Here is a 288,358-nt window from a genome sequence, read left to right on the forward strand (position 1 = left end):
TTCCAAGATCTGAACTGAGATCCCCTACCCCACCAGACTTATTTCTCACAGGCCACCAAACAGTAACACTCTTCTGTCCCTCTAATCTGAGCTGGAACTGAACCAACAATCTGGAAGGAAAAGGCCATAGTGGACTTTTCCATTCTATTGTACAATACAGTTTCTTATACCACTTTTTACTGTAATATCTGAGTGTAATACCAACCCCTTGAGCCATCCAGTTCCCAGGCGATATATATTGAAAAAATATCATTTAAAGATAAATGTATGTGTTCTTTTCTGGTGTTAAGCCTGCTACTATACGGTTACCATTCAATGACATTATATCGTTGAGATCTGAAACACTAGCCTGTGAATTTCCATTGCAATGTGTTAACAGGGTATCTGATTTCCTGTCAGTTTTACTGCTGCTCTATAATTATTCAGTTCATACACAGTAAATTAAGTGCGCAGATTTTGGCATGATGGCACAGAGAAGGCTAAAATGTTAAACAAGTTGAGACTTAGTCTACATAAAATCAGTCACATCACCGATGGCAAACATGGAACAGGCTTTGCAGTGTGCTGCAGCTGCAAGTGGCATGCTCAGATTCCAACCCGGCATAATTACTTATCTGTACAGCCAACACTAATATGTTATGACATGGGGGTCAGAGGTGAAATTGGAGACATTTTTTCCCTAATCTAGGGGAAATTACCTTTCTGATGATATATGGCCACAACCTTCAGCTCCTAATCATCAAGGCAGGGCTCATCCAGAATGGAGAAATTACAAATGTGATGTCAGGGAATTAAATATTAAAGGCTTGTTTTCACAGTTGCTGAGCACTGACAGCTTCCAGCTGGATTCAGTTTTGGGGGCTCAGCATCTCTGGTGATCAGGCCTTGAAAGCCTAAAAATTAGAGATGGGCCAAAACAAGAAGACTGACTAACAATTCCCCTGGAAGCTTGTGGAGAAGGAGTCTGATCCAAAATGAGACTGAAATCTCAACAACTTGCAAGTTTTCACTACCATCAAATCTGAGCCCTGGCCTTGATTTTTGCCTCAAACTGGAACTGCTACCCTCATCTTAAACTGGATTTGGACCCAAACAATGTCTCTTTGGCCTTTTATTATTATTATTGTTATTATTATTATGGATCACCATAATCATAATGTCTTCTAAAATGTTACCACATAGACAAAATGTATTTGCTGTAACCCTAATAAAATTTCTGCTTCAACTAAGTATAGTATTTCTGACCTTGATGTCTCTTCCTTTCTTTGTTAAAGTTGGCCTCTAGGTCTTTGATTCTGAAGGATCCTGCTCCTTAAGCTTTTTATCAGATCTACACAATTAGTCTGATCTCACTGTCTACAATTTATTCTGTTGGTATCAATTAATGCTTGACTGAACCCCATTTTCTGTTCTATTGGAATATTATATGGTTCTGAATTATCCTTCAGTAATTCTGGAGGTTGTAGCTTGGGGAATTTCATTATCGTGTACCGTGTTTATATCCGTATCAAGATAGTCCCAGACCATCTGTCAATATCACTTTTCCTTGATAATGGATCAAAACAATTATAATGAATAATTATTGCCAATAAAAATAGGGAGGTGGACAGCTCAAAGGATTAGTGATGCCTAGAAACAAAGACTTTCAGTCTAGGTCACTTGATTCAAATCCAGCATGAGCCAGGAGGGACAGAAGTCATGCCCCGCAAATTCTCTACATCCCAGATGAAATGAGCTGGGTCAGCTTAATTTGATTGTTGCTATTTATATATCACTACAGGTGTACATGGTGCTTTATGGACAAATGAAAAGAAGGCAGCCAAGGACCTTGCAGTCTAAATTAGACATCACATTGCAAGGGAAGATAAGCCAAGCTAGGGGAGGGAGTATGGACAAAGGTTAGACAGTTTTCTGCTGGATTATATATGTATGCATCCTGTCAGTACATTTTCTTTATTTAAATGTAGGGACATTTCCCAGAGTGCAGGTCTCTTCTCTATTATCTGTATAGAGCCAGAGAAGTACGCTGGACTAATCAGACAAAAATAAGGCAAGGTTCCTGCTCTGTGCAGTTTGTAGTCTAATTTCTACATTGTATCCACATTTAAAGCACCACCAGAGCACTGAAAAGGAGCTGTCTGTACTCTGTCCGTGTCAATCCAGAGTAAATCCACTGAAACCAGGAGGTGGTCTGATTGACGGCAGAACGAACGTGGCCCTTCATCAGCTGTGTTGGCAGGTCAGGAACTGAATGGGTGCTGGAGACTGAACTCTATATGGGCCAAGGAGACTGCTATAAGTGGTCTCTCCAGATCCAGACTGAGGTACATTGGGGAGAGGGAGTGTGGGGAAATTTATGACTGATGCCAATGCTGTATGTTTTTCTGTGGTTAAATGGAGGTGTTTGTCTTGCTATAGTTGGCTGTGTTATATGTGCTCTGGCTAGTTGTAAGACTCTGCTCTCATATTGGGGATAAATGTACTATACTGAACTCAACTCCTAATGCACAGTTGCTCTAAAGACTTTTTACGTTATTCTGGCAGAATAAAGAGGCTTTAAAGTAGGTGTAAAAGGCTCATAAGAATGATCCTGGTGCAGGGAACTCCCTCAGCTGGTATAGAGATGGCATAAGGACAGTATGCTGGCCCCAGTCCTAGCCCCTGGCATAGCAGTTGGACTGGGGACATTTCAGCCATGTGCCTGGAGTGTGCACTGCACTACAGCTATTCTTTGTTTTCCAGGAGGAAGATGAGTGTAAGTTAGAGAAGCCCTCAGAGTGCTCTTGTGCCAGAAGTTGGACAGGCCTCTCCATTGGCCCAGAATATAGGGATAGCAAAGATGACAAAGTCACTTTGACCCTGCTCCTCCATTCCTCTCCAACTGCAGGAACAGAAGAACTATGAATCAGACCCACTAAAAGTTATTGTCACTTGTAGCCATATTTTCTTAAAATAGAAAGCCATATAGTACATTTTCATCTGATGGCAGGCAGTTGACCTTAATAATAAGTCTAGATCCATGACAGTAATTCATGAATCAGCAATAAGGCCACAGAGGCCATATATTGCCACAGGAAAATTCCCCACTGTATAGTAGTTAGGCCTGGTCTACACTAGGTAGGGGGGGGTCGATCTAAGGTACGCAACTTCAGCTACGTGAATAGCGTAGCTGAAGTCGAAGTACCTTAGCTCGAATTTCTTACCCGTCCTCACGGCGCGGGATCGACGTCCGCGGCTCCCCCGTCGACTCCGCTACCGCCACTCGCTCCGGTGGAGTTCCGGAGTCGACGGGAGCGCGTTTGGGGTTCGATATATCGTGTCTAGATGAGATGCGATATATCGAACTCCGAGAAATCGATTGCTACCCGCCGATCCGGCGGGTAGTGAAGACATACCCGGAATGTCTCTCTTAGCACACGCGGGAGGCAGGAGGTATATTGAAGGTCATTAGTAAAGCAACTGATGTTCTGATATAATAGAAAAGGCAGCTTGAAGCCAATGCTCCTAAATGGTTATTAAACTAAACATTTATATACAGCCTTTTATCTGAATATCACAAATGGCTTTATAAACACTAGTGAATGAACCTTCACAGAACCCCTGTAGGTTAATTGTCTTTAGCCCCACTTTACACAATTATTTATTAGGTGCATGGGAAGGCTAAATGATCTGGCCAAGATAAGAGCATGAGTTTGTGTAACATAGAGGAGAGTAAAACCCAAGAATCCCAACTTCCAGTGTCCTGCTTCACCACTAGACTCATTGACTACGTCTACACTGCATAGCAAACCCAGGCTCCAACTTGTCTTTAAGCCAGCCCCCAGCTACCATTCACACACACAGCTGTCTGACCCACACCTGAAATCTCCGTGGACTTGGGCCTGAAGACTCACTCAGGGGTCTGGGTCCAAGTCCAAGCCTTGCTGCGACATGGGTCCGAGCCCCCTCATGTGCAGCATGGATGTAGCTGAAACCTGGGTTGCTAGGCTTGTATCCAGAAAGCGTGCCAATGCTATCCCACAATCGCCTAGGCCAAATTCCCACTCAATTCCCAGAACCGGAAGTAGCCTCCTAGTTCAAATATAGCTACTTGGCATTTCACTCTATTGTGTGTTAGCTGTGGGCAGCATGATGAAAAAGCCCTACAGCAAGTGCGCTGCTAGATGGCAAGAGAAACTCACTGGAACATCTACAGCACATCCTGGGGCCAAATCTGGAAGTCCTGTTTGGGGACAGCCCCGGAGAACAGCCCAAAGCTGAAGCAGCAGCAGCAGAAGAATCTCCAGAGCGTGGTATTTTTTGACTACCATATTTTTTGTTATTAATATAAGAATGGGAGAGATTTCTGGGCTCTACTCAGTTAAATTATTATTACAAGCAGGAGGTTGTAGTGTGCTCCTACTGAGGGTGGACACCATCCCTAGTTCACCCTCCCTCACCTGCGATATCATGGCTGGAGATTGGATATGGGCCAGAGTGGGCCAGGGGCCCTGAGGTGATATCGAGCATTCTCTGTCTCAGGTGCCTGGCTGGCTGGTTCTTGCTAACATGCTCAGGATCTAACTGATCACCAGATGTGGGGTTGGAAAGGAATTTTCCCCCAGGTCAGATTGGCAGTGACCTGGGATTTTTTTCCACTTTACTCTGCAGTATATGGCTGTGGGGCCATTTGCCAGGATTATCTGGGGATATCTCACTTAATCACTTTCCCTGCCATTGTGGGGGCCTTGGGCATTGGTTTGGACAGAGACATCCCTTAGGGGAGGATCTACTAATGGAGATTCTCTATGTCCTAGTAAGGAGGAGAGTATAGAAGATGATAATAATGGGGGATTTCAACTATCCCTATATTGACTGGGTACATATCACCTCAGGACAGGATGCAGAGATAAAGTTTCTTTGGCACCTTAAAAGACTGCTTCTTTGAGCAGCTAGTCCTGGAACCCACAAGAGGAGAGGCAATTCTTGATTTAGTCATAAGTGGAGCACAGGATCAGATCCAAGAGGTGAATATAGCTGGACTGCTTGTTAATAGTGACCATAATATAATTAAATTTAACATCTCTGTGGTGGGGAAAACACCATAGCAGCCCAACACTGTAGCATTTAATTTCAGAAAGGCGGTCTACACAAAAATGAGGAGGTTAGTTAAACAGAAATTAAGGAATAGGAAACAAAGGGTAGGAATAAATGGTCAGTTTTCAGAATGGAGAGAGGTAAATAGTGGTGTCCTCCAGGGGTCTGTACTGGGCCCAGTCCTATTAAACTTATTCATAAATGATCTGGAAAAAGGGGTAAACAGTGAGGTCGCAAAATTTGCAGATGATACAAAACTCCTCAAGTTTCAGAGTAGCAGCCGTGTTAGTCTGTATCCGTAAAAAGTACAGGAGTACTTGTGGCACCTTAGAGACTAAATTTATTTGTGCATAAGCTTTTGTGGGGCTCGTTCACTTGCACATCTACCAATGTGATATATGCCATCATGTGCCAGCAATGCCCCTCTGCCATGTACATTGGCCAAACCAAACAGTCTCTACGCAAAAGAATAAATGGACACAAATCTGACATCAGGAATCATAACATTCAAAAACCAGTAGGAGAAGACTTCAATCTCTCTGGTCACTCAGTAACAGACTTAAAGGTGGCAATTTTGCAACAGCAAAGCTTCAAAAACAGACTCCAACGAGAAACTACTGAACTAGAATTAATTTGCAAACTAGATACCCTTAACTTGGGCTTGAATAGAGACTGGAAGTGGCTGGGTCATTAAACAAATTGAATCTATTTCCCCATGATAAATATCCTTGCACCTTCTTGTCAACTGTCTGGAATGGGCCATCTTGATTATCACTACAAAAGTTTTTTTTTCTCCTGCTGATAATAGCTGATAAGAGCTCATCTTAATTAATTAGCCTCTTAGAGTTGGTATGGCAACTTCCACCTTTTCATATTCTTACTATATGTTCCATTCTATGCATCTGATGAAGTGGGCTGTCGCCCACGAAAGCTTATGCTCAAATAAATTTGTTAGTCTCTAAGGTGCCACAAATACTCCTCAAAATAGTTAAGTCCCAGGCAGACTGCGAAGAGCTACAAAAGGATCTCAAAACTGGATGACTGGGCAACAAAATGACTGATGAAATACAATGTTGATAAATGCAAAGTAATGCACATTGGAAAACATAATTCCAACTATACATATAAAATGATATGGTCTAAATTAGCTGTTACCACTCAAGAAAGAAATCTTGGAGTCATTGTGGATAGTTCTCTGAAAACATCCACTCAATGTGCAGCAGCAATCAAAAAAGCTAACAGAATGTTGGGCATCATTAAGAAAGGGATAGATAATAAGACAGAAAATATCATATTGCCTCTTTATAAATCCATGGTATGCCCACACCTTGAATACTGCGTACAGATGTGGTCACTCCACCTCAAAAAAGTTATATTGGAATTGGAAAAGATTCAGAAAAGAACAAAAATGATTAGAGGTATGGAACAGCTGCCATATGAGGAGAGATGAATAAGACTGGGACTTTTCATCTTGGAAAAGAGACAATTAAGGGGGGATATGATTGAGGTCTATAAAATCATGACTGGTGAGGAGAAAGTAAATAAGGAAGTGTTATTTACTCCTTCTCAACACAAGAACTAGGGGTCACCAAATGAAATTAATAGGCAGCAGGTTTAAAGCAAACAAAAGGAAGTATTTTTTCACACAATGCACAGCCTGTCTGTGGAACTCCTTGCCAGAGGATGTTGTGAAGGCCAAGAGTATAACAGGGTTAAAAAAAGAATTAGATAAATTCATGGAGGATAGGTCTGTCAATGGCTATTAGCCAGGATGGGCAGGAATGGTGCCCCTAGCTCTGTTTGCCAGAAGCTGGGAACGGGCAACAGGTGGTGGATCACTTGATGATTACCTGTTCTGTTCAATCCCTCTGGGGCACCTGGCATCAGCCACTGTTGGAAGACAGGATACTGAGCTAGATAGACCTTTGTTCTGATCCAGTATGGCTGTTCTTATGTTCTTAACATATTACTGATTTTTGCCATGAATTTTCATTCATTCCTAGCTGGTGATGCATGTGAACTTCTCACAGAGTAGGAAATCCAGCCAGTCCTATTTTGGGGCAGCGCATACTTATTAGGGCTGCCTCTGTAGCTAACGAGCCCCCTCTATCTCCTTAGCATAGATGGATGGCTTCCTTCTGCTGGCCTGTAACTGAAGTTCACATCTCCATCCAGACTAGGCAATTCCAATGTTCTCCAGAGCTTGCCCTGCTTGAAAGGATTGTAAAACCATAGATAGTAACAAAGTCCGTCATACAATCCTCACCTTCCCTCTGGGAGGATTTATAAATTATTTTAATTTAGTTAATATTTTAATTGTTTGGCAGCTGGTCTGTATGACGTGGCAGGGCTTCTCCCCAGCCTGACAAGGATACAGTGCCACTCCTAGTCTCCTTCAAGTAGGTTTATTATCCAAACATAGGAAAATAAACAAACGAGAAGTCCCTCATCCTTTGTCCTAGGGTTTCATGGCCTCTGCTTCCCAGGAGTCCCTGGTAATCCTGCTTCTTGCAGCTTCCCAGTGCCAGCCAGCTCCCTTCTCAGCCAGTCGTCATTCAGCCAGTTCTGCTCTCATCCAGCTCTGTTGCTCTTCTGGAACAGCAGCCCCAGGGTTAGCTTCCTGAGCACCTGGCCCATTGCTCCAGGGGACCACCACAGAAGTTAGCTCCATTCCTCCATGGTTCCTCTCCCCAGGCACAGCCTGTGCTAATCATTCCTCTTCTTACCATCTGACAGGCCTTTATAGCCCTAGATATAGCCCTGTCCCTTTAATTGGCTCAACTGGATGCATGTGCTGTGACACAAAAGCTGGACCTGATCTGCTTGCAGGGACCAGATACCCTGTGACAGTCAGCCCACCAGGATTTTGCATTGTTGTTTATTTACATGTACGTTTAAAATATAGTGTTCAATTTGCACACGAGTTTACACACGAGGCTTTTATTAAATTTATTAAAGTGGAACTTCATCACTGTAATCCATAAACTGTGTGTTTAGGTATATAACCAGTTTCTCTGAAATGCATAATACAGTTCATAAAATGTCATCACCATAATCCAGAATCTGCGTGTTGAGATACATGAACAGTTTTTTATAAAATGCATAATAACATTTCATGAAAAATAATCTTCTTGAGCGGCCTGAGCCCCCTAAATTGTGGGATGAGTGTTGCACAATTACAAATACTGTGTCATTCGTTCTCATCCAGGACGCCATGCAAAACTATTATGTGCAAAAAGCATCCCTGATTTCTGTTGTGCATGTGGATCCTGCCTCAGTAACAATAGATGCACTTTCTGGTTGCAAGTACCATTCCAACGTCTTAGGTCCACTCCTGGCAAATGGCTCACCTCTGACCTAGCAGACATTGTGGAGTGCACAGCAGAGTACAATAAAGCAGATGGCATTGACAGCATTGGCATCCACACAGTTTTGAAGGCAGCACCATCTGGATTTCAATCTGCCATATGTACATTCCACCACCATCCTACAGCTACTGAACATGTAGTTGCACCTTCTTTTGCCAGGCTCTCTGAGGGAACAAACGGTCCCTTACCCCCAGAATAATGGTGGGGATAGTGACTCAATGGATAACAATGTCATCTGGTGGGAATATTGTCCCCATTTGTCCTGATCGCCGGAAAACACTGGCCTCATGCATCCTGCCAGTACATCCCATGTTGGTGTCTGTAAAACTGCTTAGACTGTGGTTGACCAAGGCTTGCATAATGCAGTAGTCCCATTTGAAGTTTATGCACTCATGCTCTTTGCAGAGGGAAAACTGTTGGCACATGACTCCCATCCAGGGGCGGCTCCGGGCACCAGCACGCCAAGCACGTGCCTGGGGCAGCAAGCCACGGTGGGCGCTCTGCCGGTCGCCGTGAGGGCGGCAGGCAGGTTGCCTTCAGCGACATGCCTGCGGAGGGTCCGCTGGTCCTGCGGCTTCATAATGGTCCCTTCTGATCTTGAATTCTATGATTCTATGATTCAGCGGACCTCCCGCAGGCGTGCCACCGAATCCGTGGGACCGGGGACCTCCCACAGGGAAGCCGCTGAAGGCAACCTGCCTGCCGTGCTTGGAGCGGCAAAATACCTAGAGCCGCCCCTGCTCCCATCGACAGCCCCAGTGCAGTTTGGAAACCCTGTTCTCTCAAAGCCAGCTACTATTTCAGGAATGTTTTTATGCCCACCAGCTTTGGGTACATCACAGTGCTCCTTGCTTCACAAACCTTCACCATAACAGCCCACATAGTTGACTTGTCAACACCAAACAAGTTAACCATGGGCCTGGGGGTAGCCAGCTTCCAGATGGCTATTGCGACCTGCTTCTGTACCAGCTCTTTCATTTGTTATCCTGTTGCTGGAGGTCAGGGAAAGCTGTACACACAGTACACACAGTTCCAGGAACAGCTGCTTTTTAATGGACCCACTGTTGGTCATCCCAGGTCTGCATGATAATGTGGTCCCACCAGGCTGTGCTCGTGGCTTTGCTCCAGAAGTGCCAGTCTACATTTGGGGCATCTTCAGTTATGGCAACAGGCATGAGCAGATCAGCTGGGTCTTGGCTGCCATGTCTGTCACTCCTTCCCTCCAATAGGTGCCTTCAGTAGAGCAAATATCACCACCAAAATGTCCACCAACATCTCACAGATGCTCTGCCTGATTCGTGAACTAGGAGTGAAAGCACAAGCCGAAGAAGTTCTTCCACTGCTCCTGAATCCATGGTGCTGGCTGCAGTTGCAGGGAGCATGCAGATTCAAAAATGGCTCAGCTGGATGTGATGGTGGGCTTCCATTGGCTTCCACTGGCTTCCAAAGGCCCTGATTAGAACACCCAGGGTTTCCCATATTATTCATCTGCCCCCTAACATATGCTATGGGGGGCAAGGATGAACATGAAAGAAAGGAGGACGGATATTTGTGGATGATATTCCACCAAACCTGATTACTGGCTACCTGAATGTATCTGCTTTCCTTCCTGATTACCAAATGAGATACGCTTTCTATGTACAATAATCTCTCCTGTTTAAATATTGCCAAACAACCCAACCCCAACCCCTCACACAATAAGCAACTGAAATAGCTAGTCAGAATTATTGTGTCCCAGGCCCAGCAACATCAACCCAAAGTGAAGGCCAAAAAATTACATTGTGACTAATGCTGAAGTTCTTATCTGTTCAAGCCTTCACTTGAGCATGTGAAGGACCATGGGGGATGAGGAGAAAGTTTGATCTAATAAGAGGACAACCTTTTGTCCTTTGGAAAAATTGAACTTTTAGGGGGAAAACATACATTAACCTGTCTCTTTATAGTCAGATTTCTCATCTGTAAGGGAAATGATTTGCTTCTGCTTTTGACTTTCACTCAAAGCCCTGATTCACTTTGAGGTGTGTTTTTCTTTTTATATTTATTTGTTGAGGAAACTTTCAAAACAGTATTAAAGTAAGAGCAAAAAGTATCTTTTCTGATAAAATGCTGCAATTTCTCCCAAATGTATACTTTTTTTGATTCAAGTTTAAAGGGAAATTTTTGTTCACGTAGGCACAAGACTTAAAAATGGATCATTTTATACAGAGAGGAATTTGCTTGGTCAGTAGTTTTCTTTCTCCCCTGTGCTGTTATTGAAGGTTTTGTACTTGATCAGTTTACCTGCTGTAGTCCTGTGCTGCTATTCCTCAGCACAGCTCTTTGAAACACTGTAAGCCTAATTCTCCCCTCACTTATAGTAGTTCTACACTCAGTTAAATTACTCCTCATTTATACAGGTGTCAGTGGGGACTCTGGCCCTGGAATTGCAGTCCCAGGTTCAGGGGCGGCTCTACAAATTTGGCCGCCCCAAGCAATCATGCCCGGGAGGCGCCCCCGAGCCGCGGGAGCAGCGGACCTGCCGCGGGCATGACTGCGGAGGGTCCGCTGGTCGCGCGGCTCAGCTGGACCTTCCGCAGCTGCGGACGGTTCGCTGGTCCGGCGGCTCCGGTTGAGCTGCCGCAGTCATGGCTGCGGCAGGTCCGGTCGTCCCGGGGCTCCGGTGGACCTCCCGCAGGCATGACTGCGGCAGGTCCACCGGCCCAGCCTACCGCCCCCCTGGGAAAGGGCCGCCCCAGGCAGGTGCTTGCCCTGCTGGGCTCTGGAGCCGCCCCTGCCCAGGTTAGATATAAGATATGGTTAGCTCTGAACGATTAATAACAGGTCTGTGTCTCGCTGATAGTCTCTGCTTTCTGTTTGATCCTGCAATGAAGTCAGAATCTTGTACACCATTCTGAGAGCTGTAGTGCATAAATAATTAACAATATTTAGTACTGACTTCAGTATGGGAGGAGCAAAGCCTACTTTTTCGTGTAAATAATTTTGACAAATGCAACAAATGAGGGAAGAGAAATTGAGACTTGCACCTGAATCACTCTTTGCTCTTCTGTCTGGGAAGATTATGGGGAACAGGGATGGCTTTAACCTTTCTTGCCAAGCCTTCAAATTCCTTTGCTATCACTGCCCCTATTTCAGACTCTGTCCTACCCCTTCTATTCCTCCCCTGCCCTCTGAGAAGATAACTGACTCGTATTCCCTGAGCATGTGCAGGATGAACCACACGCCCTTAGATTTTGTGAATAAAACTAGGCAAACCAATGTCCATGAAAACTAGAAATGTCTTCGGAGGATATTTTCAAAAGTTCCTAAGGGATTTAGGAGCATGTGTTAATGGGACTTGTGTTCTGAACATCTCTTCTTGGCTTTCTGAATTACCACTTTCTGTTTCTGAGGACCCATACCTCTACCACTGGTGGTTTTATAGAAAACAGTGCTATATCCTAATTGGGGGAGAGGGCAGCCCTCTGAGCTGGTGCAACTGACAGCAGGCTGGGTGAGTGCATTTGAATGCTCAGACCATCCCCAGCTCTCTCAGACCATAGAGTTGCCATGCTGTCTCCCAGTGAGTGCTCTCCTTGAGCCAACCCTTCCCCACTTGCAGGGATCATTTCTATTGGAGAATTATGTTAGTAAATGACCTTAAGATGCTGTGATAACTAGAATGTTATTAAACATGACTTGATGGTCAGTATAGATGGGGACAAGTTGTGTTTTACAGTATGCCAGATAGTTAATTAGGCTTTTTATACTGTTGTACATGAGCTGAGAAAGTTCTCTGATTAGTACATTTTATTCATCTCAATAAATACATAAAAAGAATTTGAAAAGGAAGTTTTTATTTTATTTTAAACTGAAAATGAAAGCTTCGCCTGTTTGAATGTCACAAGAAGCTGTGGCGTTTTTAAAGCTGTTTCAGGCAGCTGGAAGACAGAAAATAAACCCAAAGCGGTCTGGAGGAGAGTTGTACTATTAACCCAATTTTAGGTACCAGATAGCACAAGCCTTTCTGAGATTCCTGTTGGAGGGGAAGCTTCTTTTAGTATTGAAGTGCCCAGGGTAAAAGAGAAAACAGCAGTACCTTCACTCAGAAGAGGAAGTGGATTTCCAAGGAAGAGAAATAATCCAAATTAGCCACTATTAGCTAGAAGGCAAAGCATAAATCTCTTCTTGGAAGAAAATGAAACAAACAACATATAGAAATGTTGGAAGTGTCTGGGATGTCACTGGAGTACTGGAGGTAAAATGAAAATAGATTAAATTAATAGGAAGTCACACTGTTTTTTGAAATTTCTTTGATTTACAGATTTTTTTCTATTTGTATATTTACTGTTTCATTTATACACTTGGAGCAAAATTATGCCATCCTTCATTGAACAAAACTCCAATTTATGTCAATGGAGTTCTGCGGATATGTTATGTGGTGTATATGTAGCTTTATAACTAGCTGTGTTTTCTGTCCTTATGAGAGTTTTGTTCTGCTGAAGTTCAGCTGCAGCTTGTAACACAACAGATGTGCACTCTGTGCTCGTTCATGGAGAGCTTACTTTGGTCTTTCCTGTTGCTTTCCTTAATCTGAAATAATTCTTTTCAGACTGCAAACACATTTTCTTCCTTTGTGTATGGAAACATGAAATAACTGAAGACAGAATATACTTAGTGGGAATTTTTGCCTGAGTCACGACTGCAGAATAGGCCCCTCATTCGGTAGGCTTCCTATCTATTTAATAAAATCAGTCCATAGTTCTTAAAGGCTGTTTTTTATCTTTGGAAAGCTGGACCCAATGTAACTGCAGGGCTAAAAGGCTTTTCTCAACAAATTTTAAACATAAATTCACATAAAAGCAACATTTAACCTTTTGTCTCCTTCCCATGAGTCTACATAAAACATTTAGAATCTATGGGCTCTAAAATTCTCCCTTCCACAGATGCTCTTGAATATTGAATGAAACCTTCATTTGATTCATGGCCAACTATCATATCAGGGAGACCATCACATATACACTTGGGATGTCTGGCTTTTGCAGGTCTTGCTACCCATCTTTCCATTTCTGTTCATGACATTTCCTGCCCTTTCATTCATTGTGAATTGGCTTTCTCTTTAACCTTAGGGTACCAATGCATTTCATTGGATTTGAAAGTAATGCTAGACTGTAACTGGCAATATACCAAGTGTTAAAGGGCATCTTCCAGTCTTTTATTTTAACAGGCTGCCAGAAAAACCTGAAATAAACTGATTCATGAGGGAATGCGTATACGTATACTATCTAACAGTATCTTCCAAGCCATTATAGTGAAGGAAGAACTACATCAATTCTATTTGCGCCTCTTCAGTTGCTTTAGTAGCGATTCATAATAAGCATCTTTTGATTTTGATGGAAGTGAGTAATAGCATGGGGGTTTCAAGGTCTATTTTGTATTGATTATTGTTGGCTAGGGAATGTGGTGACATTGGTGGAGGTACAGAGTCTTATATTGTATTATTTAATATGGGCAAGGGTTCTCTTATAATTTTTTGTATCAAAGTATGTAAATAAATGAACACAGCAGTATACTGAAAGGCCGTGTGATCTACTAGGGAGCCCGGAACTCCCAATTATTTATCTAATGTTTACAGAGTGCATGCTATCTGAGCTCAGACAACATTATTCAAATGCATGATTCGCCTTGTGGCCTTGAATAAGTAACTTAACCCCTCTGTGTCCAAGTTTCCCCTCTGCAATATGGAGACAAAAACTAGGGCTGGCTGGAAACCAGCAATTCCATTTCTTTTTGCAGGGAGAACAAAAGAGTCTCTGACTCACTATAGTCTGCTGATTAGGGCACTGGCCTGTGAGAGACCTGGGTTCAAGTTCCTGCTTCAAGTCAGGCAGGATCCCTCACAGCCCTAGCAACTGAGCTATAGAGAATAGGAATCTCCCTCCCTCTCCAACACACCTAAGAAACCTTCCTGACAAAGCTTATATGGGGTGACATGAGAATTACCCCATTCTGTTCTTTTTCCTGATCCATCTGACACCCGCCACAGTCAGAAGACAGGTTACTGGGCTAAATGGACCATTGCTCTGACCCAGTATGGCCGTTCTTATGTTTTTAATTGTCATAGATATGGATATATTTCCACAAAACATTTTGGTTTTAATTAAATAGCATTTTTCAGTTGGAAAAGAGTGTTGCTGAAAATATTTCAACCAGCTCTAATAATAATACTAATCTACCTACCTCATAGAGGTGTTGAGAAGCACACCAAAGATGCAAAGTGCTAGGTAAATCCTAGGTGGTATTATTGCTTTCTGTTGATGGAATATCAAAATTAATTAACTCCAGAGGTAAATTTTGACCAAGTCTTTGCCTTTACCAAGTCAATCATCACCAGAACAAAACTTAGTGCGTGTATTGTTTCATGCAGTTCCAGTATCAAGTGAGGCACTGTACAAATACATAATAGGTATGTCTATATTGCACACTTCTTATGGCAGCATGTAGAGTACATATATGAGAAGCCCCCCCCCCCAGCATGTGTATAAATAGCAGTGCAGAATGTGCCCAGGCATATACCCCCACAGCTTTCTATATGCCCAAGCAGTGCCTCCCCTGTCTATGCTCCTATTTTTAGCAGTGTAGTAGCCCGCTGCATCCCTGCTGCTGGAGCCTTTTCACACCACAGGAAAGACTCTGGCAGTGGGAAAGACTCTGGTGGAGGAGGCAGTGGGGAAAGTCTCTGACTGAAGCTTCTCTCTTCAAAATATTCTGATAAATATTTGTTGCTATGAGAACTGTCTTCAAACTTCAGTTCCACAGCAGGCATGTTGCTAGGGTAGCTTCACCCACAGCTTGGCTTGTAATTCTATGCTGTCCTTTTAATGCTGTCTCCAACCTCCACTTCTGAATGAAAAGCATCTCCGTCCTTTCAGATATTTGTAAGACTAATGTTAAAAATATTAAATTCCTAATATAGATATATAGCGATATTCAATTTACATATAGTATTGCACTGATTAAAATTAAAGATAACATTCATGATGCACTCCTGCACAACACACTTTCCCATTAATGGGATTGCCTCAAATTAACCTGATAAATAAAATTTGCAGAAGTCCTTGAGCCATATTCAGACCTGTCGTAAGCAGTTGCCGTTTCACTGAAATGTATAGACTTACATCTGTGTACACCAAGTCTGAATCTGGCCCTTTGGTTTTGGTACAGCTTTGTACCCCAGCTCAATTTCACTGGTGGTGGGGGATCAGATGTTACCCAGACATGTATATACAAAAGCTAAGCTGTGTCAAAGTGGATTTCAGTGTATCCATTCTAACAGGAATGAAAAACTGCAGGCAGGCTGAGAAGCAGGAGGAAATATTTTATAACTGAAATGGTTCAACCCTTGGGTGTTTTATGATTATTCTGTGAATGAAATCTATCACAGTGATAGTGTTGTCTCCAGGGAAGCTTTCAGAATGAATGCTATTACCTGGAAACTGAATGAAGATCGATTATCTTCCAGCACCTTCACATCCATAGTATATTTAAATAAGGGCAATCACACGTAATGGAAACATAGTGGGAAAGATTTTTTTTCTCCCAAAGTATTTAAGCCATATTAATAGACTTGTTTCTGCTGTGTCCTAGAGATTGAACTATTTGAGTAAGGTGCTTCAAATAAAGCCAGGGATGAGCTTTAGCTTTGTTCGTATCTGTTTGCTGTCTAAGTGCTGCAGAATGATTAATAACTCAAGGAGTCTTCTATACAGAAAATGGCTCTCACTGCTCCAGTGTGCCAACAAAAGCCATCTCAACACAAAGGCCAAAATTATAGGAGGCCCCTATTGCAGAAAAAAACAAATAAACCAAGATCACATCAAAGCTTGGTGTGCTTGTGCAATGACAGACCGCATGCGGACTGAGGATATGCTTCCCACAACAATAGGATGGGGTGGAAGTTTCTGTAGGTAGCTAGCTTTCAGAGTTCAGGGTTGTGAGTTCAATCCTTGAGGAGGCTACTTAGGGATCTGGGGCAAAAATTGGTCCTGCTAGTGAAGGCAGGGGGCTGGACTCAATGACCTTTCAAGGTCCCTTCCAGTTCTAGGAGATTAGTATATCTCCAATTATTACCTTTATTACCTGTCAAAATGATTACTTTAAAGGTGCTGGGATTTTATAGTATTATAATATTGCTAGGGTGCCTCAAGGCTCAAATAGACCTTTTCTAGTTATTTTAAATCAAGTAAATAGATAAAAATAAATGCCTAACAAGCTTATTCAGTGGTCTAGACTTATGAAGTCTAGTGAACGTTCATACAGTGTGAGGAAAAATATATTCTAAAACATACATTGAGTTAGTCATTTTAATTAACCAGTTACCTCTTCTAGGTTTCTTGCTGTCCTTTGGGTCACTATTCCTTAGCTAAAGCACAGACTGGAGAATTCATTTAAATTAATTAGTTTTATTGTATCAGAGGGGTAGCCGTGTTAGTCTGGTTCTGTAGAAGCAGCAAAGAATCCTGTGGCACCTTATAGACTAACAGATGTTTTGCAGCATGAGCTTTCGTGGGTGAATACCCACTTCTTCGGATGGCTGAAGCGGAATTTAAAGTAAATAAGGAATTACAGCAATAAAAATAAATATGTTTAGGTGACAGCATTAATAAATTATGAGAATGAATTCAACATGGGATGTTACAATTAGTCATTAATTAATAGATCAAATTAATTCAAGATCTTATCACAGTCTTATTGAAAGGCAAACTTTATTCTAGTTGTCTAGTATTCTGGGCAGGTGATGTTGGTGCCTGTCTTTAAAAACAGATCCTTTCAATGTGCCAATAAATGTATATGACAATGGAATTATGAGACTTCCCATGGCATTTTAACAGATTACTCTAAGGTTTTTTGCAGTGGTGTTATAGCTATTGTGGTCCCAAGATATTAGAGAGACAATGTAGGTAATGTAATATGTTTTACTGGACCAACTTCTGTTGGAGGATTTAGCTCAGACACTCTGATTTCTTTCCCCAGACCTGAAGAATAGCTCTGTGTAGCCTGATATCTTGTACCTTCCACCAACAGAAGTTAATCCAATAAAATATATTGCCTTATCTACCTTGTCTCTTTCATACTCTAAAGTTTGAAATTTAAACAAATTACTTAAGTTTCAAGAAGGTCAGTTCAATCTAAAATTACCTTATCCAAGTGATATCCCAACTTTGCCACCAAAATACCATATATTAAACCCTAAATATCATATATGGCAATGATTTTAAATGATTTTAATCTCTTGGATTTTACCATTTCTGTGAACTCTTATGCCAGTTTAATCTAGGATCCAAATAGTGGTAAAAATCTTCAATTTACAAGCCAATTGAAAGTTTCTTTCTCATTTTGCTTAAGAAGATGTCACAAAAATCTGTGATATTTCTAGCCTGAACTCTTTAGAACATTCATGATTGCTCTCAGCTACCTTTTGCTGTAGGTAATCACAGTTTCCTACTACAAACTGTACTTGGCTCAGTTAGTGCAATGAGTTTTTCTGTGCTCAGCACTCAGTTACTTATTGATTTATCGTAATTTCTAGACAACTCAGATTAAATGTGTTAGTGAAACAGAAGTATGCCTCCTACATTTTAGAGACAAGGTGGGTGAGGTGATATCTTTTATTGAACCAACTTCTGTTGGTGAAAGGGACATCTGAGGAAGAGCTCTGTGTAGCTCAAAAGCTTCACTCTCTCTCACCAACAGAAGTTGGTTCAATAAAGGATATTACCTCACCCACCTTGTCTCTTTAATATCCGGGCACCAACATGGCTACAACACTGAATCCTACATTTTAGTCATCTGCAGGATGTAACTATGGTGTGTATTATTTGACAGCATGTAGCTTAAAATAACCAAGTCTGCACTTGGGGAAACAAAATACATGTATAAAAGGGTTTAGGATACTTATCAATTAGAACTGGCATATAGGTAGGTTCTCCAGACGAGATTAATGATTTCAGTGGCCTTATTAAACTGGTGCCCTGTGCCCTGATCTGCTCTTAGCAACACAAATATAGGCATACAGTTTGGAAAAAAACGCCACATCACGTTAAAAAAACCAGTTTACTTAAATTAAGCAACTGTAATGCTGATGCACTACACTAAAAGAAGTAGAAAAAGAAAAAAAAAAGATTTGACAGAATGATGCAAATAATATAATTTTTTTTTTTTTCAAATTTTTTTTGAAATTTTTTGAAGAGGAATTGAAACAAAGATTTGTTTTTATTTAAAAGCAATCTTTTTGGCTTTTTTTTTTGTTTAAATCAGTTTTTAAAAAACTTCCAAAAAGTGGGAAAAAATAAATAGTAGTTTTAGTTTACTAAAGCACAAAGTGAAAAAAAATGAAGTCAGAGTCAGATCATCTCTATCTTATTAGTAGCACAGAAATAGAACAGAAAGAAGTCTTATTTGCCTTTGTTTTTTTGAAAGAGCACATTCACATGATAAAATACATGATAAATCACTGCCTCTAAGTTCCATCAAAAAACTGATTTTTTCAGCTCTAGCATGATCTGCTGCAGATTTCTCTCAAGGGAAGTAACTCATATTAACTATATATTTACTTTATGAAAGTTGGAGAAAAAATTGAAAAAAAAAAAACAACATTGCCCAAAAAAAATGCAGGAGAATCTTAGTACAACATATGGTCAGTCTATAGTTCACTGTAATTTAAGGTTTCTCGTGCCAGTATACATTTTTAACGTTTGTGAAGGGTCTCTCTCTATGTCTATATTATATAAAAACTATTGTATATATCTGAGGTCCCCTGCACACCTCTCAGCAGGCCACCACCAGCAGAAATGAAAAACCCCCACCACAAGGATCCCAGGCCCTGCTCAGCCTGCTGCTGGTCTGGGGTTCTGACCATAACCCCTCAGCCCGCTACCAGCCTGGATTTCTGCTCACCAGCTGGCAGGAGGCAGAGTGGGAGCTGCGGCTGGGCTCTGACTGGCGTAGCAGCAGGCTGAGTGGTGCCGGCACCCCAGACTGGCAGCAGACCGAGCCACTCCAGCCCACAGGCCCTGCTCAGCCCGCCCCACACCACTCCAGCCGCTGCGCTGGCGGAATGATGGAAATGGCTGGCACAGGAACCCCAGAGCAGTGATGGGCTGAGCCGCCAGCCTGCACTAGTAAGGAAATGAGCATATTACAGTTGTTGGAGGGCTCTTCAGGAGGAGTAACAGCTATAAGGAAAGTCATCATTTTTTTTTTTTTCTCTGAAAACAAACCAAACCTGTCACTAATAATTGTCAACAACTTAATTTTCTGTTTTTGGCTAAGATTGATTAAAAAAATATTGAAATTGGATTCAGGATTGTTAGCAAGAATTTTTGGCAAACAAAGTTCAATCATCACAATCTAAAAATGCACACACTCAAGACCCCAAAATCCACCTCTTGGGGTGCAGAGTGGCAACAGCAGCAGCAAACTCAGGTTCAGTGGCTCGTTTCTTGAGATAGATAGAAGGTGGATCATTCAAATAGTTCATTCAAGAGGTTATACCAGCTATATTCTTGCTCTCTTTCAGGATTTAATGAGAGTCTTCCTAAATATGACTTCAAAGAAGCAGTTAATAAGATGCCTATCAGTTGTATGACTTTAAGTGTTAACAAACAATCCTGCTTTCAGTGTCTTTCATTCAGGTGTTATGGCTTCATGAACTGACATGCTGAACAAAACAGGATGTTTTATACAGTTTCTGTTGGGTGGTGCAGCCTGGCTCCTCCTCTTGGCACATTAGATGTGGTCCAGTCACAAAGTGATCCATGCTCTGTTGTAATGCATAAGCATACAAATTTACTTTAATTGTGAGCTGGACTGTGAGAAAGTTTATTAAGTGTGGCAATAACCTATAACAATAAATGTTGATGGGAAAAGATGCAAAAGGGAATCAGACAGACTAGGTTAGTCCAAACAAAAAGACCTCCTGATATAATTCCAGGGATGTGTTATGATGGTGCCTGGTAAACAAGCGGAGTGTGGGACTGCAAATCAATCAACCAAAATTGGTGTGCTAGAAATTAGGCCTAATGGGTGGACAAAATAATGAGGGGATGGGCTATATCCTCCAAACTCTCTCTTTTGAGTTTCTTAAAAAGAAAATACTTTGTGGGAGAAATTAGCAGAAATGGTTGACCAGAGGGATACTGTGATGCTGGCTGACTGAAAGACAAGAGAAGGGGAAGGAGCAAGCTTCACCAGCATGGCTGCCATCCCCTACCATTTCCTGGAACCCCTGACTGACTTCATCCTAATCCTGAGAGATGTCCTGACCAGACCAGACCAGAGAGACGGGCCCGGATTATGTCACAACCTCCACCTGCTCTGGCTAACACCACCTAGGATGTAAGACTTCGTCTCCTCCCCAACCTGCAACGTGTTCTTTTCCTTCCCTACCATATTGCTTCTTTTCTGATCTCTCTCCTTTTTTCCTTCTGTCTAATCAGAGTGTGGCTTAGCTGGCTAAGACTGCATATATTGCAACACTGCTGTGAGCCCGTGACCAGAAAGGCAGCTAAATGTATTATCCTAAACAGTCTGACGCTGACAAGTTTGCCAGATTTCGGAGTGGCTGATAAGACCATGTGCTGTGCCTGTCAGGTCGTAAGTGAGAGTCAACGCCAGAGACAGAAATGCATTTTCTGTCTTTGCTGATCTTTTCTCTCCTCATTTATGTGTGTGTGTTTTGTCTTGTTTTGTTTTCTAGAAAATGGGGGATTGGACTTTAACAAGAACAGCAACAACAACAACTACAGCCCATCTCAACTAACTGCTCATCTTTTCCCCAAAAGGACTGTTATTACTATCTTCAATATCATCTAAAAGACTGTAAAACAGAGGTTTGCTTTTAAAAACTCTCCAGCTAAAGGAAAGAGAACAAGGGATATCGTTAAAATGAAAACCTTACTTAATACTTCACATTTCAAGAGTGTTAACTGTTTTTTCTTCTTTTCTGTATCTTTATGAAATGACTAAAAAGAACCAGCACATCCCTCAGCCCATGCTTCCTGCAGCCCCCATTGGCCTGGAATGGTGAACCGCAGACAGTGGGAGCTGCGATTGGCTGAACCTGCGGATGCTGCAGGTAAACAAAGCGTCCTGGCCCGCCAGAAGATTTCCCTGATGGGCCGTGTGCCAAAGGTTGCCGATCACTGTTGTATACCAAACCCTGAATCTGTTTAAAACTGTTTAATGTTGGACAATTTCAGGGTCACTTTAATACATTTGACTTTTTGGGTCCATATATTCCATCTAAATTAATACACCAGCTCCTGGCGAAGATTTGAAACTTCCAACTGGAATACAAGTTGTTTCCTTCATAATGAGAAAACAAGTTTTTGAATTCTAACAACTTTTCCTCTGAAAAATTCCAAAATCGTTATGCAAAATATCTTGTGCCATCCCAGCTTGTGCAAACTTCTTGGTACATATGCTGAGCATCTCTTGGTTTAGCTTCAGTTAGCAACCTACTGTCACAAGTTGCTTTCCATGGGCTTCTCTTCAGTGTGGTCTTTTTTGGCTAATTTTACACAGCTTTGTCTTCTTTCCAAACTCACAGTTTCCTTGTCAGCACATCGCCAAAAAGTCTTAAATACAGTCCTGTTGTAATCTTGCCACATTCCTTGACAGGTCTGTACTTGTTTAGTAGTTCATCATACCGAATTTAAAACACAATATTATCCAAACTATTCCCAATATTCTTTGGGGTCAGGTCACCTTAACCGTGATATTTCCTCAAGTTGAAGAGATTTGGTACAGAATGCCTTAGATAGCTTTAATTCTCTATACAGTTTCTCAGATTTTAACCAATACCTTTATATTGCTATACTGCTATAGCATATTATTCTTGCATTAAATATAACAACTTGATCTACTGTATATATCACATAGTACAAAATCTAAGCATAAAGCATACCTTATAAAAGGGAAAAGGTATAAGAGGAAGTTATTTCACAATTTTGAGAATTGCAGGACAGAGAGAGAGAAAAAATTAATGACTAAAGATAATGGCACATCAAAAGGTTCAAAACCTGGGCTTCTTTTCTGAAACTTTCCTGATTTTAGCTGAATCTCTTTGGTAAGGACATCTTGCTAGATCAGCTCTCTCTGTAATGTCTCTGCCTGTGGTTGCATGAGCAGGCACAACTTATTTTAATTTCATTCCCTCCCGCCCAGCCATTCAGCCCTTGATATCATGGCTCCAGATGTCTGATTCAGCATCATCAAACTGCAAGATTTATATATTTTGTGTCCTGGAAATTCTGCAAGCAAAGCAGTCTTATGGAATTTCTCCTGAGTCATATTTAACTCCTATTCGGGGCAGAATCGGAATCATGCCCAATATTTGTTCCAATGAGTCAACATTAAAAAAGAGCTAAATTTGGGGTAATAAGAGTCAGCTACAGTATATAGTCATGGATCATTAAATCCTCACCAATTCTGCATAGTATTGCCTGCCCTTTCTTTGAACTACCCTGATTTCCTTCCTTTTCTTAAAACAACAGCAACAAACACCCTTCTTCCTACGAAGTATGACATTTCAAGGCTCCAGGACCGTATATATGTATAAAAATGACTTGTGGTTTGCACTAATATTTCTGTTGTTTCAAATGACTTATATTTAAATAATGATCTTGGGCATTGTGCACAGCGATAATATTATCCTAAAAGCCGCTAATGTGTTTATTGGCATGATCTAGTTCTAGGAAGTTGTTGGGGGTTCCTGTCAATTAAAAAAAATGATTTCTTCCTCCATATGTAGGATTGGCAGATACTGGTACATATATAATAGGAGCTTTGGGAATCATGATCTTAAGTTGTTTTTAAATTCGTGGACATACTTGTGGATTTTACCTTCTGTAACTTATTTGATGAAAGTGTTGATGGGAAAAGGAGAAGAACTTGGTTGTTACTGCAGTTAATTTTTCTCTCTATGCATCAGCGGCAACATTCTCATTTAGATTGTGGACAGCTCTTTAGGCTGTAAGTGGTCTGACAAGATCTCTCTGGTAGTGATCAGATGAGTGTTCTTGTTTCTTTTGTGGGATTACCTCTTTTGTGTACTAGCAGAACAGGACTTAATACATCTCTGTTATATTAAATCAGCATTTGTGGTGAGGATAATTGGAGATGATAACTGGATTGTTCTGGGAATGTCTGAATCTTCCCTCTCAGGAGGAGGAAGAAGACTATTCATCTTCATATCCCAGCAGAGAGACAATTCAGCCCTTTCAAGACCAAGTAACTATTCTGCTTTGCTTTTTCAAAAACTTGAAACAGATAATATTTTATTACACATGGGCAAAAATAAGTTTTTTCAACTGTAGCTCATGAATGCTTCTTCTCTAATTAAAAAACCCAACAACCTCTTTTCACTGGTCTATGGCCAAAGTTTCATATGATCCATTGAGAGCTTTACTTCCCTGACGATGATACAGCACAACTGGTTGCTGAGTTCTGTGACTTTATCCTCATGCAGAATTATTTCAAATTTGGTGACAATATATACCTCCAGACCAGTGGTACCGCTATGGACACCTGCATGGCCCCACAATATGCCAACATTTTTATGGCTGACCTGGAACAACGCTTCCTCAGCTCTTGTCCACTCACGCCCCTTCTCTACCTACGCTACACTGATGATATCTTCATCATCTGGACCCATGGGGAGGAGACTCTGGAAGAATTCCACCACGATTTCAACAGCTTTCACCCCACCATCAACCTCAGCCTGGACCAATCTACGCGGGAGGTCAACTTCCTAGATACCACAGTACAAATAAGTGATGGGCACGTTAACACCACCCTATACCGAAAACCCACTGACAGCTATGCCTACCTTCATGCCTCCAGCTTCCATCCCGGACACACCACATGATCCATCGTCTACGGCCAAGCGCTGAGGTATACCACATTTGCTCCAACCCCTCAGACAGAGACCAACACCTACAAGATCTTCACCAAGCATTCTCAAAACTACAATACCTGCACGAGGAAATAAGGAAACAAATCAACAGAGCCAGACGTGTACCCAGAAGCCTCCTACTGCAAGACAAGCCCAAGAAAGAAACCAACAGAACTCCACTGGCCATCATCTACAGTCCTCAGCTTAAACCTCTCCAACGGATCATCAGGGATCTACAACCCATCCTGGACAATGATCCCTCACTTTCACAGGCCTTGGGAGGCAGGCCAGTCCTTGCCCACAGACAACCCACCAACCTTAAGCATAGTCTCACCAGCAACCACACACCACACCATAGCAACTCTAACTCAGGAACCAATCCATGCAACAAACCTCAATGCCAACTCTATCCACATATCTACACCAGCAACACCATCACAGGACCTAACCAGATCAGCTACAACATCACCGGTTCATTCACCCACACGTGCACCAATGTTATATATGCCATCATGTGCCAGCAATGCCCCTGTGCTATGTACATCAGCCAAAGTGGACAGTCCCTATGTAAAAGGATAAATGGACACAAGTCAGATATTAGGAATGGCAATATACAAAAACTTGTAGGAGAACACTTCAACCTTCCAGGCCACACAATAGCAGATTTTAAGGTAGCGATCCTACAGCAAAAAAAACTTCAGGACCACACTTCAAAGAGAAACTACTGAGCTTAAGTTCATTTGCAAATTTGACACCGTCAGCTCAGGATTAAACAAAGACTGTGAATGGCTAGCTAACTACAAAAGCAGTTTCTCCTCCCGTGGTGTTCACACCTGAACTGCTAGAAGAGGGCCTCATCCTCCCTGATTGAACTAACGTCATTATCTCCAGACTGATTCTGGCCTGCATATTTATACCTGCCTCTGGAAATTTCCATTACATGTATCTGACAAAGTGGGTATTCACCCACGAAAGCTTATGGTCCAATACATCTGTTAGTCTATAAGGTGCCACAGGACTCTTTGTTGCTTTTTACAGATCCAGACTAACATGGATACCCCTCTGTTATTTGTGAGTGTTATTCTTCAGAGGAGCTCTCCATAGGAAATGCTCAGATGCAGTCAATCATGATCCTGCAAGATTTGGATTAAACCTCACAGATTGATTTCCAGTTATACCAAACTTGGCCTTTGATTTAATCCTTTTTGTCTGAAAGGTCAGTGTTCTTGCAAAAGTGTCAACTAGCTTGATTTCTTGCAGTATTAATTCATTAAAGAGTTAATGGCCTACTGTGTCCATGAAGAGCATAATGGACTATACTGTCTGACCATCTGCTACAGAAAGATACAGAGAGCCCAGAAAGAATGATTCATAATTCTGATGCAACATCCTATGGATAACATAGAACAGTGCAGCAGATGGGAAAAGATGAATTTGAATGTATTATTGAGTATACTGAGCAGATGGACATGGCTATGGTTAATGTCACACATACTGATGAACAGTAGGGCTGAGCAAGGGGCACCTGGACACTGTGGCTTATTGTGCTAGAAGTAACAGTATGTGAATTTCCTTACTGAACAATCAACAACTATTAACATGAAAACTGGAAATCCAGAATTCCCATCACTGGACATTCTGGGATGAATTAATTCGGTGGAGTTGCATGGAAGGAGCTGAGGGTAGAATTATACCCACTGCATAGTATGTTAGGGACATGATATGAGGACAAAATGTATACCAATTGTTCGGGTATGAAACAGCTGATCATATCTAGATTTGGTTTTGGTTGAGTGAAATTGCTCATGTGTTTCAACAAATATTGGTCAAAAAGTCACTCTGAGTTGACAGGAAAGTGTTTGCTTTGATAAATACTTTTATGCTACAGTTGGCACAGTAAACACATCTGTCAGGTAAGTCAAAAGTTAATAGTTGGATTTGAAGTGCTTTTAAAGAACAAACAAGCAATGTGATAAGATACCTGTATTAAACCTAAAGAGAGGGGCTCTTCTTCAGGGAGCACTGTGGAAAAATAAATCCCAACCACTGATATATTTAGATTTTAAATTTGAACCTGCTCCTACTAATCATCCAGTTACCAATCACTTAAGGCATGATCCAGTGGTGGCTTGTGCCTAGGGTAACCAGATGTCCCAATTTTATAGGGACAGTCCCGATATTTGGGAATTTTTCTTATATAGGCACCTATTACTCCCCACCCCCATCCCGATTTTTCACACTTTCTATCTGGTCACCCTATTTGTGCCTTTTATATAATATTACAAATGTGTGCATCATTTTAGAATAAGAAATGTCCTTTGCTTGAAAGAGCTTACAGTCTGAGACAAAGTGACAGTCAAAGAGACCAGTGATATTTCTGGGTAAAAATGTGATTAAATACCGAAGTCCTATGATTCTTGTTCACATGCACAGAATTAATTTGATGAATGAGTTTGGGTTTGGGAAGGAATTGTTCCTGAGGTATATTGACAAGGATGTTGGGCCAAGGTTCTGCTCTCAATGATAGTGGTATAAATCCAAAGTAACTCCATTGACTTTGAGTATGAAATCTGTCCTTTTGGAATTTTATTTTTCTTGCTTTACTTTGGAGCAATGGCTACAGCCATCTGTTATGTTAAGCGGGTGTATCCCATGCAGCCAGTTTCCTATGACTACAGAGTCTGGCATTGAGTATTGGTAAACCTTGAAGACCTTTGTCCTTCCTATCTTCCATGTTTTTATGAGGTGCTTTTTCTCCTTTACTGTGCCCATAAAGGGGAAACAAAAACAAAACCTACTTATGTGCACCCATTGAGCCTGTAAAACTTTACGCTGATGCACAAATGAACAGGGGAGCTTTAGTTAAAGAAGCACTTCTTTGGCACTGGAATTGTCAGTGTTTATTGGTTGTCTTCATGAGCCAAACAGGCCCTGGGGTTAGTATGTTCACATCATGAGGGTATTTCTGCTGAAGCCTACTGATTTACTGAATACAATCTGTTACAATCTGGTCAATTGTCCTTGAAATTGAAATGGCCAAGAGTTTGTCTCTGCTTTTGAGGTAAAAATGACCAATGAAACACTGCAAAAGGACCATCCTGGTATTCTGTGCGATGGTAGCAAATGTAATATTGGTTCCAGGAACTTCTAAACATTTTTGAAATAACCAAAGCCATCCTCCTAATCAAGCAGTTGAAAAGGCTGTACATCAATATTTGCTCCTGATCTGAAGTGTGGTGGTCAGGAAGAGGTGAAAAGAAAGTTGAGAATAGGTTTTTTGTTTTCAGGCTGCCCTCATAGGTTGCTCCAGTAAGGGGTGGCCATTGTACTTTAACCCAAGGCCCAAAGGCATTACAGGATTGGCAGGTGATCGATGAGTGGCTTATCAGTGTCCAATCCTATACCAGCTGTAGGAGTCTATTATCACAGTGTATGGTCCCACCACCACCACCAACAATACAGCTTCAGATAATTTTTACCAGCAACTGCAGATAATCCTTAATGAAACCCTGAGAAGAGATGTCGTCATGATCCTGGGAAACTATAATGTGAAGGTAGGAAAGTATCCTGGTAAGTACACTCCGGAAGTTTGGTATTGGACAGAAGAACATGAACAGGCAGCAACTGCTGGAATTTGCAGCTGCCGTGACAATGGAGATTGCTGATATGCTCTTCTTTACCCACAGACTCACAATAAGATCTGGCATAACCCAGTTGGTTTTACTAGATCTGTTGGCAACTGTGTTCTTGTTAACAATCATTGACAATCAACAGTTTCTGATGTACAAGTTTGCAGAGGTCCTGAACTTGACATGGACCATGGGCTTCTGCTGGCAAAAGTGCACCTTCATTTTCAGTGTCAACTAGTTAATAGGCTAAAATTAGTCCAATACAACTAAAAGCTCCTATTAGAACCAACCTATCAAACAGGTTTTTGTTTTGAACTCTCAAGGCTATACTGAAGCACCAGAAGTTGCAGTCTCACTCCATTCCTCCATCAATCCTCCGAATAACCTTGTTTTAACTCATTGGTGCTGACTGCTGCCAGCTTTGGCTGGGACCTCAGCCTTTCAAAGGTCAGTGATGGATCAGTGAAGAGATGCTTATGGTTCTTGGAGTTAAGAAAGAAGTGAGACTGCAGGTTGAGTAGTCAAAAATGTGATTGTTGAGAGCAAAAGCAAAGGCCGAATGGGTTCAGTTTTGGAACATTGTCAAGTCATTGTGTAAGAAAGATAAGGAATCCTGGTGGTCAACTCAAGAAGCTAGTTTAGAACAGGCTGCTTTCAGGGACTATCTCTGCAGCTTCCATTCAACTTTGCAATGTCTGCAGTGGAAGATAGCACCAGCATGTCCAGTACAGAATCAGGAGGACATCATCAGCCAGGGTCTGCAAGACTAGTTGTATCAATGAGAATATAATTGCAATATGCTCCTCAGTTGTCTGCTACTCCTGTCCCTCTTTCACATGGAATGGGGCAGGAAGTTCCAGTAGAGTAACCTTTCTTCATCCATTAAGAGATCCAAATTGCAGTTTGTAAGTTGAAGTCTGAGAAGGCACCAGGCGTTTGTATCATTACCACTGAGTTGCTGAATGCAGGTAAGATTATTGGAGTACTGTGTCTGTTCTGAAAATCCTGTGCAATCTGATGCCCTAATATCATCCCCAATGGCAGGAAGAAGGGTGTTATTGCCCTTTTTGAACAGAAGCAGAAAAAGGCTGAGTGTAGCAACTATAGAGGTATTAAATTATTTGTGATGTCCTGTCCCTTTAAATGTTTGAGCACTCCCCCCACCACAGTGCAAAGCCTCATTTTCATGTTAGTTTCAGTTTTGCCAGCAGCACAATAAAAGTTACCACAGCAGATAGCTATGTTTCTATCCTGTCCCTCTGTGTCTATGTCTCTCTCCGTCTCTGCTGGGTCCAAATATAACATATTGGCAACATGGACCTGGTACACCATGAGTGTCCCATGCTCCCAAAGTAAGCAAATAATAATAAAAAATGAAAAAAAATCACCTTGAAACAAAAGGTGGAGACTGCTGCTGCATTTTGCTTCAGGTACAGAATTAGCCTGCTAACAAGAGAGAGGAAGTAGGCAAATAAATAGAGCAAAGGCGAAGCATTCTGCAATTATTGCTGGAGCAGTTCAAAACGAAGCTTGAGGGGGAAGCAAGTAGCTATCTCCGCTGACCATGTGCTAGCAGACAGAGAGAAAAAACACTTTTGTCTGCACCGAGAGACTTTAGGCACCAAAGGAAGTGATCTGTGTTCTGCTGGGTAGACACAGTCACCAGGTGCAGGTAGTGTATAATTAAAAAATAATCCTGTGGAAGAGAAGATGTCCAAAGGTGTGAAGTCCTCCAGGACAGCAGAGAAATGTCAACTTTTGTGGGCAAGCTGTGATGTTATTGACATGAACTGTGACTGTATAGATCATTGTTGCAACCAAGGTCCTATAGTTGCACCAAATCGTATACGAAGGAGGTCAAGTAAGGTGTTTATGAAAAGGTTATGATTTGCTGGTTATGATTATGCTATCTGTATGCATGTATCATTTTTGTATTTAAAGTTATAAGTATTGGTTTTATACCTGTTTCAAATGTTGGCTCCTGGGGTAACGCCCACGAAGTAATCAGACAGATATGCCATGTAAGATATCTGCAAAAATGTTATAATTTGCCAGATATGATAATCTTGTTTATATGTTTGTATCATCTTTGTATTATGAGTTATAGATATGTATGTGTGTCTGTATTTCAAACTTGTGCTATGCTTTTGGGTGACACCCCAGGCAGTTTGGCATCAGCACTGCCTAGCCAGCTTGATGGCCCATTAAGGACCATCAGCTATACAACTGACCCATTGAGAGAAGGCAGATACACCTTTTGACTCAGCAAGGCATTCAGGGACATGCCTATGGAGAGAACTCTAAGGCTTCCAAGCCATGTGCTGGGCAGCTTGTGTTTGAAACAAAGGAAGCACAGGCTGCATGGCAAGAGACTATAAAAGGCAGCTGCATCTTCTCCATTTTGTCTTCAGTCCTGCTTCTGACCTCTGGAGGAACTGAATGCTCTGAACAAAGGACTGAATGACCTACCCAAGCAGGGATGTTTGTACTTCAGAGACTTGACTGGTTTAAATCAGCAGTAATCCCATCAAGCCTGAAACAAGACTGAACTAAGAACTTTGCAATTGTTATATGTATTTTATTCCATTTAACCAATTTTAACTCTCATCTATATTTCTTTCTTTTCATGAATAAACCTTTAGATCAGGCATTGACAACCTTTGGCATGCAGCCCGTCAGGGAAATCCACTCTTGGGCCGGGCTGGTTTGTTTACCTGCAGTGTCCACAGGTTCAGCCGATCCCAGTGCCCACTGGCCGCGGTTCGCCATTCCAGACCAATGTGGGCTGTGGGAAGCGGTGCCAGCCGCTGCTTCCTGCTGCCCCCATTGGCCTGGCACAGCGAACTGCGGCCAGTAGGAGCTGTGATCTGCCAAACCTGCAGACACGGCAGGTAAACAAACTGGCCTGGCCTGCCTGGGTGCTTACCCTGGTGGGCTGTGGGCCAAAAGTTGCTGATCCCTCTACTAAATTTTGAATCTATCACCAGACATTGTCTCAAGTTCCTCTGGAAGAAACCTTGACTGTTTTGAAGACTTATACAGAAGAAAAGTTAGTCATAAAAGGGGATACTGAAGATGAAAATTCAACTAAGATGGGCTATTAGTCATTTTACCCTTGTATGTGATTGAAGGAAAGTGTCCACATCTTGTGGCAGATCTTGGCTTGAAAAGCTTGAGGTGAACTGGACCAAGATCAAAGACAACAAAAAACACCTCAAAACCCTCAAGAGAAACTGGACAAACACTGCAAAGTTTTTGAGAAACAACTTAGACAAATGAGCAACATGTCAGTGATGCTCACTTTTAAGTCTGATAGCCAAAATATTACAAGTTCAGAGTTGTGCCTTACACTCTGAAATCTCTGGTGGAACCACTTACAGTGAACATCAGAGTCTTTGTCATCGGTTTCATACAGTGAGTGGGCTATACCCATTGTACCATTGATCAAGAAGGATGGCTCTGTCTAACATTGTGGAGATTTCAAAGTGACACTGAATCCAGTTTTATGTGCAGAACAGTATCCATTATCTTGTATTGAAGATTTGTTTGCTACTCTTAGTGGGGAACAGTGTTTCAGTAAACTGGATTTGCTCAGTACATACCTATAAATCTCAAAATCAGCACACAAAAAGGCTTATTTTGTCAGAACAGGTTGCCTTTTAGAACATTTGGAAGACCATGGACTGAGAGTATATTGAGACAAATATGAATTTTTCAAACGTTCAGCTGAATACCCTAGTCATGTAATTGATGCCATGGCATAAAAAAATCACCAGAGAAAGAGAAGGCAGTTCTTCAAGTGCCATCACCAGAGAATGTGTCACAGTTACATTCATTTTAGCACCACTTAACTACTATGGTAAATTTCTGCCTAATTTGGCAACAGTATACGGCACCTTTACATGAACTGTCACAAGCAAAGAAAAAATGGAAAATGACTAAAAAGCGTGTGACTGTGCATTTAAGGAAGCAAAGAAACTGTTGACATCAGTCAAAGTTCTTACGCACTTTGATGCTTCGTGACCATTGCAATCAGCTTGTGATGCCAATTATGATGAATGAAATGGGTGCAGTACTTTCCCACATTTATCCTAATGGCACAGAGAAACCAATTTCCATTGCATTATGAACACTCACTACTCCTGAGAAGAACTATGAGCAAGTAATGTTGAGAGTTTTTCTCTGTCTTTGGAATTCGGAAGTTCCATACCTATCTGTATGTTAGACATTTTACCTTGCTGATAGATCATCACCTGTTACTTTTAGTTTTTGGACTGAAACATAGAATTCCATCATTAGGTGCTGTTTGTATGCAACCATGGGCATTGCTACTTGAAACTCATTCCTATACTATTCAATTCCGTAAAGGGAATCAGCCTGGCAATACTGATGGGCTGTCATGCCTGCCATGCCCAAGGTCTTGCTATCCCAAAGAATCTTTGGACAAAGTGTTCTATCTCAATTTGATGGATAGGTTATCCATTACTAGCACAGATATCAATGATTAAACCTTTAAGGATGATGTGTTTTTTCTTATGAAGGGAATGATACTACAAAGTAGTTTTGAATCAAAAGAATCCCCAGTTTACAAAATTAATGTCACATAAATGTGAATAATCTGTAAATCATGGCTGCATCTCATGGGGAATGTGAGTGATCATCCAAAATCACTTCAGTCTCTGGTTTTGGAAGCTCTTCACAAAAGTCATGTTGGCATTGTACAGATGAAAGCCATAGCCCGGAGTCATGCCTGGTGACCAGGGATAGACCAAAGACATTGAAAGAAAGGCAAAGTGTTGTACTACATGTCAAAAAATTCAGCATGATCCTGGCCCAGATCCTCTACACCAGGGGTAGGCAACCTATGGCACGGGTGCTGAACACGGCATGCGAGCTGATTTTCAGTGGCACTCACACTGCCAAGGTCCTGGCCACCGGTCCAGAGGGTTCTGCATTTTAATTTAATTTTAAATGAAACTTCTTAAACATTTTAAAAACCTTATTTATTTTACATACAACAATAGTTTAGTTATATATTATAGACTTATAGAAAGAGACCTAAAACATTAAAACCTATTACTGGCACGTGAAACCTTAGATTAGAGTGAATAAATGAAGACTCTGCACACCACTTCTGAAAGGTTGCCGACCCCTGCTCTACACCCTTGGTTGTGTCCTCAGACTTCTTGGACATATACTCACATGGACTTTGCTGGACCTTTAGAAGGTTATAGGTCTTTGGTCGTAGTCAACACCCATTTGAAATGACTAGACATTTTTAGAATGACTTCTACTACAGACACCAAGACCACTGGACATCTTCATACCTTGTTTAGCCAATTTAGTCTACTGTTACAGTTGGTGAATGACAATAGACCTCAATTCTGTTACAAAGAATTCCAGAGGTTCCTAGCTTCAAATGGAATTCAGCACATACACCCATCTCTTTACCATTGTGGAAGAAAACAAGTCCTCACTCTGCGTTTGTTAGCAACAAGTCAGAGACAGTTTATTACGAGCAATTGCAAGGGAAGACTGCAGTCGGACAGGCCCCCCCCGTGACCTTAGGCAGATCTTCCCCCTACAAGCAGTATAAGACAAGTATTTATACCTTCCCGTTACATACATACAAGATTTCTGCTTAAATCAGCATTCCATTCTTATCAACTAAAAGCGAGGTGAGAAAACATCATCTCTCACAACTCTCGCGTTGTTCGGGTTAGGGCTACCTTTCATTCTATCCTTAAATTGACTAAACATTTACCCTGCTTTAATTCTGCTTCCACACCATCTGACTACAAATTGATTAGTGGAACATTTTGTACAGATACTTAAGCTTTCCTTAAGAGCTATCAGGGCTATTTTGAATCATCAGCAGAAATTGGACAATTTCTTGCTTGTCTACAAGAACACACCACATGCTACTACCCAGGAGTCACCTGCAACTCTTTTCTTGAAGCAGTCATTGCATACCTGTTGGGACCTGCTATGTCTGATGTTGCCTCACGTGTAGCAACATCCCAAGCTATGCAAATTGATTGACATGAAACTTGTCATTTTTTTCAAGTAGGAGACTTATAGTGGACTTGCAACTACAGTCGTGGAGTGAAATGGGTACCTGGAGAACTTGTAAAAGGCACAGGACCTGTTTTTTTGTGGTAAAACTATCTGATGGTATTTTATGGAAATGCATATGGACCAGCTGCAGCCCTGACAAGTCCAGAGATGTTCCAGTGAGACTTTCTGTTCCTCTGTTTGAATCTCCTTACATTACAACTCCTATTTTTCATAACTTGGAAGAAACTTTGGTACCACATCCAGATGATTCTTTAACATGGACTTTTCCTGTTGTCCAAGACATTGCTGCACCACCCTCACCATGTTGTCCCAAAACAGTGTGAAAACCACTTGTGCACCTGCACTTGGTACTTTATTCCTTTCCTCCCAAATCAAGAATCTCCTCTTCCACACCACAGAAGCAGCTTTGACTATATCTATACACAGAAGAAGAAATTGCCCAACTGACTAAGTTAATCAGAGCAAACCTTGTACTTCTGAAAAAAATATTGGTTTCCTTTCAGCCAATAATTTATACCTTCAGTCAGCTCGATATGGCACTCTCCTGTTTCCTCACAAGGACTATTGATCATTATGGGCATTAGGGTCATATAGGAGAAAGAATGAGGCTACTTTTTCTTACTGGATGACAATACGTACATGCCTGGTTTTGAACAAGGCTGAGTGTTATTGCAAATAAATGAATCTTTGCACAGAAAGCGCTGCTAGTGCACCCAGGGGAATTCAATTTTTTTTACAGCTAACAGCTGAATTAATTTATTTTATTGGCACATGCTATATTTAAAGGTCACCAGATAAGCATCATTTCCAACAGTTACAGCTTCTTATATGAATTCCCAAGTGTTCATCAATAGAAAAATGAAAAGCTGGCTGGAAGGAATTGGATCCCTTCATTGTATATTCTGATACAGATTTTGCAATATCTATTTTTGTGAGAGTACATCCTTTTGCCACTTTCACAGTTTAGCCATATATTAAGTTTAATGTATTTTTGTAAATGGCTGACAGCAAGGAGAAAATACAATTTACTCATATAGATCTGAAGCTGAGCACAAAAAGGATATTTTGGGAGTTGTATAACATACTGTGTATAATGTCTTCTGGGAACAAGATTCTATTTTACTTGGGATTGACTACATATAATATACATCATACTAATTGGAATGACCAATGTACCATATTCCCACCCCAGACATATTTGTATAATTGTAATATGGTGGTTTGTTTTCTTTTACATGTGCTTGTCATGATTGTTCAGTGGGGCCCAGGCTTTTTTTTGTCCTCTGGGTATATCAAGTATTGAATGTATGGGCAGAATCTGGTAATGCAACCACTATTAACTACAGCAATGTGCTACTAATATTAAGTACACAACAGTAAGTATTTTATTTAAGTTTTTTAAAAAGGAAGACCATTAGAATCTGTGTCTCTCATCACCAGAAAACAGTAACTGTGCTGGAGATTTGGGTTTCAGTGGTCCTAAGGAAGCATGAAACTCTGACTAGCTGGGACTAGGAGCACGGTGGAAGCTCTATTTTCTCATGATATTGTGATAGATTTTCGTTACCAATCTGCCTGGAGTGCTGATGCTGCAGGATCGTTTGGGGAGGAGATGACGTAACACACCAAGTGTTTAAATTTTAAAGCTTTATAATAAAATACAGCAGAGAGTGACGCTCCCACGTCACTCAGGGGAAGAAAGAAAGCATTAGAGCCTCAAGCCCTAACCCACTTTCATACTCACACATGCACTACCCAAAGCTGGCCGGGCCTGAGTGTAACGTAAGAAGAAGAGGGGAAGGGGTGGACAGGAGTTCTTGCCCTGGGCCCAGGTCATCCAGGGAATCCGCTGTAATCTCTGAATTGCTCCAGATCTCAGGAGGGTTTTAAGTCCTGGGCTCCTTTGGGGGTGTTCCATTCCACGACCTCTGTTCCTGGTGCTCCTTGTGCCAGTCCAAACTGCTTTCTGTGGTCTCTTTCCCTTTCCTAAAACATCCTGGCTCCAGAGACTGTTTTCTTTTCTGTCTTGGCCTTCATTGGTCTTGCTGTTATCTTTGCAGCTTTGTGTCTCAGTTGCGCTCACTGTTCTCACTGCTATGTATGAGCTACTGTTATCTTTGTAGCCCTGTGTCTCACTTAGTTCTTCCGTTCTCACAGCTGGTCGGGGGGAGGTTGGACTTCCCCCCTTGTGTCTTGGCAGGTAGCAGCTGGCCTTGAGCTGGCTGGAGTTAGCTTCTTATCTTTGGACTGAGTTTGCTAGCTGCAGTGTTGAATTAACCCGTTCTCTGCTCTTCTCCTTCCTCCCTTCTTGGCCTCTAGTACCTGCAAAGGAAACTTCCACTCCACACTTACACACCTTTGACCCTCCCCAAAATGCTTTGCAATGCTTGCAGCAGCATTAGCAATATACAGTGCTGATCTACCTTCCCTGGGGACTCCCTAAGGGGAGGGGGCTATTGGGGTGTGACAATATCCCAGAGGTCAGGGAGAGGAAGCAGGAATAAGGAAAATATGCATTGTTGGCCACAGTCATTCCCCACAGAGCCACCTTGCAGCTATGGCAGGTTGTTTCCTCTTTTCAGCTGTTGTATTAGTGCAGTTCATGCTCAATGAGGAGTAAAGCTTCAGAGCATAATGGAGAAAAATAGCAGCCTAGAATGAGAAGATGAGGTGAAAAGGCAAAGTTCCATGAGTCTAATTACTCAGGCCCAATGTATATTGAGCCTATACCGTAAGGACCGGTGGGTCCTCCTGTTATATGGCCTTAGGCTGGATGGTAGGAGCAGTGCTAATGCAATTGCTTATACAGGGCCAAATCCTGAAGTCTTTTTATTAGGATATATTAGGACACATCTGTGCTGACTCAGAAGGTTCAGACACCTATCTGAATGGACTTTGAATTTTCTGAGATTTGCCTATCTTTATTCCCAGTTGCATGAAAGAAAGAATGAGACATTGTCCAGGGGTCAACTTTCCTTTCAGTGAATCATACAAGCATTTGCCAATGTAATTCCCAATAGCGTTACCAGATGCTACGGAGCACATTGCCCAAAATGTGCTCCTGAGAATGAAAACTAAACCTGATTCAGACATTTCACAGAACACTGCAGCCACACAGTTACAAAAGCTGAACTTCTGTTTTTCTGAGAATTATTCTTATTCCTGGAAGCCATCAGCAAAACATGCTGATAGCCGCAGTGACCTTTTATTGATCTATTCTATTTTTGTCACCAATAAGCCTTTTTTGTATTGTTTACAATTGCAGGCCAATAACAGAGAGTCAATACTAATTGATCAAAGTGAGCACACATCCTCCTCAGGTTTAGCACTGGTATAAATTACTGTTCAACGTATTCAATGGAGAGAGGTAAAAGACATTTTTCAAGGTTTTCTAGCGAGAACTGTAAATGTAAGAATGCCAAAATAGTGGGTCAAGTCCTGTAATTCTTATTCAGCCCAATGAATTCGATGTGGGCTTGCCCTGAGTGCATGCATTTGGCTCAGTATGCATGGGTGTGTTTGAGTTAAGGATGAGAAAAAGCATGTAGCATCAAAAGATTAAAAACCAAAGTCTGCATCACATTGCTAAACAGAATAATGGGATTTTAAAACCATCTAAAATGATAGGTGGAAACACCAAACAAAGAAGAGAATTATTAGAGGACTCCAATACAGACATCAGGGCACTGGACTAGCAGTCAGATCTGGGTTGTGGCCCATTTTTCCTTACACTTATTTCATGGGTTAAGGAAACTATTTAGGTCTAAATTTTCCATTTTCAATGAGTCCACAACTCTAGTTGAAGTCAGTGGGAGCTGCAGATGTTTGGCACCTCTGAAAATGAAGACTTAGGTGTATCAGTTTGGCACCCCCAACATTGTGGTAAACAGAATTATTGGACACTTCTGAAAACTTCTGTGCCTTAGTTTTCCCATCTACAAACTTTGGAAAGGTGCTTTGAGATACTCAGATGGAAATTACTATGTGAGTATTAACTGTTATTAAGGGATTATAATTAGGGCTGAAATTTAGCTAAGGGAAATTTAAACTCTAAAAGGAAAACTTTCCTTACAGAAACATCTGTTAGATTATAGAATAGTCTCCTAAGAGAAGTTGTGGGGATGCTATTGTTTGAGTCAGTTAAGCTGCACCAGACAAAACAATATAGAATCATAGAATATTAGGGTTGGAAGGGACCTCAGGAGGTCATCTAGTCCAACCCCGTGCTCAAAGCAGGACCAATCCCCAACTAAATCATCCCAGCCAGGGCTTTGTCAAGCCTGACCGTAAAAACCTCTAAGGAAGGAGATTCCACCACCTCCCTAGGTAACCCATTCCAGTGCTTCACCACCATCCTAGTGAAAAAGTTTTTTCTAATATCCAACCTAAACCTCCCCCACTGCAACTTGAGACCATTTACTTCTTGTTCTGTCATCTGCTACCACTGAGAACAGTCTAGATCCATCTTCTTTGGAATCCCCTTTCAGGTAGTTGAAAGCAACTATAAAATCCCCACTCATTCTTCTCTTATGCAGACTAAATAATCCCAGTTCCCTCAGCCGCTCCTCATAAATTATGTGCTCCAGCCCCCTAATCATTTTTGTTGCCCTCCGCTGGACTCTTTCTAATTTTTACACATCCTTCTTGTAGTGTGGGGCCCAAAACTGGACACAGTACTCCAGATGAGGCCTCACCAATGCCGAATAGAGGGGAAAGATCACCTCCCTTGATCTGCTGGCAATGCTCCCATTTATACAGCCCAAAATGCCGTTGGCCTTCTCGTCCACTGTAATACCTAGGTCCTTTTCTGCAGAACTGCTGCCTAGCCACTCAGGCCCTAGTCTGTAGCAGTGCATGGGATTCTTCCATCCTAAGTGCAGGGCTCTGCACTTCTCCTTGTTGAACCTCATCAGATTTCTTTTGGCCCAATCCTCTAATTTGTCTAGGTCCCTCTGTATCCTATCCCTACCCTCCAGCGTATCTACCACTCCTCCCAGTTTAGTGTCATCTGCAAACTTGCTGAGGGTGGAATCCACGCCATCCTTCAGATCATTAATGAAGATATTGAACAAAACCGTCCCCAGGACCAACCCTTGGGGCAGTCCACGTGATACTGGCTGCCAACTAGACATGGAGCCATTGATCACTAACTATTGAGCCCGATGATCTAGCCAGCTTTCTATCCACCTTATAGTCCATTTGTCCAGCCCATACTTTAACTTGCTGGCAAGAATACTGTGGGAGACCATATCAAAAGCTTTGCTGAAGTCAAGGAATAACACGTCCACTGCTTTCCCCTCATTCAGAGCCAGTTATCTCATCATAGAAATCAATTAGGTTAGTCAGGCATGACTTGCCCTTGGTGAATCCATGCTGACTGTTCCTGATCACTTTCCTCTCCTCTAAGTGCTTCAAAATTGATTCCTTAAGGACCTGCTCCATGATTTTTCCAGGGACTGAGGTGAGGCTGACAGGCCTCCTTCTTCCTTTTTTTAAAGATGGGCACTACATTAGCCTTTTCCCAGTCATCCAGGACCTCCCCCAAATGCCAGGAGTTTTCAAAGATAATGGCTAATGGCTCTGCAATCACTTCCGCCAACTCCTTTAGCATCCTCGGATGCAGTTCATCTGGCCCCATGGACTTGTGCTCATCCAACTTTTCTAAATAGTCCTGAACCACTTCTTTCTCCACTGAGGGCTGGTCACCTCCTCTTCATACTGTGCTGCCCAATGCAATAGTCTGGGAGCTGACCTTGTTCGTGAAGACAGAGGCAAAAAAAGCATTGAGTACATTAGCTTTTTCCACATCCTTTGTCACTAGGTTGCCTCCCCATTCAATAAGGGGCCCACACTTTTCCTGATCACCTTCTTGTTGCTAACATACCTGTAGAAACCCTTCTTGTTACTCTTAACATCCCTTGCTAGCTGCAACTCCAAGTGTGATTGGGCCTCCCTGATTTCACTCCTGCATGCCTGAGCAATATTTTTATACTCCTCCCTGGTCATTTGTCCAATCTTCCACTTCTTGTAAGCTTCTTTTTTGTGTTTAAGATCAGCAAGGATTTCACTGTTAAGCCAAGCTGGTCGCCTGCCATATTTACTATTCTTTCTACACATCAGGATGGTTTGTTCCTGCAACCTCAATAAGGATTATTTAAAATACAGCCAGCTCTCCTGGACTCCTTTCCCCCTCATGTTATGTATATGTATTGGGAAACAATGTTGCATCAGTAAGGCCTGGTCTACACTATGAGTTTATCTCGAATTTAGCAGCGTTAAACCGAATTAACCCTGCACCCATCCACACAACGAAGCCCTTTATTTCGATATAAAGGGCTCTTAATATCGATATCTGTACTCTGATGAGGAGAGTAGCACTGAAACCGGTATTGCCATTTCGAATTAGGGTAGTGTGGCCACAATTCGACGGTATTGGCCTCTGGGAGCTATCCCACAGTGCACCATTGTGACCACTCTAGACAGCAATCTGAACTCGTATGCACTGGCCAGGTAGACAGGAAAAGCCCTGCGAACTTTTGAATTTCATTTCCGGTTTGCCCAGCGTGGAGCGCTGATCAGCACAGTTGACCATGCAGTCCCAGAATCAAAAAAAAGCTCCAGCATGGACCATACGGGAGATACTGAATCTGATTTCTGTATAGGGAGATGAATCTGTTCTATCAGAACTCCATTCTAATAGATGAAATGCGAAAATATTTGAAAAAATCTCCATGGCTATAATGGACAGAGGCCACAACAGGGACTCAACACAGTGCTGCGTGAAACTTAAGGAGCTAAGACAAGCATACCAGAAAGCCAAAGAATCAAATGGATGCTGACGGAGGGAGGGGCGACTGATGACTGTAGCTATCCCACAGTTCCTGCACTCTTTGAAAACCATTTGAATTCTTGGCTGAGCTCCCAAAGTCTGAAGGGTCAAATACATTGTCGTGGGTGATTCAGGGTATATGTCGTCACCCTCCCCCGCCGTGAAAGCAAAGGGAAAAAAAAATTTCTCGCCTTTTTTCAGTGTCACCATATGTCTACTGGATGCTGCTGGCAGACGCAGTGCTGCAGCGCTACACAGCAGCATCCCCTTCCCTTCCCTTCCGGACAGCAGACGGTGCAGTATGACTGATATCCGTCATCGTCGTCCCGTGAGTGCTCCTGGCTGGCCTCGGTGAGGTCAGCTGGTGGCACCTGGGCAAAAATGGGAATGACTCCCAGGTTATTCTCTTCTTTAAGCTTTGTCTAATGGAGATTCAGTCGTGCCTGGAATATCATAGCAGCTGGAGACTACCCTCCGCTCCCCGCTTTGATCTCTGCTTGCAGAGGCAATAAAGTCAGTGTTGTTTCTTATTAATGCATTCTTTATTACTTCATCACACAAATGGGGGATAACTGCCACGGTAGCCCAGAAGGGGTGGGGGAGGAGGGAAGCAATGGGTGGGGTTGTTGCAGGGGCACCTCCTAGAATGGCATGCAGCTCATTATTTCTGTGGGATCTCTGGGGCTCTGACCCAGAGTGGCCATTTGCCTCTCTGGTTCTTTAGTAGGCTTGCCTGATTATTCTAGGCAGGACTGACTTGCCATTAGACAAAACTTAAAGAAGAGAATGACCTGGGGAGTCATTCCCATTTTTGTCCATGCGGCCCCGACCGACCTCACCGAGGCTGGCCAGGAGCACCCAGGACAGCAGCAGATGGTACAGTATGACTGGTAACCGTCATTGTCAACTTGCAAAGCAGCAGAGGTACAGTAGAGCTGGTAACTGTCTTTGCTAACTTGCAAATGCAAGGAGATGCTGCTGTGTAGCACTGCAGTACCGCGTCTGTTAGCAACATCCAGTAGACATACAGTGACAGTGAAAAAAGGCTGAACGGGCTCCATGGTTGTCGCGCTACGGCGTCTGCCTGGGCAATCCAGGGAAAAGGGCACAAAATGATTGTCTGTCGTTGCTTTCACGGAGGGAGGATTGACTGACGACATTTACCCAGAATCACCCGCGACACTGTTTTTGCCCCATCATGCATTGGGATCTCAACCCAGAATTCCAATGGGTGGGGGAGACTGGGAACTATGGGATAGCTATGGGACAGCTACCCACAGTGCAATGCTCCGGAAATCGACGCTAGCCTCGGTACATGGATGCACACTGCTGAATTAATGTGCTTAGTGTGGCCGCGTGCACTCGACTTTATACAATCTGTTTCCAAAAAACAGTTTCTGTAAAATCGGAATAATCCCGTAGTGTAGACATACCCTAGGAGAATAGAGATGGTCAACACTAAAGATCTCTTGCATCTCTACTGTCTTTGATTTTATGATCCTGTGAGTACAAAGGTTCTACTGTGGTGTTAGCACCAAAGCCACGATGTGACAGAAGTGCAACAGCGAAGTAGCAATTGCCACTGACGTTGTGCCTGTGGATGAGACAGATAGGCAAAATGCACCCTCAGAAGTAGCACTTACTAACCCCTTTAAAAGGTTTTTGTGGACTTTCCCAGGTGTGTGCCCACCAGTTAGTGGGTATATAGCAGTGTCCAGACTTCCACCCCATTCAGCTAACATCCCTTAGTGTGGAGTGCTTTGGGGCTCCTGTATATCTTCCTTTGCACATTCATGTAAGAACTATCACAGTTTACCCACAAATATCTGCCTGGATCTGAAAAAAAAAAACTTTCAAAGTTGTAGTGATGGCCCACATGGCTACCACTTTCCCCTGAATTTGCTACAGAACTCGCTACAGATGAACTTGCTACAGAATGAACTTGCTACAGAAAAAATGATGATCAGTTTGTCATGCAGTTTGGATGGTGAAGGGGACACACAAGAACTTAGAGGATAAAAGAACAGCCACACTGGGTCAGACCAATGGTCCATCTAGCCCAGTATCCACTCTTCCAACAGTGTCTAGTGTCAGATGCTTCAGAGGCAATGAACAGAACAGGGCAATTATTGAGTGAGCCATCCCCCTATCATCCAGTCTCAGCTTCTGGCATACAGAGGCTTAAGGCATACAGAGGCTTAAGGCACCCAGAGCATGGCATTGCATTCCTGACCATCTTGGCTAATAGCCACTGATGGACCTACCTTCCAAGAATGGGTAAAGGAATAGTTTAAAAAAAACCCCTATGAATCCACAATCTGGAAGATCTGTTGATTTATCTTGGTGTTTATTCTCAACAGAACTCAGGCTGATTGCACTACACTAAATAGAGCTTTGTGAGTGCAAAGTAGTTACATTACTGCACTCTCACAATTTTATCACACATCTTTTGATATTTGATGTTTTTCTTAAAGCCTCAACTTTAAGAACCTAAGGTCACTCGATAAAGTGAGACTCTCAGCTTTCCTTGAGAAAAGTAATCTACTAGCCTTCACTGAGAAGAAAATTTTGAAAAATATGACCCAAATGCACCCTAAAATCTCCAAAAACAGAAAGTAAATAACCCCCAGATTTATAATTAAAACTCCCTCGATTTCTAAACCATCTCAGGAATTTTTGGGCCTAACTCATGATTTTTCAATGTTTGGGTAACAATGTAGTAGTTACTGTAGGAAAGACCTGTTCCCTCTAGAAGCAGGATACAAAAATGCTCTCTCATTCCTTCCTTTTGTGACACATGAGGTTCATTTGATGAACTCCTACATTGATGTTGCTTAGGTGGCGGGAAGTGGCTGTATTTTGGCTGGTGGTGCTCAGCAGAGATTTCCCAGTATGTAGGGGAACTTTCCAATAGTATAAAGATGGAAGAGGCAGTGTAACCACTTGCTGTGTCTGTTTGAGCTCTCCCACAACAGATGACATATGGAGCATGCTGGGGAACGAAGTGGGTATGTGAGGGCTGGGGTGAGTAGGAGGAATGGCAGAGTTCTGCTGTGCTTATCCTCCACTGGCATAGGTCGTTTAAGGGGTCTAATTAGAATGCTCCTAGGATGCTCTAATTTATGCTGGGGCCAGGTGACACAGGATCAGCCTCAACCAGTTCGTTGATGACCCTGCTTTTTCCTGCATTGAATGGTCCTTGGCCACAGGGGAAAGTCTACCCCCTGGTCTGTTGCATAGGAAGCAAGGTGAATAACTCCCTTTAACAAATCCAGAATAGAGGCAACCCACCGAGTATCATGAGTAAGGCTCCATGTTTTTCATGAAGGTTACAGAAGTCACAGATTTTGTGACTTTCCGTGACCTCCGTGACTTCTGCAGTGGGAAGTGCACTTGGCCTGGGAGCTGCCTGAGCAAAAGCCAAATAAATCCATTTTACTCTGTAGAAAGCTTATACAGAGTAAACTCATAAATTGTCCGCCCTCTATAACACTGATAGAGAGATATGCACATCTGTTTGCTCCCCCAGGTATTAATCACTTACTCTGGGTTAATTAATCAACAAAAGTGATTTTATTAAGTATAAAAAGTAGGATTTAACTGGTTGCAAGTAATAACAGACAGAACAAAATATATCACAAAGTAAAATAAAGCAAAACATGCAAGTCTAAGCCTAACACCTTAAGAAACTGAATACATGTAAATCTCACCCTCAGAGATGTTCCAATAAGTTTCTTTCACAGATGAGACTCCTTCCTAGTCTGGGCCCAATCCTTTCCCCGGTACAGTTCTTGTTAGTTCCAGCTCAGATGGTCACTAGGGGATTTCTCATGACTGGCAGCCCTCTTTGTTCTGTTCCACCCCATTTTATATCTTTGGCACAAGGCGGGAATCTTTTGTCTCTCTGGGTCCCCACCCCTCCTTCTAAAAGGAAAAGCACCAGGTTTAAGACGGATTCCAATATCATGTGACATGTTCACATGTCCTGTGAGACCCCAAGCCTCCATTCTTTCCTGCCTGACTCCACAGGAATATAGGAAAGCTTACAAGTAAACAGAGCGATTTACAACTAATTGTTCTAGTTAATGGGAGCCATCAAGATCCTAAGCCACCTTTAATGGCCCACACTTTGCATAATTACAATAGGCCTTCAGAGTAATACTTCATATTTCTAACTTAAGATACAAGAATGATACATTCATATAAATATAATGCACACACCCAGTTGATCATATACTTTGTAATGATACCTTACAAGAGACCTTTTGAATAAAGCATATTCCAATTACATTATATTCATAGTCATAAGCATATTTCCATAAACAGATGAGTTTACTCCTCCTGAACTTATTGCCAGAGTCTTGGACACTGTCCATGGTGGAGGGAGTACATGTAAAAATCCCTGTTTGTCTCTGGTTACGTACCCTTCCAGTACCTTTAAATCCTATGATGTCATTCATAGGTGTTTTAGCAAAGTTCTGGGTTCTTGGCCCCTGGGTTCCTGAAAACATGTTGGGGACGGTACAGTATTGCTAACAGAATGCAGATTGCAATATCTGTTAAAGTGTAGGTGTCTTGGCATTTAGCCACCAATGCCATGAAGCGGTGTGCCTAAGTTTCCCCTTCCACACAACAGGATAGGCCTGTTAGGCTTTTGCTGCTGTGCCAAGCTTCCAGCCTGTTTACAGGTATAAACTGAAAAGCAACATGCTTGTGGGACTGTCTTGTCACCATCCATAGCATGTACAGAGGATGGAATCATCATTATTATTATTTATATGGTGCCAAAGGCATGCATGTCACTTTATAGATATAAAATAAGAAAAGGTTCCTGTCCAGAGGAGCTTACAATTTAGATGACTTAATGGATCATTTAATTATTATTATTACAATTCAAATATCCCTAAAGGGAGCCAGGAACAGATAAGTTTTTGATACGTGGCTAGGTATTATTTTTGTACTAGGTTTCAGATCTGGGTCCCATAAACTATTCATTAGAAAACCATTATCTACATAATAAGCTCTTTAATCATGTTCCTGGTGGATTAATGGTGTTGTTGCCAGTGCACTTAGCTTGTACATAACTTATTGACATTGGCATCACCAAAGCCTGATTGGTCTCTGAAGCATAGTTTCATTCAATAACTTTGCTCTTATTAAATGTTCTTTCACCTTAGCGGTCATGATGAATTTCCTGAAAACAGCTTTTTACTCTTTAATAAGAAATAAAATAGATCTGGTGTGTGTGGTAATTTAACTCCAGCTAGTAAATGTCATTGGGGTTACTAACACAGTGGGTACCCCATTAGTTGTAGTAGTTCAAGGAGGTAAGAGGAGAGAAATAAGTAAGTTTCTTTAAAACAGAAAGGCTGATGGTTTAGACAACTTTTCTTTAGGGGGGAAATTTTAACATATGAGAGTATTTATAGAAATGTAAGTGTATCTGGTTAAGATTTTTCTCTGCCACTTCAGAAAATATTTGTGCTTCCTTCCTGCCACAGCTAAATTTCTACATCCTGTTCCTATAGTGAAGTGAAAGGCCTGAGTTTTTGACAACAGGGAAATTTATCCTGTGCTACAGATATACCATGATTTCTTTCCAGGATACGTTAGGTGGAGGAGATGGCCTGTGAGGGGGAAAAATCCTTGTTTAAATGCAATATAACCATAGTAATTACCAGAGATGGACTGATGGCACTAAATTCAGATCTAGATCTGGCTCTGAAACCCCACCAATATTATGGGGGTGTTTGGATCCAGGGTTTTGGTTTGGGACCCATCTTTAGTAATTACAACAATCATCAAAAGCAGTTGCAAGAACCCCCAGACACAAGTAATAGATGAATGGACTTATTGGCTGTTGCCAACATGCAGCATTATCATAAGTGTTGCGACGAGCTGAGGCAGTTTTCGGGGTGTGATCTAGAGATAAAACACAGCTCAGGAATTCTACCTGATCTGCCTGCAGTTTTCCTTTTTGGCCACTAGAGGCTGCAAGGCCATAGGCAACCACAGCAGCTGCCTGCAGTACTAGGTGGAGTGCTCCTGTGCACAGCTGACCCCTTTTGAACTCTACAGCATTGGTGTTAGCCCCTCACCACAGTGCAGGAAAGGAGAGACTGGAGGTAAGAGGCCCAGGGAAGTCTGGAGAGAAGAGAAGCAATTGCAGGAGCCTGCAAGTGGAGGGTGGGGAGCTGCAAGAGCCTTCAAGGAGCTGCAGGATCTGCCTGGTGAGGCTGCAGGAGCAGGTGGCAGTAGGATGAAGGGGAGCACAAAGGACAGCCAGGGAGAAGGGGTACTGGGCAGTTGGTGCCTGCCGGTTGATGTGCATATTTGGTGTGCACTGAAGGTTGAATTTTCAGTCTGGAGTTGATGCACAGAGTGAGGTTGATTGGGGGAGTTCAAAAACCAAAAGTCTGATCCAGAAACATGATTGGTTGTATTTATTTTTTTAAAAAATCTTATGGGGGGCGGGGGATTCTGATGCAGGATTTTAAGCTCTGTGGGATTAGGAATACAATACCCCAAAACATTAACAGTTTAGCAGAAATGTTACGGAATCAGTAACGGTTCTGCTGCATTACTGAGGACATTGTTTCAGATGCCGCTATATAAATGAAAACAAAATAATTCAAAATGGGCTCTAGGTAGCTGTGTCAGCGGGAGGAGGCATTGGCATCCCCTTTGTGTATTGCACCCTTAATGTGGAGGCGTCTCCTCAGGCTACAAGGATAGCTGCCATTCTGTGTTTCAGATCAGATGCAGTATGTTACACAGGAAGGCCTTTCCTTTCCTAGGGAAAAAGATGTGTTCTTACTCATGTTAGCTAATGTGGTAAAATCCTAGCGAAGATCAGGCACCCTGTGGTAATCACATGCGTTAGCAGGTTGGCTCTCCATAAAGTTTACCTTGGCCTGCTAATGTGTGAATACCACAAATGGCCTAATCTTCCCTAGACTTTTACCTCAGGTCAGGTTCTAGGTGCTAGCTAAGAGGTAAGACCACACCTTTGTTCCTAGTGTGGACGCACCCTTTGTGTCTGTGCTCTCTCCTTCTTGGAGATTGCCATTTTGTGCTGGCTTTGTTTTTTCATCATCTTAAAAGTAATTGTGACTTGAAATACGTTTCTTTTTTTGTTTGAGAAATGATAACAGGCACAAGGTCCCAAACTAAATCCCTGGATTCAAGGAATCCTGAATGTGTGGGAGGTGTAGTGTGTGGTGACTGAGCTCTACTTGTAAAAGCTGAGTATGCACTCGGGAGGCAGGTTTTCACCACAGAGGGCAGGCACTGCTTATTAACTGTATGTGCCCCCAGTCTGGTCTGACGATGGTGTCGCTTATGCTTCCGGACCTTGGAGCTGTTTAAAATGGGAGCATTTTATTAAACTTTTTTGTCAGAATCCTACAAACAACCCACTACAGCTTGCACAGCCCACGTCTTTCATGAGCAGGACCCTAAGAAAATTGTGGATTTTCTTTTTAGAAAATTCATGGCAGTGTCATTGGTAAAGGTGAAGGTGGCAGTTTTGCAACAAAAAAACTTCAAAAACAGACTCCAAAGAGAGACTGCTGAACTCGAATTAATATGCAAATTAGATACAATGAACTCAGGCTTAAACAGAGACTGGGAATGGTTGGGTCATTACACTAATTGAATCTATTTCCCTATGTTAAGTTCTCCTCACACCTTCTATGGGTCATCTTAATTATCACTTCAAAAGTTTTTTTTCTCCTCCTGATAGCTCATCTCAATTGATTAGACTCTTCCTGTTGGTATGCATACTTCCACCTTTTCATGTTCTCTGTATGTATAAATATCTCATGTCTGTGTGTTCCATTCTACGCATCTGAAGAAGTGAGCTGTAGCTCACGAAAGTTCATGCTGAAATAAATTTGTTAGTCTTTAAGGTGCCACAAGTACTCCTGTTCTTTTTATTGGTAAAGTAGAGAATTTCACAGGATATGCCTGGAATGAAGTCAGCTGCCCTGGTTCAAACCCCCCAAGCCTGCCCCTCAAGCTCCTGCTGGCTTTGGGGGAGAAGTGAAGCGAGGGCGGGAAGAGGAGCAATGTGGGCAGCGCCATGGAGGAAGAGCAGGATGTGGGAACGAGGCCTTGGGGCAGACTGTGGGCAGGGCCATGGGCTGGACACCCTTTCGGTGGCGGCGCTCCAAAGGTGGCAGGCCGGCAGCATGCCTCCAGAGGGAGGTGCGCCGTATCCTGTTTGGGGAGGCTTAGCCTCCCCTGGCCTATTATACCCGCTGCCTGTGGGTGTGAGGTACAGTAGCCAGGGCTAGTACCACTTGGAACACATGCTACAAGCTGCATTGAGCACGAGATCAGCACCCACGGATGCTCTCTTCTGCCCCCCTGCAGAGGCCAGGGCTGCTCGCGTTCCAAGCGGATGGCAGCACTGGCCACTGTTTCACATAAAACTGGCTACCGAGCCCCCTTGAACTGCTGTTCTGACATGATGCTGCCACGCTATGAGTTGCACTGAGCATGAGACTGGCACACGTGGATGCCCGGTTCTGCATCCCCACTGTTGGAAAAATCATGGTATTGGGCTAATTGCAGGATTTCAGTGCAGTCCATGAAATCTCGATTGCTCATTACTCTATTTGCGAGTACCAAACTCTTCTGACCGCACTAGTCAGAAGTCACTAGTTCTAATCCTTAAAAGGACAGGAAAATATAGTCCTGGCATTCCCCGTTCTTCTATCAAAAATAGTTCCCTTTACATTAAAAGACGCTAACATACGTATTCTAACTTACCAGTGCTACGTGTGGAGTCTCTTGCCCCATTTGTATTATGCATAGAGATTATATCTTTGCAGTGTCAGTATCAGATATTGGAGTCTAAGTCATAGTAATGACAAATCCTTATGAAACAAACTTTAAAGTGGCCTTTGATCAGCCAGGCCCTGCCTCTTCCCACCTTTTCTGGAGAGGCTTGTAACCATTCTTGTGCTCAGTGAACACAGGGACTATGAGTGTGCCTAGCCCATGTGCAGGGGCATGAAGGATGTGTGTATGTGGGGTTAGGTTTCTTGTGCCCCCCAGAGCAGGCTCAAGCATATCTGATCCCCTGCTAATTTGGGGATTTCCATTATTCCAGGGCTTTGGAGCTGTGCTCCGGCTCTGCTCCAGCTCCAGGCAAAAACCTGCAGCTCCACTGCTCTGGAGCTGCTCCGCACTCCAGCTCCAGGCTCCACTCCAAAGCCCTGCTATTCAAAGTCCCAAATTCAGCGTGTGACTTTCACTCTGATCCAGGCTCCTTTGTCGTGCCTGCTGTGGGGAACAGGAGGGTAGATAATGTGCCCAGAACTGATGTGTGTTTTTGAAGGGCATTAGAGGAACAGTGGATTGTTCTTTCATATCAAACAGGAGGAAAGAATGAAATAATTGGACAGGACCATGCTAAGGACCCTGACTGAGATGTCCTGATTCCTTAGAAGACTCACGTTGTTACCCCTACAGAGCTCTGTTTGCACAAAGCCGCTCAGTTTCCATAACTTGCAGTGCTGGATCATGAGTAGCAAACATCACAGTAGCTCTATGAGATCATAATAAGCTGGGGTTCCCAGGCAGCGAGCAGCAGGTTTGACTTCAGGCATGTGTCACCATGAAAAGCCAAACAGTACCTGACTTGCCAAAGAGATACAAAATAGTAGGCTTGAAGTGTTCCTATTGATCATACCTTCTACATGTCTCCGGAAGTCCTGCTTTATGCATTCTTCTGCATTCAAACCAGCCTGCTCACATTTGCTGCGTACTGAAGTATGGCTGTGAAATCCTCTGAGACAATAAGCATTCTGCTGGCATTACTTCTCAGAAAGAGAACGTTTGCTTTGCTTTTCTTTGTTGCAACAAACAGGGCATGCTGACAAAGCCAGAAACAAAATATATATTGAGGTGGAACCAGTGTAAACTGCACTTCCCTCATGCTCTTGGGGGCTATGGGAATTATTACTACTGCTCCTTAGGCTATAGGTGAGGGAGTGTTATTTTCCGTAATAATTCAGTGCAGCACAAAATCAAAAACCTGCAACTCGATGACATAACTGAGCTGGGCGCCATTGTTCAAGTGTTTATGCAGAAAATAAAAATAAATAAAAACATACGTACTGTATTTTGACAACTACTCCATTTCTTGCACCTGCTGTGACCATAAGCTATTAAATAATGCTTAGGCTTGGAAGGATTGGAGTTTTATTGGTAAATGTTGACTTCACTGTACACCACAAACTGACAAAATATTTCCACTGTTAATAATAGAAATTTACAGATAGGGAAAAATGCTGCTTGAGAATTTCTTAGAGTCAAAAGTCAGTGATTTAGACTTTCAAATCAGGCTTGTTACAAATGAACTAGTGAGTGAAGAGTAAAAACAAGTATGATTTGTTGATTGAAGGATACGTATATTTTGATATGTATTGTTGACAATGTCGGTTTTAATAGTTTATAAAACTTTGACTTTTTGGATCTCAGTGTCTACTATCATTAAATAATTGTCTGAACCCTCCATAATTTCCCACAATTGTGAATATTTCAATAGATAAAAGAGCTTAAATAAATGCTGATATTATCCATTGACATTATATAAAAACTGAATTCTGCCCAGACTTAATGCTGCAGTGAACAGGATATACAAGTGAAAAGCAGCCACATGTCTTTATGAGAGGGTGTTGCTATAAAGAGAGAGAGAGAGGGTGCGGGGAAAGAGAACATTATAAAAACCTTGTTACCTCTGTAGGTATCATGATCTGTTTGCCCTGTATCAAGCAGTGTAATAACACTATTAGATATTCAACGTCTGCATATTGTTTTGTGCTTTCAAAGTGCTGTTCAAACTTTGACTAATCTTCACCCTACTCCTGTGAGATAATTAAGTAAATTATCTCAGTTTTACTAATGGGGAAACCAAGACCCTGAATCTAATTCTACCCTTATTTACTCCCAAGCAACCCCTTTGACCTCAGTGGCGTTGCACATGTGAAAGCCAGGCCAGAACTTGGCAAAGCCAAGTTAAAATGGGATTATATTCTGAAAGGGGACTAAAAGTGGAACTGTCTTACTTTGATAGGGTTATTGTATCTTTTCATGTTCATATTTGCTGACGTAAGTGGGTTTTTTTTGTTTGGTTTGTTTTTATCTCCTGTTACTGCTGCAAAACCACTACGGCTATTAGTGAAAGCACTGGAGTTTATTCTGGTTCGTGCATCATCAATACTTGATGACAAAGTTCAAAATGAGGAGAATGGGTTTGCGAGGGTATAAATGAGCGCAACAAATATCTCTCAGAATCTTTCTTACTTGTGTTTTGATGCGTGAGTCACACAGAATACACTTTGGCTGCAGATCTTAAATTGAAGTGTCAGCTACAAGGTCATATGCAAATAAATTGTGTGGTTAGTAAAAGGCAGTGTAGTCAACAATACTTGAAAAGTGCTAGGTAATGTGTGTTAAAGAGAATATTCATAGATTCCAAGGCCAGAATGGATTATTGTGGATCATGTTGTGTGACCTCCTACATAACACAGAGCATAGACCATCCCCAACATAATTCTTAGATGTGTTTTTTTAAAAAAACACTCAATCTTGATTTTAAAAATTGTAAGTGATGGAGAAGCCATCATTACTGTTGGAGATTTAGGACAAAACTTCTAGAATGAAGGTTAAATCTGGGTGAGGCCATGGAGGAAGGGAAAGGAGTTAGGAAGGAAGGGCACATAGGATCATAAGGTGACAAGAATGTGAAATGAGCATGTAAGGAGCTATTTATTACTTGTATTTCAGTAACATCTGGGGCACAGCACAAGGTGCTGTATAGATGTGTAGAAAACAGTCCCTGTTCTGAAGAGCTCACAACCTAGTTTATGACAGGACACAACAGGTGGATGGAGATAGACAAGCTGGTAAGTTGAGGTAACAGTAAAGCAAATAGTCTGTCCTGTACTAAATAGCTCAATACCTCCCTTTCTATGGTTAGCTAGTAGTGCTTTGTAGGTATTGTGTCCAAGGTAAGTTTAAAAGAAGAATGTGAAGGCGCATGAGGTAGTGTCTTTGCAGATCTGTCCATTAGATCTGCGGGGCTGTTCTGTACTTCCCTAGATTCTGTTGCCCTCCTCTGTTTCTCCTTTGCTCACAGTACGGATTTTCAATTGAATCAATTATCTTATCTATGGGCCTCAGATACCATGGTAGTGTGTGATATAATTTGCCTAGCTAGAATATTGTGTGGGTTCAAAGCCTCATACCATAAGTAATGCAGCTTGTAGACACCCAGACAGGAAATGGGTGGTCACTGCTTTGTTTTAACAGAGCTTCCTGTGCAGAATTCAAATGTCATCTAATGTGCTGCTAATATTAGAACAGTCAGCCTTGAGACTGGGTGAAGCATCTCTCCCAGGTGATCATGATTCATATGGAATCTGTGCATTGCAAAGTGAATCAACCCATGTGATTCAACAACAGGAGGGACAAAAACTCTGACCACAAAGTAGTTTCACCAGTCTCCATAAGTTGTGCAAAACAAAGCAAGTCTTTTTAACAGCTAGTTTTTACCAACAAAAGACCATCTTATGCTCCCTGCCAATTTTCCTTCTCCCTCTCTTTGCACAGAGAAAGAAGCATCCTGTTTTAAATAGGCTGTTATTCCAGCCTGACACAGCACACCTGCAGTTATTCATACTGTGTTTTTCCCCATATAATTATTAACATGATATAAGACTCAGCTCAATTTCTCTCATTATCTTCTTCGAATGAAAGCCAAATTAACTGGCAGAGAGTTACCAGAGTGCTAAAGGGTGTGCGAGAGACCACTGAGGTGCCAAAAGGTTATGGTTCTGTTCTGCTGAACCTCTGAGTAAATACGTGACAGACATGTTCCAGCAAGTTTGCATCAAGCTGAGTGCCAGGTGACAACTAGCATTTTAGAAGTTTAAAGCTTTGCTGAAATAAAAGCATGACAATAGGTTGTGAGCTGGTGGAATGGGTCAGAATTCTTAGTAGCAGCACAAGTGGGGATTAGTATCCAAAGGCCAGATCCACAGCTGTGTAAATTTGCATAGGGCCAGTGACTTCAATAGATCTATGCTAATTTGCACAGTTGAGGGTGTGGCCCTGAAACTTTTTTCTCCTGATTCTGAGTGTACCCAACAGAAGTTACAAAATGAGCCTTTCTGTCCCACACCACCATTCAGTCAGGTTAAACTTCAACTTTCTAGCACCTGGATATTGACCTCTGCCTTCTCCAAAGGCGTCTTTCATGAATGCTTCTACATTGTTTCCTCGGCCTCCTCTCAGTGCCTGTCTGGACCTCCAATCCCCATCTCTCCTTTATTACTCCGCTCTAAACATTTGTGTCAGACTTATGCCAGGAATTAATGTCTTGGAAACCAAGTAGGGCCTGTGCAACCTTTCAGACGGGTGGGAGTAAATAGGGTTTCAAGTAAATGAAACAGGATGGGGAGCTCTCACCATATCTGCCGAGGAAGATGGGGAATGAAGACAAGAAAAATAGCTTCTGTGGATGGGGAGGGGCCATCATTATCTACGTGGGGAAATTGACCTACAGCTATTTCAGAATAGCTCCCCTTGGGGACATGCTGTTACAGAATAAAAGTAACTTTATTGTAGAATAATTACTCTACTCACACAACAGAGTAGCTATTCTGGAATAAACTCACTTTTATTCCATAATAGTGTATCCACACAGGGGAATTATTCCAGAATAGCTAAATTATACCAGAATCACTATAGCAGAAAAGTTATTCCAGAATAGCTGTGCTGGTCAGTTTCCCATGTGTAAACAAGGACTTAGTGTATATCTTGAATGGACCATTGTACAGTCTTTTATAGATATTTTTTAACATAATGTTATCCTACAGCAGGTAGATTGATGCAAATCTGTGAAAGAGCCTCCTACCTGGTGTCTAAAATTAGGCTATAATGCAAACATTTGAAACTAATACCTTTTATGGTATTACAAAAGTTGGTCCATAGTAAATAAAAGTTTCTTTAATATATTCAGTATTATATTAATTGTAATCATATTGCATGGGTGAGCAAATCAACATTTTTATTGTCTTCCTGGAAGATGTGGCACTGAATATTAAACAGGAGATTGCACTTGTGGCTTGTTGCTTCTGTAAATGGACTTTCATCTGAAACATGTGATTATCCAATCATTTGAGTAACCACAGCCACAGACATGTTTAAAATGCAATTTAAAAAAATACCAACAACCTTTTAGTCTTTTATAGAAAATTATGGATAAGAAAAATCAGGTCGTGAAACAGTTTAAAGTTCTGCAGCTAAACAATGACATTAACATGAGAGGGGGAAATGGATGTATGTAATATGGTCTGAGAGAAAAATGATTTTGAGTAGACAAGGAGGAACAAAGGAAAAGAAAAGTAGCAAGTTTTGACAAAAGGGACATGAAACTCATACAGCACAACCAAACCTATACTGGAGAACATCTGGATTAAGGTGGATTCAAAGGGGCAGATCCTCAGATGCTGTATGCTGGCATAGCTTGATTGGGAGCTTAAAGAAGCCCCTTGTTAAGACTGAATTGCCAAACTAGAAGGTGGACTGGGATGGTTTGACTGGCCTACTCCTAGCATGAGTAGATGGACATGCTTGCTCTGCTTGAGCTACCATGATAAAAATAGCAGTGTAGCCAGGGTAACATGGGCAGTGGCTCAGATTAGCCACCTGAGTTCAAATCTGTCTGAACTACCACCCATGCTACCCCGGCTACACTGCAATTTGTAGCGTGTTAACTTGAGGAGAGCTAGCGTGTCTGTCTACTCAGGGTGGGTAGCTTAGGCCCAGATGCAGTGTAGACATACTCTTGCCGTGTCATGCTGGTACAGATGGAGTAGCTGATAATGTATATAACCTGATGTTAAAAATAGGAGCACAATAAAGCTCAGATTCTTTCTTAAGGCATGAGTCTCCACTCCCCATTGGTAAGCGACAGATGTTAATGAAATCCGCCACATTGGGGTATTCTTCTTCTTTTTCATATATCCTCAGGCAACATTATATGGAAGAAATACAAGAAGGGGTATTTTCAAAACTAGTCATTTTTATGTTTGTTTCCATGTGGCAGCTTGCTTTTGCTAAAACCACCTTTTCTACATTACTCATTGGATTCTTCAGATCAGTCTGCTGGGTGAGAGAGAAAATAAAACACTGATGCCAGGACACACAAGAGAAGCATGTTACTAGTAGAGATCAACCCATCTCAAGTTACAGTGTTGCAGCCTGATCCGATCTGGCACAGTATCAGACCTTGGAAGTGGTTGTGTTACCCATAAAAAATTATCTGTTACTGACTCACTCTAGGGGCACCCACCTTTACTCAGTTCCTAGGGCTCAAGGCGTAATCCAGTTGATTTAGGCACCCACATCCTTTCCCAGTTCCTACGGCTCCAGGTAAAAGGCACCTACCCTTACACAATTCCTAGGGCACAGGACATACTCCTCTGTGTTGTTTACAGGGCTTTTACCAGTGAAAGAGCCTTACACAGTAATATCCTACTTAACCTCTATTTATTAACAATCACTAGAACAAAATGCACACACTACACATACAGTGCTCACCACTCCCAATAAGACAGATGAACTTTTCTTGATGGCCAGTCAGGATCAGGTCTATCTGGGGGACTCCAGTTTCTGCACGGTGTCATTGGCACAGTGTCATCTGGCAGCTCTGATTTTTGGGGCTGAGTCCTGGAGTTGGTTCCCAAAGAATCTCCTTTTGGACCTTAGTTTATATAGTGAAACTTGAGTCCTGCTTAGCTATACTTTAACCAACTATTTTACTAAATTTTGCTAACCAATCCTAACACATTGTAACAAAATTCTCTAACCAATCACACCCCACCACCTTAATTAATTTACACCTAGCAAAATTAATTATGTAACAGACAGAAACAATCAAAGAACCAGACAGAGATCATGCAGACAATAGGGAAGTGGGGACCATAAAGATGAAGCAATAAAGAAACGAGGATTTCACAACCACAACTATTGATAAGTGATTTCTTGCCAGACAGAATGCTATCAAACTAAGTTTTCTTTAACCATCTGTTTCTTTATCTGGTGATAGTAGTGCTATTAGGACAGGGTCTCCTTTTTAACAGCCTGATATTACATTGTTTTAATGTAATTTAGATGGAATGTGAGGATGGGACTTCCTGCTTCCTAGCTCATGGCTGCTGCTCTCTTAATATGGCTGCAGACCAAGGCCTTATCCTTATAGTTGGGCCTGAGGTTTCTGTTAAGTTAACTTTCGAGCAAAGCCATCTTTAATCTGACCCCTTGATGCCAGCTGTGCAGATATGTCTAGTCTGACCCTGTCAAGATACTGCTGTAGAGCAGGCCAAGGCATTTATTTGCTAAACATGCAGAGTGTGTTTCTCCACTGTATTTCCTTTTGTGCAATCACTTAGATCTGTGCTAAGGGGGTGTAATAACACCAGTGTGCATGGAGAACATTTTACATCTACCTAGCCCAGTTCATTGGACTGAAAGAATGACAGAGGGCAACTGAGAAGGGTAGAAGGAATTTGAGGAAGAGAGAAGGGGAAAAGGAGAGAGTGAATGCCAAGGAGGAGCAAAAAAGAGGACTAAGAAAACAACCAGGAAGTGAAACTGAGGGTTTTCAAAGTAATCTCTTTGATCAGCTTTACTTCTGAAACAGTTACAAACATAACAATTCATTTGTGTTCTTTGGCTTTTTCTTTTGTGTGAGATCTATATTGCTATCACGAATATCACTTCATGAACCCACCCAGTAACTCCAACTATTGACACTAGAATGGTCACATTCTGGTCTCTTGGCATCATTTCCAGCATACCTGTAGTAATGACAGCACATGGTGCTTTTTGTGTATGTTACTGTCTAGTGCAGGGATCGGCAACCTTTGGCACACGGCTTGCAAGCATAAGCACCCTGGTGCGCCGGGCCGGTTTGTTTACCTGCCATGTCCGCAGGTTCGGCCAATCACAGTTCCCACTGGCAGCGGTTCGCTGTCCCAGGCTGCGGGAAGCTGCACAGGCCGAGGGATGTGCTGGATGCTGCTTCCTGCCACCCCCATTGGCCTGGGACGGTGAACCACAGCCAGTGGGAGATGTGAGCGGCCAAACCTGCAGACATGGCAGGTAAACAAACCAGCCCGGCCTACCAGGCGTTTACCCTGGCGGGCCGCGGGCCAAAGGTGCCGATCCCTGGTCTAGTAGCTGGTCCATAGAAAAGATATGGGGCTTGCTACTGCTACTAGTTAGAGGAGTTTCATATATTCATACATTATAAGGCTAGAAGGGAACACTGTGATCATTTTATCTGACCTCCGATGTAACTCAGGTCCCAGAACTTCCCTGAATTAATGTCTTAGCTCAAGGTGCAGAGGCTTGTGTTATTGAAGATAGGGGACCAGGGTTTTAGTTCCAGTTTGCAGTATATGTGTGAGGTTATATAGTAACTCTGTCTGTGCAGCTAGTGCATCTCATTACAACAGAGTCTGGGAAAAACTTTTCAGGAAAGATGAATGCTGCCAGACTGGTACCTTGCAGACTGTTCTTTGTAAGGAGCAGCATGGAGGTTCCCCCTTGCTCTGCCGGCAAAATAAGCTGCAGCAGCCCATTTTCTGGGGCAGCTAACTTTTCCCTCCATATTGGCATTTTTTGGGGGTGGGAGGGGGGAGGAGCAAAGAGGTGAATGCAAGGCTCTTTCCACTCCCTGCCCCTTCAGGCCAACCTGTACCAGCTTGGGACGGAGCCTAAGACATCACTACTGAATGATGCAACACATTCTCTCCTTAATATGAGACAAGGTGCACTGCACCAACGGTATTTCCAGACTCTCCTATGGTGCAAGAGACAGGAGTTTGGAATTGCCTTTCACTTGGTTAAGTTAAAAGTTTTTCTGTTGTTACAGTCACGCTATAGTCTTTAAATCTGTGCTAGATGGAGCAAAATTGCCCCCTACTGATCACAACGTCTCAGTTCACTCATTTAATTCCTTGAGTTGCTGTAGTGTATTTTCAAATACAGAAGAGTACAATAGTCTTTACATATATATTCGCTGACACCTTTCATAGTCAAAGTATTACATGCTTTGCAGTAATGAGTTAGGCATGACATTTGTTAAAGTGTTAGAAACACAGGTGTTGCCCCGATTAAACAGAAAATGATATGTTATCTCAGAGACAAGGTGGGTGAGGTCATATCTTATTGGACCAACTTCCATTGGTAAGTGAGACAAGCTTTCAAGCCACATGGAGTTTTTCTTCAGGATCTCTTAGATCTGTGCCAGTGATTTTCAACCTGTGGTCCGTGGACCTTTGGGGGTCCACAGACTATGTCTAAGATTTCCAAAGGGGTCCGCACCTTGATTCACAATTTTTTGGGGTCTGCAAATGAAAAAAAGGTTGAAAACCACTGATCTATGGTATCTATGTTATCTCAAGCAGAGAATGAAGCTACACCATCTCATCCCCTTACAAAAAAGTTTTGGCTCATATGCAGTGTTGCAAATCCAATCACCAGCAATAATATTGGGCTAGTCCATGAAAATTAGGGAGTGCAAGTGATAAGCAGTTTAGGAGCTCATTTCACATTGATGGGCATGACATAAAACTTTGGAACTGTTCCCACCAAGTGGTTGGTGACCTTGGAAGGATCCAAAAGAAACATCAGACCCAAAGCCTCCACCTCCGAAATGAATAGTTTTAAGTTGCTGCTGGTTTTTAAACTACTGCCCAAATTTGCTTGTAACTTTCCACAAAATTAAGCCTTTCTGCTCAGAGTATGAGTTGTTAATTTGGTTATGAAATACAGCACCGAATTTATTGTTTATACATAGAGCCCTGTGTGGATACAAGAATTTGGAGCTACATCCGATTCGCATTTCCGATAATTAAATTGTATCTGACCCATGATCCACACTCCACCTTTTATATGGATCCACATCTGCACTAGCACCCTTTAGAGCAGTGGTTCTCAACTGGGCCTCTGTGGTCCCCTGGGGGGCGTCGAGCGAGTTTCAAGGGGTCCGTGGCCCTGAAGGACAGAAGCCCTGAGCCTCAGTGCCCCCTGCAGGGCTAGAGCCCTGAGCTCCGGCACTCCCACCCATGGGGCTTTGGGCTTTAGCCCCATGGTGGGCACCAGGGCTTGGGGTTCCAGACTTCAGCCGTGCAAGGGACACTGGGTTTTAGTTCGGGGGGGGAGGGGGGCAGGGCTCAGGGCTTCAGCCCTGAGGGGAATACCAGAGGGGGCACCAGGCTCAGGACTCAAGGCTTTATCCCTGTGGTGGACCTCCTGAAACCACGGCCCTCCAGGGGGGCGTGGACCTCCAGTTGAGATCCGCTGCTCTAGAGCTCTGCGTGGATAAAAAAATGTGGATCTGCATCCAATTGGTGATCTGTAAAGATGGTAAACAAAGAAATGCATTTGCAGATGCAGATATTCCTGGATATAAAGCAGATATCCTTGGATTGGTACAGCTCTATTTATACATGACAAATTCCCGCAATAGCTGCAGATTTCAATGCAACCTAAACTGGAGTTAACAACGAATCCTCCATAATACATTGCAGTATGTTACTACTTCTGTTGTTCCCATAGCAACATATGTACTGGATTGAAATAATACTGCTGTGCTCTAAAGACCTTTGCAGATTGGGAGGGAAGATTACAGGAGCATATGTCAACATAAATGCTCAGGAAATTGCATATTACATATCTGATGTTTCTGGTGCTATTTCTTTAACAACAAAGCTTGTTTGTCTTTGCAAACAAAATGTGTGAAGAAAAATAAAACGGTGAGAGACAAACAATACAGGTTTGCACTCTCGGCTGAAATGCACCTGGTGCAAGGCTTTCCACATCACGTAAGCCACATGCAAATCTACTGGCTGCAAGCCATGCAGGGATGTCTTTTTTCCCGTCTGCCAGGGCTGCCACAGAAGTATCAGTATGGGTCTATGGCTTGTCTTCCCAGGCATTTCCCTGTTTACAGCATGAAGTCCTCCTGGGCTAGATGGTTCTCCATTTCCCCTGAACTCTGCCACCTGGGATAGCAATGAAGAACCTCTTTGGAGACCTGCTACAGAGGTGGCAGCAGCTGGAGGGGGCTGGGTCTGAAGGTTGCTTATTGCACTCTCTGGCATTGGCAGTGTCCAGGTTGTTTCTAGTGCCATGGCCCAAGGGGGAGGAAGCTGAGGGGGAGGAAGTGGCTGAGTTCTGCAGTCCGGAGCATGGCTACTGCTGTGGGCTCCAGGGAATTTTCCATCTGGTACGTCGCCCTTCTGGCATCATTTCCCTCATGGAGATTAGGGAGAGGGAGCCACTAGCCCTTGGATTTGGCTTTGTCAACCCTGCCTGCCTCCTTTGTACCACAGGGGTGGGGTGGGGTTGGGGGGTGGAGGGTGGCGCTACCACGATGATGCCTGCATCTTACCCAGCAGAGACATCTTCACCAATTGTGACTGGCAACTTTCCTGCCTAGGTGATAGGGGACAAGGGTTACGTCTACACAGAATTTTAAAACACGTGACAACTAGTCTCAGAGCCTGGGTCTGTAGACTCAGGCTTGCAGGACTTGTGCTACTGTACTAAATACAGCTGCGTTGACGTTCAGGCTTGGGCTGAAGCTCCGGCTCTGAAGCCCACCCCCTTCTCCAGGCTTCAGAGCCGGAGTTCCAGCCTGAGCCACAATGTCTGCGCAGCTGTTTTTGTTATATCCTTGGGGGCAGACGGTTTAGGAAGAAATCACTTGAGGCCAGAGAGCAGACAGCTAACAAAACTACCATTTTATTTACAGACATAGAGCTCACCCAACCGGCTGAAGCCGGCCGGGCTATCCCCTAATAATCTAACTCAGTTGCCATAGGAACAAAAACCATGACAACCAAATACACAACATATTCCTCCCCCTCTAATAAGAACATCGCCTAAATAAAACACACACTAGACTAGAGAAGGAGGGTAGACTGCCTCCATTCCCGGCTAAACCCTGGGGATTATTTTGCCCCATAACCGTGGGTTCGCCCTAGCTAAAGATCCAGCCGATGAGGAGGCCTTCTGTCTCTAGGTGGATTACGGCGAACTTCTGGTGTTGTTGCACCTGAAAGTACTATGGGCTCAGGGTCCGCAGCACAAACAGGTGAGGAGGTGGTATCAGCTCGTGCTGGACAAAGGGGTATCTCAGCCGCCGGCAGTAATGGAGGAGAACAGTCAGGAACAGGTAATTCGTGATTCGGTGTCTCACCAGAAGAAGTGAAGTCAGACCCCTTAACTGCAGATGTATCCTGAGGACTGGCATGACCTGGCAACAGCTGATCTACATGTCGCCGCCAGGTCAGATTCTCTGCAGTCCGGACTGTGTAGGAAACAGGTCCTGTTTGAGTGATGATTGTGGCAGGGACCCATTTAGCTCTGGAAGTATAATTCCGAGCCAAAACTGGCTGTTCCGGGCTAAAGGTTCGGTCTTTTGCTCTGGGTGTCCGTCTGATGACTTGATATTGCTGCTGATGTTGCACAATTTGTCGGGGTTCAGAAGGTTTCAGCAGATCAAAGCAAGTGCGCAGCTGTTGTCCCATCATTAGAAAGGCCGGGGATGCCTGGGTCGTAGCATGAGGTGCGTTTCTGTAGGAAAGTAAGAAGGTATCCAGACGCTTTTGAATGGAGTGTTGTCCCCTTGCTGATTTCAAAGCGTTTTTCATTGTTTGCACAAATCTTTCAGCTAATCCGTTGGTGGATGGATGATATGGTGCTGACGTGATATGGTGTATCCCATTTGCCTTCATAAAATTTTGAAACTCCTGAGAGACAAACTGCGGTCTGTTGTCGCTCACAAGTTGTTCTGGCAGACCAAAACGACTAAAGAGTCCTCATAGTTTTTGGATAGTACTCTCTGCAGTAGTGGACTGCATTATAGAGACTTCTGGCCATTTAGAATGGGCATCTACTGCCACCAAGAACATGCTTCCTTCAAGGGGGCCAGTGAAGTCAACGTGAATACGTTGCCACGGGTTTTCAGGCCAGTCCCATGGGTGTAGGGGTGCCCACTGGGGTGCATTCCTCACACCCTGACATGACATACAAGCTTTTGCCTTCTCTTCAATAGCACTGTCCAATCCAGGCCACCAAAAATAGCTTCGTGCAATTTCCTTCATGCGCACTATTCCACAGTGACCGGAATGTAGCTGTTCTAACATCTGTGATCTCAGTGGTGGTGGAATAATGACACGTCTCCCCCACAACAAACAACCAGATTGGACCGATAACTCCGTCCTCCTGGACATGTAGGTAACAAGGTCGGGTGAAACCGGAGAGGTTTGTCGAGATTTTCCATGCATCACCGGGTCCATAACTTGGGACAATACTGGGTCAACGCGAGTTGCCTTCTTTATCTGAGTAGCAGTGATGGGTGTATTCTCTACCTGTTCAAAGAAGAAGATTTCCTTTGGGGCACTATCTTGATGTTTGACCGGCAAAGGCAACCTTGAGAGGCCATCTGCATTGCCATGCAGAGTGGATTTCCGATATTTGATGTCATATGTGTGTGCTGAAAGTAACAATGCCCAACGTCAATGCCCAACGTTGCATACGACTAGCAGCTAATGTGGGAATGCCTGTGTAGGGTCCAAAAATTGACATCAGAGGTCGATGGTCTGTGAGAAGAGTAAACTTTCGCCCAAACAGGTACTGATGAAACTTCCGAATTCCAAAAACAATTCCTAATGCCTCACGTTCGATTTGGGCGTAGTTAGTTTCTGCTTTGCTTAGAGTGCGTGAAGCAAAAGCAATAGGTCTCTCTTCTCCCGAAGGCATAGTGTGTGACACGACTGCTCCCACTCCATAAGGGGAGGCATCACAGGCCAGTTGTAGGGGTAAGGATGGATCAAAGTGCGTTAGAACTTCAGCTTTGTTAAATGCAACATCACAGGCTTCAGTCCATTTCCAGGCCTTGTTCTGCCCAAGGAGCTCATGAAGTGGTTTTAGCAGTGTAGCTAACTGTGAGATGAACTTTCCATAATAGTTCAGTAGTCCTAGAAATGAGCGCAGCTGGCTTACATTTCGAGGTGGGGGAGCCTCCACAATAGCTTTAACTTTTGCAGGGGCCTTATGAAGTCCTGCAGAATCAATGATGTGTCCCAAATATTCAACAGAGGGCTTGAAGAATTCACACTTGTCTTTGCGAACTCGTAGGCCATACTCTTCCAGTCTTTGTAGGGTAGCCTCTAAATTCTTTAAGTGATCCTCTTCATTTCTTCCAGTGACCAGGATATCATCCAGATAGCACTGAACTCCTGACAAGTCACACAAGATCTGGTCCTTAGCCCTCTGGAACAGGGCGGGAGCAGACGTTATTCCGAAGGGTAGGCGACGGTATCGATAAAGCCCCTTATGAGTCACAATAGTCAACAGCTCTTGGACTTTTCATCGACGTGCATCTGTAAATATGCTTGACTCAGATCAGTCTTACTGAACTTTTGTCCCCCAGCCAGGCCTGCGAAGAGGTCATCGATGCGGGGAAGCGGGTATTGCTCTGCACACAACACTGGGTAGATAGTGACTTTAAAATCACCGCAAATCCGGAGAGAGCCATCTTTCTTCACTATTGGAACGATAGGAGTGGCCCATGAGCTATGGGTAACTGGTATTAGGACTCCATTGGTGACCAGGCGCTCCAGGTCTGCTTCAACTTTTGGCCTGATGGCATATGGCACAGTTCGGGCTTTCAGATATTTTGGTGGACTGTCAGGTTTAATGTTCAATGTCACAGTGATTCCCTTCATACTTCCCAAATCATCTCCAAAAACAGCAGCATATTTCCTTAGTATAGGGGTTAGACTGGTTTCTTCTTTAGTCATCCGGTGCACTTCTGCCCAGTTCAGTTGAATCTTCCCAAGCCAAGACCTACCCATTAAGGCTGGGTAGTTACCTCTCACCACAAACAGTGGCAATTTAGCAGCCTGTCCATTGAGCTCCACCTTAACATCAATAGTGCCCAACATGGACACAGCTTTTCCCGTATACGTCTTCAGAACAGTTTTTGTTGCCTTAAGCGGAAGATGCTGTAGCTTTTCTTTATACACAGTCTCGGAGACCAGTGAGACGGCTGCACCGGTGTCCAGTTCCATGCGTATAGGTTTGCCATCCAACAACGGGGTTACCCAGTATTCATGTGAGCCCACTGCCAAAGACAAAACATGCAGTGGCACTTCCTCTTGCGATGAGGTGTCACCTTGATCATCCTGGGTCTGCTCTAGGGTATGCAGGGTTCCTCTTTTTGTCGGCCAGACCACAGGCTTCTTTTTCTTTTGTTTACAGGCACACTCAATGTGTCCCTTTTTGCCACAGTGTCGACATACCAGGTCCTTACACCAGCATTCTTACCACAGCGGTAACATTCTTGAATCCACACAGTTTTGTGGGTTGGTTCTTGTGACACTTTTTGCACCCTAGGGGATGCACCGATGTATTGCGCCTCCCTTGTAGCCAGTTCCATGGAGACAGCAATATCAACAGCCTTCTGTAATGTAAGCTGAGCCTCTGTCAGTAGGCGCTTCCGTATAGCTTCACTGTAGAGGCCACACACTAACCTGTCACGCAGGGCATCATTTAACAGCTCTTTAAATTCACAGTGTTCTGCTAGCTTTTTAAAATTGCTACAAATTGTACAACTGTTTCATCTTCTTTTTTGGTCTCTTTTGTGGAACCTATATCTTTCAGCAATTACCAGTGGTTTGGGGGAAAAATGGGACCCCAGGATTTCCACAATGTCACTGTAAGATTTAGTCTCAGGCTTAACAGGGTGTAGTAAGCTGCGTAGCAGGGAGTAGGTTTTAGCCCCTACAACACTTAAGAATATTGGCACCTTCTTCACTTCTGTAATGTCATTTGGAATAACAAAAAGCTCAAAACGCTCAGTATACACATGCCACTGCTCTATAGTCTCATCAAAAGGTTCCAGTGGCCTGGTCAGAGTAGCCATGATTTTAGTTTCACTTTCAGAGTCAGTGCAAACAAGCAGTATTTTTCTTGTTTGTTCTTTACCTTGACTTCTACTTCCTTCTGTTACTGGAGCAGCACCTGGATCCCATCCTCATCGCCACTTGTTATATCCTTGGGGGCAGCCGGTTTAGGAAGAAATCACTTGAGGCCAGAGAGCAGACAGCTAACAAAACTACCATTGACATAGAGCTCACCCAACCGGCTGAAGCCGGCCGGGCTATCCCCTAATAATCTAACTCAGTTGCCATAGGAACAAAAACCATGACAACCAAATACACAACAGTTTTTAGTGTCGTAGTGCAAGCCTGAGGCTGTAGACGCAGGCTCTAAGACTCACTGCCATGCATTTTAAAACAAACTGTAGGCATAAGCAAGGTGACATACCCAGATTGGGTTTAGAGAGGGAATTGCACTCTGCTCCCACAGCCAGCTGTGCTCTTCGACAAGGCACTTAATGGTGGGGTAGGGGAGCACGGCAGGAGACACAGATCGTTCCCTTGTGGGGCTCTGTCTTTTCCTGGCCTACCTCTCTCCCTGCAGCCTCCAAGGGCACGAGCTGCTGCAAACGCCTCAGAAGGGGAAGCAGAGCTGGAGGGACGATCTCCCCATAACACAAATGCAGCTCTGGGATACGGCTGGGAATTGGACAGACGAATTATTTAGCTGAGCTGACAGTCGGAAATTTGAAATCAAAGGTTGAAATTTCCCTCAGAAAGCTCTGCAGCGAGGAGGTCAGCTTAACCACCCGCCTGCTGCTAGCGAAGCAGCAAGAGCAGGCAGGAGCTTTAGGGAGTGAGGCACTCTCTGCTGCCAGTGACTGACAGGTCTGGCTCTGCCCCAGTGCCAGCTGAAATACCTGTCATAGCGGGTCTGTGGACCTTAACATGATGAAGAATACCAACATAACAGCTGGTGCTGACTGGCAAGCTCACTGGCAGTCTCTGCTGTAAGCGAGGGGGCACGGATGTCGCCCTTTCAACTCTGAGGTGGCAGCACAGGAAAGAGACTTGTTTGCAAGGCAGTGTGTCAAAGCTTGTGCTCCTGCTACCTTTTCTGGTGCTAAACTGAGCACTCCTGTTTGCAGTGCTGTTAATTCAGCCCGGTTCAAAATTAATTTAAACATTAAAGAAGGGGGGGCGTGAATGAGCTTAGATGCTCAAAACAGTCACTCTACAAATCAACAGGTGAGGCAATCAACCATCAAGCAGCCAAATATTCTTGAGTGAGGGAGAGATGATGTGCCACTTCCTGTCACTAACCACATTTAGGTGGGCTGCAGAAGAGTCATGAAGTCCTGCCTGTTGTTTAAAAAGAAGCTGTTTTCAGCCATTAAAGGATGTGTTGTCATGATCCTGTCACTGTGTGAAGTGTATTTCTCTGAGAGCCGAAGATGTGCAACTCCTGGTCCCAGACTTGAACTAGCTAAGGGGAGAGAGTGTGCTAGAAGGGGAAAGAGGTTCCTGTGGTTTTGGATGCAAGTTGGATTCCAAATGGCTGAAAGACCTAACTCCAGCAGGCTGAATGCAATCCCCACCCCAACCCTGCAATTTTGTTTGTATTTGTTCTCCAAGTTTGGGCCCATTATTTGTTAAGAGGGGTTAGTGAAATATTTCTTCTCCAGTTTAAATTGCAAGGATGTAGAATGTAGTTGCTCAAAATAGATTTTGAGAAGGATACTGGCATTAACCCATCTGCTCTTAAAATAGCACTATGGGGTCGTTATCCATCACAAATTAACTTGGTTTTATATCTTATCTGTGAATGTCATATATCTGTCATACTTATAGGGCACCAATCCTCATCACCAGGCATGCTCATATAACCCCCCCACCAAGCTGTCTTGGGGTACAAAGCTGCTTAGGTTGCCTTTTCTCTGTGTACTTCAGTTTCCACGTGCAATGAGTGTAGTGCTGAGTGAAGTGCTTATACCCATATTAATATGTGATTAGACACTAGGAAATTGCATGTGCTAATTCTCTATCATTTCAACTTCCTATCCCAGAAACAGTTCAGACCCTAAAAAAAAAAAAAAAAGAAGAGAAAAAAGAAGACCGTTTTGTCCTTGGAACTGGATTTTCCAGAAAGTGGTTGCTATAGCAATAATTTCTCTCAAAATGCTATATTTAAAGCACCAGCTCCTGTGAGCCACCTCACTCCTTGTGATACACTGATCACTAGCTTCCTTCTACACCTCACTCACCCCACCTGAGGAATATGGAGGGTCACATCTCCTTTCACTGGCCCCACACCCACAGCCTCCTCTTAACAAAATAAAATAAAATGGTTTTCCTTTGAGACTTCTCTTTTAATTGTTACTAACTGCTTCACACTTCTTACCCTACATGATTCCCTTTTATTATTAATTACTCTAATTTGGTTATAATAGTGTAAGGGAGCATGAGGTTGAGGCCAAGCAGTAGCTCATGGACCAGGGTTCTAGCTCCTAGGAACTATGGGCTAGATCCTCAGGTGATAATTTCAATTGAGCTATGTTGATTTACAATTGGAGAGGGTCCAGCCTTGTTGTCTCTAGCACACTGATTTGTTACACTGTGTTGTGTTTCTTGTGTAAAATCTGAGATGTTTTCCTCTGTCCTCTATTGGTGAAATGCGGGGAAAGACACCAAGAGCAGACCGTATTTGCATAGACACACCTTCGGAGATGCTGGAACAATTTGTATAGCAGGGGTGCTGACAGCCATTGAACCAAAATGTAAACCCTGTATATGATGGAAACCGCTTCAAGCCAGAGGGTGCAGCAACACCCCTAGTTCCACCATCTATGAGAACATTTCCCGTAAATCCAAGACTGAAGTAAATTTTAACCCAAAACAGCCAAAATTGATCATTTTGGCAAAGTGGGTCTGTCTGCTGATCATCTAGCTGCTGGCTGCCTGCCAGTGATGGGGGTGGAGAGGAGGCCTCAGCCTCTGCTGCTCTGGGATGGTGCCCATCTGCTTCAGGCCTCTCCGGGGGCAGGGCCCGCCTCTCCCTGCTGCACTGCATAAGCGGTGCACTTGGGAAGTCAGCGGCTTCACCCCACCCCTGCGAGGAAACGCCTCCTCTCTACTGCGGGCACCAGTGCCAGGTCGGTAGGGCTGGGCGGGGCCCCGTGGGATGGTGCTTGGCAGGGGAGGGTCAGTGTGGGGTGCTGTGTAGTTATGGTGATGGGGCTGTGGGGAAGAGCGCTGGGGGAGATTGCTGGTTTGTAAACAGAGCCCTCATGCTGGGCTGGGTGGAGTGAGGCCGCCCCTGCCATGCCCCATTGCCCCGGCCTGCCCCTTGCTCCGGGGACCAACCTCCCCATGCCATGCTTCATTGCCCCCAGGGGAGCCCACAAATATGTTTGGCGCCGGGCCCGCAAAAGGTTAATTCAGCCCTGTTTCAGAACTGAGGTAAACCCATGTGAATGCACCACTGAATTCTAGGACTTTTCTGACTGCAAACAACCAACTGTGAGTAGTGTGCAGCAGAGGGAAAGGAGAGTGGTGTGTTAAAAGTACATTCATTCATTGGACTTTCACACCATAGAGTGGGAAACTGAGGCAAAGGACTACTACCCAACATATTGTGGGGTAGATGTTTACTTGTTTACATACTTTTCAGTCATTTTTAGCAATGTTTTCTCAAACTAATCACTTTTAGTACATGTCCTTGTGAGTGGAGAAGTATTGCCTCTTGGAGGCACCCAGGGGTGGTGGTTACTATTTCCTAGATTATGGGGGTAAGGACTCTATCTGGTACTGGTTTGTAATGTTAAGAGGAGCCCCTAGATATTGGACCCAGCCCTTATTGCTACTGACACTTCCTGGCAGAAGGTGTAATTCTATATGTGACTAACAGTGCCTTGATTACAATGGTAAAGGAGAATGGTAAATGGCAAACACCTATACTGTATACTTATAATCACAACCGCTTCTCTTTTTTTCTCTTCATTTTCTTAATTAACACTAACAAATCACAACCAACATATTTATAAGGGTTTTATTCTTGAAGCTGTAATGAAATTACTAGTTTGCTTCTTGTTCAGCGGAACAAGGAAATAGAATATTTTAACCTTCATACTCAAACCACATTCTTTCCTGTTTCTCAAAAGTCAGATGTGTTTCATGGTGGCTAGGAGTTAAAGGGATGCTAATTTTGGAAATGAAAGCTACTGGCCTGATTCATCTCTCATGCACATCAACATAAATCTAGAGTAACTCAACTGAAGTCAGTGGCGCTATACTGCTGTGAAAGTGACACTAGAGGAGAATCAGGCCCTGTATTCTGGAGAGTGAGCCACAATATTCTAAAATATTGTGAAGAATGTTCACAAAATATATTAGTGAAAACTGAAATATAACTGGGTCAGTCTCAAGGTGACCTAATTCCCAGAAAAACTCATTACTTGCATAGAACTTGAGTTATACCTTTATAACTGGGCTTACGGGACAATGATCCTATCCTCAGGTAATTACTGATGTACAAAAATAACTGCTGTTATTGTGCAAACAATGCGACTGCTACTTACACTGAGCTTGAAAGTGCTGTGCAAATATTAATTAATTATTTCTCAGCAGTCACATACCCTATGAGTATTAGCATTCTTATTCTGTAACTTGGGAAACTGAGATGAAGAAAAGTTCAGTTCAGTGACTTACCTGAGACAATGCATTATCAATGTCACGTGTGGCAAGGCCATATCCAAGTCCCAAAGAAAGCCGAGATTAGAACTCGTACATTTCTCTTTCCTTATCCTGTATTCAGCCCACTTCATAGTACTGCCTTATAATTTTATTGGCCTTTTGCCTGTTAGGAGGAATTTCCTTGCTTAGGGCAAAATTCTCCACTTGGGTTTGCACTTGTTCTATGAATGCACTGTCATCAGGAGATATGCAATAGTAATCTGCAGTATGGGTAAGCATGGTTAAGATACATGCTTGGAGTTACAAGGATGGACCATGTTTGGAATGAAGAAATGAAGGGAAGTATGAAGGTGGTAGCAATTAGAGAAAGGCTGAGGGAATCCAGGCTTACATGGTTTGGTCGTGTGAAAAGAAGGTCAGAAGAATATATAGGAAATAGGTTTTGAACTTAGAAATGAAGGGTAAGAGAAAGGTTGGAAGACCCAAAATTTGGATCTTGGATGGATGCCATACAACAGGATTTGATAAGCTGCAGAGTTTCTGAGGAACTGCTTTGAGACAGACTGGAAAAAGGAAGTACTTGAAGGGCGGACCCCATATAGATAGTTAGAAAAAGAAGAATCTGCGGTATGGGTAAGAAATCTGCAGTGTGTGTGTCCTAGAGGAGGATTTTCTCTTAGTTGTTTCTATATTGCTGTCACTGCAATAACACCATGTAAATATAAACAAAACATAGCCGTTGCCCACTACCTTGCTATGTGAAAGCACCCCAGGCAAACTTGCCACATCTGGAGACATTGAATAAAGTAGAAAAAATGTATTTTCTCTCCCCCTACATTTTTTAGTTTTGTAATATTTATTAGACAAATACATCAATGATGTTAAGTTTAACACATTGCATTCCCCACACCCCCAAAGCTGTCTTGAAGCTGGAATTCAATCTTGGGCACAGACACTGGGACTGTCAAAAACAGCCTCAGGGAATTAGGCACCCAAATCCTATTGAAATTCAGTGACAGTTGGTCACCTAAGTCCTGTGGGCTCCTTTGAAAATCCCGGTCTCTATGCTTATTGTAAGCACAGCTGCACCATTTCTTTATCTCCAAATAGCTCCAAAACAATTTGGGAAATTTAGTCAATTTTGGAGGCAATTCTGCAAAAACATGTGTGTGACTATGCAAGCAGTCCCGGATCAGGCCCTTAGGTAGTACTTTGGGGAAATTAAAGGCTTGTAAAAGTTCAGGGCCAAATTCAGGCCTGTTGTAAGGAGTTTGGCTGCAACTCCTGAATTCAGTAGAGATGTACCTGCTTACCGTGGAGCTAAATTTAGCTAAGTTTAGGCTGATTTGGTTTAGTTGGTTTGATTTTTCCCACCCTCTTTTTAATATAATACAAGAATTACATTTATAGCAACAGACATGTTATAATGTACTGTCCATCTTAGCATTGCAAAGTGCTTTGGAACGGTGTGGGGTGAAGCACTTCCCACATTTTAAGGATGAGAAAATAGAGACATGAAGATCTTACACTGAGCTCTGCAGGAGCAGGCACCTGGGCAGCACCATGCTGAAGTCAGTGAGACTCCATGCTGATGCAGAGGTCCACCTGGGCAGATCTCGGGGTAGCATCAGGACCTTAGTGACTTGCCAAGTGAGAGACTAGAAGACCAGGAACAGAACCTAAGTCTCCTGAATCCCACTGCAATACTCTATCCATGCTGCAACAGATAGGGCGCTGCCTTGCCGCCAAGCGAGTATTACAGCTGGGATTTTTTCCTAACCTTTTCCAATATGTGCTGAAAGATGTTTGCATGTTAAGGTATTGCAGCAAGGCTGTTCTCTTTCTGAGGGCAGCTCACAAAGTTGGCCAGTTATCAAAGAACAGTACTTTTTACTACTGTTATGCTTCCCTGTAGCTGATCTTTTCAGGAGTCAACAGGTTCTGATATTTGTTCAAAACAATGCACATCAATGCTAATACAGTGGAGATGCTTCCTTTTTTAATTCTTCCAAGGTGATGAAATTTCTTGTTCACTTATGAAATGCATCGTGTTCTCAGGCCAGCATTGAAGCACTTTGATGAAGCAACTGGCAGTGCCGCTTCCTGTGCTGTGCTGTGCTGTGCTGTGCTGTCCTTTCCCTGTCAACAGTAAAATACAACCCATACCTTAAAAAGTTAAAAGAAAGTAATTGTGGAACAATCACATTCAAATGCAAAAAGAATTTGTGGAACAGATGCTAACATGAAGACCCACTCCTTGGTGCCGCTTTCAGGGTCCCAAGTCCTGATATATAAATCTATATAGCAAGGCTTTTTTTCTTAAATGGAAAATTGGGATTATGCCTAAATGCAAATTTTTGCAGCAAAATGCTTTCCATACACATTTTCTCTCTTTGTTGTTGATGTTGTTGGAAAACTGGATAAATGAAAATTTTCAGCTGAAAAGTGAAGTTTTTGGTTTTGGGGTGAATTTTTTTCTGAGAAGCTCTAAAAATCAGCACCTTCACAGGAGACTCTCAGCACTACACAGAACCAAACCCATAGTTAGTATCTGTTGCACAGGTTATTGTTGGCTTCAGGTTTTTTATAATTTTAATTTTTTTGAACCAGATCGACAGCCCTGAGGACTGGAATGTGGACCAATATCTATTCTCAGTGAACTGGTGTAAATCCAGATACTCTGGCTTTAGACGATTATAACCAAGAGCAGAATCTAGCCCTGTATTACTTTAACCCCAGGAGAAGAACAGCATGAGGATTAGTAGTTCATGGTTTCCTACTGCTGTATCCCCATTGCTTTGCCTCTTTGTGTCCTGTAGACATGGGACCCCATTTCCACCAGTGTACACAATGAATAATTCCAACAGAGTTGTGTGAGGCCCTGTGTGTGTTTCAACAATAATTAACTTTTAACCATCTGAATCTGGATCTTCCCTATTATAATGAAACTATCTCAAAAAGGGAAAGCATATGTATTAACAAAGACAAAAGCGGAGACGTTTTTGGCAAGCCTGTATAAATGTACAGGTTTAAAACATTGCTGAAGATATTGAGGGCTCCTAGAAACCTGCTTGTTAAAATTGCACAACCACATTAGAAGGTAGACTAAGATGAGTGCCCCGCGTAGTCACTCTCTTTCTGACTACTGCAGTATAATTCCAGTCACACTTGTGACATTTATCCCTGGAGTTCTTAGGCTCCTTTTGCCTTTGGAATATGGTTTGTATCAAAAGACCAGGTATTTTTAAAAAATCCCATGAGAGGATATTTCCCCCCACAACCTTCATATGAATATTAAAATTGGAAAGCAAATAGATTCATAACCTTTCTGCCCTCTTCTTTGTGGGTCCATGCATGTCCCATTCAAGGTGTATGGAATAAGATAAGGGGGACAGTGTTGTGGGAGACACTTGTTAAATTATTGGCAGCACAGCACAAGGTGATTGCTGTTTGATTTCTGCATTTGTTTTTCTCTGGTTAGAACAGGGATCAGCAATCTCTGGCACGTGGCCCGCCACGGTAAGCACCCTGGCGGGCCGGGCTGGTTTGTTTACCTGCCGTGTCCGCAGGTTCGGCCGGTCATGGCTCCCACTCGCCGCAGTTCGCTGCTCCAGGCCAATGGGGGCTGTGGGAAGCGGCGCAGACCAAGGGATGTGCTGGCCGTTGCTTCCCGCAGCCCCCATTGGCCTGGAGCGGTGAACTGCAGCCAGTGGGAGCTGTGATCGGCCGAACCTGTGGACATGGCAGGTAAACAAACTGGCCCAGCCCGCCAGTGGATTTCCCTGACAGGCCGTGTGCCAAAGGTTGCCGATCCCTGGGTTAGAACAATGACACTAGTCCTGGCTCTCCACTCCAGTTGTATACTGGTGCAACTTCAGTGACTTGCCCTGGTCACATAATGAATCCCTATTAGATCCTCCAGTAATAGAACCCATGAGTCCTGATTCACATTAACCTCTTTTAGATCACTAGACCACATACTTGCCTTTGCATGGTATATGTAAAGCAAATAATATAATGGCTGAATTTTCCCCTCAGTTACACCCAAGCAACTCCACTGATTTCACATTATTTTGAATACTATACAACTTCAGTGGTGTTTCTTGGGTGCAAATGAGGAAAGAATTTGGCCTGTCTCATCAATTATGTAGTTCTTTGGCAGTTCACTGTATTGGGCATTTTGGACAAAAGCTCATTTTCACTTAAAGGTCTGTAGATGACGTCAGTGTCACTGCTGTAGCATTCTTTTTAATAGTACTAGTCATAGTAGCATCTGTTGCCTGCTGTAACTCAGATTGCCGCACACAAAAGCAGCGCTTGAGCATGTTCAGGATATCTGTTCTCCCAGTTTCACTCACAAAGCAGTACAGAATTGGGTCAGCAATACAGTTGAAACTTGTTAAGGCCTGTGTAATTCTATAAGGCTTAAACATATGGACAAAGTTGTCATTGTCTAGCTCATTGATGCTGCGAAACAGCAACACAGCATGGTAGGGAGTGAAGCAAAAGAAGAAAGTAATGATGATGCTCAATAGCAGCTTCTTGATTTTCTTTTTTTCTCTGTCTGCTGTGGCTTGATTATGCCTCACAGCTTTGTAGATTTTTTGGTAGCAAAACAGCATGATGGCCAAAGGGATCATGTATCCTGAGCATATCCGGAAGATGTTTAGTATGGCTTGCCATTTTTCCAAAGGGTATTTATCATAACATAAGACATGGAGAGTGGAATTGCAAACCTGATTGAATGTGTCATCCTTCACCAGAATCGTACTGTTCAGGCTGGTTTCCAAAACCCAAACAAAGATGCTAACAAGTAAGGCAAATCTTCTTGTGCGCAGGTGTTGGAACTTGAGAGGGTGAACTAATGCCAGGTATCTATCCACAGAGATGCAAGTGAGGAAGGCAGCACTGGTGTAAAAATTCATGTACATAAGGAAGGCAGAAATCTGGCAAAGCAAAGCAGAGAATCGCCAGGTATCTCCATGCCAAGTATAATCAATCCACAGAGGCAAGGTCAGAGAGTATAGGAGGTCAGCTAGGGATAAACTGAAGAGATATATTGCTAACTCATTTTTTTTCCTAACTTGTATACAAGATACACAGAGGAATGTACAATTGACAGGAATACTGACCACAATCACAGTGATGTAAACAAATGGAAACAAGTTCTTATCCAGATTGTAATCGTCCATGCACTCAGTAATGTTATTCATTGTCCCCTCCTTAGAACAATCATTGAGTTAATTCCAGCCTGGATACAGAAGAGCAAGCTCTGTAGTCTTATGGGTCAGTTTCTTCTGCTAATTCCCCAAGGCACAATGACAAGGATCCCATCCACTGCACTGAAATTTCTTTCTGTTGCAAGAAAAAAAATATCATTTGGTTGATCATTCAGTTAACCAGGTGCACAAAAATGCAGTGGTCCTTTGAAAGCTCCAAGCCAATGCAGGAATAAAAGAGCTAGACTCATAAGACTGTGTTGTGCATCCTGAGAGGTGCAGTATGGAACCTGGGCCATTTAGTATAGGACCTGAGACAATTAGTATAGGAAAGCACCAGTTCTGATGTGTATTTACTGAGTGAACATATGTGCTTTGCAAAAATCAAGAGATCTCATCATCTTAATTTGTGTAAACTCTCCTTCTTTCCCTTCCTCATGCTTATAACATGTCCTTGTGTCCCAGGCCTGCTCTACACTACAAAGTTAGGTCAGTGTAAGCCACCTTGCATCGACTTACTTATGCACGTGTCTAGACTTAAATTTATCTCCCACTGATGCAGGTGCCTCATTACGCCAACATAGTAACACCAGGTCCCTGAGCAGCATGGAGCCATTTTGATGTACAGAGGTGAACACAGAATGAGAGTCGAAACCATAGCTGCTGACTCCGTGGGTGCTCTGGGGCTGGAGCACCCACAGGGAAAAATTAGTGGGTGCTCTGCACCGACTGGCAGCCAAGCTCACTCCTAGCTCTTCTCTCCAGTTGCCACCAAACAGCTGTTTGCTGGCGTGCTGGGAGTGAGGGGAGGAGCGGGAACATGGCACACTCAGGAGAAGAGGTGAGGCGGGGGCGGGGATTTGCAGAAGGGGTTGGAATAGGGGCAGGGAGCGGATTTGGGGCAGGGACTTTGGGGAAGGGGTAGGAATGGAGGTAGGGCGGGGTGGGGTCACATGGAAGGGCGGATTTTGGGCAGGGACTTTGGGGAAGGGGTTGGAATGGGGGTGGGGCAGAGGTGGGAAGAGGAGGGGCAGGGGCAGGGCTGCGTGGAGGGGCGGATTTCAGGCAGGGACTTCGGGAAGGGGTTGGAATGGGGGTGGGGCAGAGATGGGAAGAGGTGGGGAAGGGGCGGGGCCAGGGCTAGAGGAGGGTCGAGCACCAGGGGAAAGCGGGGAAGTCGGCACCTATGGTGGACACTACGTTACCTTTGTCAACCCTAATTATCCTCCTCAGTTATCCCACACTGCCTGACACTGATTGCTGTGGACATGCCACTGCCCAGGGGTCACAGAGACCGTAAGTCCCCCACATTTAAAATCTCTGAGAATTTTTGAAATGCCTTTTCCTGGTTGTCCAGCTTGGTGAGCACACCTCTGTCTGCTCTCCAATGTTATGTGCAGATGCCCAGCTGCCCACGCTGGCTACACGCTCCAGACATGCTCCAGCCTGAAGTGGATAGGAGATATTGGATCTCTTGGGCTGGTGAGAACAAGCTGTGCAGACACAGCTCTGAACTAGCAGCAGCAATGTCAGTATCTATGAGTAGATTGCTGAGGGGATGCCGGAGAAGGGGTATGACTGGGATCAGCAGCAGAGCCATGTGAAAGCCAAGGAGTTGTGGGCAGGCATATCAGAAGGTCAGGGAGGCCAACAATCGATCCAGCACTGAGCCACAGACCTGCAGGGCTGCCCAGAGGGGGGGGCAAGAGGGGCAATTTGCCCCAGGCCCCGGGCCCCACAGGGGCCCCCACGAGAGTTTTTCGGGGCCCCTGGAGCGGGGTCCTTCACTCGCTCCAGGGGGGCCGGAAAACTCTTGCGGGGCCGGGCGCAGGAGCTTCTTCCGCTCCCGGTCTTCGCCGGCGGGGGGTCCTTCCGCTCCGGGGCAGAAGGGCCCCCCACTGGCGAATTACCGCCGAAGCGGGACCCGCCGCCGAAGTTCAGCCCGGTCTTCGGCGGTAATTCGGCGGCGGGGGGCCCTTCCGTTCCGGGACCCGCCGGCGAAGTGCCCCGAAGACCCGTGGTGGGGGCCCCCCGCCGCCGAATTACCGCCGAAGACTGAGCTGAACTTCGGCGGCGGGTCCCACTTTGGTGGTAATTCGGCGGCGGGGGGGCCCCCGCTGCGGGTCTTCGGGGCACTTCGCCGGCGGGTCCCGGAACGGAAGGGCCCCCCGCCGCCGAAGACCCCAGGCCCCCGGAATTCTCTGGGCGGCCCTGTAGACCTGCTGCTTTTACAAAGAGCTGCATGCCATACTTGATGGCTACCCCACCACCACCGTGAATACCTCCAAGGAGCCTGAGTCACAGGCCTCTGCCGTGAACAGCAAGGAAAAGGAGGTGGACAAGGAAGAGGTGTATGGGGGACTGATGAGTGGGGGTCTAGCTGTGCTGCAAGCCAGGAGCTGTTCTTGACTCCACTGTAGTCCAGTCAGTCTCTGCAGTTGAACCTTGGATAAATAAATCTCCCATTACAGTTATGGCTCCCACAACTTAGCAGGACCCAGTGATTCAGGGGTTGTACCATATGATTGGAGAATTGCTAACATAGTTCCTATTTTTAAGAAAGGGAAAAAAAGTAATCCGAGTAACTATAGGCCTGTTAGTTTGACATCTGTAGTATGTAAGGTCTTGGAAAAATTTTTGAAGGAGAAAGTAGTTAAGGACATTGAGGTCAATGGTAATTGGGACAAAATACAACATGGTTTTACAAAAGGTAGATCGTGCCAAACCAACCTGATCTCCTTCTTTGAGAAGGTAAAAGATTTTCTAGACAAAGGAAACGCAGTGGATCTAATTTACCTCTATTTCAGTAAGGCATTTGACACGGTTCCACATGGGGAATTATTAGTTAAATTGGAAAAGATGGGGATCAATATGAAAATTGAAAGGTGGATAAGGAACTGGTTAAAGGGGAGACTACAACGGGTCATACTGAAAGGTGAACTGCCAGGCTGGAAGGAGGTTACTAGTGGAGTTCCTCAGGGATCAGTTTTGGGGCCAATCTTATTTAACCTTTTTATTACTGACCTTGTCACAAAAAGCAGGAATGTGCTAATAAAGTTTGCGGATGATACAAAGCTGGGAGGTATTGCTAACATAGAGAAGGACCGGGATATCATACAGGAAGATCTGGATGACCTTGTAAACTGGAGTAATAGTAATAGGATGAAATTTAATAGTGAAAAGTGAAAGGTCATGCATTTAGGGTTTAATAACAAGAATTTTAGTTATAAATTGGGGATGCATCAGTTGGAAGTAACAGAGGAGGAAAAGGACCTCGGAGTATTGGTTGATCACAGGATGACTATGAGCCGCCAATGTGATATGGCCGTTAAAAAAGCTAATGCAGTTTTAGGATGCATCAGACAAGGTATTTCCAGCAAAGATAAGGAGGTGTTAGTACCGTTATACAAGGCACTGGTGAGACCTCATCTGGAATACTGTGTGCAGTTCTGGTCTCCCATGTTTAAGAAGGATGAATTCAAACTGGAACAGGTTCAGAGACGGGCTACTAGGATGATCCGAGGAATGGAAAACCTGTCTTATGAAATGAGACTCAAAGAGCTTGGCTTGTTTAGCCTAACCAACAGAAGGCTGAGTGGGGATATGATTGCTCTTTATAAATATATCAGAGGGATTAATATTAGGGAGGAAGAGGAATTATTTAAGCTTAGTACCAATGTGGACACAAGAACAAATGGATATAAACTGAACACTAGGAAGTTTAGACTTGAAATTAGATGAAGGTTTCTAACCATCAGAGGAGTGAAGTTCTGGAACAGCCTTCCAAGGGGAGTAGTGGGGGCAAAAGACATATCTGGCTTTAAGACTAAGCTTGATAAGTTTATGGAGGGAATAGTATGATGGGATAGCCTAATTTTGGCAATTAATCAAAGATCAATTGCCAAATTATCAGCAGGTAAGTATGCCCAGTGGTCTGGGATGGGATGTTAGATGGGATGGGATCTGAGTTACTACAGAGAATTCTTTCCTGGGTGCTGGCCGGTGAGTCTTGCCCACATGCTCAGGGTTTAACTGATCGCCATATTTGGGGTTGGGAAGGAATTTTCATTCAGGGCAGATTGGCAGAGGCCCTGGAGGTTTTTCACCTTCCTCTGCAGCATGGGGCACGGGTCACTTGCTGGAGGATTCTCTGCAGCTTGAGGTCTTCAAACCACAATTTGAGGACTTCAATAACTCAGACATAGGTTAGGGGTTTGTTATAGAAGTGGATGGGTGAGATTGTATGGCCTGCATTGTGCAGGAGGTCAAACTAGATGATCATAATGGTCCCTTCTGACCTTAAAGTCTATGAGTCTATGATTAACTTTTCATTAATTTACTTGTACTAGAATAGGTAGTGGTACAAAACAGAGGTAGAATTGCTGTCTGCTTTTCATTCTCTTCTAGAGTCGGACAGGATTGGGGGTCAACCGGGCACAGTAGTTTGTTTATGTACACAGGGATGTCCCTTTAATCCTCCTGACAGATCTCAATGAAACTTCCATGGGGGTACACTGCAATCCTCTTCCAGAGGTTTCTAGGGATGGTGGCTTTATTTTTTCCTCTGAGGTAGAATACTTTCCCATTCCAGTCAGCAATAACTTCGGCAGGCCCCAGGGTCAGCTCCAGGCACCAGCTCAGCAAGCAGATGCTTGGGCGGCCAAGGGGAAGGGGTGGCATGTTGGGCTCTTTGGTGGCAATTCGGTGGCGGGTCCCTTGGTCCCTCTCGGAGGGAAGGACCGGCCGCCAAATTGCCACCGAAAAAGAAAGTAGCGCAGTGGAGCTGCTGCCCAAGTGCCGCCCATCACAATTGTGGCTTTTTTTCCCCCCGCTGCTTGGGATGGCAAAAACCCTGGAACCAGACCTGGCAGGCCCTGTTGCCTTAAAGAGGCAGCATACGGGCCCAGGCACCTTCGGGACACCAGCAGCAGCTGTGCTCTTTTTGTCTGTTACTCTCAGGAGTGAAATATCAGCTAAAACCAACACTACCTGTGGAAAATGGTGCCAGTATTCAGTTCCATTGCCCTATACTCATAATTTCATACCCCTGAGCAATTCCCTACTCGGTTCTCTCACCCCTGGTGGTCATACTCACCATTGCTTGAACTGAGAGTGGCACTGGGCATGAGCACTCCAAAGTAGAAGCGTCAATAAGCACGTCTTGTTTAACACCTTAGGGAAGCAAGGGAAGGGGGGAGTTCTGAATCTTAAGTTTTGCTTTCCATTCTTACTATACTGACAATGGTACCTCTGTGTTTTATCAGCTGCAGCTGCTGTGGCCTTGAGGGGTACCCTCCACATCAGTGGAAGGACTGATCCAGATAAGAAGGAGAAAAGAGAGGACATAGGAGGATGTGTTCTGTGAGATCCTGCAACCAAATGCTGCATCAGACCATGAACTGAAGGCCTGGAGGGTCAATATTGCTGACTGTGCGGAGAAGAAAAAGGTGGACAGCTGAAAGGCCAGGAGTCCCAGTAGGAAAAGGAGAGGGAGATGTACCAGGACATAATGAAGCTTCTCTGGCAGCAAACACAGATGCTGCAGACTCCTGGTTCAACAGTCTTGGGCTTGACTTCCAATGCAGTTTGTGGAGAACTGCAGAACAGCACCTTCCTACACCCCCCCGCCTCAGCATTCCACCTGTCCTCAGGGCCCACACACCTACCTCTACCACTCCACCTTGAGGGAAAGCATGGACAGCCGCAGCGGCATGTACAAATCAACTGTAGCTCTCACAGGTCAGTGTATGTCGCTACAATGGATTGCAGTGTTCCTTCCTCTTGTTTATTTATTAAAGTTCCTAAAAAATTTTAAGTTAAAAAGTATTTACTTGTAACTTCTTCAGATTTTTTTGGGAGCTATTTTCATAAGTAAATAAAAATCCTTTGTTTTGAAAGCAATTAATCTTTATTCGTTTACAACACATGATGTGAAATGCCTGCTGCCAGTGAAAGTAGTGGTCTTGTACTCTCACAACCCATAGGAGTGGTGCCAAACAGTGTAGTCATAATAAATGTGCACTAAGCACCCCGGCATTAATAGGTGCAATGTCAGTGATATATGCACAGGTGTGCAGAAAGCACAACACAGTTTCTACAGCCCCAGGTTGAGAATAGTACATCACAGAATGTTGCTGGGGCTCACTGTGCTCTTTCAAAGATTCCCTAAGCCATGAGCTTGTTTGATAGCCCTTGTGCCTGGCTGTTTAACTCAGCAGACAGCCGCTCCACCTCCATGCCTGCAACAAGTTTTCCCAGTAGGCAGCTATTGGGGTATTTTTGCACTGAGAATAACAGTTGAATGTGCTCTTTCAATCTACCAAAGATCAACTGTGATTCTGCACCTGCTGAGCCTATAGCTGAATCTTTCCTTGGTGCTGAAGAGATAGGTAGAGTTGTTTCTAAGAAGGGAGATGAACAGAGGACATTTTCTATGGCTGAACTTTAGAAAATGAAGCACTGCATAGTGATTTCCCCCTCTACATCTGAGGCTCCCATCTGTGCCAGAAGAGTCTTGTTCTAATGTGAAACAGCACAGAGTAGAGCGGAAGAATTGTGTCTTACTTACAACATTCCTGCTAATACATCCCAGAATGATGTTCACTTTTTTTGCAACAGTGTTACACTATTGACTCATATTTAGCTTATGGTCCACTCTGACCCCCAGATCCCTTTCCACAGTACTTATAGACTCATAGACTTTAAGGTCAGAAGGGACCATTATGATCATCTAGTCTGACCTCCTGCACAATGCAGGCCACAGAATCGTCATTTCCCATTTTATATGTGTGCAATTTATTGTTCCTTCCTAAATGAGGTACTTTGCATTTGTTCTTATTGAATTTCATCCTAATTACTTCAGACCATTTCTCCAGTTTGTCCAAATCATTTTAAATTTTAATCCTATCCTCCATAGCACTTGCAACCTCTCTCAGCTTGGTATCATCTGCAAACTTCATAAGAGTACTCTCTTTACCATTATCTAAATCAGGGGTCCCCAACCTTTTTAGGTCCAGGGACCGGTTTCGTTTGCCGGACCCTCCGCAGGCGTGCCTGCGGGAGGTCCAGCTGAGCCGCGGGATGAGCGCTCCCTCCGCAGTCGTGCCTGCGGGAGGTCCACCGGCTCCAGTGGAGCTTCCGCAGGCGTGCCTGCGGAAGCTCCAGCTGAGCCCCGGGAGCAGCGGACCTCCCGCAGGCACGACTGCGGAGGGAGCGCTCGTCCCGCGGCTCAGCTGGACCTCCCGCAGGCACGCCTGCGGAAGCTCCACTGGGTCAGTTCGCGGCCCGGTTTCTAAGAGGCCGCGGACCGGGGGTTGGGGACCCCTGATCTAAATCATTGATGAAGATACTGAACAGAACCAGACCCAGAACTGATTCTTGCAGGATCCCACTCGTTATGTCCATTCAGTATGACTGTGAACCACTGATAATTACTCTCTGAGTATCAGAGGGGTAGCCGTGTTAGTCTGGATCTGTAAAAAGTAACAAAGAGTCCTGTGGCACCTTATAGACTAATAGACGTATTGGAGCATAAGCTTTCGTGGGTGAAACCCACTTCGTCAGACGAAGTGGGTATTCACCCACGTGTTTGATGAAGTGGGTATTCACCCACAAAAGCTTATTCTCCAATACGTCTGTTAGTCTATAAGGTGCCACAGGACTCTGTCGCTTTTTACTCTCTGAGAACGGTTTTCCAAACAGTTTTGCACTCACCTTATAGTAGCTCCATCTAGGTTGCATTTCCCTAGTTTGTTTATGAGAAGGTCATGTGAGCCAGTATCAGAAGCTTTATTAAAATCAAGATATACCACATCTACCGCTTTCCCCCATCCACAAGGCTTGTTACCCTGGCAAAGAAAGCTATCTTTTTTATTTTTAGATCACTGAAGATCTCCTGGTTAAGAAGGCTCCATCTACATTACAAATAACTGCTGTGTCACCCCTCTTCTTTCTTAAGGTAGTCAAAGAATAGTTCAATTTTGTAGTGTAAGATGGGCCTTTCAACTTCTTGTGCTTCATATTCACCATTTGTGAAATGTTGTGAATGATACCTACAACCTGATAGGGGTGAGTGGTGAGGCTCAGTTAGTAGTTATACTGGGAATGGGCTGCCTCTTATCACCTTTGCCATCCTTCTGGTAAATAATATAAATAGGGAACATAAGGCTATAGTTTTAGGGTTCAACTAGTAAAAGTATTTAATCTCTACTTCTTCCCACCAGCTGGTTGTGAATCCAAATAGCTAAATAAGAGTTAAACCCACAAAATGAGGCAGATTTCTAAATTTCCTTTCCCTCCAATCCAAATATCAAATGTAGAATTAAACCTGAAAAAACATTTTCTACACCCTCACCCTGAATCTGAATACCACAATTTAGAGTTAACCACAAACCTTCTGATTTTCAAAATAAATTGTCCTGTCAGTCATTCACCATGTAAATTTGGCTGTTTGCTGAAGCCGTGTCAAATGCACTGTCCCCCCCCCCCGCTTTAAAAAAATAGGGGTTTAATGTCCCTGCATAGATGCCAAGGCTGCTGATTTGAAGTTTCATGTAGTAAACTGCATGCTATTCAATTTGACCAGAGCCCTCTGAGAATGACAATCAACCCTACTGGGATTTGAACCTGTGGTTGTAAGCAATCTGTGGAACAATCAGCTTAGACCTCAGACTTCTAAGCCACAACTTTTGGTCTTTAGTGGTGCTCTTACTTCAAGGTTTGCTAAATAAAGTTCAGGACATAGAACATTTCAATGGGCCATTTCAGTTGTAGTGTAGTTTGCTAACTAATATAGAGAAAGGAATGGTTCTCTGACTCATCTGTGGTTTTAGTGTCAGACAGTGTGTCAGCAGAAGAGAAGAAGAAGCTTGCTGTGGAATGAGACTGTTAGAGGCCCAGTGTGGAAGAACCATGGTACTGTCAAGTACATTGACTGAGGCTAGAGCAGTAAAGAACTGTTCCTGCAAGGGGACAGTTAAGGAAGCCAGCTGAGGCACTAGGATTTCTGAACAGTGTGAGCAATCTCAGCTCATGCTCTATGGATTTTGCATGCATGGGCTAAAGTTTGTGGATTCATCAGACAGAAAACCCAACGTCAGATGTGAGTAGTCTGAGGTTCACTGTGGGTTTTTCACTCAGCTCTAGCTGTTATTGCACTACTCCCTTTACTATAGAGATACTTTCCCTACTCGAAAGGAGTCAGAAGTGGCATTCAGCACATCACTTGTCCATGCCAATGCTTGACTCAAACTAAGGCAACTAATTCCTCACTTCTGGGAGCGTGAAATTCACACAAATTGGAAAACAGGGGGAAATTCCTCTTAAAGAAAAGAGACCCCAGCCAAATTGAGCCCCCGTGGATATTTAATTATTGAGAGACTGAGAATTAATTTTAAAAGGAAAATTTAGCAAGGAGAAAGGAATATTTAGCAAGAGTGAAGGAGAGCTGCCAGTATGGTTTGCTAAACTGCCTTCTTGGTGAATAGGGTATTTAAATGTAGGCAGAATTATTTCACTTAAAGTACAGAGATAGGCTCAGATTGCAAATGTTCAATTTGCAGGTGTTTGGATCGTGGGTTTTGGTCAGGCCCTTTTGTAATTGAAAGTAAAGTAAACATGTAGGAAAGCCAGATGAGGGGGAAAATATGCTGCTGTTTCACCCTTCAACACCTCTGAGTCACTGCATTCTTCCCTTTCCTGTCGTATACTGTAACTGGTCTCCTGATTCCTCACATCGTTTACTTTCATACCATTCCCTACTCCTAGACCAGCATCCTGGTCATCCTCCCACCCTTTCTTCTATAATGATCTCCTCACTGACCATGAGCCTTCTCCTTGTGCTAAAACTGCTGTCACATGTATTGTATTTGTCAGACTTAGACTGCAAGATCTTTAGGGCTGGGACCTTGCTTTGCTTTTATTCTGCAAAACACCTTATGCAATAAAGATTAGAGATTAGTTTCAGAGACAATTTTGCATGAAAAAAATGATGGAGAGATGAAGCAAGAAAGGTGAAGATTCAGAGGACAAGTGGACTGTCCCTCCCCAGCATTTCTTTATGTCCTTATTTTAATAGGTCACTGCCCGCAAACGTTCTTTACTAATATTCGTCAACAACTACAACATGTTTCAGCATGAGCGCTTTGACAAAGGAAAGTGCTTGTGCCAGGAGGCAGCTTCTGACCTCCTAAAGAACCTGTTTTCAGGCCCTGACATATTGATACTATTTAGGCCCAGTCACGCTCTCAATAGGAGCATCCCATTAGCTGCCTGTCATTCTGTCACTGAATAAACCTGGTGAGTAGCCTACATTGCATATACTTAAATTGTAGCTACTTGAAGAGAATCATATAATCAAGGCAGGCTAAATTCTGCCTTTAGCCTCACACTCTGTATTTTATTGGCTGGGAAGGGAAGAATTTGGCTACAATGTTTATTTCACAACTTCATGACTCCTGGTTGAAATATTTCATACATGACTCACCTTTTCTGAATGACTGAAATGAATCATTCCCAAAGCCTTCATTCAATAGGTAGCCTATTCTTCTGTTTTGGGGAGTTATAGTTATTGCTTAGAATGATATTGGGTTATAGTTTTGGGATTTATATCTATTTATTGTCCAGACTGTTTAATTTTCTCCATTATAGAATACATATAAATCTAATTTTGAATTTGCGCTTCAAAAAATAACTATTATAGGATCAAATTTACTCTTAGTTACATTGGAGTAAATCCAGATTTTGGAGTTCTTCCAGCCTCATGTTTGTGTAACTGTGAGAGTAGAATTTGGCCCATCATATCTATATTCTGGTTTCCAAATTAGATATGTCCCCAACATAACACTACGTGGGGTCAACTTTCTGTTCATTTTCTCCTGTCTCTAATAGCAACCAATAGTCCTGGTTATTTATCAGTCCGTTTCCTTGATCACCATTTTGCTACTCTCTTCACAACTCTAGTATAGGAAACCAGCTGTAGGAGTAGACTGGGAAAGTTCACTATGGAGTAATAGACTTGGGTAACATCTGGAGAAATGGACTGGGAAATTATATCCTTTTGGGGAAGTATGTAAAGAAGCTAATAAAGACCTTTCTAATCATTCCAGGAGGAAAGTTTATCTCATCTATGGTATCTCTACAGTTCCCATCACCATAGTATGTGTGTTCTGAACACTGCAGTTTAGATCCACAGAGCATTGTCCAGAGAGGACTTGAAAGATTCTCTTTGCACATTGCCATTTCAAAGCAATAGAATCAGCACCAAAAATATCCTTTGATTTGATCACAAACATGAAACGAAGATTCTAGTAATATTCTACCATTTTCTGAAGAGACCTCCTACTTCAATTCAGTAGAAGAAAGTCTTTTTTTTCCTCTCTCCAGACTGGAGAATATCTTAGTCTTGGAAATTAGAAAAGCCCAAGCAGAGTCTGACTAATGGTTTTGTGTTATGAACAGTAAAGCTTATGCGCTCATTTCAACAAATCCTACTTTAGCCACTAACAACCAGCTTAATCTCCTTTGAAGCATCTGCAACAAGCACATTTCACCATTCCTACATTTCTAATTAAAAAAGATCCAACTAATTGCTACAAGCAATTTTCAGTATACTGTGCTACGCTGCTGTAATAAATGGCTCTGCAGGTAAGATAAGCAATTAGAGAACTGTGGTGCAAAAGCTGGAAGATCTGCGAGTGCTGCTGCTGCAGTGGTTCTATGCAAAATAGTAGTAAAGCAGCCAGAAGTTGTAGGTGCAGCTAGTTGACCTGAAATGCCTGTTTCCTATCAGACTCATGTTGTAAATTGTATTGTTTCACGTGCTTAAAATTGAAACCTTCTAACAGTAATACCTCCCTAATCTAGATTTTGATCTGAATTTTGCGAGTGGTCCCTATCTTTAGAATGAGCAGATCCAAAAACTCAAGTCTGAACCTTGACAAAATGTTGGATGTTTGAAGACCGGATTTTTATGAGACTTTTTATGCTTGAGCCCATATTTACTATTTACTTAAAATGCATCCTATACTAGTATGGTATCTTTTGTGCCCCATACTTAAAAAAAAAAGCATCTTCTTTCATGAATTGTTAAATTATACTCACAACTGTTATAAATGTAGTCTACCTTTATTAGGGAGCCAGGGAAGCCTACAAAGCATTAACTTCTGTTAACTCTGAGATATACTTACAAGCAGGGCCGGCTTTAGGTCGATTCCCCCAATTCCCCGGAATTGGGCCCCCACTGAAGAATGCCTGCGCCTAAAGGGGTCCTGCTCCGGGGGTCTTTGGTGGCATTTCAGTGGCGGGGGGTCTTTCGGTGTCGCGGAAGACCCAGAGCACACCCCCCACCGCCGAAATGCTGCCAAAGCCCCAGACCGCCGCCAAGTATTCGAATTGGGCCCCACGGGCCATAAAGCTGGCCCTGATTACAAGACTATTTTATAAAGCACTAAAAAAATCCCAAATATTATTGTTAAAATAAATCAGCTAACGCATAAATATCAGAGGTCATTGGTTTGGTAGGATGTAGTTCACACATTTGTCTATTACTATGATTTCGCTACACCTTATATGAAACAAATTTTTGATATTGCATGTTTAGTGAGAGAGAGAAACTATGTGAAATACAATACATATGGTGCTAGAAACATTAATAAACCACTTTCCAGAGCATCTTGTCTTCAGTCTTTCTTGCTTAGTCTGTAAGCTCTTTGAGGCAGAGACTATTTGATTTTTTTTGTATTGTACATGGCTGCACATATTATTGGTGCTAAACAAATAATAAAGAAAATAATTAGATGAGCTGCTGAAACTCCTTAGCCATGATGATGCTGGAGCAACGTAATAATGGAAACTATATAATAGAACCTCAGAGTTACGAACTGACTGGTCAACCATACATGTCATTTGGAACTGGAAGTACACACTCAGGCAGCAGCAGAGACAAACACATGAAAAAAAGGAAATACAGCAGAGTACTGTGTTAAATGTAAACTATTAAAAAAGGGAAAGCAGCATTTTTCTTCTGCATAGTAAAGATTCAAAGATGTATTAAGTCAATGTTCTTTCAAAAGTTTACAGCTGAATAACCATAACATTTTGTTCAGAGTTACGAACATTTCATAGTTGCGAACAACTCCATTCCCAAGGTGTTTGTAACTCCGAGGTTCTACTGTAGTTTATAATCTGAAAACCCATCTGAAAATATTTTCATTATTCCCTCCCTCCTCTACAAAACAATAGAGGCTTTTAACTCAGCCAGTTCTTTAAAAGCAATAAACTATGTCCAGGAGGTTGGAGTAGTGTCTTAAATCACCCCATCTTTGGAATGATCCACTCACCCTTCTGCCTCATGCACATGTTGGTACTATAGCATCAGACAATCTCTCTCCACACCCTCGCATGTCTCAGTGTTTAGCAGTTCTGTCTGATGTTGTCAGTATCACATTCAAGGAGAACCAGCAGGAGAACTCTACTAGAGGATAATGCTGCTGATAAAAGTTATGTCCCTGCTAGCTTCTTAGATGTTCTGGACTTACCTGGCAAGCCATGCTTTCCAGTGTTGCAGTTTTTACTACTTTAAGTACTGTGAACAGCTGGTTTTGAGACAGGAAACTACAGCAAAGAGTGTCCCTAAAGAAACAGGAAACTGCAACGCATATCTTTAATAGAGAATACACCAATGAGAAGGCAGTTCAATAGATAGGATATATGTATTCAGAATTGAAAAAAATCTGCCTTATTTTTCAGGCACTAATTTTTGTCTTTCACTTTGTCCTATTAATCTTGGTTTGGCAGCAAGAAAGTGGGCAAAATGGCTGAATAAGCCAGGGTGCCCAAACTTTGCCCATCTGAGGTTGCCTTGGCAACTTTACAGGAGCCCAAGGTCAGCACTTGATTCCATAAAGTGGAGTATATTGCAGCCACCTTTATCTATGCTACTGATGTGGAGTATGCAGAGATAACAGCTCCACAGATGCAGTGCTCCATCTTTTTTATTTTAATATGCCAAAAATCAGAGGTTCTTACTGAGGACCTGATCCTGCTGGTTGAAGTATCAGACATGCATTTTTTATTCCAGCCTTTCTTTGGCAACCTCCCATTGAATCAGATGGGAATTGGCCTGAGCAAAGCCTCTGTATAAACTGAAAGGATCTAAGGATTTGGCCCAGCAAGAATTGATTCACTTCAAAAGCTGTAAATACAGATTTTAAAATTGTATTTGTATTCACCCAGGGTCAAATCATTCAATGGGTGTTTTGCTTTAGTAAGGACTACAGGATTTGATCCACAGCATGGAAGTATAATATATGTAATATACATGATATGTAAATGTATATATAATTATTTCCTATAAATTGAAACTAGGACCTGCTCCCACTGAAGTTAAAAGGAGGAAGTTCAGGCCATTTGACTCTTTTAAGAAATAATCCTGGCTTAATGTGACTATTGCATAGTTGGCTAATGTGTATAGATCCTCTTTTTTTTCTGTGGGTAAGACAACTTGGTTTCGTATACATTAATTCTCATAACATCTGAGTTTGCGAGGGAGTGATTCACTTCTGCATTTGGGAAACTGGTACAACTTCACACCAGATTTCTACACACTGGGTAACACAAACAGATGGCCTGTTTGCTGATTCAGGTTAAATGCTAGGAGAAGTTAAATATAGGTCTCGGTGGCTGTAGTGGGGCAATGACTCACTGCTGTGGCACCTCCTGCTGGTCATCCTGGGAATTACCTCTGTCCACTCAGGAGCGCCCTCTGCAGGCCAGTGTCTTGCTTGCTGTTGACCCAGGTGTCCCTCCCAGACCCCAGTGCCCCTTCTCTTGGGGTTCTGCCCCCTGCAGTCTTGCTGGGTCTCCCCTTCCCAGGGAACCTCCAAACCCCCATCTCCCTCACCTCAAAACCCCTATCCCCACCTCACCTCAATCTTTGGCTACAGTCAGTCACCATCTAGGCCTTGCTCAGTGGGGCAGACTGCAGTATAATTGCCACTCATCATCGGCAAGGAGGGTCTAGACCCACTGCCTTTGCCTATCCTTGGGCTTCCCTCTGCAACCCCAGTACCCTTCTCAGTCTTTAGCAAGGCCTGCACCCTAGGGGTTTTCCAGGCTAGAGCTCCCCAGCTCCTCTGGCCATTTCCCCAACCCTGCTCTAGTCTAGGTATCCTGCTCAGCAGCCAAGCCAAGCCCATCCCTCTCAACAGCTAAATAGAGACTATCAAGCACTGGCTAGCAGCCCTTTTATAGGGCCAGCTATGGCCTGATTGGGGCATGGCCCCAGCTGAGGCTGTTTCCCCAATCAGCCTTTCCCCAGCCACAGCCCTCTCCAAGGCTGTTTTTAACCTCTCTGGGCAGAAGCAGGGTAACTACCCTGCTACAGTGGCATATTTTTCTTCTACGCCCTGGAGAAACGGAGGGGGGCCAAGAAGCACGTCACCTGCCTCCTGACGGAGGACGGCTCCCCCCTCACGGATCCGGCGGAGATGTGCGAGAGGGCCCGGACCTTCTACGCGCGCCTTTTCTCCCCGGATCCGACCGATCCTGCCGCTTGCAAAGTGCTCTGGGACGGACTCCCGACGGTCAGCGCGGGCGACCGGGACCGGCTACAGCTGCCTTTCACTCTGGCCGAGTTCTCGGAAGCCCTCCGTCGCATGCCCACCAATAAATCCCCGGGCATGGACGGGCTGACCGTGGAGTTCTACCGCGTGTTCTGGGACGTCCTCGGCCCAGACCTAGTCACCATCTGGGCCAAGTCCTTGCGGGGCGGGGTCCTCCCTCTCTCGTGCAGGCGAGCCGTGCTCGCTTTATTGCCGAAGAGGGGGGACCTCCGCGATTTACAGAAATGGCGTCCCATCTCGCTCCTCAGCACGGACTATAAAATCGTTGCGAAGGCCGTTTCCATTCGGCTAGGGTCCGTGCTGGCGGACGTGGTCCACCCGGACCAGACCTACACCATCCCGGGCCGCACGATCTTTGATAACTTGTATCTGGTCCGGGACCTTCTGGAATTAGGGTGTAGGGATGGTCTGTCGTTCGCCCTCTTGTCCCTGGATCAGGAGAAGGCGTTCGACAGGGTGGACCATGGGTATCTCCTGGGCACTCTGCAGGCGTTAGGCTTCGGGTCCCAGTTTGTGGGGTTTCTCCGGGTGCTGTACGCCTCCGCAGAGTGTTTGGTCAGGCTCAACTGGACCCTGAACGAGCCGGTCAGCTTCGGGCGGGGAGTGCAGCAGGGGTGCCCCCTCTCGGGCCAGCTGTACGCCCTGGCGATCGAGCCCTTCCTCTGTCTCCTCCGCAGGAGGTTGACGGGGTTGGTGCTTCGGGAGCCGGAGCTGCGGCTGGTCCTGTCGGCGTACGCCGACGATGTGCTCCTCGTGGTCCAGGACCCGGGCGACTTGGCGCGGGTGGAGGCCTGCCAGGCCGTGTACTCGGCAGCCTCCTCTGCCCGGGTCAACTGGGTCAAGAGCTCTGGCCTGGTGGTCGGGGACGGGTGGCAGGCGAGCTCCCTCCCACCCGCGCTTCAGGCCATCCGGTGGAGCGCGGGTCCGCTGCTCTATCTCAGCGTTTACCTTTCTGCCACGCATCCCTCTCCGCCGGAGAACTGGCAAGGTTTGCAGGGCAGGGTGGCGGAGCGGCTCCGGAAATGGACAGGACTCCTCCGGTGCCTTTCCCTCCGAGGGAGGGCACTGGTGCTCAATCAACTGCTCCTGTCCATGCTCTGGTACTGGCTCAACACCCTGGTCCCGGCCCCGGTGTTCCTGACCGACCTCCGGAGGGTGGTGCTGGAGTTCTTTTGGCCAGGACTGCACTGGGTCCCTGCAGGGGTACTCCACCTACCCCTGGAGGAGGGTGGGCAGGGCCTGAAGTGCCTCCGCACTCAGGTCCACGTCTTCCGCCTCCAGGCACTGCAGAGGCTCCTTTATGGTGCGGGTAGTCCGGCGTGGAGAGCCCTGGCGCACGCCTTCCTGCGCCGCTTCCGAGGGCTCCGATACGACCGGCAGCTCCTTTATCTCGATCCGAGGGGTCTTCCGCGAGACCTCTCTGGGCTGCCGGTCTTCTACCAGGACCTCCTCCGGACCTGGAAGCTGTTCTCTGCGACCAGGTCCGTGGCGGCCACCGAGGGGGCAGATCTCCTCGCGGAGCCCCTGCTACACAACCCCCAGCTCCGTGTGCAGGTGGCGGAGTCCCCCGCGGTGCGCCAGAGGTTGGTCCTGGCGGAAGCTACCAGGGTCGGAGACCTCCTGGACTACGACCGGGGAGACTGGCTGGATCCCCTGACGCTCACTCGGCGGATGGGGCTCTCCAGACCGTGTACTCCCCGGCGCGTACTTCAGGAGGTGAGGGCCGCTTTGCCGCCCGCTGCTCGGGCCTACCTTCTCTGCAAGCCGGCTGCACGATCTGCAGCCGGTCCGTTTTCAAACCGCGCCAAGGCAACAACTCTACGCGCTCGTGCTCCATACCGTTCACTTCCTCACCCTCGTGTCCCGCCCCGACACCAAGTGGCGGGACCTCTTGCCACCTGTGGCGGGTGTGGAGCCCCGGTGGGCCAGCCTGTACTCCACCCTGGTCCCAAGGCCCGCCGGGGATATCAGCTGGCGGCTCCTTCATGGGGCCGTGAGCACGGGCGTGTACTTGGCGCGGTTCACCCCTGTCCCAGACACCTGCCCCTTCTGCGGCGTGAGGGAGACTCTAGCGCATGTTTACCTAGAGTGCGCCAGGTTGCAGCCCCTATACCGGCTCCTCACCGACATTCTGTTACGTTTCTGGCTGCACTTTTCCCCTCACCTCCTTATCCATGCACTCCCTATCCGTGGCCCCACAAAGTTGCGGGACCTCCTGGTCAACCTCCTCCTCGCCCTGGCTAAAACGGCCATCCACGCGACCAGGGAGAGGAGGTTGGCCGACGGAGACTCCTGCGACTGTGGGGCTTGTTTCCGGTCCCTCGTCCGCTCACGTCTCCGGGCGGAGTTCCTCTGGGCGGCGTCCGCTGGCTCCCTTGACGCCTTCGAGGAGCAGTGGGCGCTGTCCGGGGTTCTCTGCTCGGTGTCCCCATCAGGATCCCTTCTTATGACCCTTTGACCACACTCCTGTCCCTGTTCTTTTATTAGTTGTCCCCCGCCATTAGTGGGTTTCTGAGGCCCTGTGGTACCTCCCCTTAGGCTGGGGGGGGGTTCCGTTAGCATGGGGCGGGCTTTGCCCGCCCCGCTTCCCGGAAACCCAATAGATACAGTGGCATATTTCAAACCCTTGAACTAGGATAAACAGCAAATACAGGCTCTGCTGAATCAGAAGACAATGCCAGAGAGCTCTTTTCTGTTTGAGTCAAAGATTTGGATCCTATTTTCCAGCCAGAACGAGACACAACATTTTCATATATGGTGTTCACAGTGATGGACTGGATACATTAAACCTAAAATCACTGAATAGTTTCAGACTGAAGGATGCCTACAAAATGGGGTCCCGACACTGCTCCCCAGTATGGTAATCGGATGGTTTTCTGCAAGCTAGGATGGTGGGCAGATCAGGGCATTATTTTGAAGGAAATTTCAGCCAATCTTTCATTCTGCTCTCTATCTGAAACATTCGCTAGCTTCCAGAGCTTCTGACTCACCTTTTGCCTGCCCATTGTGGACTCAGGATGAAATTGGTGGTAGCTCAGTTTTTTCTGTTGAAGGTTCTCATTGTGCAGTGAGAAAGAAGCAATTTGTTTTTATCATTGTAAAATGTTCAGATTGCTGGTTTTTTTCCCATGTATTATGTTGTATATCAGCTACTATTACAAATTTCTTCACTGTGTGATTATCAGAAAAGGAAGCTGAAAAGGAGATGATGCATCATACACTGTGCAAGAAAACCCACTTCTCATTGGTGTCTGCTTGTACCGGGGCTGAATTTGCCCAGTGTCTGTGTCCCAAATTACCTACTACCATTCAAAGAGATGCTGTCACTATTGGATTGGGCATTTGTCATTGAAAAAGAGAAACTGAAAAGAAAAAAAACTAATTTACTGTGTGTAAAATGCTTTACATAGGAAATAGACAGCAAGTATTTTGTTTAAAGCTTTAATAGTTTTATTTAGTTTTGGATTAATAAGTGCCTCCCTCATACCTCCCTGGGCTGCATGTACAAAAGCAAAAAGCTACAAATGTAATTTATTGGCAGCACAGGCACTGACTTTTGTTTTTCCCAGGGGGTGGTCCCACCCTCGCTCTGCCTCTTCCCACTACCCTCTTCCCCCTCCCCCAAAGCCCCCACTGCCTACCGCTTGCTCCTCTCTGCCCCTCCAAGTGCCTCCCACCAGCTGCTTGCTGCTCCACTGGCCATCCTGGGGCCCGCTGAACAGCTGATCTGCAGCCAGCTCCAGGGCCATGGAACCAGTGTTGCTGGTGGATGCTGAGCACCCCCTATTTTTTTTAATGTGGGTGCTTGAGCCCTGGAGCATCCATGGAGTTGGTGCCTATGATTGGCAGAAGACAAGACCAAGATTCTCAACCCAGATTAAGATTCTTCAAATGCTGGCTAAAATTGCCTGCACAGGAAGAAGCCTTTGATGTCCTGATTCTGCATGTTGCTTGGCACCCTCAACTACTGAGAGGTGAGGGGACTCAGCACCTTGCAGGACTGAGACCTGAGTCATGTCCTGAAAATCAAGAGATTTGGCCTCTGACTGGCAAATGAGATGATGTTCATTCCAGAGTTGAGGATCTTCTACTGAGAATAATATGCCTCCACAGATGTATTCATATAGGTGCTCGGCCAAAATTACCCAACTGACTTCATCTGTCTCATCATGATGGCAAAATAATATTACTAAGCAGCTCATACAAAAGCATCAGGATGTGACAAGATATAGTCTAGTGGATTGATTATGGACTGGAGGCCAGGAATGCTAATCCTGGCTCTGCCACTGACTCACTTTGTAGCCTTGAGCAGTCACTTAACTTCCTTATTGTCCTTCTCCCCTTTGTAAAACAGAGCTAATAATACTGGTTTACATATCTGACTGGGGTGTGGGAAGATTAACCAATTAATGTTTGTAATGCTTTGAAAATAAAAAATTGTATACACGTGTTCAATGTTGTTATTAAGGATTAGCAAACAAACAGGAAACATGCATCCGACGAAGTGGGTATTCACCCACAAAAGCTCATACTTCAATACGTCTGTTAGTCTACAAGGTGCCACAGGACTCTTTGCTGCTTAAACAGGAAACAGTCATCATTTAGACACTACAGTTCTTCAGCAGCATAAGGAGCAGAAGCAGTTGCTAGCGTAAGCTGAGCAACATCCCTTATGTGGATAAATAGATAAGAGCTGGCTTTCTATATCTAGATCTGACACTGACTACCCTGTGATCGTGGGCAAATCCTTTCACCTCTCTCTGCCTCATTTTCTCTATCTGCAAAAGGAGTAACTATTCTTGTAAAGTGCTTTGAGATCAATAGATGAAAAGTCCCATTTACAGATAAGAAGTGTTAGTATTATTTCAAGCAACAAAAAGTCCTGTAGCACCTTACAGACTAACAGATATATTGGAGCATAAGCTTTCATGGGTGAATACCCACTTCATCAGACGCAGTATTATTTCAGTGTACTAACAATATGACGACCTTCCCTTTATACAGAATGTTTTCTTGGAATAGGATCTGTGTGAAAATCCTGGCTTGCTCTTATGGAATATTGTTTACTATTTCAGTTATTCATATTTTGTAGGTGCATGGCAGTACAGCAATTAAATATCCTCCAGCGTAGTTAATAAAAACAGACCCCAGGAAGTGAGAACCTTCTCATCCTGCTAGGCATATGCCTATACATACCATACACCACCTAACATACCACCCCCCCCCCTTGGAAAAGCCTTGGAAAAAAAGTTTGTTATGTAGTGTACTCTAAAGAAGACAAGTATCAGAGGGGAGCCGTGTTAGTCTGGATCTGTAAAAGCAGAAAAGAGTCCTGTGGCACCTTACAGATTAACAGACGTATTGGAGCATGAGCTTTCATGGGTGAATATCCACTTCGTCGGATGCATGCATTCACCCACAAAAGCTCATGCTCCAATACGTCTGTTAGTCTATAAGGTGACACAGGACTCTTTGCTGCTTCTAAAGAAGACAAAATCCAGGTTCTGGCACAACAAAGTGAGAAATGCATTCCAGAGCCAAGTATCTCTCGCCAATAAAACCTTAGGATTTATGGGGCCCTATGCAGTATTATTAAACTGGTGCCCCTATGCCCAATGGCAGTCCGGGCTCTGAGCCCAGGGGGGAGGGACGAGGCAGCAAAGGATACCGAGACTCATGGCAGCAGAGACTCACAGTTCCCTGCAGAGAGCCTCGTAGTCTCTCCCTCATGCATAATGTGCGGTGCGACGCATTCGGCTCTGTGAATATGGCCCCTGCCTCAGGAGACTGCAGTGCGCACTCGGTGTGCGGGAGCCGACCCACTCTTACCTACTGTCATGGGCAGTGGGTGAAGCTGCTGCCAGGGGAGGCTAGTTCCCCAGCCCACATGTGGCCCTGCCTTTGCTGATACACCTTCTTGTCAACTGTTGGAAATGGGCCATCTTGATTGCATTGGCCTCGTTAGCACTACAAAAGTTATTTTCCCTCCCTTGGTGTTCACCCCTTCTTGTCAACTGTTGAGAATAGACCACTTCCACCTTAACTGAATTGGCTCGTTAGCACTGACCCCCGACTTGGTAAGGCAACTCCCATCTTTTCATGTGCTAGAATATGTATTCTGTTTACTGTATTTTTCACTTTATGCATCTGATGAAGTGGGTTTTAGCCCATGAAAGCTTATGTCCAAATACATTTATTAGTCTCTAAGGTGCCACAAGTACTCCTTGTTGTTTTTGATGAAGATACTGTAAGATGACGGGAGAGAGCTCTCCTGGCAGCTTAGTTATTCCACCAGCAGCAGCTCTCCCACCAACATAGTGCTGTCTGCATGGGGGGTAGGGGGGGGTTAAGGTCAGTATAACTATGTTCCTTAGGATGTGGATTTTTTCATACCCCTGAGCAATGTAGTTATACCGAAGTAAGTGTGTAGTGTAGACTTGGCCTTATACTTTTACACTTGATTGCCAGAGTTTATGCTCCTTTCTATTTTCATGAGTAGATTTTGACTTCCAATATTTAAAGGATGCCTTTTTGCCTTTAGCCACTGCTTTTACTGTGTTGGGTAGCCATGATGGCATTTTTTTAATCTTCTATTTTTTTTATTTGGATTACATATTTCATTTGAGCCTCTACTATGGTGTTTTTAGAAAAGTTTTCATGCAGCTTGTAGGCATTTCACTCTTGTGACTAGTATCAGAGGGGTAGCCATGTTAGTCTGGATCTGTAAAAGCAGCAAAGAATCCTGTGGCACCTTATAGACTAACAGACGTTTTGCAGCATGAGCTTTCGTGGGTGAATACCCACTTTGTCGGATGCACTCTTGTGACTGTTCCTTTTAATTTCTGTTGAACCAGCATCCTCATTTTTGCGTAGTTGCCCTTTTTGAAGTTAACTGCTACTGTGGCTGACTTCTTTGGTGTTCCCTCTACTCCCAGGGATCTTAAATTTAATTACATCAGGGTCACTATTACCAAGCAGTTCGGCTACATTCACCTCTTGGACCAGATCCTAGGCACTACTTAGACTAAATCAAGAGGTGCCTCCCTGGGTTCCAGGACTAGCTACTCTAAGAAGCAGTTATTATGTTACATTGGGATACAACGGCTGAAAGCAGTTTATTGCTCCAGTGTGAGCATACTTGGCTGCTTGCATCAGTGCTGTCTAGTATATTTACAATTACGTTTTGTGGCAGCATATGGTTTACGCCTTAATGATTTGGGGCTGATATTTCCCCTCTAGTCCCATCCAGCTCTGTGGTGCAATGGTTCACCTCAGATTGCTTCAGCAGGGCTCTAGAGACAGAGTCCTTCAGTATCAGGTGGTGCAAATACACACAAAATATTAAAACCTCTACAGAGGTGCCAAAGCCAGCTAGAGTCGCCAGGTTCCAGTTTTTGACTAGAACACCCAGTTGAACAGGGACTCTGGTGGCTTGGTCAGCACTGCTGACTGGGCCATTATAAGTCCAGTTGGCGGCGCAGAGAGACTGGCAAGCTCCCTTCCCTCCTGGGAAGCGGTGACAGGTCCTTCCGCTCCTAGGCAGAGGGGCAGCCACCGGGTCTCTGCGTGCCATGAGTGTCAGGTTCGCAGCTCTTGACCCCAGCCCGGAGCCCCCTCCTGCACTCCAAACCCCTCAATTCCAGCCCCACCCCAAAGCCTGCACCCTCAACCGGAGCCATCATCCCCTCCAACACCGTAACCTCCTGCCCCAGCCTGGTGCCTACTCTTACACCCTGAAGCCCTCATTTCTGGCCCCACCCCAGAATCTGCACCCCCAGCCCAGGATGGTACTCCTTCCCACACCCCAACCCCCTGCCTCAGCCCAGAGCCCCCTCTCACACTTCTAACCCTTAGGCCCCACCCTTCAGCCCCCTGCTGCACCCCAACCCCTGGCCCTGGCTCAGTCCAGAGCCCCCTCCCACACTCCAAATCCCTCGACCCCACCCAGCCCCCTCTCCTCTACTGCAGATTTCGGATCTCCAGCTAGATCCCTCCCCCTTCCTTTCCTGCACCCCAGAGCCCCCCCACGCCTGGAGCCCCCTCCTGCACGCCAGCCCCAGCCTGGTGAAAGTGAGCGCGGGTGGGTGACAGGTGAGCTATGGGGCGGGGCCTCAGGGCAGGGGGCGGGGCAAGGGCGTTAGGTTTTGGGCAGTTCGAACGATTGGCAACGCTAAAGCCCGGCCCCTGGCTCCGGCCCGCCCCGTCTCACTACGTCGGGCTCTGATCCTGCAACAGACTTTAACTGCTGGCGCCAGCTGTGGCCTGGGTTGAACCTGAGGCTTGACTCCAAGCGCCGCCCCCTCGTCCCACGTGTGGCTGGATCCGCGCGTTGCAGCCTCACCCCTGTCTGTCCCGCGCTGTGCTGCCCTGGCGGAAACCCTTCCGCGCACAGCTAATACAGCGCCTGCGCTCCTCTACCGCACCTCCAACATGGCGTCGCAGGGGCACTTTCGTGCCCATACACAACATGGCAGCCTCCAGTTTCAGCTCACTTTATCACGTGACCTCCGGCCTCCCTCCCTCCCTCCCCTTTGGGAAGATGGGGGCGGTTCGCCGGGAGGCCTAGCTCCTGTCAGGTGACCGCCGGCTGGCGTGGTCATATGACAATGGCTGGCGGATGGTTGTAGCCGAGTTGCTGTAGGAACGGGCTGGCTGCTATGGACGCTGCTGGAGGGAGGCGCGTACGGTGCCCGGGCTCCCCTCGCCGGGCTGGCGCTCCCTGTGGGCGGGCTCTGCTGTGGGGCTGGGCCCTGCTGGGCTGCGCCTGGTGCCCTCGCCCCCCGGGGGCTGCTGCTGCCCCTTTCCTAGCCGGCTACGCGCTGGACGATTCGGGCGGGCTGGGCCGTGAGTTCGACGGCATCGGGGCCGTGAGCGGCGGAGGGGTGAGTGGGGGTGGGGTGGTGTGAGGTGTGGGGCAGGGGTGGATAGAGGGATGGAGGGAGTGGGAATAGGGGTGACTGGACGGCTGGCGGGGCAAGAGGGATGGAGAATAGATGGGTGTGGGGGCTGGAGGGAGGGAGGGAACAGGGGCTGGAGAGAGATCAGACCGGTAGGCAAATTTCTGGGTGGCCATTGTGCTTCTGTGTGGGGTGAAGAGGACTGCCCAGAGTGACAGTCTCTTGTGCTGTCTGTGCATGAGGCCTCCCCCTCGGATTTGTAATGCAGAGTGAAGGGTGTCATCTAAGGCAGTGATTCCCAAACTTGTTCTGCCGCTTGTGCAGGGAAAGCCCCTGGCGGGCCGGTCCGATCCGGTCCAGTTTGTTTACCTGCTGCGTCTGCAGGTTCGGCTGATCGCGGCTCCCAGTGGCCGCGGTTCGCTGCTCCAGGCCAATGGGAGCTGCTGGAAGCAGCAGCCAGCACATCCCTCGGCCCGTGCTGCTTCCAGCAGCTCCCAGCTGAACCTGTGGACACAGCAGGTACACAAACCGGCCTGGCCCGCCAGGGGCTTTCCCTGCACAAGCGGCAGAACAAGTTTGGGAACCACTGATCTAAGGAAAACAAGAAAAATAATAGTGTAGTGAAATTCAGAAGAATGAGCAGGTGTCCATGTGTGATGATGCATTGAGGGGAATGAGGTGGGGGTATTGTTGCCAGTCAAATTCAGGTGCTGAAAGCATGGTACCAAGTTAGTGTTGGAGGGAGATGAGAGGTTCCCTACATTTGAGTAGCAGGTCCTGGCTGAGAGTAGCATTTGAGGTTGAGGAATGGTGTGGGAGAGTGCTTCTTGTTCTCCTTTTTCCTCTTGCAAAAAAGATGTGGGATGTGTGTGTGTGTTGCGGTCTATTTCCGGTTAGGATGATAGGAGATTCTAAAGGACAAATGAATCTTTGGTGTAACTCCATTGAAATCCTGGGATTAATTTTATTCTTGACCTACATTTTAAAGAGTTCTCTTTATTGTTTTTAAAATATTTAAACCACCAAATGACCAGTAATTTTCCAGGGATTTCTTCCAGTCCAATGATAAGTATCATGAGCTCCATTCAAGATTTACTCTGCTAGGTAATTAGCACCTCTCTGGAGTTAGCTTGGACACATAGACTGACTTGGGTTTAGGAGGAAGAAAAGCAGGGAAAACTTTTAGAGCAAAGAAAACCACATTAATAGGAAATAGGTTTTTGCCTGGGAAAATGTTCTTGTCTTGTCATGCCCATGCTGGATCCCATTCTCTCCTCCCACTCCCCAATATATACTTCACAACACCATAGTGCTGCTGCAGAAAGCTGGACACTAGTCATTTGTTAATGTCTCTCTACAGTAACTTTTGTGTCTTAAAGGGGTGTTGAGTTTTTGTGGTATCTGGCTGGCTGAGTCCCTGCTGACATGATTCCTTAGTTCTTGGTGGGATTTGACTGTGCTATTAGTTATATTAGGTTGCCTAGAACCTTAGATAGGAGGCTCTTTACTATTTTAAATCCAAATAAAATAACTCTAAATATGGTCTTTTCCCTTTGTTCTTTTTCAGGCCACCTCTCGACTTCTGGTGAATTATCCAGAGCCTTATCGCTCTCAGATCTTAGATTATCTGTTTATGGTAATAGTTCTATATCAGTAAGACAAATATCTCTAACCTCCTATAGAGTTTTAATATGTACTCTATATGTAATCAAATTGAAAATGGGACACCCCCGCTGCTCGCCTGAGGCATCCTCCTTGTCCCCCATCCCATGTGCGGCTGTCGCCTGTTGCAGGAACCCCGAGGAGGGTCCCCTCAGGAGTCTGTCACCTGTGGCTAAAACTTTGCAGGGGGCCCTTTGTTGCTGCTGTTGCCTGTGGCTGGAACTCTGCCAGGGCCCCACTGGCTGTCAGCTCCAGACTCCTGCAGACGCTGGGGCTGAAGCAGAGAATGTCAAGGAAGTCTCGGGAATTCACGGATTCCGTGACTCCCATGACCTCTGTGACATAAACATAGCCTTAATTATGGTTATTAATACAGTAACTTGAAGGTATGTCCTGTTTGTGTGGTGATAACTGTTTCTGGGACCTAAATTCTGTGGCTGAACAATCAACTCTTATTACTCCAAGGTGTAGTAGCTGCCAAGAATAAATCCTCTTGGTATGTTAAGAGGAAACAACTAATTATACTGAAATGACTAAACAATTTGAGGGTACTTCCTCTTGGTAATAACCATAATCTAGGCTAATCAACATCTTGTTGTTTCTGTAGGGAGTTTATTTAATTTTGGAAATAGCGATTACTGAGATTCCCTCTTTTTGCTATTCTGAAATAGCTAATGATTAAATATTTTGTGATATTGGGCTAGAACTGGAAGGTTGGGTTTTTTTCTAGTTTAAAGGTGGATAAAGTGAAGGGTTGAGGTGGTCATAACTATTGTGGGTAGTAAATTCTGAAGGCAATATTGAATCGGAGTGCAAAAGTATGTATACTTCATGACTTCTGAAAATTACTGTATATTTTAGTTGGAAATTGAAGAGTATCCTTGCTCTCTAGCTTGCTAAGATTGTTCCATTTCAATAGAATTAATATCCTAAAGTTTGCCTAGGATGCAAGTTCAATTAGTTATGGTTCTGAATTCTTTAGATAATCCAGTAAAACACTTTTATACCAGTAAAGCTGTCCATTTAGAGGTCTGTACCACTAGTGGTGAGCTTGAGCCAGTTCGCACGAACGGGTTGTTAAATTTAGCAGCCCTTTTAGAACTGGTTGTTCCAGGACAACTGGTTCTATAAGGGCTTTATTTAACAGAAGCTCCGGCCCAAGCTCACTTCCCCCTCCTCTCCTGCTCCGCCCCCCTTCTCCTCCCCCTCCCCTGCTTCCCACGAATCAGATGTTCGCGGGAAGCCTGAACAAGCGGCAGGCAGGCAGGTAAGCTGGGGCGCGGGGGGGAGGGGAGGTGCAGCTGGCTCAGCGGCTTCCTCCACCACAGCTCCTGGTCCCGGAGCGCGGCTCCCTCCAGCCTGGCACCCCCCGGCCGAGCGCCCCCAGCCCGGTCCCGGCCCCTGCCGAGCACCCCCAGCTTCAGCTCCAGCCTGGCCCCCGCGGTGCTGGTGCTAGTTCCGGCCCCTGCGGTTGTGGCTCCAGCCCGGCTCGGGCCCCGCAGCGCTGGCGCTGGTCCTGGCGCTGTGGCTCCGGCCGGTCCCGGGCGCCAGTGCTGGCTCCAGCCCAGCTGGTCCCGGGCGCCGGTGCTGGGGCTGGTCCCGGGCGCCGGTGCTGGGCCTGGCCCCGCAGTTGTGGCTCCGGTGCTGGTCCCGGGCGCCAGCTCTGGCCCAGCCAGTCCCGGGCACCAGTGCTGGCTCTTGCCCGGCCGGTCCTGGGTGCCGGTGCTGGGCCCCTGCGGTTGCGGCTCCAGCCCGGCCCCCGCGGCGCTGGCACCAGTGCTGGCTCCAGCCCGGCCGGTGCCGGTGCTGGGCCCAGCCCTGCGGTTGTGACTTGGGCCCCGCAGCGCCGGTGCTGGTCCTGGCCCCCGCGGTTGCGGCTCAGGCCCAGCTCGGGCCCCGCAGCGCCAGTGCCAGTGCTGGTCCTGGTGCCGCAGCTCCGGCCCAGCCCAGCTCGAGCCCCACGGCGCCAGTGCTGGTGCTGGTCCCGGCGAAGCGGATCCACGTAGCGCTGTAAGAGAGCAGGGAGGGGGTGTTGGAAGAGGGCAGGGGAGTTTGGAGGGTCGTGGGGGGGGTGGTGGCTAGGGGTGGGGCGGTCAGAGGACAGGGAGCAGGGGGATTGAATGGGGGCAAGGGTCCTGGGGAGGCAGTCAGGAAGGAGCAGGGGTTGGATGGGGTGGCAGGGGGCAGTCAGGGACAGGGAGAAGGGGTGGTTGGATGGGGCAGGGGTTTCAGGGGGCAATCAGGAATGAGAGGAGGGGTTGGATGGGGCAGCAGGGGGTGGTCAGGGAAGGGGGGTAGATGGGGCAGGGGTCCCGGGGGGACATCAAAGAACGCGGGGGGTTGGATTGGGTAGGAGGCCTGGGGGGAGGGGCGGCCACAACCCCCTCGTGGGGTGAGGAGGAGGGAACCTGTTGTTAATATTTTGGCAGCTCATCACTGTGTCTGCATTGATATAGTTAGTGCAGTACCAAAACCGAGAGGGCAACATACCACTTTCAAATAGCTGTTCCCTTGGCTTCAGCCCTGTAGAGCATAGTTTCTGTGTTAGAGAGAGAGAAATAGCTATGGAGATTTTTGATGGGGAACAGGAAAGAGACATGATGTAGCTGCTTTGCCTTCTGTGTACTCAGTTATCTGGAAAATGGTCCTTTTTGCCCTTTTTACACTGAATTTGGGAATGTAGCATATGACCTCTTATATGTAGAAATTACTTTACCCACTACAGAAATTAATCAGTTATGGTTCTGAATTGTTGAGATAAATGAATAAAAGCACCTTTATGCCAGTAAAACTGTCCATTTAGAAGGCTGTATCACTTTAACTATATCAGTGTCTAAACCAGGGGTCTGAAACACGCTGGCTGCATGTAGAGTTATTTCCTGCAGCCCGCCATAGCTCCCTTGAAAAGGTGTCAGTGATGCGGCCCGCAGGCCAATGTACTAGTCCTCGTGTGGCCCTCGTGGTGATTTGAGTTTGAGATCCCCAGTCTAAATTGATATAATTACATCTGTACCAACCCTCAAACTTGCAAACCTTTTTAGTTTTTTGAAGGAACATGGTCATTTTGAAATCTAGGCAACTTAAAATACCGGTAGTATTGTCCTACATCAGCCTCTGGACCCACCATAAACATTTTTTGGCTTTACCTTGACATCTTCCTATTTTGTTAGCTTTGCTGTGCTAAAGATCCCAAACAGAGAAACACACTTATAACTACAAAAGGGACTGTGAAACTAACTAGAAACCAAGTACTCTCAATTGCACAAAATAAACTGTAAAAAGAGGAATAGCTTTTCCCTCTAATCTTTCAGTTGCATTAATCGTAGGTGATTGTAATAATAATGGGTAAAATATTCAGATAGACATGTGATGAGGTTGATGGTGATGCACTTTTTAGTTGGACATTCTTCTGCTTATAGTGGGAATCTATATTCATAGAATTTTTTTCTCTTTTTTTAAAGCCAAATTTTGGTGCCTCTTTGCATATTCTGAAAGTAGAGATTGGTGGTGATGGACAGTCAACAGGTATGAATTCTTGGGGGACTGGGCTTACTGTTTTTATGCAGATCATTCTTCTCTTCAAATGGTGTGGTGATGCAATAGATGAAATACTACCAGTTTAGTGATAAACATTGTGATAAACATTTCACCTCATTTGAAATAGCAAGGCTCTATATGATACACTTGGAACTGTACTACCATGTCTAAAAATGTTTGCTGCTAGCAGGGTTCTAGTACCATTTCTTGAATTGGTGTGGGAAGGGTCTTTTTTTACATGAGAACTGTGGTACAGACTGTTACTTAGTATGGGTATGTCTATACTACCCGCCGGATTGGCGGGCAGCAATTGATCCAGCGGGGATCAATTTATCGCGTCTAGACTAGATGCGATAAATCGATCCCCAAGTGCTGTCCCGTCGACTCCTGTACTCTACCGCTGCGAGAGGCGCAGGCAGAGTCGACAGGGGAGTGGCAGCAGGCGACTCACTGCAGTGAAGACACCGTGGTGAGTAGGTCTAAGTACGTCAACTTCAGCTACATTATTCATGTAGCTGAAGTTGCGTAACTTAGATCGATTTCCCTTCCTCTAGTGTAGACCAGGGTGGAGAAACCCCACAGTAATACTAGTCCAAATCTTATATGAAAGGGAACTTTTCATTATTATGAGATAGTATAGTTTGAACTGAACTCTTGGTTTCATAACAAGTTTCCTCCTTTTCTCTCCCCATGTGTTTCTCTTGCCCCCAGGAAGCAAGCATGCAGTAATCTGTGCCACGCTGCCTGTTGTTTCTCAGTTCAGGGTTCTTGCATGATGGTGAAAATATTTTTTTTTCTCCTTCTGATGCTATCGTGATAATGTTCATGCAGTGATTCCTCAGCCCAAAATAATATTGAAGATAGACTTAGCGTCACAGTAATTGGGGATATAAAAGATCTACTGCAGTGGTCCCCAACCTTTACGTCTGGCGGGCGCCAGACGAAGGACCATGGTGGCGGTGGAGCATCTGCCGAAATGCTGCCCAATTTCTGCGGCATTTCGGTGGCGACGCCTCTCGATGACGTTGCTTGTCGGCGGCAAGTGGCGTCATCGAGAGGCGTCGCCGCCGAAATGCCACAGAAATTTGGCAGCATTTCGGCAGATGCTCCACCGCTGGCCAGGACGTGGGCTCATTTAGATGCCCCCATGGGCACAGCATTGGGGACCCCGATCTACTGGATCATTAGATCAATCCTTCTGCAAGTCTCTGCATAGTCTCTTTGACAGAAAACATATTCATGTTAATCTGATACTGTACTTGATCATGGTCAACAGGCATAGGCTATGTCTCTACTTATGTGGCATGTAGAATACAGACACTGCATGTCAATAGCAGTGTAGATAGTGAACTGCGGCTTTGTAGAGTATTGCATTACACAACTGAACCCTCAGGGTATATAGCCTACACGCTCAAACTCTGCTTCCCATATCAACACTACTATTTTTAGTGGTGTAGTGTCTTGCTGCCTCCCCGCTGCCTGAGTCTTTCCCTGTCATAGTTAAAGTCTCTGGCAGGGGAAAATTGTGGGGAAATGATATGGCAGCTCCCCCCTGCTGGAGCATTTCCTCACTGGCAGTGAAAGCTTCTGGCAGCAGTTAGCTGCCAGAGTCTTTTCCTGCTGCTGGAGTCTTTTGCTGCCATGTGTAGCTACACGCCGCAGTGACAAGTGTGGACACAGCCTGCCTTTCAGTGCAGTGTGTAGCTACGCGTGTAGTGCCTATACTCTACATCAGTGGTTCTCAAACTAGGGCTGCCACTTGTTCAGGGAAAGCCCCGGTGGGCCGGGCCGGTTTGTTTACCTGCTGCGGCCGCAGGTTCGGCCGATCACGGCTCCCACTGGCTGTGGTTTGTCACTCCAGGCCAATGGGGACTGCAGGAAGCAGCGCGGGCTGAGGGAGTTTGAGAACCACTGCTCTATATGCCACTGTAAGTGTAGCCACAGAATAACATCTGCACTGCAATCAAAGGTGTAATTGCAACATGCAGACGTACTTGACTAGCTTTAATTTAGCTATCATAAGTACCAATAGCAGTGCAGCTGCTACAGCATGGACTGTAGAAGCCCACCCAGGACTCTGGGTACTTACTTAAGCAGCTAGCCCATGGTGTCTGTGGCTTCACAGCTATCGGTACATGCACTAAATAGATTAAAGCTAGCATGTGCTGCAATCACACCTCCACTTGCAGAGGTGATGTACTCTAAGAGGGAGGGATGGCTAGTCTTTCATGTTGGCTTCCATTGTTCACTTTGCTTTCAAATTTACTTCAAAGAATGCATGAACTGTGCTTGCAGATGTGCCTAGATATTATGGTGATGAGCAATACACCTCTCCCCCGATATAACGCTGTCCTCGGGAGCCAAAAAATCTTACCGCGTTATAGGTGAAACCGTGTTATATTGAACTTGCTTTGATCCACTGGAGTGCACAGCCCCACCCCCCAGAGCACTGCTTTAGCGTGTTATATCTGAATTTGTGTTCTATCGGGTTGCGTTATATCGGGGTAGAGGTGTATTTAAAAAAAACCCTAAGATACATAGGAATTTTGTCATGACACAGAAAACAATTAGTGAGATATCTTTGTTGTTTCCTCTGTAGATGGTACTGAACCCTCCCACATGCACTATGAAAATGATGAGAATTATTTCCGGGGCTATGAGTGGTGGCTAATGAAAGAAGCTAAAAAAAGGAATCCCAACATTAAATTGATTGGTAAGGACTTGGGTTTTCTCAATGTTCTGTCATCCTGTTTTCAAACATGATTTCATATCTGACTCATTCTTAATTGGCTCGTTAGCTTTAATGAAACAAAGTATTCTTTGTCACATTAGCCAGTGTACAGTCAGAGTTCCTTCAATTTGCCTTCCCTCTCCTTTTAAATAATATTATTGTGTGAATTTTGTAAGGTTTTATTGTGACAACGCCTTGTGTTTGGTGTGTGGGTTTTTTTTTTCTCCCTCTTCTCCCCAGTGTTGGTGATATTTATCTTTGGCCTAAATCACTAAATTAAAACAGTCAATATGAGAGTGTCACACTGTGAGAGCCAACGGCTAGAGACAATAAATTCAAGACTAAGAATCCCCCACATTATGCATGCTTATTCTTTCTTTTTCCCAGATACCCTTTTTAGAAGGAATCTTTTCTAATCCTACACACAATAAACTAACTTTTCATATCTTCCAGGACTCGATTTCCTTCTATCAAATACTTTAAAAATCTAGCTCAAGCAAATGTCCTTTGACTTCTCATTTTCATCTCAAATGGGTAGACAAGTTCTGTGAGGCCTTCACTATTCTGTTCAATTCAAGTCAGAGCCCTGTGTCTCCAGCTGTGGAATCTACCTGTTGCCACTGAAATGTGTTCCAAAACAGAAGTTGACATTTAAACTAAAAAATGGTTTCTGTTCTTTTATGGCTGCAAAGAAAATGTTCCAAACCTGAACTGAATGTAAACCAGTGCAGTGATTTGAAGTGGGTGTCTGAGTTACCAAGCTCATATGTAATTCCATAATTCCAAACCCACCTCCCATGTGCCAAATGACCCCAGAATTCCTTACTCCATTGCCAAAACCTCCGGCTTCCCCTCTGACACATCTTTAATCCAGTTATATGATGTTAATTCTTAGTCAGTCTATGGCAACTTGAAAATGGGAGACTTAGAGGCAGAGTAAATTAAATTGAATTTAATATCAAAATAATGAAAAAACCCTATATTTGTATATGAAAATTAATAATAAAATTAGGTAAAAAGCTTCATTGACAAATTTACTGCAGGTTGCTGTGGATTTTCTAATCTACTTCATCAAAGCGCCTTAACTACAGAATCTTCCTGGAGGGCTGATAGCCCCACCTTGCCATTGCGCCACTATTATGCTCGCACCAAAGTTACCCCTAAAGCGTACAGGAGCAGCTGGAGGAGGAGCTCTCTTCCTCCTCACCAAGGTCCCGTGTCTGCAGGGTCGGCAGAGCTGTCCCCCATCCCTCGTAATGAATCCCTAGCTTTACCAAACAAATCACTTGGATCCCCAGGGGTTCGTTATAGCGAGGGTGTACTGTGATTTATGTCTGCACTATTTATTTATTCAGTTTATACAGTTTGCCTGTTCGATAAACTCAGAATGAACATTCGTATTGCAAAATAAGTGTTGCTGAAATAAGATTGCATACACATACACATAGGAAACTCTCTCCTAGCACAGGTTTACAGCAAGTCTGTTGTCTTTAAGTGTTAACATGTTTGCTATTTTAATCTTCTTAATGGCTGAAATCATTCTGAGTTCTTGCAAACCAATCTCTATGCTGTCTCCCTCCTATCTGATCACTGATTTACTGTCACACCTGTTCTGATACCTTGCTTTCGTGCATTTCTTCACCTGTGTAAATGACCACACTGCCTTCTCTGCCCCCTGAACCATTTGCACTGTCTCAGTTCTGACTGAAAAAGTTGCCTATGTCATGAATTATGCTGTTTTGTAATTTAGTGTTGCTTAATAGTTTATAGTCGGGAATATTTGGAGAGAACCATCTTTATATATTAAGAATGAGTGAATGATGGAGCTCTTTCTCCCATAGGGAAATTTAACGGTGCATCACTGCAAGGGGCATGAACTAGATTACTGTGGGAGTGCCTAGAGCCTCCAAACGAGGATCAGAAATCTGTTGTGTTGTATAAACATAGAGTACAAGACAGTCCCTGTCCTGAAAAGCCCACAGAAACTTTGGAAGCAGAATTTTTAAATTTTTTTAAAATAATTGTTAAAAAGGAAACACACCAGTTATGGTACAAGAATTAAAATCGGACTAAATCCTGCTTGCCTTACCTGAGAGATCAGTGCCATTCACTGTAGTGGGCTAAAAGCCTATGGTGAGCAGGATCAGACTCTTGTGTTTAGATATAACAGAATGTATTGCTTGATCCTGCAGTTCAAGAATAGTGGGTTTATTTATTTTTTTTTTTTTACTAGATGTAACTCATCATTTGAGCCAGTCAGGTGTGAGATGTTGGGTAGATCATTGTCATTGCCAAAAGATAGATTCTTAGGTGGAAAGATTTCACTAAGGATGTACAGCTTGTGCTAGATTCTCAGCTAGTGTAAATGAAGCATAATTTCATTGAAGTCAATGGAACTACATTGATTTGCAGTGAGGATCTTTCCTTAAATCTTTCAGTTAATATAGGCGGTGGCTTGCTCTTGTTTCTTACTGATGTATGCAGTGCACCTAATTAACTGTCCTTCTCTTTTGATTTTTCTCTTTGTAGGGTTACCTTGGGCATTTCCTGGATGGATAGGGAGGGGTCAGAACTGGCCCTATAATCATCCGGATGTCACTGCTTACTATATTGTTTCCTGGATTCTAGGTGCCAAGCAGTATCACAATTTGGACATTGATTATATTGGGGTCAGTAAAGTACACATCTCAAATTTCTGTTTGTTGTCTGTTTCATAATTGTTCTTTGTTAGTCCCTGATTTTGATTCCCCTCTCCCATCTCCCAGTTACTCTGCGGCAGCCAGTTAACAAATCATTCCATATCCAGAGCCTTATGTTTGCCTCTGGTTTCTGGTGGAGCAGGCAAAATCACATGAGCTGGCTTTGTTTTGCTATTCTTAGTGGATGCAATACTGATTTTCAACATTTGAGGGTTCCATACTCTAAACTGCATAAAATGAATGTCTGACTTTGTCTTGTTCAGGTTGAAGTTCGTAGATAGTAACTCAAAACGTATTAAGTGAGGTTTGAAAACTTTCCAAACCTAGGTTATATAACCTATATCAGGGATCGGCAACCTTTGGCACATGGCTTACCCTGGTGGGCCGGGCCAGTCTGTTTACCTGCCGCATCCTCAGGTTCGGCCGATCATGGCTCCCACTGGCTATGGTTCACTGTCCGAGGCCAATGGGGGTGGCGGGAAGTGGCGTCCAGCACATCCCTTGGTCTGCTCTGTTTCCCGCAGCCCCCATTGGCCTGGAGCGGCAAACTGCGGCCAGTGGGAGCCACGATCGGCCAAACCTGCAGACATGGCAGGTAAACAAACTGGCCTGGCCTGCCAGGGTGCTTACCTTGGCGAGCTGCGTGCTAAAGGTTGCCGATCCCTGACCTATATAATGCAGTGATGTGCAGACAATATTTTGCAAAGGAGCAACTGTTAACATACAAGTTCCCCCTTAGCTTGTGATAAACTAAGTGATCCTGAGGTGCATGTGTTTGTAAGAGAGTAGAGGGACTGTGCTGTTTATTTTCTCATTTAAACAGATTCTTTCTTATAGCTAGAATGAAGGAAAGTGGCAGATCCCCTGAGATCTGGGGACTTTGCCTCTGATTTCAGGGAATTTCACCCACATGTTACAGGACTGAACTTAGTCCATTGACTATTTTGAAGCTCTAGCAGTGTGCTCAACTTGTTAAATATGAAGGGGTGGAAACCTAGTTTGGAATTCTGAAACTGTGGTCCATGGACCCCAGAGTTCACACACACCTTTCAGCAGCACAGAGAATGTGCTATCTGATTTGTTCGCCTCTGCTGGAGGCTATTTCCACCCCTGGATATTGTTAAGTCCTTCTGCCTGTGTAGATTTTTATATCTCCCATGTTCAGTAAATGAGGACAATACTTCTGAAGAGCAGTTTTATTTCTGTTTTGCCTTAGGAATATTTACTTCCCTGAGAATAGGATGGAGCTCTTGGTGTCTAAATGTTCCATAATTATTTGAATTATGCTGTGTTTGGCTTCAGCATTATATATTGTACAGTAAACAATGTTTGACCTTTATAAAGTTGGTAGAAATATTTCTAAGTGGAAGCTTCATTTTTGTAAATCATATGCTCTTGGTGATATTTTGTGTGGTAGAACCCTGTGGTCATGGTGTCTTTAAAAATGGGGAAATAGCGAAGACTGTATTGAGCAAGAGAAAATTATTGCCAGTAAGCTGTTTAACGGTTTCATAGCCACCTCTTCTTCCCTTTAGTCTTGCAGCACATGTGGTACAGATTAGATACCATCAATTGTTGTCTTAATATATATGATGAACTTCAGAAGCCTTTTCAATATATGTGTTTTGATGGGACTTCTGAAATCAGTCCAGTAACGTTAGAACATGCAAGTTTAAACCTGCAGTCATAGACTTGTGTAAATGTAGAAACCTACTAATAGGCAAGTTATTCCTTTTCAGAAGGAAGATAGGTAGTTCTGTCTAGGGGCCTTTGAACTTTATTTAAAGCTGCCGCCTTTAGAGCCAATAACAAAAACAAGTGGAGTTGCTCTCTCCTTACACAAGAATCTGAAGCCACAGAATTCAGTTACAATAGTGGCTGTATAATTTTACAGATTAAAACTTTCCTTTTTTGTATTGATGTCATTAATTGTATTATTCAGACTAATACATTTATTTTTTAAATTGCTTTTTATGTTCTGTTCTATAGATATGGAATGAGAGGTCATTTAGTAGCAAATATATCAAGGTATGTAATGATTTTATCTCTTTCTCATATTTTATGTACAGTGCTACTATATTTTATCAGTATGTGTACATGACTTTTGAAACTTAGAAATAAAGTGTTTTTGGCAGTTGTATGTAGGTTGATCAACTCTTCTGAATTTGACTGAGTTAGGGTCCAATTCTGCAAGTAGAGCCCTGCATGGGACTATTTTTTAATCTCACTCCTGCCCTGCCCTGCCCTGCAATACCCACTCCCACCTGCTCCTGCATTGTTTCTTGTTTATCCTATTCCCACTTGTAGAAACCTTAGATCCCACAAATCCTGCAAGAGACAGATTCCCTCATGTTACACTTAAAAAAACCCCAAAACCCCCATGGTTGGTTTTATATATAAATGGAATTTGGACACAATTTTTATCACTAAAGGAATAAAACAAATCTTGCTTAAACCATGTAAAAATACTTTCTCTCCTGTTAGAAAGAGAGTTGATGTCTATTATATCTCTCACTTAAATATAAGTACACCTCTACCTTGATATAACGCGGTCCACGTTATAGGTGAGACCATTTTATATCAAACTTGCTTTGGCCCCCCAATTCCTTGTTCCCTGACTGCCCCCTCCAAAGACCCCCATCCCTAATTACCTCAAGGACCCCACCCAAATCCCCTGTCCCATGACTGCTCCGACCCCTATCCATCCTCCCCCTTCCCCTGACAGGCACTCACCGGCAGTGGTGGGAAGCAGAGCAGCCTGGCTGGCCCAGCCCACTCCACTCCACCACCTCCCAGCCATGGCTCTCCGCTTCCCGCTGCCGGTGAGTGCAGGGAGGTTGGGGAAAGGATGCCCCCACCCCCGCACTCACCAGCGGTGGGAAGTGGAGCGACATGGCCCCAGCCCACTCCGCTTTCCATGCCCCGGCCCCAGCTGTTGCTGGCGGGCAGCTGGGGAAAGATCCTGCACTCACCTGCGTGGCGGGGAGTGGAGCTGGCTGGGGTTGGGCTGCTCTGCTTCCCGCTACCGGTTAGTGCGGGGAGGTTGGGGAAAGGACGCCCTCCACACTCACCTGCAGCGGGAAGCGGAGCGACACGGCCCCAGCCCGCTCCACTCTGCCACCTTCCAGCCGCGATGCTCCGCTTCCTGCCACAGGTGAGTACGGGGAGGTTGGGGAAATGACGCCCCCCCATACTCACCTGCGGCGGGAAGTGGAGCGCTGCGGAGTAGAGCGGGCTGGGGCTGGGCTGCTCCGCTTCTGCCACTGCTGATGAGTGTGGGGGGATCCCTTCCTCCCCTAAGTCCCCTCCCCGAGCGACAAGGCCAGGGCGAGGGAAGCAGAGCGGGCTGCTCCTGGCCCCCCTGGTAATCCCCCGGGCCACTCTGGGACTGCAGGGCCCCCAAAAGTGCCCTCCCACAGCTCCTGCCCCCCAGACCCGGGGAGGGAGCCCCTGACCACTCCCGAGACCCTCTGCCCCTTATTGAACCCCTCAGCCCCGGCCTGGCCCGGCACCCTTAACACGCTGCTCTGAACAGCGTGTCAGAGCTTTACCGCCTTGTATGCGAACCCGCCTTATATCAGATCGCATTATATCGGGGTAGGGGTGTATTAAAACCTTTTATTTAAAAAAAATTGCTTTACATTGCTGAAATTCTATTTATGACAAACTGACAAGAGATTTAGTGTTTTTTCTGAAAATTACTGCAGTCTGTTTCCCGCCCCCCCCCAATCCCACGCACGACAAAGTACATTTTTCCTGCTCCCACTATTATGGCAGTGGGTCCTGCAGGATCCCAGTCGTGGTGCAGGACTCTGCCTGTGAATACATTGCCCACTGAACTCCCTTTGTCGCCCATAGTGGTTCCAGGCGTGAAGTGCCTTCAGGGTCAGATCCTTCTCTTCAAATTTAATTGTCTGAAATAAAATTGCTTTGAAGTCAGGATGGTATCACCTTAAATTGTGGATGGTAATGCTCTCATGTGAGGAAGTTACATATGGAACTCTCATCCCTAATGGAAATTCCAGTAGACACCATTAGGATCCTTCAGGGTGGTCACTATTGATTTCTATTGGCTGCTACCGAAGGGTCTGTGACCCAGTAGACATGTTGCATTGCTCTAAAACTGAGTTGCCAACTGGAACCAGTTGAAAATCTACAGAACTTCCACTGGGAATGATAACATAATCCTTTATCTTACCACCATAGAACTCATGCTACCAATTATAAGTTCTTACTGAAACGCAGAGTATATGTTTAATTCTATTTGTCATGGTTGAAGTGGAAGTTTTCTCACAAATACCAGTGATGCCTAATCACGGGAACTACATTGCCACTTTCAAAGCTAAATTCTGTAAGAGGCCAAGCTTCTTCAACACCCATTAAAATAAAGGGAAGTTAAAGTAGCTCAGCCCTTCACATGACAAGGCGACTCAAAACCAAAAACACTTACCCTTGACAGAAGATGTGCAGTAGGGCATGTAACATTAAAGTGGAATTTTATTAAGGCAGATAAACGGTTTCTACCTTAAATGCAATTCTCTTTTGTTGCATCTTAATCTTTAGGAAATAAAATTAATTTTTCTCTCCAATACTGGATTGGACTATCTATGGAGTGACATTGAATTTCCCACAGACTTGAACAAGGATTGAATCCCAGACTAGATTACTCTATTAATTATAGAACTGCTATAGATCTTTGTTTGCCATAGAGTTTGTATAGTTTTTTCTACACATTATATTAGAACTGAGTCAAGCCAATAGTTCTAATATAATTATTGGTTAATCTTAATATTGTTGGGTTTCATTCACTATATTGGGCCAGAACAATTGGATAGATAATTTTAAAAATCCCCCACAGTTTCTATAATAGTTATTTTTTTGACTTCCAGATGTCTTAAGAAATTTGCCTGTGTTCATAAAGTTAACACTTTTTTCTCTGTGTTCTTCGTGTTCACTTTCTTCTGTTATACAGAAAACATTCTCTTTTTCACGTTCCGCCTTTGCTTGCCATACAATTTTAAATCCAAGCAAAGCTAACCTGGCACTTCAGCAATAAAGGCCTCTATTCAGCAGTACAGACTTGCAGTCTTGAGGCAGTTTTCTGGGAAAAGCTTTGTGGCCAATTGAATTGTTTGACTTTTAACTTGGCCCAACTACATGTGAGTTCTTCTGAAACTAGATTTTGTTTATCCCATACATCTATTATTAGAAAAATGCTGTCGGTTTACTCTGAAACCACAGAGTATTTTAGTTAACTAAGTCTAAACTTGGCCCCACTAATAGGATAGATTACTTTAGTCAACATCTCTCTCCTTAAAAAGGAAACTATCTGCTCTTTGCTCAGGAACTGGAGTTGGCTTAAATAGAGCACTGCTCACTCTTGACAACAAAGGGCATGATCCTGCGAGGTGATGAGTGCCATCTACTGCCATTTAATTTAATAGGAGTTGAGGATACTGAACACCTGTTGGGATTAAGTCCTTCGGCACAGTGTCATCCATGGAGGAGGAGGAGGAGGGTTTTTTATTGTACCATATACTAGCCTTACATTTGCAGCTCCTCATTGGTTAGTGGATAGGCTCTGATTGGATAAAGCATTCCGTAGACAAATGTGTCTTGTCCCTATATGCTGGATTTTGCCTGATCTGCCAGGAGAAGAGAGGATTTTGTCTCTACTTCCAAGTGGGTATCTAACGCTTATGAAGAGGACATAATCCTACCATGTGCCAGAATAAACTAATGCAGCTGCAGTTTAGATCTGTCACTGTTTTAGTAGCTTGGCTTCCTAGACCCTCCAGATTTTGGACAGGATTCTGCCAGCCTTGGTCACCTTGAATAGCACCTGACTCAAAATAGTCCTATTAAAGTCCTAAAAGTAAATAAGGTTGGCAGAATCCCCATGATATGCAGTTGGTATTATCCCTTAAGCCAGTTGTCCTCAACCTGTTTATCATTGTGGGCTGCCGGTTGAGAACCATGGCATCCCCCACCCTAAAACTGCCTACAGTCCCCTTTGCCCAGCGCCCTTGTCTAAAGCAGGGCCAGGAGTGGAGCTCTGAGCGTGGGCTGAACAGCTGGACCCCGTCGCCAAAACGTGGGGCCAGGTCCCGTGGCCAGCCAGGAGCGGAGTGCCCAGGAGGTCAGCAGCCAAGACCCAAGAAGGGGGCCCAGGAAAGGAACCCCACCTAAAACCTGGGGTAAACCTCTAGCTCCCAGAGGCCCCTCAAACCTATCCACAGACCCACTCTCCTGCCCCCTGCCCCACTGCGGCACTCACTAGCCTCCTGCTGGCAGGAGCGCTGGTGCAGGCTGCAAGAACCTGTCTCCCCCCTAAGCAAGACCTGCCGGACCAGAGCAGCAAATTTTGAATTTTTTTTAGCGCACAGCTGGACTTCAGCTGTGGGCTAATTGGGCTGCATGCAGCCCATGGGTGATGCGTTGAGAACCACTGCCTTAAACCATAAGCCTTCTTAAGGACCACCTCTATAGTAGGTGGGATTAGCCTGGGAGAACAGCAGAGCAGCATTCCCTTTGAAATCTGTATGTACTCTCTCTGAAGTCATTCCTTTTCACAATAGCATGTGCTCAGGCAGAAACAGGAAAACCCATATAACATGGAAAATAAAGTAGGTAAAGGTAACTGACAGCCAAAAATAGGTCAGATGTTCTGCTTGATTGGAAAAGCCCGTGGAACTGAACCCTCAGTAGAGATGGTTTGCCAAGCGGAACAGTGTTTTTATTTTCACAGAAATCTACCTTGCCTGATCACTTAGCAACATTAATTTGTCCTCCGATTCTTTCAGGCATTTTCTTGGCTGTGTGTGCAATTTGTTGGCAGTGACTCTCCACCTACTTACAAGCTGAGTCCCACTTATTGCTACCTGGGGGCTTCCTCACCCTATTCAGTTGGTTTGCCTTAAGCCATTGACCTGGAGGGATACTGAGTGTGTGGGGCAACTGTGGAACAATGACAATGACATTGCATTCCTTCCTTCTAGCTTTGGAAAAAAGCTGCTGAATTGGGAGTAGATTTTTTCTGAGTGATAAGCAAAAAATTAGCTCTAGGAGTTCAGCTGCTTATCACTCAAGAAATCTGCTCCCTCTGTTCAGTGTGGCGTTGCACCTGTCTTACAATACTTCTGTTTGCTTGTCAGCCATTTAAAAAATATTTCATTGTCATCATGCTAGCCATAACAGGGAATTTGAAAGTCTGTTAGTATAAATTTAAATTCTCTATGATCCTGCTAAGTGTGTTTTGAAATATTCATCTTCCCTCCTTAGTTTGTTACTGCTTCTTATATCTTTAAGTAGAAAACAAAAGTAAAGGGGCAGGACACTAACTCATATATTAAAAAAAATTTTTTTTAGAGGTTTAACAAACTCTGGGATAAGTAGTTACAAAAAACAGGATTACTGACATATTTTCTGTAAGGAATATATGATATTCACACATGGTGATATCATGTGATATGTTATATTTATCATGCTACTCGTTTTGCCCACCATTCTGTGTCCCTGATACTTATTCTGATGTTTCAAATCAGCTTCTTCGAACTTTAAATTTACACTCGCAGCATCTACATGGGGAAGTTACAGCACAGGTTGGTGTGCACTTCTATTCACATCCCCCTGAGTCTGAACTTCTGGGCATTGTAGACATGTCCTTAAATCAGCTATCATATTTAAAAGTCCAGTTGTCACAGAAATAGTGTTCTTCTGGCTTCACTCCCTTCCTCCTGCTGAAAATAATTACACCGCTGAATTGGTAATATTCCATCCTTGCTGAATTAAGAGGTTTGTGATCTGGTATCTTGCACTAACACTTCAGGGTTAGAAATGGAAGTGCTGTACCATTTATTAGAGAAGATTCCTAGTGCTTATGCTAGCCCATGAAAGACCTGACATCTGACTTTTAAATGTGCAATGTTATATGTAGTCATTTTCTGTTTCAGCTGTGCAGAGCTCAGAAGGAATGCAGTTACTAATGGAGTCTGGATTTACATTTGGAGGGATTAAAAACATCCCAATTTTCAAAACATTTTTTTCCTATAACATGTGTAGCACATTCAGAATAGGTGTCTGTGTGATATGCTGTTAAAGATTTTTATCAAGGTGAATTTGGAGTGACCTCTCTTATGGCTTTTGCTCTTGTGAGTAATGCAGCCTCACCTGATTCATGCAGATAAAACCTGTATCACACTATATTCCATGTACTCCACACGTATTAGCCAGGAAAAACTATTATTTTTTTTCTTATCTAAAACTGAGTACACCTTATCAACAACTTCTGTAAGCTGAGGAATGAATAATTCTAATTAGGAGTGTAAACTGTAGAATCAGGTTTCTGGCATGAAAACTCCTGATTACAAGTTCAAAATATGCTTTTGGAAAATGTTTTCTACCCTTGAGGATAAGTCCTATTTTCCATTAAATTCTGTAACTTTTTTCTTGCTTTTTAACCATCTCAGACAATGTTATAAGACTTGTATCCCTGCTATAGAACTATATAGTATGGTTCAAACCACCTAGAAAAAAGGATTTATTACTTTGTTAAATTCTAGAAGTTACCCTAAAAACCTATGTAGAACCCTGTTGGCATCACCCCTATTAAATTGCATAGGACTTTTCCATAGGGGTAATATTCACTGAAAACTCTTTCAAGGCCTGATCCTGCACCCTTTAAAGTCAATGGGAGTTTTGACATTGACTTCAATGAATGCTGTCGTACTCACTGTGGTCTCAATTCTGCAATGTTCAAGAATGATTGACTGGCAGGTTTACGAATGGTCTTTGGTTTGTCACCTTAGAAATGCCAAACAGACACTGGTAGACGAAGGTGCTGGAACTAAAGATTGTGGGGGGTGCTGCTGCACCCCCTGACTTGAAGTGGTTTCCATTATATACAGCAAGATATATGCTTTGGCACACGGACCATCAGGGAAATCCACTGGCAGGCTGGCACAGTTTGTTTACCTGCAGCATCTGCAGGTTCGGCCAATCGCAGCTCCCACTGGCCACGGTTCGCTGTTCCAGGCCAATGTGGGAAGTGGTGTGGGCCGAGTAATGTGCTGGCCACCGCTTCCCGCAGTCCCTATTGGCCTGAAATGGCAAACCACGCCCAGTGGGAGCTGCGATTGGGTGAACCTGCAGACGCTGCAGGTAAACAAACCATCCCGGCCTGCCAGTGGATTTTCCTGATGGGCTGCTTGCCAAAGGTTGCCATCCCTGATATACAGGGTTCAGAGTTTGGTTCAATGGCTCTCAGCACCCCCAATATAAAAATTGTTCTGGCACCCCTGCTGCTAGAGCACCCACCTTGCATTCCTGATCATGTGGAAAATACATGACATGTATGAACTCATAATTGTGCTCTTGCCTGTTGAAACACTTACTGGATACATATTATTGCTTTTGGTCTAATATCATCCTTTGTGTTTGAAACCTTGGTTAGATACAGTGCAGATCAGTTTGATTAGAATTGCTTAATGTTTCATTATGCTCAGTTTTTAGCATGTGAAGTTAGATTAGGTTAATCTAATTGAATTACTTCCCTATGTTTAGAAAAGGAGACAGACCCAGAATTTTAGGAAGATTTACTTTGGAATCACTGGCAGAAAGTTATTCTACAGTTGTGTGAATATGTTTTAGTGAAGGTCACCTGTTCTGTAAACATTGGTCATCCATAATACTGTTCCAAGCTATTGAATGAGTCATGATCTTTCTCACTGACGGACTAGTTACTGATAGTTTTTATATTTTAGGGCTAGTTGCTTATCAGCTATTTGTATTTTTAGGCTTGGACTTGTTTTGCTGTGTAATCCCAGGAATATTGCAGCTTCTTCTGGGGATAAAGAAGAAATATTCCCACATACTACTGTTTTACTCCAGTTACTCTCCACTTTACCTGTCCATAAGATTTTGCAAGAAATTTTTAAAAGAGTTTATATAAACTAATCTTCAAGTGAGCAGAAGGAGTCTCCCTTGAACTGGTATATGTACTCTTTCTATAGTACACCTCCATGCCACCTGAGAATGAGGGCACATCTCAGTCCTAAACCTTGTGTTACTAGGCTACTGGGTCAGATCCATAGCTTTTCTAAACCAAAAAAAATAAGTTGTTCAGTTTCTGGCTGAATTGGTAGAACCAAAAGGGAGGATAATTCCACTGTACGATCTTGGTTTAACTGCCACTGGAATATGGTTTGTGGCACATTCTGGGCATCTCGTTACCAGAAGTCTAGTGACAAACTGAAGAGGGTTTGGAGATGAGCATCAAAAAGTATTAAGATACTGGAGGGATGTTATTTCTATAACATTATTTCTGCTAGCAACTGCAGATAAATGATTGGCAAAGGATCCTGCCCAGAGTACTTTATAGTCTAGCTGAAGGCTTGAGGAGATGTGAAAAAAGACCAAGCTACTACAAAGTATCCAAACCCTTAAAATATTGGTAGATATTAGTATGTTTAAACACTGAGGAGAGAATGGCAGATTACTTAAGTAGGTAACAGAGGATATAAATCATTGGGAATAATGGACTAAAATTTGTAGAGAATGTAGGCTAAATATTGGGGAAAAACTAATTGATGTGTCTTTTTATTCTGTAGAATAATTTCCTAAAGGAAGTGGTAGAAGTACCAACTCTTGAAACATAGTGCACTAGAAAGTGTTCTGTAGGTAGTAATCCTACACTTGTAGGAAGACTAAATGACAGTACAAATCTTTTCCATTTCTAAATTTCAGACTCTGTTTCCTTTGTCCAGACCCCAGAATAAGGGCATGAACAGCTTTCATTTCCACAGTTGTTATGGTGTTTCCAGCTCTAAACTTGATTGTATTGAGTCAGCATACTAACTGCCATGGATATTTGAATTTATCTAAAGAGTCAGTGAATGCAGTCGGTTAATCATACAATGAAGGATCACTGGGCATAGCATACATATTCAGGTGTGTGTGTATGTATGTGTGTGTAGATATAGATATAGTACAAGACATTGAGGAGACTTTACTACTGGAGAAGCATCCATTTGGAGTAATGGTTGTCTGAACTTTGAAGGTAACGATTATGTTGTTGTTCACATGTAATTTCCCCTTTTATATGAGAGCCACCTATTGTTGATACATCTTACTTGGAAAGGAATAATCCCAATATCTTATTCTACAGTGTATATAATTACAGTAATCTTTCAGATTTATATTGTCATGATAGCTGGTTGATGAAAGCTATACTTCAAGTGTATTATCTCTTAATAAGATACTTTGCCATACTTTGGACAGAGTGGGTTTAAAGAACCTTGGTATCATCGCTGCAGATGCAGATTGGGACATTTCAAGTGACATGATAAGTGATCCCTATCTTGATGATGCTGTTCAGATAGTAGGGTAAGTGTGGGAGCAAAAGGGAACTTTAGAGAATGTTGGGGGCTAGCTAACAATCTCCCCGTACCTCTGAAAAGTCTGAATTTGGAGTTTGGGATCCATTCCAGATTAAGTTGAATTTGTAATTTTACTTTGTGCTTTGCTAGTCGTACAGCATTCCTTTGATTATCTTCTCACAAGAGGCTGAGCCTTACTTATTTCATGCCATGCTTTGACACTTTGCTCAAATCCCTCAAGTGTGCATAAAAATCAGTGATTTAAAAAAAATCAGATTTTTTTTTTAAATTTTAATTTGACATTTTTGCTTTTGTTTAAATTATTTTTTCTTTTAAAAATAAACCTGTTTAAAATTAAATCTGAATTTAATACAAAATATGTTAAGACCTAAACCAGTGGTTCTCAACCTAATTATCATTGTGGGCTGCATCCAGTACTAGCTATATGGCCCTGAGGATGTCATGGGCTGCGGCTCTGTGCTGATCAGGCCGCAAGCAGCCCACAGTTTGAGAACCACTCGCCTAAACTTTATCTTAATTTAGTTGTAAATGTGAAACATTTTTTGATGAGAGAAGTTTATGTACCCAAAACATTTAAGGTTGTTTTGTTTAATAAAAATAATGGATGTGCTACTTTGGGTGTTTGTTTAAATTTGTTTACCATCCTAATGCAGCTTGACACAAATCATGAGTAAAAAGTTAATTATCCAATAAATAACAATATATCATTCACCATTTTCTAACCTAATAAATATATACAATTAATAAAGAATCTGAAAATATTAAACTATAGAATTGCTTAAATATACATAAGCAGCAAAGAATCCTGTGGCACCTTATAGACTAACAGAAGTTTTGCAGCATGAGCTTTCGTGGGTGAATACCCACTTCTTCGGATAAGTAGCAAAAATGTGTCAAGTCTAGTGTAAATGCTGTATTTACTTGTAAATCAACATATTTTAATGGTTATATTAACCAATGAGTGCACCTTTTTTTTTTTAAGAAAATAACTGAAGTATGAATGAAAAAGTTGATTAAAATTGATTTAAACTGAGGCTTTCCAGTTGGTGATTTAAATTGCTGATTTAAATGGCCTTGATTTAAATCAATCCGCCCTGCTCCTTACTTGCTGCTTGCTTCTGTCAGCTAGCTTGACACCATTCCATTTTTCCTGTTTTCTTGCTGATCTTTGCTTCCTCAACTACTAAATTTCACTAATGCATTTGAAAGGCCTATGATATGTGCACAATGCGAATAAACTTGATCAAGACTTGTTTGCATATAATACACTCTCCTGACCTTCTACTGTTGTCACTCTCTTGTCCTTCCCACACCCCTTTTTGTTTCTCATCCCTTGCTGATCTGTGTCTAGGTAAGCTTACCATGACAGGGCTATCTTTCTGGTTTTTAGTGTGCTATGCACATTCTTTAGGATTTAGGGGTAACTCTGTTCTTAATTCTTATAACATACTTGTACAGTACAGGAGTTACAATTTATAATGCACCATTATAATAGGAGATCCTAGTAATCAAAACTGAGATATTAGCACTGTTGGGAAGAAAAGCTTTGTTTTTAGACATGTGCTAGATAGGGACACAGTTTGTGGTATAGATGTTACAGAAATAGCATTCACACTTAGCTTGTAGAAGGAAAAGGAGAGAACCTCAATGCTATCGTTGTGGGTGAGCATTTTTTTAAAGCAGGATTTTATAAAGAAAGTAACATTCCGACATGTTGAGCTTCTGAATGTTAACTATCCGGGAGATGGTGCTTTTAAAAATGTAATCTGAGAATATTCAACATAATATTAACATGGAGTTAGTTGTTGCATAGGAAACTTTTGTCCTCATAACTTGTATAGTGTAGGTAAATCTAAAGCACTGTGACTTGCAAACGATATTTTTTTACTTTTAGATGTGACTTTGTTATGCAACTTTCTGGATTAACACATTTGGAAACTGAAGTCCTCTGTATATCAACAAGATAAGCAGAGACCATACAAGTTTTAGACTATGACCCACCAATAGGCCTAACTTCTGATTGAGGCTATATGGAGAGTAGTTCTGTCTTACGTTTATTAAATCTTTGGCCTCTGTTTGACACTGTCAACAAGAGTGCCAGTAGTGGTGGGTTTTTATGTCCTACAGTCTTCTCAGTGTCTTGTCTTTCAGCTAATCTCTACATCTTTCCCCATGTCCAGTCTCTCTAGCCAAATCTGCTTCATTCTCTGCATTTCTATATTCTGTCCCCTAAAATCCTTATTATTCCTTAGCCATCTTTCACCTTCTGTAATCTCCTCCTCTGACCAGCCCTGTTATACAGCCACTTTTCCATGCTGAAATGGAATAATGGGATCAGGTCTATATCCTGTCTTATGTAGGAGGACAGACTAGATGCTTAGAAAGATCACCTCTGGCTTTTAAAATCTATGAAATAATTGTCCTTTCCAATGCTATGTTTGCTTTGTGAGTTCCTTCACTGCCCTCGCTCACACTTGAATCAAGCATCTTGTACTTTCCTTCAGGATCCTGTATGAGTCCATTCTGCCTACAGTACCTCTCATGTCTCATTCTCAGACCCACACTCTCTTTTTCTGCTAAGTTCCCCCCTCCCCTCCACCAGTGCAAGAAGCTGAAGCATATTAGTGTTAGGTTATGTGATGAGGGGTGTCTCTGTCTTTCTCTACTCTTGTTGAATGCTAGTGTGGGGATTGAAGTTTAGGACTTTATAGTTGCCATTTAGGTCCCAATGTTATTGAGCTGTTGCCACTCCATAAATACCAACTTTATCCTTTGGTTGGAGTGTTTTCTTGATGCACGTAAGTGCAGAATGATGTGACCTATAGTTTTGTCTCCACTTCATACCTTAGATGTTCTGCAGAGCTATCCATCTCTAACAGCACATTAAGTCTTTTCTCTTTGGAAAACTTTTATTTGTTGAGATGCTTAGTTTTATATCCAAATTTATAATCTCCACAAAAATCAAAGGTACTGTTTTTTCAGCTGTCTCTTACAACATGTCTCATGTTTCAGGCTCAATTTTTTTGCCATGCTTTCCAAAGGGCAAACTCACTCAACAGGAAGCCTCTGCTTCATATGCTAATAACACAAATATAAAACATTGAGGGCATTATAGGATGTCTCTTCTGATTCTTATTCTATCAGTAGATAGGGTGAGAATAACAAATGTAGATAAACTTAATTGTGTATTTCTGTAACTAAGAGTTAATTTTAAATGTTGCCCATTGGCCAGTGTGAATATGTATGAGGATATGAAAACTTTTTCGATGACAAGTAATAGCTCTCTTGTCTCCAATCTGATTTTTAAAAAGTGTTGGCTCAAATTATGGTCTGTGATGATCATGCTCTTTCGAAATCCATGCACAATTAAGCCTGTCTCTTAGAAGTCAATGGCAACACCCCATGGCCCTTGGTGTTCTGTAGGGTAGATAATGATGCTTCAGTTTCTGTTCTTCTCTCAGAAGACACAAGTCACCCAATAATCATGGTATGATCTGTCATCAGTGAGGAAAAAAGTTGCTGTTGAGGAGAGATTTTATCTATGATCATAGTAACTTGGTTTGTTAATGATAATAGTCCTTCACTGAATATAGTTTGCAATTTAATGGGAACCAAGAGTCTTTGAGAATGACTCATAATTGAATGGCCCACCTGGAAACAAGGGAAGCTCTGACTTCTGCTTGTATGAGGTGATGGTATATCCAAGATAGTACTTCTTAATAATGATCTCAAAGGCCATGCCTAGTCTGAAGATGTCTAGCTAATTGCTGCCTTCCTTCCTGTGAGGTAGACAGCTATTACTATCCCTGCTACAGTAGGAGAAACTCAGACAGAAGTGAAATGACTTGCCCAGGATCACGTGCTGAATCATTGACAGAGCTGGGATAGAACAATTAATTCATGTTTTCTTTTCTGCACCATGCAGCCTTTCCTGTAAATCAGAATTTTCATGTTTGCATAGCTCAAAGAGAACAGAGGGTAGACAGTTCAATCTGGGTTTATTTATATTTTATGTTGAGACATAAAATCCAAGTTTGAAGGAAGCCAATTCAGGAGATTGTAGTGTTCAACATTCTACTTTGCTAGTTTTGTGATGTGCATGAGAAGCAATGATATCACATTAAGGCTGCGAAAAGAAGAACTGAACAGTCAGGAAATCTTTAACTGATATTATCTGCTGTGACCTCTATCCTGTGGTATACTGGTTCAGATTCTGATCTTTACAAAGAAGTAACTGAGCTGTCTTTGGCCCTTTGCGTGTAGCATTTTCTATTCCTGTTTTTCTTGTCAAACTTCAGTCCTGTCATGATAATTAATATGTAGCACAAAATAGATGCTATGCACAGTGGGCGAACTAATGTTGCAGGAGAAACCTCTGCTTTTAGATTTTCCCTTATTTGGCGTTTTTGTTTTCTTGACTCTAATATGATGTTAATGGTATTTTGAAGGCAGCAAGTCTTGCGTGTGTATCATGTAAACAATAGAATGTCCTGGAAAGTGCTTACTCTTAGCCATCTAAATATGACTTTAACAAATATAGTATTGTCTGAAAGCAGCTTGCTTTGTTTCTGAAACAAAAACTTCCGTAAGAGTAATTCCTCCCATACCCCCAACGTGGACTGTAAACCTTATCTATGTTCCGTAGCTTCAGTTTTAAATTGAAACAGTCAGGTGGAGATGCAGTTGTTCTTCATTGTGTTTTTATTATGAAATATTTGCTTTATGTTCAGAAATGTTGTATATACCTTTTGGATCAGACTTGTCCATGTTTTTCTGTATGTATTTCTTGTAACTTCACACCCAGACTATCAAACTACTGACATTTTGTAAGTCGCTGATCTGCAAATAGCTTGTCTTTCATGAAATGTAGTTGGCTTTGCCTTGTCTAACTTTTTCTTACATACATGCAGAGTGTAGATAATGAGAATCAAATGTTTTTCATTTTCCCTACCTCCCTTATGTACTGTACAGTCTGGGACTAACTGAACTTTGGAGCTTGACAGAAAATATTAGAAGGACATTTTGTCCATTTTGATCACCAGATTATGGTTGACACTTTTTGCTGAGTATACTCTTGACATAACTGTTCTGTATTGAGGTGTAAGAGGAAGATAATTTTTTTAAAATTGTAAAATGTTCATTTGATAACCAAGGAAAACTGCTTTCTGTTCCAAACCTAGATTTGTGCCAGTTTGACACTTTTTTTTCTCTCCTTCCACTTAAAAAAGCTATTAAGGTACACCTTGGATAAACGAGGTCTGCAGCGGGTGAAAATCATAGCCAGTGATAACATGTGGGAGCCAATTTCCTTTTTCATGATGGTCGACTCTGAGCTCCATAAAATGGTCGATATCATAGGGTAGGTCATGCTTTTTTAATGAAGCTGCTTTCTTAGTAGCCTGCTCTGATCATGTATTTCCACTGGTTACTCATATATAACTTGAGGTAGCGTTTGCTGGGAGCTTTGGCTTTGCTAAGCGCTCACCAAAGGTTTGATACCTTAACCTTTCTTGCTAAATAATGTACTTTGTCAGGTGTAGGGAGGCGATCATTAGAGCTTTGTGTTCTGGCCTGGTTCCTTTCAAATTCCACCTGAGTTTTCACCTGAGCGGACTTAGCCTTAAAATCTGCTGACAGTTGCTTGCCCAATCAGTTCAGTCATAGACCCAGGCCCCCTCTCTGGCCAGCCCTGCCTATTTTGGGGGATGCTTGGAACTCCTACAGTTGTGCACAGAACATGCTTTGATGCTGCCCTCTTGCAAATATTCTGCTATGGCTGGTTTTCCCCTAGGGTCTACATTGGCAAGAACTGTCATAGACCATAGGGTGAATTGAACCTTATGACTTCATCTGTGATTCAACTAGCAATGCTTGATTCAATTAATCTGAGTCTCGTTACTGGTTTAGGTTAGGAAGGCAGGGTTTGCTCATGTGGAGTCTGATATGACCTTCGGACGGGAGGACATGTTTTTCTAGTTGAGTTTCAATGGACACCAGTGTGTTGTCTCAGAAGCAGAAAATTAAAATTAACTACAGACCTGTATTGATTCTCCAACACTGGCAATTTTAAAATCAAGATACACTCTAGGATATTTGGGGGACGGGGGAAGTTCTATGGCCTAGGCTGCACAGGCTGTCAGACTAGATTATCACAATGGTCCCTTCTGGCCTTAGTATCTATGAATCATCTAACAAGTGAAGATGTAAAACTACTGTAAAAAGGGTTAAAATTGTCAGCATGTGTTCATCTTACTAGGAACCTCTGGAAGTGCTTTTTCTTTTTAAGCTTGATATTACTGTTGATTTACTCAAGCTGCCATTCCTAAAAGACGAATAATAACTCTGTTTTTAATACAGTGTCTTTGGAAATAAAGGCATCAAATGTTTCTTAGTAGCTATGAATTTAAAATACATTATTGTGAAAGTGGCTATGGGTGGAATTGGCAGCTTGAGGCTCTGTTAACAAACCTGTTCTTCTGAGAGTATATAAGGTTGAATAAATACAGTACATCATTTCAGGAAAGTCTGCTTTCCTAGCACTTCTATCTGGGTTGGGTTAAAGTGGATTAGATAATCAAGATGAGAAAGTTGAAGGGTGGTAAGAAACAAAAAAAGGCTATCATTCTAGTTAAACTTTCTCACAGGGATGATATTGACTTCAAGTTTTGGGCAAATAAGCCAATTTTGTAAAGCCTCCTCAGAATAGAATTTTTCAGACATTTTGTTTAACTAAATATTCCCTAGCAATGTTTTGCAGCCTGCATATCACAATATTGTGTTAGTGCGTGGAAGTCAAACAGTAAAATAAGCTAGTAAATTTTCTGTCCAATAGTGAGAAGTGCAAAAGGCAAGCAGCATAAATAGTATATCTGGAAAATCTAGTTTAATTTTTGTTCACTGTAGATTACTGTTAATTCCACCTTCTGCTATGAGAAATTTGTTTCCCAACAATGATTTTTTTTTTACCTTGTTGCTCTAACTGGGATTTAATTTAGTTCTCTCATGCAAAACTTCTGCCACTCACAGGACTGTTTTTATATGGGAGTGCTACTAGTCCATGGCCTACTATACAAAGATATATTTAATGTTAAAATGCTTGATAATATATAGACATGTATTATAGTAGAATTTAGGTACCTTGGTCATGGATCCATGACCCCATTGTGCTAGGCACTGTGCAAACACGGGTAAGGGAAGGTGCGACTGAAAAGTTTGGAGACCACTGCTTTAACTAGTTTTATACACTCCACAGCACCTAAGCCCCACCAGACACTGGTCTGCTAGCTAGGGGTATCTGCAGAACAGTATGCTGTGGCCGTGTCCCCTATGTTGGAGCATGCTCAGGGGTGTTGGGGATGGGAAAAGGTGGGGGTGGCATAGGAACCAGCTGTTCTAGCTCTAAGGCTGTTGGGGAATCTGCAGAAGAGATGGGAACAGCTTGCTCTCCTGAGGAAGTTGGAAGATGTGAAGAATCTGGTCTTTTGCTCTCTGTGAAAGGAACTTGTTCTTTGCCACAGTGCACCTCTTGCTGTGTGCCATATTCCTTATTTGTCAGGTCAGTGTAGCTGAGGTGCTTGGGTGGAAAGGATAACTTAAAAGAAGATTGCAACCCAGTCCAGTGTCCTCATAAGTTTTAAAGTAGTGATGGATTCAGCAGACTGAGGGCATATTGAAGGGCTATAAGTTTTTCTGATGGCGAATGCTTATTTGGTGCCATTAGATGCTTAAAAATGTACTTTTTAAAAACTGGTGCTTGGCAGTGTGAGTGAATCAGCTAATTACTGTCGCTATAAAAAGTCAGCCTATGGGGTAATGAGGCTTGAGTGTGGCCTACTCTATGTGGAGTCCTTTAGATCTTAATAAAAGAAACCAAAGCACCTAGGGTGCAGGTAGTGTCTGAGGAGCAGAGAGTTCATGATTATTGCTCATTCACTGGCATCTAGGGGGTTGGGGGGGAAATGACCCACTCACTTTTGGTGAGACTGTTCCACTTAAGCACAAACTAATGGAACAGAAGGGGGCGGGAGGGCGTTGTGTCTGACAGGATGTGGGCTGGAAGTGGAGCAAAGCTGCTCATAAATATGTTCTGACAATGGTCTTTCTGCCCTTTTTTGCAAGACCCAGTTTCAGCTTCTTCTTTTTTAACCTTAACCCTTTGTTCATCCCCTCTTCTTATCCATTTTCTTCCCTTACCTTTAGTGCTCTCTTCTCATTCCCTTTATTTGATTATTCCACTTTCCATATTCCACCTCTTATTTATTTTTACACTTACACACACCCACTCACTCCTTGGTCTTTGTAGTTAAAACCAATACCCAGACTTTTATGTTTTATTACTGCATTCCTGTGTGATCTTGATCAACTCACTTTGCATCTCCCCCCCCACCCCCTTCTGTGAAATGGGGATACTATCTGCCAGGGGTGCTGAGTAATCACTGCTCTACAGCCAAAATGCTTCTGAAATAAATGTAGTCTAACTTTACTAATTCTGGGTCACTGAGAACAAAAATGATGCTTAAAATTGTTGATTGGCTCTACTTTTCAAGATATGCTATTGGGTCTGTATATACGACCCTTGACTTGGGAATAGCGGAGGATAAGTGAGTTATAAAGGGAAGGGATCTCAGTTTAAACCAGAAATGACTAAAATACATCTTTGACTGGATCTATGAATAAATCTATGACTGGGTTTGGACAGTACTTGCTTTTTAGGCAAAACAATGAATGATACAATCTGAAGCTGGTATTGCGTCATACATGATATGAATTGCATCATGTTATTCCTAGAAGTCATGGATGATGCAATCATAACGAAGCTTACATCACTCTGCTGAACAAATTGCCATATATCAGCTCTAGAAATCATACAGTGTCGTGCTCTCTTATTTGTCAGTATTTGATTTTGCAAAGGGACACATTTCTGTTTAGCCAAAGTGAGCAGAGATGCCTCGTACTTGTGTGAACAGTGCAGATAACTTCTGCTATGTTTGTGGTGAAGTGACTTTTGCACCACAAAAGCACAGTATAACCACTATGGTTAAGAAAGCCTATCACCTTTATTTTGGCTGCAAAATTGGAGATCAGGACAAGAGGTGGGCCCCACACATATGCTGCAACACTTGTGCAACAAATCTTTGCCAGTGGTTGAACAGGAAAAGGAAATCTATGCCTTTTGCAGTGCCAATGATTTGGAGAGAGCCAACAGATCATACCAGCAATTGTTACTTCTGCATGGTGCCTCCAGTTGGAAAAGGTGTGTCAAAGAAGAAAAAGTGGACTGTGCATTATCCAAACATTCCATCAGCTATACGCCCAGTACCCCACAGAGAAGGACTGCTGGTTCCTGATGCACCAGAATCATTCTCACTTGAGTCAGACGAGAAAGAGGATGAAACTTCAGGTCCTGAACCATCAATGTCACAGGACCCACATTTTCTCCCATCCTCCTCCTCTGAACCACACCTCATAACACAAGGTGAACTGAATGACCTTGTCAGGGATTTGGAACTACCCAAGAGTAAGGCAGAGCTGTTGGGCTCCAGACTACAGCAGTGGAATCTCCTGGCAGGTGATGTTAGGGTTTCCATGTTCTGTGACCGTCAAAAGGATCTTGTCCCATTCTTCTTCATGGAAGGTGATCTTGTAGCCTGCAACAACGTCGCTGGTGTGATGGCAGCCCTCAACATTGTTCATGATCCAGATGAGTGGAGACTGTTCATTGATTCATCGAAGACGAGTCTTAAAGCTGTTTTACTGCATAATGGCAATGTTTTGCCATCAATTCCAGTTGGTCGTGCAGTCCATATGAAGGAAACCTATGACAACATGAAACAACTTTTGAGGTGCATAAACTATGACCAACATCAGTGGCAGCTTTGTGGCAATTTGAAGGTTGTTGCTCTCTTGCTTGGTCTGCAGACTGGATACACAAAGTACTGCTGTTTTCTCTGCGAATGGGATAGTCGTGCAAGAGATTCCCACTACATCAAGAAAGACTGGCCCCTCCAACAGTCATTGGAGCCTGGGAGGAAAAGTGTTCAGCATCCACCACTTGTTGAATCAAGGAAGATTTTGTTACCACCCTTACACATCAAGCTGGGTCTGATGAAGAACTTTGTCAAGGCCATTGACAAAACACAAGCAGCTTTAAAGTACCTCCGTGGAAATTTTCCAAGGTTACGTGAAGCTAAGATAAAGGAAGGTGTCTTTGTTGGTCCTCAGATTCGTGAACTTCTTCGAGATGATGCATTTGACCAGGCACTGCGTGGCAAGGAAAAGACGGCATGGAAAGCCTTCCAGTTAGTGGCAATAAATTTTCTCGGAAACAACAAGGCAGACTACTACAGGTTGTTGGTGGAAAACCTCCTCAAGGCATACAAAAGCCTTGGTTGCAACATGTCACTAAAGATACATTTTTTGCACTCTTATCTAGATTTTTTTCCACCGAACTGCAGAGCAGTGAGCGATGAGCACGGCGAGTGATTTCACCAGGACATTGCAACAATGGAGAAACGCTATCAGGGCAAATGGAGCCCATCAGTGCTTGCAGACTATTGCTGGACAGTGACAAGAGATGCTCCATTTAATGAATACAAGAAACAAGCCAAGAAGCGCCGAGTAGACACTGAATAGGACTAAACTATGTACATAATAGTTTTTTGCCTTTTGTTTCATAATAAATTTTATTTATACAACCCTTTTGCTGATTTTTAAAGTGTTACATAAACAGGACAGGTGAAATATTATCATGTAAAGCAACCATAAACACATGAAAAGACCTAGGTTTACAATTTATGATTAAAACTCTACTATCTACACAATATACATAGACATAAAATGTAAAAACTTAAATACCTTAGAAACAGTAGCCAATCAGTTGTTTTAATTGTCATATTTGAATTCAGCACATCAAAATACATAATAAATAGCACATTTTATCTCTGAAGCAGACGACTTCTCAAAAATTGTAGACCAGTGTAATTAATGTTTGTAAAGGATTTTGAGAGCCTTCAAGAGAGAGGGGCATAGAAGTGCACATTTACTCCCTCTCTGCTTTACATCTGTTTCTACAAACTATGCTTTTCATCTAATCACTGAAGCATCAAAGTTAATATTTTAGTCACTTATGTTTTTGCTTCCAAACCAAAAAGAGTTGAATGTGTATACAGTAAGCCTAACAGCAGAGGGATGAATATTCAACATATTTATGAGCAGTGTATTATGCCTTTATTAGCTTAGTAAAGCTATACATGAATGCGTACTGTACTGGGAGATGGTCCATACTCCTCTTAAAGGAAAACAGATCACTTAGTTGAATTCTTTCTTCTTTGTTTTAGAAATATTATTCCCTTCCCTTGCCCACAGATTAGCAAGGTTCCTCCTGCCTCTATATCAGACTAATATTAAGGAACCTTCTCTGACCATAGAATTTATGGTTTTGTTTTCAGTGTGTAGTTAAGTTGATTTCCTTGTTGGTTACTCTGTTATCTGAGGGGAAACTAAAAATGCCTCTTATTGTCTGAAAGAAAGCCTTTGAAACTGTTGTAAGATGAAATTGCGTTAGTCAATAAGTGGTAACCAAACCAGTGTGAACACAAAAGGTCTTCTTTGATGAGAACAAATATCTCCATTAGGAGTAGGAAAGATCTGTCAAAGAGAAATAAGCAGCGCTCCTATCATATTCTGTACGTAACCTCAGTTTATTGCAGCTGCTCCAAACTTTCAATGCTTTTTCTTTTGGCTTTAACAACATACTTGCTGAAAATCCAAATATTTGATTTCTGAGGAAAGAGTATAAGCGTAAGCATAAATAGCTTGGTTAAGTAATGACTAAGGGGAGATCTCACTTTATGTATAGGGCTTTGAAGATATCCAGTGCTAAGCATTATTATTAATCCACAAGTATGTGAAAGTCATAGAAACCCAGGAGAGGATTTATTTAGGTGGTACAAGGTGGTATAATTAGCAGCAATGAGATAAAAGTATTAGGGCACTAATGCTGACTATCAGGAAAAAATGTGCACACCACGATATGGAATAAAAAGCCTGATTTGCATTTGATATTTAAAACTAGACTTGCTAAAGCATCAGAATACATTATAAGGAAAAATCCTTCATTGGCACAGATGAGGCTAAATTATTAAATATCGTAGCTCTCTTCTGGATCTAACTACTGTAGTATGATTCTCTGAAGTGAAATCCACATAGTGATTGGGGTTGTTTTTTTTTGGTTTTTTTTTTTTGGCACCAGTCATTTTGTTTGTGCTTTGAGCTAATAATTGAATGTGTATTGAGTTCTCCTGCTTTTCTTGTGTTAAGTGATGTCCTTTTTTGAAATACTATCCAGGGCTCATTACCCTGGAACAAAAACAGTGCCTAATGCCTTAGCAACTCAGAAGAAACTATGGGCTTCAGAAGACTATAGCACTTTCAATGATGAAGTGGGTGCAGGCTGCTGGGCTCGGATCCTGAACCAGAACTATGTGAATGGAAATATGACCTCGTAAGTCTTGCATGCAGTCAGTTATTTTCATAACTTCAGCATACTGTCATGGTTACAAGGCTATCTGTACTTCTCTGGTCTCTTTGAGTGCACCCCTCAGGTGTCAGGCCTTGTGCCTTTACTACTTCTGGCTGGAATTCCACAGTTTGACCACTTTTAGACCAGACTGTGGGCCACAGTATCCTGTGTTTCAACCATGATTACCCAGCAGTCCAGCTGAGTTTGGACAGCTGTGGTTCTTTTCTTTGGGGGTCTGACAGTGGTATTATAGTGATAAGAGAGAGAAGTATGTTTTGGAGTAGGGAAAACACATGAGAGAGAGGAGGAGGATTCTGTAGCAACAATCAACACACATCTGTCTGATCTAAAAGTTTACCATCCCCGGATGATAACTTAGGGAGTCTTAACTTGAAATACCCTAGTGAGTACCTGCATCTTCACCTGGTTCTGCTGCAACTCCCCTTACACCCCTCCCTAACCCCTTTGAGAGATTTTTCTGTTTTAAGTCTTCCACAGTTCTTTTCTTTTGATTTTTCTGGTTCCCGGGCCTTTTCCTGTCCTGGCTAGAGGCGGGTACGAACTGTTTTGTGGGAAAGTCTGTTCTGAAAAACAATAAGACCAAAAAAGTTGGAAATTTCAGACAAAATGAAATTTGGGGTGGTGGTGAGGTGGAAGAGGTTAGATTGAGCAAAAGGTTTTGTTCAGAGTTCAACATTTTAAATTAAAAAAAAAAGTTTATAATATAAATATTGAAATGAGAAGGAATCTCAAAATGAAAAATCAATGTTTGGTTCCTAAAATTTCAAAACATTCCATTTTTGATGTTGAAATGCTTCATGGTTGTTTTTGAAATGGAAATTGGTCAAAATCTACCTTTATCCTTTGAAATGATTCACTGTCGATGAATTGGCATGTTCAGACAGTAAAACAATCCACTGGAAGATTCCCAATCTGCTCTAGTCATGGCATGGTCTCTAAAAAGATCTCAAGTGTTTGCTGAGTAGTGTCTTGTCTTGAGTCATTCTTTTTCCCTTTCTGCTTGTTTTTTCCTTACATCCTCTATTAAACTAAACCAACATATTCATACAGTAAACATCCCAATAACCACATCAACACACAATATTCATCAAGTATTACAAACAGCTCCATATCTGGCTTACACTGAATAATAAAATCATGTTGGCCTTTCTTTGGCCTTGCTGCATGCCTTTGGACTGAAATTTGCTGTAGTTCCTGTCAGCCAAGTTGGAGCTCTGGAAAATTGAAATAGAAGAAGTTGGTTAGTGTACAAAGCAAAATGTTTTCTTCTGAGCATCTTTTTTGTCGACTTTTTAGGATCCCTTTTTAAAAATTCTGGTGCACAGTGGCACACAATTATAATGACCGCTTGTGGGAATTAGGTACTGGCACATACCAGGGGGTACTAAAAGAATAACTATTGTTTGCCTGCAGCAGCGACTACATATGTATGCCATCACAAATGGGGGCCATAATTTGATACCTGCAAATGTGCCAATATGAGAATAAGACCTAGGATCCTTTTATTAACAAGCTCTCTTGATTTTAAGTTTCTTTAATTTTTTCAAAAGTAGTTGATCAGACTAATGCTTTTTTGGTGTACTGAGAACTTTTCCTTTAATGACTGAGGTTCCTTGAGAGGACAATGTGGGGTAAAGGTTGCACTGCTGCTGTCCGTTTTGTGTGGGTAAAAAGAGTTCAGTCCACAAGTTACTTCATTTAGCTCTTTTCAGTAGTGCTTAAAACCATATTACAGCCTTAAAAGTTCTTCATATATAAACCCCAAGTGCTTGACTTTTCCTCTTCAAATTTCCCAAAGACATGATGTGATGAATTGAGCAAATATCCTAAACTGATAAACGGTTGCTTTAATTAAGGGCTCCACTGCAACTGAGGTTAGGATGTGCAAGTTCCAGATATTAAGGATCTTGCAATACTTTGCTAGTCAAGTTAGTCTTGCAAGTCTTCCTAAACTTTCTTTAGGTGCACAAGTATAGAAACACAGATACCTGCAGAGCTGCCACATTCTGTAATTCCCACCACTGCAAATGTGTAATATGTCTGCCAAAGGAAGTAGCTCCATTGGAATGTTTAGTTTATGCAGACACACATGGGTGTTCAATCTCAGCACTATCAGAAATATTTTGTTAAATTCTCTGCACTAAAAACTATTGTGACTTTTAAAAACAAAACTATTTTCCAGCACCATTGCTTGGAATTTGGTGGCTAGTTATTATGAAGATTTGCCCTTTGGTCGAGATGGATTAATGACAGCGCAAGAGCCATGGAGTGGCTATTATGCAGTGGAAGGTCCCATCTGGATCACAGGTAAATAAAAAGTCCAGATAGCCCTACAAAAGTATAGACAATAAAATACTCTGGGGTTTTTTTTTTGCTAAATTAAGCTAGTACAACGTCCTCTATTTTTGGTGTTTTAATAATTTTCTTTTATGTTCACTTTTTATTGGATACAGTACTTTTATTGAACATTTTTACTTTTTTAGCAATTGGAAGACTCTCCCTTAGTCATTTTTAACTAGAATGGGGGCAGGAAGAAATCCTTACAGGGAATGAGATCTGGTTCTCTGATCTGACTTGTGCCACACATACAAGAATCACATCAATGTAGTTTATGGTTCCTATTATTAAAGATCTCTGTTTTCATTGCAAATGACTGTTTTTTGGGTTTTGTAACATTTTGTGTTTCGTAAAAAAAAAAGGGCTTTGAGCTAAAACCTCTGTAAAAGCTAGGACTCGGTGCCTGATTTTTATTTTCTGTTTTATCTCCAAAATATCTGGGTACTTGAGTTCTGAGAGGGAGGAAAAGAAAACAGAACTGCAGTACTCCTATGTTCTGTTTGTGATGGTTGAGATTGTAAACCATCACTTTTACTGTCTGTATCGTATATAAAAATTTATGCATATATGTATCCAGTGGCCACTCTCTGGTCCACCCATAACCTTTACTTGTCTCTGCAGAGTTGGTCACCAGATCAGGTGACCTGCCCCTTCCCCTATGTGGCAGGATCATGTGAAGTTTCCCCTATATTGTATCTTCTGCTATTCATCTGCAGACAGAAAAATGTATCATGTAGCAAGGGGTTCAGACACAAGAATCATCTATACCCACCTTCTTGATTCTTTGGTCTCTTTCCAGTTAACTAGCCATAAGTAGTGCCTTGTAAATTCTATGGAGATCTCTGTCAAAGTAAAGTGTATGGTTGGTTGTAAAACCAGTGGCATCAAAGCTACAAAATGGTAGCAGGATGACCTTTCTGGAATGAATGCTGACCTTTGTTTTTGGTTTCTTTTCACTGTTGCACAGCACATACAACCCAGTTTACTCACCCTGGCTGGCATTACCTGCAGGTGGATGGACATTTAGAACATGGTGGCAGCTATGTAGCTCTGACCGATGGCCTAGGCAACCTTACTATCATCATTGAAACTATGGTAATGTTCTCCAATAACCAACAAAGGGTACGTGCAGACTACCCGCTGGATCGGCGGGTAGTGATCGATCTATTGGGGATCGATATATCGCGTCTCATCCAGACGCGATATATCAATCCCCGAACACGCTTCCGTCGGCTCCGGAACTCCACCAGGGCGAGCGGTGGTAGCGGAGTCGATGGGGGAGCCGCGGCCATCGATCCCACGCCATGAGGATGGGAGGTAAGTCAAAATAAGATATGATGACTTCAGCTACGCTATTCCCAAAGCTAAAGTTGCATATCTTACATAGACAGTCCCGTGTGTCTCTCCCCTCCCAACCCCCTGCCATGTAGACCAGGCCAAAGCAGTAGATAGAGATTTAGGATGATTTTTCTAAAAAAAAAAAAAAAAAAATTGTCTTGCAGAAACTCATTATGTACGTGTCTCTTGCAGCTTTGCCAGGGAGAGCAAATACAGCTCCTTCTCTTGTCTGCCCGTGCTTGGATGGGTACAGTTATGTAGATCTTCCTGGAAATCAGGGTGTGTGTCAGTCTTGTATCGCAGGCTTAACTTGTGACACAGTGCAGTAGAAAACTGTTAGATGAATAAAGTATTTACTACAGTTTTAACCTTTATAGGCACTTTATTCTTTTACTTCTTAAATCACATTAACAAGTTCAGTATGTAACGAGAGCTTTCCAGCCTCTTTACTGTATATATACAGTAGCATCTTTGGGCTTTGAAATATTTGTTTCTAATATTTACTCTGCATGTTCTATCATATTTTATAATGTGTGGGTTGTTTTTTTGTTTAAACAAGTACTGATGTCCACCAGCCTCTTCAGTGGTGGTTTGAGGGTCAGCACAGTCCTCCTCACTAGTCTCTGGTGATGGGGGTCTTGGAATATGGACTTTATTCTCTTCTGCCCTTTGAAATTTGAGCTGTTGATTAGGTGTGGCTGGTCCATGGGGAAGGCCCTTCATTTTCAGTTTACTGCCTTTTTTATACTAAAAAATTCCCAGGTTATCCCAGTATTATTTGGCTTTTAGTGATTTTATTTATTTATTTTTACCTGAATTTTGGATCACGTAAGTACATGAAAATGCTGATTGTGAAGAAAATACAGTATATTATTTTAGATAGACTACCTTATTAACAAACACATCAATTAAATTAAGTTAATGTGGAAGATATATATACATGCATGTGCATGCATATGTGTATTTAATGTACAGTTCATGAAATAAACCATAGCATTAAACTACTTTTACTGTCAATACTTTTACTTTTCTCTGTTTGTTGCTGTTCTGTCCTCCCATCCCCCAATATTCACCCAGCAAACTGTGTGTAAACTTAATTTTTGCACTGAGTTTTCACCTGTTTTTAAAATTTTGTAATAAACCCTGAAATTCCCAGGCAGATTTACATAAATTAAAAACTGAAAATGAAGGGCCTTGGTCATGTGGTATTGTTAGTTCCTTGATTGAGTAGGCATAATATTTTAAAATCAGGTGGAGGGCTTTGAATATCTCAGGAAAAGGTAGAAAGTTTATAGTGAGAGGGCACAACAGATGAAGCAGGACTAGGAGATATTAGAATTTTTTAAGCTTTTTTTTTTTTTCCTTTCTGGGCCACATGCAGGTCTTGCAAGAAGTATCAGAGCCAAGATTTTTTAAATGTGACTTGGGATTTTGGGGCCCAGTTTGAAATACCGTAAAGGGGTCTGATTTCAGAGAGTTCTGAGCAACCCCTCCCCCCTGAAAATCATGCTTGTTTAAGGCATCTCAAATTGGGTACCCAAAAAGCATCACTTCAGAAAATCTTGGCCATCATTCCTGCAGAAATCAAACTACTGAAAGATTTATTATCTGGATGCAGAGTTCATTTAACTTGGTCTCATCTTCACGCAAATCAATTTTGTGTGTGTTTTAGTCCTACTGTTGAAGGGTGTGATCAGTTCTTTCTCTAGCTCCTTAATTGCCTTAGTTCCAATAGTCTGGCAAGGAGTCCTGCGCATCCTGTCACATTGCTGATTTAAGCAGCATCCCAAATAAATATGGACTCTAACTTCCATTACCCCCGAAATAGCAGTGAACTTGGAACCAAAACAATTTACCTGATCCCTTTTGTTACCATTTTGTTAATGTTTATGGCTTTTGGCTCATACTTGGGGATCTTGACTCTCATCAAAATTGGCAAATGACCAATTTCAGTGATGTATGTTCCCATCTGTTCCATTCATTTTCTTTCCAGACTTATCGCCACTCTCAGTGTATCAGGCCTCCACTGTTTCCCTTTGTTGTGTCACCTCAGAAAGCAACTTTCTACCTCAAAGGATCCTTTGTAAGTAAAATTTTGGGTGTATGTATCATATACATGTATTCAGGGACATCAGGTTGCTGCATATCGTTTGATACGTGTACACTGGGCCTGTAACAAACTAAGATGTCACTGTGTAATGAACTAGCTTTGTGCATGTGAGTGATGTTGGCGTCTAAAATTGTAGCCACGTAAAGGATAAGGGACTGACTACTACTGTAAGCTGAAAGTTCTCCTTTAACTTATGTGGTGGAGGCCTATACTTTGGGGGCTGAAAGATGAGCACTCATTCTATAAGGTGTATGTAAGAGACTTACATAATTATTGTATTCGCAGAAGAACAATTTGTTACACTACAATCACCTTCACCTACCAAAAACTGATTCCCCCAACTCCAAAAAGCATTCAAAGAATGTTTGTTTTTTCCTTAATGTTTTCCTGAAAATACGTTTGGTGGTATGGAGAGGAGCACATTTTCCCTTATTTGACTTGGAAATCCACTACTTTCTCCCCCCCTTGTAGGCATGTTTAACCCTCACTTAATGGGAACAAATCCTCTTCCTGTGAAACAGTTTCAGTTACCCCCTCCTGTAGCTATTCTGCTGAAATAAAGGCCTATGTTTCAGCTTAAACATTTCTGCTCCATTAAAAGATAGTCTGGATACCTCTCTGTGGGTGGAGCATGGCTCAGCTGGGAGAAATGTGAGCCATGCTCCAATAGCCACAGTAACTAGTCTGTGTTAAATGGCAGATTTAGGGAGTTACTTATCAGAAGGCGAAAGTGTTTGAACCCTCTTAAGTTTTAATTTCTAGTAGGATTGGTTCCTCTCCCTTCACAGCTATACAGGCTGGGGCAAGTAGTGCCTCATTCGCCAGTGGAATAATGGAATAAAAGACTTACAAGCAGCCCTCAATCATTGCTCTTGTAACACAGCTGCCCCTAGTGCCCCAAATGGTACTGTTCTTATGCCATATGGCTTACCAGGGAAATTGTATAAGATATCCTGTAGCAATAGTGTGCACACCATGTCTCTAACTCTAGATTTTTCTCTTGCTAACTTCACTGTGACTAAATTCAAACTCCAGAATTTTGTTGAATGATTGTGTTTTGAAGTAATAGAACTATAGTTGCTCTCACATTTTTGTAGTGCTAGGACTCATCAGCTGCATTATTCAGTGGTTCTAATTAGGCCCAGGCACTAGTATCCAAAACTTGTGATAAATTAGTTATCCAGATATGAAATGAATGAGGCAATCTAATCCTAGCTAATGGAGGTAGATATCTGTATCAGAACCTTCATCACAGTTGGCACTAATTGGCCATCTTGTTAGCATTCTTGACGGAAACCAAGGATTCAATGGACTATTAAGAGTGAATTCCCCTCTTCATAAAAGCTGTTCCTGTGTATTGGGGCAGAGACCCACAGATGTGAGGGAATTGTGAGCTGCCATTGCCCATGCTATACCTGTTCTGTGGATAAGCAAATGATGGTTGTCTCTTGTGCTGTTCACCCAACATATTTCACTAAAACAGACTTAAATGTCTTTAAATCCTCAGTATTTCCAAAGAAGAATCTTATGAATTTTTTTTTTTAATGTTTATTCCTAGCATAAAGTGAAAATCTTGAAAATGTGGTATACCAAGCTTGGCTTCAAATCTGCAAATTCCACCTTATTCCATCCTCTTCCTCCTGTAAAGGTGGGTTTGTTTCTTACTGATCACTGTTAATTCTCCTCAAACTAGGGTGACCAGACAGCAAGTGTGAAAAATTGGGACAGAGGGTGGGGGGTAATAGGAGCCTATATAAAAAAAGTCCCAAATATCGGGACATCTGGTCACCCTACTTCAAACCCTTGCCATTTTGTTATTCTGGGTGACTGATGGGGGAATGGAAGAAAAACCAGGCTTACAGATAAAAATGGTTTTGACACCCCTGATTTGTTCAAAGACTTCTGGCCATTCTGTATTTTATGTACTAGGGATTTAATCCCATCCAGCTCAGTTGTGGAACATTACATGTATAGGTGCAAGGTAAAAAAGTGGAATTACTTCATCTTTACCCCAGTGTGAGAAGAGAATTTGGCTCTTTGGGCTTGACACCACATGATGTAGGTGTACAGTATTCCTTGTGTAATCATAAAGTTCTGAGCAGGATGCTGAGTTCAAGGGACATTGATACTTTTGTTAGTGAGAGCCCTGCTGCATGGCTGCCACATCATTCTTTCATGGTAGCTGGAGTGAATCTTGAGAGAGGAGGATGTAGCTAAGTGATTCATTAGCATAATGATTTACTCAGAAAGAAACTCTGTTCTTTCCCCTGGTCTTGCCCCTTTTTACCTTGTACACTTGAGCACTGGAGGAGGTGCACAGTGGACCTGAGCCTTTACTGTTCAGTGCTGCACTTAAACTCGCTTACACCCACCTACGTGTCTCCGACACTTGCATTTGTGCTAGACTGCATCAATCTTGCACTCTGTTGCTCAGGGATTTGTAGGGTCAAGGCCTTGTATTTCTCTGGCTGGGACCACCCACATCCCATTTTCACAGCCTTGACCCAATGTGTTCTTCGGGCCCTGCTGCTTCTCTGTGATGTTCTCTCCACACATTTAGAAGTAAAGTGTGAGAAGAGGGACCCTTGTTGCCAGTGAATCTGTTATATCCCAAGTAATGGGAACATGGGAATACAGAGAAGCTTCTGCAGACTGGGTGCTGATTGCCTCGATAAATACCACTTCTCAAAAAAGCTGTTCTCAATAGTATGTGACCTTGCTTAAATTCTGTTGTAAATTAGTGTTTCCAGATGGATCTCTGTACTGCCAACTGCTGCCTCCTCTCTTCACAGTAGCTCCCTGGTGACTTTCATGCTCAGAATGGACAAACAGGGCTGTGCCTCATTAGCTCGTTTATAGGTAGTTTGCAGTGTTACAGTTAACTGGAGGATGGAGTGAAGTATAGAGTTTGGGGGTAAAACTCAACATACCTATAGGGAAATTAGACCCACTGCTGCAAGACAGTATGCTTTTGTGTTAACTTGGAAAGTTAAAGGCAATGCTACAGAATTTTGTCATTTGCTGATGCGATCACTTCAGCCGCCTCTTGCATTTCTTTAGCTTGTGCTTTCTTTCATTACAGGTACATGAAGGGATGTTCAGCTTAAATCTGGATGTGGATGAAGTCTACACGTTAACTACCCTCATGACAGGCCGGAAAGGCACTTACCCAGATCCTCCCCAGTCTAAGCCTTTTCCTTCAAATTACAAGGATGATTTCAACATTCGTAAGTCAACTCTTAATTTCTTAAGGTCTGTGCTGTCTGGGAGAGCAGAAGGGCTATGGTGCTTAGAGGAATAATCTGCATTAGTATGGCCTAGTCTACACTAAAATGTTAAGTCGACCCAGTTACATCGCTCAGGGGTGTGAAAAATCCACACTGCTGAGTGACGTTGTTAAGCTGACCTAATCCCTGGTGTAGACAGCACAGGTCAGAGGAAGAATTTGTCCTTGACCCAAGCTACCGCCTCTTGGGGGAGGTGGATTACCTACGCCGATGGGAGAACCCCTCTGATCAGCGTAGGTAGTGTCTACACTGAAGTGCTACAGCAGTTGTGCTGCTGTAGCATTTCAAGTGTAGACAAGCCCTCCAGCTGGTCTGTGAGAGAGTGAAATACATCACAAATAGTATAGCCTTCTGGCTGCTACTGACTGCCCTGGAGTAGAAATACTGAATACTTCAAGTGCTGGTTCCTCTGTGTATTCCACTGTGAGTGTGCCTGGGAGCCTGGGCATAATTCTAGCCTGAGACTAGATTTCTAGCAAGTGGACACCACTTGCCTGCATCTGCTCAGTTGTTCCCCTTGTGCTCCGTACCAAAGATTTAGCAGTCCCGACTGATGCCTCGCCAGTTGCTTCTTATGACCACAAGGCCTGAGTCAGAATCCTGCTGTATCTGGAACTGATCCTCTTTGACATTCTTTCCTGTAAATATTTATTTTTTATATTATTAGTTATTGTTAATAGTTTTCATAGTTTGATAAGTAGTTAGTTAATTACGATCCCTATTCTGGGAAATCCTCTGATTCCTTGGTGTGGGATTTGAATTATGCCCAGGCTCCCAGGCTTTAAGAATTGCGTCCATTGCCCCCTGCTCCTTTTAGATCAGCAATGACCACCAGAGTTGCCTCTGCTGCCTTAGAGAAGCTCCTGTCTCCATTAAATGTGGTATAAGCTGCTCCGTTCCTTGCAGAACATGGCAGGCATGAGAACTGTGGCTTGGGAAGCCCGTGCTGGAACATGTTATGAGGCCTCAATTGGATCCAGGCCAGTGAGACCCATTCTCCTGTACATCAGCCTGATTATTGAGAATTGTGTTTTCTAGCTCAATGTCTGTTTCAGAAGCAGTAACAACTTGAGTGAAGGACCCTTAATAAGAGACGCTTTAATAAACATCAGAGTGGATTCCTTCCTAGATCTAAGAGAAGGGATCCCTCCCCGATCGTGTTCAGGTTGGATGAGTGTTTTTCACTCAGGACACAAGGACTTAGATCCTCGTAAGCTTCATGACCATGATCAAAAGGCACATAAGAGCAAGTTGTCTTCAGCACTGCTCCCCCATCATTTACATTGACCTTTGTACCACTAACACAAAGCCCCAAGAGCCAAACTATTGTGAACTGTTGGTACTGGCAATAACCATGCGGTCAGAAATTCTAACACCAGTGATACTGTCACAGCCTTGGAAGGAACCACAGATTACTAAGAGCTCTATTATGCAGACTCCGAGAGTGCGGGGCGACAAGACTCAGCCATCTAAGGCTCCAATGTCTAACCCCACACCATACTGTATTTTTGTCCTCCTGGACTCGCAATCCCCTTTGTTGACCCTCTCCAGCAAGATTCTAATGCCGGGGAGAATCTCATCTCCCCTCCCATTCCATTCACTAGCCATGGTTTCCTAACACCGGTACCATCAATGGAACCGGACCCAACCTTATCTTCTAGACAGTCTAATGTTCCAGTGGAACTATCTTCCTCTCTGCTGAGGGAGTTGAGAGGATTGAGAGCCTCCTACTTCCAGTCTCATCTGGTTAAGTAAGGGACACCTCCTTGGACCAATGGTACTCTGTGTCTTGGTGACCATCACAACCTATTTTCAATCCCTCATATTGATCTTATTGGGGACCATGGGACCCATATACACAAGAACCAGAGTCTGTGTGAGTCAGTAGGGAAATCGTACCACCCCTTCCCTCAGGGGATTTGTTGGAGCCTTCTGAACCTATGGAAGAGGAAGATGATGAACCAGATCCACTGTTACCACTAGTGCTAACACATTTCTTCCTTGCTCGATGAGGTAATTGCTTCAGCCTTGCCTTGTCCTCTAGATGACCATAAACATTTCTAAAAACTACTTCACAGAGTAGCAGAATAGCTTCAGATCCACTTAGATGAGGTCCAGGATGCACAATACACGCTCTTGGACATTCTATAGCCCATGGGGTCTAGCCTAATAGCACTCCCAGTCAATGAGGCCATATTGAAACCAGCAAGAACCGTATGGTACGTGTTAGCCACTCTAATGTTGCACTGCTGTTGATTCTCCAGCACAGATGTGCTGATGGAAGAAATTATAAATATGGAGAATATTTTGGAAGAGAACTTTCTGAAAACCTGAAGCGTGTGTGGGAGTAAAAGAAATAAATCCAACCTCATTGTTGGTTTTTTTATTCTTTGAATAGGTAATCCGCCCTTTAGTGAAGCTCCAAATTTTGCTGATCAGACTGGGGTATTCGAGTACTTTGTCAACACTTCTGATCCAGGGGACCACATTTTCACACTCCGCCAGGTGGTGGTTCAGCAACCCATCACCTGGGCTTCTGATGCAGACCAGGCCATCAGCATTATAGGAAACTTTAAATGGTATGTTGTATCCACTTTAACTAGGCTTTGCAGAATTCAGTTTTTAGGTTTTTGGTTTTGGTAGTTTTGATGGATAATATTGGTTTGTTTATTTTTAAGAACTCTTTTATCTATTTAAATTTTCAAGTTGCAGGAAATTATTGGGAGAGTGTCAGACAATTTATTAATAGACAGTGAGACTGAAAAAAGTAAAGTTTTATAACTATTAAGACAAATTGTCAACTTCACATGTCAAAATATACAAAGAAATATCCTTAAACTCTTACAAAAAAAAGTCAAGTAGTAATTGCCTATCTGTAAATTTTAGTTATTAATGGAAATATTTTTCACTGCCCTGTGTGTGCATGGTGAAATCAATGTTTACTGACATTTACTTTTAAAAATTTCATCCTTCCAAGACTAATTTTAACCCAGTATTCCCATGCATGTGGCATCCCATGCCCTCTCACTGGGCAGCTTCTGTCTTGAATTTTCATTCCAAAGCTAATTTGTATCTAGACTAATCCACACCTGGGATAGATTGAGTGTACATATCTCTCTTTTTGAATGCCAAGTATTGAGTGATTTTGATTTAGAATGCTGAAAAAATTCTAGGCCAAGTTAGTGGCAGCTTGTAAACACAAGTCTAATTTTAAGGTAGAGGTCAGATTTTTGTGAATCCAGTGCAAATATCTGTCCACGTGTTTGTAACCATGCTGAATGATTCCGCTTAAAATCTGTTGTACAAATGGGGAAGAGTGTATAATGACTTTAAGATGCAAAAGCTTTGGGTCAAGCTTGGCTGTGATCCGTAATGTCAATTCAAATGTTTGATGTTACCAAATGAACTCTTTCAAATTTCTGTTACATTGGTCTTGTGGTGCCATCTTCTGGCCAGTCCCAAAAATTGCACTGACTTGATCTATAGAGCCCACGGAATACTGCATTTTAGGTAAAGATGGCTGTGGATGCATCAGTGAGGTTAGTCAAAGTACGTTAGTAACCTGATAAACTGGGAGACTCCAGTGAGACTCTACACTTGAGTTGGAGGTCTGTTCGCTTACATGCGATGACTAATTGGAGAAAAGAGGGGATGCAGAATCAAAGTTGTGCAAGGGTTGGGTGGTGTGGAAAATAATAGCGGGCATTTTGAGTTCTCTGAGTTTCAGTATCTGTTAATCCCATAGTATTGTCAAAAATGTTTCTACTCCACGTTACTGTTGTGAACTCTCAGGTTAGTTGGACCCTTCGTTTTCATTTTTTATTTTATTTAATTTTCCCCAGGAATTTATTGGTGTTTATTACTACAACAAAAGCAGCTGAAAATTTGGTACAAAAAACTAGTATTAATTTTTCTGGACAAATATCAGGGTTCATTTTGGTGAACAGAAGGATGGGGGCGAGAATATTCAGTAGATTAATGCTTTGAGTGGAATGCAATGTAGTTTGCTGCAGAACTAAAACAGAACTCAAAGCACAATGCCACCTCTGAGTTTAAGAAAATAATATATCTCTAATCCCCAAATAAAACTTTTAATTTGGATAAACATACTTTTGTAGACTTAGAACTATCAGCATATAAATATTTACATTTAATAATTGGGCTCAGTATTTTAAAATATTTATAAATCCTTACTGCCTTATGTGAAGTCCTTCAGTTTACTTCCTAGTGTTCTGAAACATATTTTGATACAGATTTTCATTGTCTTCCCATTTTAGTGAGTCAAATCTTTACACCAATATTGAAATGTGTACACGGTGGGCATGAGACTCATCAGTATGTTCAGATGTGCACGCACTTCAGAGCTTGTGTGCATCCCTGTTTGTATATTGTGTGCATCTTCTAACACACAGCCTTACTTCAACAGGCAGCTTTGCATATACACATAGACTGATGTATTATTGTAATACATAAATCTCATGCAATGTATTGTATTTCCCTAATTAAACATTTTTTATATTTGAATGATACAGAAGTAGGGTGAAATTCGGGGGGGGGGGGGAGGAGGGGGAATAATGCCTTTTTTGTAAAACCCTGGATTTTTAAAACTTTAAAACTGAAAACGAAGGAGTTTACAGATTAGCAACCTCGTATTCTTGTGTGTTGAATGTCTGAGCAATTGAATGTTTGCCTGATAATCACTAGTTTTACATATCTGTTGCATCTAATTAGTGCCCCTTTGATCTGCTTGTTTCATTCCCAGTTCAAGTCTAGCCTTAGCGAGGTACTTGTCCTTCGATATTCTCTGTCCTCATCCCTTGCTTTTGAAATGATGAGGTGGAGGGTTGAATCAGCCCATAACCTCATCTTGACCATAGAGTGGGGGATTTAGCTACAGCCACCAGTAGATCTATCACAGTTCTACTTCCAAGTCACTAACTTCTTTTTGCGTTGTCTGTTGTTCTTGGAGTGCTTCCTAATGCCCTGCTTCCCAGCAGCATTCTCTATTTGGTCTAATGGCCATGTGAACCATTGTGATCCATGGTCCGTGGCAAAAGCTTTGGATAGATCTGTGTTTCCTCCTTGCTTTTTGCATGCAGTCTAACTGATGACATGAGAAAAGGGTCTCTGACTGCTTGGTGCTTTGTACTGTGGGTTTGCACTTCCAATTTCTCGGTACTATTGGCTTTTTGCTGAAGTATTTATAAGTGCTGTTTTTGAATCCTGTATCTAATGAGTAACTGTATAACTGATTCAGATGACTCCAAATGAAATGTATTAATTCAAGAATCAGGCCCTATAGTAACTAGCTAGCAGACTGTGGTTTGATCAACTGAATGTTTGCCTGTTTGCCAGTTGTATAACTGAGAAACTTATACATCCTTATACATCCTTTAACAGTGTTACAAAAGAGCCAAGCATCAGACATATCTTCCAGTAGGAGGAGATAAAAGAAACAGATATTCCTTCAGATGTATTTATCAACTGACTTGAGGGGTGAGGCGTACACTAAGACGACTTTCTGAATAGTGGAAGTTTGCTGAATGTGTGGCCTTGAGGCACTATCTCTGTTAATGTCATTTATCTTAAGGCATTTCAGGTTTTAAACATATTGGGTTTTCAAACCGTTTGAGTTGTGGGGTTTTTTTTTTTTTGTTTTTTATGCGCCAGAAAGTATATTGGTACTGTATAAAGGTGTAGTGCAATTTACACTGTAAGCTGCTTATCCTTATACTATAACTGCAGAAAAATATACTGCTTTGTAGAACACCAGGATGTCACCCTGGAATACTGGGGCCAGTTCTGGTGCCCACAATTCAAGAAGGATAAATTAGAGCGCTTCAGAGAAGAGCCGCAAGAATGACTAAAGGATTAGAAAACACACCTTGTGGTGATAGACTAAAATAACTCAATCTACTTAGCTTAATAAAGAGAGAGGTTAAAGGGTGACTTGATTAGTCTGTAAGAATCTACATGAGGAACAAATATTTAATAATGGGCTCTTCAGTCTAGCAGGGAAAAGGTATAACATGAACCAATAGCTAGAAGCTGAAGCTAGACAAGTTCAGACCAGAAATAAAGGTTATTTTTGATAGTCATAATAATTAATCACTTGAACAATTTACCAAGAGTTGTGGTGGATTCTCTATCACTGACAATCTTTAAATCAAGGTAGGATGTTTTTCTAAAAGAAATGCTGTAGGAATATCTGGGGGAGGTTCTATGGCATATGTTATACAGCTCAGACTAAGTGGTCACAATGGTCAACTGATTAACTCCCGTAGTGCTTTTATCCATAAATCTTAGTGTTTTGCTCAGCTGGGTAAGTGTCATTATACCTATTTCACAGCTAGGGAAACTGAGACACAGGGAGTTGATGAGACTTACCCCTGATCATACAGTGAGTCTGTTGGGAGTTGAACTTTGAGCTCCTTTTGCTTGGCTTGTATGAAAAGCTCTGTAGAAATAGAGGTTAATCTTTCTTTTTTTTTTTAGTGACAATAAGACCTGAAATATTGGGGTTGATTCCATTCCTCTAGACTAAGGTTTGAGAGATTTGGTGGGATTTGCCAAAGCTGTGCAGCTCCCATTGATGATAGGAATTGCAGGACTTAATCTTCATATTAAAAATACTTATTCCTCCAATGTGTGTCATTGAAATGGCTGTCAAGCTGTACAGAGAAGACTTAAGGATAGTAGGGAAGCATCTCTATGCTCCTTTCTTTATTCTTTATTAAGTGTTAACTTTCTCTTGCAGGGTAAATGTGACGATAACTTGTGATGTCTACATAGAGCACCTGGGCAACGGTGGTGTGTTCATTGCAGGAAGAGTAGAGAATGGCGGGATATATGTTCGACGTAGCAAAGGACTCTTCTTCTGGGTGTTTGCAGATGGCACCTACCGGGTCACTGGTGATCTCTGTAAGTAATTCATTATTAACACACACACACATCCTTTTAAAGGGCTGACAGTTGGTTATATCTAAGCCTGAAATAAAGCCAACTGGAGGTTTGATGAAAAAGCTAAAGAAAATGCAGGATGCTTAATTTCATAGATGGCACTTGCATTATAAACCCATTGTCCTGTAATGAGTTATATCCTTCTTGCAGATAATGCCTGCAGGCTCCTGGACAAGCACATGGTTTCTTTTATTGATGATAGTTATCACTGTCTGTGCTGTATTCTTAGAATAATTGAAATTAATTGATGTAGGATGCCTTTGTCAAGATGACGTCCATGCAGGTGCTTAGATCCCAGGGTGGTGGATGTGTATGAGTATGTCGGTAGATAGCATACAGCAACACTACACAATCAGTTTGATAGGATTTGAGAAGAAATTATCCAGCTGAAACAAGGAGAATTTTGGTAGACAAAATGTGGTTCAAAGTGGAACTTTGCAAAGTCATTAGATTTAACATCCCTACTCGGGGAGAATAATCACTACTTTAATGAATCATAAGTAGACAGGACATCCGTTTTTATTCATTTCACCTAGAAGATATTTCCAGAAAAAGAGTATTTTATCACTTAGCCTTCTTCCCTGAGAATCAAAACTGAATGGATGTGCTATCTATTGAATCACTAACACTACTTTCTGTAGCACTTGACTATCTGGTCTCCTATCAGAGTTCTGATCATACCTTACCTGCTCATCTGGTCAAATCAAAAGTTCAAACCCATACTGGTATGACAGTTTTTGTTTAAGAATGTATTAAACCCGATTTTGGCATATGCTTAGTACATAAATGAAGAACTGCACTGAGATTGCTCTCTTACTTCAGTGGAATGACCATATTGCTGACAGAACTTTTTTTTTTAACTTTACTATTAACCTGGGTCCAAGTCCTACCAGTGAAAGGGTCCATATCCTAGGTTAACTCAACTGACTTAAAGTCAACAGAGACAACTTCTCTGTTGCTGACACTTGCTATTGTTATTTTGGATGAAACAATGGAAGGACAAATGGTCTGGTTGGCCTAATAGGATGACTTGGTTGTTCTGCCAAGGGCCTGAGTTTTTTTTTCAGGGATTTGGAGTCTCTCCTCAAGTGTGGGGGGTGGGGTGGAGAAGTTGCAGGTTCTCAACACCTCTGAAAATCAGGTGCTAAATATCAAGCCAAGAAAAGGAAGGTCCCTATTATAACATGCCTATGGGATTTGGAATTGTTTGTTAATCCACTAATATTGTGTATGTTTCAGCTGGAAAGGAAGTCCTGATGAAAGGAATGTCTGGTGTGCGAGCCAGAGTATGGCACACACTCACTCTGAATCTCAAGGTAAGGATGCAAATTGAAAGCCACAAGAATTAACCAAAATATTCTTTACATAGAATACCTTAAAATACAGCACACGGGCACCCTGGGATATTGACTTCCAGTAGCAATTGGTGATTCCATCAGTCAGTAATAGTTAAAGTAATGATAATACTCATGTGTTACATCTTCAAAGAGCTTTACATACATGAATCCTCACAACACCCTAGTGAAGTGTTAATCCTGTTTTGTAGAAGGTTGAGGCATAGATTGGTTTGACCCAGTGTGGCCGTTTTTATGTTCACCAAAGGTCCATCAAGCCCAGTATCCTGTCCTCTGACAGTGGCCAATGGCAGGTGCCCCAAAGGGAATGAACAGAACAGATAATCATCAAGTGATCCATGCCCTGTCACGAATCCCAGCTTCTGGCAAACAGAGGCTAGGGACACCATTCCTGCCCATCCTGGCTAATAGGTCCATCAATGGCTATCTTCCATGAATCTATCTAGCTCCCTTTTGAACCCCATTATAGTATTGGCCTTCACAATACCCTCTGGCAAGGACTTCCAGTGCATTGCATGAAAAAATAGCGACAGTGTGAAAAAATACTTTCTTGTGTTTGTTTTAAATCTGCTACCTATTAATTTCACTTGGTGGCCCCTTGTTCTTGTATTATGAGAAGGAGTAAATAACATTTCCTTATTTACTTTCTCTGTACCACTCAGGATTTTATAGACCTCTGTCATATCCCCTTTAGTCACCTCTTTTCCAAGTTGAAAAGTCCCAGTTTTGTTAATCTCTCCTCATACGGAAGCCGTTCTATACCCCTAATCATTTTTGTTGCCCTTTTCTGAACCTTTTCCAATTCCAGTATATCTTTTTTGAGATTGGGTGACCATATCTGCACGCAGTATTCAAGGTATGGGCATATCATTGATTTATATAGAGGCAATAGCTGTTACCACTCAAGAAAGATCTTAGAGTCATTGTGGATAGTTCTCTGAACTCATCCACTCAATATGCAGCAGCAGTCAAAAAAGTGAACAGAATGTTGGGAATAATCAAGAAAGGGATAGATAATAAGACAGAAAATATCATAATTTAGACCCCATCGTTGTATATGTATAGTTAGGGTTATGTTTTCCGATGTGCATTACTTTGCATTTATCAACATTAAATTTCATCTGCCATTTTGTTGCCCAGTCACCCAGTTTTGTGAGATCCTTTTGTAGATCTTCACAGTCTGCCTGGGACTTAAATGGTGAAATGATCAGTGCAATACCACAGAGGGAGATGTTGGAACAGTGGGATTAAACGCGCAGTTTTTAGTTCCCAGGAATGAGCTGTAACACCCCCTAGATTGTGCTTTGCATAAAGTCCTAGTGGAGTTAAAGTAACTTTATTTTGCTTTTTGGTGATCCCGTATTCCATGAAGTGATGTAGTCTGCCCTGCTGTATACCACAGGCCTTTATATTTAACCCAGTACCCCGTATCGAACCCAATAACTTGTTTGACTAAAGCATATTTTACAGAGAGGCATCTAGACTTGACTTGAAGACATCAACAGATGCAGAGTCCACCAGTTCCTTTGGTAGTTTGTTCCAATGGCTAATCACCCTGGTTTTTGTTGTTTTTAAAAATTCTGCCTAATGTGAATTTGTTTGGCTTCAGCTTCCTGCCAGTGGTTCTTGTATGCCTTTGCCCACTCAACTGGGCAAAGGCATAAGCCCTTTAGTAGTTAGTATATTCTTCCGGTGAAGGTACTTGTCCACTGCAATCAAGTTACCTCTCAGAGCATGTCTATATGGTAAATTAGTGTGTGGCAAACTGGGGTGCAGATCTACCTGTTATGGTGGGTCCTGCTGCTTTTACTCCTGGGGGAGTTGTGCACCAAAAAATTCAGCGCATAATATATTTTAAAATTCTTCATATTTTATTTTGTCAAAATACCACAAAATAATCATGCCAGTTTGGTAATTTATTTCAAATTACCTGTCAGCAAGTGTGTCTAACAATATAGACAACAAAAGAAAGTCAGGAAATGTTTTTTGGCAAATAGATTCCTTACTAGGCAAGTTAATACAGAACTTTTAAGTAGTAAGTCATTTAAACTACAATACAGAAATGTGTTTTCTGCACCCCTGGAAGCAGTGTAAAGGCTTGGGGAAGTCAGGAGTAATGGAGGAGCTGAGTGAGAGGGAAGTCATTTGCTGGGAAGGAGCCTGGGAGTGAACCTGGAAAGTTGTTGAGAGTGGGTAGGAGAAGTATGGAACAGGTTTGGGGCAAGAGGAGGGATTGTTAAGGAGCCTCTCTCATGCAGACCCTGGCTGACCCATAGCCTCTCCCATTCAGTCAAACATATCTGCTCCTGCCCCCCCTTTCCTCCCCGTCCTCATGTGTCCCTTCACTCCCACTCAGCCACTCTCCCTCCCGCTGTCCCCATGTATCCCTACACCTGCACTCCCATTCAGCCCCTGGCTCAATGCTGTCACCCCACTAGCTCCTGTGATCCCTCCAGTAGCCCTGTGTGCCCCTCTCTGTTCGTCCCTCCCCCAGTGTCTCATGTTTCTTTACCTGGCTCTGTGGGCAGGGTGCTGTGAGGAATGCAGCCACTTCCCCCTCCCTATTTGCAGCTGGCTATTCTGGCTTGGAGCCGGCTGCCCTTTCTACTGGTGCCACAGCAGCCCCTCGTGTGCAAAAGGTGTAATTGCAGTTCCTCCCCAGCACAATCTATATTCTGGGGGTGGGGCGAAGTGGAATCTGTGGGAGACATGAATTCTGCGCTTGTGCAGTGGCGCAGAATTCCCCCAGGAATATCCTGTGCACTAAAAGTTATCTAGTGAACTTTCAGTCAGTGTATGGCAGCAGGGTTCACAGAGACTGGTAGTGTATGGTGAGCTGTAGATTTACACCCCAGCTTGCTAAACAGTAACTGGCCATATAGACAAGTCCTCAGTCTTTGTGATAAGTTAAACAAACTGAGTTCTTTCAGTCTCTCATTCTAAAGCATTTTTCTCCAGCCTTCAAATAACTTGTGTGGCTCTTTTCTGCACCCTCTCCAATTTTTCAATATCCTTTTAAAAACGTGGACAGCTGAACTGGATGCAGTATTCTAGTGTCTGTCTCACCAACGCTATATGCAGAGCTAAAATTGCCTCCCTACACCTGTTTGCTACTGCAAGGATCACCTTAGCTCTTTCAGCTGCAGCATCACAATGGGAGCTCATGTTGAATTGCTTGTTCACTATGACCCCTAGATTCTTTTTAGAATCGGCTTTCCAGGATACAGTTCCCAATTCTGTAGGTTTCACCTGCATTCCTTGTTCCCAGATATATAATTTTGCATGTGGTTGTATTAAAATGTATTTTGTTTGAATGGGCTCAGCTTCCCAAGTGATGACCAAGGTTTGCTGGCCTATAGTTACCCAGGTCATCTCACTCACACTTTTGAATATTGGCACAACATTAGCACTTTCACATTCTTGTGGAATTTCCCTTCTTTGCCCTGACTTATTAAACAAATTTAACATCAGTGGGTCAGAGAGCTCTCTTAGGACTTTTGGGCTAATTATGCAGGCCTGCTGATTTAAAAAAAGTTTATCCTTAGTGGATATTGTCCAACATCCTCCTCGGTTACAAATAGACTAGAAAATACATTCTCCTCCTCATATAATAAGTATATTGTCACATTTCTTTTTGGGTATTGAGCAGAAATATTTATTAACTATGTTGTCTTTTTCTGCATTGCTACTAAGAATGTTACCATTTCACGTAGCATACCATCTCTAGCCATAATTTGGCAGCACTTCTCCATCACCTCCAGGACCACTGTCAGGAACTCCTTAAATATTCATATCTAGCCAGCTTTGTGTGTGTAAATTGCCATGGGCACACAGGGGCGAAAGAAAAATGCAGGCCTGTTATTTACCAGGCTGCACGTGGCAATAGACTATATTGGTAAGGGATGCAAGGAGAGTATGGGTCACGATGCAAACTGCAGACACACACACGACTAAAATTAATCAATTTAAAGTTTTATTGGGGATAATTACAAGGGGTAAGGGAGCTGTGTATGATTAGCTAATAGAGTTAATGAAACTTAAAACACACAATGACTAAAATATCTACTAACAATATTTATAAACAAAGATGCAGCATTTAGTAATAACCGATACTTACAAATACAAACCAACGCATAACGACCGGCAAACGTAGAAACTCTGTTTGAAACACGTGAGCTGAGAGAGAGGCTTCGAGGTGATCAGGCTCGGTTATGGGTGTACACAGGATACACAGGATTAGTTTTTCTTTTTCCTCTCCTTGCCTGCACATGGCAGGCAGGCCTAAAGACCAACTATGACATCATAGAAGTGTCATAGGGGACGGGGCCCAAAACCTGTTTGTGTTTGTTTCTGATTGGCACAAGCAAAGTTTACACCAAGTAGGGGAGCAGGTGCCTTAAAGTCTGGCTTCGCCCCCAAAAGGTGAGGAAATGCATATTGTTTTAGAATGCGTTCAACACTGAATGACAAAAGAAGAGGCCAGGGCAATACCGGTATGGGCAAGTTTTACAGGATGCAGACAGGAACTCATCTCAACAGTGTGATGTTGATTTTTGTAACTAAAAGAGCAGATTTCACATGCTTTTCTGTGGAACTTCTAAAACCAGATTCCCTGCCCTTGTGTAAACTTTGCCATCGCACCTGGTCTGAAACCAGTTAAGCACAGGCTTGAATTGAGATAAACCTTTTTTGAAGTTGCACACTAAGTCTGTGCCCCTAATTGCCCACATTCCAGCATGTTTGCTGTAAGACTGGCACATTGCTTTGTGAGTGTTCTTGGTTCATTGTAATTTTTTTTTAAGAGTTGAAGAAGGGATTATCTTGGGGTTAAGGCACTGAACTGGGACTGTAGTGATTTGGGTTCAATTTCCACTCATCCACAGACTATGTGACTTCAGAGAAGATTCTTAATCTTCATGCCCCAGTCCACATCTGTAAAATGGGGATAATGAAACCTACCTCACAGGGATGTTGAGGGTAAAAATGTGCTATTTGTGAGGTACGCAGATATGGGGGTGGTAGAGAGAAGGTTGCCAGTATCATTTTGGAACTACCTCTAGTACATGTTACTGTAATTGATAAATATTCCCAGGCAACCCCTTATTTGATATGATGGTAGAAAAAATGAAGCTCCCTCTAAAGAGTTCTAATAGTGGCCAAAGAGGATAATCCCTGACGGACCACTCTTTCCTTCTGTTCGGTGTTCCTTCTGCAGCTCTTGCCTTTGGTTATAGCAGCCCTTAGAACAGGGGTCGGCTTTCAGAAGTGGTATGCTGAATCTTCATTTATTCACTCTAATTAATACGTGGCAGTAATACATTTTAACGTTTGTAGAAAGTCTTTCTATAACTTTCTATAACTAAACTGTTGTTGTATGTAAAGTAAATAAGGTTTTTAAAATGTTTAGGAAGCTTCATTTAAAATTAAATTAAAATGCAAAGCTCCCAGACTGGTGGCCAGGACCCAGGCAGTCTGAGTGCCACTGAAAATCATCTTGCGTGCCACAGGCTGCCTACCCTTGCCTCAGAAAGTGTAAACTCTGATGTTTGGTGTGTATTTTTGTTTGTTACTGCCATGTAGTGGAAAATAGTGGAAGATAGTAATATTGCTACTTAAAATGTTTACGATGAAAGTTACTTTGTATTAATGGTACCTGTGATGATGCTGTTCTGGCGGGACCCAACTGAGAGTGCCAATTCAGGACCATTTGCTTAAACAGGGCAGTTACAGCCCAAGGCTGGGGTTTTTCCACCTCTAAGACAAACCAAACCAGCCAGACAAAGAGGACTTTGGTTTTACCCCACTGGCTAACCACAAGTCACACAAGCAATTTCCTTAGACACTCCAGTTTCTCAGTATCACCACCAGTCCCACTCGTCCTGGGGATGAATGGTTACGAAAACCAACACCCCAGTAAAAGAAAACTGTTCTCTCGATCCCAAAGGACCAAGCCCCAGACCCAGGTCAATATACATATCAGATCTTACCCACAAATAATGCTGTTGCCAGTCCTTTAGAATCTAACATCTAAAGGTTTATTCATAAAAGGAAAAAGATACGGATGAGAGCTAGAATTGGTTAAATGGAATCAATTACATACAGTAATGGCAAAGGTCTTAGTTCAGGCTTGTAGCAGTGATGGAGTAAACTGCAGGTTCAAATCAAGTCTCTGGAGAACATCCCCCACTGGGATGGGTCATCAGTCCTTTGTGCAGAGCTTCAGTTTGTAGCAAAGTTCCTCCAGAGGTAAGAAGCAGGAATGAAGACAAGATGGAGATGAGGCATTTGCCTTATATAGGCTCTTCCAGGTGTAAGAACACATCCTTGTTCTTACTGTGGACAATTACAGCAAAATGGAGTCTGCAGTTGCATGGGCAAGTTCCTGCATACCCTGCTGAGTTACAAGGCGTATCTGCCTCCTCTCAATGGGTCAGTTGTGTAGCTGATGGTCCTTAATGGGCCATCCAGCAGGCTAGGCAGAGCTAACACCAACTTGTCTGGGATGTCTCCCAGAATCACAGCACAAAGTTGAAATACAGACAGTATAGAGCTAGTACTCATAACTTCAACTACAAAATGATACAGACATATAGACAGCATAATCATAACCTGCAACCTATAACCTGGTCTTAGACATCTTATATGACCCCCTTTACATAAGATTTGGTGGCACTATAGGACCTTGGTTGCAACCATGTTCTGTATGGTCCCAGATTATATCAATAACGTCACAGTACCATCATAATCAAAAGCAGTAAAAATGTATTTTAATTACTATCATGAGTGCATACAGTTCTAACTACATTTAAGGAGCGGCGCTTTTGATTCCTGTTAACCTTGGAGAGTTAACACAGCTCTGAGAAAGTGAGCTGGATTCTATTCCTCCTTGTGTCTGGCATTTCAGTTAGTTCCATCCATGCAAATCCACTGAAGACAATAGGGGTTGCTCAGAGCAGTCTAATGGCAGATTTTGCCTAGCGGAACTCTTACATTACCAGAAGTAAGAGGAAAACCCAGTTTAACTCTCAAATTCTAGGTTGAGTTTCCAGGGTTGGAGCTTAGGGGAAATACATCTCTACATGCAAACTATAAGCATATTTGATTTGGAGTTAACTGAGCTGATAAATGTAACACTATGGTGCAGTATTTTAGCCACTATTCAGTAGAGAACCTCACCTGAAGCACTATAAAAGGCTAATGTTTTCACAAGTGCCTCCAACATCTTGTAGATGAGATAGGGAAAGTCAACCCCCTAATGACAGGTCTACTGTGTTTAACAAATCCAATGATCAGTTTAACTTTCTTCCCTTTCTTTGGACAGGGTTCTTCTGCCTCAGGATCACTCAATGGTTATCCTCTCTGGGAGAACGTCACCTTATCTGAGACAAGTCATGGCTGGGCGGCTATTGGAACGCGCTCCTTTGAATTCGCACAGTTTGACAATTTTCACGTTGAGGCCAGTTGAGGTTGCTGGCATACTATTGTTTTTATTACTACTTTGAATCAGAGCCAGTTCAAACTTTGGAGATAACTTGTAAATATTATTTTGCGGTTGATCTGTTGGCCAGTGTTCTAAATTCCACCCTTATTTATTATTGTTTGTTAGAAATTTACTTGACTAGGTATGTGTACACATGCCTGTGACTTAACCAAAAGGATGCTCTGGGATTTTGCCCTTTAATTTTCAGAGATAAGTTTTTGCTTAAATTAGAGATGGCAAACTGGAGCCATGGATTGAAACCCTCTTGAATATTTGGAATCAGAACGCCCCAGTTCACTTGTGAGCCATTTTAAGAAATTAACGTGCAGTATGTAGAGGACCTCAGAAGCTTCAGTTTTAACACTTACCTGGCTCTGGTGTTTTCCTTTCACCATCCAACTTAGAATTAAACACCTAAATTTAGTGAACATATTCCTAAAGGGTCACGTTTACTGTTCCCAAATTCCCTTTTCAACAGAGTGCTTAATTCTGTTACAGTAGAAAGATGTTTGCCTTTTTTTCCCCCTGCCATAGCCTGAGGCTAGGGAATACACAACTACAAGTGCATTTGAATTACTTCTCCCTGTTGTAAATGAGACCTGCATTACCAGCCTTTAGACATGTATATTTTGAGGCTGTATCTGTACATTGGAGTACAAACACAGCTTATGGTTGATTTGGCCATTTAGGAAGTGCCTTATTTTTAAACTACCTCTCTCATTAATGACAAAGTAGCAAATGAGCTATTGTAATACAATCAGCTGTTGATATCCTCACTCCTTTCTGTGCGCTGTCTTGGTTGCTTTTCCAGGAGGGAGGGGAAAGATGGGTCTCTTAATTTGGTGAGGTGCTTAGATAATATGGTCATGAGCTCTTGAAGTACAGATAAGCAGATTTCCTGGAGTTTACACCCAACACAGCTATGTCACTCAGCTACTGAATGGTCTGATAAGTAAAGACCCCATTCTGAGATGCAGAAATGATCTTTCACTGGATGTTGACAACTGTAAACTTTTCCATTCATGTCAGGGCAGGACTCCGAAGTAGCTAATATGTGAAAAATGTGCTTCTTTTCCTAAGAGGTTTGTCAAGCATCTTCCACTTATGATACGGGACTGTATCCTAAAACAGAGATTAAATGAAGTATAATTACATGTTATAAATCCTCAGGGGGAAAAACCCTCTCCATTTTGCTGTCATTCCTTGGCTTTCCAAGTCACTGCAACAGCTGCAGAGTTAATTTATTCTTAAATGTATAAATGAGTCTTGAAGTACAGAGTGAGACTTTCATATGTTGCTACTCTAGGTTCTGTAGACTCCTGCATTTTTCTTCCTCTGTTTGTTCGTGTTCTGCTCGGTTCAGTTTGGAAATAATAACTTGGTAGTTCAACGAGATGTGTGTCATCTTGTCATGCTAGAAGGGAAAACTTTCCATACCTCCGAATTGATGAATGCTTACCAAATGTCACTGTTTTAATTGAGGAAATCCAGTGAGACAAGAATTTATCAACTCTGGAGTTAGCACACTTGAAACCTGGACAAGGACATATTTATTAGCAAATCTTCTGTCTTAAGAGACTGCCCCAAAGTATCTCTAAACATATTGAGCACAGTTCTGATCCACTTTTATTAGAAGACTAATTCTTAAGCAACTGGTTGTTCTGAATGGTAGCTTAAGACAGGTATAATGTAATTACAAGTATTTTGAAGTTTGAAGATGACGGGATAATGTAGAGCATTTTTTCAAATAGCTTTTGGAGAAAAATATCTCAGAATTCCATCCTTACATCCCACTCTAGCAATTATTTTCCTAAGCAATTACTGACACTTCTTATGACTATTAGCAAAAGCCTTTATACATAGTCTCATACATTCAGTTAACCTTGAAAACAATAAATTTTAAAGTGATTTTTAACTATTGTCATGGGCAGTAAGCAAGTTCGTTTTTATTTGATAAATGAGAGAGAATTTCTAGGCCAATATTCAGACTGTTGTGGCCTAGATTTAAGTGCCTAACTTTATATTTAGATACCTAAATAAGTGGTCTGATTTCCAGAGGGACGTCAGTGGGAGCTGCAGATGTTCAGCACTTCCCAAAGTCAGGCCACTTGTGGGTTCCTAAAGTTGGACACCTATTTGAGGAATGTCTGTAAATGAACAAGTTACAAGAGAAATTTAAATTTGGCAGAACTAGATATGTTCCTAATGGAATATTTCTGCAGCAATTCTAGCTAACTCTGTTAGCTGCAGGGGGTGATGGAACAGCACTGATTATGCAATTATTCCAAAGATTACGGTTTTTACATTTTTGCACTAGTTAATTAACCAATTTTACTGTTTTTGCATTATGGACTAAATGTGTTGTACATTATTGGGAGTATAGTTTTTATGTTAACTTTTATAAAATTAAAGTTATAAGGGATTTAAAATGTTTTAAATTATTGTGAATACTATGTTTACTGAAGTTTTGTTGTGTAGTCATCTAATCCATCTGTAATTCTTTCCCTTTGAATGGATTGTAATGCACTTGGCGATAGCAGATAAGCTGTTAAGTGTTTCAGTAAGAGACAGATTTACATGGTTGATTATAAATACTAATGATTCCAAATGAGCAAATAAAACACTTTAAAAAAAAACCCCTTCATTTGTGCAGAGTTATTCTGTAAATACATCATCTTAGTATCCTTCAGAGAGAGGATTGATAATCTTTCATTTGTGATTTCTCATAAGGATGCTTGTCATTAGGCTAACTGGTCAGGAAGATTTTGCTACTGCAACTTTGAACAGTCTTCATTTACAAAGCTCTCAAGAAGATCCCTATAGGTTAGTGCTTGCAATCCTGGTGTGATATTCTTTAAACAGTATTTTTACTTAACTGGAGCAAGGATACACTTTCTGAGGCCTTTGCACTTAGCTAAGGGTATGAAGTTTTTTTAATGTCTAGTCTTGCAAAGTGCAGAGTGTCTTCAGATGTCTTTTGGCTTTATTGGCAGTTGACCACGTTGTAGGATTAAGCTTCAGGTCCATTTATCTACAGATGGGTGACGAGTTATTATAAAGGGCTCAGGTTTTATAGGGTTAAAAGTGACTTTTACCTTCCCTTGAGTTCAAATTTAAAAACTAGGTCTTTAAAGGAGAACAGAAATTCCTAGCATGAACAACCATGTAATCTGGGCTGTTTCTGCCCATGTTATACCACTTGCCATTTAGGCTGGTAGTTTAAATTTTCAATGCTTGCTCTTGCAAATAAAAGGCCTTCAAGTATCTGAGCTTCCCCACTATCACGGCAAGGGTGCTGCTTGAGCTGCAGCAGAATTTTCTATCACAGGATATAAATAATTTCAATAATGCAAAGGTTGGGTCAGAATAAATCTATTATAGGTGTATCACTTAGCCCAACAAACCAGCACTTGGTGGGTTATAGGATATGTAGACTGGTGTTGGTTCAGTCACTATAAACCACTGTTGGGATTTTCAAAGTAGTCTAGGAGATGTACACACATTTGCTTTGAAAAATCTCAACCAGTGTCTTTTCCATTCTTTGGTGGCCTTCCTAGGATTCGTCAGACATGGTTTCAGGCATCCTCATGCCATCAATACATCGAGACTCTTAACTACCAAGGTTGCTTTCTGTTTTGGATGTTGTGAAGGCCAAGACAATAACAGGATTCAAAAAATAACTAGCTAAATTCATGGAGGATAGCTCCATCAATGGCTGTTAGCCAAGATGGGCAGGGATGGTGCCCCTAGCCTCTGTTTTCCAGAATCTGGGAATGGGCGACAGGGAATGGATCACTTGATGATTACCTGTTTTGTTTATTCCCTTTTGAAGCACCTGGTACTGGCCACTGTCGGAAGACAGGATACTGGGCTAGATGGACCTTTGGTCTGACCAATATGGCCATTCTTATGTTCTTATGTCAAAACCAATTGCAAATGCTTTGGATTAACAGAAGGAGAATGTTTGTTTTTCTTATGAGAACTTAAGCCAGTTATCCTAAATACTTGTTAGTGTCCCCTGATTTCTCCCTGTTGCCATGTAAAGAAGAACATTTGCAATTACATTTTCCATTTCTTTTAAAACCACAAAAATTGGCAGGAGAATACAGGCAGGTGGAGTATCTGAAACTACCCTGCACTCATTTTTGAAATAGACTAGATCTCAAGCTGACATTTTCCTTTTAAACTATCAGTTGTATTAATCTACAAACAGGAGGAATCTGGAAGAAAGTCCAGTGAGAAGGTGTGGTCTATCTCAGATTAATTTCTTCTCTGGGTTAGCAGAACCCACATACAGCTGCCTCAAACTGGCTGGCTTGCTGGAGCTGATGTTGCTATGTGATGTTTTGGTGCTATTGTGTATGCATTCACTAAGCCTTATGAGCACGTCACAAGAATTTGTATCCCAACTCTGATTTGAAAATTACATCTATTGCAGGTTAGTGGGGAGTGACTTTCTCCCATACGATGGCTTTTCAGTGACCTATGTGAATGAAGTGTTTAGTTCCAGTCCAGATCCTAAAGGGGTGTAAGTACCACAAAAATGGCCTCAACAGTTATTGTTGCTCTTCAAGGTGGCTAAGGACTTAAAATGCCGAGGAGCCTAATTCATCCTCTTACTTTTAGGTCTAATCCTCCAGGTCAGAGATAAGCTACGTGTGCCTGCGTGTGTTCACACATCTTCACTTCCATTGCCTGGGTTCTATTTGTTCTGTGGTTAGACAGGCTATTAATCTGTAGAGCTGTCAATCCAGCACCTTTCCTGAGTGTGAATTAACACATACACAGGACCTGCTTTGGAAAGAAAACAGTTACCACATTTTAAAAGGCTTGCCAGGGTTTGCAAGGCATAGCAAAATAGCCCCTCAGTTTACCAATGATTGGGTTACAAGCTTTTTTAAAGCTCCATATAATACATTTTGTTCATACTGAAAAGCATGATGACAATATTACATTACAATTAATGTCCTGACTTGTTAAGAACAGAAAAATAAAATGACAAATGCTTATCTGGCACCACAACAAAGATGAGTTATCGATGGATGTGCTTTGTGTGTGGAATTGGAAGGTTCAAAAATCATCCTGTACACATCAGCAATACAGACAAATACATTAATAGCCAGCAAATTTTGTTTGCTGCTTGACATGCTCCTTTCATTTCGTAAGCTCCATATTATGCATGCTTTGGTGTCATCCTAATAGTAATGTTCTTGTTTGTAGAATCAATGCGTAAAAGAAGACAGGACTAGTTGCCCAGAGTAAATATTAAGATCCAAACTAAAATTCTTTCAGAGGACCTGAATGACTTTGAAGCCAGTGTATAAAACTGCCCCCTATTTGCCACTGTATACCGAAAAGCTGGGTTAAACACCACTGTAGAAAGTGGAGGGAAAAATCAGTTCAAATGTTTAAAAATGAGTAGCTATTCTCCTCCCCTTCTCGCCCCCTCGCCCGACTTTGTTAGTGTCTTAGATTGCATGATTAATTTACAGCTCCTCTGTGTGGCTCCCCATTTTACAGGCTATAGGGAGTATATACACCCCTTCTCCCAGTAACCCATAGGACAAAAGTGCAGCGTTGTACAGTGAGTCATTGGCTTGGATGAGAACTAAGGCATGTGGGTTCTCAGAAGCCTGCTGCACACACTGGTCTGCTGTGACCATCCCAATGCTAGAGGGAAAGGGGTTCACTGGAATCAGTATTTGAGCTGGCCTGATCAGTTCAATGTATCCCAATTCACTTATGTCATACACTGTATCTAATCAGGTTTCAGAGTAGCAGCCGTGTTAGTCTGTAACCGCAAAAAGAATAGGAGTACTTGTATTTGTAGAGACTAAGAAATTTATTTCAGCATGAGCTACAGCTCACCTCTTCGGATGCATAGAATGGAACACACAGACAGGAGATATTTATACATACAGAGAACATGAAAAGGTGGAAGAATGCATACCAACAGGAAAAGTCTAATCAATTGATTGTAATGGATTTTTTACCTTTAGTCCTTTTGGTATGATGTCCATCTGTTTGCATTTGGAAAGGAAGATGTCTGTCTATATCTGTATGAGTTTTTTCATGAAGTTGATGGATTTCCACTCCATACGGCTAAATGCAGTGGCATGTAAGGTATCACTGGAAAACCAATAACACACATCACTAATATTCTTGCATGGTGTATGTATGTAATGCAATTAGCCTTCTTGATGGAAGGGGGTGTGGTAAGAATCTTACCTTGAACCAAGACTAGTCACTAGAGTCACTAGAAAGCATTTCACATTTCTTTTTCTAATTGTTTCTGAATCCCTTATACTTGAACTCACTTGAAACCCCTCTCTTTTTACTTTTATTCTAAATCAACCCAGTACTGTGTAGGACTTGAAGTGATTATTAACTCCAGTTAAAGCAACTAAGCTGCCTTGCTTTGTCTCTTTAAAGGAGCAATGGACCTTATTACTCTGAATGTTCCAGGAAAGGGCTGGACATTTCAGGACAGATGATTTTGGGGAAATTCAGGACTGAGGGTGTATTAGTGTCACTTGGCTAGTAGTAAGCAAAGCTGGTGGAGCTGTAGTGTAAAGAGCAAGCTGGTGGAGGCCTGTAGAACCAGGGCTGTTCAACACACAGTGCATGCAAGCTGGGAGTGTTCAGATGGAGCTACAACAGCAATGCATTTTAAGGCTCTCAGGGTTACAGAACAAGTGGTGACATAACCTCTCTCTGGTCTGGGTTGAACTCCAAAATGTGACAACTTCACTCCTGGAAAGTCTTACTTTAACATGTCAGACTCTAATGTAGAGCTGGTCAGGAATTTTTTGACAAAAGTTTTTTCCACTGGTAAAGGCAGATTATTCAAAACTGAACCTCCCCCTCCCTCCTAGGAATGTGTCAATTTCAACAAATTGTCCCCCCCTCACACCCCAAAAAAGGAAGGAAGGGTATTTGAAAATGTCAAAACATCTCATTTTGACTCTCTTGGAATTAAATATTTTGATTTTTGGTTCAAAACGATTTTAAATGTAGAACTTTAAGTTTAGAAAATTAAACTAAAAAATTGAAACAGTTTCAAAATGATCAATAAACATTTTGATTGACCAGAACTGATTTTTTTGGTCAGGTTTTCTGTTTGTGGACATTTTTTGAAATTGACTTCCTTTCCCAATTGGGTGCAGAAACCATCTCCCACCCAGCTCTGATCCAGCATTTCTATCTTGACCCGTGTCTTCTATGCTGGGACAGTGGCAAGGCTAGGTGGGGTGGGAAAACACTTTATGTTCAATATCCCTCACATGCTGGAGTTGAGGTTTAAAGTACATCAGCAGTTTTAAGATTCTCAACTGAAAGGCTTTGTGACAGAGTCTGGCCATAGAGTACATTATTATTATTTGAGTCAGTCTGAAAAGAGCATGCAGCAGTGACAGACAGCAAATCCTATTAAGGATGTGCATTCTCTACTCTAATGTGATTGCTCTCATGGTGGGAGCAATAAATGGCGGGGTTCATAGAGCTGTAAAACAGTGAGAGATCGTTCGGGTTTTGTGCTGAGTCCAGGTGAATGCTAATACTTCAGTGTGAGATCTATAAAGCTGCACTGGGGGACACAATGGCTGTGGCTCAAACTGCCTATTTCCTATTCCGTCTGATATTGCTGGCTAATGGCTCAACTTGAATTTTCTTTCATTCCTCCACTGATGCTTTATCCTAAAATGCTTTTTGCCAGTGGTCTATGGACTTCACTCAGCTTAGCAGGACAAAACGAATAGTAAAAGATATATCAGCCAATCCACCTCCCAGGCAATGTAGGATAATTCCCTGTAGTTCATTTTCAAGTGCCTTGCTTCATCTAGTGTTAAAAGTGCCATGTTGATGGGGCTTCCACCTCTTTCCATCATGGGATTATTCTCCAGTTTAGTTTGTCTTGCTACTTGGAATGTTTTGCTAAGGTTCAGCCTACGTTCTCCCTATCTTAATTACTTCCCATTGCTTCTCATTATACACCCCTGTATCATACCACACTATCTTCCATTTTGGTGTTTAGAACAGTGAGAGGTTAGGCTAGTGGGCATAGTGCTGGGAGTTGGGGAGAGAGCCGGGCTTTAGCCCCACACAGGGACATAGGTCAGGAAAGGACCTTCTGGGTCAAGTCCAGTCCCCTACCATGGCAGGCAAGTCCATGATATAATCTCATTCATAAATTTATCAAGCTCCATCTTAAAACTATTTAGGTTGTTTGCCCCATCTATTCCTATTGGGAGGCTGTTCCAGAACCTCACCCCTCTGATGCTTAGAAACCTATTTCCAGCCTAAATTTATTTATGACTAATTTATAACCATTTGTTCTTGTGCCAATGCCGTCCTTTATCTTAAATAGCTATTCACCCTCCCTCGTATTTACCTCCCCTGATGTATTTATAAAGAGCAATCATAGCCCTGCTCAGCCTTCTTTTTGCTAGACTAACCAAGCCAAGCTCTTCCAGTTGCCTCTTATAAAACAGGTTCTCCAGTTCCCTGCTCATTCCAGTTCTTTGCAGCTGTTCCAGTTTGAATTCATTTTTCTTGAACACGGGTGACCAAAACTGTACAGTATTCCAGATGCGGTTTTACCAATGCCTTGTGCAATGGCATGAATACTTCTCTCTCTAAATAAAATGCACTGCCTGATACAACCTAGGATCAATTTTGCCATTTTCTCAGCTGTACACATTGGATCATAGGAGGACTATAAGCACCCACACACCAGGTCTCTCTCCTCCTCTGTCACTTCCAAATGACGAGCTCCCAGATTCTAGCAGAAATTCTTGTTGTTAGTCCCTTAGTGCATGGTGTAGCACTTTGTACTATTACATTTAATTCTTATTTCTATTACTCCTGTTCTCAAGGTCATCCAGGTCTTCCTGTGTAATACTCGGATCCTCCTCTGCATTGATGGTACCTCCCAACTTTGTACTGTCAGCAAATTGCATTAGTATATTCTTCTTTGAGTGCTTGCTCACGTGTATTCCACAGTAGGTGTGCGTGTGCGCCACGTACACCGGTGGCGGAAGTTTTTCCCTTAGCAGTACCCTTAGGGGGGGAGCACCACTGCAACTCCTAGAGTGGCGCCTCTGTATCGTGCTATAAGGGGAGCCACACGCTCTCCCCACCCTCAGTTCCTTCTTGCTGCCAGTGAAGGTGCGTTGGAACTTCTTGCTCCAGCTCTGCTTCAGCCTTTCCAGTTGATCTTAGTAGTACCTTTAGCTAGTTATTAGTAGCTCGTAGAAAATTGTTTCCAGTTGTTAGAGCTAGCATGCCATGTGCCCCAGGCTTCAAGTCATGCGACTCCTGTCGCTGTTCCATGCCAAGGAGTGATCCGCATGCAGAGTGTGCTACTTGGGCGAAACTCACGTGAGTGAACACTGTAAGATCTGCAAGTCTTTTAAGCCATGAACTAAGAAGGAGAGGGTACATCAGACTTCGCCCTCTCCTTATGGAATCGGCTCTGGATCCAACTCCGGTATGCCAAGTGGACTCAGTGCCGGGCACTGCGTCGTCAGTGCACAGCAAAGCCTGCTCCCCCAGTTGGCACTGCTCCCCTTCCAAGAAGCAAAGGAAGAGTTCGACTTCGCAGCAGCACCAAGAGAAGGGAGGGGGAGAGGCTGGTCCCGTGTTGGGCAGCCCTCGGTCCCCTTCGGGCTCTAAACCTCTGACTCGTGCTGAGCAGAGTATCCAGGCAGCGTTGACATGTGCCTCTCATGTGGTCTGGATCCCATCAACGCCGGAGGCTCTACAGGCTGCTTGAAACATTTTGAGCTTGCTGGTGCCTGGGACACTGCTGGTGGCGGGCCCCTGGTCCTGAGGCAAACCACCGCTAGGTGCTCGACAGGCCTCCCCGGTACAGCACAGCTCTCACTCCGAAGACCGCTCTCTACCTCGTTCGACACACAGCAACAGGTCCACTTGCAGCTCGTGTCCACCACCCTCGACACCAGCCAGGTTACCCAGTTCGGTGCCGTCCGGGCAGGAATCTTGGGGTTCCACCATGCCATGCAGCAGCGGGTGCAGGCACCGAAATAGGCATCAAAGACGTTCCTCTTCACGACACAGCTAATGTAACTGGTTTTGGCGCGACTAATGTCGACGCTCCCGCTTGAGCTCCCGCTCTGTCAAACATCACACACGGGGCTCCCACTGTGCGTCACCAGCACCACGGCACCGCAGCTCCAGGCACCGAAGTGAATCTTGGAGCAGTACTTCCGGGGGGTACCAGTCCTCGACGTCGAGGTCCCAATTCCATGGAAGACTGCATCGTAGGCACCGTTGCTCCCACCGCTCCTATGGTACCGTTTGGTCAATGGTGACCTTAGCTTCGGCACCCAGCCGCCCCTCGCTGGCCTGTACCGATCAGCCGGACCAGATAGTGCCACGTGGCCCGCAGCATGGACAGTGACAAGGGGCCCCATGGCAAGGTCAATGGTGTCAATGGGCACCATGGCCACCGATGCCTACCCAGCTGGGGACCTGCTCGGTGGCTGGGACGTCCGAGGCCCCGTCGACCTTGCTATCTAGGCCAAGGAACAAATTGACAGGTCATGAGTTGTTGGCTCCGCACCCGGACTCTGACCTGGGGGTTGATCCCCCAGCACCAGCTGTGGCCCACAGCCCTGTGCCAGCCTCCTCTCCTGTACAGGATGATACCATCATGGCATCACCACCCTCTGTTCCACAGAAAGACTTCAGGGCACATCAAGACCTGCAAAAGCGGGTGGCATCGAGCCTCCAGCTGCAGGCCGAGGAGATGGAGGGCCTGTCCGATTCCCTTTTTAATGTACTGTCCCTCTTGGTACCGGACCGTGTAGCTTTACCCCTTCACCAAGGAGTAGCCAACATATCCAACGCCCTGTGGTTAACTCCTGCCTCTCTGGCCCCAATTTCCAAGAAGGCTGAGAGGAAGTATTTCATGCCGGCCAAGAACCACGAATATCTCTACTCTCACCCAGCACCTAACTCTGGTGGTGGAATCGGTGAACCACCAGGAGTGGCAGGGCCAGCCTGCGCCCACCCCCAAGAATAAAGATGCCAGGAGACTAGACTCTTTTAGTAGAAAACTTTACTCCTCTTCGAGTTTCCAGCTCAGGGTGGCCAACCATCAGGCCTTACTGAGCCAATATGATTTTAATTTATGGGAGTCCCTGCCAAAGTTCGAGCCACTTCTCCCAGAGTGGGATAGGGAGGACTTTAAGGCATTGGTGGATGAGGGGGCAATGGCAGCCAAAACAGCCCTGCAGGCAGCGTCGGACGCAGTGGATACGCGGCTCGCTCAATGAGCTCAGCGATCTCCATGAACAGGGTGTCGTGGCTCCTCCTGTCTGGGCTTTCGGTGGAGGCCCAGTCCCTCATGCAGGACCTGCTATTCGACGGGAAGGCCCTGTTTGCCGAACAGACAGATGTCAGGCTGCATGGGATGAAAGACTCTTGTACCACCCTGCAGACTTTGGGCCTCTACGTCCCTCTGGCTAAGGACAAGGCCAAACCACAGACATCAGCTCACCTTGTGCAGAGCAGATATGAGCCCCCTTACAAGAGGCCGAGAGACCAAAAGCGCCGGCCTCAATGACAGTCCCACTCTGCCCCACAGCCTGGGCCCTCTAAGGGCAAGAGTCAGGGAAAGAGATGGTTTTGACTATTTGCAGGGGGACACCAGGGCAGTTGCCATGGAAACCCCCCCACTAATAAAGTTTGTGTTCAGCAATCGTTTGTCTGCCTTCTGTGGGGAATTGTCATGAATAATCTCAGACTGCTAGGTCCTCAACCCCATTTCCAAGGACTACATGTTGCAATTCAGTTCACCTCCCCACAACCACCCCTGGTTTTGTTCTGGGGGGGAGGGGGTGGGCGGGTTAGGGAGTGACGCAATCTCAGATGCCTTCCTCCTGCAGTGGTCAGACCAACTTTTCTATGCTTTTCCACCGTTTCCCCTTATAGGCAAAGTCCTAGAAAAAGTGAAAACAGACAAAGCATGTATCATCCTTATTGCCCCAGTCTGGCCCCATCAACACTGGTACAGGACCCTACTGGACCTACCGGCGGCCCCTCCGAGGAGGTTGCCCCTACGCCCGGATCTCCTCTCCCAGTACGGGGACTGCCTCCTTCATCCCAATCTGGTCGCTCTCCACCTGACAGCATGGATGCTCAGTGGCTAGACGAGGAGGAGAGGAGGTGTTCTGAAGAAGTCAGGCAGGTCCTCCTGGAAAATCAGAAGCCATCCACATGCCGGACATACCTGGCGAAGTGGTCCTGGTTTTCCAGCTGGGTGGGGGAGCGGGGAGTCTCCCCATCGTCCGCACTGCTCCAGCTTATCCTCAAGTACTTCCTGTCCCTTAGAACCCAAGGGCTGGCACCCGCCTCTATCAGGGTACACTTGGTGGCCATATTGGCCTTCCACTTGGTCTTCTCCCATACTATGACCTCCCGCTTCCTGAGAGGCCTTGACTGTTCATTCCCGTGTGCTAGATACCCTGTACTGCAATGGGACCTGAATCTGGTGGTGTTCCACCTCACGGGGCCTCCCTTTGAACTCTTGGCCACGTGTTCCTTGTCTCACCTTTCATGGAAGGTAGCCTTTCTTGTAGCAATCACGTCGGCTTGAGGTGTCTCAGAGCTCAGGGCCTTGATCGCGGAACCTCCATGTACGGTCTTCCACAAGGATAAGGTCCAACTTCGCACACACCCTGCATTCATCCCGAAGGCGGTCTCCACCTTCCATATGGAACGGGACATCTTTCTCCCTGTGCTCTGTCCCAAGGCCTATTCCTCCAATGAGAAATGCCGCTTTCACATGCTCTATGTGCATAGGGCACTGGCCTTCTACCTGGATCGGACTAATCCGGTCCGAAAATCCTTGCAACACTTCGTTGCCTTGACCGAGCGTATGAAAGGGCAGCCTATTTCCACCCAGCACCTTTCTCGCTGGATCACCTCATGCATATGCAGGTGCTATGATCTGGCAGGGGTTCCCCTGCCACCTATCATCAGGGTGCACTCAACGAGAGCTCAGGCCTCGTCGGCTGCCTATGTAGCCCATGTCCCTATCCAGGACATCTGTAGGGCTGCCACCTGGTCTTCAGTTCACATGTTCACTGCGCATTATGCGATCGTTTCCCAAACTAGGGATGACGCCAGGTTTGGCAGAGCAGTACTGCATCCCGGGAACTCATGAACTCCTACCCACTTCCAACAGATATAGCTTGGAATCACCTACTGTGGAATACACATGAGCAAGCACTCGAAGAAGAAAAGACATTTTACCTGTTCCGTAACTAGACTGTTCTCAGTGGTACCAGATGATAGAACAAGGAGTTATGGTCTCAAGTTGCAGTTGGGGAGGTTTAGGTTGGATATTAGGAAAAAACTTTTTCACTAGGAGGGTGGTGAAGCACTGGAATGGGTTACCTAGGGAGGTGGTGGAATCTCCTTCCTTAGAGTTTTTTAAGGTCAGACTTGCAAAGCCCTGGCTGGGATGATTTAGTTGAGGATTGGTCCTGCTTTGAGCAGGGGGTTGGACTAGATCACATCCTGAGGTCCCTTCCAACCCCGATATTCTACGATTCTATTAGCTTTTGGCTCAGTATGCAAACAGGCATACATTGTGAGAGAGAGAGAGTGTCCAAAATATACAACCAGACAGAGAGATGAGTCTATTACCTCTTGCTTGAAAGGATCTTATCCAAGACAAGTCATCCCCAGGTTATCTGCCTTAAGAACATAATTTTCAGTACAGACTCATAATTCCTTAAATATTATCCATATATATATTTCACACTGATTATAATGACCAGTGGGCTGCTGGCTCTTGGTAGAGACCTCACATGTCACACCAAGAAATCCCTGGTTCCCAACTGTTCAGCTCAATAGATCTCAATATCAGGAAAATATCCCTAATATTTATCCTAAATATACTCTTTAAAATGCTTGCTACCATTCTAAAGAATTTCTCTCCATCCATGCTGTTTACATCTTCCAAACTACAAATATTTGTAAAGGCTATTATGTACCCAAACAATTGTTTAGCCAAACTATAAATAGAGACTTTAATGCTTTTTGTCTGTCTTTCAAAAGTCAATCCCTCGGACTCCAGTGTTAGAGCTAGTTTACCTTCCCTACACCTGTTAAGTTTAATAGTCACTTTTGTGGGTTTTCCCGTACCACTGTACAGCTAGTGGGACTGAAAAGGTTTTCATTGTAATCCAGCTTTTGTAGTATAAATACAATTAAACTATTGCATTGTGAATAGGTGTCAGAGATTCCATGCATAAGAAAATGAGGGTAGCTCAGCTAGCGGGTTATTTATCATAAACCATAGGAGAGGTCGGCTCATCACATAAACTGTACGGTGCTTACAAGAACAAAATCCTGAGTGCTAGTTTTAAGATCATATTACATTTACTATGTGGGATAGAGATCTATTATACGTGTCTCTTGCTTTTGTCTGTTCTCCAGAGAACATTGGGAATGACACTTTAAGTGTAAAAATAACAAAGAATCCTGTGGCACCTTATAGACTAACAGACGTTCTGCAGCATGAGCTTTCGTGGGTGAATACCCACTTCTTCAGATGCAAGTGTAAAAATAGATTCTGATCATTTTTATTACTTTCCTTCATTCCCTTCCTCCCCTGATTTTAAAAAAATAAAATCAACTTCTGGATTTTGGGTCAGCCTTCCCAATATGATCAGAAGTGGGAGGTGTTAATGGTCTCCAAATTATTTTTTCCTTTCCTTTCAGGTTTCTGTTTATCATCTGTCCCTTTACCACCAAAATCTTTTGCAAGCAAATTGTTTAATGCAGCCCAATGCAGGAAAGGTGCTGCCTGGCTTTTATCATTTCAAAGATTGATTACTGCAATTCTCTGCCCGCCAGCTTCCCTGATACCTTTGAAGGCTTCTGCCAGGGGTACTTAGCCATACTAGGTCATCTCAAAAGAGAAACTACTTTGCAGAAGTTTCTTTGGCTTTCATTTAAGTAACATGTTGATTAAAACATTGGTGTGTTGTGTGTGTGTGTGTGTGTGTGTTTGTCTTTTAGTCTTTAGCGGGTATTGGTAGGCTATCTCGGTGTTATTCCTGACACTGTCACAATTTCCTCATTAGAAAATGGATACAATAATACAAATGCTTTAGAGACACAAACGTGTCTCGAGTGGATCTGAAGGATGGCTCTCTCTTTTTCAAGGAGTATGGCTACAGTGCTCGTGAGGGCCCACTGCGGTCCATAACTGCTGTAGAGTCACAACGGGTCTCCCCACAGATGGACCTGGTCTCTGGTGTGTCCCCTGGGAACCGCACAAATCCCTAAGAATCTGCCAGGATTCTCTAGGTCTGAAGAAAAGTATCTGGCCAGAGTGCAAGCCCCAGATAGTCTGAAAGCAAAACCAAAGGCCTAGCCAATATGCTCACATCTGTGGCCTTTTAAAAATCACGTCACTGGAGTTAAGGAGCAAGGATCACGTTATTGCTTAGTTACTGATGCAACTTCCACACTGGCATCCTATTCCCCCATGTAAAGCCTCTTAGCCCTAACTGAAAATGGATAAACAGCAATACTATTCCAGTTCATTGAGTGTGACTGACACAATATTTGAAAAACACCACTCAACCAAGGCAGTCAAGAGGGCTAGCACATACTTCAGGCTACAAGAAAACCTCATTAAAGCTACCCTGAGCTGTATTCAGAAAAATCTATAGAGGTATCACAAAGATTGGTTTCCAAATGAAAAATAGAGGGTTGACAGGAACCTTACGACTTTTTATCTTTTGTGACAAGTTCATGAAGGCAGAAAAACTTCGGTGTCACCCCAGAGCCACTAGATGGCAGTGTTACTATAACTAAGAAGTGTTTGGTGTTTTCAGTAGATTAAGAGCCAGCCTCTCTCAGCTGTGAAAATGTGGAACAGATACAGTTTTATTTGTGGGGAAAGATGAGGTTGAAACTATGGAAGATTTCATGCACACAAAACATGTTGCTACTCACACAAGGAATATTCATTCACCTCTTACTAATTTTGTATCTGCTCTGCACAGATTAAGCTAAACAAAGCAAGTGCTTCATAAAGCATCTGTTACCCACATGGGTTTGTCTGGGGCTAAGTAATTCAAAATAAATAAATAAATAAAAACGCCTCCAACTGTTGCCAGAAGCAGGCAGGTGTAAGTTAGTTGTTGCACAAGTCTCAAAAATCCACCCCTCCTTTCCTTCTTATTAAGAAATGTATGAGTATTATTTCTAGAGCACAATGTATTTGCATTTTGCTTTAGAGGCAGTTATGAAACATAGTCCCTGCCCTGAAGAGCTTGGCATTGCAAGGCTCTGATCCTCCAAAGGAATCTACTGGCCAGACCCTTACCACTGCCCAAAGACCGATTTACTTTGATGTGACTTTGCAGGAGGGAGAGTCTGCACTTGCATATGCAGTTGTGGGATGGAGGCCTAGATTACACAAAACAATGACTAAGGGCAGCAGGTAAGAGAAGGGCATGTTTTACATAAAATAGGGTCATGAGTTTGCTAGTTCTCATAGTGTCTGCATCTGGGTGATTTTTTTTTTTGAGAGGGAGATTTCTTTGTGTTTCAAATGTTATTTTAACATCTTTGGCACCAGGGCGAGGAGCGAAGTCAGAGAGAGACAAAAGGGGTAGGGTTTGATTGCAGAGGAAGCAGTTACATGGTCTAACCTGTTTAAGGCACTTCCATATTCAAAGAGGTGGATCTAGACTTGGGGAGTGGCATTGCAGAAGAAAGCATGTAAGCAGTATAGGGCGACGATGTAAAGAGACCCTGAAGAGAAGTAGAATTGGCAGAGTGCAGCATGGGTGGGAGGCGAGAGCTGAGAGCTGGGAGCAAAGATTCTTGAAGGTGAGGATAGGTTTGAAGAGGATGCAGGGCCAGCAATAGGGCTCAAAGGACAGTCAGAATTACTTAGTCATAGAGGTCGGAGAGGCAGATGAGCTTCCTCTTCAAGTCCTGGGAAAGCAACTGACTAATTTGTGTCAGACTTCCAAAAGATTGATGTGCCCTAGGTTACTGGCCAGCTCTTCACTTCTATAGTCATTATGGGTTAGCTTCCTTCTTTGCAGAGAGGAAATCCTTCACTGTTCCTGACATAGCACCTGAATCGGGGCAGTTGGGAGAGGAGCTGGGAACTGGCTAAGCCAGCTCAATTCTGTTGGGAATGTCCCCCATGCCAGGGGAATCCCCAGCTCGAGGGAGACAGCCAGTCTCTGGTCCCTATGCATAGCTGACCAGCGCAAAGGGAGACTAGCAGCGCAGGACAGTGCGGGAAACAGGATGATAGTCAAACTGAAACACACAGTGGAATTTAGAACAATTATCTAAAAATCTGACCTGAAAGGTCATCATTTTGCATTGTCCCCCAGAAGGATGATGTGTGAAACAATTTTGATTTTTGTTGCGATTACAGCAATATGCATACACAGAATTGGTGCTCGCCCATTGGGCACCCTAAACAGGAATATTTTCAGCCCCTCCCCCATGCAAAACTAAAACAGGCAAGTTTTTTATAATAAAGTGAATGGGGGCCCCCTTTAGCTGCTCAGGGCCCTAAGCAATAGCTTAGTCTGCTTACCCCTAGCAACGCCTCTGTGTGTAGAATGACACACTTGAAGGGAGTCATTCTTTTTCATAGGAGTATGGAGTGTCCTGTAAGCCTGATTTTCTGGAAAGGAAACTCATCCTTTTTAGGGGATCTGAAGGCTTTGGTGATACTTGACTAAGTGGCTTTCATGGTTGGCTGTTCATGCGAGCTTTTGCATAGAAGAAGGTGTTGGGGGAAGGGGAGGAGGGTAACCTCTTCCAAGTGTGTCAAATCCCTCTGATGATGATGGTGATTTATATGCATTGCCATGGAGCCTAGGGGGTTGATCTGCTTTGAAGAACTACAGACATTTGGTTTATAACCTTAATATTGCTCATTTATGTTTTGATGTATTTCCTTGTTGAAATCCCATTGATTTTTATTGGCCTGCTTTTATAGTTCCTTGGGTATCCTGTACACTTTGGTCATGACCCTTTCCCCTATTGTTTCCCTTTGATTGATGTATGTGCTCGTCTGCCAATGTTTCAAATCTTCATATTGCATTCCTGGGACTAACTGGGTTCTACTGCATAAGGGCCAGAAACCAAACTTTCCATTGAGCAGTGAGGTACTGAAATATGAGCATTAAACCTATGAGCTTTTTCCTTACAGTAATCTGAAGGCCAATTGCTTACCAAAAAAGCTTAGATAAGCGAAGAATACACAGTATGGTGGAAGAGAGATCCCAAGGCAGCACAGGGCCTGTGGAGGACAGCAGTTATTTACAAGCATCTTTGGAGCCAGGTGAGTTATATAGGTCTGCCTCACTAAGCAAGATAACACCAGGGTACTGCGCCTGATTACTGCACTGTTTGTGGAGTCAGCACAAGGAGGCAGCTTGGCAGCGTGTTTGTGATGGTTTGAGATGCTCTGTGTGGGATTAGTTAGTAAGAGAATTTACTTAAGAAAGAACTTTAGTTCCTGAGCGATAAGAGAGCCAGGGTGAACTGCTGATCTAAATTAGTGGTTAGCAGCAGCTGGTATAGGTAACAGTGCTTGTAATTCTGGCTTCAGTTCTGTAAAGCTGAGCCCCCTTGTCTGGCCCCAGTGCACCACTGCTGGCTAGCACTTGGGCTGCTCCCTCGTATGATATATAATATAAAGCTAATAGTAAGGAGTTCTAGTAACAGAGCCTCACTATAATCCTGATGCCTAAGAGAGCCATACATTACACACAACAGAGAGCACTCTTAGGGTATGGAAAATGCTGTACCAGACATATGACTTGAACCATGCTTTAAAACTAGATCGTGAGATGCAGTGCTTGGGAATACAGTGTCATGGACAATCTTGAATTAGCAACGAGATGTACTAGATGAACTTGTTGATTTCCAGAGGTAGCAAGAACCTGCTGCTCCCACTGACTTCAGGAAGCCCTGAACCTGCTTGGGAGGGCTGCTTCAGCACTTCTGGAAATCAGACACTGGGTATCTTCATACGTGCAAGTTTTCTGTTCACATTCCATTAGTGTTCTCTACCTATGTGATATGCTTTGGTGAAGGCAGTACCGTTACTTGTATTTGTCACTGAGTTCAGTTTAAGGTGGTAGAACATCTGAAGAGCCAGACAATAGAATTGTGCCATCTTAACATGCCATTCATTGTTAGGTCTCCATTTTACGTGCAGGGCCTACTGATGGTGGTACCGAGTGACAGGCCCGATACAGCAATTGGTGGGCTTATGTGGGGCAAACTATTGCCCTGTTGTTATGGGCAGTAAGACAACTGTGACTTGCTGGGGGAGGCAGGGTTGTTAGTGAACAGGACACCAGACCTGAAGTTAGGAGATGTGCAGTCTTCTGCCACTGACACGGTGTCTCAGGTTCTCCATCTGTAAAATGGGGTTAATGACACTACCCCACCTTTGCAAAGTGCTTTGAAATCTATAGATGAAAAGTGCTGTGAGGCTGCTGGGTACTAGTACAAGTTAAGGTTAGGGACTGTAAAGAAAATGCCACAGCCCTTATGTGCTCAACAAGGGCTCAAGCACAGCTCTTGGTGCTAGAAGTCTGTTGCTGCTAAGAGACAGTTGTGGTCAAGACATCAGAGAAATCCAGCTGTTTTGCAAAGAGCCATAGGAGCATTTCACTTTCATCTGGACAACACCCCAGAATGGGTTGAAAGGGAGCCCCCTTTTCACATTTTATCTGATGGGCACCCACCCCACCTCTAGAGTTAGAGCAGAGCTGGCCAGACAATGGAATTTCCTGCCAGTGGAAAATTTCAATTTTGAGGGAAATTTTTCATCTCAGATTAGGACAAAGTACAAAGATAATAATAAAAACAGAGGAAAAATTCTGAAAAATTCCATTGTGGGGGAACCGAAATGGAGACAGTCAGTTTGCTCCTGGAGGCCAGACTCCCTAGGCAGCCAGCTCCCTGAGGGATGGGGGATGAGGGGTGGGGGGAAGGGGTGTCAGGCAGAATGGGAAACAACTGCCCAGGGAATTGGGAACCATATCAGCTCTTTGAGCAGCTACGTCTGTGTTGCCGAAGTCCCCAGTTATAGCATCTGCTGGATTCAACTCCAGTGCCCAGGAGGTATCAATGGCAAATGGTGGGTGATGAAGCGTGTAGGGCTTGAATGGGTGAATGGCACAGAGATGAGTCAGAGCCATGAAATTAGGATACAAAAGTTACCCAAAGTTTGAGGTAATCTGGAATCAGGGTTTTGGTTTAAGTCAGTAGGAAAAGATGGTCCAGTGCAAAGTTTGGATCCAAGAATTTGGTCCAGACTTGTCTCCAGAAAGGAATGGACCAGAATTAGACTCATCTTGTGAAGCTAATTTATTTTTCAAAATAATACTCTCAGAAAACAGCTTACCCCTCTTGTTACCTAACTCATGTTGCTCAGACTGTCTATGTCCATAACTGGATCTAGTACTGCCTTTCTATATAATCTAAGAGTGAAATCCTGGCCACACTGTGACTTCACTGGGAATTTTGCCATTGACTTCACTGGAGCTAGGATGTCACCTGAGGTATTTATCTTTTACTCACCACCATAGTATGTGACCATCTTCCAATTTACACCAGTCCTTGTGAACGACCTAGAAGCCGGCTTCCGCGTTCTCTTCTCCCCCTCTATCCAGTCACAGCGAGAATTATAGGAAGCTTCATTCACTCTTCTTGTCCTTCTCTCCTCCATTGTCAGAGTAGGCAGAGATAATGCTCATTAGTGTAACAGGGACGCTATGGCAGAGTGGTGGGTCTTGCCTGTTGCACTGTGGTCATTTTTGGCTCTCATGGGAGGAAGTTCTGAACTCATTTACTCCTTTGTTAATAACAGGCATTTGTTAAACACCATATTTTGTCCCAGAGCAAATTAACTAAATAAAACACCATGGTGTATTCAAACATGGCCTTTGAGATACTTTATTAAAAACAATAAATCAAGTGCTATGAAGGCCATTATTGAACTGGCTTTTATTGAGTTCTTCCGTTGTCTTTACCATCCTCCTTTAACCCCTCCCCTGACTCCTTTTGCATTTATGATTTTGAAACACACTATATCACACAGACCCGCATGGCACTTTAATCTAACGCCACATTTTCGGGGGTTGTTTGTATCACTGAGAACCATATGATCATTTTATGACCCTTTTTTTTAATGGAATTGCGCTCATTGCCTTTATTACTCTGCCTCCCTTTCTCTCAAAATCTGGTTATAATTATAAATAGCTTTTGTTAAAAGTGCTAGTGGGAAGACTGAATACTGGTCACACTTGTTTCTCTTAAAATGCCACAATCTACCTATTGAAAAATATTAGATGAAAAGATAGGTAGCACTGTTGAAAACAAAACCAAACAACATTTTCTTATTCCTAAATCTGCCTTTCAGTGATGCTGATATAGTTAAATGGACAAGGGAAAAACCCAAATATATTGAAAGCAAAAAAGCCTCTCTCACCTTCACACACCCAGCCCTAAATTCCATAGAAACTTTGCAAACTCTGGAAACCAAACACAATTTTTAGCTCATACTGATAGATGAGGTTTAACTGATGGGCTGTCTACATTATAAATTGATTTAGATCTCTGGATGGGAGACCAGTGCCTGTATATCACCAGCATTAAAATCTTGTCAATATCCATCCCTATCTTCTCACTTTCAGTTTCTTATACTCTTTGGATCTTGGATTATAGGTATAAGAAGTCTTTTCTTTCCTAACTATGCCAGTCAGACACTGTTTAAAATTCCAGAGGCCTATCTTTCATATACCATGAGCCTCTGGGAAGTCAATAAATGTCAAAGAAATGTCAGATTATTTATGTATTTATTAGGTCTACGGTGCATTTCTGAGGAGGCCGTGTGGCATTTGGTCATCACATTCTTCGAAGACATAACACAGAGTAACAGCGCTGTAAATACATCAAATGAATTTCAACATTAGCCACAGTACAATAAATCTGGATTGCACTTAAGACAGTGTTGAAGAAGTCACTTCCCTCTCAGGCGTTTTCCTTTGCCAAACAGTTCTCTCAGCTCTGTACTTCTTTAAAATGTATATAAGCACCTGTTTAGAGCAAGCAGAAGCCAGACTGGTTTTGGATTTAGCCTGTTCATTTCATGGGATCATTTTTATCTGAATTTCTTCCAAACTTTTTTGTACCATATGTGAAGTAAGGACCATCATAAAGAAGACTTAGTGCTTAGATGTCAATAGAATAATGAAGGCCTTTCCAGGGCCTCCAGATAAATGATTTATGGCTATAGCGCTAGCAACAGCTTCATTCCAGGATTGCCTAGGCTGTTTGTGAAGGATTTCTCCCCTCACCTTCCATAGTGGTTGCCAAGTAGAGCAAGATCAGCACAGATTTTGCTCAGCCATGGGCAGAGTTGGCTACATTTAAGACTACATTTAATATGTGTGAAATGGAGCTGATTGGAGACCCCTTCATCTTTAAGAGGGATGTTGCACCTATGGAGCCAAAAGGCATAAGCTTGCAATGCTTCATCATGATCTCAGTGGAAGTCGCATGGAATCTGCAGTCATTGGTAAAGAGAGAACGATGCACATGGGCCATGTTTTAGATTTCTGCTAGCTGAATGTGGCTCACAGATTGCCCTTGAGTTGTCCATGAAATAGACAGCATAATGCCTTTCCTGTGTCAGTGGTGTATGATATGAAATCTTCATAAAAATAATTTCCATTTACATAGTTCCTTTCATCCTGGAGTACCTCCACATACTGTACAAACTGCTATGTTTCTCTGTATCCAATAAATACCTTTGTTTTAATTACTAACTAATCAAAACAAGAAAGAACCAAGCTGCATTGAGCTCTCAGAACAAAATGGCACATAGAGAGACTACTCCGAAATTTAAAGATGTGGTGCACAGGAAACAAAATGCTCACAGTAGCCTAACTACGGTACATCCACCCTATAAACTCTGTGGACAAGAGAGAGAGACAATTGACAGACAACATAATTATTGGTACGAGGAATTCTGGCCAAGGATACCTTTGATTATACTGACAAAGAGTCCTGTGGCACCTTATAGACTAACAGACGTATTGGAGCATAAGCTTTCGTGGGTGAATACCTACTTCATCAGACGCATGTGGTGGAAATTTCCAGGGGCAGGTATAAATATGCAGGCAAGAATCAGTCTAGAGATAAACGAGGTTAGTTCAATCAGGGAGGATGAGGCCCTCTTCTAGCAGTTGAGGTGTGAACACCAAGAGAGGAGAAACTGCTTTTGTAGTTGGCTAGCCATTCACAGTCTTTGTTTAATCCTGAGCTGATGGTGTCAAATTTGCAAATCAACTGAAGTTCAGCAGTTTCTCTTTGGAGTCCGGTCCTGAAGTTTTTTTGCTGCAGGAGGGCAACCTTTAAACAGGGCCGGCTCCAGACCCCAGCGCGCCAAGCGCGCGCTTGGGGCGGCATTTTGCCGGGAGGGAGGCAGGCGGCTCCGGCAGACCTTCCACAGTCATGCCTGTGGGAGGTCCAACGGAGCTGCGGGACCAGCGGACCCTCCGCAGGCACGTCTGCAAGAGGTCCCCCGGAGCCGCGGGACCGGCGAGCGGCAGCGCGCCCCCTGCGGCATGGCGCCGTGCCCCCTGCCTTTAAATCTGCTATTGTGTGGCCAGGGAGGTTGAAGTGTTCTCCTACAGGTTTTTGTATATTGCCATTCCTAATATCTGACTTGTGTCCATTTATCCTTTTACATAAGGACTGTCTAGTTTGGCTGATGTACATAGCAGAAGGGCATTGCTGGCACATGATGGCGTATATTACATTGGTGGACGTGCAGGTGAATGAGCCGGTGATGTGGTGGCTGATCTGATTAGGTCCTGTGATGGTGTCGCTGGTGTAAATATGTGGGCAGAGTTGGCATCAAGGTTTGTTGCATGGATTGGTTCCTGAGTTAGAGCTACTATGGTGCGGTGTGTGGTTGCTGGTGAGAATATGCTTAAGGTTGGCAGGTTGTCTGTGGGCGAGGATTTTTAATTAAAAGGAACCATGTGATCTTTAATATCTATGCAGAGTGACCTTGCTTTTTAATTCTCATCTGAAAGACCTACATTCAGTATTCTCCCTGGAACTCAATGCATCTACTGTAGAGGGATGAAAGGTTGGGTTGATGTCTGGATTCATGCCGGTGGATCATTGGAGCTGGATATTTCCAGTGTGCTGTGCTTAGACTTCTAAGCCAACTGGCTCTGGAATGTAGCACCTGCTGCAACATGATGGTTAAAATGGGGCAAATTAATAATATTTAATGAATTTCAGTTTGTGAGTACTCTGCCAATAGATTCAGTTTTTTATGAATTTGTCCATTTGATCACTTTATGTGAACATCTTTCAGACTATGGGTTGCTTGCAAATGATTCTCTGACTCTTTTTGTCTGTTTTGTTTGTAATGTGTATTGGCCACCAATTTACATGATATTGCTTCTGCTCCTTGATTAGATGACCAAAACATTTATAGCCTGGAGGAAGGAAATGAAAGAAATTGCAAGATGGTCACAAACATTTCTGGACACGTATCTTGTGCGAACATTCTCATGCTTTCCATGAATCTTCCTGTGAACAAACAAATTACTAATGAATGCTTATGGAAAGTGAATAAGAAGGGATACTATAATGGAAGTGAATTGATGAGTCTCCATTCAAATTAATGTTCACAAATCCTTTATTGTTACTCTTTATTATTGTTAGGTATTAGATGCCATACTGGATAGATAGGAAGACCAGTTCTTTTCCCTGAAGAGTTTACACTCTAATTTGCAACATAACATGACAAGTGAGTAACACAACAAACTGTAAAGAAAGGATGCCATGAGGCAGGACAAAGGTTACAGGAATCAGATCACACAATTATTCAGTTTTGGTATGTTCACAGCTTGGTGTTTTAATCATTTAATATATATAAACAGGTGTGTGTGTATTTGTGTATAGTCTTATTGCCTTTTACAGTACCAATTTAGCTCTGCTCTTGATGAAATCTAAGATGTTTAAATTATTCCAAGAGATCTGCAGTGAAGTTTGTTTCTCTGGTCAGTGAATAATAATCATATATCCAGGCTGCCATGACTATGGTGCCATTTTACAGAAGATAAAGGTGGTTAATAAATAAGCTACTCTGGAGTGTTAGTTTCTGGATAGACAAGAATGTAATCAATTGGGAAAGAAGTTTATTACTGAAAGAGTTTTTATTATGCAGCATTTGTGTCAGCATATTGTTAGAGCACTGCAAATCTGCGGCTATCCGCTTTATATCTGTGGACGATTTTCGCTGATCGCGAATTGGCTGCAGATACAAATTTTGTATCTATGCAGGGCTCTCCATATTGTACCATTTTCTGGACCATATAATAATATTGCATTGTACTTCTATAGAGCTTTTCATCTGAGGAACTCGTCAAAGAACTATACCAGTATTGATTCTTATCCCTAGGGGACATTCAATATACCACATAGTGTAAGTGAAGTGATATGCTCGAGGTCACACTGAAAGTCCTTGACAGAGCTGGGCAAAGAAAGGAAGGTTGGATTTGTGTTGAAGGGACTGGAAAGAGGCATGTCCACATGGAAATGTAGCGCACGGCCAGCTACCTAGGGTGTAAATGTGTAATGCTAACCTGCTGTGCACTGTCACCATGTGGACCCTGCTACTGGTGCACTAAAAGCTCCATAGCACACTTTGCCATCATGCTACCACACGCTAGAAGTTTGCAATGTTCACATGGCCAGCTAGTGTGTGGCAGGCTAATGCACTGTAGAGTCACACCCTGCCTTGCCACACACTGTCTGTCTACACAAGCCCTCAGACTTTAGGGATATGGGTTCTAGTCCTGGCTTTGATGCAGACTCTCTGTGTGACCACTTAATCTCTTTGGGCCTCAGTTCCCCAGTTGTGGGGATGATACTTCCTTTTCCCATCCTTTGTCTTGTCTGGTCAGACTGCAAACCCTTTGTACTGTGTTTAGCACAATTAGGTTGGTTAGAGCCTTGGGCTACCACCATAGTACAAGTAACACAGGTTTTCCTGTTCAGTGGCTTCATCCTTTCTCCCACTGGCGATCATAATGTTTTCCCTCTACGGTGTAGCACATACACAATTAAGCCTGGGTTAGGTGATGGATGGCAAATGTGGGTAGCCCAATGTGCAGCAAAGCATGGGATGGACTAAGGTCTAAGGTAATGGTGATGGAATCCATTCTGAGGTCAAAACTGCGAGTTTTTAATTAGCCTGTAGCCATAGCACCTATAGCTGTAATCTTGTCAGTTTCTATAAGCCGTGTAGGGTGAGGACTGATCAGTTCCTGGACGGGAAACCTTTAAGGAAAACTCAAGCTGCTGTAGATAGCTGAACTGGGTATTCAGTAAACGTCAGTCTTCCCCCTCACCCAGGGTGAGCCTATACCACAGCATGGCATTAGGGGGTGCTGTGCTGCTAGAAGCACTGTCAGTCAGGTGTGGCATAAAACTGAGGTTCTGACTATTTGTGGTATTAATCTTCCCATGGCTTGTTTTGCACAAGTAGAGATGTTGGCCCTGAATGTCCTGGCTAACTTCCAATCCAATCCATTACAATATCAAGTATCAGAGGGGTAGCCGTGTTAGTCTGTATCTACAAAAATAAGGAGTCCAGTGGCACCTAAAAGACTAACAGATTTATTTGGGCATAAGCTTTAGTGGGTAAAAAAACGATGCCCAAATACATCTGTTAGTCTTTAAGGTGCCGCCGGACTCCTTGTTGTCATTACAGAATGGTATTCGGGCAAGGACATTGCACAGTGCTTCACTTCTTGTTGTAAACTGTTGGGCAGTGTTGCTGGGCACTCTTAAACAGCTGCTGTGTTCCACACCAGAAGTGAGTGTGTTTCATTGATAGGTGAAATTAGTCCTGTTTGTAATAAGCTCTGAGTTTAAATATGTTGCATACAGAAAATTCAGCTTGGTATTGGATTCAATTGAAGAAGCAGCTTGTCTGCTCGACCTCCCCTGTTGTGCAAAGCCTGGCCATTATTGCACAGGTAATCCAAGAGATGCTGGGAGGAGGGAGAAATTATCCTGCACTCTGACCAAGCCATTCTGTTGCCATAGTATAGCAGCTGCTATAGTGGGAAGGGGACTCTTGTGCTCCCTCTACATGGCACAAGAGGATTGGGCCTGTTGAGCCCCAGAATGGATTCCCCTTTGCTGACCCTTTGTGGCCTGCCTCTCCCATGCAGTGGGCCCATAGCAGTTTGGTTGTCTAAGCTTTCTGTGGCTGCTTGGTGGGGGCGGGGATGAAAAGGCCGGAAGGGACTATTATGAACATCTAGTTTGACCTCTATGTAACACAGGCCAGCGAACTCCTTCAAAATCATTTCCAGAGCGTAGCTTCTAGAAAAACATCCTATCACGATTACAATTTCTCAGAGATGGAGAATCCCGGACTCTCACTGTTAACAATTTATGCTTTATTTCTTGTCTGAATGTGTCTAGCTTCAGTTTCTAGCCACTGCATCAGGTTATATCATTCTCTGCTAGATTGAAGAGCCCATTATTACATATTTCTTCCCCCAAGTTGATACTTAGACCGTGATCAAGCAACCCTTTAACCTTCTCTTTGTTAAACTAAGTAGATTGAGTTCTTTGTGTCTATCACTATGAGACGTGCTTTCTAATCCTTTAATCATTCTTATGGCTTTTTTGAGCCCTCTCCAGTTTTTCCAACATCCTTCTTGCATTGTGGACCCCACAGCTGGGCACAGTATTCCAGCCATGGTCACACCAGTACCAAAGACTGAAGTAAAATAACTTCTGTATTCCTACTAGAGATTCCCGTTTATGCATCCTAGGGTTGCGTTAGTCCTTTTGGCCAGAGTGTCACATTGGGAGCTCATGTTCAGCTGATTATCCCCCATGACTCCCAAATCTTTTTCAGGGTCACTACTTCCCAAAATAGAGCCCCCCATCCTGTAAGTATGGCCTACATTTCTTATTCCTAGGTGTATACTTTTACATTAGCTGTTTTAAAACACAGTTGGCTTGTACCTAGTTAACCAAGCTATCCAGGTTGCTCTGTAATAGTGACCCGTCGTCGTCATTATTTACCACTTGACCAATTTTTGTATCATCTGCAAACTTTATCAGTGATGGATTTGTTTTCTTTCAGGTCATTTATAAATAGCACAGGGCTAAGAACATGTCCCTGTGAGACCTTGCTAGAAACACACCCACTCACTTGATGATTTCCTTTTACAATTACATTGTGAGACCTACCAGTTAGATTTCTTTTAATCCATTTAATGTGTGACAAGATAATTTTATATTATTCTAGTTTTTTTAATCAAACTGCTATGTAGTACCAAGTCAAAGTATGTTATATCAACACTATTACCTTTATCAACCAAACTTGTCATCTCATCAAAAAAAAGTTAGTTGATAGGATCTATTTCCCATAAACCCATGTGTAATAAAGCAAAGACTCACTGGTGCGGTGCCTCCTGCTGGTTGTCTTGGGAATTAGCTTGATTCTAGCCCAGGGCGCCCTCTGCAGGCTGGTGGCTCACCTGCCGCTGGCCCTGTGTCCCTCCCGGACCCTAGTGCCCCTTTACCTCAGGGTTCTGCCCCAGCAGTACCCCCACACTCTGGGTCTCCCCTCCCAGGGGAACCCCCAACCCTGTAAACCCACCTTGCTTTGCCTGTCACCATCTAGCCCCCGCTCACTGAGGCAGTCTGCAGTCTGTAATGGCCACTCATCATTGGCAAGGGGTTAGGACCAGCTGCCTCTGCCTATTCCCAAGCTGCACCTCTCTAGCCCCAATACCTGAGTAGGCCTTCACCAAGGCCTGCAGCCTGGGGATTTACCAGGCTGGAGCTTCCCCAGCTCCCTTTGCCCTTCCCCAGCACTGTTCCACTTCAGGTACTTTTCTCCCAGGCAGCTAGCTCTTCCCACTCCAGGGCTAGAGTGAGACTCCTCAGTTCCTGGCTCACAGCCCCTTTATAGGGCCAGCTGTGGCCTGATTGGGCTGGCCACACCTGAGGTCAGCTACTCCCTCAGCTGCTTTCACTTTTTCCCAGCCACAGCTCTCTCCAGGGCTGCTTTCAACCCCTGTTCTGTGGGAGTGGGGCAGCTGCCCCACTAGATCACGTTAATTATATCACTCTCTTTTAGTTCTTTACTAATCGATTCCCTTTTCAGTTGGTCTATTATCTTGCCTGAAATTGATGTCACACTGACAGGCCTATAATTACCCAGGTCATCCCATTTACCCTTTTAAAATGTTGGCACAACATTAGTTTTCTTCCAATATTCTGGAGATTCGCTATTGTTGCTAGACGTATTGAAAATCAACATTGATGGACCAGTGAGCTCCTCAGCCAGCTCTTTTAAAACTCTTGTATGGAAGTTATCTGGACCTGCTGATTTAAAAATGTCTAACTTTAATAGTTGCTGTTTAATATGAGTGCTATCATCATATGAGACTGCATAATCTATTTTTTCCGTAATACAGAACAGAAATATTTATTCAACACTTCTGTTTTTTCTGCATTATTATGGATAATTCTACCATTTCTATCTGGTAATGGACAAATACCATTGTCAGGATTTATTATAGATGCATTTTTTATTTTGTGTAGCTGCCTTCACTTCCCCTCTAAACCAGGTTGGTTATTTAACACATATGTGCTCCTTCCTTGGTTGTGGGTTTTTGGGAATCTTGCAAAGTGTTCTTAAACAACTTGCAATTATCATTCACATTTTTCTGATTAAGTTCTTCTTCCCAGCTCATTTGGCTCATAATATTTTTTTAGCTTTGTAAAACTGAAAGCATCAAGTATATGCATTACTGGTTTGGACTTTATTCTGTTTGCAAATTAGAAATGTGATCAAGTCACAGAGACTTTCACGTAAGCCACCATTTCCTCTTTATCTGTAAAGACTAGATCTAATATGGAATTCCCCTGTGTTGGTTGCAACATTTTCTGAGTTAAGGAAATTGTCATCTCTAATGTTTAGAAATTGCAAGGACCTTTTAGTACCAACAGCACATGTCTCTCAAATTGAAGTCCTCCATGATCTCGCAGCTTTTTCCTATACATTATAGATAGATGCATAAGGAGCTGATCATCCTGTTCCCTAATGTGATTTGGTGGTCCATAGCAGACACCAACTAATACCCCATCTTGTGCTTTATGTGATAAGACATTGATCCATAAGCTTTCAAAATCATTTTCTTCTGAGTTATCAGTGAATCAGAAAGAGGTAATGTCATTTTTGACATACAGTGTGCATCAACTTCAGACGCCTATCCAGTCTTAGTGACATCTTCAGGGCTGGCTCCAGGGGTTTTGCCGCCCCAAGCAGCAAAAAAAAAAGCTATTGCGATTTGTGGCAATTCAGCGGGAGGTCCTTCGCTCCCAGCGGGAGTGAGGGACCCTCCGCCGAATTGCCGCCAAATACCTGAAAGTGTTGCCCTGCTCCCAGTTGCCGCCCCAAGCACCTGCTTGATAAGCTGGTACCTAGAGCCGGCCCTGGACATCTTATATCTTGGCTCTGTGAAGATAGCAGACCATCCTGTTGTCCTCTTGTCCCGTGCAGAATGTTTTTTGGATTCTTTTGAATCACCAACGAAAAGATCATCTGTCTTCCTTGGATGGCAGAAGAACTCTTTGTGGACATGTTTGCTCTTCTTACAGGTTGGGCTGAGCTGAGCTGTCACCCACAGGTGTAGATTTCTCCATTTCCTTGGTCCTGCTGGGTCTTGATAGACCTTATGAAAGAATCGTAGGCATGTTATATTCATGCTTAGTACTACTAGTCTTTGAAATGCACCACATAGTGTGGGTGAACTGGTGTTTATCCATCAGTGCAATGAGTAGTAGTTGGTTCTAGGGATTTGGCAAAGTTCTAATTTAAATTTCTTCTTTTCATGCAGTGCAGAACTCCATCCCAACTGACGGGGAAAATGCCTTTGTGAGATCACTGGTGTAGTAGGCAAAACAAGGAGCTTGAACTTAGCCTTGAGGATGGAATGCCTACACTGATGGGAAACCAGTCAGGCAATGCACTGCCTTTCAGTTACTTTACAGCTGTAGGTGCTGAAGCCTGCCCATTAACTGAGGCTCTGAACTGCCATATTTGCTATGTCATTATTTACATAAGTTAATTTACACAAGCCTGACAGGCTTGTGAAAAGTTTAGTCAGAAGTTGCTGTCCTTGCCCGAAAGTCCCACTGGTTCAACCTAAGGAGAGTCCTCTGCCTGGCTCTGTACCCAGAAATGTCCAGTTCTCACTTGTTAGTTCTGCATCTATTAAAAAAGCTCTTATTACCAACATTCATTGGCCTAATCCTTATGAAGAGAAATGTCACGTCCTACCCACTCTCCTGCTGACCATCAAAACTCCTGTTTGACTGCTCCAGTTAATTCCTACTAAGCAGTTCAGGTCATCCTGTTATAGTATCCCACTCCCTATCTAAACATTCCCCTAGTCTGAGTTCATTATCTTCAGTCAGTCTTTCTTTGCAAAATGAGTACATAGGAGCTTGCGTTTATTTCAGATCCTGCACACTAGCTTTATTGATCTAACAGTGACTCTCTTTGCCTTGTGCTTAGTACTCCACTTAGTTAATCCCCATCACTCTTTCAGTTCTTTCCTTAACTGCAGTCCTCCCTGAACTAAGGGAGTGTTGTCTAATAACAGCAAGAGACAGGGTGTCAAGACTTCTTGGGCTCTATTAGCTTGGGCACTAACTCACTCTGTGACTTTGAGTGCTTCCCTTAACTGCTCAGTTTCCCCATTTATAGAATGGGTCTAATATTTCTTAACCTCAAAAAGGTTTTTTGGAGACTTAATTCATTCCTGATTCAGCTCCTTAGATGAAAGGATATTATTGTTAAATCCCTTTAAAAGTTGGTCCCAGAGCTTCCTCACAACAAAAACAAGCATGAATTTTTTTTTTGTATTTCACCAACTGTAGTAACAACGCCCCTGTTAAAATATTTCTTGCTATACAGTACATATGTATTGTCTCCAATTCATTTAAAAATTGCCATTCCTTCCCATAGTGGAAATGCTGTTTCTTTGGGTTGATATTTTACCTACTGAGTGTGTTACAGATTAACTGAGAGTTTTCCCTTAGCCTTTTAAGAGTTGCCTTTTCCTGCTTGCCACTGGTTGAATTCAAACTCTCCCTTAAATGTCAGGCAAGCAAATCTAAATCTTGCATTGCTGCCTTCATGCATGACCTGCTGCCTTTTCCATTCTCCTCTTTATCTAATTCCCAGGCAATAACACTGAAATGTTCAGGGCTGCTGAGCGTGGCTGGTGTGAACTTTATTTCTCAGTGCCTCTTTGGCGTGCCTTGTGTATAATCGCCTGGCAGGCCAATTGATCATTTTGCTCCTGCGATTTCTGTCTGCAACTGGGACTGCCACTGTGCCTCAGTCGGTGGCCCTTTGTCAAATATGTCATGTGACAATGCAGTGCGTTTCAGAGTTCATTCTGGAAGGGTCGCTTAGGCCTTTTTCTTCATTACTGTTCTCTGAGATGAGCTGGTTTGAACCAGTTGTGGGAGCAGCTAGCTGGAGGTGACAGTAATAATCCAGCTATCTGGCAGCCCATTAGCAATTTAACAGTAATAAAGACTTTCCTATTCATCCACCTTGGAGTGTCTGACTCTGATTTAGGTGTCTGGTGGAGTGGCCAACAGGAGAGATTAACATGGAAAGCTTTCACCTTCCCACTCTGCCTTGCCCGCCCAACCCTGCCTCTTGGTTAGAGATCGAACTAGCTCCTTTAGTTCTATAGTAAATATGTTTTGTTAGTTGATGACTGATCCCTAGATGTAGTCAGCTGATTCTGAAATAAGCAACCAAAAGAATGAAATCTAATAAAGGAACCAGAGCCTGTTTAGTGTTTAATGGAGTTATGTAGGCACATCAAAGAAAGGGCTTGGTGAACTGATTTGAACAAAGCAAGACCTGCCCTGAGCATTGATCCAGAATTTGCATCAGGCCTGAACTGATTCTTTCCAAGCTTTGCAATAATTAGATTAATTTTTCCCCATTACTTTCATTTCCGTGCTGCATCTTCACTCCTGCGTCCTGACCGGCAGTGGAAGCATCAAACTGTTGCAAAGAAAGCTCGTTCTCGTGGTTTTGTCAGCCTGTGCAGAAACAGCAACTATTGGAAACTTCCCAACAAATCCTGTTCTTGTGAGATTTCCACTCCCATTTGGCAGATGCAACGGGTTATATACATACAATTCAGTGGTGCTTAGAGGCGACAGTGAGTATCTATGCCCCATATATGCGAGGCACTGTACAAGCACAAAGGAAAACAATGATCTCTGACTGAGGAACTCACCAGAACCTGAGCTTTGACCATTGGTAGTTTAATCTAAGGCTGGTTTAATCCATTTCTGTGTTGCATTTGCTACACTAGAGAGGATTGAGAACTCCCATACAATTCATTGCCTCTGCCTCTGCAGAACTTCATTTGGGGCTGGATGGTGCATTTTATGCACTGGTCAGAATAAAAGATGGTGTGTAGCTGCGTTGGCCCAGGAGGGAAGCATGACATCTCCCTGAGACACAATTCCTCCTGAGAGACCCCAGCAGGGCTGGAGCCAGGTACTGTGGTGCACCCCTGTGGTGCAGCTCCCTCCCTCTATGCGGCCAGCCATCTTCACCGATGACTGCATCTGAGGTACAGCCACAAACTATTCGCCCATTCCCTACCCGCTTGCTCCAGGGGGGAGCATCTGACATTCAGACCCCGTGCTCTCAGTGCTAATCTAAGTAGCCCCAGTACAGTCCCCAAGAGAGGGAAATCTTTACTCCCCAGTGTGCCCATGTTAAAGAGAGTCAGTAGCCTTAGTGGTTCATTGTCCATTCATGCATAGGATTTCCTGCTTCTAATCAGCAGAACGCTTCCTCCTAGCCAGTCCCTTGCTGGACACATGGAATGCAGGTGGTTCTTTTCAGAACTTTCTGCATGATTGTGTTGTTATAGATGTTCTTCAATTAAATGTGTATTTTTAGCCAGGACTATATTTGGTTTGTGCTTTTATGTTGTTCAGAGTTATTTTTAAACTCTGAGCCAGTACTCCTCTGAGTTCCTGGAGAGCCAGGTGTGCTGTACCAAAGAGCCATAATTACCAACCGCAAAGCTCAATTGCAGGGGGAAAAATACCCATCATGTTTCACCTCTGCTCCATCTAATTTGCCTGGTCTGCTGCAGCCTGTATTATTTTTCTAAGTAAAAGGAAACAATTTGTTTGCTGACAATATGCTGATTTAAATATACCTTTAGGTATAGATTTTCCATAAACCAAGAAACAAACCTGATATATCTGTTTGGCGTTTAATGCTGAAATTTACTAGCTCTCTATATCTGTTGCAGATACAAGCACAGTCTTAATTGTTCCATTTTTATTCTCACTGGAAACACAGTAAATCTTAATGGTTGTGCTTCAAACATTAAGAGGGAATGTAGTAGCTGTAGGAAAAAAATATTCAAAACACATTAAATTAGCAACTGTGTAATAATGTTTTCATGCTGTTCATCAGAATTTATATTGACTTTGAAAGAGTAATTGTCCCAAAGAATTCTTAAAGGGGCTGTCCAGATGGAATCGTTTCTCCACCCCAAGATATTGCCATAATATGTTTTCCCCAGCTCCTTCTCCCCTTCTGAGATTTTCAGAACTGAAAATGAAATTTTTCCATGTTAATTATAGTGCTGATTGTGAGTGCGTTCTGTTGTTTTGGCTACAATACCAGCTCACACTGTTTGTTTACAGCTCTCCACAAAGCCATTTTAATAAGGTCAGATTTGCAATTTAAATTAACGTTAATATTACTTGCATGCTCCAGCACTATTTGTTTATGCAAGGGGTAAACATACGGAAAATTTATAGTTTAAAAAATACATTCCCTTGTTTTCTTTTCAAAATGGTGCGTCTCAGGTAATAAATAGCCATGATTTTTATATAATATATTGCTTTCTGAAATGGAAGACAACTAAAACCAGGGAGATAAAACGGTTATTCAAGTTAAGCATTTGAGTTGAGGGAACAATTCACAGCAAACAATTTATTCTGCAAATTGAGCCCTTTTCCCTGCGCTTAAATGTTCTACAAGGAACCTGGCTTTTTTTAAATGAATTTGATGACTATTTGGAATTGTCAGACAAATGTTTTGTGCAGACATATGTCTACCTATGGCTTGTTTATGAGCTGTTCACTGTGAATGGTCACTCCTGTACTTGGAATCAGATGTTTGAGCTGTATGACCAATCACGTGATATTGTTTCTGTTCTCAGGTTAGAGGTCAAAACAAATTTGGTTTCATGCTCACCCATCTCTTTACCTTTGATTTTTATAAAGCACCTGGCACTATAGCAGCTATGTGTTAATTTTAGTATTTTCCATAGAAGACACCAATTGCAGATTTTGAACATGAAATGAAATTTTGTTTTATAATTAAATGAACCTCAGCACTGGGTCAGAAATTTGTCTTTTGCAAACATCCATAGGAACAAAACTCCAGTCACCCGACTTTGCAAACAGCATCTACATTGGATTGTGAACGCAGTCAAATTAAATTCTGTTTAGAAGTCTCTGAAATGTTTGCAAATAATTTTTCTCATTATTTACCAGCTTTACTGAGCAATGTTAATATTTGGCATTGTCATATATAGGTCATAAGTAGACTTTGACTCCAGGAGCCTTAGCTAAAGGAGTATGGTGGTGGATCCACAAAGCTACTTCAGTGCCTAAATGCCATTTTTAGGCACCACAGTGATCTACAAAACTCCTGCTTAGCTAACATCCAATTGCGACACTGAGCATCATTGTGTCTAACTTCTATGCATTCAGAAAATGACAATGATTCACAAAGCCTGAGTTAGGCAGCTGGGCTCCTTATACAATGAATGGGGGCACATTAGACTGTGGTCCAGAAAAGCCAGCGTGCTAGGCCTAAACTAGCCAATCGGAAATGCCAATGAGAAGGGTGTGTGCGCTAAGCCTTGCCCCATTTCAGTGATAGGCACTGAAGTCTGCACTGCAGGGAAGCACCTATTTCTGCTTGGGATTCTCTGTGACAAGCCCTCTCTCAGTGGCAAGCGTCTATGCTGTTAGCAAGGAGCTGGGGGAAAGTGAAGGACGACATCGTAACTTTTAGCTCTGTGTTTAGGATTCAGATCTGGGATATGGGGGACCCCCGGTTCCAATCCCTCTCTGCCTGAAGGGAAGAAGGGATTTGAACAGAGACCAACCCTCTGAGGTGAGTGCCCCCACCACTGGGCAATGGGATTTTCTGATGCATTGAGTCCCTCTATCTCTCCTGTTGGAGCTGTTGCACTGTGGATAAATAATTTAGAGTCACTGCGGGGGTCTGGATTCTGGGTCTCCCCCCTACCAGGTGTGTGCTCTAACCACCAAGCTACAGAGTCATTCTCATGCTTGTGCTCTCTCTCCCTTAGTCATTTGGGGCAGGCAGCATATACCCTGATCACGGTGCTAAAAGTTAAGAGGGAAGGCCTCTTCCTCCTCCTCCACACCTGCTGGTTTGTGTGAACTTGCCTGCAACGCCTGATCCAGTAGTTGCCTTCTGAGTATGCTATCAGATCAGGCCCCGCATGCGACTTAGGCAGAGGACACCTATCTTCCCCCATTAGTGGATTGCTCTGGGGCTTTGGCGGGTGCCCAGAAGCTCACAGTGAGGCAGCAGCATGTGTGGTCAGGCAGAAACATAGGCACCAGGAGAACTTAGTTGCCAAGTGAGTTTAGGTGTCCCCAGGGTTCAGTGGGAGTGGTCCCAAAACTGGGACTTAGGGGCCCTGAACAGGGACTTAGGCACCTAACTCCTTTTGTGCATTCAGGCCTCAGCACCCAAGTTTTTGCAGTAAAAGTTCCCTAGGTGGCTAAGTTGTTGCCTTTGAGCAGGTGCACTGCTGCCTCACTCTAGGCACCAGGACACATGTTTCCCACCTGATCCCCAGAGCAATTCACAAATCAGGGAAAGGTAGGTGTTCCTCTGCCAAGCTTGCCTGTGGGCCCTGATCTGGTCGTCATGCTCAGAGGCTGCCTAGCTCTACACAAAACAGCCAGTGGTGGGGTGGGGAAAGAAGTGTCACAATGCCTAGGTTCCTTTGTGGATCCGGGCATAACTCCATTAGCTGGAACCAGTAGTAGGCTGTTATCCTCTATAAGGCACAACCCTGGTGCGGAGAGAGGGGGGCGAGGAGGGGGGAGATTTGGCAATCCTAAGTGTTTCACATACACAAGGGTCTAGTGCTATGTATGCTGATTTCCATCAGCTGAGGATACTAGCTGTAACGTAATTCTAGACCAGCAGTTCTCAAACTTCATTGTGCCATGACCCGCTTCTGAACATAAGAATGTCCATACTAGGTCAGACCAATGGCCCATCTAGCCCGGTATCCTGTCTTCCGACAGTGGCCAATGCCAGGTGCCCCAGAAGCAATGAACAGAACAGGAAATCGTCAAAGGATCCATTCCCAGTTTCTGGCAAACAGAGGCTAGGAACACTTCAGAGCATGGTTTTGAATCCTTGCCCATCCAGGCTAATAGCCACTGATGGACCTATCCTCCATGATGAACCTATCCGCTCTAGTTCTTTTTTGAACCCTGTTATAGTCTTGACCTTAACAACATCCACAGGTTGACTATGCATTGTGTGAAGAAATACAACAAAAATGACAACAAAAATTACTACATGGCCCCAGATGGGAGCTGGGGTGGAGCCCAAGCCCCAGTGCCCTGGGCTGAAGCCCTCGGACTTTGGCTTCAGCCCTGGGCAGCAGGGCTTCGGCTTCGGCTTCGGCTTCAGCCCCACAAAGTCTAATACTGGCCTTGGCGACCCCATTAAAATGGGGTTGGGACCCACTTTGGGGTCCTGACCCACAATTTGAGAACCACTGGACTAGAGCTGCTGCCACCGAAGAATATATTGTATATGTATTATTATTTTTAAAACTTGTTATAATTTAGTTTTGAATTTAGAGTCAAGGTGAGAGATGAAATTGGCAGCTGTGGAGACTGAAGTTATTTATTCATAAAACAGATATAGTACAAACAATGGCAGTACAAACCACTCTACCAACATGCCTTCCCTCAACTGGAAGGACAACTACTATGGTTGAGATGGTAGTTAAGTCTACATGGCCCCTCAGAGACTGCCAGCAAGGATACCTGTCAGTAATTGTGGTTTTGTGCTGAGGACACTTGCCTGCTGAGGTCCCTGACTCCGTATAGGTCATCATACAGCCAGCAGTTAGAAAGGACTTCTGGGCACTGCTGGGGCTAGATTCTCTCTGGGTGACTTATTGGTGAAGTGCCCTGTATTGTATTTCTTGGACACTTGGGGAATTTTGGCTTTCAATTCCCTATGCCTCATTTTCCCCCATCTTTAGAATGGGTATAATCCTGGTTCCCCCACCTCACAGGATATTCTGAAGCTAAATGAATGAGTGTTTGTGAAGTGCTTTGAGTTTCTTAGATGGAAGGGGGCTATGGAAGGGCAAAGAGGAATTCAAAACAGAAAATACAGTAAAATTTTAATAGCAATGACACTGAAACACCACTAGAATCATAGAATATCAGGGTTGGAAGGGACCTCAGAAGGTCATCTAGTCCAACCCCCTGCTTAGAGCAGAACCAATCCCCAACTAAATCATCCCAGCCAGGGCTTTGTCAAGCCTGATCTTAAAAACCTCTAAGGAAGGAGATTCCACCACCTCCCTCGGTAACCCATTCCAGTGCTTCACCACCCTCCTAGTGAAAAAGTTTTTCCTAATATCCAACCTAAACCTCCCCAACTGCAACTTGAGACCATTACTCCTTGTTCTGTCATCTGCTACCACTGAGAACAGTCTAGATCCATCTTCTTTGGAATCCCCTTTCAGGTAGTTGAAAGCAACTATCAAAACCCCCCCTCATTCTTCTCTTCTGTAGACTAAACAATCCCAATTCCCTCACCCTCTCCTCATAAGTCACATGCTCCAGCCTCCTAATAATTTTTGTTGCCCTCCGCTGGACTCTTTCCAATTTTTCAACATCTTTCTTGTAGTGTGGGGCTGTCATAAACAAATAGTTAAGGGTTAAGGTCTCTTTTACCTGTAAAGGGTTAACATGCAGTACCTGATGACCACCTGACCAGAGGACCAATCAGAGATGAGATAATTTCAAATCTCTGTGGAGGGAAGCCTTGTCTGTGTTCTTTGTGTAAAAGTTCTCTTTGGATCTAAGAGAGGTCAGTCATGTCTCCAAGTTCTCCTGGAGTAGTTTCTACTATTTAATAGTGAGTATTAATTAGAAAGGCGGATTAGTCTTTTGAGTTGCTTTCTATATTTGCAATTGTGTGTTTGCTAAAGGAAATTCTTTATTCCTGTTTGCTGTTACTTTGCTTTTACTGAGAAAGAAAGGAGTGGGGATTCTCTCCAGAGATTGATAAGTTAGACCCTGTATTGTTCCATTTTGGTTACAGAAACAGTGACTTTTCTTTTTATTCTTTAATAAATTCTTTTCTATTAAGGACTTGGTTGATCTTTCCTTGGGTGGATTCTCAGGGAAAGAGGAGGGGGAGGTATCCCTCTGTAGTTAAATCCCGGTGTCTCTCCTAGGAAAAGGGAGGGGGGAGGAAGCAGGGGGGAATGGTTTATTTCTCCTGGGTGTAAGAACTCCATGGATTTGGGGCTCTTGGGATCCCCAAGGATTTTGGGGAAGGACTGTGTCCCAATCCACATTTCCTGATTGGGTGGTGGCAGCTTACTAGATCTAAACTAGGATTTTAGTTTAGAGGGAAACCAGTGCAGGTCCCCACATTGGAACCCAACAGCTCCAAGTGGGGGTGAGACCTATGACAGGGGCCCAAAACACAGTACGCCAGATGAGGCCTCATCAGTGTCAAATAGAGGGGAATGATCACGTCCCTCGATGTGCTGGCAATGCCCCTAATTATACAGCCCAAAATACCGTTAGCCTTCTTGGCAACAAGGACACACTGTCGACTCATATCCAACTTCTCGTCCACTGTAACCCCTAGGTCCTTTTCTGAAGAACTGCTGCCTACCCATTCAGTCCCTAGTCTGTAGCAGTGCATGGGATTCCTCCGTCCTAAGTGCAGGACTCTGCACTTGTCCTTGTTGAACCTCATCAGATTTCTTTTGGCCCAATCCTCCAATTTGTCTAGGTCTCTCTGTATGCTACCCTCCAGCGTATCTACCCTACCCTCCAGCGTATCTACCACTCCTCCCAGTTTAGTGTCATCTGCAAACTTGCTGAGGGTGCAGTCCACGCCATCCTCCAGATCACCAATGAAGATATTGAACAAAACCGGCCCCAGGACCGACCCCTGGTGCACTCTGCTTGATACCAGCTGCCAACTAGACATGGAGCCATTGATCACTACCCATTGAGCCCGATGATCTAGCCAGCTTTCTATCCACCTTATAGTCCATTCATCCAGCCCATACTTCTTTAACTTGGTGGCAAGAATTCGGTGGGAGACCATATTAAAAGCTTTGCTAAAGTCAAGGAATGACACATCCACTGCTTTCCCCTCATCCACAGAGCCAATTATTTCATCATAGAAGGCAATTAGGTTAGTCAGGCGTGACTTGCCCTTGGCGAATCCATGCTGACTGTTCCTGATCACTTTCCTCTCTTCTAAGTGCTTCAGAATTGATTCCTTGAGGACCTGCTCCATGATTTTTCCACAGACTGAGGTGAGGCTGACTGGCCTGTAGTTCCCTGGATCCTCCTCCTTCTGTTTTTTAAAGATGGGCACTACATTAGCCTTTTTCCAGTCATCCTGGACCTCCCCGGATCGCCATGAGTTTTTAAAGATAATGGCCAATGGCTCTGCAATCACATCCGCCAATTTCTTTAGCACCCTCAGATGCAGCGCATCCGGCCCCATGGACTTGTGCTTGTCCAGCTTTTCTAAATAGTCCTGAACCACTTCTTTCTCCACAGAGGGCTGGTCACCTCCTCCCCATACTGTGCTACCCAGTGCAGTAGTCTGGGAGCTGACCTTGTTTGTGAAGACAGAGGCCAAAAAAAGCATTGAGTACATTAGCTTTTTCCACATCCTCTGTCACTAGGTTGCCTCCCTCATTCAGTAAGGGGCCCACACTTTCCCTGACTTTCTTCTTGTTGCTAACATACCTTCTTGTTACTCTTAACATCCCTTGCTAGCTGCAACTCCAAGTGTGATTTGGCCTTCCTGATTTCACTCCTGCATGCCTGAGCAATATTTTTATACTCCTCCCTGGTCATTTGTCCAATGTTCCACTTCTTGTAAGCTTCTTTTTTGTGTTTAAGAGCAGCAAGGATTTCACTGTTAAGCCAAGCTGGTCGCCTGCCACATTTACTATTCTTTCTACACATCAGGATGGTTTGTTCCTGCAAACTATTCTGGGTTTATTTCATTCTGTTAATAGATTAGGCTTTCAGAGTACCTTGAGGAAATGTAGCTTCCAAAGTGTGTAAGATCTGCCTTTTGCAGCAGAAGGGGCAGGGAGGGAGATCTGCTGAGCAGGTTCTCTAGGGTGTAGGGGGTTGGTTTTGCTTACCCTGCTTTTAATGAGATACATGTCTCTTCCCCAGATCAGTCAGGCCTACTCTCAGCTGTCACCAGCTTGCTCTGCTGGAAGACATCCCCGTCACCACAGTGGGTTTTGGCCATCATCTTCTGCTTGAAGATTCTTCAACACCAGAGTGGTGGGATTGGCCATTAGCTGCATATCACAGAGAATCTCCATCCTGATATGGAAGGGGAGGCATTCAGCCACTAGTTGCTTTATCCTGAGGGGCTTGCTGCTGCTGAAAGATAAGTTATTGGGTCACAAGCTGCCTTTCCCAGAGTTTCCTGCTGCTGTGGTGAGAAGGAACATCTAGGCTACCAGCAGCTAGCCCCAAAAATCCAGAAAGACTCTGCTGATGTGAGCCCAGGGGACAGTGTTCCTCCCCTGAGGATCCCTGCTCCCAGACCAGTCTCAGTTGACTTTCTCTTAATATACCTAGTCCATCAGAGCCTGCTGCCACACATCTGTGTGCCCTGTTAAGGAAGCATGGTAATTCTCATCCTGGCTTAACATATTTCATAATTATCCAGGAGGCTTTCCCCTATGTGTAGCTGTGCATTGCTTAAGGCTATGGAACTGGAGTTATCTGGTGGAATCTGATGGATTTTTGTTGTCTGTGTCTCTGTAGAATATATTTAATACCTTGCTTGTACTTAAGTGGAATATGAGAAGAGAGGTTAATTCCATTCAAAATTTAACATTTGCCAAAAGAATTGAGAGAATTTAATAATTCCCCTGCCTGACTCTTCCTTTAGCACAACCAGAAGATAGACTTTAAATTATATAAGATTTTGTTAAGTCATTTTGCCTCACTCTTTTAATAAATCAGAGGGAGATGAGGGTTGGGTCCATTGGTGCTGCAATTGTATATGTACTGATGAAAAGACTTGATATATAAAGGAAGGGGTTAAAATAGGTTCCAGTAGATTTTTAGTGTAGAAATTTGCAATCTAAATATGAAACTAAAAAGACTGCCTGAAACTACTCCTTGGTTATCTTTGAAATCGAAATGGGCCATGGCACATAGCTGAGATCCAGATTCTAACTACCCTCATGGGACACCTGCTTACTCTTCCAATAACTTTTCTTTTTGTCCTGTGTGGTGTATAAGTGGTGTCATCATACAGACAATAGTAAATAGAATTTCTGCACAGTAGATTCACAAAAAGACTTAGGCACCTAACTGCCACTTAGGTGCCTAAATCCCAGAATCAGGCTCCAGTGGGAGTCTCAGAGCCTCCCTCTTCAGTTGCCCCCAAACCCTGTTGGTATTTAAACTTGTTTGGTACCTAATTTTTTGCAGTAAAAGTTCCCTGGATGTCTATGTTTCTGCCTCTGAGCGATGTATGAACCAGGGGAAGATAGACATTCCTCTGCCAACTGACCTGCGGTTTCTGATCTGGGTAAGCATGCTCTGATCTCACCTACTGGACTGGGCCCCTATAGACAAGTTTATGCTAAATGGCTGGAGGGAGGAGGGAGAAGAAGAAGCTCCCTCACATTTTATTTTATTTTATTTTAGTTTGTATCCGAAGAAGTGGGTATTCACCCACGAAAGCTCATGCTGCAAAACGTCTGTTAGTCTATAAGGTGCCACAGGATTCTTTGTTGCTTTTACAGATCCAGACTAACACGGCTCTGATACTTCACATTTTATTTAGTTATCCATAGTTGAACAGCTTCAACAGGAGAGACTCAGGGAGCCCCACATCAGAATATTCCAAGGCCCAGTGCTTTGGATGGCAGATCCCTGTTCAGATCCCTTCTCCCACCTGAGGGGTCTTCCACCCTACCCATTAGGCTATAAATTTTAAGGAAGATCCAGGTCTTTCTCCATCCCACATACTGGCTTCTTGCCAGGAGTGGGTTTGCAGATGAGAATCCCAATTCCAGGGGGGCACCTGTCTCCAAGAGAGGGAGCTGAACAAACACCCTTCATCTTGGCGTTTCCCATTGGCTGCCTTAGGCATCGAGCAGCCTCGAGTGCCGGCTTTCGTGAAATCCATTCCGAGGCACCTATCTCTCCCCATGCATTGTATAGGGAGCCTAGGTGCTTAACCCAGGCTTTGTGAATCCCAGTGATTTTCTAGGTGCCTAAAAGTTAGATGTGGCAGTGGTCAGCGTCACCACGCTTATATTCCTTTGTGAATCTAGTGTACTAGATTGTGCTTTTTTAAAACCTTCCCTGAAACATTCAGACCTGGACTCCACTGGAGACAAGATACCAAACTTGATAGCCCAATAGTGTGATTCATGTGAGGAATTTTTCTGTTCCTTAGAAGATACCTGTTCATCTGAAGTTACTTCTTATATTCATGCATCTTGTTTCCCTATGTCTCACTAGGAGCCATCTTGTCGTTGTACAGTAGGCAGGGTGGGTCAGATTGTGAGTGGCTCTTGCAGGAGCGCTCAAGAAGCCTGCTGCCATTGCCTAGTTGTTCAGCATCCTCCCATGACTGGAATTACTGAGCTCTCCATGTTCTGGGACATGCAAAGGATAGTCATTTTTATCCCTCACTCAGAGTGTTCAGTAGCAAAATTGGGGGATGGAATAATGTGGATCATGACCCCCGCATCTCTGCATTGGCCCGTGGAGTGGGACTGGAACTCCAGGAGGGCAATCTGCTGCTTGCTAATGGATAGGGCAGGCTGCACAAATCCTGTTTGCCTGGAGAAGGCCTGAGAGAGATTGTATCTGCCTTTTGGGTAAGTGAGCCTTTGCACCATCCCGTACACAGGCCCGCCGTACAAATGTAGGGATTTAGCCCATTGACATGAGTGTAGGACTCCTGCCCAGTCTGATCAGTGCCTTGCTGTGAGACTTTGGGCAAATTACTTAATCACGGTGCCTTAAATCCTTCATCTGTAAAAAAGAGGCTAATATTTACCTACTTCAGAGGAAAGAGCTGGGGCTTACTGATTATTTGTAAAGTGCTGTGTGATCCTGTGATGAAAGGAGTTATACCAGTAAGCACATTATTACGCTCTGCTCTTCCCCTATTTCATGAATGTTCAGCAATTTGCATAACTGTGCATAGAGTCTTCAACTAGTCACACTTTGGCCTTATTTTACCTAGATCTCCCTAGACAGCTACTTATCCACTTGGCGTGGCATGCAAGGCACAATGATCAGACACTATAATGAAACAGATGCAAGCTCCAAAAGCAGTTGAGCCAACCGCACTTAGAATAAATGATTTCCCCAACTTAACAGACTGCTGATAAAAAGGGAAAGACAAATGAAACTCATAATTCCTCTGCCACTTGCACTCTCTGGTAGTGAGGCATACCAAGTTGCTGAGCAGGATTTGAAATGAACCCCCCCCCATTATTTGTCATAAAAAGCATCAGGTTGTAGAAAATAGGGTGAAAGCAACCTGTAAAAATGAAGTGCAACCAAGCACTGCAAACAGATGAGATCACTCTCCTTGTAGGTTTGTTACTTTTGATCAGGCCTTATGTGATGAGAATTTGAAACTAAATTAAAAAACTATCAAGTGCAGCAGAAAATGTAAATGTAAAAATGTTCTTAAAGCTGTTTCATTACACATTGGTTATCATCATGGCTGTCATCAGAGCTACTTTTGGAGATAGTGTAGCCCAAATTCTGCATTTCTGGCTTACACAGAAGCTGTGTCTCCTTTGGGACTGTGCAAAGATTGCAGGATTTAACCTATTGGTTGGTGAACTAATTTTGAATCCACTTGAGCACTTTGGTTTGGGAAGTTTGACTGGACCTGGGACCTTACTGGGCTCACATTCCACTAAAGAGGTGAAAAGGAAAAGAGATGGGGAGAGAGGGGAAAATACAATTACAGATAGCATGAAAAATAGACAATAGGATGGGGAGTATGAAAAATGAATACAAGGCAACTGAGCAAAGAAGCAGAGTTAGGGCCAGAGAGCAGAATTCTAATAGAGATCTCTATTGTCCTAGCCACAAATTCCAGTCTAGTTTTGTGGGGTTGTTCTTCTGTCCTTGATAAACAGCACAGCCTCCCTTCTGGCTTATGAAACATGTTGTAGTTCCAATTCCTGGATACAAAGTTTTGAGACATTGTCTAGTATAAGAAGCCCGCAAAATATTTGGCAAGGTACCACTTACTCTTTGAAGTCAACCTTTCCCTGTTAGAGATATCACATAGGGAAACATTGTAAACTACATGGCCAATAATACACAAACATCTGGGGGAAGATTTGGTCAAGGAAATTTCACCTAACAACTTATTTGTTCACATATAATGTTTGATGTATACTGCGTAAGATTAAGATGATTGAGTTGTGAATGTAGAGGCTTAAGTTGTGAGAGGAAGGGGTTTTACAAGGTGAATAATGTTTTTAAAACTGAGGGCATTTCCAGCAGCTAACATAAGACCACATCATCCCCTATTCTGATCTTATTTTGTATGATTTTATTGAACAGATCCTGAGAACTCATCTTAATGCAGCATCATAAAGAGGACAGGAGAGAGTTTGATTTAAAATAATTTTATATTATAGATTCATAGCTGTTAAGGCCAGAAGGGACTATTATCTAGTTTGACCTCCTGCATAACACAGGCCATCAAATTTCAGCCAGTAATTGCTGCACCAAGACCAATGCTTATGGTTCCGCTAGACCATATCTTTTGGAAAGACAACCAATACTGATTTAAAGTAATCGAGTAATGGAGAATCTATCACATTCTTAGGTAGGCTCTTCTGATGGTTAATTACCCTCAGTGTTAAAAATGTGGTCTCCATCCAGCTCAGTCATTTTCATTTCCCTGCAATATATAGATCCCTTCAGCTGTTGTCTTTCACATGGTTGAAAGACCATGCTCAAAGAGTAGTTATCAATGGTTTGCTGTCAAACTGGGAGGCTGTATCTAGTGGGGTGCTACAAGGGTCAGTCCTGCATCTGGTACTAGTCAATATTTTCATTAATGACTTGAAGAATGCAGTGGAGAATATGCTAATAAAATCTGTGGATGACACCAAGCTGGGAGGGGCCGCTAGCACTTCAGAGGACAGGATTGCAGTTCAAAACAACCTTGACAAATTGGAGAATTGGTCTGAAATGAACAAGATGAAATTCAATATAGACAAGTGCAAAATACTTCACGTAGGAAGGAAAAATCAACAGCACAGCTACAAAATAGGGAACAAATGGCTATGAAGTAGAACTGCTTAAAAAGTTCTGTCTGTTATAGTGGATCACAAATTGAATCTGAGCCAACAGTGTGGTGCAGTTGCGAAAAAGGCTAATATTCTGGGGTGTATTAACAGGAAGGTTGTATATAAGACACAGGAAGTAATTGTCCCACTGTAGTCAGCACTGGTGAGGCCTCAGCTGGAGTGCTGTGTCCAGTTCTGGTGTCCACACTTTAGAAAAGATGTGCACAAATTAGAGAGTCCAGAGAAGAGCAACAAAAATGATAAAAGGAACTGATCTATGAGGAAAGGTTAAAAAACCTTGTTTAATCTTGAAAAAAGAAGACTGAGCGGGGACCTGATACCAGTCTTCAAATATGTTATGGGCTGTTTTAAAGAGGACAGCGATCAATTATTTTCAGTGTTCGCTGAAGGTAAGGCAAGAAGTAATGGGCTTAATATGCTGCAAGGGAAATTTAGTTTAGGTATTAGGAAAAACTTTTTAACTAGAAGAGTAGCTTATAGTAGTAAGTTCTGGAACACGTTTAGAATGGAGATTTTGGAATCCTTGTCAATGGAGGTTTTTAATAATAGGTTGGACAAAGATCTGTCGGGGATGATCTAGGTGTATTTGGTCCTTCCTCAGTGCAGGGGGCTGGACATGGTGACTTCTTGAGGTCCCTTCCGGACCTACCTTTCTATGCCAGAGCTGGGATGAAATTACATTACAGCTACCAGCATGAACTGATGGAGTCATTACTCTGATATTACCAGACGTTGGAGACTCCTAAGGATGGGCAATGACTATTTTGGGTGAGACACACTGTAATCTCTATCAGGCACTGTGAACTACTCTGAGCTAGCATAAACCTAACCTAAAGTGCAGCCAACCAAGTCTGATTCCCACTCACTTTGTGTCTAGCAGCTTTAGCTTTGGTGACAATCATTCCCAATGACATTGCTCAGCCAGTCTTGCGTATGTGGATACACTGACTATGAGGGTAGCTTTCTGGCAGATGACATTGCTGTGTCGTGAGTCATGAGCAACTTGAGCCTCATCTCTATACGAGATTGCCATGATCACATCAAGCAGACAGTATTTGAACTGAATTACCTTAGGCTGTGTGTAGGCTAGCCTTTTCCCTTAATGGCTAATGCTGGTGGAATTCCACTGATGGAGAAAGCAATGGTAAAAGACCATGTTGCCTAACCTTGCTGATAGCCTACCTATGTGACATGATACTTAAAGTGCTCATGGTCACTGTTGCAACCCACAGTCAAGCTGCAATGGTGGAAGATTTTAGGTTTTCTAAAAAAAAACAAGCTAGTGCAGACAAAGCCTCAATGGGTAAGACTTGATTTGCCTTCTGAAATCCTTACTCATTTGGTGGTCTCTCAATGAGCTTGAATTCCATATGACGCTGAAGTTTCTCGCAGCCTAGCAAGTCTGTTTGTGAGAGGAGCTGAAGCAGTCCCCATCTCAGTGCTTGAGCTGCTCTCTAGTGAACACATCACATAAAGAGATGCATCAAATACAGAGATGCGCTTTATTATATATGGCAAGTTATGAGAAGAGAGGGAGAGATTTCTCTTTCCTTTTTGCTCTTTGGGTCATACAGGACAGATTACTTTTATGCCAGCTATTTCACTTCTTTGTTCCAGGCTTACAACTTTCAGGTGCAGTCTGGGCTGACAGATACTTCTAGCAGAATGTAACAATTGTGAAACCAGCTAGGAGCTTCACAATTGTCATTGCCACAACAGCGACATTGGCAGTTCCTGCTGACAGCGGGGCTAGAACTCTGATCCTCCTGCACTCTCTCTCTCCATTGTAATAATATTTTCATTGTCTTTTTTCTTATATGGTCCAGGTTGCAATGAGCACTTCTGTGAGCACTTACTTGAGCAGACCTATTGACTCCGAATCCTTGGGTGAGTAACTGCTCACCAGTGTGAGTCAGGGCTCCATGGTCTAGCCCTGTAAAAGACCAAATCCTGCAGTCCTTACTCAAGCAGATGTGCCATTGAAAATAATGCCAACATTGTCTAAGGGCTGCACAAAGTGATGTAAGACATGCTGACTCCTGAGAAGGATATTTGGTGCCACTATCTGAGTTGGTTAAATGCTCATCGACAAGTAAATATTTCCAAATATCCCCTGCTTCTCAAACCTGACTACTGATTTTTCATCTGGGAAAGCCACAGCAGCTACTTGGCAGTGAATCAATGGCAAAAAAGATTTATAGTCTGCACATTTCCTGCCTCCCAAAGTGAACACGAATCTGAACAGCAGGAGGCTGTTACATGTCCAGTTACAAGGGGAAACAGACTATGGAAAGAATCTTGTGCATCCAAATGAAATCAGAAGCAAAGTTACCAAGAGCAAAACTCTCTGTTGGAATTGGTTAGAATACTGAAATGGTAATTTGTTGCCTTCATCCAACTGGGAAATACTCCTGGCCACTTTTTGTAATTTGAACTTCATGTGTCTGTATGGATTAGTTGAACTCCAGAGATTTAGGGCTTGATTCTGATCCCATTTATGCTGATGGGTTTGTCACCAGTGTAACTACTCTGGCTTCAGTAAAATTACACTTGATTTACATCAACGTAAGTGGGCTCAGAACCAGGCCTTAGAACAGAATCTAGAACCTGGGTGACTGAGGATGTGGAATGAGACCATTTTCAGTGAGTAAAATGTAGAGAATTTTAGGAGGGGGAGGGAAAAGAGGCTGTTGTGGCAGCGCATATGCTTTGAGGGTTTCACAAGATTTTTCATAGAGTGGACACAACTTCATAGAGAGAGTGAGGAATCCATGAAGCTTCTTAGGTGCTTAGACTCAGATAAGGCACCTAAATCCCATTTTTAGGTGCCTAGGCCCCCCCCACTGTGATCCACAAAATTCCCTTTAAAGCAAGCCCTCATTGGCTTATCACTTCAACAGGAGAGACTGGGGGGCCCTGCATCACAATGTCCCATAGCCCAGTGGTTAGAAATCTGTCTCCTAAGAGGTGGGAGACTCTGTTCAAATCTTTTCTCCCCCCATGCCAGGGAGGGGGTATTAAACGTAGATCTCCCACATCCCAGGTGAGTGCTCTAACCACTGGGCTAAAAGTTATAAGGTGGCCGCCACCACCATCTCCTTTCGCCCCCTCTCTTGTATTTTGTTTGAAGTGAAGCAGGCACCTAACTCATTCCCACAAGAAACTGAGGCACCCGACCTAAGGCAGGAGGAAGGTTCCTGTTCATGGATTGCTAACCAGAGCTGGAGCCTGGATTTAGGTGCCTATCTCTGAGACGGGGATGGGGCATTGCACATTGATGTAGAATCATAGAATCATAGAATTCAAGATCAGAAGGGACCATTATGATCATCTAGTCTGACCTCCTGCAAGATGCAGGCCACATAAGCCGATCCACCCACTCCTGAACTAATTCTCTTCCTTGACTCTGCTGTTGAATGCTCCAGATCATGATTTAAAGACTTCAAGTAGCAGATAATCCACCAGCAAGCGACACCTGCCCCATGCTTCGGAGGAAGGTGAAAAACCTCCAGGGCCACTGTCTCCCACTGGGTAGCTGGCTAGCAGGCTGGATATTGAGGATCACATTCTCAGGCACCTATCTCTCCCCACTTGAATAGGAGATTGGGGACCTAACTCAGCTTTGTGGATCATGGTGGTGTTCCTGTGATTTTTCTAGGCACCCAAAAGTTGGGCACTGATGCTCAGCATTGCAACATCTAGGTCCCTTTGTTTTGTGGACCCCCCCGCTGCCATTTGGGCCTATGTGGACCCTCTCCCTTCCCATTTAGGTTTATACATGAGTTTATATTTACATGAGTTGTAGGAATTGGGTTTCAGCAAGAAAAATATGTTTGCATCATGGTTTCACTCCTGAAAAACTTTTTCTCTGCCTCCCTAAGGAATCACGCAGCCCTGTTCTGTCTGGAGAGCATGCAGGACCTGGAACTTTGTGGGCAGGGCCATGGAGTGCAAGGAGTGTGGTCAGAAGGTCTATGAACTACCACTGTACAGATCTCCCAGCCAAATGCTCTGCTCGCGGTTCTACGGGGCAGTGGCCACTAATAAAGCTAGTGAGTTGAAGGAGTGGTTGCACAGGTACCCCTTGCCATGGGTTTGAAGGGAGAAGTCCATCTTTCCTTCTCCTGGGAAATTCTCTAAATAAGGCCCATTTAATTGGTGTTCAGAGGGAAGCTTGGTGATGAAGTCATTGAAATAGTTCACTTGATGAGAACTGCCCTTTAAAACACACCGAGACTTTGTTCCTCTTCCGGCTCGCTGCCTATGGCAGAGGTGTGTTGCTCTATCCATTACTGAATTAGGGGATGTCCAGGCTTGAGTGTTAAATCAGGGAATGACAGAGCAATTCTAGTAATGAAAATGACTTTCTGAGGGAATATTGTATCCAGGGCATCATGTCAATAACGAATGGGTGTAATTCATGTTTAACTGATATTTGGGATGACTTCCATTTAAAAGCCTTGCTCTATAATTGAACTGGAAGTTGTTAACATATTGCGAAGGTCCTTGTACACATGCAGACTTCAGTGGAAGTGAGCGCCAAGCTCATTTAAAGGGGCACTTTACTAAATGGATTTGTAATATATCGTCCTATTACTGTGCATGTCATCTGACTAATGTATACTTATCTGATTTGTGCTGATTCTCACTTACTTTTAGATTAAAGGGTAATGATGGACTCATAAGAATTAGAGCTGGCAAAGACCTATTATATATCTAGTCTATTCCCCCTGCCAGTGTATCCCTGACTGCTTCAGCCAGTTCTTTTTAAAGGACTCCAGGGAGGACTCAGCACTTCCCTTGGGAGACAATTATACACTCAAAGAGATCTCCCTGACAAGAAGTTTGTCTTCAAACTTAGCCTAAATTTTCCTTTACTTATTTTCATTCCCATACGTAAGTTACAATTATCACACTGATCCAAAGTCCTTTGACATCAATGGGCTTGGGATTGGGTACCCCGTGTACTGTAGGAATCCAGTTGCAGAGGAAAAAGAGGATGTAAATGACTGGTTTGCTTCTGAAGCTCATTGTGAGACGCTTTTTTGGCCAGCTGCTGCACAAACCCTGAACTCTGCTCTACAGGGACAAGCCCAAAACACGGCTTTGTCCTACCCTTGAAGCACTATGAATCATTACTTTCTCTCTTTCAGGTTTAAACACTTCATATACATGTAGAAAGACATCACTTTTCCCTCTTTTGTCTTTAACCAAGTCTGTGTGTGTATGCATGTATGTATGTATGTGTGTGTGTATGTGTATATATATATATAGAGAGAGAGCACATGCATACACACACACACATAAAAAGAACATTATTAAGGCTGCAAAGTCAATCATTCAACAGTTAGAAAATGCCAATATTAAGGCTGCCTGTTCCTGCTTAATTCATGCCCCCTCCTTGTACATGTGAATTATGATACAGACTTTAACAACATGATCACATACTATTTTTTCCTCAGGACCTTTGTCTCTCATTTAGTACACTGGATGGATGATGATCAATATTTTGCTTTAGCCTCATTGTTCAGTGTGTGGCCCCATGTCTTATTCACTGCATACCATTCAAACCCTGCTCTGAAGACAGAATTCCTTATGAGCTTTGCATAGGTCATAAGGCTAGAAGGAAGGGACCATTGTGACCAGCTAATCTGACCTCTATACACAGACCATAGGACTTCTCTGAAATAATTCTTATTTGAACTAGAGCTTACCTTTTAGAAAAACATCCAATCTTGATTTAAAAATTGCCAGTGATGGAGAATCTACCACAACTCTTGGTAAGTTGTTCCAAGGCTAGTTACCCTCCTTGTTAAAAATGTGCCCCTTATTTCCATCTGAATTTGTCTGTCTTCAACTTTCAGAAATTGGTTCATGCTATACTTTTGGTCTGCTAGATTGAAGAGCCTGTTATCACATTTGTGTTCCCAAGTAGGTACTTGCAGACTATGGTCAAGTCACCCTTTAAACTTCTCTTTGCTAAACTAAATAGAATGAGCTCCTTCAGTCTTTTTGCTATAAGGCATGTTTTTCAATCCTTTAATCAGTGTCTTAAAATGTTTCCCATCAGTTTGCTACTTTGCTGTTACTAAGCATGTTTGAGTGATCCGAGCATGCTCAATAACATAAACTGAAGCTGCTGCCCTCACTCTGCCTGACGTTGCCATCAGAATCTGTTTCTTGCTGTTAACAGTGGCTAAAATAGGCCAACAGAGGGGGAAATCAGAGGGGAAAGATGGGCAGATTGTGTGCAGGGGGATAATGGGCTTGTCTTCACTACAGGGGTAATTTGACCTAAGTTACGCTACTCCAGCTATGTGAATAAGGTAGCTTGAGTCGACATAGCTTACATTGATTTACCCCTGTGTCTTCACTACACTGCCTTGATGGGAGATTCTCTCCGGTCAACTTCCCTTACTCGTCTCAGAGAGCTGGAGTACCAGGGTAGACCAGAGAGTGCTCTGCCATTGATTTAGTGGGTCTTCACTAGATCCACTAAATTGATCCCTGCTGCATCGATTGCAGCAGTGTCGATCGCTCCGTAGTGAAGACCAGCCCAAAATGTGTGTAGAGGGTCAAACAGGTGTAGGCGGGAGCAAGTAGGCAAATTGAGGTAAGGGTAGCAAATTCTTACAGGGAAATCTTCCCATCCATAAGAATTTACAAAGAATGGGGAAAGGCGAATGGTAGCAAATTGTGACAGGACATAAAATATAATAGCTAGATATCAGTAACTGCTACTAGCATCAAACTGTGATGGCTAGCAATTTGTAATAGTATATCCACACCCCACTAGAAAAGATAGTTTGACAGGATCTGTTTTCAGAATCCCATCTGGATTGGTATTAATTATATTGCCCTCCTTTAATTCTTTATTAATTGAGTCCCATGTCAACTGTTCCATTATTTTATCTGAGACTAATATCAGACTGACCGGCCTATAATTACCTGGGTTGTCCCATTTACTCTCTTAAAATATTGGCACAACATTAGCTTTCTTCCTGTCTTCTGGAACTTTCTGAGTATTCTAAGAGTTATTGAAAAATCAGCACTAATGGTTCAGGGAATGCCTCAGCCAGCTCTTTGAAAACTCTTTAATGTAAGTTATTTGGACCTGCTGATTTTAAAATGTCTAACTTTAGTAGATGCTGTTTAACATTGTCCTGAGTTACGATTGGAATGAAAAGTGTTTCTTCATCATCATCATCATCATCATCATCATCATCATCATCATATGATATGACTATGTCTTCTGTTTTTTTCCAGTTTAAGAACAGAAATATTTATTGCACATTTCTACCTTTTTTGCATTATTATTGACAATTCTGCCATTTCCATCTAGTAATGGACCAATCCAATTATTAAGATTCTTTTTGTTCCTAATGTATTTAAACATTTCTTATTGTCCTGAACTCTGCTGGACATAGATTTTTCCTTGTGTCCTTTTTCTTCCCTTATCAATTTTCTATAATTCCTGTTCCAATTTATATTCATTACTATCAACTTCCCTTTTCTTCCATTTGTTATGTTGCTGCTGTGTGTTTGTTTGTTTTTTAATAACTGTCTTTACCCCCCTTCCCCTGGTTGGTTTTTTAACCACTGTGCTCATTGCTATAAAATCTGATTGTTTCACAAATATTAATAAATTTATTTTCACAACACCCCTGTGAGGTGAAGGGATATCATTATCCCCATTTTACTTATATGGAACTAAGACACAAAATCAAAGGTATCCTTTTATTTAGGATGCCGAATTTGAGAGAGTTAAACCCTGATTTTTCAGAGTGCATAGCATTATATAGCACTTAATATGTTCAAAGCATAGCTACCATTGATTTCAGTTGCAGTTGTAAGTATTTCCGCAAACCAGACCCCAGAGTCTAAAGTCAGGGATACAGAAAATGAGGAATATGCAATTCATGACCACCTGTGAAAAGTTTGGTTTAAGTGACCAAGTGTCAGTGTCAAACAGAAAATCTCTGGCACAGGCAGGGATACAATCCATTGCTCGAAGATAGCATTCAACTGCTTTAACCATGACACCCACTGCTTCATTGACTACACACCTTCCAAATGCTGTGTATTGGACTTCTCAGTGTAGGAAATACGTCTTGCCTGTCTGCTTGATGTGTGGGCAAAGATGTGAGGGGAATCAAGATGAAGGATATTAAAATGTGGAGATACAGTGAATTTCTCTCTCTTCCCCCCTCTCTCATGGAGATATTCTCTCTGTTCTGTCCTTGTTTTCCTCTATTACATCATCTAGGTTGAACACGCATGTTTTGCTTTTTGTGTATGGAAAAAAATAACACTGCTATTCAGTAGATCTTCATTTATCTAGTACTGAGGTGCTTGTAATCTGAAGCTCAAAACTAGCCATACTTTTCTAGGTTCAGTCTTGTCAGTGCTGCTGTAGAAAGGGCCTTTCCACTTCCTTTCTCCATTATGTGATGCTATCCAAATTAGCAGTCTTTTTTGGCTGATATACGGTATCACAAACTCCTGTCTGAAGTAGGCCTGGTGGTAAAACATTCTGGAAATGTGAAAGTTTGGGGCTGCAAAAATTTCCCAAAACTAAATGGACTTTTTAAAATGAAGAAATTCACCACCTTTGCATAACTCTCCAACCATGCAGACCCATAGAAAGAGAATTAGAAGAGTATCCAGCTGACCCCAAAGTCTTGGTAAAGACCCATGCATGATCCTACCAGCCCGTTATCCACGTGGTGCATAGGTAATTATTAGCACACTCCTTTTTATTTTTTTACCCTTTGGAAATTTGACTGAACAGTTTTGGTAATTTATATATAGATATATATATATTTTATCTATATCTATAGATAAGTGTTTGTGTGAATTTGCAAATTAGGGATGTTCTTGACTGACAGCCCTGGAGAACAAGGGAAATGGGGATGCCAGGTTCCCTGCCAATGATCTTCAGTGCTGACCTTGGAGGGACCACCACTTGGGATGAAAGGATAATGCAGTCCTCATGTCCCACTCACTCTTTGGCCCCTCTCCTAGGCCTGGCAGCATAGATGCCAGTTAGTGTGATTGGTGTGTAGGCACCTTTCTGCTAGAAAATGAACTTTGACCATCCAGTCATCTCACACAGGCCATTTACCACCCGCTAGACAGTAACACCTTTCAATCATTACCAGCCCAGGATTCATTAGAACCAGGACCTGAGTTGCTATACTGCGCCTACTAGTCCTCTAGTCATCTGCAGTCATCTGTTTGGTGGTGATTTCATGTTGCAGTTCTTGTCTGTGGACCGGTATAGCAAGGAAGAATTGAATGCGATTTTATTTTCAAGAATGAAGGTCCCTAAGGAAGTGTTTACTTATTCTCAGTAAATTGCAGCAAGGATGAGTATATTCACTCTGGCCACTTTAGCAGTCTCCTGTACTGTCATGTTGCCTGTATCCTCATTACAGCACAATTCCCCACTAATCCCAACTTCTGGGATATGATGACTCTTCCCCCCCCTCTCCCAACTTTTCCCTACCCACCACTGTTGCTATTTGGAGAGTTCCCATTACCCAGCTGGAAGCCACCTGTACTCTTCCTGCCAGCTATTTTCTGCAGATGGTCTCCTCTTGAACATGCGACTGCTCTGGGCTCCATGCCAGGAAGCGCCCACCCCATCTTCTGCTGCCAGCACATGCTGTTTCCTCACTGCTGCTGCTGCTTCATGGGCTGAGGGGGAAGGATCCACCTATAGGTGAAAGTGGCTCTCAGGGGTGACTAGGGGGAAGAAGGAGTGATGATTTGAGGAATCTATCTGTGTTCAGCTTATGAACACTCCCCCTCTTCCATGAATATCATTCCTGACCCCTTCAGGTGACCAGCTGGAGATCTGAAGCATGAGATTTGATTTTAGACATTGTCTCGATGCAGAGTTGCAAGAGTTATGGATGTGTTGAGGGAAATGCAGGACTTCTTGTTCTCTTCATGGCCCATAAAGAGAGGGAATGTGGCATGGGAAAGAGGGAGGGGGGGTTATGATCTTTCCCTGGTGCTGAAGCCTGGGACACAGATGTAGGATATATGGATAGGGTTAGTATATCTCAAGGGGATAATGCTTTGAAAGTGCTCTGTGCTTACACAACAGAAATCTGACACATCCCTGCCTTGAAAAGATCACAGACTAAATAAAGCAAGAGAGACAAGCAGAAAATTTCCATCTGATATTCTCTCTGTTGTCTGAGGGCAAAATACATTCATTGCGCTGTCCCTGATGGTGTCTGATAGGCTTCTGTCTCTTTTTCTCTCTCTTTCCCCTCTTACTATATGTACGGACTGAGGATACATGCGTATTGTTAGACCTGTGTAAAGAAATTACATGATAATATTCAAAACGTGAAGCTCTTCCGGATATTGACTGTGCCTCCACTTCATTATTCTGACTCCCATTGAAGATGGTGCCATCCCCAATAGTAATACAGTTGGGGAAGGGGTTGTTGACTCTCATTGGCCCATCCTGATACTCCATAACTGAGCAAGAGGAACTGGTTGGACTAAAGAATTTTTTGGTGGAAGAAAAATTCCCAAACATTTCTTTTTATTCAGAACTGTTGAAACATTGCATTTCATTTCAGTTTGATATGAAACTGCATCTGCCTATAGTGCAGCAGTGCCTCATGGGAGTTGTACTTTCAATGCCTCTTGCATCCCATCACGACTGGATGTTTTTCTAGAAGATATGCACAAGGAATTATTTTCAGGAAGGTTTCTGGCCTGTGTTATACAGGAGGTCAGACTAGATGATCACAACGGTCCCGTCTTGTCTTGGAATATGAATCTGTGCTCCAGTTCTCTATTATAGACTTGGGTCCCTGGCTAGACTAGTCTCCCAGAATGCACCTACACTCACATGACTATTGTGACGTTCCAGATGAGTGAGAAGTCAGATCGCAGTTTATCATTTACCTTTAGGCTAGACTGGGGACACAAATCCCCTGAACTACAACTCACATGAGTACATGGCCTCTTGGCAGATTTAGTTGAATGTCAAACAGACTTAAAACAAAACATTTCCGTTTACTTCAGCAAACTGAAATATTTCATTTCAGTTTTCCCAATGGAAAATTTCAATTTTGCAGACCATTGAAAAATCAGTTTGACAGGAAATTCCCAACCAGTCAGTTTTATGGGAAATAAAACCCTGTTAATGACATGACCAGGTTCATTTAGCAAACAGGAGAAACACGTGTAACCATTCCTGCCTAGGACAGACTCAAGAGTATTGATAGATTTGGGATAAGAAACAAATATATTCTCCTCCTCACAAGCTGAATAAATAGAATGCCCTGGTTTGTGAAAACATCTCCTGGAGCTGAGACATAAAGCGGCGAAACCTTACAAGTGTCTGTCAAAACCAGCTTGGCAGAATAAAGATGTAGCTCATGATAGCAGCGACAGGCTGTCAGTGTTGTGAGAGTCCCTGAATAAATCTCTATTTTCCAAACATCATTTCTCAGAAAACCAGGGACATAAAAGCAACAGCGTCTAAAACAAACAAGCCCATCCTCCTAAACCTCCCAAATTCTAAGTGAAAAGGGTAAATTCCTTTGCGTGTGCATGTCTTCTGGAACCTTTGTTTTTATCCTCCCCATCTTTGATTTCTGACCTATCCTCTTGGCGAAGGGCTGATACCCCACCTTCGGGAGCCAGTCAGTGAGTCTCCTATGTCAGCTGGAACATGGAAGAAAGGTTTAGTTAGTAATTTAGATTCTGGAGTGCAATCAACATGTAGGACTCATTACTTTACTAGTATTGCATTTAGCCTGGGTGTATCATGCTAGATCTCCAGCCAGGGCAAGATGGACTGTTTTTCACAGGAAATGCCAGGGATGTACATGTTACTTACAAGAAAACTGTTTAAAAGAATGTTAACTTTGCTAAGTCAAGCACTCAAAAATTAGAAAACTGCCAGAATTAAGGCACTTTCGGCTGAAATTTTCAAAAAACAGTCAGCCTGAGGCAGACACCCGGCATGGAAAATTGTAAGCCAAATGGCTTGGCAAAGTTATACGCAAATGAAAGTAGTGTCATCTAATGGAAAGTGTGGGGCAACCTTAATAATTGGTGGTGCTATCAGGTCTGCCAATGGTAATGCTGTTACATAATGCCCATCTTGAGTGCAGCTCTGCTAATACTTGATACCAAAGCGATTCTGCAGTATTAAATCCTTTTGAAACATAATGGATTTTCCCTTAACGTTACAAGGAAAAATGGGCTTCGGTCCCCGTGCCATAATGAGTCTCCTTGAATCTATAACTTAAACCTTGGTTTGGAATAAACCACCACTGCCTCTTGAATAACCCTGTGCTTCCTTCTGGATTCCTGTTAAGATTTACTTTTGGGGTTAGTCCAATTGTTCCCGCCCTCGTGTATTTTCTAGGTTTACATCCAGTGTGGCTTTAAATGTTTGCTGGTTCTGCCTCACTGTCTTTCAAACATTTGAGCTAGTTGCACACTGGGGTAACTCCTGCCTCTACTGAAATCAGGGGCAAAACTCCCAGTGACTTCAGTGGGACCAGGATTTGGCCTAATGCATTTAATTAACTTTTAGCATGTTGTTTCATTTGCCCACCATAGCTATTAGTCATCAGCATGCTGCCATCTGTTTAGACAATAGGGCCTTGTTCTTCATAACCTGTTACTTAACTAAGAAGGCATTGTTCCCTTAGAACTTGGCAGGAACTTTAGGTCTGATTCTGATTTTACTTACATCAGTGTGAATCCTGAGTAATGTCATTGATATCAATAGTGTTACTCCACATTTAGACCACTGCAACTGAGATCAGCATCCGGCTTTGATTTTTAAGCTGTTTAAGGAAAGTTGTGGTGCTCACAAGAGGCCTGTTCAGAGAGAGGGAGTTTTTCCCTCTGTGTGCGTGTTATGTAGACAGAGCATTAAATCTTACCCTTTTCATTCGCTGGGTCCCTGAAGGCCAACGCAATACCTAATTACCTTGGAAAATGATTGATGTTCACTTTGAAAGCCAATGTGCAGGTGGAATGTGTGTTATAATTTTCCATTCTTTAATTTATCTGCTCTTAACAGCTGATTGTTGCTTTGCACAAGGGATTGTGAGAAGCTTTTCCAAAGGAAATATTTGGATAAATAAAAATTTAAATCACAATTGCATGATGGAAAGGCCTTTTGTTTGGTTCTGCTTTTTATTTATTTTTGTACATACAAATTGAGTGGGTTCCCATTGGCCAACCTGCGAGAGGCTTTTCAGAGAGGAGGCAAGTGGGTGGTAAAGGGCCCTTGAAGCACAGTCAGATGATGGTGTGAATTAAGTGGTATTCTCTCTGTGCCAACACTAGAGACAGAGGTGAGAAAAATAACTTCCTCTTGTAGCCTTTCATTGTACTGAATAGTCCATGCGTGGTAAAATAGTATTAAAAACCAGAGCCTGTATATTCCTCTCAACCAACTGCACCAGGATTTACGTCTCTGTCTCCCTGAATATCTCTATAATATTATAATTTTAGGGCCAAATTTTCAGGAGTGCTCCACACACAGTAGCACACTTTATTCTCAGCAGAAAAAGGCATACAGGAACCAATGGTATTGTATTTCCTTGACCTGATATCCTGGATGCCAAACCTATATGCAATCTCCTCCCCATCCAACTTGCCAGCTACCAATCTTGACTTGCCTGCAAAACTTTATCAAAAAGCCTGATATACCTGCCTGTAAATCTCTGACAAAGGGGCCCATCATACCTTCCAGCTGGAACAGAGAAAATCACAGAGAAGAATCAGAAACTTCAAAATATCACACCAGTTGGATAAATTCAAGGTTTCCATGACAACATGACTTAGTTTTGTATTTACCACATAACTAAGGATCTACATAAGTCCGGGTGACAGCACAATGTTGTTTTAGCTAGGCAGAGATTTAATGGATTCTTTGTTCTAAGCACAGTGAGAAGTGGATCTTTGTGATTGGTCATCAGTTATGTCCTACTAATATCCATTAAGCCCAGTAAATGTACAAAAAGGGTCAGAGGGCAAGGGCTGGTAAGTCATTTCTTGTTTTTGATGTGTAAAGCAGCAATAAAATAGCAGTCTATTGGTTGCTACTTTTGTCATTCCATGAATTACTTTGAAAGAGAAATGCTCATTTCCCCTTCCATCTCTCCCACATTTTCACCACTTGGTTCCAAATTAAGTGGTTCATAGAATAAAACAATGTAGTCCTTAGCGATTACAAATTCTGTGCTGCTATAATGCAGCTAAATGGACTCCATGACCATCACTTCTAGCCTAAGTTCTTCAATAATTACTTCGGGCCTATACACATTCTCATTAAAGAGAAAATTTACTATTACTATCAGTGGTGATGTGTGATACAATTTAGCAATTTAGTTTCCAATCATGCCATTTTTTCACATTACAAAATCCCATTGCAACGACTGGCACTAGTAGTTTGGGAATAAGCATGCTTAGTACTCTTGTGTGGTTGCCTTTTTTTTCAGTCCAGGTATTAGTTATATTTTCCTATAATTATTCTGATACAGTGGTAAGCATGGTTCATCCAAAACCACTACAATCTACATGAGCTAGCTCACATGTAACATGTGAATGAACATTCAGTGAAGAACAAACAGTGAGAATGAAAGAGCAAAAAGCAAAAAAAACTAGCGTCTGCATTGTGTAGCCAGCAGCCAGACTCCTTCACCTCATCCAACAGACTTTTCCAACACTACCTCACCTTGTAATGCCTACCTCCTGCTTCTGTCTGTTGTACTCAGAGCACTCTACTTTCCATACTCCAATCTTACTCAGTCAATGTGTGTTTTCTAGTTTTTGAGGCTTGGTTCTACATCTCATGCATCTACATAAGAACGGCCGTACCGGGTCAGACCAAAGGTCCATCTAGCCCAGTATCCTGTCTACCGACAGTGGCCAATGCCAGGTGCCCCAGAGGGAGTGGAACTAACAGGCAATGATCAAGTGATCTCTCTCCTGCCATCCATCTCCCCTCTCTGACAAACAGAGGCTAGGGACACCATTCTTACCCATCCTGGCTAATAGCCATTAAGGGACTTAACCTCCATGAATTTATCCAGTTCTTTTTTAGACGCTGTTATAGTCCTAGCCTTCACAGCCTCCTTGGGTAAGGAGTTCCACAAGTTGACTGTGCGCTGCATGAAGAAGAACGTCCTTGTATTTGTTTTAAACCTGCTGCCTAATAATTTCAAATAGAGCTGCTTGGGAATTTTTCTACTAAACATTTTTTATCAGAAAATGCCAATTAATTGAAACTGGAAAGGGTCAGTTTTGCCAAGTTATACAATTAAAATTTTTTTGCGTGTGGGTGGGGGAGGAAGTGCCAAAATTGTTGAAACATCCAATTTCAAAATTGTTGAAAAGAAAAGGTCTGTTTTTTAGGGCGGTGGGGGGAGGCTAAAACATCTTTTTGCTTCAAAATGTAAGTTATTTTATAATAAAAAATGGTAAAAAATAAAAACTGGTTGGAGTTGTTTTTTCAGATTTTCACTTTGTGAACATTTTTAGAGATTTTGACTCTTTTTTCCAGTTTGGGAATGGAAAAATGTTTGAAATTTTAAAAATTCCCATGGAGCAGAAAAACTATCCTATTCTGCTCTAACCTAAAACTACTTTTGATCTTAGTGTGTGTGTATGTTGAATGCTTCAGGATGCAGGACGAGCCACAAAATACGTTTTCCTCTGCTTCAGCTTTTAAACGACATTGCTGTGTTATGAATGATGTAAGTGGCTATTACTTTGCTTTGTGGCTAGACTTGCGCAGACCACACTTTCTCAACGGCATTGTATTGTGCTCTGGCCTGTGTAATTAATAGCCAGTGTGTCCAAGTGAATGTGATTTGGTGACAATATTGTCAGTGACTTCCAGGCTATCATGCCTCTACAGATTGTAGAAGAGAGATTATATTCCTTGTTTCAAAAATGTAAGAGAACTTCAGGAGGAAAAGAAAGTGGGTGGGAAACATATTTCTATCTAGTTACAAAAACGGATGATATAAGTGGAACATGAACAAGGTCTCCCAGGAGTTGTTTATGTTATAGCAATAGGAGGGAAAGCAATAAAATGAACACTTTAGCTCTGTCAGAACAATTTATCATATAGCAGATGTGAGTGTATTACAGTATCTGCAGATACCTGCTTCCTGTATCCACTTGTGGAATTCCCAGAAACCTACTTTTCTATGATATTGATCCCTGTGCTACTTCCATGATGGAAACCAGCATTTTTCCATGTTTCACTATTGGATTTATTAGAGCTTTGCAAATATCAAATACCAATAATTTCTGCATGCAAGAAGTTACAGTTGTGTTTGGGGAGGGGTGTTATCTAATCTTAATGATTGATATCCAGCACCCAATCTGAGAAAAAGATGCTCTTTTGTTGCATGATCAAATGATGTAGAACAGAGGGAAAGAAGCAGTAACAGACCCAGCAAAATTTGAATTTGTTTGATTTTTCTCTTTCATGCAATAGAAAACTGGAAATTTCATAGCCACAGTGTGAAAATCAACGTGTAACAATAATAGAGTGCTTGTTTCAACTAGTAGTTTTTTATTTTACCAATCAATCATATTTATGTTTCTGAACAGCTCATTAGGCAAGAAATAAGAATGTGAATCAATTGTGGTAACTTTCCTTTCTGTTTGGTAGCTTTAAAAGAGTAGAATGATTTATAGGCTTAGATGGTAGGTACTGAAAACTTTTTATCTCTGTGCTCTGCTCACATTTAAGTGTTTCAGAGGGAACAGGCAAGTGCTTCTGCATGTGAAGATTGTGGGCTGTTCAGTTTCTGCAGGGCAAATTGTTAGCTTGGAAAATGGTTTTATAGATCTAAAGTATTTCTCTTTGCAAGCATTTCAGAACCCTTAAAAACTTGGGCACTCCCTGGCTAAAGTGTACTAATCAAAAATCTGATTAAAACTGGAGGCTCTTAAAATGCTTTAGAAATGGTGATTAATCCTTACAAAATCCATATGAAGTATTTTATCGTTTTGCTGATGAGGACCCCAAAGCCAAGAGATATTAAATGACTTGCAAAGGTCAGACAAGGAGTCAGTGGCAGAACTGGGAATAGACAGTAGACTGTAGGGCTAGGTTTCAGCACGATGATTCGACGAGAGCTAGCATGAGTATATCTATTCGAGCTGGGAATCACTCTCCCAGCTCCAAGTGTAGACACAGCCCTATAGTCACAAGATAGACACAAGAGTGAGCCTACATTCCTGGCTGCCCAGAGAAATGTGGAATGTATGAAAACTATAATCAGTTGCACTAAAACATTAGAGATGATAGTGTATGCCTCAGTGCCTTTTCTTTTCTTTTCTTTTGTTTATTATATTTTCCCCTTTGTGTGCGCCAGGAATCCCAAATTATCCTGCTTTCTAATAAATTTTTTTTTCTCACTAAGAGAGATTCACTGTTTTAATCTTGCTGCTTGTGTTGTCTTTGTATGGAGTTTTTGTAGCAAGAATTGATTTGTTTAATTGATGACTAGCTTTTTAAATGCTGCTTTTTGTAATCCCGGCTATTTATCTTTTGAATAATTACTCTGTTTGTAATTATGTTAAAGGATTAATAAAAAAATAAACTGGGGGGAATAAACAGGTTGCATCATGAAGATAAAAACCAACAAAAATTCTATTTATTCCACTTTTTTGAGGAAGGGTTTCTGCTTAAAAACTTAATCTTTAATTAAATGTATGTATTTTATTTATAGCTCCTTTTATTATTTTTCCAGAACTTGCTGACATAGCAGCGGTTTTGCTAACAGAATCTATGGGATTGCTGTAATAAATATTATAGCAACCCCCACCCCCCGGACTATTTCCCCAAGTGTGAGCAGTTTCAGAATGCAGTAGGGTTTGGCCACCATGAATTCATGCATTGTATATGTGATTGTAAAATCATCATGGTGAAAATATATTGCCTTAATGGGTCCAGAATTGGCACCAAATAACAAAGGCAGAGCTAACAAGCAAGGAGAGAAGTTCTTGTATGTTGGCACAGAGCAGAGCTGCAGCCAGATGTTCACTAAACTTGCATTGTTCCATCACTGAAGTTTAGTTTTTCGTGGGCTTATTTTGGGCTTGCCTCTGTGTGTCTTTGTTAGGACTGTATCAAACTTGCAATATGTGTTAGGCAACATAAATCTATACATATCTATTCTTCTCCATCATCAACAAAGTAGTGGTATTCGTTTTGGGTTATGCAGGGTTTTATATAGAAGCTACTTTGACAGAGAGGGAGTTGTGTGAGCAGGAGAGTTTGTTCTTAACCTTTGTTTCTGATGAAAGGCAAGTTGAGTTGCTCTGTGTTGGACTGAGGTTCCTTGAAGAAGGAACAGGTAGAGTGTAAAGAACAGAGGGCCAAGATTTCAGCCTTGTAGGTCTCCTCCACAAGGAGATGTCTTGGAGTGGGTAGAGACAGAGACAGAATGGGAGGACTGGAGAACAATTAAGTCCTATCTGAAAGGTCGGAACTTTTATTAGGTGCTCTATTATTTTAGTGAGCTAGTTCACCAAGTGGGTTTACTAAAGCTAGGACAGCCTTTTCCCTCCCTTTGGAAACAATTACCAAGCTGTGACGAACTGGGACTGTTCTTAATGTGGTCTGTGAATGCTGAGTGGGGAGGGTTGGCCTGGGAGGACGGTCTGCATTAGGGGATGGAAGACTGGCCTTGAGGGAGGATATCTGAGCATGTAACGTGAGAACCCAGGAAGGGGTTAGAGGCCAGTTGACACCTCTGCCCAGGAAGCTGAACAAAGGCTGAGTGAGAGGCTAGGGGGAGTTTTTCAGCTTGGAAGCTGGCTGGGAAATGGAGAGGGGTGCTCGATGGGGCTCGGGCCTCTCAACAGGGCTGTGGCCTCCCTGGGGCCCCAGATGGACCTAACTAATGGAGGTCCTGTTGTCTGTACCGGCAAGACCTGTTTTGGACTGTGTTCATGTCATCTAAATAAATCTCTGTTTTATTGGCTGGCTAAGAGTCACGTCTGACTGCGAAGTGGGGGTGCAGGACCCGGTGGCTTCCCCAGGACCCTGCCTGGGCAGACTTGCTGTGGGGGTGCAGGACCCGGTGGCTTCCCCAGGACTCTGCCTGGGCAGACTCGCTGTGGGAAGCACACAGAGGGGCACCTGCTGAATGCTCCTAGGAGTGACCCAGGAGGTGAAGCCGTGTGAGCTTCTTGCCCTGAAGACAGTCTGCTCCGAGGGAGAGGAGGCTCCTCAAAGTCCTGACTGGCTTTGTGGGGAGAAGTTACAGAGCATCGCCCGGGGACTCCGTGACACCCCTAACTGTTTTCACTCTAGAATATTGATCTCTTGTACTTTCCCTTTAAATCCAGGCTGGCATAGATTGGTTCCCTCTAATTCTCTGCTCTTTCCCTTTTTGTCTCATTTATGTTTTTAAGAGGTATTTGTCAAGCAGGCAGCACGAATCCACTTCTCACTGATGGAAAGTATTGTCTGCAGGCTTGCCTTCTTTCTACATGTAGCTACCAGCTGTGAACTCTCACCCGCATGGTAACTTGATTGACAGCACTGGAAAAAAATCTATACAGATAAATAAAACATTTGAGAAGAAATACATCCCATTCCAGATACCCGAGAGTGGGAAAAAATGTGAAACATTCCAAATTTATGAAGGGCCATTGGGGGCATGGAACAGGTTTGCATACACACATATAATTTAGTGACTCATTATATCCTGAGTTATATTTATAACACACAGAGAGTGAACTATACCCAACTGTATAAAATAAGACTATTTTTTATTTGGGTTTTCAGTGATAACAGTTACTCCAGTGGTTTGTTCATGTCATCAGAACCCAGAAATAAAAAATATAGCTTATAAGTGTATACTTCGGGTGTATTTTATTATTTCACAGGAAGTGGACAGTAAGACACCTAATGGAAATTTACGTTAAACAAATACCTGATATAAATTTCAAACTTTGTTCAGTCACTTACATCCCCTCCTTTATGGCTCGATATATTTGTTTTGATGTTCTGCAAAATATAATTTTGGTATATTACAAAATTAAAGTATCTGGGTAGTTTTGAAGATATTTTGCAGGAGGAGAAAGAAATAAAGGTTTGGGGACTGATACTTTTGCTCTGAAGTGAGAGAGAGTTTTGCCATCATTCGTAGAAGGATTTGAATCCATGGTTCAGAGAAACTGTCAAAATTCCAATTTCTTGGGCCCAGAGCTTGCAAACACTTACACACATGCTTAAATGTGTATATATATATTAGTAGTCCCATTGGAATCCATCCCAAAGTTAAGCACATGTGTAAGTGTTGGCAGTTTGAATAAACCTCAGTTATCTTTAAATTTACAAACATGAATTACTGAACTTTTCTAAACTTTCAGAAAGGATTGATTTGAGTATTGAGTGTAAACTCAGGTAGATTTTCATTTTATCTAAATCAGTTTGCCCATACTTCATCATAAGTGCATTTTCTTTTCAGTAGTCAGCTGCACGGGTGTGCTAGGTTTTGTTATTAACAATAATTCTGCTTTGCACTTTTATAGCACCTTTCATTGTAGGATCTCAAAGTGTTTCATAAATGTTTACTGGTCAAAGCTCACAAAACCCCTATGAAATAAGTATTATTATACCTGATTTATAGACAGGACCGTCTCTAGGCACCAGCAAAGCAAGCACGTGCTTGGGGTGGCACAATTCCAGGGGCGGCATTCCGGGCTGTTGCTTTCAGAATTTTTTTTTTGCTTCGACTGGCAAAAACCCTAGAGCCGGCCCTGTTTCTAGATGGAAACAATAAGGCAAAGAGAGATTAATTGACTTGTCCAGGTGGCAAGTCAGACACAGAACCTGGAACTATTGATTGCCATTCCTGGGCTCTCTCTCATAGCTAACTCTCCCTTCCCATACTTAAGTATGCTCTCTTGAGTAGTATGACACTCACTAACAAATGACTTGATGCTACTATGTCTTCGATTCACCAAACCATCCCTAATTAGCAAAATGTCCTTTACTTTCTCATTGACTTAATGGGACTTAAGCACATGTTTAACTTTAAGCTATTAGAGCAGTGGAGATCAGAATGGAACACGGAGTAGATTTTTTTTTATTGATGAAAAAGAGGCCCACTAAATGTATGCGTATGCATTCACCAAAATTTGCAAGCCATGTTAATGCTAGCGTATGCAAAATGGTCATTTAAATACCCACTCGCCCATAAAGTGCTCATAACAGAATGCAGGTCTCTGGCCTTTACTGACTATGTATAAATGTGTCCCTATAGGCTAAAGTAAATGTTTTATAGTTATATGCTATATGTAAAGTATATGTTTGCTTTTCTACTTTCCAAGAATTGGATTGTGGAGAGCTGAAAGTCTAATTGGGAGTCCCGTATAGTGCATATATTTTATTATGATCACACAACTGCTTCATTATATTATGTGAGAGCCTGTAGAGAAAATGATCTATGCATGTACAAACCTGATTTACATTCCTAATGGTCCCTGCGACAAACTGACCTAGCCCTAGTTGAACTACATATCATTACAGAGTGTAAATGTTGGTTAGTACAGTATGACCCTATTGTGACCTAATACAGCTTCTCTGCTGGAAAGGAGAAATATAAAAACAACAGAAAACCAGAAAAGAATTACATGTATTGGGCTTTTTTTGTCCTCAGAGAAGACTTTGATTTACCCTAGACTTATGACAATATAATTAGAGTACTTGACCACTGTAAAAATTAACAGATGGCTATTGTTCTGAAAGGGAATATTTCAGGCAAATAATTCCACTTAAAAATATTTAAAAAGCACATTTTTGTGGTTTATGCAATTGGAGGTTATGGTGGCACATTTGATTAATGAAGTGTTTTATTGGTGATGCAAATAATGTGTAATGTTTTAAGACCCATATGTTGTAGATTAGAGAGGTATTAAACTTACCTTGGCACAAAGTGGAGAATCTAAAGTATCCCTCTGGTAAACTATATCATTCTAGGGTGGGGGGATATGTTGGCATTGCCTATATTTATGCCTTTGATACATTACATGTCATGTTTACTTAGTTTTAGTACCCAATCAAAATCTGTTACTGTTCATATTTTTGCTACTCTTTATTTAAAAAATTCTTTCTGCTTTTACACATTGTATTTGCAGTGATCATCAGTTCCCATATGAAAACTGGCTATGACAGCAGATTGAAATATACTTGACAGTTATGAACAAAGATATTATGGAGCAAGAAAAAATGTCAGATTTTTGTAAGAAAGTCGATATTGAGCTTATCTGAAATGGTGCAAACTGTATTAGAGTTGGAGGGAATATGAGCGCAATAAGAGCTGTGCAAAATATTCCCAGCACAACCCAAATCCACACAAAATTTACCACGTTTCAGATTTCATGGGAAACTTGCAACACTTGTCAGTGTTTGCTAAAGGATTCAGGGAGGTTTCAGGAATCTTTTGGCAAACGATAACCAAGAATTGAACTAGCACTGTCTGGTTTATGATTTTAGATGGAAACCATGTGTAACACAGTGAACAAAACCAAGTGAACCTCAGTGGTTTGGGCTGAATTTTACTTTGAGATTTGGGGTTCTCTTGAAGCTGAGAATTTGAGTGAAACTAGGAAGGTGAACTGGAGCCTTGTACAGTGAAATGAACCTGCCAAGTTCCATGTGACTCCATCCAGGCATGTATTCAAAAACTAATTATTCTCATAAGTATTTGCACACTTGTTGCACGGCCAAAGGTGACCATTTCTCATGGTGAGTGCAATTCCAGAGTAGAACTAACCCTTAATGGAAAGCCACTGCTTCCTTTTCAAACTTCATCTCTCTCCGCCAACAGTGGGGGCCCAGTCCTGCTCCCTTTGTTTTTTTCATTGACTTTAGTTTGCCTTGGTTACCTGGGAAACCACCTCTCTTAACCTGATTGTTACCACTCATGATGGCTCTGTTCCACCAGAACTGTCAGCCATAAGGGTAAAACTCAGATACATAGGGGACAGTCCTTTTTTGGCAGCTTACACATTGCTGTGGAGTTTGATCCCAGACACACATCAGAATGACTGGCCATCTCACTTCCTTCAGGACACAATGCAAAACACCCTGCTTTCCCACAGAACAAACAGAAAATACATTGTTGTAGGGAGAGAAACTTAAAATGAATAATGTATCTGGACATTTTTTTTGTAAATGTCTAATATTCTCAGATACCATGGTGATGAGTGAGCTAGACCAGAAAGATAGGATGGTTGGGCCCAGTACATACAGTGGTTGCTAGGGATGAGGAGACTGTTTGCCAGAAACTAGTCCATGAATTCAGATTAAACACAAATTCCTGTGTCTCCAGTACAGCTCTCTGTCCTGGGTGGGGATGGGAAGGTGGTTGGACACTTTTCTCCTGTCACAGGGAGGGGTAAATTACATCTCTTTATGCCAGCCTGGTCTATAGCACCCTGTGACTGTGCTGATGGGGTGGTGCCCCTGTTGGCCACTCAGGACATGACTCCCTGCTGCAGGTCTCCACTGGTATGTCTGTCTCTCAGAGGTCCAGTGCAGTGATGCTTTTGTAACCCACACGCCTCCTGGGTGTGGTGTTCTGTCCCATCTAGTAGCACTGAGACTACTTAGAGAGAGAGAGAAAATGAGTCTGCTCTACAGCCTTAGCTAACAGCAAGTTGACTTTTAGCTCATGCGGTAAAGGCTCATGCACCAAGCTCCAGAGGTCACAGGTTCAATCCCACCTGTTGATGACTGGGGTCTGTCAGTGTTACACTTTGGCCCTCCAACCAAAGCACCCTTTAATCCAGGGGTGGGCAAACATTTTGGCCAGAGGGCCACATTGGGGTTGTGCAACTGTATGGAGGCCCGGGTAGGAAAGGCTGTGTCTCCCCAAACAGTCTGGTCCTCTCCCCCTATCCGCCCCCTCACACTTCCCGCCCCCAACTGCCCCCCTCAGAACCTCTGACCCATCCAAGCCCCCCTGCTCCTTGTCCCCTGACCACCCCCTCCTGGGACCCCCTCCCCCTATCCAATTCCCCTGCTCCCTGTCCCCTGACTGCCTCGACCCCTATCCACACCCCCACCCCCGACAGTGCCCCAGGGACTTCCACCCCCTATCCAACCGCCCTCTGCTCCTCGTCCCCTTACCACGCCCTCCTGGGACCCCTGCCCCTAACTGTCCCCGGGATCCCACCCTTATCCAACCCCCGCTGCTCCCTGTCCCCTGACTGCCTCCCAACCTCTATCCACATCCCCAGCCCCTGACAGGCCCCCCAGGACTCCCACTCCCAACCCGTCCTGTTCCCCATCCCCGGACCACCCCCCCAGAACCTCCACCCCATCCAACCGCCCCCTCCTCCCTGACTGCCCCCCCAGGATTCCCTGCTCCCTTACCAGCAGCAGGAGCTTGCAGCTGAGACACCCGGCCAGAGCCAGATGCACTCCTCACACTGCCCAGCGGAAGCGGCGGGCCAGAGCTCAGGGGGGCCGGGCAGGACGGTCCCGTGGGCCATGTAGTTTGCCCATGTCTGCTTTAATCCTTTCCCTTTTGGGGCATTAAGGTTCAAAGGTAATCAGGAACAAAACACAACTCAAAACATGTTCATCCCACAAAGCTTTTGTGGGGCCCTGCCCTTCTATTCAGAGCTGGTCTCACAAACTGTGCTTCTGGTGATTGCTCTCCAGAGTCTAGGTATCCCTTCTTAGAGGGCTGATTTGGCTGGCAAGCGAGTTCCATCATAGGGCTGCAACCAGGGTCTTCTCTCATCAAAAGAAGCAGAGCTGTTGTCCTCCTTTCTTGATCAGCACCAAATTGGGGGTAATTCTCCTTTTAGCTGTCTTCTCCATGCCTGACACTGCCTGCAGATCTAGTAGGGTGGGATCACATAACCCTTTCATGGCCAGCCTTGGGGTATGTTATAGACTCTGATCCTGGTTCTGACCCATGGCCTGTCCCTGGACCCTGATTTCAGAGTGCCTTCAGCCCAGTCCCAACTCTACATCCATCTTTGACTCTTGCTATATGTTAGTGACCTCCGCTCCAGGCAGCCTAACTGCCTAGAACCCAGATCCCAACACCAGGGTGAATTTATTGCTGAGAAGGTAATATCTGAATGCGTTCACAACTAAGGCCTCTTTTCCATCACAGAGTGGGACTGGCAGGATACTACCACCAGTTTATACTGGGATTCTCATCTATTGCTGCCCACCTCCACCAATCTTCTCAAAGACAATAGCCCCCAAAAGATCCACAAGATGGAAGCCAGCAAAGCCTTGTAAAGGGCAGACTGTGAAGAAGCATGGTAGAAACCCCAAACTAGTTGTGAGTTCTATATTCAGATTTCACCAACCAAGTATCAAGTGTGAACTCCTCAGGCACTAAAACAGCCCTAACATGGAAACACACAGTCCCCTGTTTGGCAGTCCTTCTCCAGGTGGTATAGCTGCCCACCCTGAATTTCAAAATAGAGCAATATCTAATATTTGCTGGGAGTCCATTATTTCCCCATTAACTGCTTGTGCAAAGTCTGATCACTTTTTTGCTCCTCAGTAACGTTGGAGAACTTAGTCAGAATCTCTGATCAGATAAGAAGTGATCACCAGCTCTGGACAGGGCTGGGGTTCTAATGACACATCTAGCTGCTTGGAATTCCCCGCTTCCAGCTCAGCAGCATCTCCTACACCCATGAAGCCTACTGGTTCCTGAGAAGTTAACTGTGAGAACTCCAGTAGCGGGGGCCTCAAAGTTTGGGGGGATTCCAAGAATTCCCTCAGGAGGTCCCCAAAATATTCCCAGACTTGGCTGATAATGATTGGGTAGGCAAGAGACATAGGCTGATCATTAACGGACTTGTATGTACCCTCATGGTAGCTGAATGTGGGTGCAGGGTTATGGCTTTATGTCCCCATGCACGCACTGTAAGTAGATGATATCCCAGGGTGGTCCTGGATTTGGGATCACAGATTCTGAGTCAAATGAGGCTCATTATTTCTATCCCATTTATTTTGACCAGGATGATCAGTTTAGCTGGCCCTTGTAATTGTGCTCAAGCCTAGAGCAGTCCAGACTTGCCCATAATTGCATTCCTTAAAAGGGCAGTCCTGATACCAGTGCCTGGGATGGCCACATGAAAAACAAGTGTCCTTGGCCAGGTTGCTGGTGTCGGAGCCTCCCCACAGCTGCTGGGTAGATGCTTCTGTGTGAGGTCTCTCTGTTCTTGACCCCAGAGCCTGTCCCTTTTGAGTTGAGTTGGAGGATTCTGGACTCAGGACCTGGCCAGGCTGCTCAAATTTCTTGGCCCAAGGTGTCTATTACACCATGGCTTCCTGGACCTCCCAAATCCTGTCAAGGTAAGACCTGGGCAGGGCTCCTTGGGATGTCAACCCTGGCCAGATTTATCATTCACCTGAGCTGATTCTTTTGCCCCGGGGGAGGGGGGAGGAGGGGGTGTCCTTCTCTGGATGTTGTTGCAGCAGTCCTAGCCCCCATATAGTTTTCCATTAGCTGGATGGTACCAGCCATTGTCTGGGACTGGTGGCCTAAGACCCAGTTTTGCAACTTCTGGGCCACCATGAGGCATTGGGAGTCTAGAGGATACTACTCCTCTTGAAATTGCTAGTGGAATGTTTCCTCCAAGATATCCAATGAGGCCAATATGGCCATTTTGTCTTGTGCATATTCTCATGCTGTCAATGGTCTAACCCACAATAAGCCGCTTGTGCCATTCTGCTCAAGTATGAGGCCAATAAGAATGCCACTTGCTCAGATGACCCTCGTGCTGCCCATGAACCCACTCAAATACTTTGAGAAAGGCCTCTGGATCCCCTTCTATTCAGGACTGGTCTCTGAAACCATCTGTGCTGCCACCAATTGCCCCATGAGGTCTGGGTCTCCCTTCTAGAACAGATCATCTGGCTGGCAAGTGAGCTCCAACTCAGAATTGCAACCAGCCTTGTCTCCTATCCAGAGAGGCAGAGCTCTGTTCTCCTTCCTGCTCAGCCGCCAAGCTGGGCTAGGTCTCCTCCTTTTAGCTCTTCTCTTCATGCCTGGCATTGACCTCACGTGTAGTGGGGTGGGATCAACTGGGTCCACAGACTTTCCCTTAGGCACTCCACTGGCAATGAAAGGGCTATCAGCCTCCTTAACTCCCTCACTGCTACTGTGAGACCTCTCTGCCCCATCAAATACCTCAAAAGGAAAATTCTCTTAGCAATGGCAGGCGGTGGCATTGCATTGTGCGCTCCCTCAAATTCCCACCGAGAGGGCATGGCTTTAATTTCTGCTGAGTTTCCACAGGAGTTCCACTGCCCTGCATTCTGACTGCTTGAGGCAAAGAGCTCCTTTGATAGTTTCACCTTCGGCTGGATCTCGCCCCAGGACATTTTCTTCCCCGACACGGGCACTGGTGCCACCAGTCCCCACCCAGCACATACTCATCTGGAAATGATCATTGAGGACCTGATCCTGCAAACACTTATGCAGGTGCTTAACTTTACTACAGTGAGTAGCCTTGCTGAAGCCAATGAGCCTGCTCACGTTAGTACAATTAAATACATGTGTAAATGTTTGCAGGATCGGGGCCCTAGTTGTCAAGAGAGGATTTTAACACCAGACTGGGAATAAACAGTAGGAGAAGGTGGCCCCTTAAACAAAGATCCTGTTTCCATGCAAATGTGCTTAGAAACAAGGAAAGAGAAGTACCAGAAATGTACTTTATGGAAAGCAGAGCTTTCTCTAAGGAATGGCTTTTATTGTTTTCCTGGAGGAGCCGGCAGCTCTTTACAACAGGATTGGTTTTCCTATCTTGGTTGCATTGTGACAGCTTAGAAAAACTCCATAACTAATGTAGCCTCCATACATTACAGGGTGATCATGTTCAAAGAACAGACATTGACAGATTTGAAATAATTATGTAAATATATTTGGGATCCTATTTAAATGCACATTTTTCAGCCATACGATAAAAAACCCAACAAACCCTCTGTGATTGCTGAGGAAGTGATACCTACGAGTCTGCATTAAACTAAACACAATATGCCATAAAAAGCTCATTACACATCCGAGCTGTCTTTGTATCAGCATTAAGCGCGCTGCCACAGACATTCTGTAAATTATTCACTTATAAATTACTCATTTATAACAGCTGCAGGATGACGGTGACAGTGTGAATTATATTTTTTTCCTTGCCTTGGCTTTGCCAGCAGCCTGCTTTTGTTGGTGCAGTTTTTGCTTCTCTGAGCACCTGATGACCCTGATCTTGCTGCTGGGAGGAAAAATGATGTCTTAAAGCTGAGACACAGGGAAGCATTCCTATTGCCCCTTTTTCATTATTAACCCTAGAACGGTGAGATGTGCCTGAAACTGGAAATCTTACAACAGCGGATGATAGCGGCTCCGCATCCTTACTCTATCAGGGTTGGATAGGTTTCTGTAGGCTGACAACGTAAGTTCCAGTATCCCTGTCACAGGAGTTATAAAGGGCTCCAAGCACTATGTTGCTTGCTGTTAGTGCTTCTAAGTGCACAAGGAAATCTAACATAGATCTGATGCTTAAGAACCTTGGGGATCAGAGCCCTGACCCTGAGAGCAACAAAACATAGAAGGCTATAGTTTGAATTTAACTAGGCATGGTGGGACCTATTCTCATCCAGAATGAGGTTGCAAGGGACTGTTGTCTCAGACTTCAGAGAGCCTTGAATATATAAACTATGACTCAGTAGTTCTGTTAATATAATGTATTTGTATAGTGCCATAAATAGACATGGGGTTTGATCCTGTGCCGTCAAAGCCTATGGGAGCTTTGCCATTGACTTCAGTGGGTGCAGGATCAGAGCCATCCTACTAGATTATGCTTAAAATGGGCTGTAACGTAAGTGTCCCTTGCAGTTCAAAGGCATGAGAGGATAGAACATAATGTTTTATAAAACAGGCACATCTTCAGAAGATATGTGGAACAGGACAGGGGAGTTTAATTAGGAGGACTCATCAAGTCACAGGTTTTAAGGCCAGAAGGGACCATTACAACAATCTGGTCTGACCCCCCTCACAGATCATAGGATTTCACCCATGAATTCCTGCATAAAGATCACAACTTCTGGCTGAGCTACAGCATATCTTTTAGAAAGACATCCAACCTTGATTTAAAAGCTTTAAGTGATGGAGAGCACCACATTCCTTAGTAATTTTGTTCCAGTGGTTAATTAGTCTCACTGTTAAAAAAATTGTGCCTATTTCTACTATGAATTTTTCTAGCTTGATTGATCTTGCAGCCACTAGATCTTATTAGGCTTTTGTATGCTTGATTAAAGAGCCCTTGACTATCAGAAATCCTTTCCTCATATAGGTACTTACAATGATCAAGTCACTTCTTAACCCTCTTTCAGATAAATTAAAATGGATTGAGCTTTTCAGGTCTCTTACTCCAAGGCAGAGTTTTCCAGACCTTGAATCATTCTTGTAGCTCTTTTCTGAAATCTTTCCAAGATTGGTCCAAGTGCAAGTGGTGGCTTGAGAGAAAAGGTGAAGCTGAACATGGGCCAAGGAGATAAAATAAACTGAGGACAGATGCTTAGGGAGAAGGAAAGTGTGTGGACGGAGGTAAAAACAGAGCGGTAGTAGCTCGGGGTAGAAATGGAAAAGATCTAGGAGGATGAGGATCCTGCACTTGAGGTAGAACACTAGTATCTTTATGGAACACGTCCATTCTGGCTGGACAGCTGATACTGGGTAAATACTGCAACTGCAATTTTTTTCAGTGAATATTTGAATTTTTAAAACAAGTATGCCGCAACTCTGTTCAAACCCTCCCTGAAATCATTCTCCATGAATATTCCAGGTTTAATGGCAGGAATCTTCTTAGAGGCATCTAGTTTTAAAGCTTTGATGTCATAGTTTGAGAAAACAAAGGTCAAATTCACATTTACAAGAATTTGCACTGGAAACCTGATTCTAAAAGTTACTGCTATGCAAATGATCAACGGAAATTTACCATGTGATCTATGCATCTAGTGAAAACAGCTCAATTTTTTAATTTCCAACAGTGTATATTGATACCAGCTGCTTGAAAATGACCAAGGGACCAAACCAATAATAGCAAAAAATTAGCAAAAAATGTCAAATGCAAAGCATTTGGGAAAAATTACAATCTGTTCATGGACAGAAAGAGGCAAAAATCAGTGAATATCTTATTGATTACAAGTTATTCATTCAGCATTAATGTCCTCGTATAATAAACTGAGACTGGCTTTGGCTACACTTACACTTCAACTTAGCTTTGAAGCGCTAAGTGTAGTCAAAGCGCCAGCGCTGGGAGAGAGCTCTCCCAGCGCTGTCCGTACTCCACCTCCGTGTGGGGAATAACGTACAGCGCTGGGAGCCGCGGTCCCAGCGCTGGGGCTTTGACCACACTGGCGCTTTACAGCGCCGCAATTTGCAGCGCTGGAGAGGGTGTGTTTTCACACCCTGCTGCAGCGCTGCAAATTTGTAAGTGTAGCCAAGTCTGAGACATGTCCTAGCATTCACTGAGCCATTTGTGTAAAACCTGAAATGGGTAACATGGAGTTATATTTATCTGAGTTACTCCAACTTCATGTCCAGGTACCTGAAAGGAATATTCTCTGGATTTTACAAGAACCATCTAAGAACTGGGTTCCTGAAGTGAGAGAGTCTGAGTTCAGCTCCAGGACTGCCCTCATCCAGCCTTACAGTGTGATGGCTGCACTGCAAAATCCAGCTGCTTTACTTTTATTACACAATTTATATTGGACATGTGCTTCAATGGACTTTCACACCTTCCAATACCTTTTTATGTCCATATTGTGAATCTCTATTTTTACTTTAAATGTGTCCTGCCGCATAGCCTGTAGTTATTGTCAAAAACTCTCTTTTTATTGCCTCATTCAACCATGCTTTCATGCAAACATGCGCCCCCCACCCCTTTGCAATCTAACTTTGATTTACCTCTCTTCCCTGTCTGTAGTCACTCATTTGGTAGCACAGTTTAATCACGTCTTTCCTACTGAGTAGCAGTTCCTCAAAAGTCAAATAAGTTTCTTTTAGGGTGTCCTGTCTGCCAAGAACAGATTCCTGCAGCTTCTGAGGAAGAGGTTCTAGGGTAGCTGGTGAGGTTTTTGGGGTGAACGAGTGGCTGAGAAACATCCCCAGGGGACAGCCATATCCTAGGGTCAGTGGAACCACTAGGTCCATCATGGAAATTGCTGGGGACTCTGTGGTATGTTCACCCTCTGCTGGCCAGTTCATAACAGACAGTAATGATAGTCTTGCTCCTTGACCCCTCTTGTAACTTTGACACATGGACCAAAAAAGAAAAAAAATACAGTTAAAATGCTCTCATTTGTCTCTTTCTTTCACATTACACATAAAATAATTTGCAGTTCTAATGCATCTTTCATCCAAGAATCAAAGGGTTTTAAAATTAATTAATTAAGCTTCACAATGCTCTTGTAAGGTAACCATTTTTCAAATAGGTAAACACAGGCATTGAAAAGTAAAGTGGCATACCCAGTGTCACACAGTGATTCACTGAGCCCTGGTCTATACTACACAGTTAGGTTACGGGAAGGCAGCTTATGTTGACCTAACTATGTCAGTGTATACACTATAGCCTTGCTACTGCCAATGTCAGTGCCCTATGTGATGGTGTACCCCATAAGGCTTCATGGGAATATGCTTATGCATGTATATATGACACAACTAGAATGTGTTTTATGCCACATATGCCATGTAACATCTCTCTGTAAAGGTTATGATCTACTGAATCTATTAATCCTATTTGTATGCACGTATCATTTTTGTATTTGAAATTATGAACATTGGCTATGTACTGGCTTGATTTTCAAGTAGCCTTAGTAAAGCATTTGGTCAGTTTCTTGAGAAAGGAATGTGCAAATTAAGTGCCCAGTCAAGAAGCACTTAAGGGACAATAGATCTTGGGAGGCTCCAATCCATATAAGAAGTCTACATGAGGATGTTCACGGTAGCAGGTAAACAATGGCTGCTGCCTGTAAAAACTGAGTCATGCATGGACATGTGACTTGCCCATGTGACTCCAATACTCCATTTGGAGCTGGACTTTGCACAGGAGAGAGGAAGGGGGCCTCCACCCACAAGAGAAAGTCTATTTAAGCCTGTGGGAGACCTCTCCATTTTGTGAGGTAGCCTCTCCACCCCCAAGGATACCTGAAAGAAACTGGAACAAAGGACAGTAACTACAGGGGGTGTGAGTGATTGCTGGACCCAGACTACAAGGAGACTAGTCTGTAAAAGGAAGCTTACTGGAATTCCTCTAAGGGTGAGGTTTTTATCTGTACTCATTTTTCTTACTGTATTAGACTCAGACTTACATATTTTATTTTACTTGATAGTTTACTTGTTCTGTGTGTTACTACTTGGAACCACTTAAATCCTACTTTCTGTATTTAATAAAATCATTCTTTACTTATTAATTAATCCAGAGTATGTATTAATACCTGGGGGGGGGGTTCAAACAGCTGTGCATATCTCTCTATCAGTGTTATAGAGGGCAAACAATTTATAAGTTTACCCTGTATAAACTGTATACAGGGTAAAACAGATTTATTTGGGGTTTAGACCCCGTTGGGAGTTGGGCATCTGAGTGTTGAAGACAGGAACACTCCTGTAAGTTGCTTTCAGTTAAGTCTGCAGCTTTGGGGCACGTGGTTCAGACCCTGGGTCTGTGTTGGAGCAGACTGGCATTGGAGCAGACCCTGGCTCAACAAGACAGGGTGATGGAGCCCCAAGCTGGCAGGGAAAGCAGGGGCAGAAGTAGTCTTGGCAGCCCCAAGGGGGTTTCTGTGATCCAACCTGTCACACCGTACTACACCGAGATAATAACTCCACCTCCATGAGAGGCATAGGGCTTATGCCAGTGTAGTTAGTGTACTGCAGTGTCTGTGTAAACACCGTGTTACTTACATCAGCTGCTGGCTGTCACTCTTGTCAATTTCACAGCTCTAGTTCTCCCCACTTCCAGCCACTCTGCTACCTGCTGCCCAGGCTCCCTGCTCAGAGCCAGGCTACTCCCGGGTTCTGGCTCCCCACTCTGAGCCAGGCTACTCCTGGGTCCTGGCTCCCCACTCTGTGCTGGGTTGCACTCCCCCAGTTCCCTGCTCCCCCTGGCTCTCCACTCCGTGCTGGGGAGCCTAGCTGCACTGAGGCTTCTGGCTCCCAAATGGGAACCTGGGCGACTGCCCTGCTCCTGGCAGGCGGTGGGGAGGCAAGAGCCTGACTGGCCTGCTCCCAGTGTGGAGCAGGGTGGTGAGAGTATGAGTGGGTAGATGGCTCCTGGCAGGCAGCGGGGAGGTGAGAGCCCAGGCTCTCAGCCCCTCACATTGCGCTTCTTAGGTGGATGGAAGAGCTCCTGGTGAGGACAGGCACCATCGGCAGAAGGAGGGCCATGTGGATGTGAACCACTGGAGTAATAACTGTGGTGGCCGTCTTCTTCTTAGAATATGCTCAATGTGCCTCGGGTGGCACATGACCAGGATTCATCACTGAATTTGGTCCGCTGGTTGGATCATTAGCTTCCCCAGCTTGGGCCAGGTAGTGATGGGGGTGTGACATGTACACTGATCCATGCCTCCCAGGGGGGCTGTAAGTCAACCTAACGTAGGTTGACTTAAGCTTGTAGTGTAGACATCCCCTAACAGAATGAGGAATAGAACCCAGGAGTCCTGGTTCTCATTGCCTGCTCTAAATACTTGACAACATCTGACTTGCAGTCCATAACCCAAAATTTAACTTAGGGAAAAAATATTCCAACAGTACCTCAAATGATTAATGTGAAGTAGAAATGGATTGCTAAATCTTCATGGTAAGAAATTTAAGATTTCTATTTTTCTTGTCTTATTCCCAGGTTTAGGATTAATATTTTATCTGTGTGAATAACTTTGTTGCTTTTTATGAAAGGAATGATTCATTTCGAGCTGGATATGGTGAATGCATATGAGAAGATACTGATAGGGAGAACAGAAGGAGTGGAGTGACTTATTTGCTGTGACTGGGCTGAAGGAAGTAGCTTTTCTTTAAGAACATAATCCTGGGAATTTTCCCAAAGTACATGGTGGTAAACTTGATCTAAGTGAGTTGTCTTTTCTTTGGTAAAGCACAATGTTAGGCCAGATTGTCAGCTGGTGTCATCAAAGCAGCTTTGTGGACTTCAGTAGAACTATGCTGATATACCCCAGCTGAGGATCTGACCAGTTATGTTTATAGAGATGATTTTGGAAAACCAAAGGGGTGAGCATTTAGGAACTTGTTTGCAGGGGACTGGATGACACAGGGGATTGGTAGTGGGAAACAGAGCTTTTTTCTCCTTGATTACCTAAGCAAATGCAGCCAGAGTTTTTAGTGATTGAAAGTTAGGACTGTCTGCTGGCTATTTGGTGGTCTGTGTGTGATGAGTTAGGTGATCTCAGGCTATTTCTTAATGGGCAAGTGTCCGTACCATTCAATGACCACCACAGTTGGCATGCTTGTTGGTAGTCTCAACAGAGATGCCAAAGACTTGAGGGGCCAGGGGAAATAGAGAGGAGCCCAAATTGGAACTCCCTAGGCTTTACCTCAACCAACTACTCTGAAGTAAAACCACAACTTGCCTTGTCTGCATTTGGGATGTACAATGTGTTAGCTAGCTCCTGTAAAATCATGCCTTTTTTTCTTAGTGTAGACATGGCCTAAGAGATGCTTGACCATTGAGCTCCATATAATGCCATAGCTCCACCTACTTCCTCCCCATCACAGTCCTCTTTTTGGCAAGATGCTCCCTGGGAGGAGCTCCTGAGGAGTAGCCACAGCATGACTATGTAAGCTGACCAGGATGTAACTCCAGATGTATTAGAGCTACCACACTACCTTTCCCTGTGCACTCGAAGAAGAACATTAGATTGCAGTAGGACAACTAATCATTGGGGAGACTGGGACTTGTGATAACTGTGGAGTGATGCTGTATGGAATGGTCCAGCTGGAAATGCACCACCACATCAGAATCTGTTGAGCTGGAGCACAAGCGCAATTGGGTTGAGATTGTGTTTATGACATGATCTAAATTTGATGGTGTCATGCTACTACATCGTCAGGGAGCCCTTTCCCAGAGGGAGTTCTGAGCCTTATAGTCAGGACATGTCTGGGTTTGATAGCCCTTAACAGGGCTGGGCAAGAAGCAGCAAATTTGCTTGTCTTACTCGCACCCATTTGGACAAGCAACATCACCAATTTCTGTGAGGTCTGCATCAAGTAGATCATTTTTTCTTAAGAGGATCTAGCATTAGTTTGCCCCCCACATACCCTTGTGACAACTCCCTCCTTAATCTAATTCCCTATTGGTAGCTGTCTAAGCGTTTGGATGCTCCTCTTCCATTGACATATTTTTTGGGTGCCCTTAACTTCTCATGCATATTAACAATTCATAGATATGTTAGGAGAGTTTTCCAGATTCTGTTCTTTCCCTGCATAACGGCCCATGAAAAATGCTTCTCTGAATGAAACCTTAATGGCAAAGTGGTTCAAAAAGCACCACCTTGCATGCCATATGCTTTGGAAATAAATCACTCCTCTCTCCCCCCTCCCCCCATTTAAAGGCAATGTAGCATCACCACAAAGGAAACTTTATCTTTTTAGCAACATAAATCATTCACTTCCCTTCACAACCTGGCCCCTCCCGTCTGGGAAGCTTTTTGCATTTACTATGCGTGTTATAATCTCCACTGTATTTCTGTCTGCCACATTGATTTATCCTTTGCTAACAAATCAGCCCGTATGGCAAAGCTGCTGCTTTCCAATTCAGCCTTTGATGGAACGTTTGGATGTGCTGTAAATCATAGCTGGGATTCAAGCAGAGAGAAGGCAGGAGTAAAGATGAGAAGGGCTTTTTTTATTTATATGTGTATGGTTTTAAAAAAATCCAGTCTCTCTTCCCTGTCCCTCCCCCTCCCTCTCCACACTGCAGGTGAGGTTTTGGCTTTTTTGTTTATAATAGAAATGGGCCTGTAGTGAATTTTCTCCCTTGATGATTCCTTTCTCCTCCTAGTCCAAAGTGTGGCAAGAAACTGCTATACAGAATGTGAAGTAGGTGGGTCAGTGGTGCACAAGTATGCAAAGGATGCGTCACACAAGAGTTTCTTCATGCATTTTCTCCAGGTACAAACAACTCACTGGATTGGCGAGGAAGCAGGGTCTTGTGGGTAAAGCACAAGTCAGGAGATCTGACTTCAGTTCCTAACTCTGCCTCAGACTTTCTGTGTGAGCTTGCACGGGCCATTTAACCTCTTTGCTTCAATTTCCACATCTGTAAAATAGAGGAGATAATATTCCCTTGTCTCATAGCAGTGTTGTGAGGCTTCATTGACTAATGTCCGTAAAGTGAATTGAGATCTACGGCTATAAGTGCGAAGTGTTACCTATTATTTGTCAGCTAGCCAGAAGTGGCCAGGCATTTGCCCAAAGTGGCAAGAAACTGGGGCCGGGGGAGTAACTGCATAATTGTGGCATATAATGATTTGCTCTCACAAAGTGACATTGCTTACAATTAATGATTACCAAACTCCATAAAGATCGGTGGTCCATTCAATATATGAATCCAGCTTACTTGGTCCTCTTTCATGTAGAAACAAGGCAGGACATTTCACCAAAGCAGCCTTTCTTGTTAGCCAGGCTGTGGGAGGCATGCAGTGCATATCTACATATCATCTAGTCCTTTAAAACAATTTCTTTATAGATGCTACAAACTCCTTCTATCAGTTCCTGGTGCACTGCAAGGCCTCAGCATGAACCATTTGGTGCCATTGTAGCTGCTAGAAAACTGGACTAGCATGTCTGGTTTGTATGGGTTCAGGTAAGTTGTATAGTTTTCAAAGCTGAATAAGGCTAGTTTTTTTCATAGCTTCCATTTTGTTATTTTCAAAAAGAATGCAATGAAACTGAGCTAAACCCTCTGAAAGCTGGCCTGAAGAGAGCCCTGAACACCAGACTCACTGGTGGTACACAGACACAGTGAGTCTGGTACACAGTGGCAGCACAGAGATTAATCAAAATGTGTGCCACTAAGTTCATTCAGTGAAAAGAAGCCCCGGCTGGGCCCCACCCGTCTCTCAACAACCCATGGACTCAGAACTGCAAAGGGGTGACCTTTTTTCCTGAGGGCACTAGGATCCATGCAGTGTCTCTCCCCCTCACCCGTGCCATATGGTTTTGGTGAAAGAAACTACAGGGAGGAGCCAACCAGAGACTTCAACTGGTAGCCGCTGCAGAAACAGCTAAAGCAAGGACCCAAAGACACTGATGATGTCCAAATTGTCTAGAGTGTCGACTAGAATTCCTCAGCCCTGTGCAGACTGGCTATTTGTTCCAACCCACTCCTGCTCCCTTCCTCAGTCTCTTCAGCTCAGCCTCACTCCAGGACAGCCTCCTTTTCTCCCCTAACCTGTTCCCTTCACCCTCATTCTCTTTAAAGTCTCCTCCCCTTTCCCTTTTCTTTCCCTTTTGCTAATCCCCCCTATCTGCTACCTCCACCCCTAAACATCGGGGAACTAACATGGCATTTGTCACCTTCTCTGCTTGTGCATTACATCCCTTCCCCCGGCCTGTGTCTGTCTTGTCTACGTCGATTATCAGCTCTTCAGGTCAGGGGCCTGTCTACTACTCTGAGTTTGAACAGTGCCTAGCACAGTGGGGCCCTGCTCTTTGTTGGTCCTTAGGCACTGTGATAAACATGATTAATAATAATAATGGCAGAATTTTCCAATGCGTTGATGGTTTCTTCCTGTATAGTATGGTTCTGCTCACCACAGGGGTGGGAGCCTGTGGCCCTTAGCCTTTCTCTTTCCCCATTAGTGCTTAGCTTCCTTTGTAAAGCACTTAGCGCTTCAGTGGTGTTTTACATCCACAGTAGTGTTATTCCCTGCTAATAAAAGAACATGACTTTACTTTCCCTTTGAAATTCTTCCCAGGCTTTCACACCTGAAAGCTCTGTACAGTAACAAGAAAAAAATACAAAAGAGCTTGAGGCCACGGAGTCTAAATATTCCAAACAATCATGAGGTCGTTATATCTGCCTGCAAGCTTGTCATCTCTATATGCTGTTGTGTTAATAAAGCCCCAGAATACCAGTTGGCACTGACAGATAGAGCTGTACACTTCATATTATATAAACTACTTCATGCAGCCCCATCTGATTGCTGTAGAGACACAAATTAATACATTTCACTATCAATAACCTGCTTCTTAATCGTAACCCAACATCCATTAAAGCTCTGTAACTCTTTTTACCAGGAGGACGGATCTTACAGCTTCTCACAGGTTGATTTATTGTTACATGACAATATTGGGAACATTAAATTTTAATATCGGTGCTGTCACTTTAATCATAAGTCTTATGCTGAAGAGCTCAGAAATTACTTCATTTTAAAAAGGACATTTATTATACTATATAGGCAGATATGTAATTCCTTCCTTTAAAGAACCATGGATTATTTTCTTTGGGAGAAGGCTGAACTTGTGATTTGTATTTGCCCAATCACTTTTGGCAAAGGAGAAAAAGCTAATTTACTGTTTCTTTTGACCTAAATAATCTCCTGTTTGTTTCTCATTCACCTTTAAGCCACAGGGAACTGACTGCATTTTACCTGCCTGTTAATAATAACTAGGGATGGGAAAATTGGTTTGGAAAAAAAAACCCAAAACTGGTTTGAAACATGACCCAAATCTCAACCAAACCAGACTCTATGTTTATATTCAAAAAAGTTTAAGTTCCCTTCTTTCTCTCGATAACTTTTCCCTCTAGTGACATTTGATCCTGGTTCTCCCAAGACTTCCTGTGTGACTGCAGTGTATAGGAATAGGATAGTATCTTTTTAAATAGTTTGTGCATCCTCTAATGGCACTGTGTTCTATGTCTGAGAAGCCATCAGAACTTGACTTTGCATGGTGTGTATATCCAGAAATCAGTTATTTGGACCCCAGTTGTGTGGTTCCACCATATTACGTTGGTTGTGTAAAGAGCAAAAGACACACCATTGGCCTTGGCAAGTCACTTAATGCCTCTGTGCCCCAGTTCCCCACCTATAGGATAATAATAGTTCCTTTCTTCCACCGTTTAACGAGCATGTTTACTTACATTATATGATCTTTGTGGAAGGGACTGTCTCTTACTTTGAGAATGTACAATACCAAGCACAATGGGGCTAGATTCTCATATGAAACATATAGCTGCTACCATTCTACAAATAATAAAAAAACAATAGTAATAGATAGATAGACACTCTGTCTCCTATCCAGAAAAGGTTACTGATGTGAAATGCTCCCTGCTCATGTAGACACTTGAGCTGGCAGCAAGCCCAGGCTTTGCCAACCGGATGAACTAAGGACTGCTCATGGGTGCGATCCTTAATTCCCTGCACACACTTTGCTTTGTGGCCACTCTAAATGGCTGTAGTAGTTCAAAGGAAAGGAATTCATCTAGGCTAAAGATTACAGTAGTGGTGTAGACTGGTGGGGTCACAAACAGTGCTGTGCCCCAAGCACAGGCTACTGTGAACAAGTCTCTGCCATGGTACAGATTCCCCAATGGCCTCGTCACCCCTTTTGTAAGTGTAAATGAATACTAAGTGTACCGTATTCTAAGTATACTGGCTAGATTAATCTATATTTTTGCTGCATGGGCATAATTTTGAAATTAAAAATTATACCCAGCCAGGAAAAAAACAATAACCAAAAACCAAACAAAAAAACCCACCCCAGGCCATTTATCAGGCAGGCTGTGATACCTTCAGCATCCCAAGCATCCTGTGCAAGTCAGATTGTAAACTTTGTGGGGAAGAGTCTTGTTGTTATACATGTACATAGTGCCTAGCAAAGTGTGGTTCTGGATCCTGATTGGAGTCTCTAGGTGCTACCACAATATACATACTAATAAGTGCTACAGGTACCCTGGAGTGGTTACTAGAAGTGAGCCAGAATCAGAACAAAGCCAACCAGAGGACCATGTTAACACACATTTTCTGATCATGTTCCACTTTATTCCTCTGTTCCAGTGTCCTCTTTACAACACTGTGGCACAACCACTTTTAGCCATCCACTTCCACAGGTTCCCTTGATCTCAAACCATCCTGCAACTCATACTGAGGCACCTGCTCTGTACTTTGGTGTCTCCGCTGAAATGGAACAGATCTGACTCATCCACCAAAACCAAAATCAGGTTTATTGATCCTTGTCTAGTATTTACAGATATTTTGAATAATTAGAAATAGCTGTTAAGTGCACAGTCCTAAGCTATATAGGACTTCATTTCAAAGTGAGGTGTTAAAAGCCATTTTCCTTTACTATAGTAGGCAGTTGTGGAATATTTTGCAACTGTACTTAACTACAATGAAGCATGAAAAATTGCTTTACTCTACTGTATTTCTCAATAGCACTCTGTTTCACAAATGAAATTCAGGCATGAAAATGAAAATGTCTCCCAATTTAGACTTCAGTTTAGCCAGTGTGAATGGAAACGCCATCCTGGTTTCCAGGGAGGTTTGAAGAGTGAGAAGTTGGCTGAGCTGCCCTCCCATGTATTGAAAGTTATTACATAAGCAGGTCACAAAGCCTCACAGTTTTCCACAAATACCTATTAGATGAGTTTCTGAACTAATGACTCAGTTGGGCCATGGCTGACACATTCCTCATATCTCATGGACTAGAAGTCAGCCAGCTGACTTCTATAGTTTTTGAAACTGTCCATCTACCACATTGTGTATTGATCTTTATGCATTGTAACGTGGTTTCCAGCATGGAAATGGAACATAAAACATTATTTCAATTTGCCCCAAGCTACATCAACCTTTTGGTTTGTTGTTACATTTCAAAGGCCAGTATATCAGTTATTTGATTACGATAAGTTACCAAGCATTTTCCCTCCCATTTCATTCCAGTTTTACCAGAGGTTGAGGATGAAAAACAGAGCAAAAAATAATAAGACAAAGGACTTATTGACTGCTTTACAGCATCAAAAGACTGTACAAACATTAACTTACCCTCACAACAGCGCTCTGAGGTAGATAAGTAAATGTAATGGGCTGGTTAGTGTGTATGTGATCCACTGCTTTCTACTGGATATAATCAGAACTACTCCACTGTGTCATAGGCCCTTTATCTGTTTACTATTAAGTATATAATACTTAGATAATACTAGATAATAATTAGTCCTGCCATGAGTGCAGGGGACTGGACTAGATGACCTCTTGAGATCTGTTCCAGTCCTATGAGTCTATGATTCTATATGTTGAGGAGGTAGTGCTCAGATGAAAATATTATTTATTATTTGTATTGCAATAGCACATACAGCCCCAGTCACAAACCAGGAGCCCATTGTGGTAGGTGCTGTGCAAAGACAAAACAACAAGGCAGTCCCTGCCCCACAGAACTTATAGTCTATGTAAATATCTGGATCTAAACTAAAGTTAGGCTGAGTTCAGAGTTTGGGTTTGAAGCCAGTCCAGGCTAGGATTCAGGCTTGGATTCAACAGTACTCATGTAATTTCATGTGCTTCTGCACTGGAACTAGAAAATTAGACTCTGTCCGCTTTTGGATTTGAGCTGGACTCAAAACTATAGAGAGCAGTTAAAATCTGAGGATTCAAATCTGAACCCTACCTTGCCTGTTCCTGGAAACTGCATGGGGTTCAGAATGTCGGGTCCAATTTTGACCCATCTCTAAGTATTGTTATCTTTATTGTGGGCTTGACGTGTGGTGTTGGTTCTGTAGTTATGCCATCTGCAGTGCTGAACCAAAGTCAAAGCTGTGAGAAGAATATGGACTCCTGGTAGCCAGGGCCCTGCAATCTAATGAGACCTGACTACAAGTGTTGAGTCCCGCTGGGGTGGGGAAAAAAACAGACCCTCTTGGGCTTGGATCAGGTTGGATCTCCGCCTCCTGTCTATGGGATTTGCATTGTAGTGGTGGCAGCCTGCCCTACTCCTGCCAGTCACCACAACCTCATTGTGCCATGTGTACTACAGAGTGAGTGTGTCAAGGAGTCAGTGCCTAACAGTCTGCAGCACAGGCTGTGTAACAAGGGTTGGTGGATGGCTGGGGCAGGGCATGCAACCACTGATGCATGCAGCCACTGCCGTGCTGACACCATGGGCAGCAGGAGGAGAACTGATCCCATGAGCAGGAGGTGGTGGCAGAACTGAATTAGGTTTGGATGGGGGAGGGCCAGGTAGGAAAATGACTTGACCCTATAGGACCTGGGTCCAATTTAGGCCAGAGCAGACCTCTAGGGCTAGCTACAGAGCACACAGTACAATGGGTCATTTCAAAGACAGCTCTGCTCCTGTCTAGGGGAGAAGCCAGTCTGCACTGCAGCATCAACAAGATTGCTCATTATCACTTTGTTTAAACTTGGCTATTTACTTACAAGAATCTAATTCACACCATTCATTTGGTAAATACCACAGCCTTCAGCTGAATAATGGCAAGTTGATGAGCCTGATTCAGTTAGACTCCACAATTAATTCATCCAAATGTCTGAGCAAAAGGGTATCATCAAACAATCAATTATCCACTGGCTTTTAATCTCGATTGTTATGTCTATGTTTTGATTGTTAGCATTTTAGAAGTTAAGGATCCTGCTCTAATGATCAGAAAATTATATCTGTGTTTATAGAGATCTAGGTATATTAAAAAAGACAAAATTCATGGCTGGTTCAAATAAATGTCATGGAATGGCAGATATAATGAAAATACTCCATTTGTTCCACCATTAAAATTTAATGATGTGTGTGTATGATAACTTTAAGTCAAATGTGTTCAAGTGCTGACTATGGATTATCCAAAACAGCTGGATACAATACACATGTTAATTCAGAGAGCACCCGGAATGCTCTCTGCTGGTGTGATTGTGAGTCAGTGGGAAAAGTGCTACTTACTGAATATCAAACATCACTTCCTGCAGATGGCTGGGTTTTCTTGATATGTCTCCACTGAAGTATTAATCTTTCCTGAACCTGTTCAGCCTGTGAAATCTAATGGGAACACAAGGTGGGATGGCTCTCTTCACTTTATCTAGTGACTAGGTGTAAAATTTCATGTTCACCTGTTAGGACTGCAGAGGAGCTTCCCCAACACCATGACAGCTGTCCTGAATTTTTTGGGACATGTTGGAAGTAGACTTTGTACTATATATATGACCATAAATATATCCACATGTTTTACTGTCTGCGGAGGTGTCATAGGTTTCACCCCCACTCTGAACTTGAGGGTACAGATGTGGGGACCTGCATGAAAACCCCTAAGCTTAATTACCAGCTTAGATCTGGTTGCTGCCACCATCCACATCGTTTAATACAGTTGTTTGAGTCATTTGGGAAACTGTCTTCCCCCCAAAAATCTCTCCCTCCCAAGTGCTGTAACCCTTCCTTGGGTAACCTTGAGAGACTTCTCCACCAATTTCCTGGTGAACACCGATCCAAACCCTTTGGATCTTAACACAAGGAAAAAATCAATTAGGTTCTTAAAAAGAAGACTTTTAATTAAGGAAAAGGGGTAAAAGCATTTCCTCTGAAAGATTAGCATACAAGCTACTCTCACAGACAACAGATTCAAAACACAGAGGATGCTCCCCTGGGCAAAAACCTTAGTTACACAAAAGAAAACCCAATTTGATTATCCCTCTAATGCAAAAAGACAAAGTCACAAAAGGAAATAAACATAAGCTAATTCATTCCTTCTCTAATACTCACTACCCTTGGTGATTCCTTCATCTTTTTCACTTCAGCACAGAACTTAATGGACAGACTGAACAAAGCTTCCCTCCTTCCTGGGTGAAACATTTTTCCCCCCATTGGATTCTTTGGTCAGGTGTCAGCTAGGCTAGGTGAACTTCTTAACCCTTTACTGTCTATGACAGAAGGCTATATCCTGTGGTTTACTAGTGACCTAAATACAATTGCTTCTACAAAGAGACCAATAACATCCCCAGTGAAGGAAGGCAGAGATTTCTGCAATTCATAATGGCTGTTTGGTGGTAGGGGAAGTGGGTGGGGTGTGGGTGGGTAATTGTGGAAAGGATCTTGCCTTTAAATCCTCCCATCCTCACTCTCCTCAGAGTGGCACCATTTTTTAATGCTTGATTTATCTACAAAGCAAATACAGCTTTATTATACCAATTTTTGCAAGTCTGAGTTCATGTCATTGTTTGGGCTGAAATCTTTGCCATCTCTCTTGTTCTGTTTACTCAGAATGAACATCAGGTACATGTTGTAATTCACGTTAGCCTTATCAGATGTGGTCCCATGGTAACAATTGGGAATATCTTCATTATTAATAATAATATGAAGACAGCAATCTGCTTGTGGAAGCTGTGTCTGCATATTTTGTAGTTTGTCTAGTGTTATCTGTCCTCTGCTAATTAGAATTTAGTTGACAAAGGTATGAAGTGAAATGGGGAGGGGGGAGAGGGGGGTATTCATAGGACTATTGCAGGATTTCTGTGACTTCTTATCATTGGCAGCTCTTATTTTAACAGCTGCCTAACATTATCACAGAGGACCATCCTGAGAAGATCAGAAAAGCCTAACTCCCATCTTTCCTGAGTGGGACAGTGTATCTCAGCCTCTATAAGGTATATCATCCTGCTTCAGTGTTTGTTAGCACAGCACGATCCTCTGCATATTATTCCTTTTCTGCCTACCCTGTTCCATTCTGTCATGACACCAAGTAGGCAGTGGTAAGCAATACCATCAAGTTGTCTGTGGGGCTGAGTGGGGGCTGTACTACACTTCTTTTCAATACAGAATATAGAACAACCATGGAAATTTACATAAACTTATGTATTGTAATGTTTTGTGTAGCTGGCACCTCCACCAGTGGATAGTACTACTACTATACCTTTATCTCAGCGTTCATTTGTCTTGTATGTTGTTATGTTGTTGATCTGAACTGGGGGGGGTTAGCATCAAATTCAGTCCTGCATCTATGTGCTGAGTTGGAGCTTTCAGTGTCTCAATAAATCTGTGGGATGCTATAAGTGAATATTGAAATATTCCAAATCAGAGAGATGCTGAGCACCTACCCTCCCACAGGCCTCAGGGGAGGTTTCCAGTGCTGAGCGCCTCTCAGGATCAGGCCTGTATCAGGACCCAGTATCATAGGAAAGCTGGAGATTTTTCTTTCAGTATAATGAAGCTACATATACAGCAAAAAGTTCAGTCAGGAGTGAACTGCAAAGGTTTCTTTTCCTGTCAAATCCCGATTGTCAGTCTAAATCTCTCGAGTAAATTAATTGGCTTCAGAAGAGCTACACCAAGGAGGAATTTGGCTCCAGATGATCGGTGTTCCCCTGGCCACAGATAAGAACCTCACTGACACATAAAGCAGTGTTCCCCTCACACTGCCTGCCAACAGACTGTGATTAAGGCTGTGCAAAACTTGAGGTAAGGCCTTAAGTTAGTCATGAACTTGAATCTTCTGAAGTCCTGAGGAACTTCTCTTGCCCTGTTTGTAAACCCAAGTGATAGGTTTCTATGCAACTCAGAGTTGGCCCTCAGCTAGCCTGGGATACCTTCACATTCCCATTCCAACATCCTGCCTCCCAATCAATAGGCCCTGGTAACCCCTTAATTCACCTTTGCGGGGGACAGCCTGATCGACTGCAATCTTTTCTTCTAGACTCTAAAGTCCTCCGGGGGCAGCCGGGCAGCCTGCTCTCCCATCTTGCTGTCATGGGCAAGGGACATCTGACAAGTCCACTGTCCTCTTGTTCCCCACAATTCTGGAAAGACATTTCAGAGGTCACAAGGCTCCTGCAGCAGATAGGCAGGAAAGGGTCCTACTCCCGCTGCTTGGCGTCTTGGCTTAGAAACAGCGAAGACTGCATGGTGGTGTAGCTAGGGGGAGCCTGCTACTGATTTAAGATCACAAAGAACTCTGAAGAATATGTTTTTTTTTAATTTAAAAACTTTTTCATTCACCTTTTAAACAAAGACAGCTTATCACAAGCTGTGGGACAAGAATCTGAGGGCTCTGATTCTGCACCATTGCTGTTCTCAGTGTGTCGCCCAGTCCTTGCCACTATGTGTGTAGGCTCTTCTCCCCATCTATGCTTCCTGTGATACTCCCTTGCTTCAGATAGCTTTCTGCCTATGGCTGGGTCTCACATGATTGCTTTCCAGTCATAAAACAAAACCTGAACTGGAGGAGTGGATCAAATATGGGGGTTGAGTGGCTGGATCACAAGCCAGGATGCTATTTTATAGGCATTGGCCACACTAGCCAAGAATTAACACAATCTAAATAGTGTGATTTTAAAGTCTGATTTTTTTCATGTACCAGCCAAGCTACAAAACATTGCCATGCTGGGACTCCGACTTTTCAGTGGTGCATAGTATTATTTTCTATCCATGGTGGATCATCACAAAATAGAGCTTAAAATGACAACTGGTCCTTCAGTCCGGGCCTTCTCTAGCCATTTAATAGGCAGATGCTTCCACCAAATCAAGTATCTGAGACTAGTCCACTTCTGGCCAGAGAAATATTACTATTATTATCTACCATTTTATTTATTTGTGTTACAGTAGGAAAATAGGAATTGGCCTACTGGTGTAGTCCCATATCCTGTCTCTGACAGTGACCAACATCAGATGCCTCAGAATAAGAACCCTGTAATATACAAATGTGGGATAATCTTTGCCCTCAGATAGGTCTCATTCTGATACTAATAGTTACAGACTAGTTTAAGCCCTGAAGTACAAGATTAAATATCCTCAAATTTTGTTGTCCTTAATTATGATAACCATAGCAATATCCAATCCCTTTTTGAATCTTGTTAAGTTTCTTGGCCTCAACAGCTTCAAGCAGCAGCGAGTTCCACAGTTTAATCACATATTTTGTGAAAAAATTCCTTTTATCCATTTTGAATCCACCAACCCTTTTATTGTGATTGACTGTCCCCTTGTTTTTGTCATACACACAGAGAGAACAGAAGTAGTGGCTCCCTGTCATAGATCATTGTGCTAAGCACTGCACAAACACAGAACAAAAAGACAGTCCTTGCCCCAAGGAGCTTACCATCCAAGTATAAGATAAGAATTATTCCTTTTGTTTCTTACTCTCTTTTTATTGTTTTTCAAGGGAGTTTAATGCTGTTGAGATGTGCTGGATTGATGTAAGTATTTATCCACACAACGGAGGGAGCAATCTGGTCTCACATCACCAGCCTATCCTCTCTGTCTGGAGAAACTTGCCATGTCCAATGGGTGAGAGAGCACATTAGGCCCAGATCCTCAAAGGTATTTGGGCACCAAACGTCCACTGATTTCAATGGGTGTTAGGCAGTGTCCATTGTTTACTTAACTCTGTACCCCTAAGAAACAGCGTTTGGGAGACACTGAGCTATAACAAGGGATCCACGTCCCAAAGCTGAAATATAGTCAGGGATGTATGGTTTAGAGGCAAACGGTGTGCTAGTGTAAAGGTGATGCATTGATGAAAAGGTGTATTTTGGACAACAAGCAACAAGTCAGGGAAACAAACAAACAAAAAATCCCAACAAAAGAAGTATATTCGTGCTGCTGACTCGCTTTACAAGGCCACTCCAATCATTGGCTCAGAGCTGCTCAAGAAAACAATATCTCTTTAGGTTCTCAACAGGGAATGGAAACAGTTGTTTGGATTTTGTTTCTGGTAAAATTTCTGAATGCTTGAGCCACTCAGTGGGGTGATCCCTGGCGCGAATGTTTATCATTCCCCCTCCATTTCCAACAAAATCACTGCAGCACTTTTCAAGCTAAAAGGGTGGGTTTCCTTTGCTATTAGACCAAGTACACAGACTTTAGGGCCCAATCCAGAGCCCATGAAGTCAGTGGGATGTTGCCACTGACTTCATGGGTTCAGGAGCGGGGCCTGATTTAGAAACTGTTGAAGTCAATGGAAAGATTATCAAGGGTCTAAATGAGCAGGTGTAGCTTAAGCTCTAAGGGAAAACGACAACACAGCAGAAATCTGCAGTAAACTTTGTGTCCAGTGATTCTTTTTTAAACAGGTCAAAATCACATATAAAATTAGCAGCCAATATATAGAAAGCAATAATAACTGGTGTTATTAAATAAGAGCACATTGGCAAGGAATTGGCATTTTTGCCTCTCTCTAGAGCATTTGGCAAAGATCATCCATAAGGTTAAAATGGGTGTAGCCCACACAATCCATTTTCTGAGAATAAAAGGGGTAGGTACATTGATGACTCTCATTCTTCTCCGTTTTCTGCTTCTGCATTTCAAAGATAAAGTATCTGTCTCACATTTGTTAGGAAAAAAGAAAAGATGAAACACTTGGAGTTCAAATTTACAATTTTGACAGTTCTTTTATCCCCTTTGCACACTCATCCATTCCAATAAGGACATAATCAAGGGATTTTACTGTCAAAATCAGGACAAAGGAGTAGCAGAGTAATATAAATTCATGCAACTTTGAGAATAAAAACAACCCTGATGGCAGTGATTTCCTTATTACTTGGCTAGCATTCCTTACACTGACATTAACAGAAACAAGATTGATGGGTTTTGCCATTGCTTTTGGAAATATAATTAGTAGTAGTGGTTAACTAATGACTAACTGGTTAATGATTGTAAAGCTCTGAAAGATAGTGCTTAGCTATCCCCTTAAAGTACTGGATATTGCAGAGCTAAATTGTGGTTGGGTCTAATATAACCTTGCATGGGAGAGATGCCCTTCTGTCTCTTTAGAAAATAGCTTTAGACCTGCCCAGATCACAGCTGCTGTCACAGTGGGGAGAGCAGGTGCTGCTCCTATTGCCAGCAAATGGATGGGGAGTGGCATTTTTGACCATAGGTAATTTGAGCAAACCTGTCTCACCTTAGGAACTTAACACCTGAATCTTGGGCAAACAAATCCCTCATTAGGCAACAAGGTGTCAAATAGACACATCCATATAATCTGGAGCATAAACAGTTACCAAAGCCTTTGGAACAAACACAAGGAAAATAGTGGCCGATATTTCAAAGCTGAATTGCAAATTTTGCAGCACAACATTACAAATATACGAATCCTGCTGCAAATCTCCTGAGTGACTACATTAAGGTGATTCATGAAGATAAAGGAAATTCATCCTTGTCAGCTAGAGCTGAGAAGGATAAATTACCTGGGGACAGCCTATTATGCCTGTTCTTAGCACTTTTTAAATTACAGTCGACATTTATTTCTAATAAGTTATAATGTAATGGGGAGGTTAGCCTTCACCTCTTCCATAATTCTGCTTTCATTCAATAATCATTTGCTCTTCTCTCTCACCTTTAGTCCAAGGATTTAACAACGCTTTACCAATATTTACTAGTTAAGGAACACAACATCTTATGCAATAGAAACCTATCCTTTGTATTTTATTTTGGGGTAAACTGAGATACAGAGAGATTTGCCCATAGTCACATAGGAAGTCAAAGGCAAGTTCAGGATCAGAACCCAGGTGTCCTGTGGTAACCACTAGACACACTCTGCATCATTGTCTTTCATGAACATTTCCCTTTGACTATCCGCCAAGGTGAGGCAGAGGGTGGAGGCAGAGGCAATGCGTGGGACTCAGCAACAGGTAAGGCAAAGCAACCTCATGTGGCAGGGGAGGATCTCAGCTGGCAGCCTGCTGCTTCCTCCCTCCCTGAACTGCATGGATACAATGAGAGTGCCAATGCCAGGGGGAGAGCCATCTCCTCGCTGCTGGGCGGCCACCTCAGGTCTCGCACGATGGGGCTAAAGGTAGCAGTGTAAATATTATTGGGCTCTGAAACCCAGAGTGGGGGGAGGGCCTCAATGTTTGGGCTCCAGCCAAACTTTCATCTGTGCCCCCCCACTAGCCACAGCTACCTCACCTCTGCTCCCAAGCATAAGGGGCAGCATCAGAGAAAGCATGAAGACATTAATATCTCTGGGAGTATGTCTACACTGCAAAACCAAAACAAAACACCCACAGCAGCGAGTCTCAGGCTAGGTCTGCACTGGGGGGGGGGAAGTCAACCTAAGATATGCCACTTCAGCTACGTGAATAGAGTAGCAAATAGCATAGCTGAAATCGGTGTATCTTAGGTCGATTTACTTGGCCGTGTGGATGGCGGCGAGTCGACCGTTGCCGCTCCCCCATGCCGTGGTGGAGTTCCGGAGTCGACGACAGAGTGATCGGGGATCAATTTTATTGCGTGTACACTAGACGCGATAAATCGATCCCCAATAAATCATAGACATACTCTCAGAGTCTGAGTCAACCAACTCAGGCTCACAAGGCTTATGCTATGGGGCTAAACATAGCAGTGTAGACACTCCTGCTTTGGCTGGAGCCCAAACACTGAGACTCTCCCCCCACTCTGGGTTTCAGAGCCTGGTAATATTTACACTGCTACCTTTAGCCCTGTAGCGCGAGACCTGGGAGCCTGATTCAGTTGATCTGAGACTCTGTTGTTGGTTTGGGTTTTTTGTCTGCAGTTTAGGCAGACCTGTTTCTGACTAATATTTAGCGGAAAAGTGGTCAGGTTTCTAGGGACCTAATTTATTTACCTGAGAAAGTTGAGCTCAAGTGCAATGCCTGGTTTTCATGGAATCCCCTGTATTAGTGTTAAATCAATTTGCCAGCTGGGGTTGTGTGAGGGGAAAAAGAGGTCAAATGTCTTGCCCAGAAGGTTGCACAGTCAGTCAGTGGCTAGAACCCAATTAAATCCCTCCCCTCTCTCGCCCCCCAGTGCTCAGTCCTTTCTTTGTACAACCTGGTCTCTCCACAGAGTGTAAGTGAAGGGAGCGTGCAAGCTTACATGGGTGGGTGCCAGGATAACCACAGTGTTTGCACGTTGGCATTCGGAGGGAGAAGTGTAGCTCGGAGCCTGCAGTATCTCCCTCAAGAGCTACATGATTTGCCCAGCCTACATTTAATTAACATTTATAAAGCCCTTTAAAGATGAAAAGCTCTCTAGGTGCTAAGTGTTATGATTATGACTGTACCTCACAGCTGTGTGCCACATGAGCAGCTGGAAAATCTAGACGGTGATTGCTAGGGAGGTGATGACAGCTCTCTGTCCATAATGCATTTACCCAAGATGCACTTGTGTATGTTTGTTACAGACTGAGCTTCTCTTTCCCCCCAGAATTGTAGTATGGTTTTGGCATTTTTGAAGGAGGTGAATATCTGCAGCTAACAGATACTGGGCTGAATAGAATGTGCAGGGGTGAATTTGTCCCCATTTGTTAAAGAGAGGGTGTTTAAGCCATGCTGCAAGGGTTATGAGGCAGCTCCGTAAGAGTGGTAAGTATTATAATTGGCTGTACAGATAGAGATTTGGACTAAAACAGAAAAGGCAACCAGGTTTCCCGGAGTTTTAATCCTGGCCCTGATGTTGGCTTTGAGCAAGTCAGTTAACTTCTCTGTCTCCGTCTCCTATTCTGCAAATGGGAAAACAATAATTTCTTCACAGGGGTATTATGTGAATTTTATTAGTTAGGCTACAATCCACAAAGGTAGTTAGGCTCCTAATCCCATTCTTAGGCCACTAAATCCTGTTTTTAGGCACCACTGCAATCCACAAAACTCCTGCTTGGTTGCTGCCTAACCCTGCCTAACTCGCTGTATGCTTTAAGTTTTTCCTCTGGGCACGTACACTGCAGGATCACTCTAGGTGTCCCAGTGCTTGTCTCCTGCCTGAGCCTCAAAGTGATTTACTGTTTGGGGAAGGTAGGTATTCAGCTGACTAAGGCTTGGTCTACACTAGCAAGTTATGTTGGTATAACTATGTTGCTCCGGGGTGTGGAAAATCCACACCCTGGAATGATGCCATTATACTGACCTAGTCCCCAGTGTAGGCAACACTATGTTGGCAAGAGGACTTCTCCCATCAGCATAGCTACCACCTCTCAGGGAGGTGAAGTACCTACACTGATGGGAGAAGCAATCCCATTGGCATAGGTAGTATCTTCACTGAAACGCTACAGTGGTGCAGCCTTTTAAATGTAGACAAGCCCTTGGTCACATATGGGGGGTCCAATCCAGTAGGCATGCTCAGAGGTCACCTACCAGGTCAGGCCCCTCAGGCAAGTTCTCACAAAATAGACAGGGAAGGAGCTCCCTTATAACCTTTAGCCCACTGGTTAGGGTACTTACCAGGATGTGGGAGATCGTGCCCCATCCAGAGAGGGGAGCAGGGATTTGAACAGGGCTTAGCAACCTCTCAGCTGAGTGCTCTAACCACTAGGCTCTAGAATATTTTGATTTAGGGTGCCCTCAATCTCTCCTATTGAAGTTTTTCTACTTTAATTGACTAATTGAGCCAATGGAAGAGTGCCAATGAGACTATAGGCTAGTGGCTGGGGCATTTACCTGAGAGGTGGGTAGTCCCGGTTCAAGTCTCTTCTCCCACTCAGGAGGAGGAGGGATTTGAATCAGGGCATCTCCCATATTCTGGGTGAGTACCCTATCCACTAGACTAAAGGTATACAGGAGGTTCTCCACTGCCTCTTTCTCCCACAAGCAGTTTTATGAAGTTAGGTGGGCTCTAAGCACACCTATGAGATTGGGCCCTGTATACGACTATCTTCCCCTGGTGCAGGGATTGCAAGCACAGATAGGCATCTATCTCCATGAGAGGGACGGGGCTTAGGACACACTCCTCTCCTGGCATCTCCCATTGGCTAGCTTAGGCACCGCCTTGCCTAGTGTGTTGGCTTTGTGAATCACAGTCTAAGGTGTCTGTCTCTCCCCATTCATTGTATAGGGTGCCTATGTGCCTAGCTCAGTCTCTGTCGAGCACAGTAGTGTCCTATAATTTTCTAGGCACCTAAAAGTTAGATTCTGGAAGGTGTTGTGATGCTGAGCATAAGTCCCTTCATGGATCTTGGCCTTCATGTTTCTAAATTGCTTTGAAGATGAGTGTGGTAAGAATTATTAGTATTGATGGGAATTCCGTGGAACTACTGAGGACCTACATCTATAACCTTATTCACAGTGAATAGTTCTGTCTTATATGAAAAATGTCATCAAGCTCAGCAGGACTGTTCACATTAGTAAGTACAACTCACTGAGAGTAAGTTCTGCAGAACCAGGCACAGGATAATCAGGAAATGAACTACTTAACCTGTGTGCAGCTGGCTGGTCTTCATTGGGAGATAAAATATCTGAGTGTTATGGACTGCATCTGTCTGTCTGTCTTGGCATTCCCCTCACCTTGATATGTGAGCATATCTGCAATCCCTCAGTATGAAACAGAGGACATTTGTCTTCATTAGGAGATTGCTCTTGAGAATCCGTTGCTAATGAAGCTGGGTCTCATTTGTATTTGAAGTTGTATATAAACAGCTAGTGTTATTAGTACAAAATTACCAGAGTAATTATTGACTTACTGTAAATATGGCCAATAAAAATGCTGCAAATGACTACTCCTCCATTCCTTTAATGTATGAATCATATCCACAGTTAATCAGAAAGCACATTTTTGCCAATGGAAGGTGGAATGATTCTTGTGTTAGAAAAATGTAAAGGGAAAAGTCTCTTGACTCCTGCCCCACTTCAAAGCAATGTGACTACTCTGACTGCTGATGCGCCATCCATCATTGCATTATATAGTGGCTAGGAGAAACAGAAAAACAACCCCTAGACCTGCTTTAATATAGAGATATTGCATCATTCAATCAAATATGTGCAGCTGGGTGTAACAATCATATCTAGCAGCCTGGCATATATATTTGTAAGAAGCCTAAGGTTAAGCACTGCTAAAGGGGACTATTTGAATTCTGCTATTAATAAACAACTATGGGTTTCAAAAACATGAGCTAATAAATCTACAATGAAGGGGAAAAGCCATTTTTTGTAGCTCATTCATGTAAAATGTAGGAGGGTGTTTGTATGTTTTTAATACAACCCAGGAGCCAGTTAAATAGGTTTCTAAATTGAATGGGACGTACAGTATTATATTTCCATATCATGTAACATATGTTATGAATGATAATGGTTTGCCCTATACAGCACCTCACAGACAAAGATCAAGGGCTGTGCTAATGTTAATGTCATAGGGAGGCTGGCCCTTTGGGGGAGATGCATGCAGCAGCCCCACTTGTAACACAGCCAGCCCTCCTCCCCAGGTTAAAGGTGATTGGGTCACATGGCTCACCAGCCAAATCAGGCCTCTCGGGTAGATGTGAGAGCAGCCCTGGGAGAGAGTACGGGTAAAGTAGAGGAGTTCTACAGAATGGTAGGAAGTTTTCTGAAGCAGACCCTGAAGCACCATGGGAGACTCCATTGGGAGAGCCTGCTTGTCTGCTGCCTAGTGATGTGACCTGGCCTCCAAACTGTAGAGGAAAGCTGGAAGACTGCATCCCAGCAGAGATACCTTGGAGGAAAGACTGTTGTTATGAAGGTTTTGTTTGGAGTTCTGTTTCCTGAAAATCTGTTGCCAGCATGAGTGGTACTGGTGGAGGGAGGGCTGTGGAATCCCTTAGCCAAGGGGGAAGGGTTTGGGCCTAGAAGGCCACCAGAAACTGTGTGAAGACTCAGTAAATTAGTATCCTGAAGATGCATTTGTTTTAAATACTTTGGATTGTGGAAAGTTACCCACAGGAGGGAACTGAGGCTTGGGGACTGCAGACGAGGGAGTGCTTTGCAGTTAGCGTCCCTGCTATAGCTAATATACAGAGGCTCCCAGCACCGCTGTGAAGTAGGTAACTATGGCTAGCCTTACTTTTTAGCTGGAAGAACTGAGATACAAATTTCCATTTGCCCAAATTTTTAAAAGTGGCCTCTGATTTGGGGATCCAATTTTTGGTTATGCATTTTTAGATACCTGGGGACAGCTGATTTTAGGGGTGGGTGAGCACAGCTGTTGCCCTGGGTACAAACTTCCAGGGTGGGCTGAATTGCTGTGCTGCTCCGCTTTTTTGTTTGCTCTGCTCTCATTGGCTACTTTCTGGGGCGCTGAAAATGTTTTCTGCCCTGGCTAGATAAACCACTAGGACTGTTCCTGCACCCAGGGCCCAATTTTCAGAAGGGCTGAGCACTCGCAACTGTAACTAGAGCCAGTTAAAGCTGTGTGAGCTCAGCACCTTTGAAAATCATGTCATAGGAATCTAAAATTGGCCATACAAAAGTGAGGCAATTGTAACTAGAAGCCGCTTTTGAAAATCTGAGCCTAAGTGACTTGTCCAAGGTCACACAGAAAGTTAGTGGTAGAACTGGGCATGTAACCCAGGCATTCTGACCCGGCCTGCTGTTTCAGTTATTAGGAGATTTGAAGGAAAAAAAATATCTATGGCTGTTCCTTTGCATTTTTTAAGTGAATTTGCTTCAGCCATAATCATAGCCCCTATGAGCTTGTTTTGCTGGCATGAATATTCCCCTTGATGAACTATGTTAGCAGAACTGTGATGAATCCATGTTCGTGAAACCTGAAATGGTAAAGGATACAGAGTGCACAAACTTCCATTTCCTATAGTTACTTATCATTAAAGCTAGGGTTTTGGCAGCGAGGTCATGGAATCTGTGGAAACTGTGAATTTTAATAAAGTCTATGGCTCCTCACAATGGCAGCTCCCCAGACCCTGGCTCATGTGGTTGCTGGGCCACTCGGGTTTGGCATGTCTTCCTTGTTGTAGATAGAGACATGGACACAGCCAAACCTGAGTTGCACTGAGGTCTAGTGTATGGGGTCGTGATGCGCAGAGCAGGGAGCCAGGCCATGCTCCATGGGACGGAAGCTGATATTGCTGAGTGAATGTGGGCTGGGCTTGCTCTCCAACAACCCTTCTCCCCTGGGCATGAGCTTTCTGTGACTATGGGTTTTACCTCTGCTGTGAAATTGACCAAACACATGCATGACAAAATTGTAGCCTTATTCATCTTTCATGCGGAAATGTTATGTTGTTGCCACTACTACTGAGAAATTTTGCTTGAACAATGTTTGTTTTATTTTTCCCCCCAGATTGTCTTCCTATCACATTGTAAAAATCACTGGACACATGGCTTCTAGCTGCAATACCGGCCCAATAATTTATTTTTCTTCTAATGGGTACCATATCATCAGGGGTGTCCGAAGCAAGGAGGCAAAACTACATGGTCTAAAAAAAGTCCAGCAAAACTTAACACAGCTAAAGACTGCCCACAGCAGTACCTGCCTTCTCCAGAGCTGGTGAAACAGGGCCCCACACCAAAAAGAATATTTTGTGCCATTTCCCATGCCTGCAGCCTTTTTTTCAAACCATACTCACTTGCAACCTTGCCAGTGGGAAAAAGGGAAGCCTATAACAATATCTAACTATTGCTTGATGTCATTCATACAAATTGGGCTCACAGAGTTAAAATATCTGGGGAGACAAAACGGAGAGAAATTAGGCAAGGGCAAAAATATATATTTTCAGATTAAAAAAAAAAAGTCAGTGAGGCAAAGGTAGGCAGTTCCATATGTCCGGAGCGAATGCGCTTGCTGCTATAGTGGTGAGGTTGGATGGAAGGACAGAGAGGAAGCGAGTACTAAATGAACCAGGAGTGTAGGGGGGATAAAAATCTTTAAAACTAAGAATCTCAAACATGGAGGTATGAGAGCAGAACAGATTCCTGGCTTATAAACACCATTAATCTTAAGTCATATTTGACTTCTCATACTTCAGAATTTCTTCATGCAGTTCCTCTGACGATACTTCATGCCTGATGACTAACACTATAGAATCTCAAAAGGACCCTTTTGCATTTCTAAGGACATGTTCACAGAGGATTTATAGCATATGATAGAGGTTGCCCAAATGTGAATTCTTAAATCCAGCTGCTCTAGCAAGGCTAGAGAAAATGAGTGAAAAAATAGAAAGAACAAGGGAGCCACCTGACAAAGTTTAATTAGGAGCAATTCTGCTTCAAATACCATGTGGCCATGTTGGAGAAAAGGACACTGAGAAAAGGGGCAAAAATATTCTTGAGTTATAGTGTAATGGATCATAACTTCAGCAGTGGTTGTTAATGTGAAAGGTTTGGGAAGAAGGGGTGTGGACTAAATTCACCCTCCCCCCAACAAAAAGTCAATGCAGCTCTGTGCTGAATTTGCAGAAGCATCCTCCTGGGAACTACAGAGATGATAGGCCAAAACCTGCTCCCAATGAAGTATCCCCAAAACTAACTCGGCATCTTCCTTCAAAACCCTCCATTGTTTGCTGGGATGATGATGATATAATTTCTAGATTTTCACAATGATCCCTTTTGTTCTTGGAGTCTAAGAAGCATACAAAAATTTGACAGTGGTTAGACTGTTGGTGTATTGCGACCAATATTGTTTCCTTGTCCATCTATATCCATCTCTTGATGGAAGGCCTGAGTCTGATGCCCTTATTCACACTGATTTATTTTATCCCAGAATAGTCCTTTTAGAGTCAAAGGGGCTAATCATAGAACCAAGGTAGTAGAATCTGGCCCTAAATGTTAGGGAAAGATGTCCTAACTGTGAAGTCTGTTAGATTGCAGAGTAGAGTCCACCATGGAAATGTGGAAGATGCCTTGCTTGAGATATCTGAATCTGGACTAGACAAAGGACTAAAGAATATACTTACGGTTGGCAGGATTTGATTTTTATTTTTTGTATTTTCAACTGATAGCAATGTTTATTTTTAAGCATTTTTTATTTTTATCTATTTAAATTTTCACAGCTATGGAAAGTTATCGGGGGCAGTATTTAATGATTGTAGATGTTGAGATTCAAAAATGTTAATGCTTTATACCCATTAAAACACAAATTGTCAGCAGCACATGTCAACATATATCAAGTAAACAGCCTTAAATTAAATTCTAATATGTTCTGAAGCAGCATTTTTGTTTGCCTATCTGTAAATTGATTGATGAAAATTTGTGTCTCAGTTTGTGTAGTTACGGTGAATTTAATGTTTACTAACATTTACCAATAAAAAAATAACCGAATCCTTCCAAGCCTAAATATACCCTAGGGAACAATCCTGCATTAGCAAATTATTGGGACTAGGATTGCTAAAAGGCCATTTCCATTTCTAATGTCTAGGATTGTATGACAGGCCTATGACTTTTGGCTCAAACTATTCATTCACTGAATCTCATTTTGCGAAAGGAAGGGACTTGGATTTGATTCCACTCCACTTTGCCTTGGTTACATTAAAAAGAACATCAGAAGATGGCAGCAGAGATTGCTGACTCCTTCACATTTCCTTGCAATATTTGTCCAGCAGGATACAAATGCTCAGTGAAAGAACACAGGGCAGAGTGTCTTTTTAAAAACATATTGATTTCATTCCAGAAAGATAAATTCATGGACTCTTAAGAGCTTATTCCTCAGTTCATTTTTTAATGGAAGTGACGCAGAAGTTATGAAAGAAAGATTCTCCTGTAATAAAATTCACTATCACTTCCATATGTCTTAATGGCAACACTCACAGAAAAATAAGATAGCACTTGCGAAAGGCTGTGGATGCATTGCCTCTGTACGGTCTCCCTACCTTACCAATAAGTCATATGTGGGTGCTGTTGCCAAGTTCCCTATAAGAACATGACTAGAGAACTATACACATACGTTAGACTGAAAATGAATGAGAGATACTGAGGAACTTAATGGACAGTTGCTGAGCAACTGAAAATGAACTAATTTTAGCAAGTGACTAATGGGACAGGCAATGGTGCCAAAGAAAGAATATTGGTGTTTTTCCTACACTAGATTTAATAGCAAGTAACTGATAGGATGTGTGTGTAGGTTAACCTGACCTTCTGTTGCACGCAGTTCTGAGTTCAGGTACACAGAGACATGTCTCTGCATATCTGGTAAAACGAGTGAGGGAGCATGCCTATATCTTTCAGTTAAGATGTCAGACTCTGTAGTGATTCCTGCCCCAGGAAGCCCTAGACAATAGTTATTAAGAGGGAGACTGGATGGAAAGAGATGATTTATACCTAAAGGCAGGAGACTGGAGAAGATGAAGTAGAATCTGAACTACAGCTTTGGTCCTCTTCACTGCCATTGCTGCCCTAGTAGATTTGAACCAGCTTTTACTCCTGCTGCTGCACAATGGAGTTTTGCTGCTCCTGCCTCTACCCCAGGAAGGGCACTTTCAATCTGTCCCGGCTTCTGCTGCTTTTCTAATGGCCACAGCAGTACCTAGATCGGGGGTGGGCAAACTACGGCCTGCGGGCTGGATGCAGCCCGTGGGATTTCCACCCCTGTGGTGCTGCGGGGCTAAGGCAGGCTCCCAGCCTGCCCTAGCCCCATGCTGCTCCCAGAAGCAGCTGGCACCACGTCCCTGTGGCCCCTGGGGGATGGTGGGGGAGGGGGACAGAGGGTTCCATGTGCTGCCCTTGCCTGCAGGCACCGGCCCCCACAGCCCCCATTGGCTGGGAACAGGGAACTGCGGTCAATGGGAGCTTTGGGGGAGGTACCCGCAAGCAAGGGCAGCACGTGGAGCCCTCTGCCCCCCTCCCCCAGGGGCTGCAGGGACATGGTGCCATCTGCTTCTGGGAGCGGCACGGGGCCAGGCAGACAGGCAGGGAGCCTGCCTTAGCTCCTCTGCGCACTGCTGCCACCCCGGAGCCGCTCAAGGTAAGCAGCACTGGCCAGAGCCCGCACCCCAAACCCCTCTTGCACCCTAACCCCCTGACTTTAGACCCCACCACCACCCCTCACCCCTCAACCTTCTGCCATGAGCCCCTGCTGCACCCTAACCCCCTGAGTCCCCAAACCCCTGCCCTGAGCTCCCTCCCACACGCTGCACCCCAACCCTGAGCCCCCTCATATACCCCACGCCCCTCCTGTGCCCCAACCCCTTGCCCCAAGCCCCTTCCTGCACAGTGCACCCCCTCTAATACCCCACACTCCCTCCTGCACCCCAGCCTCTGCCCCAGCCCTACATTCATGGCCCTGCATGCAATTTCCCCATCCAGATGTGGCCCTTGGGCAAAAAAGTTTGCCCACCCCGATCTAGATGTTCTTGCTTTTTCCTCCAGTTATGCATCCACGTTACCATTCATAAAGTTCCAAAATCAAGAGAGAGAGAGAGAGAAAAATCAGCTATGTAAGAGCCCCTGGTATATGTAGATTGTGCTACTCAGCCATGAATTCTGACAGCAGTTTTTTGTGCTTTCCCCTGAAGCCTCCCTCCATTTCCAGTTGTAGCTGAACTCTGCTTATCATATGGACAGTCTGGGGCTAAATAAGCCTTTGAGCACTGGGTTAATAGTTTCACAGCAGAATATTATTTCTTTTGGCTAATATTGCAGTGTACCAGCATTTCACCCTCAGGAGTAACTCAGCTGTTGTAGCCCAGCTCTTTCCTAATAGCACAGGAGTAGATCAAAATGTTCCTGGCCAATGTATGAATCTGAGAGCAGATGCTTGCAGCAGTAACCTCAGCTCTGGCACATATATGATTTGTGAATTTTTTTTTTCATTCTGTGGGGTGAGAATGTTGCTCCTTCTTAAACTTAACTCTTACAGGGAATTATGCTGGCTGCCAGTCAAACTAATGTTTCTGAGGATTTACATGTATGTGTACATGGACCGTAGGTTGGGAGTCCCATGTCCTCTTCCCACCTCTGCCACAAACTTGAACAGTTCACCCAAGCTCTGTGATTCTGCTTCCCCAATCTGTAAAAAAGAGAATAATATTTCCCTAGTTTGTTGTGAGACTAAAACTATGGTTTGTGAAGCAAATTGAGAACCGGAGCTGGAAAGTGCTATCTGCATACCTACCCAGCCATCCCTTGTTCCAGTGCTCAGAACATTAGTGAAGTTGCATAATCTGAGAAGGGTCAATAGCCAGCCATGTTGCAGGCTATTACCATTTTGTATGCCATTGGCCAGATTCACAAGCTAGGTTATCACTCCTTTGCGCCACTCTGGAGGTGCAAGGAGGCTATAAAAGTCCAGCAACCAGTTCTCCTTTTGGAGGTGAATTCCCTGCTGGTCCATCTTCACTCCAGTCAGATCTTATGTGTCCATCCTTTATGCCAGGATAGGAGCATGTTGGGGTCACAGAGGGGCCATGGTGGTGGTCCTGGTATGCAAGCTGTCCAACATAAAGCTGGTTTCTGAGAACCAGGGATCTGGAACAGGAATAATGTAGTCCAATACGTCATTCTGTTTCATCTCAGTGGAGCTAGTTCATGGTGATACTTGTGAGCGTCTTAGGGCATGTCTACACTTATCTCCGGAGCAATCAACCCAGCAGGGGTCGATTTATCGTGTCTAGTGAAGATGCGATAAATTGACCGTACTCCACCGGAGCGAAGAACGCAAGCAGAGTCAATGGGGGAGCATCAGCAGCCGACCTACTGCAGTGAAGACACCATGGTAAGTAGATCCAAGTATGTCAACTTCAGATCAATCCCCCCACAGTGTAGACCAGGCCTTATATTGGTAATTTTTTTTTTTGAAGCTCTAGACTGAAGATTTCTAGTGTTGGGAGAACCTCCAAGGAGTTGTGTGTCCAAGGTGAGAATAGATTAGCTCCCAAAGTGGATGATGGACTTTTCTCAAATGTTCTCTAAAATATTCAAATATCTTGAGTTCATGTTATTTTCTCCTGTGACTTGCAGTACTTCCTACTTCTAGTCTATCCCAAAGCATGACAAAGCGCTTCCTTTCTTGTTTGATTTAGGCTCTTCTGGTTCAGCTGGAATCCAGATATCAATCCCAAACATGTTTTGTTCAACATTTGGGTGAAGATTCTGAGCAATTGTTTTATATGAACCCTAATTATTTCACATAGTCAAAGTGGCAAATTGAAATGGTTCCTTTTCCCATTATCTGCTGTTTAAAATATGCCCCTCCAAGACTGTCTGGCCATGTATTATGCATTTTATGTGTTGATATAAACATAGGGAGATGGCCTTTTAAACCCCAAGCCATAATGGCTTCATCCCAATCTGTTTATGTTACATCTTGTTTTGGATCTTTTATCCTGATGCCTTTAGAGTGAAATTCACTTCACCGAAGAGGCTGCATACAAGGACCTCATGTGTAGGGTCACCAAGCTCCCCTGATATAATTTTTGGTTGCTTTTGTAGGGAAGCAAATAAGTCATTGTTTGACCAGCACAGCTGTTGTACACGTAAGGCTAATTTGATTAAATAAACTGTTCTGGTTTAAAGAAGTCCACCATAAACCACTTATCCTTTAGGGATAGACTATTGAACCCCTTACACTCCTATTGGGAGTAACAGGGATGCACTCACCTCTCACAAGTGTCACCTGGCCAGTGCATGTGCCTGCATTCTTTCTCTACCTGTTTGCAGTGGGTCTTCATTGACTCAGCCCTCCTGCCAGGTCATACACAGTTTGAGATAAAAGACAAGGAAACCCCTTTCAGGGTACAAGCCCAACAGAGGCCTCTCTCTGCCCCTCTGTCTCTGTTCTCTCTGTGTGTCCCCCAGAATAGAGCAGAGCCCCAGGCTCTTCTTCTGGGGGGGGGGGTCTTCTCTCTAGCCCTCTTAGGGCCTCCTCTCACAAGTGTCACCTGGCCAGTGCATGTGCCTGCATTCTTTCTCTACCTGTTTGCAGTGGGTCTTCATTGACTCAGCCCTCCTGCCAGGTCATACACAGTTTGAGATAAAAGACAAGGAAACCCCTTTCAGGGTACAAGCCCAACAGAGGCCTCTCTGAGTGCCCTCTGTAATGTCTCTCTGTTTGTCCCTGCTCCAGAATAGAGCAGTGCCCCAGGGCTCTTTCCATGGGGGCAATGTCTTGGCCCTCTTAGGGCCTTTCTGGCCACAACTCTCTAACTGGGCCACTGCATTTCAGTTCCCCCCACTGGGGGTGCCTCAATGTCCAGGCTACTTCCCTGCTGTGGGTAATGGGGACCTGGGGGGGGGCAGAGGCCTGCCCACTACTCCAGGTCCCAGCCCAGGGACCCTGTCCTCTGTGTCCCTTTATCTAAGTCATATCACTGCTCTAATTCTCTGGGCCACTTCCCCGCAGCCCTGTGTCATCTTCACCCTTACCTCAGGGTCTTGTCCTGATGGAGTCCCCGCAACCAGCTCAGGGCTCCTTGTCACTCTCCCCAACTTCTGGCAGGATTACCTCATCCAAGGTCCTGCAGCTCCCTCAGCCAGCCACACACCATCCACACTCCTTCAGCTCTAGTGAGGAACTGACCTCACACTGGCCCTGCAGCTCTTCTCATACTAGCTGCTAAGTCCTGATTGGTTGCTTCCCACACAGCTGCTCTAGGCAGCTTGGAAGAACTCTCTACTGTCCTTTTCTGGGTTGGGGTATGGCAGGGCCACAAGGCCGCCAGCAGGGTGTGTCAGGGCCTGGGCCACCCCATCATACGGGGGCAGTTACTCAAACAAGTAGTCACTTTGAAATCAATAGGTCTACTAATGCAAGTAACTGTACCTCAGTGGGAGTTAATGGCTCACAATTAGGCCCCTAGTAAGTATAGAATCAGACAGCATACAGTAAGATCTAGTATCTTTTCTCCAAAGATCCTAAAGGGTTCAACATACTTCACAAACTAAATACCCAAGGATTGCCCATCACTGAAATGGGTGGAATCGAACTGCTTTCAAATAGTGCTGTCAAACAATAAAAAAAATGAATTGTGATTAATCGCACGATTAAAAAAATTGACAGCCCTACTTTCAAGCAAAGCATAACAACAATGAACAGCACTTAATAGGCAGAAAGAGGAAGAATACTGTATCCAGTTAAAACTTATTTAGTGGCCTCTAATATCACCTAATTTAATATTCTTTTTAGTATGTTTAAATCATAAATGCTCGAAAGTAAACTCCTGAGATATCAGGGGATATTGATTTTAATCTGTGCAAAAGGAAATGGTTCAAAACTGAAACAAACAGTCACCACCACTGGCAAAATTATGTAGATACCTCCTTTGCTTCTGTCTGTTAGGGTACATATATGCTGCAAGTGAGGGTGTGATTATAGCATGTGTAGGCATGCCTGTCCTAGCTTTAACCTAGCTGGCGTGGCTAAAAATAATAGTGTAACTGGGCAGCACAGGCTTCAACATGGGCTAGCAACCCAAGTATGTACTTAAGCTCCTTAGCTGGCTGGTACTCAGGTAGCTAACCAAATATCGTACTCAGGCAGCAGGCCTGTGTTGAAGCCCATACGGCCATGTCTACATTACTATTGTTACCTGCATGAGCTAGATTAAAGCTAGTATGGATATGTCTAGCCATGATACAGGTTCCCTTGCAGTGTGCATATACCCTAAATTCTCCTTCCGAACTCTGTGTTTCCTTTAATGACTGTACAGTCAACAAGCTACCTAGCAAACTGGCTCCAGTAAGCAGCAGGGAAAATATTCACACTTTATTTATTTCTGTTTAGGAATGTACGCAAGTGGAGTCTTGCAGTGTAGCATCCTGTTATCAGTGACCCACTGTTGATTAAGACCGTGGAGATACCAATCTGCCTGGGTACCAACTCATTACATAAGCTGGCTTTTTCAGTTAGGAGGTTCACCTATCATTTTAAGCAAATAAAAACTTACATTGGATTGGATTTCACTGCCTCAAATAGGAAAAAATGGCACCCCACTGCAAATGTCTTCTAGCTGTAAAGCCAAATCCCAGAGGTTCCATCAATACATAGAACTACTGCTTTCAGTTTTTAATGGTCAATGTCAGCTCCGATAAGGATGTGCATGCTTTTTATTGAAAGAGCCTTCCCCTCTTCTCTCTCTCACTTTCTTTTTAACTCAGTACCTTCAGCCTGTCGCTATCACTGATCTGATAGCTGTGTCTGCAGGATTTTGTTGGTGTTACCTGCTCAACACATTTCAGAAATATTTTCCTCATTTTTTAATTATGAATTTCAAGCTTTCCAGGTCTGGAGTCAAGCTTATTTCAGTAGTTTTTCCTGTAGAGGCAACAGTAAATATCAAATATACCCCAGTAAGTCTGGGTGCTCTTGGGTAGACTTGGGATGGATCCTAACATCCTTAACATTTGGAAGTCCAGATCAGGCTCCAACCTTTGTGAATGGGGCCCATTTTTCATCTTGACATGCTCATAGTTTTATGTCAGCTACTCCATTCTAACAACCCAAGCACAAAACATCTACAAAGCACTGAACAAACATTAACAAATTAAGCCCCCACAACACACTTTGAGGCAGGGAAGTACTATTATCCCCATTGTACAGGTGTGAAACCAAGGGACTGAAAGGGTAAGTGACTTATCTGAGGTCATTCAGCAAATCAGTGAGAGGGCTAGGACAAATTCTACAACTCCTGGAGCCCTCCCTACCTGTCCACACACAATCCCTTAGAGCAGAGATTGGCAACCTTTGGCCCGCGGCCCTCCAGGGTAAGCACCCTGGTGGGCTGGACCGGTTTGTTTACCTGCCACGTCTGCAGGTTCGGCTGATCACAGCTTCCGCTGGCCGAGGGATGTTCTGGCCGCCTCTTCCCGCAGCCCCCATTGGCCTGGAATGGCGAACTTCGGCCAATGGGAGCTGCGATCAGCTGAACCTGCAGATGCAGCAGGTAAACAAACCAGGCCGGCCCGCCAGGGGGCTTACCCTGACGGGCCGCGTGCCAAAGGTTGCTGATCCCTGATATAAAGTATGAGGTTTATCATACACCAGGTATAATATGGGAAGAGACACAAGCCCTTAAAATCCCACCTGCCCTGCAGGAGGGGAGGATGGCCTCTTTAAATGCAGGAACTCAGTGTTGTTCAATGGAACCACTCTGTAGGAACTCCCTTCAGCTTTAAATGTGAGTTATTTGGAAGGATGGGGTATGTAAAAAGAGAAGGTTATATTTTAACTATTTTGCAGCCTTGTCTATGGATGTTACTACAAGGGAGCTGTTATGATAAATTTGGTGAGTGTAGCTCTTCATTGGCAGGACCTGGACTCCTTTTTGGAAGGGGCACTTAGAGGTCATGATTACATTGAATGCTTTGGAACAGAGAGCCATCATCACTTCTGTAACCTCTGCAGCGATCCTCTCAATCCATCCGGCAGCTATTCATTTGTTCCATTAGAAGCTGGGAAGGAAGGATGATTGTTCTGAGACAGAATGTTTCCTTAGTGTTTTAATGGCCAGATTATCTCCTATATGGGAAAAACCTGTCTGGGGACAGAACTCCATGATTCTCTACCTAATTGTGTGTGTGCGCGTATGTGTGGATGGTGGGGGGAATTGGTGAAGTGTACTTAGCATAGCGTGGGAAACGAGGCCCTATACCCTAAACCCCTGGATGTCCTAAGATCATCACAGAACTTAGGACTCTTGGTTGAGGTCAAGATCATTCCTATAGAGAAGGTTCTGTGCCTCTTCTTTTATCATTAATTCCTCCAGGAGCCAGGTTACCATGTTCTGCATTCTTGAAATTGCCCAAAAACCTCTTGCAGGGGGGATTTCTATGGCAGGATGTGCAGACGGGGCTAGGCACTGCTGGATGAGTCAGCATTATCTTACTTGCGGAGCCCTGGCAATTTCTAGAGGGATGGTCCTGGGGAGAGTGGCCCTTCCTCCATCCCAATCTCCTCTGGAATCCAAAGCTTTGCCTGGGATTCTTTCAGGGAGCCTCTGAATCTAGGGGCATGTGCTGTGGGGACCCAGCTCCCCAGCCCTATGTTTGGATGCTGCTCCCCCAGATGTTGCTCCCCTCAGTTCTGTGAAGTGGAGCGGAGCATGTGGCTCTTTAGCCGTCATACATTGGAAAATGTTTTTTTTCAAGATGATGCCTTTGGTGGTCACATAGCCTAAAATGCAATGGTTCTTAAGGTGATGAATAGGGATGTGAAAATTCTATTTTCCCCCCAGAATCATTGGATGTGAAATAGTGGCATCACTGTTCAGTAGATATTTTAGCAAATGCAAATCAAGACAATAATAACTGCTATGGAGAGAGGTCTCTGTGGCTGGGAACAAGGTGGGAAGCTTGTAAGTGTAAGGAAAAGGAAGGGGATTTGACCAAGGGATGGGGCATCCATAGGTTTATTTGAGCCTCTCTTGTATCTGTGGAATTGGGCTGGATGTCATGGGAAAACAGGCTTTGTTGGGAGACTTCTATTCTGTCATCCTAGAGGATACTCTTTCTTTGGCATCTGGGCACTTCTTTCTCTGTAGATCTTAACCAGAACAAGAAAAAGGGAGTGAAAAATGGGGAAAAAACCCAACAACCAAAAACATTATTAGTATGTCAGAATCGTAAACCTGTTCCACTTCCATTTGGTTCTAAAAATGAGCAAAGGTTTCTTGGAGGGGGAGAGTAAGTGGAGATATTTTGTGGAACTGCTTCTTCCTTCCCTATACACAGATTACAACTGCCAAGAGCTATGAGTGTGTCCTGTCTATCTGGTTAGATGTTGCATATTTCAGAAAATTAACTGTTGCAGGCTAAGCACCTGTCTGTCTGTAGCTGCAACACTTGGAAAATAGCTCTGTGGCCTCTAGGTGTTTGCACAGGATGCATGAGCTGAATAAGCTGAGGAGATAGAGGAGCTTCATGCTATTTCTTCTGTTCATGTGAATGTTACTATGATTGATTTCAGAAAAAGAAAATTGTTTCCCTTGAGAAGTATATTACCATTTGCTTGAATTCCTTGATGCTTTCCTCACTGTATGTGATGAACAGGGAGGTCTCCTCCTGCGGAGAAGCAAGGTACAGACTACAATACTTAAAAACGAAATGGCACCTCTGGATAAAGTGTTCTGTGACCTATAAGATTTGGAATGGGTCAGACAGATTATACTCAAGATGACATTTAGAAGTGATGCTATCCACTGACAGCTACTGTACTGCATAGAGAAACCAAAAATATACAGGTACAGCACAGGATTTCTTTACTGCAGCATAAAGTTTACCAAGAGGATGTTAAACTGTGAGGCAACCACAAGATGTTTAGTTGGTCAGCTCAGACTCATTAATATAATGAGGTGACTTTTAAAGAGAAACTGTCAACTCAGATTAGGTCCAAGAGGGGTTTTGGTTTTTTAACAAGTGGAAGGGAGAGGAGAATGAGGCAATGGGTTTGCAAAACATAAGATGAAGAGAAATGTTTTCATTTACAAATAAGAAAAGACAATGTTTACAGGGAAACTTTTCCCTGAAGTGGCATGAACCCAAATACAACAGCATTGGGCTGGAGCATGAACAAAGAGAATTAAATGAAAATGACTAATCTTGTTTCACTGAACCGGTCAAAATGAAAAAAAGGCAATGAACTGTATCTGTACTGAAAGGTAGAGATGGACTTCAGCCATGGAGGTTGGATACAGATGTGGATCAGAAATCCAAACTTTAGCCAAGTTTAGAGCAAAGCAAAATGCAAATCTTCAATCTGGATCTGAACTTCCTCAAAGTTCAGAGGAATGTTTTTTTGATCTACTAATCTGCTTTTGGGTGCAACTCTCATGAAAAATTAATTACGTTTTAAAAATTCTTTCTCTGTTAATAATGTAAAGTGGACTAATCACAAATAAAGATAATGGTTTCAATATTTGTATCCTGACAATTTAACTTTTTCATAGGTGACTGTAAAAAAAGAGTATTGTGCATTGATTTAAGACACAGTAGTGACAGAGAGGATCTGAGGAGCACAGGGACGTCAAATAGACTCTGGTAAAGTGTAACTGGAATGCTGGCAAAGCTGCCAAACTTGCAAATCAACTTACATTTTGACAGTTTACATTTGTGGGGTTTGTCTTTAGATGCAAAATGCATTATTTTGCATCCGTTCCTCCCCAAATTATTATAAAAATGGCCCAAACTATTAACAGGACTGTGGCATTTTTAGAAAATGTTGAAAAATATGTACAATAAAATTACAAACATATATACAATATATTAACAAAATTTCCTATTTTTGCTGCAAAATGTAAGGACTGTTACTGTGATTGGTAATTTCTTTGACCAGTAGAGGATGTATTCAATAGTTATTCTTTTTAAGGGGAATGTGAATTAATCACCAGAGTAATTGGCCCTAGCCACAGGAGCTAATCAGTGCTGCTGGAACAATTTTTACAGTGGGGGTGCTGAAGGTGGAAACCAGGTATTTGGGTTGTTATTACTATTTCAAGCCAGGGGGTGTGGCAGCACTCCCAGCACCCCTAGTTCCAGCACCTATGCAGCTAATACTCCCATACTGGCACCATCATCACTGAGGCAAATCCCAAAGGGACACAGCCTTCTTGCACACTGAGTTCCACCCAGATTGACCTCTAGCTAGGTACTTAAGACAGCCAGGCTGGATATTCAGTCCATCATTGGTGATCTCATTGGGCAACTGAAGCTTTTGGCCACTACACAATCACTGGCTCAATAGCGGCACTCCTTGGTAATGCAGAAGGCATGATGAGAGCTTTAAATGAGTAAAGTAGTGTAGACCTCACCAGTGTTTCCAACTCTTATAATTTTATCTTTCAATATCTGGTGTTTTTCTTAAAGCTCCACCTGTTGGAATCAGGGTATTGCAAGAGAATCTCAGTTTTCATTTATAAAAGGTATGTTTCTAGCCCTCAGGGTCGCAGAGAGAAGCTTGAATGTGTGATGGGAGCGCATCCTAAAGGCTCAGAAACCATAAGAAAATAGACCCCCCCTCCCATCCACCATTGTTGTAAAATCTCATGATTTTTTTAAGTTGATGCCCTAATTTTGCAGGTTTGACGATTTTTGAACATGTGGAGTTGGAAATACTGTGTCAGTTTTACATCTCATCCAAAGCCCAGTCCTTCCAACAGAACGTTGCCCTCCAACACCCTGGGAAATTTGTTCGGCTGTTGACTCAGAGAAGAGCACCACCTGCAGAGCTACCAATGCCACTTCCTGTAGCAAATAAATATTCCTTAGAGGTCTCCCAACCAAATACCAGCACTGCCCAGTATAAGTGCTTATGACTTACAAGTTTCCAGGTGGGGGTGGTAGAGCCCTTCATTCAACCATAATACAAAAAAGACCTTTGAGGAATTAGGAATCTTTGCTTGGTAGCTTAATCTCGCTGTTACTTTCATTTTTAAGAATTATGTTTTTAAAGGGGTACAAAGGTCAAAAGTACAGTGACAAAGATGGGTATTATTTTAGTCTGCTTCTGTTTGAAGGATCGAGGCTGCTGAATCCAAATGAGTTTTTAGGACTGAAGGTCTGATCCTGAGAGGTGTATGGAGCAACCCCAACTTTGTACTATTGTAGTCAATGCTCAGCACCACCTGTGCAGGTTACCTGTCACTGTTGCATAAAGGTGTTGGTGTGGCTGCAGAGACCAAAGGTAAGCATCCATTTTGAGAGTGGGGATGTGGACTACAAACCACGCCAGGTTCTGGTTGCCATTGTGTCAGAGTTATGCAATCTTTAAATAAAAATAACATTGCTGTTAAATAGAATCTCAGAATGCCTTAATAAGGAGAACACATATGGTACCTGGAGCGGTGTTGATTTGAGAGCCACTAGGCAGAATTTTCACAGCAGTCCCTGAGGCATGACTGCACATACACAGCCAGCAAGGAGGGACAGCCTGAGCCACCAACAGAATTATTGTATGTTGTTGCAGTGAATGCAGACACAAACCGCGGTGCCAGGAGAATTAACTTTAGCTGGTCTAGAGTTGCTAGATATATTGAATAATTTCCAGCTGTCACCCATGCACAGGACTGATTTTGATATGATCCTAGTGCAGTATGAAGCTTATTGAGTGCCTAGAAAGAATGCAACTTCTGGAACACAAGAATGCAAACTATTTATACTACTGTAGGGCCTAAAGGCCCCATCCGAGATCAGGGTTCAAATACATGGCCAGACACAGCATGTGCCCGGAAGAGCTTACAGTCTAAATAGACAAGAGAGACAAAGGTACAGCAAGGCCACATAGCATATCAGTGGCATAATAGACAGGACTAGAACCCAGATCTCCTAATTCCCATACAACTGCCCCAGCTACTAGATTATATTGCTTCCCAAGCCCTTCAGACCTTTTAATTAAGCCCTGCTTTTGTTGCTTTCCAGCCCCTGTCTGAAATATACATGGAAGCAAGCTAGGGGACCACAGCAGCTGTCTCAAATAGCTCCTCCTTTTGGGAGAATTATTCCTTTAAACCAAGAGCTGGGAGTTGGGACAAAGGTGAACTTTTACTTTGTTTTTCTTTTTCTCCCCTTTGTGAGTGGTGCAGTGACCCAGGTACTAAAGCAGTAGTGCATTCACTAGCGTGTATCTAATGCTAAAGTTTTAACTCCTACCTGTTTGGCAATCAGCAGCGATGAAAAAGATGTAGAAAAGAAGTGCATGCTGGGCTATGGAATTTAGGGCCATTCTGACATAGCTGTGCTGTCTTCTGGAGAGTGGCATAGGTCCTGCAGTGTTTGGAAGAGAGCCCTGCTCCTATTTACAAGCCTCATTTCTGCATTCTAGTAGCAGGCAGAGTGCAGGCTTCGACAACAGTCCTATCCTCAGCCTGTGGTATTGCTGCTCAGCTGTGCCCTGGTATGTCAGAAAAGAAAACAAAAAGCAAAGCCCGAGAGGTAAGCTGCGCAGTGTGAATGCTGAGCCCTCTGCTGCCAGTTTCCTTTTGGACTGTGACTGTGGCTAGCGATGGAGCTCAAAGGACTTTGCAAAGACAAAAAGCAAAGAGCACGTCTGATTGCTAAATATATTTCAAATCCATTCATTCCATGAAGTTCAAGCAAGGGGAGATTTTCTTTTGTGGGAATGTTTGACCAACCCTAACAGACTAAGCCCCTTGACACAATTCCTACTGAGAGAGGTGATGGCAGAATTCAGTGAATTGATAAAGAAAGGGTCTTGTGCTCTCTAAACTGCTGGGCAAATATTTAAATGCCTGTATCAAGCATGAGTGGGAATCAGAAAAACCCAGATTCAAATAGACTTTCTCACATTCGTACACACAATCAGTGACTAGAGGGCTTTATCTTTCTCAGTAATACTTACACCTGTAGTGTTTCTAATTGGCTTCCCAGGTTGTAACATAATGGTTTGTGTGTATGTACCACTGCCCTTTAGTAAATGGAATATGTCAGACCTCATCATGAATAATTAGGCTCACTCTGTCAATTGAACTATTACAGCTGCTGCTTTAGCATTAGCTTCTATTTCTATTCGGAGACTGTCCTATATGTAAACAGGTAAAGGGTATAACGGTATTGAACAGCTCTAGGAATTAAGGTGTGAACACCATATTAAACATTCTTATTAACCATCGGTATCCTCCCAACCCCATTTAGTACTTCCTCCTTTTTCTTTCTCCATCCACACTGCAATCTTGTCTCCCTCTGAAGAAAATGTCAGTCTATCTATCAATCTAGAAGTTACAGGAAACTATCACCATAGATCTAACAGCACTTGTAATGTGCGTTATTGAGGACTGTGCTTTTATGAGTTGAGTTTCCCAGACAGCCTGGGTAGAGTACTATGAAACGCTTCTTATGCACAGCCAGTTGGATTCGGACACAGAATAAAGCACATCTCTTACAAGCACTTTAAGTGCCCAGTGATCACTGAATACCACATAATGTACTGGCTTTGGCTGTGGGATTTTGCCACCGACAGGCTGGACCTACAGAGAACGTTAAAGGACTAAACTGTCAAAAAATGTTTGTATGTGTGTGGGGAGGGAGTGTTTGAATATATATATAAATCAACGCTTGTATTTGTTCAAAATGTATGTTGGTTTTTTACATTATTCAAATATAAATGTTGTTTAGAATTTTCAGCGAAGAGCACTTCTGACTGCTAACACTCCTCTCCTAGCAACCTAGGCGGCTTCTGGTTATTCAAGTATAAATTTTTAGAATTTTCAGCTTTTTCTTGCTTTTTCTCATTTTCACCTTCCTCCCGCCCCTTTCCAGTGTGCAAAAGAAAAAGTTGGAGCTAGTAGGATTTTTCTCCATCTTTTTTAATAGAATATTTTTTTGAAAGTTTGTAAATTTTAATTCAAGAATTTCATTGCTGCCAAACCCCCAATGTTTGATGCAAAAATCTGTAGATGAAATTTTTTCAATTAGCTCTGTGAAAGGACCTTCCATTAGGTTCAGCTAAACGAGATTTCCTGTAGCTCTAGAGACAGTGGCCAGCATGTTTGGAGTGGAAGGATCATAGTTCCAGCCCCAAATCCCTGTGTGTATTGTTATCCTCTATGTGAGTGAGACTTTATCTCCTTGTGGCACAAATTTCCTTACTGCCTCTCTAGTCCCTCAGCTGAGCTCTTCAACATCCATCCACCCCACTTGCCAGGGGCGGCTCCAGGCCCCAGCATACCAAGGCGTGCTTGGGGCGGCAAGCCGTGGGGGGCGCTCTGCCGGCGCCGCGAGGGCAGCAGGCAGCCTGCCTTCGGTGGCTTGCCTGCGGAGGGTCCGCTGGTTCTGCAGCTTCGGTGGACCTCCCAATTCGGTGGAAATCCCTAGAGCTGCCGTGCCACTCGTTCAGCAGGCTGGTGGCCTCACACTTACCACTGTTGTTTTCACAGTCATTAGCTCAGCACAGAACCAGTCATGCAGGTTCCTTCTTTCTCCTGGCTTGACCTCCTGATATGATGTCATTTTACTGATGCTGGTTCCTGGCCTGAGGGAGGAGTCAGGTCACTGGAAGCAGGGGGAAGGTGAAGACTGTAGGAGGATTAGGGTTTCCAGCAAGAAAGGAGTAGTTTGGGACTGCAGATCCCAGCATTCCCAAGATGGCTTGCTTCCTAAAAGATATTATCTTTTTTTGCCAGTGGCACAGTGACCTCAGAGTCTCCCCCATATTTTGAAATGAGGAAATTTCCTATTGGTTAGTAATGAACACATCCATAATGACCAGTACTACTAGAAGGTGGTAAGTAAGGAAAGGGAGGCCTATGAATCAGGTATTCTATCTCAACTCTGCCACTGACTTGCCAAGTGACCTTGGAATTTACTTTCCTCTTCTGCTTCAGTTTCTAGTTGGAGAAAAGGAGATAATACTTTCTTGTTTTGTAGAGCCTTGGTTAACGTTTGTAAAGCATTTTATAAATATCATCTAATTGAGACTAAGAATAACCATGTGAGGTGGTCATAACACCCACTTTATAAATGGATAAACTGAGACAAAAAGTTAAGCCACCTGTCCCTGAGCAGTGGCAGAGACGCAAAGAGAATCTAGGAGTTCTGACTCCCAGTTCAATGCTCTGACCACTAGGCAAGATTCCAGAATGAGGCTATGCTCTTTATCTGTTTCTCTAGTATTAGAAAATCAAATATTTGTTTATGGTTGTCTTTGTACTAAAGCATTGGTTCTCTACATGATGGTTGCAAATAGATCAAGTGGGGGTTGCAACCACTTTCTTTTTCTTTGTGGCTAGATGTGATGGGGGTCCCAAAACTTTTTTCTGTTGGACCAAAGGGTCACAGTATGGAAAAGGTTGAGAACCACTCTAGTGGGGTATACTGAAGATGATGAAAAGGAAAGATGCCCTATCTCTGGGGTTGGAATTCCACCTGTAAGAAAATAGGTAGTGGGGAAAAAATAATTGGAGGTATTTATAGGGAACACTCATCTCCTAGCAACCTCGGCGGCTTCTGGTTATCAGAGCTGATCCACAGAAATGTAGTTCATGTGACATTGGCAAGGTGGTGTGAGCTGGATGGGAGAGGAAGGAACCTGATAAATAATGAAGCCCTCTTTGTGTTATCTAGCACGACCAAGGCTACAGCATCATATATTCATTTAAGATAAAGATGTGAGTTACTTTCCTCCAGCAAAGTGTCTATGTTAGTTCCTAAGTCTCTCTGGCAAATGTATATATTTCTGCAAAATAACCAAATGACCTGACAGTGTAAACCCCTGGAGAAACAGTACACCCCACGTGAAAAGAAAATCTATGAAATGTCACCCTCATTACATTGAGCTAGGAACATGATCAACCTGAGAATTAGATAGCATGGAAACCTTTATACACTTTGAATTAACCTTTTATGTCTGTGAAGGACAAATGATAAACCCTTTACCCCACTGCCAGGCTAGAGAGGCATTCAGTCTCTCTGCTGGTTCCACTCTAATTAAATGTGGATTTGATGTAAACCACAATTCAGACTTGTTATGAATTCAGAAAATGCTGGCTTCATTATTCTTGTCAGGCTGCAAAACTAGACCATGACAGATGAGTTTCTGAGCATTTGCTGATCATTCATCTACAGAACATAATAGTTTGATTCTTTCACTTAGGGCTATTTACAGAAACAGCATTTGATTAATTGAAGCACCAGTGCTCAGTGAATTCTCTTTATTTTTTCCTCCTTTAACCAGATTTCAGTGTATCCTAAGAAAATTTTCTTTAATAACATGATACAAATGGGAGATCATTTTTCCGAATGACAGGAACACACGATTTCTTTAACCTTAATATAAGAACAATAATACTTTTGACTACACCCACCCACACAAATATACTGTAAGCCAGCTAACAGATAGCAATCAAGTATTTTGGTGTTATTCAGGCAATACCTAAATCATTCAAATTAGTCAAATCCTCTAGAATCAAATCGAGTAGTCACAGCTTCAGGAGGGTTAAGTGCAAAATTTAATTTGTGCTAATCTGCTTTAGAGAGCAGAAACACAAATTATACTATTTGCATCACTTACCTGTTTTAGAGTCTGCTTGTTTCTCTCTCTCACCACATTCACATTCATTTAAGTAGATATGTATATAAAGTTTCTATAATTGATTTTAAAAATACAACAGCATTTTTCTTTTTTTTTTATTTAAACTTTCTTCTGCAGTTTTGTACCCACAAATAACCATAGTAATGCAAGCAAACCCAGACAGGGAAATAGATTACAAACGAAAGAGAAACTAACCAGTCTGTTTTCCTGGTTCAAGCTGAGTGAAATGCACAAAGCAAGGTCAGCATAGACCATGTACAGTGGATTTTTGAAAATTAGTAGCTTTAATAATCTAAGGTATAACTAGTAATACAGTTAAGGCTTTAAAAATAAACAAAACAAATGCCTAAGAACACATGGGCCATAGTAATTCCTGGTGTATTGAAATTGCACCAGAGATAAATTTCACTCATGATTTTTTCTTGAGAATGTCCCTTTGACTTGATGTGGGATGTTAGGTATACAGAAATATTCCACCAATAAAATCATTCTCCATTTCAATATTAACTGCTTATTTAGGATTAAAATACACAGTGTTACCAAACTTTTAGAAATACACGGATGACACACTCAACTCAAAAGCATTAAAATATAGAGTAACTTGCTGCCAGTCATGCTGAATATTTTGCAGGTGAACAACATGGGAATTGTGTTTTCAAGATTTTCTTCTGTTTTAAGGTTTATGTATTTTTACATATTAATAGAATGATGTAGCTCAGCAAGTGCACACAGTGTCTTACAGTCAGGGGAAGGAGAGGTCCTTGCCCCAAGGTGTTTATAATGTAATTTAGACAAGAAAGGTACATAATGGACAACAGTTCCATGGCCTTTCTACAGCTCAGTGGACACAGTGAACTATATGCATACCCCCAAATAAAATAAAAAATGTAAGAGGACCAAAAAAATAACAACAGAATAAAAGAGGTGGTTAGGGACCAAAAAATCCTTTAAATATTGGAAGTCAAATCTTGCTGAGGAAAATAGAAAGAAGCATAAATTCTGGCAAGTCATGTGTGAATGTACAATTAGGCAAGCCAAAAAAGAATTTGAAGAGCAACTTATAAAAGACACAAAAACTAACAGCAATTTGTTTTAAGTACATGACAAACAGGAAGCCTGCCAAAAAATCAGTGGGGCCATTGGATGATTGAGGTGCTAAAGGAAGACAAGGCCATTGTGGAGAAGTTAAATGAATTCTTTGCATCAGTCTTCACTGCAGAGGAAGTGAGGGAGATTCACACACCTTAATCATTCTTTTTAGATGACAAATCTAAGGAATTGTCCCAGATTGAGGTGTCAATAGAGGAGGTTTTGGAACAAGTTGATAAATTAGATGGTAATAAGTACCAGAACCAGATGGTATTTGCCCAAGAGTTCTGAAAGAACTCAAATATGAAATCATAGAACTACTAACTGTATGTAACCTTTTGCTTAAATCAGCCTCTGTACCAGCTGACTGGAGGATAACAGAAGTAGTGCCGATTTTTAAAAAAAGACCACAGAAGTGATCCTTGCAATTACAGGCTGGTAAGCCTCACTTCAGTACCAAGCAAATTGGTTAAAACTATAGTAAAGAATGGAATTATCAGCCACATAGATGAATACAATATGTTAGGGAAGAGTTAACACGGCTTTTGCCTCACCAATCTATTAGAATTCTTTGAGGAGGTCAACAAACATGTGGACAAAGGTGATCCAGTGGATATAATGTACTTGGACTTTCAGAAAGTCTTTGCAAGGTCCCTCACTAAAGGCTCTTAAGCAAAGTAAGTAGTCATAGGATGAGAGGGAAGGTCCTTTCATGAATCAGTATCAGGTTAAAAGAGAGGAAATAAAGGAGGAATAAATGGTCAGTTTTCACAGTGGAGAGAGGTAAATAGTGGAGTCCTCCAAGGATCTGTACTGGGATCATGCCGTTCAGCATATTCATAAATGATCTGGAAAAAGGGTTAAACAGTGAGGTGGCAAAGTTTGCAGATGATACAAAATTGCTCAATACAGTTAAGTCCAAAGCAGACTGAAAAGAGTTATAAAGAGATCTCACAAAACTGGGTGACTGGGTAACAAAATGGCAGATTATATTCAGTGTTGATAAATGAAAAATCATGCACAGTGGAAAACATAATTCCAACTATATGTAAAAAATTACAGAGGTCTAAATTAGCTGTTACTACTCAAGAAAGAGATCAAGGAGTCATTATGGATAGTTCTCTAAAAACATCTGCTCAGTGTGTTGCGGCAGTCAAAACAGCTAACAATGTTAGGAACCATTAGGATGGGGATAGATAATAAGACAGAAAATATCATAATGCCACTACATAAATCGTTGGTACACCCACACATTGAATATTGCATGCAGTTCTGGTCATCCCATCTCAAAAAAAGATAGATTAGAATTTAAAAAGTTACAGAGATGGGTAACAAAAATGAATAAGGGTATGGAACAACTTCCATATGAGAAGAAGTTAAAATACTTAATTTTAGATGAGAGATGAGTAAGGGGGGATATGCTAGAGGTCTATAAAATCATGAATGGCATGGAGAAAATGAAAAAAAAGTGTTATTTAGCTCTTCGCATAACAACAAGAACCAGGGTCACCTAATAAATTAATAGGCACCAGCTTTTAAACAAACATAAGGAGGTACTTCCTCACACAGCACACAGTCAACCTATGGAACTTATTGTCAGGGGATGATGTGAAGGCCAAAAGTATAACTAGGTTAAAAATAATTAGATAAGTTCCTAGAGGATAGGTCCTCCGTGATTACTACCTAAGATGGTCAGGGAATGCAACCCTGTGCTCTAGCCTGATTCTTGCTTGCATATATATACCTGCCTCTGGAAATTTCCACTACATGCATCTGACGAAGTGGGTATTCACCCACGAAAGCTCATGCTTCAATACGTCTGTTAGTCTATAAGGTGCCACAGGACTCTTTGCTGCTTTTACAGATCCAGACTAACACGGCTACCCCTCTGATACCTGTGCTCTGGGTGTCCCTAAGCCTCTGACAGCCAGAAGTTGTGACTAGACAACAGGGGATAGATCATTCTACAAATTGCTCTGTTCTGTTCACTCCATCTGAAGCATCTAGCACTGGCCGCTGTTGGACGACAGGATGCTGGGCTGGATGGACCATTGGTCTGACCCAATATGGCCACTCTTATGTTCTTATGATCTGCTTGAGAGTTCCAAGCTAGCAACTGTCATTGCTTACAGGTACCAATGATGAAGAAATGCACGAAGGAAAGGCCCTCAAATACCACATATACTCCAGAGAATACGGCCAGATCTTCAAATCATTTATTGTGTTTTCTAAACATACATCAGCTAGATCCTCAGCTGCTGTACATCCACTGACACTGATTTACACCAGCTTAGGATCTGGTCTGTGTTTCCTACAGTTTGATTCTTTGTTTTCATTTAAGTGTGTGCTTCTCAGAGGATAAGCATTGAGCTGTAGTTCTTAAGTATAAAATAAATAACTGGCTTTGGGATAAACATTTTATTTCTGCCAGATACCTTGGGCTTGGGCTTGAGCATGCCATTATCAGCCAAGAAAGTTTTATCTTGGAAAGAATTTCCTTGCTGTCTGGCTCTGAACATAAATACCGCAAGATCTTGAAAGTGCCAAATCATCTGGTCTGCAAAAGAGTTGAAGGGAAGTGAAAGACTGTGATGATTCAAACCTTTCCCTAAGGCTTGGGTTAAGAAAAGGCAGGCTTTCCAGAATCAGCTCCTGCATATCTGTCATTAGAACAGGCTAATCTGAGTCATTCACGCAGCCCAGGGAGATGTTGTATGCTGTTTTCCGCTCCATTTGTAATATTGCAAATCTGTACAAAAATAAATCATTTGTGATGTTCTCTGTTATCATTAGAGTCCTTATTATGGGAACAGAAGTGACTACAGTAGATAAGGCTGTAGAACTGGTTCTATTCTAACACCCTGTTTTCAGTGGCTCATAAGTATGTGAAAGTTTTTACCTTTTGGGCAGAAATTGTCTGAAATAAATTTTTGGCTTGAAAGTGAGCAGAGAGACTAGTGTTTTGGAGATGAGTGAAAACAATACACGTCTCCCATTCTAACAGGTTCTTGTGACTATTTTTTTTTTTTTGGTATGCAGTGTTATTGTAGCTGTGTTGGTCACAGGATATTAGAGAAACAAGGTGAGTCAGGTAATATTTGTATTAGACCAGCTTCTGTTACAGGCTTTTGAGCTTACACAGCTTTTCTTTAGGTCTGGAAAACGTACTCAGAGTATATTTAGCTGTGGCACTTGGAATACATTTTCCAGACATGAAGAAGAGCTCTGTGTAAGCTCGAAAGCTTGTCTCTCTCACCAACAGAAGTTGGTCCACTAAAAGGTATTACTTCACCCACGCTGTCTCTATTTTTTTTTTACCTTACGTGGCTGGGAATAAGAATTGAAATTTGGCAGTGAAAGAGCCCCATTGAAGTTTGATTAGATTTAACTAAGTACAACCCTTTCAAAATCATATACCAGGCATGTATACAGAATGCATTATACAGGTGTGTAGTAGTTGTCTGTCTTTGTTCTGGTTTGGTTTGGGGTCCCCCTCACAAACTTGTTAGGTGCGCTGGTAAGGATGGCTGATACAACACATGTGTGGCCTCCAGCAATGAGTTGTGAGAATGGGTTACCCCCTTTGGCCCAAATGGTTAGCCAGTTCTTGGGACATTACTGGGTTGTGTTCATTAGGAGGTGAAATTGATGCTAGAATAGGTATATTTTGGTGCAGTCCTGTTTATTTCCAAAGAATGTACACAAGATCTGGTTTCCCTGAACACGACAGGAACAAACAGCAGCAGCCAATTTCCTTGCTCACAATTTCCAAGCCTGCCTCTCCAGCAAGTCCTATGTCCCAAGGAGCGCCATCTAGCTGCTCTTTCTCAGGGCAACTCTCATGACCGGTTCTCTCGCTGTCTGCTGGATCTCTCCTGGCTTTCTGCCTCTTACACACACAGCTGCAACCAATCCATCCCCAATCCCCTGCATTTGCAACTAGTCCCGGGGAAATCCCTTAGACCATATGGCTTAACTGGGGCTGTATGGGATGGAGTATTTGAGATTTGTCTAGCCAACTACTGTCAGGTAGACTTCAATGACTGCAAAATCCCTCTGTGCAAAAATGATCCTGAGAATGGACTGGATTTGCAGTCATATTATACTTCCTGGACAGGGGGAAAGGGCACCTTTCAGGTATATGACACTAAATTTATGACAAGCATACTGATCCCTTTTTCTTTTATTAGACTCTTGCTGTGATTCATCTGTGCAGCAATTTAATGATTCAGGCACCTGGCCATTGGATCAGACAAATCAAATGGGGATTTGCAAGAACTGGTCACATGGGATAAAGTACATCAAGAAGGGCTAATAAAACTAGGACTGCTTTGTAAGATGGATATTTACAGTATCACCAATAAATTGCTGCCTGTCAGAGGGAAAAGGAGAAAAACAAATAGACCCTTGATTATTCTAAAGACATTTAGCTATTTTCACCCTTTCTCACTTTAAAAGAAGTACTTATTTTATTTCAGTGATTTGGCTCATGTAAAGTACTGTTTCAGATTAAGATTCCTAATTATGCATTTAAATAGAAGATTGTGATTTAAATGCCCACTGATTGCTAGCAAGATATTTAATATGGATTAACGGAAGTTCAAATGTGTATACTGAGTAGCTGTTATGTAGTTTAAATTAGTGAGCGGTAACTCTGCAAAGACGTTGTCATAGCAAGCTAAAAGTTCAAATCCTCACCCCAACTATTTGAACTATCCCAGCCACCTGGCATGGGCATCCTGTAAGAGCAGGTTCTTGCAAATTTGCAGTACTTACCTTCTAATCTATTCCATTCTATATCGTTTCTTAGTATTATAGTATGTGAGCACCTTCCAGAAAGGCACTAAGCAGCATGATCAGCATCTGTTATGTGTAGTTTGTTCTTTCTCTCATCCTTTCCTTACTATTGTTCAGGTGGGAAATAAATATTAAAACTGATTTTTATGTTCTCTTTAGGTATTTATTCCATGACAATCCCCATGACATCTGTATGCCTTAGAAGTTAGAGATGGAGAATACCTGCTAGATCTTCTAGGCTGACCAT

General features: G+C 43.1%; 2 protein-coding genes and 2 long non-coding RNA genes across 29 annotated transcripts; 2 read left to right on the forward strand and 2 right to left on the reverse strand.

Annotated features, from left to right (window-relative positions):
• Window positions 1-74,367: 74,367 nt before the first annotated feature.
• Window positions 74,368-99,886, reverse strand: GPR65 (G protein-coupled receptor 65). 4 transcript variants are annotated; one of them, XM_039535530.1, is made up of 3 exons: window positions 89,335-89,421; window positions 81,466-81,600; window positions 74,368-75,935 (listed from the first exon to the last, which is right to left on the reverse strand). In XM_039535530.1, the coding sequence occupies exon 3, from the start codon at window positions 75,791-75,793 to the stop codon at window positions 74,783-74,785; it is 1,011 nt and encodes a 336-aa protein (XP_039391464.1). In that variant the 5' UTR covers window positions 75,794-75,935; window positions 81,466-81,600; window positions 89,335-89,421; the 3' UTR covers window positions 74,368-74,782. The 4 variants fall into 4 exon arrangements, with proteins under 4 accessions (XP_039391464.1, XP_039391466.1, XP_039391463.1 ...); XM_039535532.1 differs by lacking the exons at window positions 81,466-81,600; window positions 89,335-89,421 and adding an exon at window positions 99,761-99,886; XM_039535529.1 differs by lacking the exon at window positions 81,466-81,600.
• Window positions 76,968-81,622, forward strand: LOC120403808. Its single transcript, XR_005597742.1, has 2 exons — window positions 76,968-77,095; window positions 81,064-81,622. It is a non-coding gene; the product is annotated as an uncharacterized LOC120403808 (long non-coding RNA).
• GALC (galactosylceramidase) lies at window positions 99,852-210,662 on the forward strand. 23 transcript variants are annotated; one of them, XM_039535512.1, is made up of 25 exons: window positions 99,852-100,301; window positions 101,884-101,952; window positions 105,440-105,503; window positions 108,115-108,228; window positions 110,776-110,915; window positions 112,935-112,973; window positions 127,570-127,700; window positions 134,688-134,843; window positions 137,065-137,189; window positions 138,187-138,314; window positions 140,551-140,640; window positions 142,226-142,315; window positions 143,750-143,894; window positions 146,353-146,533; window positions 150,712-150,875; window positions 152,154-152,230; window positions 157,485-157,537; window positions 159,591-159,735; window positions 162,480-162,572; window positions 164,188-164,277; window positions 176,162-176,238; window positions 177,982-178,113; window positions 184,536-184,620; window positions 208,438-208,498; window positions 210,493-210,662. In XM_039535512.1, exons 1-19 carry the CDS (start codon window positions 100,077-100,079, stop codon window positions 162,492-162,494), a joined length of 2,151 nt encoding a protein of 716 aa, XP_039391446.1. In that variant the 5' UTR covers window positions 99,852-100,076; the 3' UTR covers window positions 162,495-162,572; window positions 164,188-164,277; window positions 176,162-176,238; window positions 177,982-178,113; window positions 184,536-184,620; window positions 208,438-208,498; window positions 210,493-210,662. The 23 variants fall into 23 exon arrangements, with proteins under 23 accessions (XP_039391446.1, XP_039391447.1, XP_039391448.1 ...); XM_039535513.1 differs by lacking the exon at window positions 184,536-184,620; XM_039535514.1 differs by lacking the exons at window positions 208,438-208,498; window positions 210,493-210,662 and adding an exon at window positions 190,751-191,119 and having other exon boundaries at window positions 184,536-184,707.
• Window positions 210,663-251,542: 40,880 nt separating this feature from the next.
• LOC120403807 lies at window positions 251,543-269,754 on the reverse strand. Its single transcript, XR_005597741.1, has 3 exons — window positions 269,616-269,754; window positions 252,277-252,422; window positions 251,543-251,672 (listed from the first exon to the last, which is right to left on the reverse strand). It is a non-coding gene; the product is annotated as an uncharacterized LOC120403807 (long non-coding RNA).
• Between the last annotated feature and the right edge of the window lie 18,604 nt (window positions 269,755-288,358).

The sequence above is a fragment of the Mauremys reevesii genome, linkage group 4 (assembly GCF_016161935.1).
Source record: "Mauremys reevesii isolate NIE-2019 linkage group 4, ASM1616193v1, whole genome shotgun sequence".
NCBI lineage: Eukaryota > Metazoa > Chordata > Testudines > Geoemydidae > Mauremys > Mauremys reevesii.

Coding starts and splice junctions, on each gene's coding strand:
- GPR65 (XM_039535532.1), bottom strand. CDS start 75,793: ATGAATAACATTACTGAGTGCATGGACGATTACAATCTGGATAAGAAC.
- GALC (XM_039535506.1), top strand. CDS start 100,077: ATGGACGCTGCTGGAGGGAGGCGCGTACGGTGCCCGGGCTCCCCTCGC. Junction 110,916..112,934: donor TGGACATTGATTATATTGGG/GTCAGTAAAGTA, acceptor TCTGTTCTATAG/ATATGGAATGAGAGGTCATT. Junction 138,315..140,550: donor CTATCATCATTGAAACTATG/GTAATGTTCTCC, acceptor TTTTCTTTCCAG/ACTTATCGCCACTCTCAGTG.